This window comes from Lytechinus pictus, chromosome 3 (assembly GCF_037042905.1).
Source record: "Lytechinus pictus isolate F3 Inbred chromosome 3, Lp3.0, whole genome shotgun sequence".
Lineage (NCBI taxonomy): Eukaryota > Metazoa > Echinodermata > Echinoidea > Temnopleuroida > Toxopneustidae > Lytechinus > Lytechinus pictus.
This window is the reverse complement of record NC_087247.1, coordinates 15334715-15623072: the sequence shown is the minus strand read 5'-3', so window position 1 is coordinate 15623072 and position 288358 is coordinate 15334715. Positions and strand designations below refer to the sequence as shown.

The following is a 288358-nucleotide window of genomic DNA, read 5'->3' as shown; positions in this document are numbered from 1 at the left end:
AACCCGGGTCCCCGGAATCCACCCCCCCTTCTGAGCTATCATCATCATCAATAAATAAATATGAGCATCATCATCATCAACAACAACATTATCATCATTATCCTCCTCATCATCGTCATCATCAACCTCATCATCAACACATTATCATCATCATCATAATCATCATCATCATCATCATCATTATTATCGTCATCATCATCAGGATTATCATCATCAATATTATCATCAACATCATCATCATCGTCATTATCATCGTCATCATCATCATCATCAACATTATCATCATTATCCTCATCATAATCGCCATTATCAACATCATCATCTACACATGATCATCATCATCATCGTCATCACCACCATCATCAGCGTCATCAACATCATCATCAACACATTATCATCATCATCATCATTATCATCATCATCATCATCATTATCATCATCATCATCATCGTCATCATCGTCATCATCATCATCATCATCAATAAATATCAGCATCATCATCATCAACAACAACATTATCATCATCATCAGCATCCTCATCATCATCGTTATTATTAATATCATCATCCTCATCATCAACTCATCATCACCATCATCATCAGCATCATAATCATTATCATCATGCCCATCTTCACCATCATTGCATTATTATTATTGTCCACATCCCATTTAGCATCATAATTATGTATCGGTATGTTTAACAGGTAACCAGAGACAAAAACAATAAAATCATCAAGTACATTATTCAGATTAAAAATATATTTTGTATTCTATTTCATTTGCAACATGATTATATATACACCGAAAAAGCTTGTTTGTTCAATTTATAGCAAACTATTTGAAAATGAAAAAAATCTGATATTCGTCAAAATGTCCATGTTAGATCCCCATAATAGATAGATAGATAGATAGACAGATAAAAAAGAACAGGGCGGCCCCGGTCTATATTCTCAATTATTCAAAAATTGAGGGATCACGAACCCCCCCCCCCCACTCCTACCCCCTCCTACTCCCTATCATGCCTCCTCCATCATCACCACCACCACCATCATCATCATCATTATCTTCAGCATCATCATCATTATTATCGTCATCAACATCATGATTATCATCATCAATATCATCATCAACATCATCATCATCGTCATTATCATCGTCATCATAATCATCATCATCACCATCATCATCATCATCACCAGCATCATCATCATCATCATCACCATCATCATCACCATCATCATCACCATCATCATCATCATCACCGTCATCATCAGCATCATCATCATCATCATCATCACCGTCATCATCAGCATCATCATCATCATCATTACCATCATCAGCATCATCATCCCCAGCATCATCAGCATCATCATCACCATCATCATCACCATCATCATCACCATCATCATCACCATCATCATCATCATCATCATCACCATCATCACCGTCATCATCATCAGCATCATCATCATCATCATCACCGTCATCATCAGCATCATCATCATCACCACCATCATCAGCATCATCATCACCACCATCATCACCTTCATAATCATAATCATCATCACCATCATCATCATCATCATCACCGTCATCAGCATCATCATCATCACCATCATCAGCATCATCATCACCATCATCATCAGCATCATCATCACCATCATCATCATCATCATCACCGTCATCAGCATCATCATCATCACCATCATCATCACCATCATAAGCATCATCATCAGCATCATCATCAGCATCATCATCATCACCACCATCATCACCCTCATAATCATCATCACCACCATCATCACCTTCATAATCATCATCACCATCACCATCATCATCACCATCATCATCACCATCATCATCATCAGCATCATCATCATCACCACCATCATCAGCATCATCATCACCACCATCATCACCTTCATAATCATCATCACCATCATCATCATCATCATCACCGTCATCAGCATCATCATCATCACCATCATCAGCATCATCATCACCATCATCATCAGCATCATCATCACCATCATCATCATCATCATCACCGTCATCAGCATCATCATCATCACCATCATCATCACCATCATAAGCATCATCATCAGCATCATCATCACCACCATCATCACCATCATCATCAGCATCATCATCACCATCATCATCAGCATCATCAGCATCATCATCACCATCATCATCAGCATCATCATCACCATCATCATCATCATCATCACCGTCATCAGCATCATCATCATCACCATCATCATCACCATCATAAGCATCATCATCACCATCATCATCACCATCATCATCACCATCATCATCAGCATCATCATCACCATCAGCATCATCATCATCACCATCATCATCACCATCATCATCAGCATCATCATCACCATCATCATCATCATCATCACCGTCATCAGCATCATCATCATCACCATCATCATCACCATCATCATCATCAGCATCATCAGCATCATCATCATCACCACCATCAACATCATCACCATCATCAGCATCATCATCAAAATTATTATCATCATTCCCATCATCACCATCATTGTATTATTATTTTTGTCAACATTCCATTTGGCATCATAATTATGTACATGTATGTTTAACAGGTAGAGACAAAAACAGTAAAATCATTAAGTCCATTTTTTTTAATTAAAAAAATAAATGTTTTATTTTATTTACATCATGACTATATACACCGAAAAAGCTTGTTTGTTCAATTTATTGCAAACTATTTGAAATTTTAAAAAAATCTGATTTTCGTCAAAATTTCCATGTTAGATCCCCATAATGATAGGTTACCATTATGGGTTATTTTGCCTACATTTATCAATTTTGTAACATCTAACAGAATTCCAGGGGGTGCTGCCTATGGAAAATAATGCACACAGCACCCCCGATGCAAATTTTGGGGGTGCTCAAGCACCTGAGCACCCCCGCTTCTCAGGGCCATGAATGTAGTTTATGGTGAAGTTACCATAATACTAACTTATATGCAACAGTACCCTCCCTGGTCCCATGCGCTTTGTAAAAAAAAAATGTTGGTTTTTGTGTCTATGAAATACATGGGCATTTTCCCCATCGATCGATGCCCTTTTATCATTTAAAAGTTTGACCAGTATTGGGTGATAATATTTTCAATGTTTGGTAAACATGGTAAAGAAACTATTATCTGCATTCTAAGAGAATGTTACTATTTTGACAATCACAGGCATCGGATTAATATATATTTTTTTTCATAACGGTATTGATAATTTTTAATTGTCAGAAATTCTTTCCCAATCCTCGCAGATTGTTCATTAATCAATGAAATAACATTGTTTTCAGATCATTGAATGTTGTGTTTAAAAATTGACTATATACATTATATACAAGATGGAAGTTCAATCGAAGAAAAGAAAACTAGCTTCGTCTTCCGAACCACTTTCTCATCTTCTTGGCCAACTTTTGTGACATAAGTCTAAAACGAGCAAGTTTGGCAAGAGAGCTAACTTCAACGTCTTTGGCCAACCTGGCCGTGACGTCAGTAGTCTCGACGGCACTTCCACCATTGACATCGTCGAGGGCCTCTCCGTCTGCAAAAGATGCGACAGAAAAGTCATGGATGACTTGTTCAATTTCTGCGGCATGATCAGACGATGGTCCCATGTGAAGACGCTGACGTCTTGTGGCCATTCTCTGTGCCCGTCTCTGCCTCTGAGCTGATAAGATTGCATTGGCAGGCATAGAAGCACTGCCGGCCAGGGAGAGTTGGGCCATGTCGAGAGCCGTACAGATTTCGGCTCCATGGTCGACTACCGACCCAAGAGCAAGTCGTTGACGGCGACCGTTCATACGCCTTGCCCGGCGGAGTCTCGGACCTGACAATTCGATGTCTGTTGGAGTTGTGATAATCACCATGCTTTATGAAAATGACAATAAACAAAAGTTTTGATGATTGGAATGAATATCTATTTAATCTCATAATAGTTTTTTTTTTTCCAAAATACAGTTCTCTCTGACCTCAAGCTTGGGGGTCTCGCTTTTATGGATTATATACCTGTAATTATTCCCCCCCCCCCTCGGCCCTCCGTTCACCTGACGTTTTCACAATCATCCGAATTTCAAGAGGTAATAAAGAATTTTTTCTTTTGAAGTTTTAGAAGTAATAAAGAATTGATGTAAATATAGACTCAATAGATTTTTTATTGACTGAACACAAATTTCAAATACTAGTACTGGTCGACCCGAGAGCGACCTGAAAGTCGTTGACGACGATTGTTCGTATACCGCCTTGCTGTGTGTGTTATCATACTTGGTTGGGTGACATTTAAATTAATTTTATTAATGATTAAATGTATGATTAAATATTCCCTCTTTCCAGTCACTTTATTATACATGTTATAAACTCACCTTAAAAGATAAGCAGTCTGTTTAATCTAACTTTAAAAAGTATGTCAGTTAAGAATTTCAGCAAAGATTGCTGCAAAATTGCTTTCGGAAACTCGAAAGAAGAGATCACTACGTGTTCTCGACTGCACGATAAATCAGAAAGTGTAAGGATTTGTTGTGACTGCGATCTTGGCAACGAGCGTGGTTTCCAAGGGAAGCAGAGTGACGTGAATAAACTTTCAACCAACCAGCAGTGGCAATTTGATCACGTGACTATGACGAAACAATGCCTTCGCGTATTTGACTTTGTGTAATGTTACGTCATGTCACGTTGAATGTGCGCATGATGAGGGAGAGTGGATGGGGGCTGTGGGGTTGAATCTTGAACAAACTTGCTACTTTCACCAAATTGTTTGATCCCTGAGTTTGATATCAACTTGATCAATAGGGGAAAACAGCGGGGGAAAAAATCAGAATCACTAGCATAGGTGGGTCCAGGGGGTAGAAGCAGCCGCCCCCTTGATTGGCGGCGTCCCAAAAAGGGAGATAAGGGAGAATAGAAAAAAAAATAGAAGAAACATAGAGGAAGTTAAAAAAAGTGAATAACGGAGGGGGAATCATTGGAAAATAGAAAAACTTTTAGGTAAATATATAAACAGTTGAGCTTTAAATATCCTGCTTTAAAAACAAAATGCACAAACTATTCTGCTTGCGATTCGAGTTTGATTTATTTGTTTCTATTTATTTTGTAGACAGTTTCGCATTATGTTCATGATTACAAAATTGATGCTGAATATATCATTCTCGCACTCATCATTTCATCTTGAAAAAACCTGGGCTTGAAAAATACTATATTCCTTTTCAAAATTACAAAAAACTTTGTCCTTTTTTTAGGTTTCAGTCCTAAGAAATTCAGCTCGCGTTTCACGCTCCCAATAATAATTGCTTATTGAGATATAATCCTGTTCATGATTAATGAAATGGATTAGAATGTCCCGTTGTAGGGTCTTACCTAAAAATAAAAAATAAATCGCGTTTTTCTATCAAAAAAACGTCCAGTTTTTCAGGTCGGAATATACAATATTTCAGTTCGCGCTTTGCATCACTTGTTTAATATTTAGAATGTTCCTTTTCAGGTCGAAATCTAAAACAAAAACACAATTCGCGATTTGGGCTCGTATACTTTGTTATTCATTAAAATCGTGCTAACTAACAGTACTGTCCAGTTTATCAGGACAGAGTATTAAAATTGTTAAGGTCGAGCTTCATGCTCGCATCAATATCATTGAGTTAGATACCTATCATGTTTATGATTTTAAAAGGTTCAGTTTTCAAGTCGGAAAATGAAAAATGTGCTGCTCCCGACTAACACCAAATTAATGATTGGTAAGATTGGTGAGAGTCAAACAATCCTTAACAGTTCCCATTTCAGGACATTATGTCAAAACACTTTCAGATAAAAAAAAACAGCTTTTACTGATAATGTAGATGAAAATAGTTTTTTACCCCTCCCTCTATTTGGGGAAAGCTGGATCCGCCCCTGATTATATGAGCCTACATTGAGAATATAGCCGCTAGTGGCCTAGGGTGATTTTTAGAAATTAAACCAGTCGGTAATACACCAAATGACAATAAACCAGTATCTTGTGGTCCCCTTGGCCTAACCCCTTTCTCTCTCTCACACACACACAAACACCCTCACACACACACGCACCCCCTCTCTCTCTCTCTCTCTCTCTCTCTCTCACACACACACACACACACACAAAAGGGAATTTCCAATTAATATGTGCCTTGAAATTATACCATTCGCATGCAATGTACTTCCCTTTTCGTCACCATTGATTAGTTTAAACACGGCAAACGCGTCTTTTCAATTTCAAAATTTCATCTTCGACTCATAATGTAAGTAAAATATATGGCTTTCAATCCAGTAATTAAGATCGCATTGATCGATCTATCTGATAAGTAAAAAAAAAAACCTAGGAACCAGCAAGATTTGAACCTCTCATCTACTGATTGCCAGTCAGCGACTCAATTCTTTACTTTCATTTGCTAAGGGCACACCACTCGGAAAAGGTAATAAATTCTAAAATAATTATTATCAGGGACCAAAATAATCTCATATTCGCATCTCAGAAGTAAGGCTGTGTATAGTGATGACTGAACGAAAAGGTGAAAATATTTGAAGTTAGGTTTGATGTATTAGGTGCGCTTAGAGAAAAATTATGATAAAAAGGGGAAAATTAATTTTTAATTGAAATTATTTTTAAATATCAGGAATCGGTCAATAAAATGTGGTGAAATCGACTTTTCTATTTGAATCATTATAGAACAGGGGTTCTCGAACTTTTTCCTTCAAGGGCCAAGACTAATGGCGTGATTAGCCACAAATTTTGAGATGGCCAAATGTGGCCAATGGAGCAAATCTGAATATGCGAGCGAGTGAAGCGATTTAGCAAAATATGACATTTTCAGTACAAAAAAAAATCTATTTCAGATAGATTTTGACGAATTATTCGGAAAAATGTGAATATTTTACTCTTCATCAAGCACCCCCCCCCCCCATCTGTACACCAGTGTTGGAGACTAAAAAATCTGTGCGTACATAAATCACGAGTACGGAGCGAGAACTCGATTGCGGCCGGGGTCCAGGGCCCTTAGGCGGGTCCTGAAAGTTCAGGGGTTCTAGATGCAACTAGTGCAATCTGACCATTGCTTTGGGAGCATTTTATCAAACAAACTTACAACAAATTATTTGAAACACAGACAAATTTAGACAAAATTTCTCAAAAAATGCAGTCAATGAGAGTCAATAAAATAAAAGAAATTTTCATGTTATTATAATTATTTTAATCCTAATCATAATGTATACCTATGTCAGTTTTAACAAATATTTGGAACACTTAAATAATATAAATAACTTTGCGGTCACTGGTGAAGGTGCTCAGGTATATGAGTTCTTTAAAATGTTCATTGTGGAAATGAATTTTCAGACCTGAATGTACCCAACTGTGGGTTGCCATCCCATCTCTGCAATAAAGTTAGTTACTATCTTTCATAACACCACGTAACAAACTAGTACAGACAGAAACGACTCAAAGCTCACTGAACTTTGTTTCAAAGTCAAACTTAATTGGACTGTTACATGGTTACACAATGCAATCATATTGAGGTATGTTTCATATTGTTTCATAAAAGTGATTTAAAGTTATTTAAAAAGAGGAAAAACAGCAGAGTCTCGCGGTCAGATTGAAAAGTTCCGTGGGTACTTTGAGAACCCTGTTGAGGATCTTATACAGATCACACTGAAATGAGAATTGATGCAATCGAATATAGATCGAAGTGACGAAAATGGGCGCAAAAACGTTTTCACTTTTAACCAAAAGAAATTATGAACGATCAGACTATTATGAATAAATTTAAATTGATTTGTAAATTAATATAAATGTCAATACGGTATACTTAGAACTTCAGAAGAAGAATTTTATTGTCTAGAGTAGACTGAATGTTTTATCAATTCCTTATTTTGGCGGTATAATTTTAGATTAAAATACACATGCTATAAACTACCTGTAGCTTCTTGCACGGTTAAGCTACAGCTAAGGATTAACTTAGGCTCGTGGATAGTCAATATCCGAACGCACCAGCACACTCCAAAGATAAATGTCCAATCACACAGTCATGTAGGTTAAGACATCCATTTAATAATAACAGTAAACTTGGCGGACGAAATAACGGCGTGTTCACACAACGCGAAATTAAATGATCGATGAAACATAAAAAATGGCGAAGTAGAACAGAACGATAAATAACTTGAAGTGATTGACAAACGTGAGTGAGCGAGCAATTGGTGGTTCGCTGCAATAAAAATGAAAGTGTAATTGTAAATTAGTATGTCGTCAACATAGAGAAATTTACATGAAAGAATGATCATAATATTCTGATGGATAAAGAGATTATTATCATCTTATAACCATGTCGGTATTCATCTAATTGTTATAATAAAACTAGTAAAAAACAGAAGGTATAGATATATACATAATAACATGAAAGTCAATAGCAATAAATCATAACTAATGCTAAAAGAATAAACTTAATTCTGTATAACTAATAACCCGTCTGAACACCTCTACTCAAGCTGTGCCATAAACAAGACTATCTCCTTTGGGATAGCATTGACCATGGGCCTATACACATTAATAACTCTCAGTAACAGTGGCATTGAAACCATCACTCAACAAAGCACCTTTGTTTGCTTATTAGCTGTACAGCTTGTATACTCTCAGTGAGGATTACACATACCCTCTTCTTCCATACAGTATACTTCTAACCAGTGTAGTGCCAAAAATACATAAATGAATACTCAAATATTACTTGTTACCCACTGAAATATTCTCAACAATAAACTTCATATACAACTTCTGGTATGACGTAGCAAAGAAAGAATGAGAGGTAGAGAGAGAGAGAGAGAGAGAGAAAGAGAAAGAGAGAGTGAGAGACTCAGTACAAAGATAAACTTATCCCTCTGAAACTTGAAATATATATATACAGTACAAACTTGACATAACTTGTATAATATTAATATAGTAAACATAACAATATTCTATATATCAGATATGAGAACTTACCAATTGTTTGACCTCCTGGTTTCACAATATCAGTAACTTTTGATCGAATGTATAACGGCACAACTTGTTGCAATGAAACTTTTCTTCCTTCTGAGGTGGAAGATGCAAAGGGCTTATCACCCTTCTGAGATGCTTAGGCTAATTTGCATATCAGCCTAAGTCTTGACCAATGGGTTCATTGTTACTATGCTGCACCCTTGGTCTGACCAGGGTGTGGCTGACCAACCAGAATTGACATTATCATAAACAACCTTGTTACTAGGCCAGAAAACATACCCAGTGACCAACTGGCAATGACTTTACCTTATTTGGGAAACAGAACATGAATTAATGAAGGTTAAATATATAGTCTTCACTTTCAGCCCACTTGTGGTTTATGCCGCTACATTCCGGCCCCAATGAGCTAACCCATCTATTAGATCATTCAAACTATCAGCTAGCGGAATAATACATGTCATCATAAACGAATTGAACATTAAAAATAACATAAACACTTCAGATTCATATGACTGAGACTTACATAACATTATACAACAAATAATATGAATAAACACAATGAGCCATTATCGGTCACATAATAAAGAAACGTTTCCAAGTGAAACATGGAATATCAAAGGAAAATTAAATCATCGTGACAAAATATCAATATGAGGCATTTTTATGGCATCTCTGACCAAATGACTTGATGATATAAACAATCAACATGTCTATCATTCAGCTATGAATGGTAACCATCATGGCATTATTACATACAGTAATGAAGCACGAAATGAAACAAAATTAAAAATATACATGACAAAGATCACATGTAAATTGTAACGATTTAAGCACTTGTATTAGCTTCTAGTAAACACAGTTTTACGACTGGTCTCCTAAAATACTTGTGGCCAACTCTGACCTCTACCTGTCTAACTCTGCCATCTCTACCCGGGAATACATCTACCACCCTTCCTAATGACCATTGCCCACGCGGTAAGGTTTCATCAACAACCAACACGAGATCGTCCTTTTCAAGATTCCTGTGAGGTTTGGTCCATTTTTGTCTCTCTTGAAGAAGGGGCAAGTACTCCCTGCACCAACGCTTCCAAAAGACAGAAGCGAGGTACTGCGATTGGCGCCATCGTCTCCGCCCATACGAATCTTCTTTCCCAAATAAACCTGGAGGCAAGTTTGGGCTCCTTTTCATGAGCAAGAGATGATTCGGTGTGAGCGGCTCTTGATCATGAGCATCCATGCTCAGTTGGGTTAGTGGCCGAGCGTTCAATATGGCTTCCACTTCCGCCATGGCTGTGGAAAGAACTTCGTCGGAAACAACTTGTTCATTAAGAAGGCCTTTAAGGATCTTGCGGGTCGATCTGATCATTCGCTCCCAGACACCTCCCATGTGGCTAGCCGTCGGTGGATTGAATGACCACTCGATCCCCTTCTGATGGAGGATGTTTTCTACTTCTCGCTGGTTTACCTTCTCAAGATTTTCCCGAAGTTCTTTCTCAGCCCCACGGAAGTTTGTTCCATTATCACTGAAGATCTTTTCAGGGGTTCCTCTCCTGCTGATAAATCTCCTCAGCGCGTTAATGAATGCATCTGTGTCAAGAGACCTAGCTATCTCAATATGTACTGCTCTTATCGTCAGACAAGTAAAGATGCATCCATAGCGTTTGACTTGGCTACGCCCTTGTTTTACATACAGTGGTCCAAAATAGTCCACTCCTACATATGTAAAGGGTGGTTTCTCGGGCGTCACCCTTTCAGCCGGTAATTCCGACATCATTTGTTGTAGTCTTGGGGCATTCCGCTTACGGCAGTCGAAGCACTTCCCAATGACTTTGCGCACAGTAGCCCCTCCCTTTATTATCCAGTACTTCTCCCTCAAGGAAGACCAAGTCAATCCTGCTCCTGAATGACCTACTATTAAGTGGTAGTGTAATATCAGGAGTGTTGTGACATGGTGACTGCTGGGTAAAATTATGGGGTGCTTCGCTTCAAAGTCAATGGGGGCGTTGCTAATACGTCCCCCGACTCGTAGAATGCCGTCCTTTAATACTGGATTGAGTTTGTTGATGATCCGTTGATCTTTGTCGTGCAATTCTTGTTCCTGGACAAGTCTAAGGATTTCTAACTCTGCACACTGCAATTCATTAAGTGACATGTTCTTCTTAGAATCACCTGCGACTTGTCCTGTGGTCTTCGCTCGGAGGTATCCCTTGTACCTCAGTAGCCATGCTACTCCTCTTTTCAGTTTATTCCAAGAGGAATATCTTTGAAGCATGTTGTTTATTCCTACATCCTTCTCCACAGAAGATAGGTTGACTTGAGCAGTCTTCTTAATCTCTGGGTCATCGTCGGAAACATTCTGCAAGACGGAAGGTTGGGTTGGCCAGCTGCTTTCCTCCTCCCAGAGAAAATCAGGCCCATTTAACCACCGAGGATCACTCGCCATGTCTCTACCAGACAACCCTCTTGATCCTTCGTCTGCAGGGTTTAGCTTGGTGTCTACATGTCTCCATTGAGACTTGTCTGTTGCTTCATGAATTTTGGCAACCCTATTAGCCACAAATGTCTGAAATCTTCTACTTTCGTTCATGATGTACTGAAGTACGGATGTTGAATCAGTCCAAAATGTGGTTGATGTCACAGGGAGCCGCAATTCATCCTGGATTTGTTGGTCCAGGCTAACAGCTAGAACAGCTGCTGTTAACTCCAGACGTGGTATCGACGTTGCCTTGAGTGGACAAAGTCGAGACTTTCCCATAATGAAGGAGCAATGTACCTTGCCACCTTCACTTACCTGACGAAGATAGGACACAGCCGAATAACCACGTTCTGATGCATCACAGAAGTGGTGGAGCTGTCGTGATGCCACTTCGCCAAAGGTCACGGGCTTAAGACATCGCTGAATAGCAATGTCCGAGAGATGTGGAAGATCATCAAGCCATTTTCTCCATTTTTGAAGATCTTCTCCTTCCACAAGTTGGTCCCAGTCTGCTCCTCTCCGGCATATTGACTGGAGTAGCATCTTTGCTGGAAGAACAAATGGTGCTACAAAACCCAAAGGGTCATACAGGGAGCTGATCATGGATAATATTCCCCTCCTTGATGGGGGTTTCTCCTTGATGCTGACTTTGAATCCAAAGTGGTCATTGGACACATCCCAAAGAACGCCCAGAGTACGTTCTATCGGAAGTCCATCCAGGTCCAAGTCAATGACCGAAGGAGCTCTCTCAGCCTCTGGTATCGAGGACAATGCATCCCGATCATTACTTACCCACTTTGTCAAGCGGAAACCACCTTTCTTCAACAAGTCACATAGCTCCTGTACAATTTTGACAGCATCGTCCTTTGTCGGCACAGACTTCAAACAGTCATCCACATAGAAGTTTTCTCGGACTGTATTGACTGCTTCCTTGCTGAAGTCCTTCTCATTGTCCTCCGCTGTCTTTCTTAGAGCAAATGCGGCACAGCTTGGTGAAGATGTGGCTCCAAACAAGTGCACAGTCATTTGATAGGAGGTTGGATGTGCTGTCAGGTCACCATCCTTCCACCATAAGAAACGCAGAGCATGACGGTCTTTCTCAGGGACTTTAACTTGGTGAAACATGGCCTCAATATCACCAACCACTGCAACACGTTCTTGTCGGAACCTTGTCAGGACTCCGACAATACTGTTAGTTAGGTCAGGGCCACGCAGGAGTTGGTCATTGAGGGATGTCCCTTTGTATTTAGCTGCACAATCGTAAACAACTCTTACCTTCTCAGGTTTACGAGGATGAACAACAGGGTGATGGGGAAGATACCATGATTCTTCCTCATTTGGAACTTCTTCATGGTTCACTTCCTCTGCATACCCTTTCTCAATGTATCCCTGCACAGTTGACTTATACTTCTCGAAGAGGGCATCATCCTTGAAGAAGCGTTTCTTCAGGTATTTTAGTCTTGCCTGTGCAGAGGGAAGATTGTCAGGTAGATATGGTCGATCGTGTCTCCATGGGAGGCCCAGCTCGTAATGGTTGTCGACAAGCTGTATGGAACCTTCCATGATGGCCTTTGCTCTCTTGTCTTCAACCGATAACCCAAGCCTTTCTTCAGTACCCTTACCTACCTGATGATCAAGCTGCCAGAATCTACTTAACTGTTGATGAAGGTCAACAGATTCAACTTGCGTAAAGTTGACATTGAACTCATCGGAGTGGTTATGCCCTTGGCGGGTTGGGCCCATCAAAGTCCATCCTAATGGAGATAGTATAGCAAAAGGTTCCTTCTTATTCCCTCTTCGTTGTTCCAAGACCCAAAAGGCCTCTGGAATATCTCCACCAATTAGTAGCTTGATGTCCCTCTCTTGGATTCGCGGGAATTCAATTCCCTTCAAGTGATTCCATTTCTGGATATCCCTCTGGTCTGGAATTAATTCGCCTGAAATAGGCAGCTTCGATACTGTCCAGACCTTGGGCATGTCAATCTGTTCTGTACAGTTAAGGCCCTTTACAGAAAGATTGACTTCTAGTCCACTCTTTTTGGTGTTCTTTTCATTGACTGTCGTCAGATGAAAATCCCTTCGTTTGCCAGTAATACCAAGTTCATGGACAAGACTTTCATCACATAGAGATACATCGCTTGCCTGATCAAGTAACGCCAAGGTTTGTATCTCTTTGTGTTGCCCTTGTATTATCACTGGCACCACTCGAAGGCATACCCTATGATTGGTGGTCATAGTGCTGTTGCAGTTGCCTGCAGGTATGTCTTCGTCGTTGGCATCAGCCTTAGCCTTGCCGGCCCCAGTTACAGAAGTAGCAGCAGTTGTTGAGGTAGATCCTTTCTGGACCTGACCTTCACTGCTTTCGTTCTTACTTTGGTGCAAGTGAAGGAGGGTATGATGCTTCCACTTGCACCCACTGACCTCACAATTCGATTTCTTTGAACAGTTTCTCGCAATATGTGACTGCTCAAAGCAGTTATCACATATGCGAGCTTGTCTCACCACCTTGAGCCTTTCATCCCGTGTCTTCTGCTGAAAGGTCTTGCAAGCCCCAAGATGGTGACTACCTGAGCAGCATGGGCAGGTCTTTAGTCCAGGCTTCTTGCTGGTCTGCTCTGCTGCTTGGGTAGATCCAACAGCCTGTGTGGAGAAAACACGTTTAGGAGCATTGGACTTACCTGTAGTCTTTGGGGAAGCTGGTTTTGCTTTCCCAATATTTCTCCCAAACATGTTGCTGGAGAGCTGAGCACCTTGCTCAACAAACTCCACCATCATGCTAAAGTTGGGAGCAATCCGGTTTCTCATCATGTTGTGAGCTCTTTTAGCCCACTCCGATTGCATGTGAATCGGCATCAGTTGCTGTATCTTCAGCAGATTATCCGACGAGTTCATGTCGGCACTGTAACCCATCTGAGAAAGCACGATCTCACACCTCCTCATGTCTCTTGCCATGTCCCAGAGCGCAGCCCCATCATTCGGACGAATTGGTTGGCGGTTAAGAACCTTGTTGATGTGAGCAGTGGTCACAAGGAAGGACTGCCCAAATTGTTCGGACAGAATCTCCTTTGCTTTATTGTACCCGGTACCTGCATCTAGAAGTAAACAGTTTTCTATACTTTCCTTAGCCTTACCAGAACAATACTGAATTAGATACATTAATTTACTTCTATCGTCTACGTTCTTGTTCCCTATGACAGCCTCAAATTTATTAATAAAAGACCAGTATTCCAAAGGGTTTCCACTGAATGAATCTAACTCTGGTTTGGGCATATTCATTGCCAGATCGACAACACTGAATATATCTTTTACCTCTAAATTACTTTTAGGAGGTACATGCATCATTACATCATTACGTATACTACCAGTCCATGGGGGAACATCAGGGTTTAATCTGATCTTCGAGGCACTTACCTCACCAGCGACATAATTTCCTCCCTCTTCGTCTTCTAGCAATAACTTACATTCAATCTCAGCCTCTTGAACCCCATGCACTGCCTCAACATTCGCAATTTGTTGTTCGAGTTTTAACTGTTCCATTTTTAGGCGTTGAGTTTCCTTTATCTGTTCTAATTTCAACTTAGCGACCTCGGCTTTGATCCTCGCTTCCCTCAGCCTCGATGAAGTTGTTGAGCTTGTTGTCCGGACAGACTGGTTGCTCCCTGAAGACCTTAGCGACATGCAGTCGTCATCCTCCTTTGTGGGTTCGGCAATCATCCGGCAATGCTCCTTGGCCTCCTTCATCCAGACTGATAATCGCTCATCAAATTCTTCCTTGTTAGTTCGCTTTGCGTCAAAGTCCTCCAGTACCTTATCAGCCTCTTCCCCAGTTAGCATCTTGTGGTATTCACCAAAGCGTTCTGTATATTTAATGAATACACCATCTAACTGGTCGGCCTTTCCGGTGACTTTGTCGAGGTTTTCTGGATCTAACATCAGCACCTCCAGTTCTTTATATTTCTTTGTAAGGCTCCCAGCATAAGCCCGACATGACTGCATTAACTGGGGCTTTCCTTCGTTAGCACCGTTACTTGACATGATGATATGATCAACGTTCCAATTAAAGCTATTGTGAACTTTATCCAGTCTTCCACCGCGATCGTGAAGTTTAGAGAAGAATCACGAATTCATAAAAACCCAATTGCGAACTTATGTAGCTTCTTGCACGGTTAAGCTACAGCTAAGGATTAACTTAGGCTCGTGGATAGTCAATATCCGAACGCACCAGCACACTCCAAAGATAAATGTCCAATCACACAGTCATGTAGGTTAAGACATCCATTTAATAATAACAGTAAACTTGGCGGACGAAATAACGGCGTGTTCACACAACGCGAAATTAAATGATCGATGAAACATAAAAAATGGCGAAGTAGAACAGAACGATAAATAACTTGAAGTGATTGACAAACGTGAGTGAGCGAGCAATTGGTGGTTCGCTGCAATAAAAATGAAAGTGTAATTGTAAATTAGTATGTCGTCAACATAGAGAAATTTACATGAAAGAATGATCATAATATTCTGATGGATAAAGAGATTATTATCATCTTATAACCATGTCGGTATTCATCTAATTGTTATAATAAAACTAGTAAAAAACAGAAGGTATAGATATATACATAATAACATGAAAGTCAATAGCAATAAATCATAACTAATGCTAAAAGAATAAACTTAATTCTGTATAACTAATAACCCGTCTGAACACCTCTACTCAAGCTGTGCCATAAACAAGACTATCTCCTTTGGGATAGCATTGACCATGGGCCTATACACATTAATAACTCTCAGTAACAGTGGCATTGAAACCATCACTCAACAAAGCACCTTTGTTTGCTTATTAGCTGTACAGCTTGTATACTCTCAGTGAGGATTACACATACCCTCTTCTTCCATACAGTATACTTCTAACCAGTGTAGTGCCAAAAATACATAAATGAATACTCAAATATTACTTGTTACCCACTGAAATATTCTCAACAATAAACTTCATATACAACTTCTGGTATGACGTAGCAAAGAAAGAATGAGAGGTAGAGAGAGAGAGAGAGAGAGAGAAAGAGAAAGAGAGAGTGAGAGACTCAGTACAAAGATAAACTTATCCCTCTGAAACTTGAAATATATATATACAGTACAAACTTGACATAACTTGTATAATATTAATATAGTAAACATAACAATATTCTATATATCAGATATGAGAACTTACCAATTGTTTGACCTCCTGGTTTCACAATATCAGTAACTTTTGATCGAATGTATAACGGCACAACTTGTTGCAATGAAACTTTTCTTCCTTCTGAGGTGGAAGATGCAAAGGGCTTATCACCCTTCTGAGATGCTTAGGCTAATTTGCATATCAGCCTAAGTCTTGACCAATGGGTTCATTGTTACTATGCTGCACCCTTGGTCTGACCAGGGTGTGGCTGACCAACCAGAATTGACATTATCATAAACAACCTTGTTACTAGGCCAGAAAACATACCCAGTGACCAACTGGCAATGACTTTACCTTATTTGGGAAACAGAACATGAATTAATGAAGGTTAAATATATAGTCTTCACTTTCAGCCCACTTGTGGTTTATGCCGCTACACTACCGTTGGCTTCATTTAGTTTTTCAAGTGGCAGCTGTCGCATAGTGGCGCGCTTTCCTCTCTTGAGTCTTAATTCTCTGACGTCGTGAAGAGTCTCTGCCGTCATCCTTCTGTCGCGTTTCAAAGTCTGATGGAGTGAATTAATCATGGCGTCGCTGTAAATGGTCACATGACGTTGATTACGTAACGCTGATGGTTGCCTGTAAGGTGGTGGGCTCTGAGCGTTGCCTAGCAACCCAGACTCATGTGCTTGTTGCTCAGACTCTGGTAAGGGCACAGCTGACTTTAACCGATCTGCAAGAAGTTTGGAAAGTTTCGGCGCTATCAGTCGGGATGCCGTCACTTCAATTTCAGGAAATGCTTCATGCTGATACTCGATTGCCATAGTTCTGTTTGTGTGCTCAATACAATCTGCACATACCCTTTGGCCCAGCACTTCACAGTAATGAAGTTTTTGTTTTGGTTCATGGGTTTCGGCGAGATCTGATCGCAAAATATGCCTGTATTTCTTATTTGATAGAAGCATCTTGCCATGAACTCCGTTGTGCATCCAGTTGTATTCGTCGCATATCGTGTTGGCGGTTGGCAGCCGGATGGGTGAGAGATGGCGAACTCTTCGTTTTGTTTCGTTCCTTATTCCATTTATACAGGCGCTGGGAGGGAAACCTGTTACTTTCTTAATGTATCCTCTTTCTTCCCGCCATCCTATGTCCGATAATTCCTGAACCATAGCTGATCTTTGACCAGGGATCGGAAGTCTGCAAATGATAAAGAAATAATTAAGCAAAATGGTTTATTTTAAACACTGTTGAATTCGACATAGTAATACAACAAGGAGCAGCTAGGGATGACATCAGTGCTTTCCTTCTTCTTCCCTTTCTCCATCTTGTCTTTCTCTTGTCTTTTGCTTGCTTTTTCTCCCGTTTTAAAAAGGGGCATCCCGTGTTCCCTTTATCTTTAGCGCTACCAGAGTAATATGAAAATATACCGTGAAGGTTAAGTCCACCCCCAGAAAAATGGGGGCCGTACGTGTCAGCTGCAGCCCACTGGGTCCGCCTGTACCTTTTCATTCCCTTAATAATCTAAACTGAGCTCCAAAAGAAACAAATCAAATATTTACAAGGGCACTGGTCAGATTCCACACAGACAAAATGAACAATATTTTTTTACAAAGGCGAGCTTCAATAATCTATATACTAAGCACACATCAATTATTAAGAGATTGTTAAAATCACAGAGAGGATATAGCCCCTAACATCAACTGGTTTGAGAATCCAAAGTCACAAAATGGCAAAAGAAAGACCAATGAAAATTAGATGGGATTTAACAATCTTCCCAGTTTACTACATAATAAATGTCCTTCACGTGCATGCTTTAGTGATTGGCTCAATCACAAAGAAGCTACAGAAGGTTAACATCAAAATTTTAAATAATTGCAACCATCACACAGTCACATACAGATCCTCCAGGGGATGGCTTGGCAGGTAAGCAGGGGATAATCTGAACACATGGGCATCTGTGCATATCACCCACAGCCACAAATAGGTAAGTGATTCAAAATTGTGATGCTAACTTCCTGTAGCTTCTTTGTGATTGAGCCAAATCCCTTAAACATGCCCGTGAAGGACATATGTAATAAACTGAGAAGTTTGTTAATCCCATCTCAAATTCATTAAAAAAATATATTATTACTAAAACTTAAAGCTCCTCGCATCTGTAGACCCTCGATGAAGCTGGAAAGTAGTCACTCATAAGAGCAGTGCGAGATGCGGAGCCTGATGTCACAAAATATGAATTTTCTGCGCAATCGAAATAAAAAGGGTGTAATTATGACCCAGCCCTATCTTCCCCAAGATCTTTCTGTCTACTCTTCCTCTTCTTCTTCTTCTTCTTCTTCTTCCTATTGGCCTATCTTTAGAAAATCGACTTGGAAAATGACAGGGAGGGGGAACCACCCACCCGCACGAGCAGCAGCACAAGTTCTTACCCGGTGGAGTTTGGTGAGTCACTGCCATAGATGGAGTATTTATCGATGACATTTTCTCTTCTCTGATTCTGAGTCATGAACTCCCAACATTTAGGAAACTTGACTTTGACGGGTTTCCTCGAGTAGCCCTTCATCGCTATAGCGTCCGTTTCTTGAGCTGCTCCTGCTTCTTGTGATGTTTTCACGTCATTTCCTCTGCCCTTGGGATCAGCGGATTGAGTCTTTTCGTTCATCTTCAATGATTTTCTCTTTAGATTGAAAGTTGAGACAAAAGCCCTAAAGTTAGTCAAGGCATTATTTCAACTTGAAAAAAATGACCAGCTTGAAGCAAATAGTCGGGACGTGCAATTACAATCTTAACAATATACAATAAACCCCCATTCCACAGAGAGCAAGACCTCTGAAAGACTGCTGTAAGACCATGCAACTTGCTTGATCTTTCAAGGGTCTTTCAACATACTTTCAAAGATCTCTGAGGTCTTTCATGATTCCTGATGAATCTTCCAGTGTTTTTTGTGGTCCTTGTGATTCCCAAATCTTTTTGAAACGGTTCAAAACAGTCTTTCAGCGGTCTTTCAGGAAAATAGTCTTTCAGCGGTCTTTCAAGAAAATTTGTCTTTTTGTGGTCTTTCAGCAGTCTTTCAGTGGTCTTTCTATGAACTTTCAAAGTTCTTATTAGTCTTTCGATGATCTTTCGACAGTCTCCAAGATTTTTGCGGAGATCACTGTAAGACTCATGAGAGTTCATTGAAAGATCCGAGAAAGATCATTGAAAGACAAGGAAAAGTCCATGGAAAGAATTCTAAAAGATCACTTGTTGCATAAAAGATCTCTGAAAGACAATTGGGGATGTTTATAGGACTAGTCTAAGTCAGCCAGTAAGACAAGAAGTATCAAACAGTCTTTCAGAGTTCTTTGAGGGGTCTTTCTGAGCCATTCCACAGAGATGAAAATTTTCAGTGATATTGGAGACTGCTGTAAGACCTTGCCAATTTTTGGTCTTTCAAAGGTCCTTCAAAGGTCACCTTCTTTGGAATGGGGTCCTTATACATGAATAGTATTGCAAGAAAAATGATGATAATTATTCGCCATTCATTAGTAAAACAATTGATAAAACAATCAATAGGGCCTACTATATTCCTTCTAATCAATTAATTCGTAATTGGCAAGCGATTGCTTTACAGGTTTCTCGGGATCATCTTTCCCAACCACTCTAACTGGCTTCCTTTGAAACAGAGAATAATGTTCAAATTACCCATGATTATACAAGCATTGACTATAATGCTCCAGGGTATTTAAATAACTGCTTTACTCTGTATACGCCGTAACAACTAGGTGTGCAAGTGACCCTCTTCGTCTCACATTTTCATGACCTCGTTAGCCAGTGATAGAACTTTAACTGTGCTTCAAAATATTGGCATGATTTGCCACGTGCAATTAGACAGTCGCTATCACTAAATTTAATTTTCAGAAAAGCATTAAGTGAAGTGACCTAAACTGTGTGTTGTTTCTTACTAGTACGTTATGATTCAAGTGGGCCTATAAGACTACACTGCTGAAAATGTTGCATTGTGGGTAATAAACATGGCCAGACACAATTAATTTAGGACCCGAGGTGACCTGCTGCAGGTCCGTATGCCCTTTAAACTCATCTTTTTCGTAGTTTGTAGTTTTAAGAGTATATAATTCTATTAAATTAATTTATAATAAGCGTTTGAGGTCTAACAGGAAAAACGAAGTATAAATAGTAAAAATAATAATTAATAATAGTGATAACGATGATGATGATAATAATGATAATAATAATAATAATGATATTACTACTACTACTTCTACTACTACTACTACTACTACTACTACTACTAATAATAATAATAATAATAATAATGATAATAATAATGATAATAACAACAACAACAATAAAAGCGAGTGTGCACTACCTGGAGGTATCCTCGAATGATTTAATAAAAGAATTATATTTTTTTAACTTGAGCAAGAAAAGGTTATATCCTACATTAAATCTAGTTAGGCGATTTACTTCATTAACATGAACGTAGCGCTGATGACTTTTTTTTTCTTAGGTGGCAAGAGCAAATAGGCTAAATTATAATATTCAAGAGTGTATATAACGAGGGGACGACGCAACCAAGTTTATCATAATTAGAAAAATATTGATATTAAAAAAAGAAGGATATAAGATATTACACACATGGCATACCATGGATTTTATGAATAATTGCAATAAAAAAGTGGCCCGTGGGTTGCATTTGGACATCCACTTTGGTTGTTATTCGCATCATTAATATATAAGCCTTTGTTGTATTGGAGATACTTGATAAAAATGAAAATGGGGGGGGGGGGGGACATACACCGTATGTATGATGTCGCATTGTTTTACAATATAATAAGAATACAAACTATACATTTGAAAGTGATTCCATATATATTGAATGGATCTTACTCAGCCCCCCCCCCCCCAAAAAAAAAAAAAAATATTGACAAAAATAGTTAATGGCTTTTTTAGTTAAGACTATTCTACGGGAATAATTTATTTTCCCCCAGTATTTTTTACATATAGTGATTAGCATGATTATAATAGGCTATCATTATTGTTGTCAAATTTCAGGAATTAATGATTTGCTCATGAAATCATATAGGCCTATATCACCATTAAATCAAATCTACAATTCCAAATCTCCCAGTCTCTAGCAACCAATGTGCTTCAAAACAGGAGACAAATAAAAATCTGCAAACATATGTAAAAATTACATAATAATATTAAACTTACAGAGATTCTTGGGTCCTGGTGTTAGGCCTATCATCCTCAAAGTGACGTCAGCATATTATCAACATGTTTTATTGCTTATAATCCCATATTTTCAGCGCAAAGATGTAACAAATATGGCCAATCCACTATACTTTTACATACCAGTAGCCATGCTGTATAGTTTGTTATTGAGAAACAACCTGGCGTGCTAATCGATAACGTCTTGGATTCTTTTCTTTTTTTATCGATATTGTGGTAACTAATCGAAGTTATAACCGACTTTAAAGAAAGGCAGGCCGATACTCAAGTGACTAGACCTCAAAGATACCACATCGATATAACGAAAGGTATAAAACTTAACCACGGAACACCAGAGATTGGGAATATATCTTCAAACCGCAAAGGAAGAAAAAAAAGGAAAGAAGTAGAAAAAGAAGAAGACGGAGGATGAGGAGGAAGAAGAAGAAGAGGAAGAAGAAGGAGAAGAAGAAGAAAAAAAGAAGAAGAAAGAAGAAGAACAAGAAAACAAGTAGAAGAAGAAGAAGGAGGAGGAGAAGAAGAAGAAAGAAGAAAGAAGGAGAAGAAGAAAAAAGAACAAGAAAAAGAAGAACAAGAAAAAAAAGTAGAAGAAGAAGGAGCAGAAGAAAAAAAGAAGAAGAAAGAAGAAGGAGAAGACGAAAAAAAGAAGAAGAAAGAGAAGAAGGAGAACAAGAAAAAAAAAGGAGAAGGAGAAGAAGAGGGAGAAGAAAAAGAGGAGGAAGAAGAAGAGGATGAAGAAGAAGGAGGTGGAGGAGCCGTAGGAAGAATTAAAAATGAGAAATGGGAAAAGACAGGATACAACAGAAGCATAAGCAAAGGGAAAAAAAACGAGATGAAGAATAGGAAAAGGATGAAATGGAAAGAAAGGAGTGTGGTGATGGACAGAGGCAAGTTCAAAGAAAACAAAATATACCGAAATATCTCAATTCATACTCTCTCTCCCTCTAGAGAATCCAATTATCAAATTCTATCTTTTAACACTGCCATTTCTCAAGTCTTTGATTTTCTTGAAAACTCCACCCAATCTTCCCTTATTCGTTCTTTGCCTCTCTTTATTAGAAAATGAATTATCTCTAAACTCAATGGCCCGTATTCTGAAGTCGGGTTTAACTTAAACTCAGGTTTAAAGTTGTGGTTAAAGTATGGATAGCCAATTGTTACATAAATCACTAATGGTAGAGATATCATATTTCAGCTCATTTGGCTCTCAAATCATTCATAATTGTCTAGGAAGTATAAATATATGATTGTCTTCACCATCGATGAATCAGGAAAGAGCACAGTAAACATAAGAAACACACAACTTAATAAAAATTTTGACACTTTTGGCTTCCCATAATTTCAGCACAGAGTTAGACCATGGTCTAAGTTAAACCTGACTTCAGAATACGGGCCATTGTCCCCACTCCCCTCACCCTTCTCTCTTTCACTGTCTGCGACTCCTGTGTCTCTCTCTCTCCCTTTTATGTGTTCTCTCTACCATTTCCTCTCATCCTTATATTAGCCGATTCATGTCTTACCATATCAATCAACATATCTATATCCAATATGAAGAAACTATTCACCATCAACGATCTAGCTAAAATTCCAAACTTCCTTGTTCACAACAAAACAAATATAAATCAGTATTTGTTACATTTCTCTTTATTTATGCATACAAAGTATTGATAACTCCTCAAATACACATGAGGAAAATTATTCAAAAAGGTATTCATCATAATAAATCAAGACAATAAGGGATTATGATATTTTCAGAAACATAATTTTTTGACAACTGTATTGAATGGAAAAAATGTCAAAATTTTATGATTATTTTAGATATGAAAATCAAGACCGAACAGCATTATACTAAAACTGGTTTGAAATAAATGTTGTTCGACTGTACAAGATAAAGTTGGATCTCCATGTTAAAATGACCATGTGTCAACAAAAGCATGGTTAGCAGTAAGGATTAAAAAGAATATCGGTTAGCCATAACCTGACCAACAAAAGTAAAATAACAATAAAACTGAAAAAAAAATAGAAATAGGGTCACTAAGCACTTCTATTTTTCTTCAAAATTGAATGAAAAAAATAAAAACTCAAAGGATTTTATTAAGGTCAATTGGATTACAACAAACAAAGTTTGTTTCTTTCTTTTGCCTTACTAAAGACGAAAGTACAAACATACCTTAAAGATAAATACCAATTGTGGTAACGATCTGAAAATGAGTTCAAAAAGAATCGAATAAAATTACCACTCAAGTGTTTGTATGTATGAATAAAAAATGTGTGCCAAGTGGCTCTGGAATAAAATGTGTAATTGCTGAGAAATGAGCAAAATAAGCACGAAATTCCATCAAATGTTTAATATTTTTCCGAGCAATATTAATACACTGTCCCACATATGCTCTTCTGTGTTAGTCATCAGAATAATCAGTTTTGAGCAAAGATTTCATGATTTCACAAAGAAAAGTTAATATTAAGGTACAAGATCTAGACATATGATATGGTGACAACTAACCTTGATTTTAAAGACTTTCTCATGAAATAATTGTTTCCTGCAACTAGTATCTTTTACCTTTAAAGAGATAAACTTGAACTTTCTTGAAAGTACAAGATTTTTCTTCTGATAGAATGCGGGGTATGTCCGGTGGGTAATAACAATTAAATATCTGAACTTTTTAGATTAAATAAAAATCAGAATCATAAAAAGGGTGATTAAACATCAAGGTTCCATAGTGTCTGATAGCATATGGAGACCATGCTTGTTGGGAGATTTCTTGATGGTATGGAGATACCTTTTGTGAAATCATAGATATCTTGATGAATGACCAACCACTCTGTAACTCTTACCATTCCTGTCTTATCTAAAGTATAAATTTATTAACAGTTGAATTTATGATATTGAATCCTTTGAAAAGTTACTAACTGCCATTATAAGAGTCTTGTATTGAAACAAGTGGAGCGCCTCAGACAGTCTCATCTGCACTACGTGATTCAATATAGCAGCAGTGCTGACTTTGAAAGCAAATAAGAAATAACTTATTTGATACATGTAATAAAGTAATGTTCTTGACCTTTTTCCTGTGACCTGAAACTGGTACATAATTATCAGTGATAATTGATTACCCTTATGTCAAAGTTTCACTAAACAGATCCATTTCCACTCAAAGTTATTATGATAACATTTCAAAAACTTTACTTTGGTTAAGATTTCAATGTTGATACCACAACATGGTCAACGTTCATGTCTTCATGATAGTAAAAAGAGCTTTTTGGAACTAATAATAACAATAATATGCAACATTTATATGGCGTTTAATACAATGTTCCTAAGTGCTGCATACTATTTACCCCAGCTTCCGCATGGCTACTATTATCGGGTGCTTGAGCAATCAAAGAATTTCTTTCGACGGGTACCCATTTACTACACCCGAGTGGAGTTTGGCAAATCAAGATAAATGCCTTGCCAAAGGATTCGAGTGGTGCGGTGGGAGTCAAACCCTGGACAATTGTGTTTCAAAGTCCGGAGACTTATCCACTGAGCCAAAACACCACTACAAATACCCCTACAACCTATAGCCAATCACAATAGGGAACATAATAATCTAACCATCTATACTCCCACAATGTTTAAAGTTAAAACACTGAAGCTGCCTCAAGTCACAAGACATTGAGAACATTAGTTTTCCCAAATGTTCTGTGATGATCAAAGGAAAGAGTAATAACAATCCAGCAAATCAAAGAATCAAAAGCTTATCCTGATCATATGTAAAAGATTGAATGATTTATTTTAAGAGCTTCAAATCAGAGAACAGTGTGGCATCTCTCAATCTGGAAGTTGTAGGACACGTCTTGAACTTATCATTATTTCTTTATTATGTTTATTTGGGATGTCCTTAATAACTTGGAGGAATTATATACAAAGGCCCGTATTCTGAACACTGGTTCAAATTAAACCCTGGTTTTAAGTTGTAGTTTAACTATGGATAGCCAATTGGGTAAAAATCCCTAACAGTAAAAATCCACTTTATTAACTAATTTGACACTCAAATTGTTCATAATTGTCTGGGAATGATAACTGATGTATTTTTGTTCATTATGAAAGCAAAAGGAAACGAAATAGTAGACATAAAAATTTTTGAAATTTTGGCTCCCCATATTTTTAGCATAGAGCTAGACTGTGTCCTAAGTTAAACCTGACTTCAGAATACGGGCCAAAGGGTCTAATAAATATTCATTAGCATATAAAGTGATGACTGCAATTAAGCTCTGTCAGCCTGCATGCATGCACTGTGATACTGATCTGGATTCCACTTTGTAGTGGGCTTGTGACATCGTCCTTCCTGAGAAATAAACAATCCAATTGGGCTTTCCAATGTCTTTCCCTGTTTTACAATAACAAAGATAGCTGGCTACCACATTTATTCCTCCTTGCCCTTCTTCAAAAACTCTCCTCTCTGATTCTCATAAAAGTTGACATCTTATCCTGATGATTTTTAGATATGACATGGCAGTCCTGGAATCATAGAGCTTCCACTTGTAGCATAGTGTGGCATCCTTCATCCTGGACGTCGTAAGACAAGGCTCGTTGCAAATAATTCATACGCCATTATCTCTTTGGGCTATCAGTCAGTTTGTGGAATCTTTCAAAATAGGATTGTTGGCTACCAAGCCAACTTCTTCTTGCCTTTCTTTAAAACCTTGCCTTTAGAGTTTTTATTCTGCATCTTCTTGATCTGTCTACTATTCATCCAAGCAGGGTAGTTACCATGTTCATTCTGAAGCTTCTTCGCATTCCATTTGGTATCGACGGACATAACTGTGCCACAGAGAAAATGAAAAGAAGGAAGATTGAAGGGGAGGAGGACGAAAATGGAAATAAAATACAAAATGAAGAGAGAGAAAGAAAGAAAATCATAGTTTTCATCTTAAGAGCAACCTGTTCAATGAATATTTGTTGCATGCACCCCCCCCATGGCAAAAAGGAAAGGGTATTGCACTGTGTACTACATGTACGTGTACTACCTTGGAAAAATTGCATAAAAATCTGTATCCTTGTATTGTGCCCTTCCCACTAAAATAAGGCTAAAAATAATACTCTATGTAGATTCTCTTTTAATGTTATTAAGAAGGAATATTATATTAAGAATATTCAGTGCATAGAACTGCTTTCCAGATGTCCTAACATTCAGATGTCTGCTGTCTTTGGAAGGCAATAAGTTCCCCTAAAAGTTGTGATGACTTAAACTATTAAATCATGTCACATCACAGGTGCAAATCCAATTGAGCCGCTCAATCCATTTTCCTTTTTATCTATTCATTTACAGTGCGACCTCTCTTCTCCGGACACGTTGGGACCAGCACCAATCGGATAAGGGATTTATCCAGATCTGGGAGACCCAATATTAAATACACGCAGCTGCCTCGCCTCCCCAATGGCGGTGGCTACACAAAAACCTATTGTAGTGGGCATACAGACAGTATTCACTGCAGTGTCAGTGCAAATTTATAGGCGGTATTTTTACGGAAATGAAATCGATCGATGTCCAAAACTCTTGGATAATTTACCTGCTAAAATGATTGAGGTATACATCGAGCATTCCTCGAAAGAAAGAGAATGACTCGATGAAACTAAGTTTTACGATTGGATCATCGCGGCGGGTATCGCAGCTTCCCAATGTCAGCCATTGTTAAACTGACTGTAGGCTCAAACATGATAGTTGGCGCTGTCCGTATTGAGGCCTAGCGATAGCTAGCGAGACACGTGTTGTTTGTTTTTCCCCAAGAAAATAAAGAGAACGTGATGAAATGTTTGCGCTGCGCCCTGATTTACTGGAAAATAATCATGTGACTTGGGTTAGATATTTTCATGAAAAATAAGGTTGTAGGTAGACTATATTGGAAAATATATGTAATCAAAGTGAGTTTGCATAGGATTGAGTTTAGATCGAAATCTCATTTCCCGCCTACCATATTGAATTGGAAAAAAAAAATCTTGGCAAGTGTGCGTCCAGATAATAGGGAGATCCGTATAAGGGGAGGCCAGATAAGAGAGGTCGTACTGTATTAAATTTTTTTTGGGGGGGGTCAAATTTTTGAAGGTCTTCATGAGGGGAGATATCCTTTACAGTTTATTCTTTTTATTTTTTACATAAAAAAATTCAGTTGAAATAGAAAATGACCCCTGTCAGTGGTGATAACCCATTTTATTGCTTGTCAACATGAAGCAAAGTACCCCCCCTGATAAATCATGGAATCAGCTACATCTACAAATAGTAAATACCTTCAGTTTTATCTTCTTCTCGAGGAGCATCAACCATTTCTTCATCTGCATCTTCTTCATCGCTCTCTTCTCCTCTCCTTTTTCTTCTTTTCTTCTTTCCTTCAGTATCCATCTTCACATCCGAGCCTGGTAAAAACCTGACATCATAGTCTTTACCTGTGGCTTGGTTTACATCAGGTTTGGTGATCAACTCACGTATGTCATCAACTGATGAAGCAACATTCAAATAAGATACAATATATTGTTTCAATTTTATTGTACTTTTACTTTTTAAGCAATAAACTGATTTACAATTACATTAAAATAAACATAAAATGAAAGACCATGATAATTTCACCATCAAATAGAACCATTTTCAGATCATTATTATCATATCATTATTTTTTTTTTGCACAACAAACAATTATGCAATAACTTCAAATATCATATTGATTTTCTAAATGTTTTAAATATGAACTCTGGCAGATTCAATTTGGGGGAATTCAAGGGACACTTTAGGCTGTAAAGAGGATGAACTCGCCCATTGCCCTTATGTATTTCAATTTATAGCCACTTCTCCGAGTCATATCTGATTAAGAAATGGAAATTCACTGAATCCATACTACATGAAATGGATTTGGGGCAGGTGCTTTTATTATACATGTATGACAATGCAAAAAATAATCACAACACTGTTATTATTGGTGGATTTTTCAAAAACTTCACTGATAAATGTTTCTTTTTTCTTATTTTAACAACTTTATGTCTGTGTGAACTTCCGCTTTAAATAGTAGGAAATCAGAAAAATGTTTATTTGAAATCAATAAAGAAAAATCAAACAAGCATAACGCTGAAAATTTCATCTAAATCAGATATAAAATAAGAGTTATGACATTTTAATATTTCGCTTATTTTTCTCAAAAGAGTTATATACACAAATCAGTGATATATATGCAAATGAGTCAATGATGTCCCTCACTTACCATTTCCTTTGTTTTTTTGTTTGAATTGTACAATATTTCCATTTTTACAGATTTGACAATAATGGCCAACTTGACTGAACCAAAACATGTTAAAACAATGGTAGTTTCACATGTTCAGGGAGGAATAAAACCTTATTTCACATGACAAAGAGGAGAAAAATTCAAATATTTCTTATTTCATATAATGAAATACAAAAGAAATAGTGAGTACTGTCATCAGTCTCCTCATTTGCTTAGTGACAAGGATGTGTATATAAATGTTTTGTGAAATTAAGTGAAACTTTAAATGTCATAACTTTGTTATTTTACATCTGATTTTGATGAAATTTTCAACATTATGCTAGTTGGATTTTTCTTTTTTACTCAATTAAACTTTTTCTTGGGGTGGACTTGTCCTTTAATAGGCATAATCTGACATTTGTTTTAAACAAAAATATAAATAGGAAAGATTGTGATGGGAGGATGTCTTACCATGAAGAAAAAGCAAACACTTTACTTACATTGATATCTCCTTTTCGAAGGATCTTCCTTATCATATCCTTCTAACTTTAAGCACTTTTTTAATCTGATCAGCTCCTTGGGGGCATTCCTCTTTCGTTTGACAGCTTTCAGCTTACGCTTGCTCTTGCTTCTTAAACTTTTGGCCATGGTTAATCTAGATTGAGTTAAGGAAACAAACATGTTACTTTTTCACTATTTTCTCATATTAAAAAATACACATATGATCACATGATTGTTGCCAAACTTTTCATGGTAACAACATATTAAATGTCAAAATTAAGGTAAAACTTTCGAGGTTCGAATTACTTCATCTGTTTTCAACCAATGCTAAAAAAAATTGGCTCACACAATGGCTTTGAGATAAAGATGATTGTGCAGACATGTTTTTTTGCATGTGTTGGAAATCATGTTGCCATGGTAACAACATACTGTATTAAGCCTCTATAGCAAAAATTAGGTAAAAATCTTGTGGTTCAAAGTACTACTTTATCAGATTTCTATTAATCTCCATGAAATTTGGTTCATACATTGGTTTTGAGGTTTAGATGTGCAAGACATATTTTTGTGTTCATTGGAAAGCATGTTGCCATGGTAACAACATATATGGTGAACATTAGGTAAAAATCTTGCGGTTCGAACTACTTCATAAGTTTTCAACCAGTTCTTATGAAATTGGGCTCACATATTGGGTTTGAGGTGAGAAATTGGGTTGCCATGGTAACCAATGCCATACATTATGGCAAAAATCCAGGAATACTCATGGTGGATGAAAGTTCACACAAATATTCATCTTGGGGTAAAGACATGCAAGATTAATTTTGTAAATGTGTTGGAAACTGCATTACCATAGTAATGGCATGGTGGGGTATTTATCACCTTCAGACTGGTCAATGGTCAATCGCGGGGTCAAACGTATTTGGGGTATTTTTTTTTTCCAAAGCTTTTTTTTAAAGACTAGCCAAACGTGTTTAGGGTCTGTTTTTTCCCCAAGCTTTTCCCCCAGGGTCATATTCTAGCGTCAACTTGTTTAGGGGCCAAAAATTGTCAATTTAGCCCCTGAAAAAACTTGTTTGGGGGTTATTTTGCACACAGAGAGAAAAAAAAAACGTTGAGGGGGTGCTGGAAATAATTTGGTCACACATATGTACAGCAATACATTTGACTGGCCACTCCCCCCCACATATATTGGTGGTACGGGGACATGCCGCTTTGATGACCCCCTTTTTTCAGATCCAATTTTGAGTTCTATAGATACAATGTACTCCGAATGACAAAGGTTAATTTCAGAAGCCGCCCAGCCCTGCTCGCAAGACATAGACCCCCGTTACGAGACATCTCAGTTCCCCAGCACTGTCAAAATTGGCAAGCGCGAGCGCCACATGCGAGTGATGCACGCACAGCTTCGCAACTCCCTACATATATGGTAGTGGATCGTATTACCGAACACTTTTCATGAATTCAATCATATCAAACACATTATTCTCATAAAATTCACCAAACTTTCACCATAAATAGGCCTACACAATTACCTACAAAATATAAATATGTAAAAATTTTGCAGAAATTGTATTTCCTTTTTACGATATTAGCTTCCAATCGGACCCCTCTTCGCATGTGAAATATTTTGGTCACTTAAAAAAGGTATCGTATTACCAAACGTGTGTTTTCTATGGGAAAAGTTGAGAAAACAACAAAATCACTGATGAGCTATTTTGACCATATTCTATTATTTTTAGAATATTAAGATTTTGAAAATGTGTTTTTTACAATTTTTCATCATCTTTCTATTCAAGTTCTCTTTGGAAGGATTCTGCAAAATTTTGAGCGTATGAAATTATTTCTGATGCGTATATGATGCGCGCGTTCGGTAATACAAGGCCGGTCGGTAATACAAGCACTCACTATACCTAGACTAGTAGCTGCTCCATGCATGGCTAGTGCACGCACAGCGCTAGTGTACACCGTACATACAGTGCCGCGATCCCATTCCGTAGACCGTTTTCCACACCATGCGCAGTATAGTTCCCAAAACCCGTATTTTACACTTGTAGTCAGTTACTTAGACCCCCATTTCAGAGTTTCGTGAGGCACACCCCCATCGAAAAATAATTTGAGTGCTCCCGCCCCCCGGGAGCAAGTGTTCCAAAGGACCAAAGGGAACTTGAAAGAAAGATGATGAAAGATGGTCAAAAACACATTTTCAAAGTCTTGATAATATTCTAAAATTAGTAAAAATAGCTGACTTAAGTGATTTTGCTGTTTTCTCAACTTTTCCCATAGGGCCTAGTCAGAAAACACACGTTCAGTAATAATACCAATAGGCAATACGAGATGCCTTTGTCAAGTGACCCCCAAAAAAATTTCACATGCGAAGGGGTCCGATTGCATTGATTTTGCATGATTGGAAGCTAATTTGATTTTAGAATCTAAATTGTATTTAATTGTAATGTAAAAAAGAAAAACGAATTCGGCAAAAATTTTACATATTTCAGGCCTGCATATTTTATATATTTTGTAGGTAATTTTGTATTTATGGTGAAAGTTTGGTGAAGTTTATGAGAATAATGTGTTTGATATGATTTAATTCATGAAAAGTGTTCATGATACGATCCAAAGTCCATACTCGAAGAAGAAATACTTAAGTTAAAGTAAACTTGTAAATAGCTCCGCCACGCCGGGGCAACAACTAACATTAGAATGATGATATGGGACCGAAGACAAAATTTCGGACAAATTTCGAAAATATCGTGATCCAAAAACACTCATAACATATATAAAAGCACTCCTAAAAATCCTTAAAAAGTAATCTGAATGTTATTGTGATCACAAAGCAATAAGTTCGTAAGAAATTCAATAAACACACTCACAGAAATCTTGATAATTATAGTAAGAAGATACCGAGTCGAGTGGGAGTCTTCACGTACATGTGTCTTTTAAAGATGACGTCACTTTGGTTTCGCTCTCACGTACCGTACGTACGGTACGGTGGTAGTCTGCAGGCACAGACCCTGATTGGAACTTTGATCAATAAGTGTGCCTCCACGCAAAGACTAGCACATACAAAACTTGCTGTTCCAATACAGAGCGAGAGAGCCTTCAGTACACAAGGCATGAGTAGGCTGCACATTCAGACCCCAGCGGCGTAACAGGGGTCGGTGGCCAGGGGGGGCAAGAGCCAAAAATTTCCCGGTCATACCATGGAACAGGCAATGGCGTCATAAGGCAACAATTTTGAGGGGGCGATATGGCGTATCGGACAAATATATATATATACATATATAAGCGAGCGAGCAAATTTTTTTGACATTTTTATTGCAAAAATCCAATTTTGTGATAGATTTTGACATACTGTTAAAAAGATGATATCATATTTCACCCTCCTCTCTTTCCTTTTTTCTCTCTTTTTTTTGTACGCCACGGTGAAGAGGATTTTTGTTATGATTGTGAGAATCAGAGCGAAGCTCTATATGCTCGAGGGGGCCGAGTATGGCGCTTCTGGCAAGAAGTAGCTTAATATAGGTCCCGAGCGAGCGAAGCGAGCGAGATAAAAAAAAATCACCTTTTCATGAGAATCTAACATGAAGATAGATTTTGACGTGATATTCAGAAAAATATAATACACTTTCCTTTCTTTCCTCTTTTTTTTTGTTTGGTTGTAGAACTTTTGGGGCCATGGTCCAACTCATCCATGTAACAGTGCTTTATGGGTGGGGTCTAGGGCAGAGCCCCGGAACCTCTTGATATCAAAGCCATTTTAAACCTTACAGATGGCCACTTATTTTAATCAAATTGCGTGTATATTTATATAGTTTTAACACAACACATAAATTCAATGCAGTTGTGTATCGTAATCATCCAAATATTGTGAGGGGCACACCATAGCAAATGTGGGAAAATTTGTAAAAAGTCGCCAGCGAGCGAAGCGAGCCAGAAAAAAAAAAGGCCTGTTAAAATGAAATTCTAATTATGTGATAGATTTTTACATCATTATAGCAAATATCATGTCGTATTTTTTTATTTTCATTCATCTCATTTCGCTGCCTCCTTTATTTTCTTTTATTTCCCCTTGGCTGTGGAACCACCCCCGGTACGCCAGTGCTTCAACGTAAAGCTTAATGCAGGAAGGGTCCATATAGGGGCCCGTTATAGAACCCATTAAAGGTTACAGATAAAGAGCCCCCACTGCACGGGGTCTTGACTCTAGGACAGAGCCTTTGGAGATTTAGCAAGTTTATGATAGACTTTCATACGACATTATGCTATATACCATCCATTTTTCTTCCCGCTCAATCCTCGGCGGCCCGGTAGTGTACGTTATCTTGTCCCTATTCTTTATTTTCCAATTTAGATTTTGGCTAATTCCATTGCCTTTATTTCCCGCTTTTGTTTGCCTTTTTTGCCATCTTTAATTTATTTCCCTGTCTTACTAATCATGCTAATGTATTATATCGGGGCGAATTGTTTTTTCTCACTTGTTCTTTTTTCCTTCCTTTTCCCGTTATCTTTCCGTTTTCCCTTTTTTATATTTTTTCTTAGCTTTCTTTTCCCTTTTCCTTTCCCCTTCCCTTTCCCCTCTTTTCTTTTCTTTCCTTTCCCCTTTTTTCTTTTCTTTCCTTTCCCTTTCCCTTTCTTCCTCCCTTTTTTTTCTTTTTCCCGTTTTTTTTTTAATTTTCCCGGTGAGCTCCGCCAGGGGGGGCAGCTTGCCCCCCCTGCCCCCCCGCCTGTTACGCCACTGTCAGACCCTTAACTCGAGTGAAGGGTTTGCCCAGCAGACTAGTACGGTGGCGCAGTCACCAAAGGCAGTCACGGTGCAGGAGCAATGTCACATACTATGCATACAAAGACTAAACACTCCGGGGTTAAAGGAGGAGTTCACCCTGGCAAAAAGTTTAATGTAAAAAATAGCAGAAAAATCCATCAAGTATAAAATATTAAAATTTTAATTATTTGATTTGTGATGTCATATCCACATACATGTACGAGCAGGTGCAGCTTCCCTACATAGCCTTTCGAATGGTAAAAAATAAATTTCATTTCATTTTCTCAGAAAAATGAAAATGTTTTTACTGTACCTTCAGTATATCAACAAACAAATCATTTTACACCCATTCCTAAAAAGAAAACAAAAATGAGTCATCACGAACCATTAAAAATTGAGATATATGCATTTTATATTACATAACACATGGGGCAGCTGCTCGTTTATGACATCACAAATCCAAAACTTAGAATTCTAATCATAACTCTTATCAATTCTTTAATAAAGTTTCAAACCTTCATCAATGTTTTTTACTTTTTCTGCTGTTTTTACAAGACAAAATTTTCTTAAAGGAGAATGAAACCCTTGAAACCAGCTGAATCCATATCGAAGAGAAAAATCAAAGAAACATATTGTTGAAAGTTTGAGGAAGATTGAATGAATAATAAGAAAGTTATGAGCATTTGAATGTCGAGATCACTAATGCCATGTAGATCCTCTCATTGGCAATGCGACCATGATCTGTGATGTCACACACGTACAACTCCCTCATTACTTTAGTACTTATTTCACTTATATTCTCACTTTTACAGAGTCTATCACAAGGTGAGGTGTTCTCTTTATGAGAGGACAAGTACAGAGGTTTCACAACATTACATCATTGATGAATCGTTTGTCATATGATTAGAATGAGCAAAAAGAGATGTTTTGGGGTATATTTTCAGTGTCCAAAAGGGGAGAGTTGTTCATCTGTGACATCATAGATCTTGGTCGCATTGCCAATGGGAGGATCTCCATAGCATTAGTGATCTCGACATTCAAATGCTCATAGCTCCTCTATTGCTAGTCCTATTTTACTCAAACTTTTGTTGATCTTATTCTTGGATTTTTCTGCTTTCACAAAAGCTAACTTGCTCCAAGAGTTTCATTCTCCTTTAAGTGTGAACTTCCCCTTTAAAGGTCTGAATATGCAGCCTGGGCCTGCCCTTCATGTTCAGAAATTTTCTTATGACGTTTCAGTCGAGTCACCGATCATATCTGATCCTTCGCGTTGCATTGCCTGGTTAGAGTTAGGTACATGTAAAAGAATTAAACAGGGCTCCAGCTGGAAATATCCTGTTTTCAAGATCCCGTTTTCAAGATCCCAAAAATATTCTGCACACGATTCAAGTTTTCATTTAGTTTTGCGTGATAGGCATTAACAAAATTTGATTATTGATTTACTTACCCTGTCCATGGTTCCCACAAACCAGTCCTTGAAATATGATTTTCATGTCAGTATATCAATTTTTGTTTTAACTTGTGCATTGCATTCACATTTTTATGTTCATGACTACAAAAAGTATTTAGAATATTCCCATTTTGGGGGATGCAGGGGAAGATCCAGATTTTGCCAGTGGGCGGGGGTGGGGGTTTTCTCATCTTCATTTTCCCTGATCAGCCACTAAAAGTTGAATTTTTTTGGTTTCTTTAAAGGGGTGGTCCTAACTTGAGTTTTGAGTAAAAGTTACTTGGCTCTCTTCTTCTTTTGCATATTAATTTCCCCCCAATAAATGTCAGGCAAATCTATAGACTGGTGACTGTAATACAGTACACACATGATATACTGGAAAATCAGAAGCATACCTAAATCATTTGTCTTAAATGCTCCTCAAATAATTCACCTATTTTGATCAAGTCATTAAATTTCCCATCTTTTTATGCTGGTGTCATTTAAAGGGTAGATATGGTATATGAATTACAAAGTATGCTTTTCAAAAGTTCCCCTTAGTTTTCCTTTTTGTTTCTATTCATGACATGTATAGTGTATGAGTGAACGTGTGGCTAAATCACATTACAAGTCTATCAGCCCTCAGGATTTCCCCTTAATTTCAGAAACCCTATATCTTTAATGACATCTAATTTGTTGGGCAATAATTCTGAAAGACATTTTTAAACATTTTTACAACTGATTCATGACACAAAACTAGTGAAGTTGCAAAGGATTCTAATATTCAATTTAATCAATTTATAAATAATCTAAACATCAAATCAACTTCATAAAATTAAAGTGAAAGTAGAAACGATTATGGGATCACATTCCACTGAAAGTGTATAAGGGAAGCTATGGGCATTCCCCCCCCAAAAAAAAAAAAAAAATTGCCACATAACACAAAGATTAGCAGCCAACTGAAGACTTTAAACAATTTTATTGACATTTTGTGATTAATTGTAAAATCATTCTGCAACACAAGTCCCTGCTTTTATCCATTAATGTCTTATATCAAAGTTCTACTATCAGGTCATATTCACTTTGATGCAATCATATAATTCTATCTCTGCCACTGATATCATTATGTTATAAATCAAAATCATTGATTCAGTCGGAGTTCAACAATTGGTAAATTATGAATAATGATTAAACTTAAATTACAACAATTTAGCCATATAAGATGTCAAATTTTCCCGTCCTGAAAGCCATACAAAAGCCTCGGCACAGACCACCACCTGAAGGGTCCCGTCAAAATGGTCAATTTGATTTGATTATTTTTTATTATTCTCCATTTAGTACAAATTTTGAACCCTTTGTGATTGGATTGTAATAGTTGAACCCAGTTTGAATTCCTGACTAAATAGTATATTACTTCTTCAATCTCCATGACAACATAATGAACCAAATGATTAACTGAAATTAATGCTATCCTATTATCCTGTTCTTCATTTCATTTCCAAATTTTTATTCATTTATTTATTATTATTATTATTTTTTTTTGGGGGGGTTAATCATTTCAGTTAATCATTTTGTACATGATATTGTCATGGACACTGACAGTGCATCAAGTTGACACCTGTTGCCGTGGTTATCCGCGCTATTAATGAGTCCACTCTTCAAACAGTAGACTCATGAATAAAATAGCGTACTTAAGCATGGCAACGGGCATCAATTTGGCGCACTGTGACAAAAGCGCGCATCAGCATTGGAATTTTTTAATATACGCAGTATATAAGGGTAATTTATACAGGAAATCTGCATAAACCATTGGTTCAACCAATGGTTTTAAACACCTTTGTAAATACGAGCCAATATGTTGAACTTCATTTCTAATGGCAATCATAGTTTTGTAGAATAATTGTTAGTAATGTATTGCAATATGAAGCTTCATAGAGCTCAAGAATACACCCATGAACAACAGTCTACTTTAACACACTGGTACTAACTAAAAATGATCAAATGACAGCCTAATAGAATTGCCTGAATAAACTTATTTTATGCAGTACTACCCTTTTATAGTTTTAAACTGCAATATTTTTTATTGCAATTAAAAATAATATTTGTGTGTACTGGAACCTTCAAATTCAATTCAATATAGTAAAAAAAAGAAACCCCTCACCGTCCTCGTGACTTGTTAAAGAGATCTTTTTCTTTCACGCATCTCACAAATATTTCACCTGTAGAGTGCTGAATAGAACACATACCTTGCACATATTGAATAATTCATCTTTACGAATTGAAGGGCATTTAATATTTGATAAATAACTTATATGACCTATAACAAATTCAGGATCTAGTACTGTTTTTTTTATAAAATACTATGTGTATACTACACAGAAGTTCAAATTAACTATTACAACAGCATATACATTATATGCACAATAATCATATGCAATGAAAACTTGACAAATTGTTTTTAATTGGAGTGATTAAATGCAATAAGTTTCATCAGTTACTACACAATGAGTGTTTTTCATCTAGGGTCTATATTCAATGTGTTTCATAAGAGAAATAACATTCATGGATTGAAGGGATGAAAGTGGGAAATAATTTTCATTTTTTACAGGATATTTTTCTTGCTACAATGGGGCAATTGCTGGGGCTATTTCTATCATTTCAAATGGTACCTTTTTGCTTGACAAGTGATTATGCTGTAAAAGCAAATCTCATCATTCTGCTGTATGTACAAGGAGAGCATTGATTTTCTAAATGTTCTTGAATATTGTTTGTGGCAACAGATTTGGGGGCAACAAGGATGATCACTTAAAAGGCCCAAAGCAGCCCATTTTGCAAATTTTAGGGGCAATTTTTACCTATTTCCTACAATAGACCAGTTCAGAGTTACTTCATAGGCAAGTTTGTTCAAATTACCTTTCCTTTCTTTTATTAGATTTTAAAAGCAAGATATTGTGTAAGCATTCCAGACATAGCAGGTTGCAGAAATGACAGAGTCCAGGGGACTAGAATAGCACATCAATGAATACTTTATGAAGGTTTTTTTTTTTTCTTCTTGCATTTGTACTTTGAATCAGCATTAGCATGTTGCTATTACAATATACTTGACCAACTGTTAAACACCAGTCGCTAATGGACACATTGTTGCTTTCAACAATTTCAAAGAATATATGAATAATCAAGACATCAAAGTTGGTGCTTATCTCATTGAATATAAAAACCACCAGACCATTTGAGTTCAAAGGACTTTCTTCTCATCATGAGCAGAATGGAACTATGAACCAGTCTATATGGAAAAGTAAATTAATTCACAATGTTCACAAACTGTCCTTAGTGGATTACAGATTTCAGCAAACAGAGACAATATTGGCGATAAATACAGTATTCAAAAGCTATCTTTTGAGGTTTAAAGTTAGGATGAGATTGAATTTAATCTTACGAATCAAGTGAGACAATGAAAGACTGTCACTAAAATGTATGATTTACTGACATCCAAACGTCAAGTTCAAATTTTACATACTGGTATTGTAAGAAAAATAATTGATTTAGGCCACTTGGACACTTTGTGAAGATGGTGACTAATCACAAGACTTCAATTAATTAAAGGGATATTTATTTCTAGTTGATTTAAACAAGTAAAACAAACCAAATAGAAATGATCAAACTTGGAGAAAATCAAGATTGGTTACTCATCAAACACATGTCAACATTCATTAATCTAGTGAGTTTCAGCTATACAATACATAATAAAAGGTAGTACAACTCTATGAAACCTGTGGACAAGAATAGACATGATACGTATACCAATGTTTAGAATAAATAAATATATGTACCTTGGCGAGCGATTTACAATGCCATTCTACTAGATGACACGATCGTATAAGTTATCTTATCAAGATTTGAGTGCGACTGAGTAGGATCTTCTAGAAGAGATTCTTATAATTCACCATGTGATTAGCCTTGAAAAAGACTGTTTGAAGAGATTGGAATGAAGAGAAGTTGATAAAAATTAAAATGGTAGAGTTGGAATTGAAAGGTGGGAAAGCTATAAATGAGAGAAGAAAATAATCTGGCATGAGGTAAATGTGAAGTCCTTCAAGCTCAACTGTCATACCACCAATGGTCATCTCATACAAGCAGGTCAGCTTTAAAAATTAATAAGTCGATATGAAAAGTATATCAAGTCCACTTGGTAAGATGGAAAATATCGTAATCTCATTAAAGAGAATAGTGAATTAAAACTTCCACCATTTTTATATATACCGTGTGAGTTAATAGAAATTTGACACCTCACAGATCCCAAATTTAAGGAAAAAATATGTCATGAACATGTATGTAATGCGGCCTGAAAGAGTATGTTCTCCCAAATGATTTGATACCATATTTATGTGGTATACGTTAACATTTGGAGTTATTCTTAGCAGCGATGTATATTTTGATTTGCGCTAAAGTAAGGCATGACTGCAATGAATGACTCCAGATGTCAATGATGTCATAATCCTGTACAAGGCTTGCATTAAAATCCATTTACATTATAATTGTTTAATAAGCACTTTTGAGTATCAATGTTCAAGTTAATTAAATTGAAAAGGAATTTGCAAATATGTTTACTAACTCATGTAGGATTATGACATCATTGGCATCTGGATTCATTCATTGGAGACATGCCTTACTTTGGCGCAAACCAAAATTTACATCACGGCAAAGAATACATACTGATTATCCAAGCGTGAAGACATACCTCATAAATATGGTATAAAATTATTTTGGGAGAAAATACTTTTTCCAGCCGTATAAAATAATTACACAATCACGACATAATTTTTTCCCTTAAATTTGGGATTTGTGAGGTGTCAATATTTTTTACTCACACGGTATGAGTGTAAATGATTTTTTTTCTCAAACATTTATCAATCAGATATCATTATATATGTCTGAGACCGAACTTTCACGTCACCATCCAAAAGACGAGACCAGGGCTAGAACCTCAAAACCTCTGCAACAATTTGTAACTCCCCCCCCCATGTCGTTTGGATTACAGGGGCAAGCAACAACACCCAGTTGTCGCAAGCCTCTGACTTATCTTATCTTGTACACAGGTTTCATCATGTCACACTTCCTTTAAATTAATACTAAAGAGTAATCAAATTGCTAGAAATATACATAACATTAACATATTTCTTTCCCTGCTGGATACAGACATAAATTAATCTACAAATCTCCAAAATCATACATTACTTTCCAAGTACTGAACCATTAACTAGTACACTTTGCTGAAAATGATGTATCTAAAAATTTACAACAGCACCAAATATACATAAATAAAATACGAACAAATCTGTTTCTAATTGATATTATACATACATAAGAAAGACTGACAAGGGTATAATACTTGCCACTAGTATATAATATTTGGTTCATGTTAATGGCAGCAAATCTATGTTTAGAATATCTACATATATATAATACATGTATCTCTTGATACCATGATAATCGCAGTACTAACAAAGTACACACACAATCCTATTTGAGGATAACGGAAGGATGGGGGAGGTGGCCATTAGCCATAATTTACTGTACTTTAAAAAAATACAAATTAAACCTGCAATGTACTTTATAAAACAGTCAATTTCTAACAAAAAAACTATTTTTTTTTAATTATGAATCAATTTTGCAATATATGTATAAAAATCATCAATATGTCTCAATTCATAACCAAAATTTAATTTTTTGTCTAAGATACAATTTATAAGATTAATGTCTTTACCCAAATGAAACCCTTTGTTTGTATTCACCCCAAAACATGTTTCATGTAAGAATTACACAAGTTGAAAAATCTGTTCATTTAATTTAAAAAAAAAAAATTGCACCTTTTATGAGTGTTTTTGATTATTAACCTTTTTCACCATTCTACTGAGATTGTATGCATAAAGTCAAACAGGTTTGGATTATGATTGTTTGCCTCTGGTTATTTGAATATCATACAGTGAAGAAATAGGGGGGGTCATCATTTCCATGACCGTTGATTTTACAAAGAAAACAAAAAATGTTTTTGGCAAGAAAAAAAGTAATTGAAATTTTTGCTTTCTACATTTTGAAAAATTATGTATGAAATTAATGTAGTTCTTCCCTTGACTGAAAATGGAGAAGACATACATTCATCTAGGAGGTAAATAGGATAAAAATTTATTTGTTCAAAATATCTAAATGGAAAGTTGTATTTTTCATCAAAACAAGAGATGATTTCAAAGGCAAACTCAAAAGAAAAATTTGGCAAGCTGGATACGTATATTGCTAGGCACTAGCTATACATGAATTTGGCAATAATTATAAAGAACCTACATGTTGGTTGGGGGTGTTGTGGTCTAGTGGTTACAACTCTTGTCTTTTAATGAGAGGGATATGGGTTCAAATCTCGGCCACAGCGTGTTTTCCTTCAGCAAGAAATTTATCTACATTGTACTGCCATTGAATAGGAAACCAGATAACTCAGCGCCTCATAAATGCTATATATCATTATTAAAGATAACTGTGAGACCTTTGCAGGGAAAAACTCAAATGGGTGCTCCGGACAATTTCTCCCCAAAATGATCAAAAGACCCCTGGAAAATAAAAATGAGCCCCAGAAAATCCCCATTCACGCCAATGTTAAAGTTTATCCAACATTACTGATTCAGGCAGTAAATTGTGAAAAGTAGCCCCTGGAAATATCAAAATCATTTTTTTGGCCTTTTCTTTATACTTGTTGAGAGAGCCCTTGCTGTGATTGACCACAGATTATTTTTTACCCCCCCCCCAAAAAAAAAAAATAATAATAAAAAATCTGTAATACTGGAGCATTGTGGCCCAGTGGATAAGTCTTCTGACTTTGAAACAGAGGGTCGTGGGTTCGAATCCCAGCCATGGCGTAATTTCCTTCAGCAAGAAATTTATCCACATCGTGCTGCACTTGACCCAGGTGAGGTGAATGGGTACCGGCAGGATTAATTCCTTGAATGCATGAGCGCTGAAAGGCAGCTCGAGCTAAAGCCGGGGTAATATTAATAATAACAACGTGCCTTGGAATAGAATATTTCTAGATAGATTGCGCTATATAAATGCTTATTATTATTATTATTGATATTCAGTCAAGCATTCATGATGCACTCGCAAACAGACAGTTTGAGAGAGTCAATACACATACATTCAGGATCAGATGTGCCGTGAAAGGCCACATTGTCTACTGCAATTATCAGCAATGTACAGTATATTCCCATTCTCTCTGACTGTTCATCTCCAAGAACAGCAACATCACCTCCAGTCGCTGTCTGAAGAAGTCTAAAGCAATGAAGTAGGCAAAGTCTTATAACCTAATTTTCTCACTTGTTTTACATATATTTATATCTAAACATTGACACCTAACATTGACAAATAACACCACCTTTAAGCTTAATTGACAAACCAAATATTCCAGCAGAATAATGGAATAATGATGTCTATTTCATTTATTCTGGAGTATATTTTCATTATCCTGCAATTACAGATAACATTTGTATTGCTAAATGAGATGGTATAGAACACAAACACGTACAATAAAAATATATTCTTATTTCTAATCTGACATCACATATATTACTCTATACTTTCTCAATTTAAAAAATATTTGCAAGTACATGAATGGAATAAATATATTGAAACATGGAGGACATTTTAAAAAACAAACAAACTTTCTCTACAGGTGTTAGGGACATATTACACTCATGCCCGGTCTGGTTCTACTGACGATTTGTCTTTTGAGGTCGTTGCTTGAAATGGGATGCCAGATGTAGTCTGGATTATTCAGTTCTCTATCGACTTCAGTCATGGTTAGAAGATTGAGGCATACGCCATCGGCCGACCCGTGAGGGCTCCCTACATGCTCTATACATACAATGTAGGGAGAACCATACATGTTCTTCCCATGAAATGCCTCCTGAAAGAAGAGAGAGAGAGGGACAGAATCAGTCATGTCGCTTGTTAACCTGTTGACACCTGGAATAAAATGAACCCTGTACAAAGCCTATGGAATTAACATAATTCAAGGTTATCAAGATGGAGAAGATTCATTACAATGCCAGAACTGCAAAGGCACTATTGTAAGACTTCCTTTGTAATATATGGTAAGGCTGAATGCTCCCACGGGTTGAGTCCCGGCTGAGTCATACCAAAAGACTCGAAAAACTGGACCTTTTGCCTTTTTGTCAGGCGCTCGACTTTTGAGGTGGAAAAAGGTAATAACAACATACTATATTATGCAGTGGCAACTTGAAAATAAGCTAATAGTTGAAGCAGCAACCCTGGATTAATTATTGTCAGAGCTGCCAAGTTGTATTTTGCATTTTCAGTATTCTTATCCCCAAAAATCAGTATTTTGACCCAAAAATCAGTATTTTTACCGTGTGAGATAAATATTTATTATTTTTCCCAAAAAAAGTGTATTTCATAATAAAATGCTTTGCGCACTCGCCCATCACGGCGCTCAAGCTGCATGCAAGCTAAAATGTGCACTGCTCTTGCAGATGAAAAAAAAAAAACATTGAAACTTGTGTATATCTCACCCTGGTTTTTACAAAATGATTGAAAAAAAAACAAGTTACCTGAAATTACATTGATCTAATAACCATATTTGTGTACGTTTTATGAAATAGAGACATATAGAGATGATTTTTCTCAATAAATTTTGATTTTGTAAAAAAAAAAAAAAATACAAAAAACGTATTTTTTAAAGAAAAAAAGTACTGCCGTATTTTGGTAGCAAAAACGTACTAAATACGGAAAAATCGTACTACTTGGCAGCTCTGTATTGTTATTAGTTAAGCAGGGTTCTTCATCTTCTCTCACCTTTTCAAGTCGATGTAATGAATCCTCTGCCTGCCAGCCATCTCTGATGATAGGGAAATGAGGAGTCCCTTGGGTGCAGAGTAGCACATCAAATGAATTCCTATGTGAGAGAAAAAACATTAATGGTAAATTCCTCTTAATATGCATCAACAAAAAAAAAAACAGAGAGAAACGGGGTAAGATGAGCCATTTTTTGCTGTTTGCATGTAAGAACTGATATGATTGATAATCTTGTGGAAATAAGGACCTTGCCTTAAAATCTAATTCTTGGGGAAACAATGTTTACCTATATACAGTGCGTATCAAAAAAGTTTACACTTAGAAAAAATCCTGTAAAATTATACATTTGTAATATCCTGAAGATTTTTCCACATTTCAACATAGGTACAGATCCATTTAAGCAAATGACGATATAACTGTCGAAATAAAAATATTTCTGCTTGAGTGAGCACCACTTACTTTTTAAAAAGTTAGTGAAAAATGATTTGCGCAGAACTTTGAAATAGTTATGCGAATAAAAGTAGACATTAATCATGAATAACATGTGGAATTTAGCTAGTAAAATTGATTTGAAGATATCTTTTACCATTTTAAACTTGTTTCCTTGCCCAAACCACTTCGAGGAATGCATTGCCCCCCAACCCACTCCCCCACACACCGAGGCCATCGTGACGATATTTGCTTTACACTGAGCTGTGATTTACATAAAATGGCTTACGCTTGATTTTCATTTTGTTAATCATTGTCAAGCTTGGAAAAAGTGTGGAGAAACAAGTATTAAATGAAAAATGAAATGTAAACCCACTTTAAATGATAAAAATGCTAGAGACGTCTGATATAAACTTTTGTTCAGATTCAGTTATGTCCTCAGATCCAGCTGGCACAAAAAGGGTAAAGGTTGTGTTTACTAAGTATTGAAATTTCAATTTGGATGGCAAAATTGTTAGAAAATGCTTGAATGTATCCGTTTTATTTCAATTGATTAAAAGTGCAAGGGAAATGTATGAGAAATGTTTCGCAGGGTAAGTTTGATTTCCCCCTTTCCCCTTGACACAGCGTACAAACGAGCATTTCTGCGCAAACAGATTTCTGCGAGCTTTACAAAAATGGACAGTGCTTACTAAAGTGTAACATTCTATCAAAACTTTTACTTTAATTGGATAGATGAGACCCAAACCCAAGATTATATGTGAAAAAATTACCCACATGTTGTATATTTTTTAATTCCCAGGGCTTTTTCAAAGTGTAAACTTTTTTTTGATACGCACTGTATAACATTCTACCCCAACACTGAAAGTCACCGTCACCTTGAAAAAAAAGATGTCAAATGGTCATCTTGCCCCACCAATGGGGTAAGTTGAGCCGCCTTCTGGGGTAAGTTGAGCCACAAAAACTATGTACAAAAAGTATAGGACAAGAACCAGCATAACATTTTTTTATATAAAGTCTTTTCACTTGCTAATTCTCGATAAATACTAACATCCTCTAAAAGTAAAACAACTGTCTTGTGAATTTAGTCTTTTCTGCCTGCATATCAATGGCAATTTGAGGGTTTTTATTTTAATATACATTACCATATGAATTACTATGGCTCAACTTGCCCCATGTTGGCTGGCTCAACCTACCCCAGTCCTAACTTAATGTGATATTTTCACATCCACACATTTCTTATGCATCCATCATGTAAAAGACTATGGCAAGAATGAGGATCCATACCTGGACTAACAATATTGTTCTTATGCCCTTATTACATTCAAAGACGTGTGTGGGTAAAAAGCGCCTATCTTTTTCACATCTTTTTAAAAATACTTTTTTGCCTAAAATTTGTATTCTAATTTAAATTAATTTTTGTTTCAATGTTGAAAACAATAAGGTGGGGTTAGGGGTTATGCAATGGGTCACCAATATATGGCACCACCACAATGTCTGACTCGTTCATTATCGACCTGGGGGTGGCAGCTCGAATTACCCTTAGGCTCAACTTACCCGGCCTTCCCCCAACTACCTCCAAAGTGCGATGACTTACTAAAAAGAAATTAAATAAACACACAATACACAAAGGATCCCAACCTTCCCCTTAAATAATATCCTGTCAAGAAATTTGAACCAGAATTATAATGCAGAAATGCATTTATCAACTTTTGACAGAAATAATAAAAACAAGACGATTCTATGAAGCTTGCTTACAACAATACATCTAAGTATTAGGTCAGTCAGACATGGTCATGCAATTGTTTTCTCCAACCACAAAAGATATTTGCCTAATACTTGATTAACTCCTTGCTTCCAGAAGCCATGTTTACTCCGACCTTGGCCAACAAGAAAGGGACAATTGGGTAGTCGACAGGTTAATCATGATTTGTTATTGTGATTGATTCAGGTGAATGGATAAGAAAAGCAAATCAATGAGCAATGGAAGGATTCACAGTGGATGCACACGAGAGATCATCCAGAACAATAGATCTTAATGATAGACATCAATATGGTTCAAATACAGTTCACTCATTCAAGAATGCATGAACTACATGTAGCAAACAATAAGTGGTAAATTAGCAAATTTATCTTACTTTAGTTTGGACATGGTGATTTTACAATGCAGAATAAGTTGGTGTGTTGGGCTAAAGTGTACTCTTATAATTACACAAGTATGCCTACTCATATTTCAACACAAAGACTTCATATAGGTAGAAGTCACTAGAATTTGAACCATAAGGTTCCATTATAGCCTCTTTCTGGGTCTCCTTCACTCTTTCTCTTTTCAGCTCCCTTCCCTTGTTCTCTACTCCCTAATGACTTTTAAAGGAAGAAAGAAGAGGGGGGGGGTTCAACCAAATCCAATGATTGAGAGGGGAGGGGGGTCCTGCAGGGATGATTTTCATTAAATGTGTATCAGGATTGAGATTTGTCTCTCTTTTTCTCCCTTACCCCTTTGCTTTTTGACTAAGGAAAAGTGAGAATCTCTCGAGCCACTTTGACCAAAGCATCTACACTGGGAGTTGGGGGGAGGGGTACTCACCGTTTCAGTCTAACCATGGACCTATGAAGAGATGGACAATTAATGCAAGCTTTTCTTAGATGCAATGGTAGTCACTGTCACCTGATTATGTGTATACAGGTGTTTTGACAATAGCAACTATCATGACTATCGAGGCGTATCTGATCATTTACAAAGGAGCAGTTTCTCCGATCTTGTTTTTTTTATTTTTACTAAACCCTATTTCAAACTATGCCTTTCAATCAGATTTAGAGCAGCAACTTTGAGAACTAAGGTTACTGAAGGAAACCAGAACTGCACAATGATTTTCCAGGATTTAAGTCATTTATTATCCTCTGCGCATACAATTTGTGCAATATTTTATCAATGTCTAATCAAGGACTGCTTCAGGCCCAAGACACTAATGAGAATCAAAGTAGACTAATGAGAAGAATATGTTATTCAGATGACAATTACGGTCACCTGATAGTGAATTCATTATCTAACCAAAATGTCCATCTCTTCTTAGGTCTATGGTTTAAAAAGAATCATCCTCCTATATGTACTGCACAAGTTACAAGAATCTCACCCTTTCTTCTCTCTTCCTGTTTATTCCTCCCCTCATCAAGGCACGATTCGACACAATACCATTTTAAGGGCCATATTTTTTCCCCATACAATCGGCCCGTCGGAACTGCATGTATTGTATCCACTCCAGCTGGATAGGGCCTGCCCTTCTTAATTTTCTTTGAGATGGAGAGGAGGAAGACTTTCAAGCAATTTTGACCAGTGGGGTAGGTGGGGGTTGGTGGGGTGGGGAGGGGTGTGTGTACTTGCTGTTTCTGCCCGATGTGGGGTAGGTGGGGGTTGGTGGGGTGGGGAGGGGTGTGTGTACTTGCTGTTTCTGCCCGATGTGGGGTAGGTGGGGGTTGGTGGGGTGGGGAGGGGTGTGTGTACTTACTGTTTCTTCTTGATGTGGGGTAGGTGGGGGTTGGTGGGGTGGGGAGGGGTGTGTGTACCTGCTGTTTCTGCCTGATGTGGGGTTGGTGGGGTGGGGAGGGGTGTGTGTACTTGCTGTTTCTGCCCGATGTGGGGTAGGTGGGGGTTGGTGGGGTGGGGAGGGGTGTGTGTACTTGCTGTTTCTGCCCGATGTGGGGTAGGTGGGGGTTGGTGGGGTGGGGAGGGGTGTGTGTACTTACTGTTTCTGCCTGATGTGGGGTAGGTGGTGGTTGGTGGGGGTGGGGAGGGGAGGGGGTGTGTGTACTCACTGTTTCTGCCTGATGTGGGGTAGGTGGGGTGGGGAGGGGGTGTGTGCACTTACTGTTTCTGCCTGACGAGGATGATTCTCATACACATGTGTTTATGAGGATTGTGATCTGGCATGATAGTTGGATGTCTCTCTGTAGGTGAAGTTTGGTAGTAAAGCCTGGTTCGGTCAATGACTGGCAGGATATCTCTGGCTCTGTATGTAGCATCACAAACACATAACATGATATCAATCTCTCTACTCATCTCCATTGTGATCTGCTAAGCCCTAATTCTGGTTGTTCCTGTAGTCGTCCAACACTTGATTTATTTTGTTTACATCAATTTGCCATGCATGAATAGTCACAAATTTTGATTAACTCTACAAAACGGCTAATAATTCCATATTGATTCAAAAGTAGATCAAATCCACTATCCTTCATGTATGAATAATCTATTTTCTTAATTATTTATGATTTTTTTCTGTACTGCCATTTAGCACTACATCAAATATTTTGTGAAAAATGCACAACATCAAAAGCTTGCAGCACTAAAGTTCAGGACTTTTTTCTTTGATGTCTTACACAACTTTTGAGACCAAATTTGTGATGCCTGGGTTCATGGTTCCAGATATGTAACATCGGTAAGCATATTTCAAACCCCAATTTTCTTTAAAAAACTATGATTCCTGTAAAAATGATGTCTATGCAATTTAAAGTTAGCCTAGGATATATGGGGTTAAGAATCCACATGGGATTCAAGATTTCATCTGTCTGATAACTATCATGCACCCCCACCCCACCCTGGTGTAATCAGTCCAGTGACCTCTTGCACTTATAGGCAGCATGCAACTAAGAATTGAAGTGTCACTTGAATCACTTCCAGCCAGACTTGTTTGAAGGTCAAGTCCACCCCAGAAAATTGTTGATTTGAATCGATAGAGAAAAATCAAACAATCATAACGCTGCAAATTTCATTGAAATCAGATGTAAAATAAGAAAGTTATGACATTTTAAAGTTTCGCTTATTTTTCACAAAACAGTTAAATGCACAACTCAGCGATATGCAAATGAGAGAGTCGATGATGTCCATTATTCACTATTTCTTTTGTTTTTTATTGTTTGAATAATACAATGTTTCAATTTTTACAGATTTGACAATAAGGACCAACTTAACTTAACCATAAACTGTTAAAATAATGGTAATTCCACATGTTCAGGGAGAAATAAAACTTTGTTTCACTTGACAAGGAGGAGAAAATTAGAATACTTCATATTTCATATAATAAAATATGTAAGAAATAGTGAGTGGGTGACGTCATCAGTCTGCCAATTTGCATACCGACCAGGATGTGCATATAACTGTTTTGTGAAATTAAGCGAAACTTTAAAATGTCATAACTTTCTTATTTTACATCCGATTTTGATGAAATTTTCAGTGTTTTGCTGGTTAGATTTTTCTCCTTTTTTTCAAATCAACTTTTTGTTGGGGTGGACTTGTCCTTTAACAAGGGCCCTTCCCCGATTTGTGAGATACCAATAACAAACCTCAATCTCAGATTAGCTAAATCATTCATTGAGCACCATCTTGCTTGGAGCGATTCCGAATCTGCTTCTTTTTCCGTCTTCAGTGATCCTCCTGCATTCAGTGGGGAAAGAAAAGGAATATTTTGTTATCATTCGGTAGTTATCCAAGAGTTCTGTCATTTAATAACAATTCTATGCTATATGTCTGTTTGATGTCACATGCTGTTCTTTATAATAATAATAATAAATAATAATACTCAATTTTCGTATAGCACAAATCACAATTTAGTCTCCTCATGGTCTAAAGAGGTGGAATGAGAAAGTAAGAAAAAAAAGAAAAACAATAATATTGAACCTATATATAAACCTATTATACAAAATTGAAAAAATTGGGGGAATTTGAAACTACATATAATGCATCAATTATAGGAAAATTTAATCTTTGGAAAAGGTAACATTTTAACAAAGACTTAAATAGATCAAGATAAGAACATTCTTTAGTATTATCCACAAGTTTTTTCCGTACTTGAGGGACTACATATTGAAATGCTCTTTGCCAACATAAAATTGTATTTACATTTAGGGGGATGAACATCTTTCTGTTTCTTGAACGTACATGTAGTTGCCTAACCGGGTGATACTCATTGAGAAGCTGTTGTAAGTATGAAGGGGCCACTTTAAGCTGACATTTAAAAGCAATTACGAGAAATATGAAAATCAATCTATCTTTCACTGGTAACCAATGTAAGCTGTGAAGTATAGGAGAAACCGATTCTTGAGACCGAGTTTTAATGATAACCCTGGCAGCAGAATTATGCTTTACTGCAGTCTACTGATCAGTGGAATGGAATAATCATACAATAGGCCAATATCAATCTGGCTAATTACAAATCCATGAACACGTCTCACTGTAGTGTCCTGATCAAGGTAAATTTCATTTTTTATCTGAGATAATAAAGTGATATCAGAATACCAATTTCATGTTTATAGAGGTAAAACATTTTAAAGATAAAATAACCTCAGAATACCACCCCAGTATTATATGGTGTGTCATTTTTCACATACTAGAGGCACTGCTGTATCCCAAACACACTGACAGAGCTACTACTAAAATCCATGAAGATGGTCAATCATAGATTTTAAAACAACAGCATTTGACCTGCCCAGCCCACTCATCACTGACTACATGGATTCAACCCATTTCATATCATGCTTTACTGCTCTTATATTATTGGAGGTGGTGATTTTTTTTACCCGACTGCTACTAGGAATGCTTGTTAAGCAAGCAACCAGAAGATCAACTACTAAAGGTCCTCTTTGAGGGACCTGCTATGAGGATAGATGCCTTACCAAAGGGCACTCGCACACCAGATGGGAATCTAACCTTAGAGGCTGTTCTCACTACGTTCCTAAAACTAGTTTACTGGAAACTAGTTTAGTGGAAACTAGTTTAACGCGTAGTGAGAACGGTCAAAGCGGTCTTGGAAGCGTAAGTGAGGACACAACCGTTCTTCGGGAAGCGATCTTCGCACATTTTGAGTGCGCTACTCCACACGACAGGTGTAGAATGCCTATGCTGCGGTTTTGAATTTCGCGCGAAACGTGTCACCCCACTGAGAGCGTTTCCATAGCAACAAGAGCGCTTTACGTGAAGTGATTTTGAAAACCACTATCGTGTGATCAAGTGGGAACGCTAGCAAAGCGATCTTCCAAAGTGGTTTCCTGAATCGGTTTCCAGTAAACTAGTTTTAGAAAGCGTAATGAGAACGGCCTCTATGTCACTGGAAATTTGAACTCCTAGCTCAATGAACTAAGCAATCATGCTTAAATGATATAAGGGACTCACCAATGATATTTCCAGTGAAAGTAAATCTCATCCAGTATCCTGCAAGCAATGAGCTCTCTACTTGTACAATATTGGTTGGCTCAAAATCAAATCCTGCTTCTTCTTTAACTTCTCTCTTCACACCCATCTGCAAATAAACAAAAAATGAACTCTAGCACCTGGTTTTCACGTTACTTTTGTTCAGTGTAACTGTGAACACTATGATCCCGAAAGCAATCCTCTACACTGCTTCCCGAAGCCAGTTCAAGTTTCGGCTTTCTAACTCTGTGTTAAACTGTTCCAGTACATCACTAACTACTAGTACACTATAAATATGAATCTCTATCCAATGTATACAACTATATATATCCTAGATTTGTTATGGTGTTGATGATATCAAACAAAATATTTTTAAAGATATGGTATTTAAAGGCTCATTTATTATGTGGTCATGTTGTTTCTATATAATGACCATTTAACCTTTTTTTAAGGTAATCTTTAGGCTACACACAACAAAATTATATTGAAACATGCTACTTGGCAAAATTTTATAGATTTTTGCTTCTATCAATAATTTCAACTCATGTGATATTTGATATTTGATCTTTCATACAGGGGCCGCGGAAGCGGGGGGGGGGGTGGTGGCTGGAGGGGCTTCAGCCCCCCACTTTTTTCAAAACCGTGTACAAAAACGTAAAAATGACCATATGATTGTGATTTATTGCATGGTCAGCCCCCCCCACTTTTGGCTCAGCCCCCCCACTTTGAAAACCGTTCCGCGGCCCCTGCCATATATATTTTCTTATATTTCCAAAGTATGAAAATAATTGTTTCCAATATGAAAAGCAAAAACAGATTGATGTTACCTCCAATGTTTCATCTCTCTCTAGCCTCCCAGCAGGTAGATACCACTTTCCTCTGCATGACTCCTTAGCTTCTTGAATTAGAACAAAGCGACCCTCATCATCAAGTATTACCGCAGCTACGATGATAATGGTATTATAGCCAAGTATTGTTGGCTTGTCATTGTCACAAGACTTGCGACATATGTCATACCTTTCAAAGAATAAAAATGAAATTGACATTGTCGTAATAAAAATTGTAATTTGGGCTTTTGGTGAAACTTTAAGGTTTTATTTCTAAGTAGTTCAGTGATCAAAATGCAATAAATAGAAGTTGCCTATTATCTGGTTACATGTAGGAGTTCATTTCTAAAAATGTAGCCAAGAAGTGTTTACAGGTTACACTGTGTATTGCTCATACTTCTATCTATTACATGTACTAACGGGTCAATCTTACAACCAAGTATTTGAAAATAAAAAGAATTCAGATGTAGTCAAAATATAAATAAACTTGTCATATCACAGTTTATCTGTGGAAGCGCCGTGGTGTAGCGGTTCTGACTCTCGCCTTGTGATCAGAGGGTCGTGTGTTCGAATCCCACCATGGTCTAGCGTCCTTTGGCAAGGCGTCAATCCACACTTTGCCACTCTCGCCCACTTGCTAATTGGGTACCGGTAGGAAACAACCGTCATTGTGGTTGGTTTAGCAAGTTTGCGCCTAACAGGCTGCTTGAAACGCTATGAATCCAGTGACCGGGTAATAATAATTGTGAAGCGCTTTGAACAGTCGTAGATTGATAAAGCGCTATATAAATGCCAATTATTATTATTATTATCTGCAGTATGCAATATCAAAGTCTGTTCTAGTTTTGGGAAATTATTCCACTGCAAAGTTTGAATATATAAAATGAGTTTTTTCATAAAACAAAGAAGTGATCATAACTAATGCTGAGCATATTAACAAATTTTCAGCTTTTCATGAAGTCAGATCTCCAACTGCTTTAATAATTTGATTTCTAAAGCATGGAATACATGAAATGAAATTTCAGGATACTGGCATAATTCGTACTTTGTATAGGTCAACACAGAGCTACCAACCTGAACAAAAACATTTCAGCAATTTCAAAGCTGATAATCAGTATTTTGGGGAGGAAATCAGTATTTTCAAAGAAATATCAAAGGACAACATACAAAACTGAAACATTAAAAATAATTACTTTGCATGAAACCATTAGTATTCTTCTCATTTTCAGTAACTAGTCACGGAAAATCCATACTACTCGGCAGCCCTGTATACCCTATGCGAAAGGGGCTTGAGGTCAACCCGAGACCTGACTGGTCAAGAGCTTCTCAGAACATGGTCTGAGGTACATGTAGATTCACTTTTTAGCGACCTTGGGTGGATTTGCCATGCTTACCATTTTCTGACTAAGTTATACCTCAGGTAGGAAAAGAAATAGGAATCTTAGTCCAATATTTCTCACCACTTAACCTTTCTACAAAAGCTTTAAACAGGCTTTACAATAAGATTTTACAATATTTCTAAAACCAATACATGTACACATTATTCTCTCCAGTCCTTGAATACACTGCATACTCTACAAGAAATGTATTGCATAAATTCAATGTTAAAAGTTCATTCACCAAAAGTGCAAAATATGCAACTGTCATGAGTCAGTGGGTGTGTAAACATAAAGAAAAGACGATTGACTTCCAATTACAATTCAAAACCACTGATGTAACCACAATGTTTTTTATATTTGAGAATACAATGTTATATTCCATTTTCAATAATATGTAAATGAAAGGAAGATCAATCAATTTCATTCCATCTCAACACATCAAAAATACACATCTGTGTACATGTAATACACAAATTTCTATACTAGGTCAAGTTAAAAATAAGAACAAATGAAATAGATTTAATAGAACCACAAAATACCCTTGAGCAACAAAAAGAGCTTGCAATTCTTTTCATTGAACATTTGATGCAACATACTAGGTAACTAGGGCAAACAGGCAAAGATTATACATTATCAATCATTACCATAAATAGAACAGGTTACAGATATTGTTAAATCTACATTTTGTATTTTTATTGTGGATAAAAATAACCAAATAGCCAACAAACATACCAATTGGTCTCATGCTATTGGTAACTTTAAGGTTAGGGTCAATTTGGCCACATTTTTTGCTTTAGCCAATCACTTTGGATGCAGACCCCTAAAAAGATCATACAAAATACATAAGATGAGAATTCTATATGAACTGACCTGATATTAATGTATCAATATATTTCATTAGAAATATATGTAATGCAGTTTTTATGGAAACAGTCACTAAAAGTCTGAAAATTTGATGTTTTACGAAAGAAAAATAAAGCAATTACATGTATTAATTATTTTACAGTCAGGGTATACAAACTGTCTCATTTTACTAAAATTAAAAAAAAAAGAATTGTTTTGTATATATTCAACTACAGTGTTTTTTGTGTGTTGAAAATGAGTGAAATGATATTTCTCTCAAAAATTCTAAAGGCATAAGGTCATTTTAATAGGAGTTCAACCTTCCAACCAATTATCTAATTTTTCAGAGCTTGGACAGTTTTGGACAGTTCTGGATTTGACAACACTGGAATGTGTACAGTGTACTGTCTGAAAAAAAATAAGTGAATGTGGGCAAAGTGAACATTCTGAAATCTGTTGCACACATATACAAGTTATCTTGCAGACTAAAACATTATCTATCAAATGCATAAAAATACAAAAAATTGTAGAGAATGTTTTTGGACAGAATTGGCAGCCCATTATTGTTTAATAATCACAAGAATTCAAATTGTCAGTAGCTTTTGGGAATTTTGAGTTTTTAAACAATCGCATTTCAATAATCAATTCTGAATGATGAAACGACAGAGTGGGGGGGCCTCGTTGAGATTACAATTAACATTCCACAAAATTCATGTTATGATGCCCAGAATACCTTTTTTGGAAGTACATGTACTGTATACCCGATTGTAAAAAAACCCTTACGGTATTATGGTCAATCTTACCTGTCAAGGGGAATATCCGGGGCTTTTCCAGCAAGTAGATCTCCGATAGCTCGATCAATATCAGTCATATTATGAAATCACAAGTTAAGATATGACAGTCAAGTCTATCTCACCCCATGCATATATGCATGTATTTAGAATTCCTTTGGGATAAAAAAAAAGATAATTAAAAACAAATTAAGTAATGAGACTTCCCCATGGAAGAAGGATAGAGGTTTAAACACAGGCTACCTTACAAACTAAATCATACTGTGAAGGGGTACCGAATATGCAGTTAGTATTCCACCCGACAGTATTCAACCCATATCGAGAACTTCCGCAAATATAAAACTTTTCAGGGTACCATAGTCTGTTGTCAGTATTTTCTTTATCAGTCTGTCAACTGTATGCTTGGATAACTAAGAGTAGTACTCGTGATCCAAGTCCCCTCTCCCAAAAATACATAATGGCAATTAACCCATTGATTAATATTCATCTTCCCCTCATTTCCCTCCTCTTCAAAACCACTCTGCCACCAGGGGCGGATCCAGCTTTCGCCAAATGGGGGGGAGGGGCGAAAAATGTTTTCACCCATATTTTCCCAGATCAGCCGCTCCAAGTTGATTTGTGTTTGTTTCTTTGAAGGGGTAGTCCTGACAGTCACTTCTTAGTTTTAGTCTTACTAAAAATAAATAAATAATCTCATTTAAGCCCCAATTGAATAGTGAGAGTGTGAAGCACAAGCTAAATTTTTTTTGAAACTTTCTTTGTGTAATTTGTCCTGAGAATTGAATATTCTGAGCATTGTATGTGATTATGAACAAGATGTGTATGTATCTAAATAATAACTGCGAGTGCGAATTGCGAACAGAAATTGATGATACATGTAGGCAGCGTGTGACACTGGCACTGGTCCGACGGTCCCAGACCAGTAAAAATTGTTGTCGGGCCAGTAACTTTTCTAATAGACTTGGATGACAATACGGCCAAAACTTTTTATCCTGATTTGAAAAAACAAGAAGAAATTTAGAGCCAATACAATTTTTTTTTTAAATGTCCGCTCTTTGCTTGGAATGGACATGATGGAATTGCCCGCTTAACGTTAGGCCTACTACAGTACCAGTCACCATTCTTTGACTACCTGTTTCACCAGAGAACAATAGATTCAGTGGACCGGATCTATTGTTCTCTGATGAAACAGGTAAACAGGTAGTCAAAGAATTGTGACTAGTACGGTAGTGTACTTATAATAAAATAGTGCAGAAACTGCTACATCTGAATCAGATTCTGATATCTGCTTGCCTCTCAGCCCACTCACACGTATAGCGAGGTTACTAACCTCGAACCATTAACCGCGTTTGGCAGTGGATTTCTAACCCGGGGGGGGGGGCACTCAGTATATAATGCATAGTGGGTATGTGCCGCGGAGGGGACCCCCATTTTTACACTCAAATTTCCGTTCCAAGGCATAGCATTTTTGTCTTATTGAGAAAAAGAACAAAGAAAGCCGCTCCAAGTAATAGCATTTTCTTCGTATCGAGAAAAAAGAAGAAAGATACCCGCTCCAAAGCTTCGCATATTTTCCGCTACGCCGTTCCGGTCGCATTGCTCTGCTACGATGAGCCGCAATTTTGGTGAAAAGCGGCCGGAGAGCGCTGTCCGACCATCGTCTCTGCGCTGGCGCAGCCGGCGCCTGTGCGCCGTGCTAGCTGCATGCACGTATGCTCGTTCCATTGGGATGCACACGCAGGCGACCCGTTCCAAGGACCCCCGTTTTCACAAACATTTGTAGTTCCGAAGCCCGTTTCGAGGACCCTCCTTTTTACAATAAGCCCGCTCCAAGGCCCCCGTTTTTTGTCTCGCCCGCGGCACACCCCTACCACTTTTTTGGTCGAGTGCCCCCCCCCCCCCCCCCCGGGATTTCTAACTAGTGTAGTGGGTCGCGCGTGCTGCGATCCCACTTCTGGTGTCCACAACACACAACTTCTATGGCTTGATTTTTCTGTGCGCGGCGGCATGTAATGAACCCTTGGCTTGAGTGGCCTCAGCCAGGCTCTCCCTCTGCTCTGGCACAGAGCAATACGTGTGAGTGGCTCTTGGATGCCTCTCGCAGACTCAGACTCAGAGGAGAGCATACCGGCTAGCCTAACTAAGCCTACGGTACCGGTGTTGTAATTGTCTTTATTTATGTTTATGCTTACCTCAATATAGTGCTAGGCTATATCATTATGCCCGTGCCCCAAGAAACTGATACGGTATTTTAATTCCACAACCTGTCTGTACAGTATGATCTAATGTTAGATCTTCAATGTGATGATGTTGGACCAGCTCTCGTATCCTCGACTGTACCACACTCAGTCATCTATATCTGGTAGAATTACTTACGGTAAACCGTACCGGTACCGTTAGGTGGCGCAGTAGCAAAACCAATTCGTCACTCAATCCAATCATGCTCGTTCAAAGAGGTTTGAGCTCGTTTCACAATAAAATAGGTGCAGGTACATGTAGAATTATGGTGAAAAAAAGTATATGGGGGGGGAGTCAATTTCAAAACATGTATGGGGCCATTTTTGTTTTACTTTTTTTCATTAAATGATCTTATATTGTGATAGATTTTGACATTTTCTTTCCTATAATTTCTTTTTCTTTCTCATTTTTTTTTGTGGGGGGGGGGGTCGAAAAGTATGCCAGTGGGGGTGACAAATAATTTTTAAAAGAAAAATATGTTGATAGTTATTTCTAATTTGACGTGTAGATAAGTAAACTGGCAAATTTCAGAAATTTGAAGAAAAAATTTAGGTTGAAAAATACAAGAAACATACTGTGAATTGTAATAACAGGATGCCTAATTCTTAGCTTTTTTTTGAAAAAATCTGTGATATAATTTCATTATTTTAGCTTTCATGTTACAAGGTCTTTTATTCCCTGAGGCTGTCTTTCAATATTCCCCCCTCTACCCACCTCCATATCCCCCTACATCTTCTTCCCCCCACCCCCTCCCTCTATCTTCCTAATCCTTCTCTCTCTCTCTCTCCCCCACTCATTTTCTGACAGAACTTAACCCTTTAAGTTAATCATAATGGTCATCAGAATACCACAACAAATACTTTTAACATCATCAAAATTACAAAAAGTGTCAAGATTTTATTCAATTAAGAAATTACAGCCAAACAATAATAAAACACAGGTTAAAAATAGATTACATACCCATTTTCAACTCCAAAATACACAATAAAAGTTCCTAATAAAGTTGTTCTTGTCTTAATTAAAATAAAACTTCAGTCATTCGTGTTAATCTTCAGAAAATACAGAAAATTAGTAACCAATCACAGAGCGATATGAAGGGAAGTGGTAAACAAACAAAGTTGATTGTGATGTCGGGAGCCAATATCTCAGAATTCTTCTTCAAACGTCGGTATTTCAAAGTTTATCAATGATCTTGTTAAATATAGACCTTATACATAACTGACTACGTCATTATTTATTGTAAACCAAAGTACTTTGCAAGTATACCTCCTGGTGGTATGTCAGAAAGTCTCTGACAAGCCTTTGAGTGTGACCATAAAGCTATATTCAACATGCATAAATTTGCTGAATACATGAGTAAAAAAGTCCCTTCTCATGGAGAGTTTTCATTCATTTATTCATCATTAAACAAGTTCTTCCATCTAAAGACAAGGTTTGGATTTTGCACAGACTATACTTTATGAAATATATCAAAACGTCTAAAAAAGGGGATTCATGCAGTTACACATCAAATAGAAGCACATGACTCACAGTATTTTACTTTGTGGTAGTTCGTTTTGAAGGCCGCTAGTGTGTTTCCTTAAAGCAGTGTCAGAGAATATTCTCAAAAATGTAAGAACACATTCATAATTTTCTAGTTATAGCAAGAGGGAAATATTACTTTCATAACCAATGTCAATGTATCATAGTATTCATGTTTTAAAAACAAAAAAATTAAAAACTTTCCAAAACCAAATAACTCCATATTACTTTTTACAAATGATATTCCCATTGAAATACTTGTCATGACTAATTGCCTATATTCATCACATCGATTGTGCATCATGATGACCGCAATCTTTGCAAGTGAAACTGCAATGCAACAAAGTGGATTTTCCCTTGAATCAGATATTATGGTTAAAAGTTATAAAACAGTCAAGTTGGTGGCAGCAAAATAGCATGGTAAATATAACTATCTATAAATATATATAATATTCATCCACAGAGAAAAATGTATTGATAAATACAATCAACAATCATATCTGATGCCATATTCAACATCACAAAGAAACAGATCTTCATAATATCTGACTAATAAAATGATTTTCTAAAAGGTTATTTCATGAGGCAATGAAGGGGGGGGGTAGGTATTTCACAAACAAAGAGTTATATTTAACTTTAAAAGTCACACTTTGTTTCCTAGGTAATTGGTTATATACCAGCTTGGCGTTTACCAGCAAAACGCAGTCCTGCCGAGTTCCTACGGGAGTTACCATAAACAGAAACAGAAACAGAAACTTAATATCTTGGATATGTTTAGAAATATAAAACAATCATCACCATATTGGCAAGTACATGGTGATATAAGGCACGCTAATGCGTAGTCATCAATGAAATTAAATCCAACATGTGAGCATGTTATAATCTTTGATATTTGATCATTTTATAGCAGAGGTCATTAACCTCACACAGATTTGGAGTGCTCATGAGATGAGTAGTTCCACAATAAATGAATTGTGAAAACAACTCGTCTTGTAGAATCACAATGATAATAACAACTCAAACCAGTTGACTGCAATACTCTTACAGATAATTCAAAGTCTTCTTAACTGCTGACATGTAGAGAAAACTTATTGCCTCCCAGGTATAATGAGAAGGGAAATATCTCAATATGAGGGAGATGTCACATGACATGGAATGTATCAGTGGAAATAGCATGAGGAATTGTTTATAACTCTTATCTAGCAACCACATAGCCACATAGGTATTAAATTAATACCCAAATATGATGTGAAAGTCAATGTGTATTCCTTGCAATTGAGTTTGGAAACTTGCTGGAATGCTCCCTCGGGAGTGGATAATGTGCTCACCTTGTTTGCAGGCAAGTCGGAATGGCTTATATTCTGAAGTCTGGTTTAATTTAGGCCACAGCCTAACTCTCTGCTAAAATTATGGAAAGCCAAACATGTCACAATTTTGTTAACATTGCATGTTTCTTATGTCCACCATGCTCTTTCTACATGCTACAATTAGGAAGAAAATCAATTCAGATCTTTTTCGGTTATGAATGACGTAAGAGATGAGCTTATAAATCGTACCTGTACTGATAGAGACTATAATAATAATAATAATATAGGGTATTTATATTGCGCACATATTCACCTTGTTAGGTGCTCAAGGCGCTCCTATATTACCCGGCTAAGCTAGGCGTTCATAGCGCACACAGCTTCTTGAGGAATAACTTCCTACCGGTACCCATTTACCTCACCTGGGTTGAGTGCAGCACATTGTGGATCAGTTTCTTGCTGAAGGAAATTACGCCATGGCTGGGATTCGAACCCACGACCCTCTGTTTCAAAGTCCGAAGACTAATCCACTGGGCCACAACGCTCCAATCAGCTCCAATCACGATCAGCTTTCCATAGTTAAACCACAACTTTAAACCAGAATATGAATTAAACCAGAATTCAGAATACCGGCCAATTTCTTTTTTTCTATGTAGAAAGCACTATACCAAAAGCAGAATATCATTATCAATGTACAATGTAAATGGTGTTATCTAGAGATAATGAATTCAAATCAATGTAAAAAAAGAACTTACAATGACATGAGTCACTATGCATAATCCAAAATAAGTGTGATGAAAATAAAGTGATGCCAAACCATCACACTTTTTCATTATTTCTGTCAAATGTGTAAACGAATTGGACAACCTGCTCCTGATAAATGATAAACTCGTTAGGACCAAGAAATGATACCATCTTGAATTGAATTGGTGAATTAGGGAACTGACTTCATACTTCTTGGCCTCCGCATATATTCAAAATTGTATAATATTGCAAGATCCTCTTTCTCATAATACACAAATGTGTACTGGGAAATGGGTTTGTTTCCTTCCATGATTTCATACACGGAAGTCAATAATCACAAATCACTTTTTTGAAAATAAATATTCCTGTCCTCCGATGTTTTTTAGATTCATGGTAATAATTTGTGCATTTATCATGCAAATTCATATATCTATTTGATGCAAATAAATACAGATCAGCATAAATTGTGTTTACATGATTTATATAAATAGATTACAAATACAAATATCTGTTGATGCACACGTAAATTAATATCAATCTAGTAAGAATCCAACGTGACATACAAGGTAATCTCCTATTTGAAAATCTCTGTACAAACCGGCCACAATCTTGCAGTATTTATTTATCTTTGGATTTAAAAAAAAAATCTATTTCACCTAAAAACATGATTAAATTCTGAAATTCAGTTTCATATTACCTATTAGATATTAATACTCCTCCTTTAACATATACATTTTTCTAAAATTTGAAGAAAAATTACATGTACACAATGTAGCCAACCCAAATTTCTTGTCAAATCACAATGTGCAGAGATCACAATAATACCAAGTAAATGATGTTGAATTCTATACTGATGTACAAAACATTTATTACATTTTTGGTTCATACATTTCTATAATTTTTAGCAAAAAATAGATCTCTTTTCTAATGACCTGCAGTACTGCATATATGGATACAAATATATATTAAAAAGAACATTAGGCAGCACTGCTCATTATATAGGAATAAAACAAATATACCCAATCCTTATGTCTACATCAACTACAATTCATGCTGTAATCTACAAAGAATGTGCTAGTAGAGACTTCAATTTTAATATTCATATTTCATGCAGTAGGCATACAAAAATAGATCAGAAGATGATATTCAATTATTTTTCTATTTTTTCTTGTAAAAAATAAAAAGCAGTAAAACACTTTCATATCAAGAAGGAAAAATATATTGTTACTGATTGAAACAATGCACCAGTCATTGAACATAATACGAGTCAAAATATGAAAAAATCAAATACAACAAAGGAAGAAATCAAACATACATATATATCAAATACTAATGTAGGAATAATTAACATTAAATGTCAGCATCATTACCTTAAAGCTGGAATTACAATAATAATAATTGTGCGCCTTTCAACAGATGCTATACAGAAAGAGAGTGCAATATAGATTATGTCGATATCAATGCAGTAAGAACATAAGCATAAGAATTCTGTGATGAACAAGCAAAGCTTGCACGCTAGCATGCACACACTACAAAATGCTATTCACATGAATGTGATATAACACATTTTGGGTGATAACTATAACATCATATGTACACCTGTATTTTCCATTTTGTGGACAGAGATGTATCTACAGATAACATGAAGCCTATTGCAACAATAGTTTTGTTGACGCACAACTCTAAAATCATGTGCACGTCTGAGATTCACGCTTCTGATCGATGGATAATCAAGATACGTATGATTGCTACTCTTTTTGTATGACCCCCAATAACATTAAAAGGGATTAACAGTGTAGAGGTTTATCATAATGTTTATGCAAAAGTTTCAAATTAAAATGTCATAGACAGGGGGGGGGGGGTTGCAATGATCCAAAGTAAAGAATAAACCATAAAAAGGTGAATATGTCAAAAAGAAAGAACCACTTGTAGAACAAGAAATGGAGAACGGGTGAAATAGTTGGTGAACAGACTACAAAGTATTTGGTTACAATGTGTATAGGTATTCTGAAAATCGTTGCTGTTATTTTCTGCGTAGCATAATATGAGTATTTCGTTTAATAAGAAAAAGATGTTAAATCCAAATGCGCTAGGAAAAGAGTAAAAGACAATAAACTAATAGGGCAACGCCACATACGGAAAAAAGTACTCCAGATGCAGGTTCCATTGACTCACTGTTACCTTATTTCTGAAGCATCCACTCACCTATCCCATTAGGCCAAAGCAATGGGACCTACGGCCAAAGCAGAGGGACAAAGTACAAACACAAGGCCTCATAATTGTTCTCTAGGCCAATGCAGGCCTCGTGATGTCTACATCATTTGAAAATACTGTTCATTTATCCAATTTAAATCTACAAATTATTTCCTTGCATCTCTCAATTATCATATTCACATTATTAAAATTGAATTAAATGATTAAAAGATCTTCTGATAGTACCCGTAAACCTTTTTAAATATACAAAATAAGACACCTTTTTTTTTTTTACCTTGTTTGGGGGATATCACCTACAGGTGATATTTTTTATTTTAACAGAAAGATGACATGATAAGAGTACAATGAAAAGGGTCATATTTTACTCTAACTTAGTCAGGATAATGAGATATATCAGAGCATTCATAGAGGATGATGATGATGATGACAATGGTGATGATGATGATGGTGATGATGATGATGTGATGGTGATGATGATGATGATGTGATGATGATGATGATGATGTGATGATGATGATGATGGTGATGATGATGATGGTGATGATGATGTGATGATGATAAAGATGATGATGATGTGATGATGATGATGATTATGATGATGATAATATAAAAGAGATAAGACACAATACCATAATAGCATTCCCTTAAAGCAAAGGCAAACCGTGTATCAAATCTAAATTCATTTATCATAAAATACTCTTCAAAACATAGACAACTTTGCATGACGATAAAGACAAATAAATATTCTAACCTGAAAATGGTGTTAAACTATGACCACAATTTGATTGTCCAGCAGTTCAGTTAATGTTTATTTTATTATTTCATGAGTGAAATCCAATTAAAAAAGACAATGTGTTTCAATCATGTTACGACTTGTTTTGTCAATTTTTACGTAGAAACTCAAATTTTGAAATATATGTACCAGTAGCCTATTCCCTGTGATAATACTCTTACATGTAAATATATATCATCAAAGTAGAAAGCCATATTTTCCCTTAAGTACAACTGGAGAGGCATATGAATTAAAACGTTTAAGAATTGTTGAATAATAAATGTATGAATAATGAAGTTTTTTTTTTCCTTTTAATGAAAACAAGATATCCTCAACATTAACACATGTAAAGTGACTCAAGCCATGGTTAATGAAATATCACAATTATTCTCCATTGGTATTGGATTGGTATGAAATCATTAAACCTACACACATGTACATGTAAAATATGAAATAAGATTATCTAAAAAGAAAGGTCAGATTTTAAAAATGCAATGTACTAAAGGAACATATTCCTTTGCTTCATTATATTGCTGTATTCATTATCTACAAAGATATAATGATCTATATGAAGTGCCTCAATAAACTTTTCGGTACTCTCTGTGTGTCATATTTTTTCTTATTCGAACCATGGACCTACTAGAGGTCTATGTTCTAACTAACATATCATTAGATCACAAGCTTGTAAACAATGCCATTGCATAATGATTCATGTGAATTTTTCTTATTCTGGTACATTTATAAAAATAAAGAAATAATGAAATTCAGAGGTACAATGTTATATCAAAATACAAGTTACTGCAGAAAAAAAAAAAAGGGTTATGAAGAGAAAAATAAAAGGCAAAATACAGAAACTCATTTATTTTTCAGTACTATTTTCATACTGAATGTATTGTATGAGTGAAAGGGTCCTACCATAAAAATGATACGTATTCAATCAAAGGTCTGCAAATGTTCTGATAAATTACATTAAAGTACGAGATTTATGTATGTATGTGCATAAGAAATACCTGATATACAAAGGCACATAAAGAAATGTATAACCAGATGACCAATGTCTCTCAACTTCTTCAAGCTTGTTGTCTGAACCTAAAATATGACATACAACAATCTCTGAAGCAAAGATTATACAGTTTATTAACAATAGAGGGCAGTGTTTTGGTCATACAAGTGTGTCCTGAGGAACTGCTTTTGCTGTTGTTGCTGTGGGTGATGATGGTGGTGGCGTTGTTGATGGTGGTGGTGTTGATGCTGGCGGCGTTGTTGACAGTGGCGACGATGTTGATGGTGGTGGTGTTGTTGATGATGGTGGTGTTGGCGATGACTGCGTTGCAGATTGCTGTGGCTCATCATGTATCTCTGTTTCATGGTAGACCGTTTGTTGCTGAGCTGGTGGTGGAGGTTGTGCTGGTGTTGCTGACATCAGTTCTCTGTTGACCACATCTGGTAGGTTTCTCTCCTCAACCTCTGGTATTCTGAATGCAATGCCGTCATAATTCTCCAAACCGACTTCACCGGCAACAACTTCATAAGCAGGCGGTGGTGACAAAGGCCCCATTGAATCTATGGATGGCCGGTAACGCTTTGCAAATGAACCTTGGCGACTACCACGTCGACTGTCGCGACGACAGGCGATACTGTACTCTGGAGGGATATCCTGGTTGTCTGTTATAGTTGTGTTCCGCCGTAAGCCTGCTTCTTCTGCCAAGGAAAAAATAACATTATTATTTCGATTGCTATTAATATTTCTTGGAATGGTAACAAGAATAATTGCAATACAATATCATTTATTTTACACCAAAAGTAGAGAGATGATTGGTATTTCATTACATGGAATGTTTGGATTGATAGATAAAACAAGTGGAATGCCATTGTCAGTCTCACCTGCATTATGGGATTTGTATTGTATTACAGTGCCTCTGTAATTGGCTGATAGAGGGCCATTATGAAATTTAAAAAAACTCCAAGCAGTGAGGTCATTGGGTCCGGTTATATAATAATGACTGCTTCTAATGGTCAGGGTCAAAATTATTTGCCTAGAGGTCATTGTTTATCAGTGCCATACTCCGAGATTTAGTTGATGAGATTTAAAATGCCCAAATTCAAATACACACACAGCCACAGATTTCCTTTGCTTAAAGGTCAAGACCACCCCAGAAAAATATTGATTTTAATCAATATAGAAAAATCAAACAAGCATAACACTGAAAATTTCATCAAAATCGGAAGTTAACTAAGAAAGTTACGACAATTTAAAGGTTCGCTTATTTTTCACAAAACAATTATATCCACAACTCAGTGACATGCACATGACAGAGTCGATGATCTCACTCACTATTTCTTTTGTTTTTTATTGTTTGAATTATATAATAATTATATTTTTGCAGATTTTACAATAAGGACCAACTCAACTGAACCATAAAATATTAAAATAATGGTAATACCACACGTTCAGGGAGGAATAAAACTTTGTTTCACAGGTCCAATGAGAAAATTAAAAAATATTTCATATAATAAAATACAAAAGAAATGGTGAGTGAGTGATGTCATCAGTTCCCTCATTTGCATACTGACCAGGAAGTGAATTTAATTGTTTCAGTGAAATTAAGCAAAATTTTAAAATGTCATAACTTTCTTAATTTACATCCGATTTCGATGAAATTTTCAGTGTTATGTTTGTTGGATTATCTTTTATTGGGGTGGACTTGTCCCTTTAATTGCTGTGATAATGATGACTGTAGTACATACAGATGCATAAGTAAAGACTGTAGGTTATTGTGGGAAAATAATCAGTTTTTCCTTTTAATATTGTAAAGCAAGTAATAATGCTATGAAATAACAGGGTTTCCTTTTGAAACATTATCGAATGCACTGACAGCATGGGGAACCACACAGCTCAGATTTTTGTAAACCTCCACAAAATTACTCAATCCCTTTAAATAAAATGGTCCTACTGTTAAAGAGAAAACTATACCTAATGTATGAACACTGACGATACGTTGATGTCGACCAGTGCCAGGGGCGGGTTCATCCTGGTATCGTTTCCTTGCCATGGCGATAAGCCAGCAGACAGAGAGAAGACACACAGCACCAACAAACGCACCAATCATGATGGATGTATGCTGTAAGTCAGTGAAATCTGAATTGGATCCATTACCTGAATGCATTGAGGAAAAGAAATTGTTCACTGAACTTTGACACAACAGAAATTTTACCTGTTTTGGGTGAACTTGGGTCAACATTGTTGAGCTTTGATGCATGTACAGATACCCATAATTAGTCACACTGCATCAGTAAATACCCCATAAACAACAAAGTTCTCTTCAGGCTAATACCCAAAACAAGCAAAATTAATTGAATGTACACATGCATGACCAAATTATTTCCAAACATCCCCTAAACGAGTGTGCAAATAACCCCCTTAACAAGTTTTTGGCAGGCTTCATTTACACATTTTGGCTCCTAAACAAGTTGTCACCAGAATATGACCCCTAAACAAGTTTTTGTCTTGTTTAGCTTAAATAGACGAAACTATATTCATGGGTATTGCATGCCCCAAGTGCAGTACAGGGTTAAATAACACAATAGGGAAGAAGAACCCGGACACTTTCAGAAACGAGGAGGAAAAAGCCCCGGGGGGAAAAAACATACCCTAAACACGTTTGGCTAGTCTTTAAAAAAAAAGCTTTGGAAAAAAAAAACCCTATATACGTTTGACCCCGCGATTGACCATTGACAAGTCTTTCAAAACCACCCTTTTTTTTTAAATCGTTGTTTTTGATACCCTTAATGAGTGCACGCGCGGCCGGCGTCCAAAACTGGAAAAAACACCTTTAAAAGCGTTTTTTGGGTCACATTTGTGTACAGCAATATATTTGACTGGCCCCCCGGGCTCTTACTCTAACATGACAATAAATATACACTGAAAGAATGAACAAAATCAGGTGAACATCACACTCCGAATTACCCTACATCTGTGAGATTAGTAAAGAGTGATTACTATTATTGAGAGAAAGAAAAAGAACATACGGAACTGACAGAGCTCTCCATAGAAATCAGCAGGGCACACACAGGCACCATTGATACATATACCACTGTTAATACACATCGGAGAACAGGAAGGTGAAGTAGTAGTACGACCTGTAGAAAAGATAAGAGCCCAAAGAGATACCAGGTGGGTGGGTGTCATAAAGCTGTTTGTAAGTTAAGAGAGAGGCTGTTCTCACTACATTCCTAAAACTAGTTTAGTGGAAACTAGTTTAACGCGTAGTGAGAACGGTCGAAGCGGTCTTGGAAGCGATCTTCCAAACCAGTTTGGAAAACCACCTCCTGATGTAGTTTTCAAGATCGCTTTGCCTCGTTAAACTGGTTTTAAGTGAGGACACAACCGTTCTTCGGGAAGCTATCTTCGCACATTTTGAGCGCCCTACTCCACACGACAGGTGTAGAATGCGGTTTCGAATTTCGCGCGAAACGTGTCACCCCACTGAGAGCGTTTCCATAGCAACAAGAGCGCTTTACGTGAAGTGATTTTGAAAACCACTTTCGTGTGATCAAGTGGGAACACTAGCAAAGCGATCTTCCAAAGTGGTTTCCTGAATCGGTTTCCAGTAAACTAGTTTTAGAAAGCGTAATGAGAACGGCCTCTCTGTGGGAGAATCTCCTACTAAAGGTGTTTGGGGTTAGAATCACTGAATAAAAAGAAGGAAGTAACTTCTTGTTTACAAGACAAATAAATAAATTCTTTCTGCATCGCAGAAACACTTTGTGAAAAAACAGAGAAAATAATCATGTGTTAATCTAGAGATATAGTAAATGAAAGGTAACAAACAACAAAAGAAAAGCTAATGAGCCATCTCCTTGGGTATCAAAATGAAGTAGAGAAAAAAAAACCTCAATAGAGATAGTTGTATTGCATTAGGTAGAGAATAACACACACATACGGCATTGCAACTGACCACGGGACTTGTATCATGTATTTCAACAATTGATTCCATTTATCCAATGTGTACAATCAGAATAACTAACATTCAATCATACCATAAAATGTCATTTTTGTGTTACATGTTACATGCAGATGTACATGTAGGTGCAGGCGAAATAAAGAACAAAACCAGAAGCAAATATTCATTAACGGAAACATTTTCATAGCAAGCAAAGTATGCTTGAACACAAATTAAACTCCAAAAAAGCACTGTAACAGTGAAAATCTGTGATACAACATTCTTGAAATCTTATATGAATAACCAATACAAAATATTTAGGAAATCACAAACCAATGTTAGTGAAAATAAGGAGAATTACCTAGAGTGACAATATCAAGGATATGATTAGTAATATTAAAATAAACAATTTTCTTTCGGGAGGTTACTTGCATATTAGACAAGGAAATGAAATGAGAAAAATGCAGTGTTATTGTTTGCTACCAAGAATACCCCAGTAACCATTACCGGTATGTAGTTATCTTCACTACAAGGGTAAAGATAAGTTTTAACAGAGGTCATAAATTCAAGAGCTTGAACAGTTTTCCATAAAAAGGACATTCAATTTTTCACTTTTCAGCACCTCCCTTTACCAAAAAGGCCAATCCAATGCTTATTGAATGTATTTGAAAAACTAACGCAGAATGAAATTGGAGGAAATTTTAAAGAAGAAAAATTTCCACAAAAATATGAAAATGAAAATTTTCCCCAATGCTCACTCCTATCCCTTTAAATACTGAATTATTGACAGGCCAGGAAGGAAGTATGACTGAGAAATTGCCAGAAAATAATTATTTTTTTCAGATAATAATACAAATCCAATGCTATCATAAGGCACACATATGTTCAGCAGTTCAGACATGTGCAAAGATCTGAAACAACATAGCCTGCAACCCACAATAAAAAAAAAAAACAGGATTTTCCTGTACATAGGTAAAGGAGGAAATGATTATTCATTTCAAATGATAGCACAGATAAAATGTGCACTATCATTTTTTATAAAATCTTTAATAAAGAAAGATTTATTTTGAGTGCAATCTGGTATATTCTTCAGTTTTCCATACATCATCATCATTTTAGGGGAATGATCTAATTCCCAAAATATGTAGCATTCATAGACCACTATATTTGTGTATACGTTTCTATAAAAATGCTATGTCGCCACTAACAGCAAAAGACTTGGAGGAAAACAAGATCATATAAAATTTAAAGGTACTCCAGGATTTATTTGAATAGACAGACAAAAGTAGGCAAAACAAAACATTGAAAATGTGATCAAAATTAAATACACACAAAAAAAATTATGACGATTTTTATTTTTTTAATTAGTTCAGTGAAATAATTCTATGCAAGTACTTATGAATGCCATGAGCAAGCTGATGACATGCCCTCACTTTTTACTTCGTATTTTTTTTAAATCAATATGTGAGGTCATAATTGCTAAGTAAAACTAATTTTGTTGCACAATAGACATGTTTTACATGCACATATGAAAAACGATGATATGATTATGATTTCATGTAATAATTTAATAAGACAAAGGATAGTAGGGGCATGACATCATCAGTCCATTTCTAGTCATGATGATGACATACGTTTTCAAACAAAATTGCTTATCAGATTTGATAAATTTTCAGTGATTTGCGAGTTAGTTGAATTTTTCTCTACCTAGATTGATTTTATTCATATATACATGTATACATCAATGTCAATGTTACATAACATTTGTCATTGGAATAATCATTCATAGAATACATACATGTGAGGATCATCATAAGCTGTAGGAGCTTGAAAACGATATCTAAATAAGATATCCCATCGAAATATTTTTTTCAGCCTGGTTTTTTTCAGCCTGGAGTACCTTTTTTAATTGAAAACTTCATCAAAATCAAATGTAAAATAAGTATACTATGCCTAAGTCCCCTCATTAAAGAAGAGAGATGAGAAAGCACTGACAGAGAGAGAGAGAGAGAGAGAGAGAGGGGGGAAGTAGGTTAGTCAGTTCAGTAATAATAATAATGATAATGATAATACAGTTCTTATAGCACAAAGTACAGGTTGTAGTCTGAAGAATGAGAATGTATTGGAACCTTAGTTTGGTAATGACTATAATACACAAATCAGGAAGTACATAGATCTAGATCTAGAGAGACAGACAGATAAATAAATATGTCAAATTAAAAAAATGATAATTAAAATAAAAATTAAAGGGTTCATGGAAATGGCGACAAAAACAAGGGAGAAAATGATTTACAGCAAAGCTTACCTCTCCTACCCGACCTTTTATGTAGAATCATGATAATATAGCAAATAAATACCTCCACAATATGCAACGAGAGAGCTGATCAGTAAATGGTTCTGATAACTAATATGATAGCTACTGCTAATGGAAAGGATACTGCATTGACAATTACAAAGCATAAACATGTAGCAGGATATTATACGTCATTTTGTTTCATATTTTGTGCTGCTTCATGCAGGGCTATTTATAGAACAAGCCAGAAAATAAGAATAAATGAAGGAAAAAAATAGTACATGTATTGCGAGGGTCATAAAGTAGAATAAAGGTTTACAGAGCAAATTTAGATCTACTTATTTCAAGAAAGAAATTTTTAACACCCCAACCCTTAAAAAGAGCAAAATAAAAATTAGTAAATGGATGGATGGATAAATAAATAAACAAATAAATAAACAAATAAATGCAAATAATGAATGAATAAATTAAAACATTAAGAATAAAAAAATAAATTCATTTAATGAATTGATTAAAAAAAAATTTTTAAAGAATGGAATTTTTCAAAGAGAGAGAGAGACGCACACACAGAGACACAGCCACAGACAGACAGAGAGAGAGATTTTGTGAGGGCTGGCTGAGGAGAGATTTAGCATCAACACAAAGACAATGCATTTTTAATTAAAGCTCTGATAGGCTCAGTAAAGGAAGGATTATAAACGCTATATAAAATCAAGGAGACACATAAAGTGTTAAAATCATACAAAATAAGACAAATATAATGCAAATCCTCATCTATTGACAATAAGTTGACAAAATTTACTGTCAATAAAATATAGTCAATATATCAGTGACCAGTGAGTAAGCCTTTTTACAGTATGCATACATACACTATTTATTGTATCATTTGATGGGGGAAATTGTAAATAAGCACAATATCATTGTTTTTTATCCTACTGTTGTAATCATTTTAAATAATATGAATTACACAAAGAATATATATGTCTAGATCATTATCACCACGGCAAAAAGATCTATTAATTATCAAACAAATTGTACATGTGTGATTCAACAATATTTATTTTTCGAATCATCACTACATGTTACATAGAAACAGGTTACGAACAGACATCTTATTCTCATTCATTAAAGGGCAAGTTCACCCTGATAATGAATTGGGTTTAATATGAGCATAAAACTAAGAGAAAAATACTGGTGAAGGTTTGATTGAAAGCATAGATGCATGCACTGATCCAAAATCTATATTATACAGTGGAGTACAAGAACCTGTCCCTTATTAATATCTTCCATGCAAAATGCCTTCTTGTTTTCTGTATCTAAAGACACCAACTCTGGTTCCCTAGTTGTTCCCAAGTCTGTTAAGACATGGGGGGGCACAGGCTTTTGCTCACATTGGCCCAGTTCACTGGAATGATCATTCCCTGGTTAACCATGAATGCACTTCCATTGACACATTAAAATGTTACCTTAAGACGTGTCTGTTCAATGCTTCCTACTCTTAATTGTTCCTGAATCTATTATTAATATGTTTGTACTTTTCTCTTTCTTTCACTGCACCTTGGGCACTCTGCCGAGTGGATTTGGCACATTACAAATCCCATCTATTATTATAATAATGATACTACTAATGAGTATTCTTCAAAAGCATGTAATCTAAACTTGGTCTAAACCACTATATTTTAAAGGGTGGCAAAAATCACAAAATTTTGATTACATCTACACTAATCTATTTGTACAGAATTCTAATTTTAATTTATATTTATAGAAAATGATCACAATTCTTTCATACTATACTTTCAACGACAGCCTTTTTATTTCCTTTTACCAAGCGTTGTACTTCCAAATACTTACATGTACATTTTGAATAGCTAAGGTGATCAGATTTACAATGCATTTGACTACCACTTGTTAAACCATAGAATTGGGGCATGGTTAAAGTTAAACTGGACTTTAAAATATTGCCTACATTACTGTTTGAGGCATTATAAAGAAAACTAAAAATAAAGGCAGAAAGTGCTAAACAAAAGCAGGATGCATTTTTTTGTGCACAAACAACACATCAAAGCAATGAAACATCCATCGTGAATGTGAGTTAATCAACGTCAACACTGCACCATTTTGTGAGCAATCAAATTAGTGACACCGGGACCAAGATGTAGATTCAGCCAATCATCATTGTAAGACTTACTCTTATCAATTTCACAGAGGTCACCGCCGTACCTCGTAGAGCAAAGGCATACAAAGCCAGTGCCAAACTTTAAACAAGTGCCTCCATGAAGGCACGGTGAAGGTCGACAAGGAGGGGGCGGCTTTGTGGCTTGGCATGGACAAATAAAAAATGAAAATAAAATAAAACTAAGCATGCAGTATCTACATTGGCACGTATGGTACAGAAAGTGACCATTCTGAATGAATGAGCATGCAGTTGCGTGCAATCACCAACATGCCACCGACAAGTTGAGCTCTTACTGCTTGATACTCATCGGTCAAACACAATGGACAACCTGGGTGATATTGTTTGTCAATTTAACAAACCAAGGTAACATTATACTGGTCAATAAAACAATCCAAAGCAGTCACATGATGGTGTCTTGGTCAATCACTATTTAGTACCTATAAACTACATTCTGCATCCTTCCTGCTGGTAGATTCATGTGCAGTGTAGTTGTAAATTAACATCCTTCAGACAAATATATCAATGAGAAGGCAACAGACATAATGATCACGACTAACGAAAACAAATAATTCTTTCATGTCAATTTCCTATGATAGCAAGCAAATATCAAAATGTCAGTCTAATATACATTTACTTCAATTAAATCATATGAGAAATGATGAATATATGTTAATGATATTAATGTCTGTTGATTAGAAATTACATTAAATGATTGACAAGTGGTCTTACCCAAACAAACTGTAGTAGATTCTTCATCCGAGTTGTCACCACAATTGTCTCTCATATTGCAGGTTAACCCTTGTGATATACAATGATCATTATCACAAGGAAAGTAATCCCCAGGACACTGCATACCACCACCTCAAATCAAAACATAAATGCATTGTTACAAAGGATGGATTATCACTAATGGCATTATTACCAACATGAATAATCATGAATATAATTTGGCTAATTATCTCTCTTTTTTTTGCCCACATTTCTCCATGAACCCATCACCAAATAAATCTGAAATGTAGCCCATTCACAGATTTTCATTTCACTTTGTTTATTTCCATTTCTAGTGATTACATCGTTTGGTTTTGTACATCTGGGGGGTGTTTCACAAAGATGTAAGTGTGCGGTGTGACCAAGAGTTGCACTTTAAAGGGGAATCCAACCCAAATAAAAACTTGTTTTCATAAGAAAAAGAAAAATCAGACAAGTTGATAGGTGAAAGTTTGAACAATATTGGACAAGCAACAAGAAAGTTATGAATTTGTAAAAGTTGTAAATATTGGTAATCACTATACTCATGGAGACTTCAAATTGGCCGCATATGGGATGTCATAGTGATGTAAGGCAAGGACTACTCTTCCATGTACTCCAATACATATTATGGCTAAAATGTCATTTTTCCCAAAAATGTTACTTCAAATTATATTTTTCATTCATGAGGACATTAAACAATATACTACCTGGGTTATATTTAGATTACTGCCCCAGGGGAATGGGTACTTAGGAGAAAACCACAAATCCCTGATAATAAAGTACATGGCCTATGGGAAAGTTGTCCTTGCCCCTTGTCATAATTTACTTACCCAGTTGCCAATTTGAAATCTACATACTATTAGTGATCTTAATTTTAAAGCAGCTATAACTTTCTTATCGCTTGTCCGATTTCTTTCAAACTTTCACCATTCTGTTTAATTTATTTTTCTCCTTCCCAACACAACATTTTATGGCCAAGGCTGGATTCCCCTTTAAGGCCTGGGCACACCGCCAGAACTAAATGGTAGGGAGAGGGGTTGAATTTTGACAACGCTCGTCACCTAGGTCCATATACTTTCGAAGTTATGATGACATTTCAAAAACTTAACCTTAGGTTAAGATTTTGATGTTGATTTCCCCAACATGGTCTACGTTAATTGACCCTAAATGACTTTTGACCTTGGTCATGTGACCTGAAACTCAGGCAGGATGTTAAGTAATACTTCATTAACCTTATGTCCAAGTCTCATGAACTAGGTCAATATACTTTCTAATAGGCCTGGGAGTAAACATCGATTGATAGAATGGTTTGAATGGCTTGCCACAGATCGCTAATCGATTAGTAAAATTCACACTGTTCGAATGTTCGGCAGATCCCGATTAGACACTTGGGATCACTCGAATACTCAAGTAATAGTAACAAAATGACAAGATAACAATGATAATAAATGTTTTTAAATACTTGATACAGGTTTAAAAATGATGTTATTGAGGGAATTTGTAAAAAATGAAAGAGCTCCGGAAATTTTAATCCGACCTTGCCCTTGATACACAATGTATGTTGTCTGCGTGCTTAAAACAGAAAGTACATACACGAGTAGCTCACTTGAGCTGATATGTGATTGGACCTTCGACAGCCAATGAAACTTTTGGGGAGACAAAGAAGAAGCCACATACGTTCCCATTATCATGTCATGGCTTCAGAATCAAATTGACCCCTTCCCATCTCGGTGTGTGTGTGTGTGAGAGAGAGAGAGAGAAAGATAGGGGTGGGATCGGAGCCGGGCAGGAGAATTTCCTTTCATGTTTCAAAACGAAGCTTCCCAGCCCCTTAAACATTCCGACACGCACCGTCACCTAAGCACAAGTTCTCGACTAGGCTCCCAAAATAGACCCGGTTATACTAGGTTCAAATGATAAAAATTTGTAATTTTGAAAGATATTTCAAATGAAAATTACTTTGCAAAATATTTTTTGAAATACACCATGTACAGTGTGTAGCATCATGGGCAGTGCCACAAGGTGGGGGCATGGTGTGGGCAAGAGGTACAAATTTTCAAGAAGTTAAAGGCACACCTGCATGTCTGTCTCAAAGAATACATGTACTTCATGAATGAGTTGTTTACTTGTATTTTTGGACTGCAAGACTGTAGGCTGATGACCTGGACTGATTCATTCATATGCAGGGGTGTGGCACTTGGAGGAATGCACAATACAAGCATTGATGTAAAAAAGATTCATTTAGTTTTAATCTCATTTCATAAAGTTTCTTTTGACATAGAAATCAAAGAGAAGGGGAACAAAAGGCCTACTTTCATTTATGAGGAACAGACAATAATACTTTTTACCCCCGTCTTTACCCTAGACGTTCTGTAATTGAACCCTGTCTAAATTTTTAACATGTGGCATTGCCGGACAATTTCTGCACTAGGGGGTCATACTGTAAACGCTGTTATTTTCGCGCTTGGTGGATTCAAAACATATTCGTGGGTTCTGAATTCACGCTGCACACTCCATAATAACAAAGTCACTTCCTTCTTCCCCATCTGTGGTTTTAATTAACATTTTAGCAACAAAATTTTATTTTCTGATCATAATTCTAGCTCTAAAGCGGCACAATTCAGCAATGTAGCGCAACTTTCCTTTGCAGGGCGGACATCGGGGGAAGGCAAAACGGAGGCGCTGTAGGTCTGGTATGGACGGCTGAGCACCGGGTAAGGACCGGGGGGATTAGGGCTATTCAAAGTGCATAGGATCAATCAACAAACCCGGGCGATCGACAAGATGTCTTCTTAAAAACTAAACAGATCTAAACACTCACCAAACAAACAACAAAAGAAACTTATATTTCAAGAAAAATCATAATTTAAATACTGAAATGCGGCTATTCAAATTAGGTCAAATTATGCAGTCTCTTTGCCAAAATGATACACGCAATTGAATCGCTGTTCAAAACTTGTGTTAAAATAGATGCTCATAAATTTGCGTGTTTTTAAATTTGCCCTCGCCAATCTTGCCGCGATATCCTGACTTTCCACACCACAAAAATTTCCACTTTTACAGTAAGTAGGTCTACTATTAGTCATTCGATTGTTCTTTCAGGAAATAATTGAATGGTAAAAATGACATTCGTCCAAGGCCTACTTTCTAAGTTATGCTTTCATTTCAAAAACTTAACCTTCGGTTAAGATTTTATGTTGACACCGCTGCCACTGTCAGAAAAGCGGCGCCTATAGTCTGCTATGCAGGTTAGACAAAAAACTGAAACCCCCTTAAAGCTACAGATGATTTATTTTTTTATGAATATTAACCCCATTATGGGGAAACAATTCTGTCCAAAAATGGCCTCTCTGAAATCGGTGTGTTTACGCATCATTGGACATTACTTGGTTTATAAAGATTTGCAGAGGAATGTGTGTGTGGGGGGGGGGGGGGGGGTGCAGCGGATTGTCTCATTCCTTGGCCTGGCCCATCAACCATCTTTCGGTATGACCGTCTTTGCTCTTTCTCCTGTCCCTGGGAGCCTCAAAAGCTTATAAGATTTTGAAGCAATTCATTCTCGAGGTTCTTGTTTCATAGGTTTATTCACTTTTAATATACTGTTGTGTATTTCATGTCGTTTACTCTGCCTTCTTATTATTGTTATAATCAATTTTTTCCCTCTCTTCAAGTAATTTCAATCACATGTATATATTTTAATTTTCATTGATCTGTTTTATTCCCAAACATTGGAAATTTGTTTATATAATGTGTATTATATGTTATGCAATGACTTTTAATAACTACATAAATTAAAAAAAAAGATTTGCAGGGAAACATGAGGGCATACACTGTACCCCATCGACAGGTTGTTCGTATACACCATCAATCATAGGTATATAAATGTTACATCAATGAAACAAAGGGGGCAAAATCAGTTGAATTGCAAGAAATCCATACAACGTTCAAATCAAATACGACCTACGATGGTCAGAGCCTTACATCACCAGACACTCCACAACTTACGCTACATCTGAGTTTATCTTAGTGAAATGAAATGTTGTATGCACCAGCCTGATGGAATGGCCCATATGAAACGGAACTTAGTTCAGAATGAATGGACAGATCAGCAGCGTGAATCTGGGCCCCGTCTTACAAAGAGCTGCGATTGATCCGATCAATCGTAACTATGGACGGCCAGCAACGTCAACATACAAAATGCATGTTTGCTCAAAACCTTTTCTAGATATGAATGTATATCCATGAATTCATTGATTTCTTGACAATTTTGTGTGTTCTCCTTTGTTTACAAAGGACAGTGTGCAAATTTCCTGTAGAAAAAACTATGACCCTGGTGGATTTCCATAGAGTTACGATTGATCGGATCGATCGCGACTCTTTGTAAGACGGGGCCCTGGTATATACCTGCTTGAATGAAGAACGTGAAGTATGCTTCAAAGGACGACTCCACGGCCGTTCGACCTTTCCATCTCACGTACAGATATTCCTGTGTAGATTTGATATGGTGGTTTCTAGGAGCTACTGGTGCTACATAGAGGGGAGGGGCCTCTGAGGTTAAACCATCATGGATCGCCAACGAACTTGTGTCGTCGGCATTGCTCTTGGTGAAGTCTGGTGGATGATCAAGAAAACAGGATGGTTTTCATACATCAAAAATGCTTTATATGATGATTATAATTAGTGTAATGTAGTATTAATGACTAAACTCAATTCAAGCTCAGTCAATAGAAGTCACATCTCCAAGAGCTGGGTTATTTTGATTCCTATCAACAAGACTGGAGGGGTGGATAATGCAGATTGATTCAACCCCGCCCCCAAGATCTTGGCTATTGAACGAAAATCGGCACATGCATTATCCATGGCATAATCTACAAAAGTGTACATTCAAATTCTCACAGCTAATCAATTATGTTTACTTATGCATAAAAATCAAACCTTTGCTCTAATTAAATTTATTAAAGCCCTAAAACTTCAATTTTTATTTTGTTTACAGACTCTTTGAAGGATTCTGATCAAATGCACTGTAGACAAACTTATGGTATCAAGATTGTCTTCAAATGTATTTTATAGTTTTCTAAATTTGTGTATGTCTTTGGTTTCTTTTTTTACTTCTTGTTTGTTATTGGTTTTAATGGGCATCATCAAGGACACGATCTTGATCATAAACAAGATGAAACTCAATTAATTGGATTTTTACATGAAATAGCGTTTTTGAATGAATTAGGGTCTGGCAAGCACTTAAAAATTGTCATGTCATTTCAAATTGTATACTCAAAGGTCGTAACTTTGGTCTCAAAAGTTGCATGAGAAAGAATGAGGAAACAATGTCGCAAGCCTAGGGATTAATCACAAAAAAATATTGAGGGCCCCACCCCCCCCCCTCTCCCGTGTTATCAGGGTTAAATGCATAACTAAATTTTATGGCAAACCATGTAGTTCCAATCAATCATAAACATTGATACAGTATCTCTTTACAGCATGTTATAATCAAGGTACTGTTAGATAATTTGATTTTCTGATTTTGAAACAGAAAAAGCAAAAACAAAATATTGAGTGGAAATTGATTCTATTTTCGAAAATTAAAAGAGAAAAATGATCATTAAAACGGGGGAAACAGAAAAACAGTTCATTTTTCTGTTTTACTGTTTTTACATATTTTAATTTTTAGTTTTTCCTTTGAAAAACTAAAAATTGAATTGAAATTTTTTCTTTCTTTTTCTGTTTCGTGTTCACGAAAAAAAAATTGAATCGAAACTCTCATTTCCTTCTTCTGTTTGGCATTAATTAAACAGAAAATTGAATTGAAATCTTGTTTACTTCTTATGTTTCACCTTCACGAAACAGAGAATTGAGCGCACCTTCTCATTTCCTTTTCGAAATCAGAAACACAAATTATCTGATCATATCACCGTCAAGGTACGATTAGATGATTCCTTTTCCTATGGCCAAACGAAATATTGAAGATTGCTAGAGCTTTTGCGAAAGGAGCGAGCCAGAACTAACCACCTATGGCTGGCCAGCCTTGTCAAACCTTGATGTTAACAATTATGTACTATCCACCTTGGTTTTAAACTATGGCTCTGCAAAAATGTAGCATCTCCTCTATATGCATCTTCGTTTTCATACATCGGTTTATGCCTAAACTACAAACTTTTATCTAGGATGAAGGAAAGTTGAACAGAGACTACTCGCTGGCGCGCAAACTTTGATTTGGCGGCATTTTTTTGAAGGGGGGGCGGGGTAGATTATCCAGGCTTGTCCAGCCGCCATGCTGACTGCACCAACGTGTGCGCTATGCCGCCATGGCAAAGAACTATAGCCCCTAGCCTAGGCTATCCCACTCGACCAACTCACACTGCAATCATATGGGCTAAGCCGAAACTGACGTCAAGGTTTCACATGGCCGGCCAGCCATAGGTGCTTATTTCTGGCTCCACCCCTTTTACAAAAGCTTCAGCAGTCTTCAATATTCCGTTTTGGCCAAAGGAATTATCTAATTGTACCTACCTTGACGGCGGTACGATCAGATAATTTGTAACGTGGAGAAGGTTTACGGTTCACCATGTGTAATGTGAAGAAGGGAAGGAAATACAGGCAGAAAGATTGAAATGGAAAGACAAGAAATGATGAAAAGAGGAAATTAGAAGTATTCTTTTCTTGTGGGTGAAGTCCTGAAAAGGACTGTAAACCAGATGAGATGAGCTGAATACGGCTTGAGGAGCTGAAAACGGCTTGAGTAGCGATGGTTTGAGTAGTAACAGGTTGAAGTGAAGAGAGGTTACTCGACGTTTCGGGCAGGTTGACTGTCCGTCTTCAGGACTTCACCCACTTTCAAGAAAAGAATATTTCTAATTTTCTCTTTTCATCCTTTCTCGTCTTTCCATTTCAATCTTTCTGCCTGTATTTCCTTCCCTTCTTCATATTACACATGGTGAACTGTAAACCTTATCCACGTTATAAACTCCACCATACAAACCTACAAAGATCATCTGATAATTTGTGTTTCTGATTTCCAAACGGAAAAAGGAAACAAGAAGGCGCGCTCAATTTTCTGTTTCGTGAAGGCCAAACAGATAAAGGAAACATATATTTCAATTCAATTTTGTGTTTTTCAAAGGTAAAAATTAAAATATGTAAAAACAGTAAAACAGAAAATTGAACCGTTTGTCTGTTTTCCCGTTTGTACATATTTCATTCTTCAATCAAAATATTGAAAAATGACTGTTTATCTGTTTTAAATCTTGAAAATATAATTAATTTTCACTCAATATTTCGTTTTTGCTTTTTCCATTTCGAAATCAGAAAACAAATAATCTAACAGTAACTTGATTTGTAATACCCCTCTGGACTGAAAATTTGTTCTGAATTATTTCCAACTTATCAATGATCTAAAAATCTTTTGTCCTGGCACTGTTGCATCCAGCTTCTTTAATGATTAAGTTACTCTTTTTGAAACATGACCCTGTTTGTAAAACACAGCCCAGTTTGTGAAACCTTACCCTTCAACCTCGCTCTTACCATCGACAATGAAGAGGACCTTCATATGAGACTCTGCCTCAATGTACCAGATGATGTCGATCTCCAGAGAGGAATAGAAACCGGACACATACCCCATCGGAGCAAGAACGGTGTAAGCAACATTACCCTGATCCATTGATAGAGTAGGAATCACTGTACGAGAATCTAACGTTAGAGAGGTCACAGGGAAAAACAAAATAAAGTCATGATCGATCTTGTCGTTACACAACAAAATGAATTCTCGATAATCATGGAGTGAAAACGACTAGGTTCTAAAGCAAGAACAAACCATAACATGTTTTAATCCATTTGGTCCCAATAAGGAGCACAAACAGTCAGTGTTGACTGCCCACCCCCCCCCCCCTCCCCCTTCCAATAGTTTTTCAACCAAAAAAAAAGGAATGTAATTTTACATGTCCATATGTACAGCTGGCTCAAAAGTTTGTGAACCCCACCACAAATTGTACTCCTTCATACCGCGGGTTGAATTTAGACAAAAACAAACTTTATTGAATGTGATATTTTATCACCTGACTTCACATTAACAATAAAATATCTAAAACAAGGCAGAACTTAAACACTTTAAATATTTTCAATTTCTGGTGAGGTTCACTAACTTTTGAGCACCCCTGTATATCCCCGTTTTTATCATAACTGAGGAAAACGTTGACATCACCTAAAGTTTGTCTTGCACCCACCCCCCCCCCTCTCCCATCAATCAAACTACATGTAATTAATTTTACTTGTTCTGCATGCAGTTGTTCAACTTCTCAGATAGTCATACTTAGATTGTTGTGAAACACCCCTAAGGTTGTAGATGAATTACATGTGTGGTGAGACAACATGATACATAGATGAAGTTGGAGTAGACCAATAAGCATCCTGTGACCCTTTGCATAAAGTTTTTGCTATAAAAAACCTCTGGCAAACAAAAGTATGCCATTGAAACTTGTACATTAAAAAACTCTGGCAAAAAAATTGCCAGAGTTTTTGATGGCAAAAGTTTTATGCAACGGGTCCCTGGTGTCGCCCCTGCATAATGTAGGTCAATGTTTTGTATTATTCCTTCTCAAAATATATAAATTGCTATAATACTTTTAATAGGTATACTAGTTGAATGTAGCTGAGTGTGTAATCTCTGAGAGACTGCATTGTCTGTAGTGTACATGTAGAAATGCCTACCATGATGTCTTAATACTCATTACAGCAGTAAGTAAAAAGGTACTCATAACCCGTCATAAAGTCTGTAGAAACAACTTCACCTATTACAGTGCAGTCTCCTCTCTTATATAGGCCCATTTCTTTAATATAAATGTATTATTTCACGTGCCTGACCTCAAGTTCATTGACCAAGATGTGTATTCAATCTTTATTTACTTCTGGTCACTGGTCTGTGTTTGGCGACTTTAAATAAATTAACAGCTAACCACTGTGTTAATATTTGTTCAAATAGGAAACAGGATATGACATGCTCATTTCGTGGAGACTTGTATCATAAATAAGTTCAATAAATTTCTATTCTTCCCTTTTTGAATGTCAATATAACCTCCTAGTATCGATGAAGTATTTCAGAAGAGGCCAAACAAGAGACATTCATTCATTTAAAATCTACTATGTACATCATTGATTATTTTATTAAATGCACAAATTCTCCAGATGAACTACATGTATATCTGTGGATATCTTGTCTTCCATTGTTCATCATTTCAAATATTCATATAATACTTAAATGAATACAAATTTCATTTTCTACAAGAGGCGAAAAAACAGTTATCCCGTAAATTATAAACCTAAATCATAAATCAATGATTATTCAAAAATGTATAAGTGTGCATTGCCTCTGAGTGCGAGAAAACCCTACTTATGTTCAAGTGTTACTCCAGGGCCGCGTCTTACAAAGAGTTGCGATTGATCCAATCAATCGTAACTCTATGGAAATCCATCAGTGCCATAATTTCTTTACAGGAAATTTGCAAAATGTCCTTTGAAAACAAAGGAGAACACACCAAATTGTCTATAAATCAATGAATTCATGGATATACATTGATATCTAGAAAATATTTTGAACAAACATACATTTCATATGTTGACTTTGCTGGCTTTCCATAGTTGCGATTGATCAGATCAATTGCAACTCTTTGTAAGACGGGCCCCTGGTATCACCAATTCTCATGAAAATCACTCTGAATAAGCAGCTAAGCATTCCAATGACATTACGTAATTCATTTTCAGTACATTGCAAGATGTAAGTATATCACCTTTCAAGTGAATATCACAAATCTAAAAGTATAAAAACAGATTAAAGATTGGAATGGACTGATACTGGTTCCTAGCAGAGTGAAATCCAGGGTTTTCCATGATGTCCTGATTTTAACCAGCATGTTTATTTAGATACCAGGTCAATCTACCTTACCAATGATAGAGAGGAAACCTGCCAACTCCATCATCAGCTTTCAGTTCTATCACCTCTTGTGGATTTCTCTTTTTTTTGTGTGTATTTTTATCAGTTTCCGCTATTAAAAACAAGGTTGGAGGTGATGAGAATTCATTGAACCAGACCGACTCATCTTCTCCTGTCAGTAAGGTCTTATCATGTCAATCTATGTTTAATGCCCTAAATCTCATCACTAAAGTGCCATTTTATGTTAAACCTCTGGATATGGAAAATCCATTAAATGCAGTTAATGTTGTCTCATTTCTTTCAGTAAGTAAACATTGAATGTTTGATCTTACTTCTCGATCTAGAAATGTACTCAATAACACGTATTTCTCTCTTTCATTTTTTCTTTTCTATTCTTTCAACTACATTATTTCTTTCTTTCATTCTTTCTTTCTTTACTCTTTTATTCTTTCAACTACAATGTTATTCAGGTAAGTACTCATTATGATCACCTACAAACTTCAATTCTTACATACTTGTAATGCGTGCTTGCTTGCTTACTTTCTGTACTTACTTCATTAGATTACTTGATTACTTACTTACAGTGCTGCTCACTTACTTACTTCTTTTACTTACTTCTTTTACTTACTTTATAGTACTATGATACTGAACTTAATTTATTTATTCATTCATTTTTAAGATACATGTATTTTGGGGTGGTAGGTTCTCTTGATGCATACCGTGAATGAAAAAGAAATTAACAACAGGAAGAGTGTATTGAATTTATTGAATTTATTTAATAATAATAATAATAATAAGCAGTTCTTAGAGACACATACCATGGATGCGTGTAGAAGAATTATTGTTTTCTATTTATCAGTGTCTTTACTGCATTTCTATGATTAGTTGTTGAATGTGAATTCAAATTCTACCAAAATATACATTGCACATAATACATGTACATTAAGTCACTATATTTCAGTCCTTCTTTCTAATCACAATAAAATGCTATACCAAAAGTATTTCTCTATGAGCTGTTGTAGCTTTAGTAGACTATTTGAATCCTTCGTCAATTTTTTTATTTTAAAGTTTGCACACACACACACACAAATTTCTACCTCTACTATATTTTTCCTTTTAAAGTTTATTTAAACAGAATTTAATTAATAATGGTTTGTCTTTACAATTAAAAAAATTGTCAATTTGCATCGCAAACTAATGATATCAACAATTCCTTTGCAATGTCAATACAGAGTTCTTGTTATTACTTCGTTTTCCATGTTTTGTTAGCTTTGAATTTTAAATGATGCAATGGAAATGGACAAAGTGGTAGGATTTCGAAACTCTTTAAGTGATGTATTTTGAGTGATATTCAGTGTTCAGTATTTATAACAAGTATTATTAGACCAACCATTGAGTGTGTTAACTTTGTCGTAAATAGGTTTATCCTCAAAACTTATACCCCTTTCATAAACCCAATAAAACCTATCCTCCAATTAGCCGCCTAAGAGTAATGCGGATAATTCAATAAAAATTGCGTTCACAAACTCCGAAAATTATCCGCATTATTTTTACGAGCGCCCGTCCTGAAAAAGGCGGATAATCGTCATGACAACTGGACACGCCCCCTCCGATGCGGTTGTGTTGGAAAAGGGTGACCTTGTGACCGCACTATGGCAATTATCCGCATTATTTGGAAATACGTTCATAAACTCAAAATCTTGTCCCGATGCCGCTATTATGCGGATAATAGCAGCATCAGAATAATGCGGATAACTCTTGTCCTCCTCTGATTTTACGACCAAATTATGCTGCTATTAGCCGCATAATTGGGTTTTATTGGGTTTATGAAAGGGGTATGATATGACCACAAAGGTATTACCATCTTTGTTTCTGTTTCATATGTTTCTATCATATTTTAATTGTTTTAATGACTTTTTCTTCTTTTCCCTTATTGGTAGCCTGGGGAATTTGATTCAAATTTACATGAAGTTTTCTGTGAGTGCCTTTCTTTCCTGATTCCAATTATTTGATTGATTTGTATTTCAGTCTGCCTTGAAATAAAGAAGTTGTTTGTTTCCTACATCCCAACCCATGTTACTAAAATATTTTGATGATTTTGCTCATAGATACATATAGGAAAGAAACAGTATTTCTCATCGGATTGTGCAGTAAAGATATCAAGAATGATGGTATAATCATAGAAAAACCAAAGCTCAGAATGGTAAAAAAAAATGATATTCTTTCCTTGACATTAAAATGGTTAAGAGATCTGTGTACACATTGGCAATCCAAATTACAGTGTTTTCTGAACATCCTTCATTAGTCCCTACTTAGGTCCCATCATAACACTACGTTACTTTGTACTTTTGACGGTATCTTGTGAAATAAATTGACCCCACTCAAACCACTTTATGCAACAAACACACAGAAGAAATGAACTCACCCGTGTATATTGCCTCATATTCAATCATCTGAGAAGCTGTGATAAAAGAATACTGTGCAGCGAATGTCCTCAATCCTGGGTAAATGTTGGGTTGGTTTGCCTGGACACCAAGTGTAAGGGTTATCTCATCTGAGGAACTGAGGATGATGGTAGGACGATTGATACCCACGTATACACGAGGCGTCTGACCATCGTGAAGATCAATCTAGGATGATATATGAAAAAAGATCAACTAATTACATGGATGTTAATATTGCAAAAGTTTTATTAGGCAAATTGCAAATCATAAGTAGGCAAAGTGGGAATTCACCAGTCTCACATTAGACTATTAAAATAAGATATTGACCAAATGAGTTTTAGACCAAGTGATGTTTGGACCAAACAGTAATAAGCCCAAAGTGATAGTAGACCAAGTGGGCTATTAAGCCATCTGTACCGGCCGCACAGAAACGTTGTTAGCGCAAACAACATGCTAACGAAAGCCTCTGTTACAACCAGTAATGTTGCAGCAATGCCTCATGTTACAACAACGCATTTTTGACATCTTAGATCAACGCTTACAACTGGGCCTGCTGTAAGCACTCTGTTAATGCTGAAAACGTTTTGGTGCAGCCGGTACTGAGCATTAGACCATCGGCTAGAAGACAAAGTGGATGCAACCCATGTACAATGTAGTCAACTATTTGTCAATTTTGATTTGCATATTGAATTATTCTGATGGTAACCTGTCACTACAGGGCATTATAAAATCATTTGGCAGAAATATTATTTTCATATTTTAATTTAAAAAAACCCCTGATTTTATGAAAATGATCAGGAACGAAGCCAGATTTTCAACTAAATTTGCTTTAAAAGCATGCTGGACAGGGGTGAAAAAAAATTATCTCTAATACAGCTTTATCATGTTCATATGATACTCACAATAAACTTAGCTGTCTGTTTTATTTTTGAAATTACATGCTTCTATCAAACATAAATCAGAGCCTTTAATCACACATGTTTCACAACTGTACGTTTTGGTTCCAAAACACAGATGCATGGTCACGGTGGTTTCCTATCATACTCTGTGACTAACAAACACAGCTTAATGACTTCCACAAACACAGATAAGCGACAAATTCAAGGATTTTTTTTGCCAGCTGAAGCAATATTCTCACAATATGTGTATGATCACAAAACCACATGCTCGCTCACAATCACGTGAATGTATTATGGCCCTCCATGTATGTATTTATGGATGTTTATAAACAGGACCTACATTACACATGTAGTAGTCAATGTACAAACTAGATTTCTTTAAACATGCACAGCACCATTAAATATATGCACCCAAAAATGTAAAGAATGGATAAGACACTCTACTACATCATATGAAGACATACAGTATGCAGTACATGTACAATTGCTTCTCATACAACAATTTACAGATCAGGGGACATGAACAGAAATGCCAACTTTTGGAAATACGGAAGAGGGAGGATTTGCAACCGATGCCAAACTCAAGTTTAAAGAGAAATTCCAGTAGTTGCAGTAAACACTGATTTCATGAGAAAGTCTGTAAAACCAGGCTTAATTGTCAGTATATCATCGAGGATCTAGATCTGGTACAGTTACATAAACTGAACTTTGTGAAATCTTGAAATCTACGCTGAAAAATGTTCAGACTGAACTTCCCCAACACAGATAAGCGCACGTGGGACAGCGTATAATTATTGCTTTGAGCGTCGGGCCCGACGCTCTACCCGAATCCTGTGCTTATTTGCTGATTTCTCAGCAATTACACAATTTCTTCCAGAATCCTTTGGCACATGCTTTTTATTTATACAAACAGACACTTTGGTGGTCATTTCATTGGATTCTGTACGAACTCATTTTGATATCGTTACCAAAACTAGCATTTACCTTTAAGTCCAAGCTAGCACACTAGTAACAAAGTTCAGATTTACAATTAGTTGCCAGACTTACAACTGATATTTGGTCCCAAAATTGTCTACCAACCGATCTCAATTTATTAAATTGCCCCAAAACATTCTTTGTATTGTTTCCCCAATTCTACTCCTTAAACTACAGTGCATAACTGGCAATGTCAACAACAATTATTCTCTGCTCAAATTGGTTAAATGCAGTCCAAAGTCCATTGCACAACTTACGACTGGTTGACAATCTGATTTTGGAACAAAAATATTTTCTGTAATTAAAAAGACCATTAGTCTAATATCACATTTTTTTATAATTGCAAACCTTAATTCTCTTGGAGTAATAGCCAAATTGATTTATTGTAGCTGATGGTACGATTGCAATGATGTCATAGCAATAAGTTATTAAATTTGCTTTTATTCTGAAGGGTAGCATATAGATACACAAGGATTTTTAACTTTCAACAGGAAGATGTTCCTTATCGCAATATTTGCATCAAATGTTACTGCGTTAAAAATTGGTTGGCAGACCAATCTTAAAGAAGGGTGCTACATAACTTTTTAGAAGCACTTTCCCGGTTGGGCAAGTAAATTTTTAAATAGTTGGAATATACTTGCCCAAAAATCTATTTCACTTGCCCGAAAAAATCCTTGAAAAAAAAGTTTTACCTCTTCAAAAGAAAGTATTGTGGTTTTATAAACCATTGAACTTCTTTTCTCTCTTTTGACATGAACTGATGTACCTTGTTATTGCACGTCTTTTTCCAAAGTGATTTTATCTTGCCCGCTATGACCAAAATCAGGGTCGATATCATATCAAATATATCGACCCTAATTTTGGTCATTCCACTTTGAGAATTTTCCTTTCCCAATTCGGGCAAGTAGTTTTGGTCTTTACTTCAAAACACTTGCCCGACTATAACTTTTCCTAGCCCCGGGCAATCGGGCAAGTGCTTATGTTATGTAGCACCCTGACTTAAAGTGGCCTTACATCTCACCTGTAAATAATCCCTTGTTCCATTCTTAAATCCTCCAGCAATATCATCATCAAGATGAAAGTCACTGAAGACCAGTCTGAGATTGGTAAGATTCCTATTCCTCAGCCTGTACGTACAGGTGTAGAAGGAGTCTTCACGGGGGTAACTAGAAGGAAAGAGGGGTGCAGATATCTCACCCTCTGAGCCCATTGATCCCTCGATAATCCTACTGCAAGCTGAATTACAAATGGATAATAAAAACAATAAAGAAAAACTTGTGTTTACATTTATTAAACAACTATTATTACAATTATTAAAGCAACATTTTGTTTCTATCCACAATTTTCCGTTATTGTGTATCATTTTGCCTTATATTGCTAGGCAGGTCTAGCATAAATTACATGTATATCAAAATGATAACGTGTGAATGTCCATAAATTGGAGGGAAAAATTGACAAACGGACAATCGTCTAGATATCATTTGCCTACTTACAGCCAGAATGTAAGGAAAATGAAGTCAAGAAAGCAGTGTTCTTTAACTAGAATTATTTACACAATAACAATGAAGAACCAAATTAATTAAAGCCTATGAAAATGGTATAATTCAACTACAGTCCTAAATTGAAGAAAACAATATTACAAACTTGGAGGCATACATGTAGGGGAGCTTGGGGTTAGTTGGAACGTGGGTAAGTTGAAACATATTGTAATTTTCTTAAACACCTATAAATAAATGTATGCAATACTGCGCTCGATTTATTGCCATTAGCAGCAGCCATCCACCATATTACAGACACCACATGTGCAACAAGCCTGGTGAAGTAAGAAAGGAATGTTTGTTTTTTTCATCTTCTGAGTAATTTTTTTTTCTTTCAGAAAATGTTTTATTATCTCAGAGATGTTTAGATCAAGTTGGTCAGTTCAGGGGTATAGTAGACATTCAGCTATAAAATAAGGTTATTAACATGCGATGGTGAAGTCCCTTTTTTGTGCTGTAAGCTTGTAAATGTCACATGGGCCTCTGGGGTTAGTTGGAACAAAATTGAAGGGGCTATTTGGAACAGCAAATGTTTTGGTTTAAAATCTTAACGGCAATATATTTAGTAATCAGTTGCCAAATTAATTACCCAATGTATTTTTGTTTTACATGCTACCGTAGGTGCATTTTATTGGGTACGGTACCACACTTTGTTTGTATCTCATCATGTTAGACAACAATGTTCAATAGTTCTTAGCATAATTTACCTTTTCATTCATTCAGTTCTGACCTTTAATTGTTATTGTATCTATGGTATAGATAAATAGTTCAAAGTACAGTTAAAGGTGTGTGTTCCTATTATCATCCCCAACTTTGCCCCTACCTAATGAGTAATAAGATTTTGGCATCATACATTTGTCATGAAAGCCACTATTTATATTTCATATAAACAATGTCAGCCCCCATATCCATTTTATTACTGAGTTAACAGTTCAAAAAAGTACATTGTATAAATAATTATCTGATCAAGGAAGATCAATATCATGTAAATTTGGTGCAGAAGTACATGAAATTGCTGTTCAACACTTAGTTGCTTGTAAAATCAAACGCACACAAAATATGCAGAATTCTACCACACAGTCGGCTTGCTTGAGTGGCTCTTAATTATGTGTAATAGAAAACATTAAGTTCAACAAATCAGAATACACACCTTTAATATTTTGAACTTGAAAAAAATAAGCAATAAAGCTAAAACCACGTAGTAGTTTTAGTATAATTCTTAATTGACCATGCAGTGTTCCAACTTACCCCATACCATGTTCCAACTTACCCCGTATATATATGTTAGTTGGAACACTAGAGATGGTCTTGTTCAAGGTGTATTTTTTTTCAGTAACCATCATAGAGTTAAAGAATTTTATGGGTACATTTGTAGCCCTTAGATATATGCTTTAAGCTGATATATTGATTGTTTCTTGAATAAAGTCTATTTGGACTTTACAGCAATTTTTGTCTCCCCTACACTATACAATACATTTATGCATTGTAAAAGGCCAACATAAACATGTCTATAAAACTCATTATATTCTCATATAACAATCAAAGCTAAGATGTGCAGGCATTCAACATATTTGTTGTGACTATAAATAATGCAAACATTTAATCTATCGTTTTCCTCAATACTGTCATGATCATAAATCAAAATAAATGCATGAAGTTTGATGTCAAATGTCCTCAAATTTGAAAAAAAAACACAAAGAACATTTTCATAGTCTTCCCATTCAGACTCGACTACAGAGAGGGTACTCAAACTTTGAACATGAAAGGAGCCAATGTAAACACTTTGTTTACAAATTTTAGTTTGGTTGATGTACTGATTTGCACAAGTTTCTCTTAAATATTTGCCCAAAACTGGAGCAAAAAGAAAATGAATTCTCAATACCATACCGTTCATGTACACAAAATACGAATTAAAAAAAGCACTTTGTATTCATAATATATTATTAACAGTAAATGTGCATGTTGAAAGATGGCACCCCCCCCCCCCCCCCCCCCCGCGCGATAAGCTTAGCCATGAAAACCTTGTTTGCAAATATTAGAAATTCTGGGAAATGGATGGCAGCTCAGGAAGATAAAATATTCTACATCCATGTAATTCAGTAATAATTCATTTACCACTGCTTTAATAACAGAAAGATTTTGATTTTTTTTTGGTAAAAAAATCAGAAAAAATATATTTGATTTGAATGTTCATTAACCACCCTTAAAGGTATATATATGCATCAAACAATTATTTCATTAGAAAGTCTTTAAAATCAAGGTTAATTGTCAATATCATAGATCTAGATCTGGTACATTAATGTTTATCTTTGTGAAATCATGAAATCTTAGCTGACAACTGACAATACTTACATAATCACTAACTCAAAAGAACGTATGTGGGAGAGTGTAAAATACCCAACATTTTTTTTATATTTGTATGTTTTATTATATCATAAAATCATGATCAAGGTAAAATTACAATATTTACAACTTATTAAAACAGATCAGAGTTATTGTAACAAAAGGCAATAAAAAAAGTTTAACAAACAAAACAATAAAAAATACAAGGCAAACACACCAACAACATAGCATTACACAGTTGCTACTTGCTGTACATGTATAGGTTAAAAAGACTAGAAATATCGAGCTGTATTTAGCATATTCATGAATAACAGGAATACACCTCAAATTTCCATTTTTTGAAGTGGATGGAAAGCTTATTTCTTTTTTTGGCTAAGGAGTATTCCAAATCTTTCTGTTTTTAAAAAACAATTTAAAGGCCTCAACGTTTGGTAAAACATCTTTGAATTTACAAATATGAATTCTGTATTTATTTTGCTCATTTCTCAGCAATTACACATCTTCTTCTAGAGCCATAGGGCACATACAACCACTTTGATGGTCATCTATTGGATTCTGTTCGAACCCATTTTGAGATTTTTTTCTTTAACCCAAGTACAAACCATAAACAGAACACAGTGCGCTTAGAAACACCAGTAGTAAGCGCCTTATAAATGTTATGTATTATTATTATTATCGTTACCACACCGGGTATTTCTCTTGAATCCCACTAAGCCCTTTTTCCCAATCCAACAAGTGGGTGTGAACCATAAGGCTTATCCACTAGCTTAACGATTTCATCAACAACTACTAATTGTGGTGTGAAATACAAAATAAAAAACTGTCTGTGTCTTTTACATGTAGTGAGGGATATAAAGTGAGGCATGAAATGTCTGAACAATTTTGTCAAAATTGTTCAATTTTAACAAAGCAATCAATATATATCGACACAATAATAGTAGTTAGATGTTTTGCTTTCTTTTTTTTCCTTTTTTTGGTGTTTTTCATGTTCATATCAGGCAAAGCATTTCTGTTTGTTTATGTGTATTTTTTGTACTTGAGAAAGGATGAGGAGAAAAAAAGCGACACTTACCAAGCCCTGATACATTTCTCCACAGGCAATGTACAAGAAGGATCCAGCTATGGTGAAGAAGACGTGATAATTTCATTTTTGAAACTGAAAATAAAAAGAAAAACAAGTACAGTATTTCAAACCTATTGTGATAAGCTTGTAAATAATATGCTTCATGGGTACGAATGACGTGCATGCTTCTTCCAATGTACAATTTACATTTACTCATGTGATCCACATCTAGGACAGTGCGTAACACTGGCACTGTTCCGACGGTCCCACACCAGTAAAAATTGCTATCGGGCCAGTTATTTTTTCAGAAATAGCCAGATTTAGCGGACCAACATGACCAGTAAATATATATCAAACTGATACAAATTTGATATTTTCTCCTCTTTTGTAAATTATAAAAATAGCTCTGACATCTTAAAAATAGGTCTCTAAAACTGAGAAATTTTGGCTTTTATGTATTATGTTGTATGCATGTGTAGGCCTACTGTTTGTTTGCATGGGTTTTTTTGGGGGGTAATAAAAGCAATAAAATACAGCAAAATAAACCCAGTCTTTTTTCATGTTTTTCTTTATTTTGGGGACCAGTAAATTTTAGGTTCGGACCAGTAAAAAATGGAAAAACTGGGTATCTGCTCAGGGGCGGATCCAGCTTTTGCCAATAGGGGGGCCGAAATTTTTTTTACCCATATTTGCCCCGATCGGCCGCTCAAGGTTGAGTTTTATTTGTTTTTTCGGAGGGGTAATCCTAAAAGTCATTTCTTAGCTTTATTCTCAAAAAACATAAAAAATTAAATCTTATATTAGCCATAATAGTAAGAAATCGAAGCACGAGCCGATTTTTTTAATTATTATAAATATTTAGACCTACATGTACATGTAGCACCCAGGGAAATTGTAAGGACATTTTGTCATCATATGAAAATGATATTCCTCTTCCTAAGCGCAAGATGAAACTTGTCGATATCGATATTCCATTCTGAAAATTCATGAAACTGTTAATTACCTTATTTATCAATTTAGTATTAATGAGAGCGCGAAATCTGTTGACTAAATTATTAAACTTAGGCCTGAAAACCAAACATTTTAAGCATTTTTTAAATATTGCTTTACGGCCTACTTGTGCGCATAATGGTAATCCTCACTTGTTTCTACACCCACTTTAATCAACTTTTAACGCTGCTCCATTTAATTCAGATTTACTCATTTACAGACTTAAAGTATGTCAGCATTGAAATCATCAAACAAATAGTAAAATAGTCAAACTAAAGTTAATTCAACAATCAATTAACGAAAAAATCAAGGAAATTTTCATCTACTACATGTATATATATATATGATTAGAATCATTTTCCAAGTAGTTGGAAACCACATTTTTTTTCTTTTACATTTTTTTAAATATAAATCATAATTAAAATGATTTTTTTACATTACATTGTACATGTAAAGTATACCCATATTTTAATAGATATGAAGGTTGACCAGATAAAATGCAGGTATGCAATACAAACATGAAAAGCATAAATTCAATGCACAATATTCATGACCAAACTACAAATTGACATAATGTACAGTATGTAGCTATGCATGACATGAAGCAACAATCAAGTTGAAGTCATCTTTAAAGAAGTAAAAAAACAAAACAAGATGTAACTTTAAACCCAATAATATTTCTTTTGAAATATACAAGAAAAATGCACAATAAAAAAAAAAGATCCATCCTATCGCCTTAAAAACAATGCCGCACAAAACCTAACAAAATCAGACCTTAGTTTAATCTCCAAGGCAGAGCTTCAGCAATATTTCCCCTCCAGGATCCAGTTGGAAACAGTAAGTTTACAATTGCCTGAGAGCAATCAAATGACATCATGCAGCTTCATCAAGCTTCATTTATGCATCTCTAGTAGGTCCATGATTTATATCAGGAGTACTATAGTCTAGTGGTAACTTCCTAAAGACCTTACCATAGGTCAACATTGAAACAGAGTGGGTTTCCTCCAGATAAGAGATACTCTACACTAATATGAAACTAACCTGTATTTATTCAATAAACACATTAGTATCACTATTCAAGATTTCAAGCCACAAACAGGGGTTTAGCCACAGGGGCGTCTGGGCGTCTTTTGGATGCCCATTTCCTCTGGAAGACACCATGGTCTAAACCAATTGGTGGAGCCCCATAAAATAAAAGCAAAAATTCTCCGAGTAAAATAAAATCTAATCAAGTTTTCCAATATTTCACAAGCAAAAATACAGATTAAATTGCTAGCCAGTTTGTTTGCGCTTTTTTCTTTGATCTATACACACACAGTCAGCTTACACCGTATGTAGCTTGTGGCAGCTTTCCCGCGTGGCAGACACGAGCTGATGGATTGCTTCTCAATTCCTGCTGCACAGGCTTCTTCCCGACCAAACTCTGAGAACAATCTCACATGAATTTTTTTCACCAAAATAATCACAAAATCAAGAAATTGTTACAATCATATGGATTCTCAAATTACTGATTTGGTAATGTGATCGGAGGAGCAAGTTATTGAGCTTTAATAACGAGACTTTGATTCAGCATTTGTTTTGAGAGTAGATGTGAATATTGCAGAATTGAAGTGGGAAAAAAAACGCCACATATGATTCATATTCATGATTTGCCCAATGATATTAAACTCACTGCATCTATCTTTTCTTTCAAAGCTTCATTAAAAAATATATCTTTTATCGAAGTATTCTTAAATATCACACCTGCACGTTCACCCACTTGCACACAAACACACACGCACACTTAATTTCTTCATTTTTCTTTCTCCTTTTCTGATGATTTGTGATGTCAGATTTTTCTTCCAGACCTATGGAATATATATTGGTTTCCATGTAGCCCCTTTTCCCTTTTGGCTGCTATTACTCGAGCATTTATTTTGCTTATATAGTTTGCCACTGCATTTGCATTTCACTACTTTGTCTTATCCTTAAATTGTATTCATGTTTAAATTTTGTTATGACACTGTTATAAATCTGTCACATTGCAATGTACTTTAATGTCATACTACGATTATGTTTATGTATTTTAAATTCATTTTGACTTTACAATAAATGCAGAAACTCCTGCAAAAAAAATATATATATATAATTTTTAAGTTTGACGATGTCTCACTGTGACATTTAAAACATTTTTGTTTTCTAACAAGGGTTGGGGATTTTCCTTGGTTTAAAAAAATATCAAAAATCAGATTTGATTCAAATCAGATTTAGATTTTTTTACTTATTTTTTTTTATTAAAAAAATGTATCATGGTCTACATGTACATGATTCTCATCAAAATGCTTTACTGGAAAAATAAGATTCTCTTCGCTAACTTGGTGCTGTTATGTCAATCAGCATTGTTGACCTGGGGATTTAATCACCATGCTCACTTTTCCTACAAAAACTGCATGAATTCAGCTCTTGATCTAGAAAACTATGAAAATATTTTGAGCATGGAGTTCATCATTTCACTGCTCAATCATAAAGATTATATTATAAAACCACATTCAAGTAGACCATCAATACAAAACAATTTCAATATATATACAAATGTGACTTTAAAAACAGTCTGAATTTCGAGTGACACGACACAAAACATATGGCGTTGTATGGTTCCCGTAAGCTGTTTTCGTGTTTGCCCCCTTTTCATTCCTGTAATCCTTTGCGCAGACATACGCCCTCACACAACAAAATTTAAGACATAAAATAAGGTCTAGATCTGTAGCCTAGGTTCCCTGTACAGAGCGGAAGGACTTCAGCCTATGGAGAGGTGTAGTGGAACAAGACGTTGTCCAGCTCCAGTGGAACATACAGGTACATGTAACCATCGATGAGAAAGCTGCAGCTGAGACTGAAGTTTCTTTTTTTTTAAATCATATTTCTTCCTCATTATACAAAACATTTGAAGATAATAATACAAAATCATTAAGATAATTGAATCAGAAAATGCAAAACAATTTAAAAAGATTATTCCAAAAGTAAACTAAGAATCAATCTGTACATATTTCTCAAACTATTTACAATCACAAGGTATCACTACCAGTAATACAAAATAAAATCTTCTAGAAATCTCTCTGAATATAATTATAAAACAAAAACATACTTATAATTAGGGTTGCAAAATTCCCAGGAATTTTCGCAGTGGAAACTTTCCATGGGAATAAACAGGAATTTATTGAGAATTTTAGGTATTTTGGGCAATTCTCAGGAATTTTCGAGAAATGTTGGGAGTTTTAAAAAGTAGCAATTTTTCTGATATTTTTAGACAGCTATTGAATGGAGTACCCTGGCTGATGATGCTTGATTGTGCTTTGTCAGCAAGTGTCAAGCCAAATATAATAAGACAGTCAGACAAGGCAGAATTTCAATGAATTTCATGTAAAAGTTGATTTTCTGTAATAGTGGCTGAATGGTACATGCGATGGCAGTACATGTACACAGCACATACTTTACACAAGGGATATACAGTGTTAATGGAATGAGGCGTATTGGATATTTCAATCTTTTTGCAGATGATGAGAATCATTAATAATAATATTATTGTGGTTATTAGCATAATTGTATTTTTTTTTCATTATTTCTTTTCTCATTTCTGCGAAGCAGATGTGAGAACTTGGTGCTGTTGGCGGCATTAATTTGATGAGTATAAATACAGATTGCTGGTTCAAGCTTAACGTTTATTTCAGTTCAATTTCACCATGGAAAAGGGGAGAAGTAAAATAAAGAAGAGGAGAGGGGAAAAGGAAAGAGGAAAAAAGAACAAGTGAAGGAAAATAAAGGAAGGGAAGAAGGGAAAGGAAAAGGGGTTAGAGAAAAAGAGAAGGAAAAGAAAGGAATGGAAGATGGGAAAGAAAGGGAAGGAAAAAAGAGAAAAGGAGAATAAAGACCTGAAAGGGAGAGGGGAAAGAAAGGAAAATAAGAGAGAGAAAATGAGAAGGGGGAGGGAGAGACGGAATAAATGGCAAAGGAGAAAAGGCAAGGGAGAGAAGAAACTAAGGGAAAGAAAAGAAGAATTAAGGGAAAAGAAAAGGGGAGTGAAAAGGAATGGAAGAGAGAGGAAAGGTGGTGGGAGAGGGAAGAAAAACAACAAGGAAGGGAAGAGGAAATTAAGGAAAAAAGAATGAAGGGAAAGGGAGGTATACAATTAAAAAAAAGGAAAGATAAAAAGGGGGGAGAGAAGAGAAATGCAAGAAAAGAGGGGTAAAAAGATAAAGAGAAATGAGAGAAGAGAGAAAGGAAGAGGAAAGAGAGAAGAAACATGCTTATAAGAGAGGGAAAGAAAAAGAGAAGGGAAATGAAGAGGGGAGAGGAAATGAAGAAAAGATCTAGACTAGAGTCTAACGTAGGTTAGAGAGGGAAAAGGAGAAAGGAATGGGAGAGGGGAGAGCTTTCCAGACAGACTGCATGCACCCTGATCGCGTCTTAGCGGGGTAGCGTTGTTTTTCTACCTCGCTTCCATCCTCACGTACCGGTACCCTGGGGTGGTATTCTGGAACACTGTCATAACTTTTGTCATAAATTTTGTCATTTTGTCATGTCTCCGAGATGTGACACCGCTATGATTGTCACAATCCGGTATTCCGAACAGTGTCTTTTCCCTGTCATATCTCTCTAAGTTCCCGCCCAAATTTTCGGAAGCAAACCAATCAAAATCATTGTTATTTCCCAGTGGGAGCCCTTCTAGCCAATAGGAAGGCCCCGTGGCAGGTAGGGCGTATCCCCAATACAGCTGCTGGCATCGCGCAACTATGTGTATACTGATGCGCTTAATTACAAAGAGAGACAGGGAGCTATGAAGCCTTGAAGGATTTAGAAGAGAAATAGAAAAAGGAAAGACAGAGAAAAAAGGAGGAATTAATATGTAGGATCTAACTAATTGTATCATTAAAAAATAATTTTGAAAATTGTCATGAATGGATACTATTGCCTTCATAGGGCTGATCTCCGAAAGCAGCGGAGGGAGAAAACCAGGAAGGAAGAAGGATGAGTGAAATTAATACCACAATCTACTAAATAATATCATCATTTTACATTTATATGCTTGACATTCAGTCGGCAGGGTATCGGGTTATTTGGTACATAAAGATATGACAAAAATTATGACTGCTACCCCTGTCATAACTTTTGTCATATTTATATATCTTTTGCTTGTATAAAAGGATTAGGCGCATTTAAAGCAGCGTATTTTTGGTGCGCGCTAAAGAGAAGAGACAAAATTTATGACATCCACCAGAAATGCCAGAATACCGATTTTGTCATATTTCTGAGAAAAGATAAAATATGGAGAAAAGACAATGTTCAGAATACCACCCCTGGTCTGAGCAGGTCGAAATTTGGAAAATCCTTTCCAACACAGTCCTGCTTTTCTCCCAGTGGGAGCGTCTTAACAGGAATTTACGGCTCAGGAAAGGGGGATTTAATTCTTTCGCCCTGCTTTTAATATTAATTTTTTTAAATATGTTTTATCGTGCCTTCGTGGTAGGGCAGTCAGAAAAGTGTCTGTTAAGACGGGGTAGGACTCGGAGTAGACAGGAATAACAGTCATTTCTGGGGATTTCCTTAACAATTTCTGACATTTCACTGAGTGGAGCCAACGTAGTTCAGCGGAACAACCAGAGACTGAAGCTTTTGGTCTAGACTCAGCTCTGAGGCGCAGCTTGCGCCCGCGCCCTGGCCTGGCGGCTCGCCGCACCCGAGCTGAGTGAGCTGCGCCTGCGACACGTATTCTATTTCTAGTTAAAGTTAGTTGGGGTGACTATTTTCTAGTAACAGTTAATACGATTCTACGAAAAACTTCCGAAAACTGGTTGACTATAATGGCATATACGTTCACTTGAGAAGAGAGAAATAATAAATTGAAAAGTTATAAATATTACAGTTTCAATTAAATACATACCAATTTATCTTGAAAATGTCATCGAAGGCGGAGCTGGGTAGTATTTTATGCAATGTTATTGTCTTTCGTTAAAGAACATGGTATACGAGAGGTTTTACTCGGTCACTATAGCACGGAGCGTATGGTAGCACTTGTATCATTCTTTTTTTTTGGGGGGGGGGGGTCAAAATCTCCATTGTACGGAAAGACTTGGCCTAAAGTGATAGGGCTGGGCACACGTACCGGAGGGCACGATAACAGGTGAGGAGAAAAACACAGAGGGTTGATGCCATTGATTGATTGATTGATTGATCTTATTTGGCAAGTCACCATAACATACATACATGCATTAAAACAACAGGCTTGCGCGGGATGACCCACGAAAGCTCGAAAGCTTATTTCCAGTGGGGTCCTCGACATACAGAATTAAGATAATGAAATTATACCTATTTACATATTAAAAAAATGAAGAAAAAAATCAGAATTTACTATTACCAATAAATAATATATATAGATAATATATACAAGAATATAACGAAGAAGAAGAAGAAAATAAGGAGAAGAAGGAGGAGGAATAGAAGAAGAAAGGGGAGGAGGAGGAGGAGAAGGAGACGAAAAGGAGGAGGAAGAAAAATAATAAGGAGAAGAACAACAGCAAAAACGGCGACAACAATAACAAAACGAAGAGGAGAATAGAAAGAAGAGATAAAAGAAATAGAAAGAATAGAAGAAAGGACATATCGAAGCTTCAATCAAACTATGTAAAATAAATAATAATACCTGGTAGAGAAGATTGGAAGATCAAGGTAGGGGATCGAGGAATGGGGGAACGGGGGCATATTTGCCCCCCATATGCAGTCAGGATCGTTCCCCCACTTGCACCCCCTAGAAATTTTGAAAACTGAATAAATGTATAGTAAAATGCTGTCATAAGCATCCTATTCAATCTGTAAAAAAGAAAATGCCCCGGCAAAACGGCAGGAGTTTCTATTCCTGACGTCTGGGGAATTGGCGCGGTCTGGGGGAGGGACCTTAATTTTTTTATAATCAAATTTAAACTGTTACCTCCCAACAATATTAGCTTATTTTCAGTGGGTTACTCAACATATAGAATTAAGATAATAAAATGGTAAAATTATACTGTTTACATATTTAAAGGACAAGTCCACCCCAACAAAAAGTTGATTTGAATAATAAGAGAAAAATCCAACAAGCATAACACTAAAAATTTCATCAAAATCGGATGTAAAATAACAAAGTTAGGACATTTTAAAGTTTCGCTTAATTTCACAAAACAGTTATATGCACATTATGGCTGGTATGCAAATGAGGAGACTATGATGTCATCCACTCACTATTTCTTTTGTATTTTATTACATGAAATATGAAGTATTCTAATTTTCTCCTCATTGTGAAGTGATACAACGATTAATTCCTCCCTGAACATGTGAAATTATCATTGTTTAACACTTTATGGTTCAGTCAAGTTGGTCCTTATTGTCAAATCTATAAAAAATGAAATATTGTATATTCAAACAATAAAAAACAAAAGAAATCGTGAGTGATGGACATCATCGACTGATTCACCTAGTTGTGCATTTCACTGTTTTGTGAAAAATAAGCAAAACTTTCAAATGTCATAACTTTCTTATTTTACATCCGATTTTGACGAAATTTTCAGCACTATGCTAGTTTGATTTTTTTCTATTTATTCAAAATGAGTCAGCATTTTCCTGGGGTGGACTTGACCTTTAATTTGTGATTTCTCTGTAGCATTACAATTTAATTTCATTTTTGCACTCACGGAATTATTGGGGGGGGGGCAAAACGATATGCTTGCCACCCCAATATGATTGGTGGGGCGATCGCCCCCCCCCCCCCCATGATCGACGCCTCTGTGACATTTCCAGTTAGAATTCATTTCCATGCAGTTGCCCGTCTGGTTCCAATAGACCGGTTTACTAAAATATTCAAATTTTATGCATACCACTTTAACAAAGGTTGCCTCTAACAACCGGAAAGTTTGCCCGAGGTTTGCCCGACATAGCAACAACTAATGTATGCAAAGTGGATTCCAAGTATTGAAATACCATTGTTAGGTACAGGTTAATGGAATAACTCGTTGAGGCCCCGAGGGAATAAACATCCATAAATTTGACTACATTATATAGTAAACCGGTTTATTGGTTTCAATTTGAAATCTATTCGAGTTAAAACCAATTGAAGCCAGTTGAAACCAATTGAAACTAGTCCGTCGGAAATGAAACTGGTTTCAGTTGGATTTTGGTCCTGGGATATAGGATAACATGGAGCTTAAAAATCCAGTGTTCAAGTCAATTATGGACAAATTCTTGCGATTCAAGTTTTCATCATTCGTTTATTTATCGAGACACGCATCCTGTATGTTTATAAAATTGTGGTTCATAATTATAAAAAACTGCTGAAAATGAAAAAATATCAACTCGCTCTGTGCGCTGATGAAAACAGTAATTCAAAATTTAACAATGCCGAAATTGGGTCCGTTTTGGGTCTATATACCACTATTAACATATACTCCCTCTTTATACACAAGGTTGTTACTTATCCTCCTATAATAGTTATTGTAGGGTCCTATAGCCTATAGGGTAGGGTACACGCCCTTCCCTGTAGTATATCGCCATTTTAATTCTTATATTTTTCATTTTTTATTTGTCCTTTATTTTTGGACAGCCAAAGGAAAGCTTTAAAATACTTGATAATAATCATTTTTACCAAAAGTCGTTGCTGTATTTTATACAAATCTGAACACATAAATGGCAGGGTAAAGAAGTGAGCGATTCTCATTATTCTCATAGGCCTATATTGCCATGGTCAAGTTTGGTGATAACAAAGCTCCGATGATTATTGCAATCAATAAACTGATCAGATGTTCCATGAGGAATAAAAAAAAAGTTCATATAAAGGGAAATTAACATTTTGAGCATATGACATCATTGGTCCCTCCTCCTCCTCCTTCTTCTTCTTCATCTTCTTCTTCTTCCTCCTCTTCTTCTTTTTCTTCTTCTTCCTCTTCTTCTTCTTCCTCCTATTCTTCTTCTTTTTCTTCTTCTTCTTCCTCTTCTCCTTCTTCTTCTCCTTCTTCTTCTTCCTCCCTATAGGATTTATTAATGTTGCAGATATTGATACACCGTACCTTTGGCTTGCCATACTCTGTAATTATTGTTGGCACAGCAACAACTGACGCCCGAAGAGAAAAGCACACCCAATGCAATGAAATGGAACACAAAGATGACTTATCATTTGAACATAATTGGTGAAATTGTGAGTATCTGTAGGTTATAAGATGATGATTATTTTCATCACAATGTTTTGGATCCATTCATTAATTTGTTTATAATGTGACTAAATGCAAGTAATACCGCAATCACGAACAGGTCGTTCAAAATATATTCTTGGTCCCATATGCAGAGTTTTTTGTGGTACCGTAACCACGTAAAGACAAAAAGTGACTGGACTTGAAAATTCTTGATTTTATCACCCAAAAGCGACCCTTTCCCTTCAGACTCTCACTATCTGTTGCTCCTAAGACTATGTTTGCTCACTCTTTTTTTGTAAAATTGGCCAAGATAATGAACTCAACTTGAGCCTTGGCTTTACTAAAACTAAGTAGGGTAACGCGCCCGGTATTCGGTCACCTCCCAGAATTCGGTCAGACAGCTGTTTCAACAGCTGTTGAAAAAAAAAAAATAATGCATGAGCCAGAAAACTTTGGCATATCATGCAAGAAACCAGCACTTCCAGCCCACCTAAAAAAAAATGTCGATTAAGACAAGCACACAGCCAAAAACTAACCTTAAAATTGACCGCGTCGGGGGGGTTTTGTTTACTTCCGGGTTTCTTAGCTATTGAGTTAAGCGGACGCAACCTCATGTAAACTCTTGTGACGTCATGACTTTGTGTGTAGGTGTAGTGAATTTGGTACGAGTGTGAAGGGGAAGACTTGTGTGTTCACCCAGTCGCAGCGAATATGCAACTAGCAGTGAAACTGATGAGTAGCGAGGGCTTATACATTGCCCCTATAGTGAGAGGGCGCTCGACCAGAATTCGGTCGCGCAACATTGAGTGTTTTGCCGGTGTGTTTGTGAGGAGGGAAGAGCGTGCAGATACGTTGCTCCTCGCAAGTGAAACACTTATCTTAATCCATTTTTTGTTCTGTTAGGCCTAAATAAGTTTAGAATATATCTAAAATTATTTTTCATGAATAAAAATCTTAAATCAAAGATGTTTATTGCCTATGAAAATGCAATTTGAGCAGGTGAATGACGATGGTGACGAAGTTGGTAAATTTGACCAAGGCTCATTTTGATTGCCTTTGCGTGATTGAGTTGAAGTCTACATCTTTCTCAAATGATAGGGCAAATGATATGCCTACGTTAGGCCTAAATAAGTTAAGAATATACCTACAATTATTTTTATTAATAAAAATCTTAGAACAAAGATGTTTATTGCCTGTGAAAATGCAATATGAGCGGGTGAATGACGATGGTGACGAAGTTGGCGAATTTGACCAGGGCTCATTTTGATATTGCCTTTAACGTGATTGAGATTAAGTCTTAGTGATTTCCTTTTTGGCCTCAATAGTCAAACTCAACCTCAATAGTTAAACCGTGTTATTTTTTTAATGTTATCATAGTTATTTTCAATATTATTATTAATTTGAATAATACATCCGGTTCCAGGGATGATGGACCCCCAAGAAAAAAAAAATTAAAAAGGCTCTTCCACGAGTGTTATTTTAAAAGACGTCATTGCTAGATCAAAGGCTGGAAAATTGCCCCTCAATTTTGCCCGTCCCTCACATATCAGAGGTCTGCGGCTAATTTTTTTGGTCGTTTTAATTTAAAACAAGGGGCCTTTTAATATTGTCATCATTGCTAATAACATCAATCGAAAGTGGATGACAATGTTGACGAATTCGGTTAGAATTATCAGTTACTGTTGTGAATTCAATTGGAATTCAGTTGCCCGAGTTAGGCCTAAAGTGATTTATAGAATTAATAAAATGTTCCTTTCGTCTAATATTAATTTTAAATTCTTAGAGTTCATACTTTCAATGACTTTTCAAACAGATATCAAAATCTTTACTAACAGTATATCAAACAGCAGGTTGACAACTCGGTATTGGATGGTAGACAAGATGTCAAAAAGGAGGGCGTCTTAGGTATATGGGATACCTAAATCAACGCATAGGGATAAAGTAGGTCTACATCTTTTTATTTACTTAACCATACTCTGAACTTAAACTATTATATCAATCGGTAATTTCCATCATGCTGTGTAATTCAAATGTTCTAAAATTTTTCCTTACCAGTTTCTCCACAGATCGATGGGAAGACACCAGTAAAATCGCGGCATGGTTCCAGCCCTTACCTGTCCGTTGCTATGAAAGCAAATTTGGCGGCATTGGAACAGCGGATGGCAAAATTCGGGGTGAAGAGACTAGAGTTTCAGCAGATGATTCAAAATTAATTGTCGGTCTCGTCGTTATTTTGTCTTTCTTTCCCATTTAATTTTTCTCGTTCATTTTTGGGGGATTTAAAGGACCATTGATGTAGTAAAGGAAATGACAATAGCGAGGGCAGTAGTTTTGTGTTTTAATATGGAACCAGTAAATTATGATATTGAAGGAAGTTGCAATAAAACAATGAGCATAATTATGAAAAGGATAGTGTAAGAATAATAGATTAAGGCCATTATGATGAAATTAATTTATGTACATTATCTTCATTCAAATTATTTCATCAAGAAGGCGTACCACACTTGTATTCAAGAAAGATTTAGCATTGAGTGAATTAAAGATAGTCTTCAATGACCTCTTATATCACAATGTTCCCTAAAACTTTGTTTGATTTATCAAAGGAATGATATGAAATCCAAATTTCCTCTTCGCTTTCCCTATATCGGAGGCCGACGTAGATCTTATAAGTATCATTGAGCCATTAATTTTATTGTAAAAAATAAACTAATATAAAATCCAAGAAATTACAAAGAAAATATATATTCTACGCAGTTGTTACGCCCTGGTACTAATTATTTTGCAGTACAATAATTATTTTTACATTCTATTGTTTGTATTCATATCATTCTTAATTTTATATAAATTTAATGTATTGTACGTAAATGGCCAAACAGTAAATTTTGTTACAGAGTATTTGATTTATTGATTTCTTTCCATTTATGAAAGACAAGAGTATGAAACTTATTTGCCATTTGTATTAATTCTACATTCACCTTGCCATTCATTTCATAGACTGAAAAAAATAAACAACATCTTGACTGCAAAGACGTGAAGTTTCAATAACATGTTGCCCATTTGACTCTTTGTCTGTAATGAAATTGACTGAAACGATGATGCTGCGCCATTTTCTGGTTGATTCCGTTTTGGATTGTTGTATTAAAAATTCTGAGTGATTGAAAATTTATATAATCTTAACGAGAGGGGATTGATATGGTCAGCAGAGCAGAGGATTAATATTCATTGGGGACCTCTATTGTTGCATCCACCCCCTAAAAAATACAAAAGATAATCCTCTTCTCCGATGCCCATAGTTTGAATGAGCTAGTGTTGATCTACTATTTGACATAGGTTGTGTGGCTGATTATCTTTTGGTGATTGACTGGAGCGACTAAAAACAAAAACCAAGTTATTTGATAGATTTTCATGAATGACTATCAGGACTATCGGCATGGCAGATTAAAAATATGATTTTAGAAAATTATGAACATTAAGTAAAATCTCCAAAATAATAAATTCTACTCAGTAGCGGATCCAGGGATGAGCCCCCTTAATTTGACACTTTTATCATGTAAAAAGAAACGGGAATTACGGGTACACGGACCTTGCTCCCCGCTTGGATTCCCCACTGTACTGAATTACCAAATAAGCAAAATAATAATAATAATAATAATAATAAACAGACCAAAATAATTAAAGACTCCCTCAGACAAAAACAGAACCCCAAACAAGCGAGCATGCATCTGAAAATGAAAACGGCAAACGGGTATGAAACCATGCAAGTTGGAATGTTACCAAAACAAAACACAAAAACAACATAAACATAACATCGAAAAGCAAAACAAGTGATTGAAAGTAGGAAATTGAAATTCATAAACAAAATATAAGAACACAAAAACCCCAAACAAACGAGCATGCATAGGAATATGAAAACGGCAAACAGGTAAGAAACCATGCAAGTTGGGATTATATAAATACCAAAACAAAACAGAAAAAAATAACATGAAATGTAACGTCGCAAAGCAAAACAAGTGATTGAAAGTAGGAAATTATAAATCATAAACAAAGTAAAATAATACAAAAGGAGTTTTGCCTGTAAAAGAGGGAAGAAAAAATACAAAAGTTAATTATTAAACATGTATTTTCATAGAATGAATAATGAAACATATATATTCAGTTTACGCCATCACATGGCGAAATTTCAAACAATACCGTTCAGTCTCAATTCTTCCACCTGTTCTGTTATTTCTAGTGGACTAATTAGGTTTTATTGTTGCTATTATTAAAAAGTAAACACTAGAAATGCATAATTAAGATGTGGAGATCACATAAAAGGAATAAAAAACAGTAGGGGGCCTAAGCATAAGAGAAATTCGAATAGTTAACATCAGATAAATCGCGCGACCGAATTCTGGGCGGCGTGACCGAATACTGGGCGGAAAACACCACCTCGGTCTATCGGCAATATTTTGTTCAACAATATTCAATATTCTAAATGAGTTCAATAATCTGAAAGAGGACAATTTTTTCTTTCTCCTGGTCGGTGGATTTACAAATAAATGAGGTAGGTATTTATTTTACCGGCGATTTCCCCTTAAGTGACCGAATACCGGGCGCGTTACCCTAAACGGGAAGTTCACTGTGAATTTCTCATTTTTTTGAAGGTTCATGATGACTACAATTTTGTTCTTTCAAGAGCAGGGATAAAACAATTTGTTGATATACTGAAGGTACAATAAAAACTGTTTTTTTAGAAAGTGATATTTCATTGATTTTTTACTAGGCCTAGGCCTACACGATATATGGGGAAGCTGCTCGCATATGACGTTGCAAAACAAAATATTGAAATTATAATAATACTATACTAGTCTATAGATAGGCTAGAATGCTGGTTGCTGGATGCAATGTTTTCATTTTTCAGTTTATTTGGGTGGCTGTTTATAAAGGAAGTCTTCCCCATATGTTCAAGATGATAAGGTGTTTAAGCTCTTCAGGAATATATGCATGGTAGGTTCCCATTTTCATCACCTGGGTTGAGTGCAACACAGTGTGGATAAATCCTGTCTTAGTTTCTGAAGGAAATTAATGCCATGGTTGGTATTTGAACCCACGATCCTCAGACTGAAAGGGGATGGACAGAACGACTTGAACACGATGCTTCCACAGGACTTACTTCTCAAACTTACTTTACCAGTCCTCTATTTTCATATTGAAGGTTTCTGAAAGCTAATAAAGAGAAGAGAGACCTGGCTTCAGGATGGGAGATGAAGAGGAGAGTAGAGGGGAACAACCTGTCACGGCAGAAATGGAAAAGAAGAGCAAGAAACAGGGAAAACAGAAAAGGAAGAGGAAAGAGAAACACTCCAAGGGAAATGTAACCTTCATGGAGGATTGTTTAGATTTTGGTTTGCTTCGACTTTTTAATCCTGATAGTACAGAGTTTCTGCCAATGGAGGAACAACTTAAGGTATGTCTAACGGAATTCTTGATTTGTGCATCAAGTGAAAAAAAATTGGATGATTCAGGGGGGGATATGGATGATTGATACCCCCTTTTTTTTGCTTGTCAGATATTTGTATTTGTTAGGCCTAGCCTTTTTTTTTTTTGGGGGGGGGGGACTTGCCTTTTTTCAGTGACAATAACATAATTTCTTGCCAACATTTTCTTAGCCTCCCCCATTATGTATATCAAGTGAATCAAAAGGGAAATTATTTTTTTTTAACTGTCAGTGTCAAGTGTGATCCAACTTCATCATTTAACAGGGAATAATTTTGCTTTTCAAATTGGAATAGCATTTTTGGTCATAAGAGAAAAAAGCTCTCAACTAAGTAATGTACAGTCCTATGTAAAAATATGCTATGCAAAAATGCATAGAAGTCTTTCAAAACTGTGGAGCAAATTGCGATGCAATACCAGGATAATTATTCCCTGTTTAAGTATTATTCAATCAACTAGTAACTCTTTAATTCCTAATAATACTCCTTAAATATTAAACCAGTTCTTTTGAGTTGATGTCTCCATGACTTAGGAAAGTAATAGTTATTTATATTCCATGACAAGTAAACTAGTAGTTACCAAAAACTTTATTCTTGTACTTCTGACCTGGAGGAGGAATCAATTTCATTTGCCTTTTAGATAAAGTTTGAATGATAATCATTTCCACTTCAATCTTTAAAAACATAACTTATTCTGGTGAATTTGTTCTGTTTTTACAACCTATTAGTCTTCCACATTTAGTGAAATCTGATGGCAAAGTTCATACTGTTATTCATAAAAACAAGAAAGATATATATTTCTTTTTCTTCAAAGTAATTTATTATTAGGAGTTATCCAATAACATGAATCATAAAAGAATTATACATATATGTCTTGATGAAGAATTAATACACTATCTTCTACTATGCCAAGAATGTCTTTTTTCTGCTTCTTTTTTATGATGTATTCAAGTTGTACAAGCACAGAGATCTTAGCCGTACCAAGACATATATCACAGCTGCCAGGGTCTTTGGTAATCCAAGAGTTAGGAAACGTGTTCACATTGCTCCGAAGATGGATGGTGGTCAGGGTGGAAAGAGTGTGAACACAAGAAGAGCCAAAGCCGAGATGGTGCAGGATGGAAGACCAAGGTTAAAGCCTATCAACAAGGATGATATCGTCTTGACAGAGAGGGACAAACAAATCATTCATGATAATGAGGTTATATATCAACTTTTATGTCATGAAAAACAGTAAATAGTTGATTCTGCAGTAGTTTTTTTTCCCAATCCATGACAGAAAACATTCTGGATGGTGTTTCGTTAAGATGTAAAACTGGGCCCCATCGTACAAAGAGTTACGATTGACCAATCAATCGTAACTCTATGGAAATCCATCAGTGTCATAATTTCTTCTCCAGGAAATGTGCAAAATGTCCTTTGTAAACAAAGGAGAACACACCAATTTGTCAATAAATCAAGGAATTTATGGATATACATTCATACCCAGGACCAAAATCCAGTTAAAACCAATTAGGGCAAAACCAATTGAAACCAGTTGGCCAACTGGTTTCAATAGGGAAATTGGAACAACTGGTTCCAATTGAAAACCAGTTGCCAATTGGTTCCAGTTAAAAACCAATTGAAAACCAGTTGCCAATTGGTTCCAGTTAAAACCAATTGGGCAACTGGAACCAGTTGGCAATTGTTGTCAATTGGTTCCAGTTGTTCCAATTTCCCTATTAAAACCAATTGAATCCAATTGGAGGCAACTGGTTTCAATTGGTTCCAGTTGAAACCAATTGGAGGCAACTGGTTTCAACTGGAACCAGTTGAAACCAATTGGTTTCCAACTGGATCCAATTGGAACTTCCAGTTGGAACGAACTTAATTAGTTACAAATTAATTAGCATTTGCAGTAACTATTTCTCATGCCAACACAGAAGCAGTGTTATATGTCTATTAATACCAATGTAAAGGGCATTGATAAAATACAGACTTTCATGTATATATATTTATATGGAAGATCTTCAAATATATGTACTTTTATTTGATGTAATTTGGTAACAGTTAGTGGTGTACTAATTATCCTTTAATCTGTTTTAATTATAATCTATAACATTTATGAACATGGTTTTCACTGCTAAGTATTCTAAATACTAATCTTTAAAAAGTGTGGTACTTGAAATTGTAAAGAATTAAATAGATACATTGTTAATGATGATTAATCTCATAAAACATTAATCTGTGCACACTGGCAAATAATATGCAAATTAACTGGTTTCAATTGGATCCAGTTGGGTAACTGGAAAATTTCCAATTGGAAACCAATTGGAAATAATTTCCAGTTACCCAACTGGTTCCAATTAGAATTCATTTCCAGTTACCCATCTTTCCATCTCAGTTACCCAATTGGTACCAGTTAGGATTTCCAGTTACACAACTGAATGGTTCAAGTTAGGATTTCCAGTTACCCAACTGGTTCCAGTTAGAAATCATTTCCAGTTGGAAGTCATTTCCAGTTACCCAACTGGTTCCAGTTAGGATTTCCAGTTGCCCAACTGGTTCCAGTTAGAAATCATTTCCAATTGGAAGTCATTTCCAGTCACCCAACTGGTTCCAGTTAGGATTTCCAGTTGCCCAACTGGTTCCAGTTGGGATTTCCAGTTACTCAACTGGTTCCAGTAAGAAATCATTTCCAATTGGAAGTCATTTCCAGTTACCCAACTGGTTCCAGTTAGGATTTCCAGTTGCCCAACTGGTTCCAGTTGGGATTTCCAGTTACTCAACTGGTTCCAGTTAGAAATCATTTCCAGTTGGAAGTCATTTCCAGTTACCCAACTGGTTCCAGTTAGGATTTCCAGTTGCCCAACTGGTTCCAGTTAGAAATCATTTCCAATTGGAAGTCATTTCCAGTTACCCAACTGGTTCCAGTTATAGGATTTCCAGTTGCCCAACTGGTTCCAGTTGGGATTTCCAGTTACTCAACTGGTTCCAGTAAGAAATCATTTCCAATTGGAAGTCATTTCCAGTTACCCAACTGGTTCCAGTTAGGATTTCCAGTTGCCCAACTGGTTCCAGTTAGGATTTCCAGTTACTCAACTGGTTCCAGTTAGAAATCATTCCCAATTGGAAGTCATTTCCAGTTACCCAACTGGTTCCAGTTAGGATTTCCAGTTGCCCAACTGGTTTCAATTGGTTTCAACTGGAAATTGTTAAATTCCAGTTAAAACCAATTGAAACCAGTTGAAACCAATTGAAACCAATTGAAACCAGTTGGAAATCCAACTGGTTTCAATTGGATTTTGGTCCTGGGTATCTAGAAATTTGTTGAGCAAACATGCATTTTATATGTTTACTTTGCTGGCTTTCCATAGTTGCGATTGATCGGATCAAACGCAAGTCTTTGTAAGACGGGCCCCAGTTTAATATGTCAAAATTTGTTTGAATTGAAATAATTAGGAAATTAAGAACACCATGCAGGATAAGTTTGAATATCTCACAATCACAAGAACAGGTCATCAGACATGTGTAACTTACAAATAGGTTTAGGAAACACAACCCAAGACACAAATCATAATTTTATAGGTGATTTCATATTTACGGCTAGTGTTGAGGTTGGCATTGATATCACCAACCGAACATAAAAATTGAAAAAATGGTGGTGCCCTCCAGCTCCGATGCTCGACATCATTGGGTGTTCAGCTATCCGATCATTGGTATCATATTACACAGGAAGAGTCAAACACTCTCAAAACACAAGGGCCAGTATTCAATTGGATATTTGAGTATTTCATGTACAATTTTACTCGGATAAGCAAAATGCTTATACTTGATTTCAAATAACTTATGCTAAGTATTTTACTTTATCGAGCCAAATGTAAACAAAGTATTTAATAATAACCATAATTGTGACATCATACAATCTAAGCCAAATAATATACATGTGCAACATATCCACCTATGCGAAGGATGTACGTTGCGCATGTATGTTTGTAAACTGAACACTAGCCAGACTTAAGTCAGGTGTGTGGCTGACTTAGATTTAAGCAAAATACTTAAATACAAAAGACAATATAATACCAAAGATGGATAAGTATTTTACATTAGCAGAATACTGAGTAAAATACTTGAATTCCGGCCCAGGACTATGATAACCCTACATGTACATGTACAGTATATTTGATGCTTCATTGTTCACAAGATACCTTTCTCTCGGCCTTCAGAACTTCAGACTTACCAGACATCAGATAAGACAAGATAAAAACTTCTGAAGTCTTCTTTCTTTACCCTTGGGATTTTTTTCTTTCTTTCTTCTTTTTGTTTCGATACATTTGATATGAGTTAGAGCTTCAGTCTGCTGGGCAAACGCTTCACTCGAGTTAAGGGTCTGAATGTGCAGCCTACTCATGCCTTGTGTACTGAAGGCTCTCTTGCTGTTTTGGAACAGCAAGTTTTGTATGCGCTAGTCTTTGCGTGGAGGCACACTTGTTGATCAAAGTTCCAATCAGGGTCTGTGCCTGCAGACTAGTTAGAGCTAGGAACTGAGAAAGGGATTGTTTCATTCTGATATAAATGTATATTACTGAAAAGAACCTCTTTCAGCTAGAGATTCTACTTAATATCTCTAAATTATTAATTAATACATTGTGTTTTGAATCCCCTTAAAGGTGCAAGAAAGAATGGCAGAGTATAAGAGCTGGCTTCATGATCGAATGGCACTGCGGGCTGGTCTAGAGTCCATGGGTTTGAAGGAATCCTGGCTTAGAGCTAAACCTGACCCTACACCTTTGGAGAGAAGAGTCCTTTTACAGTTGGAGGAAGCAAGGAGAGTTGCAGAAGCTCTGAAGGTACATGTTCAGAATCGTTATCATCTATTGATTTTTCTTTTTTCATTCACTTCACAAAATCATGCACTTCACACACACAGAGCCTCACACACATGCAAAGAAATACAATCCAAAGTGTTCAGTTTCTTACAAGACGTGAAATAAAAAGTTCTGTTTGTTTGAAAAAAAAAAATCTCGGAAAGTTTGTGCTGAAATTCGTTAACTCTGTGAAGTTCATAAATCATTTGTTCAATATGACTCATAGTCCAAATATCACAGAGGTATATGCAATTGATTGCAAAATGGCAGGAGCTAATCATAATCATTTTTGCATTCATATGGTTCAAGATATTCACTATTAACCAATTATATCACAGCAATTGATACCGATATTTTTATTTGTTATCTGGACTTAGTCTGTGTGCATCATAAGTATTATGATGAAAGCAAAGTTATTTGTTTAATTACCAAATCATCTGTTGATTTTGTGAGCGATTTTATGCTACCAGCTTTTCTTATTTTTCTGATTTTCTTCAAATGATTATGTGCTATTTTGGGTGATAAACAATCTATGTAAGACTAACAATAAATGCTTGTAATGACTCAAAGCTGAGCTACTAAAAGGAAACTAACAAAATGTTTTGTTGCACAGCATTTATAATATTGCTTTACTGCTTTGCTTGTCATTGGAAAAAAAAAGATATTGTTTAATTTTGATGATGTTTCTCGTAATGATATGAATTGATTTTGATATTTTTCTTAGCTCCAATTTATCCTGGAGAAACTGCCTCTTCCTCAGGTATATACCAGTAATAATTAAAACAGCATGAATTAACTTCTCTTCAGCATGAGTTTTCCTCTGGATGTTTTTTTTTTCTTGATTTTCTGCAATATTGCCTTTGTATTGATGTGAATTAGTGAAGGAGCCATTTTTTAGTAGGAATAGCTGCTTACTTCCTTTAATAATTGGATAAGGATTGTTTTTGCTTTCTTCAAAGTTTGTTTGCATGGGTACATGTAGATAGAGCTCAGAGTTTAAATGAAAATATCATTCTATATTAATTAGAGTTGATAAATGTTCCATGTTTTGTGATACCATATCAACTAGAATTTTAAATACGTAGATCATTGCATGCTTAAAGATAAATTCCAGTTTTGGTAACGATCTAAAAATGACTTTTTACAGAATCTAATATAATGACCACCTAAGTGTCTGTTTGTATGAATAAAAAATATGTGCCAAAGGATTCTGGAAGAAATTGTGTGATTGCTGAGAAATAAGCAAAATAAGCGCGGATTCGGTCACTTCCGTCGGGTCTTTATTTTAGCAATAATAATACACTGTCCCACGTGTGCCTATCTGTGTTGGTGATCTTCAGTGTGAACATTTTTCAGCGTAGATTTCAAGATTTCACAAAGTTCAGTTTATGTAACTGTACCAGATCTAGATCCTCGATGATATACTGACAATTAAGCCTTGTTTTACAGACTTTCTCATGAAATCAGTGTTTACTGCAAATACTGGAATTTCTCTTTAAATGCTAAATGTTCAAACCATCTTGACTTGAATTAAAAGTATTTTTATATCCTCATTAATTAATTAAATCTCTTTATATAGACCCCATAATGTAATTTTTTTTTAAAGTATTCTGAGTAAGATGCCTCATTTAAAAGATTGACAATGAATTTGAGGGGATCAGGCATTGAGAAAAGGGATCATTGGACGCTGTAGAAATCGATGGATATTTCACCAGAATGATAAATATCAATAATACTTTTCCTAAAACCACAAATACTCTTTTAATATTCTCATTTTGTATGCACCTTTGTCTAAAAATAGTTAACATTTTAAGGATAGAATACTGCTTCTTTTAATAATGTGTTATCATGAATGTTTAATTCTCTTCTTAGCCAACAAACATAATTTTCTTGCTCTGCCCCATTTTCTTGTATTTTTTTCATCTGATCCTTGTTAATACTGCTCTTCACCTGCAAAAGGAAGCAAAACTTTGAAAGTTTTTTTAAATGATACATTGTGGACCTTCATAGATGCTTTACATTCTTATCTGTACAAGTTTCTTCTTGCGATTGATGGGCTCAGTAGATGACAAGGCTTTACTCATTTAATTTTAGTTTATGAGTTGCATACTAGTGCTGACTTTGCATTGCTTTGCATCCAGTTGAAAGTAGATGATGTTGTCAAGGAAGTGATCATCAAGACGGAAGACTTTTCTGAGAAGGAGCCCAAACCTCAACCAGAAGGTATGGGAATCATCGCTAGCTACCTGGCCAGCAAGAAACAACGTCTTATAGATCTTTTCTCCCAGGCTGATAAGGACAAGAGTTGGGCTATCACTAGAGATGAGCTCAGGAACTGTATCAAGGAGGTGGGCTATTTGGCACATACTAACCCTCATTTATGCTTTGTGCTTTTAACTTTTACAGCAAGTAGTTTTAATTCAAGGGATAGACAATATCTAGCACTTAACCCTCTCAATATTGAAGATATTTGTGAGAAACACTCACTCAGTTAATTGCATCATGATATTCCAGATTCACAAAAAAAATAATTGAATGATGCAAAAACAGGTCTTATTGCCTTTTTGTTTTTGTGAGGTTTATAAAAAGCAATCAAATTATATACCACAATTTTCATTTAAAAGCTCAAATACTTTGTCAGAGCAAATGATGTAACTTTTCCTGAATCAATAACAATGAGTAAGAGGTATATTATTTCCGCTTTTATACAGTGCTTGATCCTTTGATACATCAGGGCCCTGTCTTACAAAGAGTTACGATTGATCTGATCATTCGCAACTATGGAAAGCCAGCAAAGTCAACATATGAAATGCATGTTTGTTCAAAATATTTTCTAGCTATGATGTATATTCCTTCATTCATTGTTTTCTTGAAATTCACTGCGCTTCTCTTTGCATACAAAGGACATTGTGCAAATTTTTTGTATAAAAAATTATGACACTGATGGATTTCCATAGAGTTACAATTGATCAGATCAATCGTAACTCTTTGTAAGACGGGGCCCTGAACGATGTCTCTAAGCACTTTAAGTCTGATACATTACCCAAGTCATTGCATTTTTGTTTGCGCATAAGCAATGTATGCACTTTCTCAACTCCCTGGAGGGCATTCCAGCGATTGCTAGGCATACTGCATTTCGCTATCGCAGGTTTTCGTCACGCACAAGTTGTAATTCAGTAACGATTACCATAGTAACAGTCCTCAGCCAGTCAGCAAGCAACTATTTGCTAGCAAAGAAAAACCTTTATCATGTCCCTGTCCCTATATTATCCCACCAGAGACATTTTTCATGAATCAATTTGTGTATTTGCTTGGTTGTAATGTTTCATAAACTGCTTTATAGTGGCAAATTTTCTGCTTCTATTGTATACTTTGTGCAAAAATATGTTACAGATCCATGGTAAAAAGCGAAATTACTGAATGTCATGCCTATCACTGTTATGCTAGTAGAGTAGTAGTCATGATTGCTTCATTGCTTGCTTCATTATTTCTTTGTAATTGTATTTTCTTCAAGTAATGAATACAAGTTTGTTCACTTTGTTTTGAAAATGTGTACTATTTTGTTTCATATTGTGGTATTAATTGAAATCCTTAGCCTTTGATCATATAACCAGCTCAGAATAATTTATTCCTACAAAACAAATTATCTATTCATGTTGTTTTTATTATCTTCACGATTTCCTCATATTGGCAATGCAGGCAAAGATCCCAATCTCAGAAACTCTATTAAATGAGGTGATAGACAGCTTAGACTCAGACTTCAATGCCGAAATCGACTATCGCGAGTTTGTGCGGGGCATGGAAAGATACCAGTTGGAAGAAAGGAAACGGAAAATTATCGGTAATCTAGCTTATAATATTCTGCGTAAAAATTTTGATGGAAAATAATTCACATCTTTTTGAAAAAAAATTCCTGTCTTATGCTTTCAAAATCCCAGGGTTCACAATATTCCCCCCCTCCACTTGCATCCTTTGGCAAGGCATTTTTCTACATCTGCCACTCTCCTCCAAGGTTGGTAAATGGGTACCTGGTAAGAAGGGTGATTCAACATTTGCTCCTGCGTCAATTGCTTCAGGCTTTATTCTGTTTAAGATGAAGTGTTATATTAAGGGCTATGAGAGTTTCATGTTGGGTTTAGGGTAAGGTTTAGGGTAGGGTATAGTATGGAATCCAGGGTTGAAGGTAGTCATTCGATTAGTGTGTGGAATGTATAGCTGATGAGCAATTGTCGCCGGAGCAAATATCATGGAACCAGTAGGAAGGAATTTCTTGAATGCTAGAGCCCAGGGTACTGGAGTAATAGAGTGCAGTCCTTTGAACATTGTTTTAATCATTATATAAATGTTGCATTTCATTATTATTATGATTCATTCTTTGTTTTTTTCAGGTAGGATTGTGGGAATGGATAATGGAATGGGTACACTTGTATGAAGACAAAAAACACACGGCCTAGCTATCAATTAATTGTCTTGAGGTTCCTTGTAGAATTATTTGGTAAAAGCTTTGTGCAATATTTGTATCATTTGGGTAGGGTTTGTACGAGGAAGCGGCTTAACGTAGCCTAGCTATGGCATCAGTCTAAAGGATCGGTCATAGAAGAATTACTTAATAGATGCTTTCTATGATATTCATAGCATTTTGATTGTGTATAAAGAATTTCTTTAAGTTTTCATTCGAACATTGTATATTCTAATTTTCAGCTGAAGAGGAGAGAAAAAGCGAGACCAGGAGCAAGTCAAACCCTGAATGTCGGACAAAGATTGTCCCGATCAGTGGTCTTGCTCCAGTAAAGGAGTCTGTATCGTCACCTGTAATGCCCACCGATAGAGAGGAAGACAAGAGGGAAGTTAATACACCCGACTCGATGGCATCACTCCTGGAGATACCCAAACATGACATTACTGAACGGAGAGCGCTCAATCCAGACGACATGATTGAGAAGAGAAAGAGAGAGAAATTCATGTCAGATAATGTAAGTATTTAAGTAAAAGGGGAATGGTTTGACAGGAAATGAGTTACGAGACCAGGGTATAAGGGGAAAACCCAAATTAGTATCGGTGAAAAAGAAGGTGCTTTAAAACGAAAACAAACATGATGACAGAGAAAGTTTCCATAAAAAGTAAGGAATGGATGAATACTGTCATTTTATTTCGGTTTTATGCGCCTTGAAATAGTTTACTAAATAGATGGTGCATAAGAAATGCTGTGTTTATTATGCCCTGAAACACTTAAACACTTTTCATCTTCGTTATTACAAAGGTAGACAACCATAGATGCTTCGGTAGTGCGTAGATGCAATATAATGAATTCAGTCGATAGATGACTTTGTATATAGTAACAATTCTTTATAGTGTGAAAGCATGAATACATGATTTTTATGTGCTTTAATAGTAGAATTGTTTGAGATATTACATTGCTTCAGAATAAATCATGACCGTTTTTGTAATGTTCCTTCTGGTTGCAGTTGAAGAAGAAGAGGCTCCCACGTGTGATCCAGAGTCCATTGAAGACAGGAAACAAGGCCGTAGATCTCCATTCCCAGGTATCAACCTTAGGAGGGGATCTAGGTGTAGAGATCCACGACTACAGAGCGGCTAGACTAGCCGAGTACCATGCTATTCTCAGGCTGTGTGAAGAGAGGGGGATTCCCCTTACACCAAAACTACTTCAAAGAGGTAAGGAATTGATGATGGAAGGGATTTTCCTGATTGCTATTAAAAAAAGCATGAATGCTTGTAATGAGTAACCAGAGGTTTAAAGGCTTACATTCCTTTCCGAGGGACCTGGTAATGAGGATGAATGCCTTGCCAAAGGGCACTAGCATACCAAGTGGGAATCAAATCCAATCCACTGTATTGGGAATCCACCACTCCACTGACTGAGCCTTCTCAAGAACTTACCTGAAAAATCAAGGCCCTGTCTTACAACTCAAAGAATTATGGTTGATCATTACTCTCCATATGAAATTTACATGAACACATCTTTTACGAAAAATGATTTGACTAGAAACTAGAAAAGAGACCTGGCCAAAAAAAATAATTTGATGGAAATGCCATTTCAACTTGAACAACAAAAACATCACCTATTGAATAACCATAGTCGTTATTACCGCTTTGATACCTATCTGACATCAAGCTCTTACTCTTACTTAAGCACACACCCAAATCAACACAGAGGAGTGATTCCAATTCTTGGCTCATGCAGATGGAAATTGTATTTTGTTTTCTTTCAATCCGTCGCTCATCCATCCACTAATCTCTACTTATTTCACTGTCAGCACTCTTGCATCCAGGTGATAAGCGCGTCAACCAGTTGAAGAAGCGTATCCGCCAACCCGGCACCCACACCATGTCCAACAGGTTCGCTGAGCCGCCGAAGCCTCCAGAGTCTCCCGATGAATTCCACGATATGGAGAAAGTTGTTGTCACCAAATCAGGTCAGTCTTACACATCTCTTGTTCACATGTGATCTGTATGGTCCCATATTCTTGTGACATTCTGGGGCCACATTTCATAAAAAGTTGCTCGGGTAGCATGACTTGCTGGAATGTCAACTACCATGACAACAGTAAAAATTCCACTTTTGATTGGCTCTTTCTCAATCATTGAAAGCTGATATTCCAGCAGAGCAACTTTTTATGATATGGGGCCCTGGTGAAACTGCATCAATCAGTCTTCCATTTGAACGCAACTCAAGGAAATAAAATCTAACTTGAATCTTGCAATCGGAAGGTGCAAACAAGGGCTCGTATGTGGTTTCACTCAGATGTAACAGATATCTGGGGGCCGTTTCATAAAGCTGTTCGTAAGTTAAGAGCGACTTTAAGAATGACTGGTAAACCTTTCTTACGCGCTAATAAACCATCGCCAATGAGAGTTTTGGTGTATACAATTTACCACAAGAAAGGATCACCAGTCGTTTTTAAAGTCGCTCTTAACTTACGAATAACTTTATGAAACACCCACCTGGGCCCAGTAACAACAAGCTTAGGAATTGATTATTGGGTTGAGTTCTTTGATTGATCATATATAATAATGGAATGTTGATGATTTAGGGAAATAATGAAAAACTAGGCTTGTATTTGTATTCCTCCATAACAAATGTATTCATTCTTTTGGGTAGATAATTGTAATAATTTAACATAATTTATTAAAATATATATTTTGTTTGGTAGGGTCATGCATAAGATTAAAAGTTGTTCAATCACATGTATTGTTGTTTTTCACTAGGGTCTGGTTTGGGGGGAAATAACAACCAAGGGAGGGTATGTGGTGGGCATACTAAACCAGGTAGGACTCAGAATCAGAACTTCTTTAACATGCCAAACATATTTGAGCTCTTTGGGATTTGTGTGTATAATATACATGTAAAGTGCCTAGAGTTGCCTTCAGCAGACTTTATGAGTTAAACTGCACAATGTTTGTCCCTCCAAATGACAGTGATGGACACACTACAAGTGATGTGCATTGCATATATCATCGCTTGGGTGTTGCACACTTGTATCTCGAATTTGAACATTTTGAGTGCAGCTGAGAAAAAGCTGTATTTTAGATATAGAGCTGTGGTGGTATCCTCATGTATGAAAACAGCCTCCTAATTCATGTGGAGAGCATGGGAGTAAAGATATTTTTTTTTTCCAAGCCACAAAATGGTTTAAATAACATGACCAGTACCTATGTCAGTGGGCAAAACATACCAATGATTCAAATCATTGATCACCTCGTACATTGAAATACATGCTTGACAACAATGTTTGTAGTGAGCTTTGTATCTCCCTAAACATCAATGCAGTGGTTCATCATCTCGCAAAGTCTTTGCATTGTGAAGATACAATCAGAGGCATTGACACAATCTCAATTTTACTGACAGAGTATTTTGATCCGTTAAGCTGAATTTGTTCTACGATGGACCTACTTCTTACACCAATGTAAACGTAGGATCGATTCATGTACAGTTTTACTGTACTAAACTAGATACAGCTGTAGTATTATGTACATAAATTTGAACTCCTGCTCACTTTACTTTCAGGAGAAGTACTGGTCGACTCTAAGCATGTGTACCCAAAGAAACATGACACATGGCCTAAACCAGAAATGCAGAACCTTTCAAGTGGCAAAGCCTTCATATCAAGGAAGATTGATTGCTGGATGACTTTTGAAGAATATGAAAGACTGACCGGGTGAGTGTAGCAATTTGTATCCACTTGGTGTTCAAGCAAAATCAAAATTTGGTTCATGAACAGTTTAGTTTAATGCTAGTGGTATTGGACCAAGTGGATATTCTAGACAAAATGGGTGTAGCCTAACTAGTGATGAGACAAATGGGTGAATGGGCTAAATGACAATTAGAAGAACGGGGAGGGGGGGGGGGGGTTGTTTCACAAAGATTTAAATGAGACTTACAGTCATTCTTAAGTTCCAAGTTCATGTGGTAGAAGATGCATCGCCACACTGGTCGAGAGGATGAGCGTTACTGCATATTCATTAGTAAAATTTAGCATTATATATCATGTGCATATCAACATTGAAACATAACTAAATCACACTGTGAAACACCCCCCCCCCCCCATGTTAGTAGATGAACTAGGATTAGACCTTGTGCAATGAGAACAAACAGAAGGTAGATAAAATTGATGTTGACCAAGTGCAGACGCCTCCAAGATGAATGACAGCAAATAATTCATTCAACGCAGCTTTGGCCCTGAGGCTGGCTGTTCCTTACTTGAAATTGAGCTGACAGGTATCACAGGATGTACTTGGAATGAAATCCCTGTTTACTCAAACAAGAATACTTGAATGAGGGGTATAAATACCTCATGTTGGAGGTTGAGAGGGGGGGGGGGACGAGGGTTTGACATAAGGCAGTGTTATGTCAGCCCCGAGGTGATCAGATTCAAGAATTTCAGTAGCTTATAGCATTTGTCAGTGAGTCCATTCAGATTTGTGTCATGCATGGTATACTGTACTTCTGTTCAACTTTCCCTATCACAAAACAGTCACCTGAAGCAGCGATACGTCAGCCTTGAGAATGCTCCAGAGCATGATGTCTTCTGGCCAGGCTTCCTCCTAGATAAGATCCAGCTCTGCATGCCAGAGACCAGACCAAGGAACGAGAGGACAAGCCACGCCCTGTTCCAGCCCACCAGGGTCCGTACCAAACGCTCTAATCCAGGTTATAACAATGACATCTCTTACTGGGTGGTGAGTGATCAGAACTACCTCAAGACTGGAGGGATTGACGAGAGGAAGGTCTATAGCATTGACTGGAAATGAACAATCTCCCAGAGACTTGGTGAAGCGACTTCAGTTGCTTTGTTAAATATATGATCCAACAACTTTCAGTAACACCTTAAATGTCTGCTGAATGGCAGAGTTACAATAATCATAACTCTTTATGAAACAGGATAGCTCAATACACACCAGCCGAACATGGTAGACACTTGTAGACACCTTCTTGAAATGAAGAATCCATAGAACCATAACTTGGTTTTCAATGAAAGAAAGTAAAAAATAATGTTCCAAGGTACAGTCTTTCTTCTACTCTGTGAAAAGTTCCTTCTAGAGTGAGAGTGTTTCATTATGCTTGTGGAGCGTTGTGGTTCAGTGGATTAGTCAACAGACATTGAAACCGAGGATTGTGGGTTCGAATCCAAGCCATAGCATAATTTTTCAGTAAGAAATTGATCCACATTGTGCTGCCCTCAACCTGGGTGAGGTGAATGGGTACCTGGCACTTGAGCGAGTAACATCTAGCTTGGCTGTGTTTCAGTTATTGTAAAGGACTTTAGACTTCTGATAAAGTATCAGGCACTATATAAGAAAGGAAGTATAATTGATGCCTTACACTTTATCTGACACAGTCTATTTCATCCAGCAGTTACCATAGTATAGTCGGGACTCCCATGCTTCTTAGCCAAGCAAAATCAAGGAAATTTGATAGATCTGATAATTTGTCAGAGGACAAAGTTTGATGAATTACTCTCCAGAAGATTTATCTGCATTTTGACTAAGATTGATCAACAATTTAAAACATTTTAAAACAAAAAAAGAAACATTCTTGCATGAATACAGAAAATACTAGGTAAATTTGAATTTTTGCTAATAAAACTAAATAAAGTTTAATAAATGTGCTGACTGGAGGAAGGGTCCCTGCAAGTGAAAAAAGGGCTCATACTAATGACTTGATATAGAAAGCTCTCATTCTATTCTATCAGCAAAAACCAAAATATGCTAATGGCCTTGCATGATGTACATTTTTTTTATGCACGCCTAGACTAGAGATTAATTCATGTGCCTCTTTTGATATATCTGTGATTTCATTATTGTGTCTACATACACAAAAGCAATAACATTTTGTAACGGTTGTAAAAAAAAGTATTTTTTTGTTTGGAAAAAAAATCTGTTTAGAAAGAAAATAGTATTTTTTCTACCATTGTCAAGTAATAATATATTTGTATATAAACATAAAAAAAAAAACTATTTCACATACGTATTTATCACACTTTTATATAAAAATGAATATAATTTTATATACATGTTTTTGATATTTTATAGGTCAGTGTATATATTTGTCATTCCTAATTACTGGTCACTTTCCCAACATGCTGCACTCTGTGTATTAATTATAATTTTGATTATACACCTCTTATAAACACAGTGGATTGATTGCATTTACATGAAATTAGCAGGGTTTTTAAAAAAAGATACCATGAGGGTATTCTTCTGCCAAATTTTGGGTTCAGATTATTTATTGCTCCTGGGGGTGTTTCACAAAGTTAAGTGTGACTTTAGAGTCATGCTTAAAGGGGAATCCAGCCTTGGCCATAAAATGTTGTGTTGGGAAGGAGAAAAATAAATTAAACAGAATGGTGAAAGTTTGAAAGAATTCGGACAAGCAATAAGAAAGTTATAGCTGCTTTAAAATTGAGATCACTATTAGTATGTAGATTTCAAAATGGCAACTGGGTAAGTAAATTATGACAAGGGGCAAGGACAACTTTCCCCGTAGGCCATGTACTTTATTATCAGGGATTTGTGGTTTTTTCCTAAGTACCCATTCCCCTGGGGCAGTAATCTAAATATAACCCAGGTAGTATATTGTTTAATGTCCTCATGAAAGAAAAATAAAATTTGAAATAAAACTTTTGGGAAAAATGACATTTTAGCCATAATATGAATTGGAGTACATGGAAGAGTAGTCCTTGCCTTACATCACTACGACATCCCATATGCGGCCAATTTGAAGTCTCCATGAGTATAGTGATTACCAATATTTACAACTTTTAAAAATTCATAACTTTCTTGTTGTTTGTCCAATATTGTTCAAACTTTCACCAATCAACTTGTCTGATTTTTCTTTTTCTTATAAAAACAAGTTTTTATTTGGGTTGGATTCCCCTTTAAATGTCAACACATGTAATTTGATTGATATGCAGAAGTACGCGTCCTTTGTGCATGACCTGACCAATGTGGAGATGCGTGCTATGGAACAGAAATTTAAGTGCGACTCTAAGTAACTTGAATCTTTGTGAAACAGCCCCCTGGTTTTCATTTGTATTCAGTTTTAATCTAGTTTGTTACACCGTTTGGTTGTCATAAGTAGAATAATTTAGTTAAATCCTCCCCATATGTAGAGTTTCTATGATTGTAATCTATTCATGTTTGTTTGGGTCACTGATTCATGCCTTGTGTAAGGATTTCTTATTTGGAGCCATGCCATGCAGTGCCAAAAGACTATCATGTCATCACTTTGGTTCTCTATTATCCCCATAGATCATTCATCAAAGTTTGTACAGGAATTATCTATTGTCATCAAATACATATCTACATGTATTCAGAGTTAACGCCTTACCTTTGGTTTTGTTCCTCAAGCTAATATGACCTTTTCTCAACAAATAATCCAAATTTGTGGTTTGGTTTAATATGGTTTTTCATACTGAACCAGAAGAAATCTACCAAATTACACACGGCTTTTAATCTTTATATAAGCCAATAGTTTGGGATTAACATTGTCCATGATATTTGATGCTAGGAAATTAGAGAATGAAAATCAACAATCCTTGAATTAGCAGCATCATCTAGATTAGGGCTGTTGAGAAAGGGTAAAAAGTAAAAATGAGAAACTTCATCAATGAATTTTGTACTGTATAATAGTGTAGTCCCAATAGTGATACTCTGGGTTATCCAATCTTCTTGCCATCTCACCGGCCAATAAATTTTCTTATTTCTTAATACAAAATTTTGTGTCAATTTTGTTGTGTTGATTTTATGGACAAAGTGATTTTTAAAGATTAGAAATGCAGGGTTCCCACAGAAATTTGAAAACAGAATCCCATGACTTTTCCATGACTAAATTGCTCCCGTGACGTCCCGGGAGTGATGAAGAATTTTGGATGTCACCAAAACTGGGAAAAATGCAAATCATGAATACCAATTATAATAGCAGAGTATGAGAGTTGCGAGATAACCAAGAGGTAAATGCAATTCCATGACTTTTCACAAATTTTTCAAATTCCCTGACTTTCCCTGACCACAAATTTTTCCCATTCAATGACTGTGGGAACCCTGAAATATCATTGATATTGATTACAGTTCTGAATCGTAGAGTTAAAAAGAGGTTCTTAATTACGTTCTGCAAAACACTACATATTTGGCTTCATAGGCCCGTATTCTGAAGTGAGGTTTAACTTAGACTGTGCTCAAATTATGAGAAGCCAAAAGTGTCAAAAATTTTATTAAGTTGTATGTTTCTAATGTTTACCCTGTTCTTTCCTGATTCATCGATGGTGAAGACAGTCATCTATTTAAACTTCCTAGACAATTATGAATGATTTGAGAACCAAATGAGCTGAAATATGATATCTCTACTGTTGGTGATTTATGTAACAATTGGCTATCCATACTTAAACCACAACTATAAACCTGAGTTTAAAGGTATTGTTTAACTTTGTGAGCAGCCGATTTAAAAAATTCTCAAACCAAGATGAAACATGTGTACAAGTGCATGTATTAGAACTAATAAACCCTGAAAACAACCATTATTGAGAATGAAAAGCTAAAACTACAAGGCAAACCCCGATTTTGTAAATAGGCGTCTAAGACGCCTAAATAGTACACATAAGTGTATGGGATGAAATTCAGATGGTGTTTTCGGTCACTTTATATTTCAATTTTTGAAGCACTAAATAATTATTTTCGAACGCAATTTTTTCTGGGCTTCATTTTTGTAACATATCACAGACACAGGTGACAAGTGTGACCTTCTAGCTCAGATTTTTTAAAAGTCAAACCAATGTTAACCAATCACTTTAAGTTAAACCCGACTTCAGAATACAGGACATAATATTAGTCTACAAGTACAAACCTTAGTTTTCAGATTAGTGCATAATGCAGAGTCGTATTGAGGCTAGATTCTGAGACTAGATTCGCTCATGTGCTGGAGCTTACTCTTATTTGACACAGAGGGTGAGGAATCTAGTCTCCACTCTAGACATGATGCTTTTGACTCGAGTCTGTTTGCAGACTATATCAATGTCACTAACTGGATGTGGTGTTTCATAAAAGCTGTTTGTAAGTTCCACATTACCCGATTTACAGAACACACAAAATATTTTCTTGTGCTGAATGAGATAGCCCAAATTTTCCCCTGGTGTTTTAACAACATGGGACCGGATTTCTTATTTTTGCATTGCTTGTTAAAAGCAATGTTAATCTACAAAACTTGAATTTAAAGACCCAGACCAGAGCTAAGAGTGAAATTAACAAATGAGGGATATGTGTCCTACATAGACAACAATGTGGGTTTTATGCATATTCACCACTTGAGTATTTTGCTTTAAAAAGTCAAAGTCAAATTAACAGGTTTTGGCAATGGGCTTTTGTGTGCTTTCACCGGCCTCAAGAATGTGACGTCAGCGTTAGAGACGTGACCGAGTGATTTTTCTGCTTTTCAGATTAGAATTCATTTTTTCCCCTCAATTTTCAGAAGAAAATGGCACTGACAATTATTCAGTGCTCAAATGGATGAAAACCTACAACTTTACACTTGTTTTTTTTTTATGATTTCTTTGTTTGGCTCTTATTGGGCCTAAGTTGCTATGTCAGGAAAAGTTATAACACATAATCTGAATCTAGATAGAATTGGAAAGCTGATCCAATTAAGTGGGGAATGGTATCTGGTCAAAACTGGTCAAAAGCTCTAGATTTCACTAATTCAAGCTTGCAGAAATAAATTTATTTCTCTATGTGATAGAAGTGAAGAAAATAAAATGCATAATCTGAAAGGCAGGAAAATCAACTAGTTTTTCTGTGTAAAAACCTCTGGATCACATTGCTTCGAATACAACAAAACGTCACAGTCTTGAGGCCGGTGGTGTAAATCACAAGAAAGCATATTTTCGAAGCCTGATAATTGGAGCTATTCTTAAGCAAAATACTCGGCTGGAAAGCAGTGAAAATGCATAAAGCTTGCATTGCTGTGTGAAGTAGTTTATTAAGCCTTCGATTGGTACATGTATGTGATTTCCCAATTTCATTTTGGGGTCCGGTCTGTTTCTTTAACCTAATCAAATTTTTGCATTTAAATGCTTGTTACAAACAAATACATGTATATTGATGTACAATAAATTGACTGAACTTCATCAAATTTTGACAAATGATGATCTTTGCAATTTAGATGCTTGTTGAAAAGAAGTATGTTAATCTATAAAAATATTGGATTGAACCTTATCAAATTTTGACAAATGATGATCTTTGCAATTTACATGCTTGTTGAAAGCAAGTATATTAATCTATAAAAATATTGGATTGAACCTTATCAAATTTTGACAAATGAATACTTGTATATCAAGATGCTTGTTAATCTTCAAGCTCAGATTTCAACTTTTAGCTGATGGGAATCAAACGATATATATACATGTAGAATCTGACTTGGCGTCCATGAACATGTTAACAGTCATGTGTGACAGCTATAGAAAACACCTCAACCTCCTAAAATAAAGCAGATGTATTACTCCCAATGACTAACTGAAACAGGTTGGTCTACAGATTTCATTATTACCTATATACAAGGTATTTTAGCAGATAAATAAATATCATATTTCACTCGCTACTTTCAATCTGAGACCAATGGGGTAAACATTTGCCATTATGCCCTCCCCGTGCTTTGCCCATAGGAATACTGTACAAAAACAGAGCATACAGAGGGCAATATTGGTCATATTTCTGCTTGCGCAGGAGGAGCCGATTTTGATCGCTAATTTCAGTTTTGAGAAATCTGGCAGGAACCAGTTTATGAACCAAGGCACTGTGGATAATGCGTGGCACGGCCAGTGCATCTCTATGCAATGCATACATTGTTGATTTTCATTCTCTATGCATCAAGTGTGCGCCATGCATGATGCGCCACTGCAAGATTTACTTTGATTTACTTTTTACAAGGGTTACTTTGCTAACTTCATGAATAACCTGAAATCAGAAGGAGTGATAAGCAAAACAGGTATATATATTGTTCCTAATAATAGCTTGAATTTCACATTGTACAGCCTTAGGTAATAAAATATTGACTGGCTCTTCTTTCGGAAGACATCAAATACGTTGCCCTTAAAAAGAATCACATTGCCCTCGTCTTAGACTCGGGCCAATATGATTCTGTTGCGGGCGACATATTTTATGTTCCCCTCAAGGCCAGTCAATATTATATAAATAGTTAAACAGGTTATTAGCTTCAGCTAGGATAGAGACTAGGTGCAGTGGATGAGCTGGTAGATCATAAAAATAGTTATGAATCCGGATAATAAAGGAGGGACATATTACTCATATTCTTGTGTAACCTATGCCAGTCTCACAAAATCAGAGTCTAAATAGGGACAAATATACCTTCTCACCTAATACTTGTATACTGACGAACAAAAGAAAAAGAGAAAACTTATATCGATATATAATATACATTTATTTGCCCTTCAAATATTTGAATAGAAGTAGCCCACAGATACAAATTTGCAATTTATCAAAGATATTAATAGATTTGTTCGTGTTGAATGGATACATAGACCTTAAATAAAACTCATTCAGGATATTCACTGATACTTGATTACCATGAGCTATATCCATGTACTTTCAAACTTTTGACATATCAAAAATATTAACCTCAGTTAAGATTTTGTTTGAATTCCCCCAACACAATCTGACTCTAAATGACCTTTGACCTTGGTCATGTGACCTGAAACTTGCGCAGGATATTCAGTGATACTTGAATACCCTTGTGTCAAGTTTCATGACCTAGATCTACAAACTTTCAAAGTTATGACATTTCAAAAACTTAACCTTAGGTAAAGATCTCAATGTTGTTGATGTCGCCGCCATCGAGTTAATTCTTGTCAAATGTAACTTATTTCATGACTTAAAATATTTGCTTTACTGTCCTCGATGTTATGAAATGAAACATGGAACTGTATTTGCTAGAGTACCTGCATATATGTTTTCAACTTCCAAAAATAGCCCATTCTTGGTCTTGAATCATAACAAACCATTTCATTTCATTAGCAATTGACTTTTCCAATCACAATTTTGTATATTGTATGTGTGAAGATCAACAAAACAACCCAGGCCATTATAAATACTCATAACAAAACTCCCAGAATACTACTCTATCTAAAGAAATTTGACACTTTCCTGTCTCACGACTTTTCTTCAGCCTTAGCAGCCGCCTCACTTGCAGCCTTCTTTCTTCTCTTCTTAGACTCTCTCCCCGATTTGGGCGGATGTTCCCCGCTTCCTTTACCCGTCGCACCGCCCCCTTCCTCTTTGCCTCCTTTCCCTGGTTGGGATGGCTTCTTATCGCCTTCTTTCTGTTTCTCCGTACCTGGCTGGAGCCTCTCTATGCCCCCTGAGGGAGGGGAGGGAGTACTACCATCCCCTGATGCTCCTTGAGTGGCTCCGTCCTCCTGCTCTCCGCTCTCCTCCACCGTCATCTTCTCCAGGACCTTCCCAACCTCTTCAACGCTTGTCTTCTGTCAACGAAAAAAAGAAAATCAACCTTGTGCTAGTTCGAACAGGAATCTATCTCCTAACTAATCCTTTTTCGACAAAACGTTTGTCAATAAATAAATCAATTAATGCATATTCAATGACTACAAAATTGGGCAGGGCAATTAATTTTACAGATTTCTTTCCCAACCACTCTTAAATTCACTTCACTGGCTTCCTTTGAAACGGAGAATAATGTTCAAATTACTCATGTTTATTTTCAAAACACTGAATAAACAGGCTCCAGAGTATTTCCTATTTGACTCTGTATACGCCAACTAGAACACCTGGGTCAGGTGGTGACCCTCTTCATACTTGGTCTCATATCATTAACTTGTATATCAGCTGGTGATAATTTAACTTTTACTGTGTTGGCTTGAAAACACTGGAATGACTTGCCACTTACAATTAGACAGTCTCCATCACTAACAATTTTCAGAAAAGCATTAAAACACATCTTTATTGTACATGTAGCTTGTAGCTTTAAGATTATACAATTCCATTCAATCAATTAAAAGCGCTTTAGATCCAGATAGAAAAACGTAGTACTAGTAGGCCTATACATGCAAGTCATAGGTAATTATAGTAATCATAATCAAATTGCAGGTCAATCTACCCGTGTCAAATATTTTGTGATCGCAGAAAATAGCTCCTACTTCCCAAAGACTACATCTAAGACCTCAATTTCAGGTTTTCATGAAATCACTTACACTATGAACGTACCTTGTTTCCGAAGGTTGTTAAATCTCTCTTCATAGCATAGGCATCCTCACCGTCTGCATAGTATTTGGGTTCTATGTCATTGGTCCTGGGGAAAGAGAGATAATGTCATCACTATATTAAAACCATGTAACTATATAACTCTACAGGAGAGAAAAAAGACAGGGCTATTAATAAGCCGGGTGCACGCCACACAATTCCACACGACGCGATAAAATCACATTTTGCATTTAATGTGAAATTTCCAATGAGTAAAATTATTTCACTCAAAGTTTGTCATAATGCCATAGGAATACCAAAATCGGAATTCTGCTTTGCTGAAAGTCTTGTGGTCCATGTTAAGTCCAAATTGGCTTCACGTCACAGCAGATACTGACTTCGTTACGAGTTTGAATTAAATTTGCTTATATTCATACAGTGGCTCCAAAAAGACAGGGAGTTTCATTGAAAAGTCTTTGAAATCGGGTTGTAATAATGGATAGTGAAATGTGCACCAGGCTTCAGTGATCTTCATTTACAAGAAGAAGTGTATTTTTACTCTTCTTTCAATCAGAAGGTTGTGGGTTTATGCCAGGCATGATATTCTTTCATCCAAATTACATTGTGCTCAACTCAACCAAGGTTAGGTTGATGGCCCGGGAAAGGAGGGGGGGGGGGGGGCACTGCTATAACAAGATGGACACCATGCTCATTAACAAAAGTATAAAAAAGGTTGTTTTTTTACAGCCAGGATCATCAAATAGGGTACACCTTTCATCCCTATCATGAAAATAAAGGTAACGTTTTGTAGTAAAATATCTAAGATTACATATGTAATGCCAAACAATGGAGGAGGTCATAAAATGAAGATTAGTATACATGCAAAGACACTGGATTATAACAATGAAGTAGAGATCAGTAGACCAATACTTACGTGAATTTGAGTGTATTCTGATACAAGTGAAGCGCAGCACGGTTGCTGGAAAGAAAAAAAAAGGGGAAATAGTCAATATGAAATAATCTTAGATTATCATATCAATATATTACTCATTGGAGAGCATAGAAATAAGTGATTGAATTTATGACTTAACGGGCAAATCCATGGTTTGGATTAATCGCTAATTGTGGGAGCATTTCATGAAAGGACTTGTCGGACGTTTTATCCGACAAGTCCCATTTTATTCGACAGTTACCATAGTAACAGTACCCCTCAGCCAATCAACATCAGAGAAAGATGTCAGGTCTGACAACTTGTCGGATGAAAATGTTGATGAAACACTCTCCTGGGACCCTGATTTATCCTGGTTATCCACTGACCTATATAATTGATTTATCACAAAAACATATAGGCCTACAGGATCTACCTAGAATGATAAATTAAAAAAATTACTCTCACAGTTCTAAATAATTCCCAAATAATGTGGCAACTTAGAGGGATATCTTGCCAGAGAGTTCAAGCCTCTTTCACTTCTTCAGACTTGATCTCTATGATTCATTTTTAAAAATTTGTTTAAATTCACAATGCACCTACCGGATAACAATACACGGTTGTCGGGGAATAATTGCATTTCTGATGGGATAGTGAACATATATTTTCAATCGATCATCTCAGTACCTTTGCAATGCACAAGGCAGTGTGAGCATAACCTGATCTGTGACCTTATAAATATATTTTGACGTTAAGACTATACTGGTAATTCGAGGACACCTCCCATCTCACAGAAAACCCTGCAATTTTGTTCGATCTTAGTAGAAAACATGCTGGGTTGTGGCGAAATACAGGGAACTAATGACAACAACAACAATATCATTATTGATAATAATAATAATATAGGGTATTTGTATAGTGCACATATCCATCCTGTCCGGTGTTTAAGGGTTATCCAGTAGAAACATGCTCAATGACAATATAAATAGTTAAACCAACCTTTTCCTCACATGCAATGACACATATTTTGCATTGAAGCATTCGGTCATTGCCAACGATGCCTGGTTCATAAGCTTCTGGGCTAGACCAAGTCTACGATGAGACCTCTTGACCGCCTGCAAAATAATCAGATAATGATAATAATTAGTCATCAAAAAATTTATGAAAAAAATGGAATATTGGGAGGAGCTGACTCTTGGTTTGTCATACTTTAAATTATTCAAACAGACCATTTAGAATGAAAAAACGGTCATCTTTTTTCTAATTTTCATCTTCTACTCACAATTTACACAGATCACATACATGTAAGTAAATGGCATAACTATTGCCTAAAACTTGAACAACACTTCAAATAAAAAACACTTCAAATAAAAAACTCATAAAATTTTGTGGCTTCATCTATATGATTTCAGAATGCAGGCAAGGAACATTTAGGGGGGGGGGGGGGCACTGATACCCCTATCTGCCCCCCAATCCCTATAGCCAGGGTTGAACCTTATGTACAATATGCAGGGCTTATGATTTTCAAAGTCAATTTGCACTATAAAGTACTTTGCTATGATATGCAGTAGTGAGAACACGTCATAATTCATTGAGCAATGAATCTTTAGTTCTTGTGATCTTATCCATTGACTAAAGCCCCGTCTTAACGGACACTTTTCTGACTGCCTTGTCATGAAAAAGTCAAGGTAAAAACAATACCCACAACCCACTCCTATTAAGACACTCCTCCTGAGGTAATGGGAGGAGTAATTCGGGAATGCCAAATTCTGTCCTGCTACAACGAGGGTGGAAGCGAGGTAGAATCACAACTCCAGCCCATCTTGAGCCCAAACAGACGTTCTGTTTAAGACGCTGTCAGGGTACAGACTCAAATTTCCTTCTCTCAAAATAAATCTAGTGTATACAGGGAAATGTACTACATAATACTAACCAGTGATGTGATATGACCATGGGGAACTTCATCAGGATCCTCTTCCCTAGGAATAAAAAAAATGTCATGAGTAGGAAGTGGTGGGTATCAAAATATCACTTTAAAAACAAGAGTGTTAGACTCTTAACAAAGAGAGTAAGATGAGCCTTTCATTTCAATAAGATCGGGACAAGGCCAAGGAGAGAAATAATAGGTTCAATGGCCTTGTATTAATATAATAAGCCATGATAACAGAACACAATTATGAAGAATGTCATGGTGAATTGGCTTATCACAACTACTCACCTTCCATCAAAATCTTTTGGCACATAATGATAAATGGATGATTTGTGATTATATATGAGATCAATACCTCAACTGGAATCTATTTTTTTTTTTTTATAGAAGAGCTCTTCCATGGCTGCAATTGACACACCAGAGCAAATACCACACAGTAATGCTTCATGATCCATAATTCACAAAGACTTCCTTATGAAAAATGCACCTACAGCCCCCCCCCCCCCTCCTTCAGAAAGAATAGTAAAGTAATCAATCAACTGAACTTACATTTTAGCCAGTACATATCCAACAATCTTGCCGTCTTCATCTTCGGCTACATACGAGAGCTGTGGCCAGGACAACCCGTGGTAGAAGTAATATTTCATCTGATAGTTCTCAGGCAGACAGAGCAGGTTGCAGTGCTGCATGTTTATCAAGTCTTCTGGCTGTTGAATTCAAAAGTAATAAAATACAATAAGATTGATGAAACATTTCATGTACCTCAACAAGTTTCAAAGAATTCAATTTCACACACTTTTTTCTATTCTTTCACAAAGGTAATCAAGCAGGAAGGATGAATTACAAGAAAGATGGAAGCAAATTAGGAGATCTAAGAAGAAACATGGTGGTTCGCGAAATTTAAGTCTCACCTGATTTATAAACAAAATATGCAATATGATCTTTTAACTCCTAGATGACCTTTGACCTTATCATCCTCATGAACACACATGTGGTATTACCTAACCTTCCGATGTTTGGGAACGTTACTCTAGATAAATATTGGTGGGATCATCGCTTTGATCTACCACTCCTCTGCATGCGTACAGTAATAAATTCACCAGACTGAGGAAAGTGTTCCATATGCACCCCCCCCCCCCCACCAAATATCACAAAAAATTGTTGAGACTTCCGGTTCCTTCACTTCAGATTTTTCTATCATTTTTTTTTTTACTGTTGCTTAACTTAGTTGAGACTCGAACTCACCTCGTTTTATCTGCAGTCAAGACCTCCTCCCGCTATGCAAGCGAGAAGCACTGATACCGTAAGGGGTATTTTAACGATTATCAGCCGATAGTTTGACTAGTCTAGACTCACAGACCCTTTACTGACTAGATCCTGCTCAAAATTTGATGGAATAAAGCCATATTTTGGTATGTATTTCCACTACCCCCATCATATATGTTCTATATTAGGGCTAGATATATTATTCTGAACCGTATCCAGACCTGCCAACCTCTGGGAATGAAAGACTGTATTCTGTGATAAAAAAAAATGTATTTTTCCCAAAAAAAGTGTATTTCATAATAAAATGCTTGGCGCACTCCCTCATCGCGGCGCTCAAGCTGCATGCAAGCTAAAATGCACACTGCTCTTGCAGATGACAAAAAAAACATTGAAACATGTGTATATCTTCACCCTGGTTTTAACAAAATGATTTAAAAAAAAGTTACCTGAAATTACATTGATCTAATAACCATATTTGTGTACGTTTTATGAAATAGAGACATACAGAGATGATTTTTCTCAATAAATTTTTTAAACCAAAAAGAACATTGAGAAACTAGAAGAGGTACAGACCATATGTCTACGTCTTGGCAACAAGAGAATACCATCTGAATATTTGGAGAGGAGAATTAAAGCAGATCTTATTACTTACAAATATTTAAATGGGTACTATGGAAATTCAGCCCAACGTTTCTTCTTCTCTCAACCTAAAAAATTTCTTAGAGTTCATTCTAGAAAATTGTTCCAAAGACGTTCCAGAACACAACCAACCGGCCACTTCTTCCACATGTAGATTTCAGTAACAGAGTGGTCCATCAGTGGAACAAACTTCCGGAAGAAGTTGTGTCTGCACCTACAGTTGCTACATTTAAGAAACGACTGAGAGCCCTTCCCTTAGCCTAGAATTGAGGGCTAATAGTATACCAAGTAAGTATTAAAGTAAGTATAGATGTTATAGGGAATTTCTGTAACTTTTAAGTAATTTTTATCATGTTTTAGGACTTGAAAGTTGAAGATCAATTTTATGTGTTTTTTATTGACAAATTAAGAGCTTTCTAAATTTGGTGGACCTACCTACAATGACTGTATTTTTGTTTTGATCCAATTATGCTGAAGTGTCCGATATTTGGGCACAAGTTTAGTCTTTGACTTTTTACTCCGAGTCCGACTAATTAATTTTAGTCTTTGAAGCACTTGTTCACTGCAACCATCCTGCCTGTGGAGAATCTACAGGTAGGACTATGGTATGCCAATGCTGTATTGAGCACACACTTTAAAAAATCATTAAAATATCACTTTCGTGACCAAATTACTAATTTCCATACAGTTGCAATTTATTTCCATTAGTAACTTGGGAATAATTTTTGTATTCACCAGAGCGCTCAAAAACTAGAATTTTTTCATATTTTTGTGAACGCCCTCTATTGGTGGAAAGTAGTGTAAGAAAATCAAGCATTTGTCCCATAGAAAAAGAGAAAATAAGCCAAAATTGCCACCCTAATTTTGCCACACATTGAGATGTAACTGAGAGCAAGGTTATAATTATATCAAAACCTTGTTCATTGAATGAGTGCTTTGAAGTTTGTTTGGACTTTTGTCAATTTTTAATGTTTTTCTTGATTTTTTTTGGGGCCACCAAAAAATAATACAAAATTGTTAAGGTGGCCCGAACAGGCCACCACCGAAAAATCTTAATGTGGAGCCTTGCTCTGCCATAGGCAGAATCAGTCAGACCGCAGCTCGCGCAATAATGAGCATATTCACGGAGATTTATTCAGCGGCCCTCTAGCGGTCTCCGAAGGAAAACGTGCGATCAATTTGGCTTGATTTTCCCACTGAATTGGAGGGGCTGAAGTTACCGTATAGCTCTGTACTGGTCGCTAACTTCAGTTTACGTCGGAACGAATTGTGGTAAGTTATTCTCAAGACCTTTATCTACATTTTGATATATAATTTTCCATATTTCGACATTTTCAACCTACCATTTTTACCTGTTCAATTGATGCTTATTTTAGTAATATTTTAACTGCAATTTTGTAGTCGGAATTTCACTTTTGGTTCCTGACTTTGCTACATAACCAAATCGTTTCGATCGGGGTTTTTTAGAATGAAGAAAAGTCACTGTTCAAAATATGTCAGAACCAACTTGACGCAAAATCACCTTATATTTTTATTTTAGAGAAAATGATACCCTAAAAATCAAGAAATTTAAGTTTTACCCGGAAGTACCCTTCTCGTTCACTCTACGATGGCGCGAAATAATGCAAAAATTACGTTCGTCGCCGGTTGGTAGAATTTCGCCCTTGGTCCCATACGTTGAAACTTCTGTAATGATGACAGATGGCTCGCATTATTATATGTGACTGTGGACGGTGGACTTGTTTTTTTTTTATTAAGACTTAATATAAACGAAGCTCAATCAGTAGATCCCTTCTATAGTTTTATTTAATGATTATCAGGTTTTCTGAATTCCATCAAGTTTTTATAGATTGAGATATTTCTTGAATTATGTTGAAAATTGTTAACCTTTTTTCTTAATTAGTCGAAGTTGAGTCCCATGATGGTTTTTGCCCCAGGCTGCGGTTAAGAATGAAATGATGATTAGCTCAGACAGTCTACTCCATAGACTATGAACAGTTTAAAGTCAAACTAAAAAGTCTGGTACTACCGTACTCAGTAGTATTTATAAACCATTTTGTTCAAATAAAAAAAATTGTGGCTGTCACAGACAGTACTTAGTCTCTTGACTTACATGTAACATAATTCATACTTTGAATGATTATTTAGTAATTTAGACTATTTCTCTCTTGTTTTGTCTCTTCTACACACATATCTGCATACTTGCTGACTCTGGTCTCTGCTCGCTACTTCATTCTGGGAGATTCCATCATGTACTATAATGGTCAGACTATGATTTGGACAAAGCCCTTTTTTCGTTTGCGAATTTTGGACTGATAATGATACAACAGAAAATTGATCTTTATCGATATTGGAAACAAAAAAAATAGAGCAGTTTTGGGGAGGACTAAGAATACTGACTTGGACAGGAATCTTGTTTTTCGAAGGTATAATATATTTGTCCTTTTAAACGGTATTTGAATGTGGTTACGCCTTGTTTTTGTTTTCCACAGTAATTATTGCATATATGAACAGAAGTGAAATATTTGTTGCGAAGCACTGTATGAATGTTGTGTGATCATGGAGCTATGGTGTGATGGTATTATAATTAATTCATCATTTTTGTTATAAGACTGTAAACCTGGTGGATGTGAGGGAGTGGCCTGGATGAAAGGAAAGTGAGCATGTGTCCAATTACTGATTTGTATATGTTTAGACAATTTTGTTGGTGGATAAATATTAATGTGCATTCCCTATATTCCATGCAAAGAGTAAAGGAGAAGTACACCCCACCAAAAAATTAATTTGAATTTAAAGAAAAATCAAGTATTGCAGAGAATTTCATAAAAACTATGATTCAAAATTCAAATAATTACTATTTTGACATTGAGAAATTTGCCTAATTTTATAAAACAATTATATGCTCATCTTGGTCAATGTGCAAATTACAGAACCGATTATGTCACACGCACTCTAATTTCTTGTGTATTTTTTTGTTTGATACAGTGTACATGACATGTATATTTTATTTTAATTTTCTTTAACAAATTTTGAGAGGGATTTTAATTCCTCCATTAACATTCATAGTTTCAATAAATGTAACATATTGTGATTCGATGAAAAGTTTTTAGATCAAATTTTCTAAAATTGATATAATAAATGCAACAAAAAATAAAAAAGTAATGTGATGAGTGAGTGACATAATCAACTCTATTTGCATACCATTGTTTTGTGTATATAACTGTTTTGTGCTAAAAAAGGGAAATTTCTGTATTTATTCAAATAATTTTTTGTTGATGTGCACTTGACCTTTAACTCACTTCCCTTCCCACCCCTGCCCAAATAAGTGTAATCAAGAACTTGAAAATCAAAAGCAGTGATTAAGAAGAAGTAAGATTTAATCATAGAGCTATTAATAGCTCCATGATTTAATAAATACAGGCCTAAATAGAAATTCACATGAAAGTAAAAAGAGAATAAAGCCGGGTCTAGGAACGATGAAGGAATATGATTGAAAGAAAAAGCAAAAATATATCCCCATCACCACCCCCCCCCCCAAAAAAAAAACATTCCGACGGGTTCGAACCAGGGTCCTTGCACACGACAAAACATTGCGCTTACGCAATTCGCCAGTCTTAGATCCCTTTCATACAACTTCCGGGTTTTTTAAGCTATATGAAATGTTGTAAGTCTGTGCGCCGCTGTTGACCAATCAGAACGCGTCAGCAATTCTTCTGCAATCCCAATCATTTTGCGATGGACATTGCCGTGGTTTTTTGTGGTTCCTGACTTTGCTACATCATTAAATTTCATATTTCTTTTTCAGTCGTAAAAGAAGAATGTCTACGCTTGTCGCTTTATAATTATATTGTCTATATTGATTTTAAAAATATCAATTTGACGCAAGTGTGATTTCGATGCAAAAATACGCTGTTTATTCACATATATTTCTTGAAAAAAAAATCATTTTTTCTAAGGCTAAGCTAAATATCGGTCTTCAAAATACATTAAATCAATAAATGTGCATTTTATTTAACTGATCAGAAATTTCAAAGTTTTAGGCCTATCTATAAAAAAAGAGTTAAGACCAATTTTGTGAGGAATAAACGGCTCATTACCTATGCATGACCACGGACGGCTATGCATACCGCTGAATAAAATAGATCACTTTCGGACGGGCTGCGAACTGACTGGAATAGTTGCAGCGAGCAAGCGAGTTCGGCCGCCTTTAATCTTACAGTACACACTTGTCCACCTTACACAAAATCCTACGTGTGGGACTCGGTAAAAAAGGGGGGTCGTCTCGGCAGATCATTCACAAATAAATCAACATAAAATACAAAATAACTAACCCCTCCATTTTAACTTACCTTCGCACATCTTATATTCATTTTAGATCTTTGAGATTGGTAAATCTAAGCAGTAGAACTTTCAAGTTTCAACTAATCTATCTAGAGAAACGAGTATTTCCAAGACCGAACCTGCGCATGTGTCGATCATAGATAGAGCTAGAGATATATGTATACTAATAGTATACATTTTATATCGCGCTCTAGATGGCGCTAGAACATTATCCACAGAGTTATCCAGGGACACTAATCCACATTACACTAATCCACATTAGTGTCCCTGTATAGAATTATCCACCTTTATATAGAAACAAAAAAAATAGAAAAAATAATTAAAAAAAAACAATTGCCGCCGCTCGATGGAAGGAAAATTGGAAGACTTCAAGAAATATTGATTGATGGATTGGAGATAGCTGATAATATATTTTCTTTGTGGACAAGACGACATCTTAAAATATTATTCAAATCCAAGCAAACATGGTTTACTCTCATCATGAATCAAAAACATGTAATAATAACACAAAATTTTGTTAACTTTTATTATTTTATTGGACTATTGGTCCTTCTTGGATGTGCCCCCTTTTCAGTTCTTACTAAAATTCATTTTCGGTGTCCTTCCGTTCCACCATGCATGAGAATCACTTGCCATGCCTGTTTTATAATATACCCATCATATTAATATTCAAGATCTCCGTAGATCCCAATTATGCATGTCACTATTCAAATTCTTTACTGAATGTGTGTCCCCTAAAACGATTAGATAATTTTGATGCTTAATATTAAGCCTCCCTATAGCTGCCCTTTCCCAGCATTTCAGTCCTCCCTACACAACCCCGTGAATGTGTGCAAAAAACTTGTAAACTCCTGTGACCAAATATATCAGAAAATGGGGATGGCTCCCTTTGAAGCCCAGTGTATACGATCGATGGACTGTCTTTGAAACCAATGGTAACTTCCCCAAAATCATTTTAAATTTTGACTGGTTGGGCAATAATGCTATACCATGGGAATTTACAATCTAGACTTTCCCCAGGACCTTGAGGATATCAGGACAATGCAATGGAGACCACCCCCCCCCCTCCAAAAAAATAAAAGAAAGAAACTGAGAGAGCTCGGGGGGAGGAAGGGAAAATGGTTGAATATGGAAATAATTTGGGCTAATTCTTTCTGACTGGTTTTATGTACATCAACTATTAGCTATTTACTCATGTATCTTCCACCCTCTATTTCGCTTAAAACACATAACTTGTTCGCGATTTAGTTCAAGAATTGTTAACCCCATCCTTTTATACAAATATATTTAATCTCTTTCATGACTTCTGTTGACCGAACAAATTCTATTACCCACATCCCACACTTGTCTTTAGGACAGCTGGATACCTATCTCTTCTCATTTTCACTCACCAATTCATCGCTTTCTCCCTCCCTACCTAACTCTCCAAGAACTCATTTCTCTTATTCATTCCCTAATCCCTATTCTCTCTCTCTCTCTCTCCTCCCCCAAGCACCATTTTGAATACTTTCCCGCATTCATCCATTCCCCCGCCCGGCCACCCCAACCTTCCTCTCAGATCAACTCTTTCTCTTAAACATTCACTCACCCCACCCCTCTCTCTCCTTTAGACTTTAACATCAATGCCACCCCCTTCCATACTTTCTCTCTTCTCGCATCCAATTTCGACATCTTCACATGTAAGCTTACATCTCTCTTGAAAACTAATTGTGGTCCAAGGTCGATTGTAGTCTGCAGGCACAGACCCTGATTGAAACTTTGATCAACAGGTTGGTCTGGACATGAGACTAGCACATATGTAACATGTAGTTTCAAATTTAGGCTGTGCATTCAGACCACAAAACCTGAATAAAGGGTTTGAACAGCAGACTATGTCGATTGCCCGACATTCTAAAATGGCAAGGGGTTGTTGCAAGAAACTATACTGCAATCAATCACAAAAACATGTATTGTTAAAACATCTATAATGGATAGATGAATATTTATAACAGCGAATCAATTTATACTTTCTGTTCCAAGCAGACTTGTCGGCAATCTTATACAATTGATAGTTCAACCTTCATCTGATTTATCTTGTATTGCCCGTAAAATCACAACACATATTCAAGAAAGCGAGATCTTATTATTTAATACGTTTTAATATCTCAACAATTTATCAATGAAAAAATTTAAATAACATAATAAATAGGAACATGTGGATATTGAATTATTCAGGGAATACTAATAAACATTTTTTGGAAAATAACATATGGACAGGAAAAATTTAGTATACATTTTTTTCAGGGACTACACCTGTATGAACATTTAAAAAAATATAATGAAAAGAAACATATGGACATACACTTGTTCAGAGATTCTGCCATAGTTTATTTCATCTTGTTGTACTTGATAAAAAAAATGACATCCAATAATATTGTTTGAACATTAATCAGGAATTCAACTAAATAAACCCTTTCTAATTACTTCTTACAGTAACAGGACAATGAACACTTTGATTAAAACTTGATTAAAAAAATGACATCCAATAATATTGTTTGAACATTAATCAGGAATTCAACTAAATAAACCCTTTCTAATTACTTCTTACAGTAACAGGACAATGAACACCATTTTATTAAATTAGTTGTTAGCATTCCGGGATTGGGATGGATTTCCTGTGGTTTTAGCCATAAAGAGTATTAATTTGAGACTGACAGTATCCATGCAAAAAAAAAAAATACAATCAGATTAATATTATGAAATACATGTAGGGATATGCCTCCGTTGATCCTATGGTTTCCCAAGGCAATGCCAATCATGATTTACTTAATTTTAAACAAAACCCTACACTCTAACAAATGAAGTGCTACGAAGAGCCAATTTAGCCCTTAAAGAGCGTGTATAGTGACTGCACTTCGGAGTGCTGATTTTTCTCGTTCAAATTTGAACTAGACAAATCATTACTCCGAAGTGCAGTCACTATACACGCTCTTTAAGAGCTAAATTAAACTCTTTGTTTTTTAGAGTGTAAGGGAAATGGGATAAATGGCATAAAAAGAACATGCAATTATACCATGATACCATCCCAGAGTGTTGCCCAACTTCAGTGGTGTGATGTCACTCACTCTCTGCAGGCCATGATCTGTAAGTGACAAAAGGATGTAAAGAATGAATATATTCCAATCCAAAGAAAATGAATTATCACAGTAGGCGGTTTCAAACCGCCTCGATCACAAGAATCCCCGTTAAATTACGAGAACATTTTTAGGCTAAAAAATACCCATTAATTATTCCTGCATTCACATCGCCCCGAAATATACCCTTCGGGATAAATTCCTGAAGTTAGGAGCATGCGCAGTATGGTCTAATAAGCAGGCAAGGCGCGAGATTCAAAACCACTTGCCCAGCAGCCACCCACGCCCAACGACACGCTGGGCTAAAAGTTCCCGTAAATTGCTTTCACATTGCCAAAATACTTGCGACCTTGGAAAAATCCCCGCGAAAGTTCTCGTAATTTCGCCAAGTACCTACTATTTAGCGGGTATTTTCTTTTGGAGAAATTACGCGTAGTTTGCTTTCACATTACCAAAATACCTGGTATTTTCTGATCGGGGTAAATTTCCCGATCAGAGAATACCTGGAACTGACGAACTTCGAGGCGGTCTGAAACCACTTAGAGCTGCCAATCTGAACACGAACATTTCAGTAATAGAAAAGCTGAAAATCGGTATTTTGCTGAGGAAATGTACCATGGGAAAACACAAAAAAGGGGAACTTTAGAAATCAGTATTTTGCATGAAACCATCTGTATCCTTCTCATTTTCAATACTAATTACAGAAAAGACTGTACTAATCATCATATTATACAGAAAATTTCTCCTCTGAATCCCAATTCAAGTGGATAGGTATTTAATCTTTATCAAATCTCACAACAGCCTTTCACTATTTTGACGATACTCATGCTAGACAGTTGGGAAATATCAATATTCTCCACAATGATCAGATCCCATGATTTTAAAACAAAATAAAAAGTAAATTCTACACTTGAATTTCGAAAATAAGAAAACTACACATTTACTGTTTTTTGTTTTGACTCGTGTTTTTTTAAACCCTTTTATCAAGGACACTAACCTTTCATTAAGTATGGTAATAGTGCAAATTATACAAGGAAACAAAAAGTCCTGATAAATTCAATGCATTTTCTCTTTTTTGGGGGGGGGGGGTGGGAAAAATTGATCCATTTGTCAGTACATAATTTCCTTTTTGTTTAACAAAACTTACAATTTACAGTAATTTGCCTTTTCATTTGAGGGAACTTTGATGGTTATTTTGTTTGAGCCTTTAAAATAAAAATGGGAGTCATCTTATCCTAGTTTCTACTTTCTGATATGAGGCCCATTGAAAACAAACCCCCAAATAAACTTTGCAATATGGTGTTGCCAGAAAAAAAAATATTGAAAACTTGTAGCTCCAATACCTCGAATGAACAGATAATGAATACTTTTTCAGAAATGAAATCTTATAAAGGGCATGCTTAATTTGAAAGAAAACCAAACAATTTGTTGTAGATGACATAGTTTTAACAATCACAAGGATGTAACATTGTTAAATAAAAGTGCTCTTTTTCATTGCTCTCCTAATATCTGATACACTCTATAGGTATACCTTGGTGAGAGCAAATTGTTGAGGAGCTGTTGATGCGGTATCGATCCCGTCTGCTATTTGGTGTCCTTGATGGTAATCTCCTTACCTCTGAAATTCCTACAAAAGAAAGAACACTTCAAGAAATATTATTACATTCAATCATGTTTACAGTACAGCAAATGAAAACCTGCAGAAGTTTTTATCATATATCATAACAGATTAAATGTACAAAAGAGCAAAAGAGTACAGCAAATTAGACCATATTGGCAAGTAATAAGGTCAAGGAGCGTTGACGACGTGGAAAATTATGAAACTAAGTTATGAAAAGAACATCCATTCGGGAGAACATGGCCTTTCAATTAGCTCCATTCCCTACTCTTTTTTTCCAAAAGGTTTTATTTGGAAAATCCACAATTACTGTACAGCCTAGACTTCTTTTGCAATATCAATAGTTTGCAATGGCAACTGAAAGCAAGTCAAAATCATCTTTCCAATATCTGAAAGTATTTGTAATTCAGAAGACATTCTTCTCTTTATAACATGTATAAACGTAAATTTAACAGATTAGAAAATGACAAACAGTAACACGACATCATAAGAGCACATGCACACCTTTTAATAATGTCATGTTGGTGCGTGCAGTCGAAAACTTCAGGGTTAACTTGGATGATCGTCATGCATCCACTCAACGATGTAACCAAAGGAGCGTCAGACTCAAAGGCCACACATCAATCCCAATCTTGACTGGATTGTTTCCTCCTTGTTGAAATCACTCTTGTGATGTTTCATTCTGGTGTTGAACTGTCTGCAGATACCCTTTTTAATCTTCTGTTCTCCTTCCTCAGAGCTTCTAATTCAAGTTCCAATTCCTGGACATGCACTACCTCCCTCTTTTCGATCCTCTCTTCTAAATCTTTCACTTGGTCCATCAGAAGTGAACATCTGCTTTCCAGCTGCTGTCTTGGCAGTGTCATCAACTGTGTTTTCAGCTCCCATTGATGAGCGGAGTAATCAGCTTCAAAGTTCTGCAGGGCAAAATCAATGTCAAACATTTCATCATTTATCTTGTCATCTTGGGGATATTCGGCTTCAATGCTACATCCGCTGCTGCTACTAGATGCAGAAGGTGAATGAAGGCTTTCATAGTCGGACGTACTTTCGGAACCCCCACTACTACTTGTGCTATGTGGAGAAGAGCATTGTCCACAATTCTTGGCCACGAGACCTTCTTCTGAGCCCAGACTGGTGGTTGCTAATGTGGCATCTCTCTGGTTAATTAAAAATTCATTATTGTTGAAAGGTGCACCAATTGTCAGAAAACCACTTCGTGACTTTCCTGGTCTTGCTCTCCGACGATTCTCCTTCCTCTTTGGTTTGCGTTTCCCCCTGAAACGCTTCTTCAATTTTATATCATTTTTCAAAACTTTAACTTGGTTCTCCATCATCCACGGTGAGAAAGGAATACTGGCACTGTTGGGAACATCTGTTTCTGCGGGCAAAACTTCCATCATCACCGAGAAATAGTTGCTGTATTTCATGAAGCTGAACAATTTTTGAAATTGTTGGGTAGATTCTAAAACGTTGGCGTTGGAATCTAACTTTTGCAGTCTATTTTCTAACCCTGCTAAAATTAACGGTAAATAAAAGAGCGGTCTGACGTTTAAGTTAAATGCTGTACCGGTACCGTAGCTTGTTAACGAGTGATAAAACTAGTAGCAAAATCTGGTTGAGAGAGCTAGTGCAGTGAGTAGCGTTGCTTCTCCTCCATCAAACTCGTGACTAATGGTGGCGCTGGCTAGCTAGCTGTGAATGCGCTTTGCCGTGTATAAACCGTCGTATACGCCCTATATATAGTCTATATACCAGTACCAGTTTCGTCGCCCCAACGATTATTGCGAAATAAACAAACAACGAATACAAAACGACACACGTACCACCACAAACTGGCGCGGCATGACGTCATCCTACTCCCCGATTGATTGATTGGCCTATCATTGTTCAATGTGAAAGTCACTTCCGCGTTCTGGTAAGCACAAGCACGGACCAGCTAGCTGCATAGAGATAATGTGTACCAATATATTTCTATGGCTTTATAGCTGCGACCTTCATCGACTGCGAGTCATCAGGGAAGAGCGCCAGCTCTAAGGGACTCACCATTAGATATCCATTGGGGGGGGGGGGGGGGGCTGGAAGTTTTTCCCCCAAAAAAAACTTGACTTGCTATATGAGAAAAAAAACTTGGTCCACCAACAAATCATCTGAAAGGGGTATTTTGAAACTAAATTTGCATAATTTTGGTGGAGTTTCGCGAAAATTTGGTATTCAAAATCTCACCGAGTAGACATGTAGGCCTATACACACTTGACAATTTTCCCTCGCAACGTAGATAGGAGAGAAGGATCGGGGAAGGGGGTCCCGGGGCCTGGGTCTCTCTTTTCGATCTTGTACAAAAACAAAAGATCATTAGAAAGTTACAGGTAACCAATGGTGAGATAAGTTGTAATGAAAGTGACAGAAATTAAACAATATAAAATATTTCAAGCTCGCGCTTCGCGTTCGCTTGATTGATTTTCATGATAAAAAAGGTATTTAGAATGCCCATGCAGATTCTATAGGTCGAAATCTGAAACACGCACGTGCTTGTTTTATTCAGATACGCAGATTGTTTTGTATTTAAATCATTATCCAGTTTCAGATCACAAAATTAAAAAATTTCTGCTCCGCGGCCGGCGCTTTGCGCTGCATTATTAATGAAGGAAGATTTCCAATTACTCATCCTTTTCATGACGTACAAAACATGAATAGAGTGTCCCATTTTTAGGTGTAAATCTCGATTTTTTTCGCTCGCGCATCAATTGTTTTATTTTAGTTTTATATATACTATATCCTTTTAACGATTATACAAAAAGTGCTTAGAATTTCCATTCTTCAGGTAGAAATGTCAAAATTTACAGCCCACGCTTCACGCTCGCATTGTTTAGTTGTTGAAATATGTAACGTCTTTATGTCTAACTGCAAGCAGCTGTTAACAGATCCTATTTTCAGATCAAAACGTATATTAAAAATTTCTACTAGCGCTTCGCGCTCGCAGTAATTATTTAGTTGGATCCACATCTCGTTTAGGATCACAAACATTGCCCAGAATATGTGAAATACATGAAATAAAAAATAGTTCGCGCTTCGTGCTCACACTTTTTAAATAAGGCTTATGAGATTATTATACATTTATGTTGATTAATAAGAATAAAGCTTAGAAGTGACTATTAGGACTACCCCTTCAAAGAAACAAACAAAAATCAACTTCGAGCGGCCGATTTGGGGAAAATATGCTGAAAAGAAATTGGCCCTCCCCCTATTGGCAAAGGCTGGATCCCCCTGTAGACCATATCTCTTTTGAACGTTGTAAAAATTCCAAATTCTTGCTAAGGTCCTTTCAACACGAATAAAGGATGTTCTGGATGAAATAATTTCACCTGATCAAGTGGCCATGGAAAACGGGTGAAGCTATTAAGGTATATCATATCTCAGATAATAATATTTAGTTGCCATATTGATTTTTAAAAAGCTATCCATTGAGTTTCGCATGTATTTTTACCCCCCCAAAAAAAAAACAAAAAAAAACAAAAAAAATCGGTTTTGGTCTATCCTTTCGTATGATAGATTATGTACACTAACATCCTTAGTCGTGTTATGAAAGGAGGATACTCAACTACTTTAATTCAATGCCGATAGGGAAGTTAGACAATGAGATCCATTATCTCCCAATAGATGCATGCTATTTGAAATTATAATTTTTTTTTCCAATTTGGAGACAGGAGTAAAACAAGTTCTTTATGCCATGATATTACTCTTTTTGTTAAAAATCTTAAGCTCATTGAACCGTTCAAAAATAATTTTTTGTAAGTTTTGCAAGTGTATCTAGATTGTAAATGAATAAACTGAAGAAAAGACATATGTAATATTAGTAGGCAATGTTAATCAAGAAAAAAAAAACAGGGGCACCCCCTTTCGGAAAACTGAAATATTAGGGGTATATGAGCTAAGAAATTTAGGTTAAAAAAAGTATGAACTAATAAGAAATTGTGAGCAAAATTAAAAACTCCTTCTCATGGTAGAAACATAGAGACATACAAATTATTATTAAAAACTTTCATAAAGGCCCTACTTTATATTTATACCGCCTCAATTCAATTCCGCATTCGATATTTCAGGAACTTGAAAAAATAATGATCTCTGTTTTTTATGGAGAGAAAAAGACAAAGTTAAGCGAACCACGATCTTTCTTGACTATAAATAGGGGGGGGGGGACCTCAACATATTTTGAATAATTGTTTATCAAAGTTATTACTATTATTTTATTCGGCATAATCAAGCATAATCAATCAAACTATTATATATAGTTGTTGAAGATTACAGCACAGTTTAGAGAATCATGTGGGTTAAAAGATACTATTTGGGAATCAACATATGAAATGAAAATTGTATTTTGATTATTGTAGGCCTATAATATCGGGGGAAAATTCATTTCCTCTGTATATACGATCGCCATATTAAAAACATGGTTGGAGTCAGAAGAATACAAATATGTATCCAGGGTAAGACATATTGCAGATAACGGATAGTGAATTGAAAACAAATGCACATTTCAAAAGTAAAGGTCTCACTTCATGGAATATTATTACAGATAAAACATATATTTGAGGAAATCCCACTCAGTTGGAAAAAGATCATATTAAGGAAATAGCTCTGGAAGAAATTTGTATTCATTGTTTCTGGCAAAATTGTCAATAAGTTAACTCGTCTTAAAAAGAAAAGCCCTATATAATTCTAAATTACAAATTAGAAGTTAGAAGTCACTCCTGTATAATATAATAATAATAATAAACGGTTCTTGTATAGCACATATCACAATTATGAATAATGTCTCTATGCGCTTCCAAAGGACTTGGATATTATTACCCCAGCTGTAGCTTGGCAGCCGTAATTACTAAGATTACAGCGCACACGCATTTCAAGGCGGTATAAAAGAATCATTTAGTTAACCTATTTAGAGATATTGAAACATTTTTCGTAGGCCAAGAAAATGTACTTTGAATAGTAAGCTGAGCAGGGGCGTATAGGATCCTTCCAAAAAGGAGGGATAGGGGGGCACAATTTCCCGAGGAAAATTTGACAAGCAAGCTATAGCAAAAAAAAAAGTTCTCACTTAATTGTAGTTTACGATATATTCCCATTGACTCTATGACTAAAGAGGGGGGGGGGGCACACTTGTGTATATGAACGGTATATTTGTGTACATGTCTAACTTGACACCTCAATATATTTCATGCTTATATTTTCTCCAGTCCAACAATTTCACTATTCACTACGTTCTCCTTTTAGTTTACAAATTCCTAAAATGAACTCCAAGAAAGGATCAGCTCCACTGGTCCCATTATCTGGAATAGTCTCCCTATCAATATCCGTTCATGTTTTGCATTACGAGTATTAAAAAATAAGCTATATAAACATGATAAAAGCATATCTGTATACACCCTTCATATTTAAGCCCTTGGAAGTTGTTTGTCATATTGTTGTAAAGCGATTTGAGCATGATCCGCCGAGCACCCCTGATCCGCCACTGAAGCCGAGTGAATTTCGATTAAAAATGTTTCGGGATTATTTACACGAATCGGGATTTTTATTGTTTTGGTATGGTTTTCACTGATCTATAGGCCCTATGCTCCTTAAAAAAATAATGATTCGCTAAGAAGGGGACCTAAAGGACAAGGATTGATTATTTTTATTTTTTTGCGTGTGGGATATGTGCGGGTGTGGTTTATTCTATTTTCATTTCTTTGTTTTAATTCTGTATTTCTTAAATTTGTAATTTCAGTGAATTATATAAATGAATGGTCCAGTATACGTTGAATTGATTTAGAAATATATGTATATATAAAAAACAATTATTCTATACTGCACCTTGATGTATTTATATTTAGGCCAGTGAAGTTATGAAATTTATGAAGTCAGTTATTTATGTTTGTATTTCACTGTCAGGGGCCGCGGAACCGGGGGGCTGGGGGGCTTCAGCCCCCCACTTTTTTCCAAAACCGTGTACAAAAATGTAAAAATGACCATATGATTGTGATTTTTAGCATGGTCAGCCCCCCCCCCCCCCCACTTTTGGCTCAGCCCCCCCACTTTGAAAACCGTTAATCCGCGGCCCCTGACTATTGTTTGTAAATCTCACTGAAAGAAGCGATAAAAGGATAAATCAAAAACAAGTACCCATGGCCCATGCCTATGCGTCTTCTTTAAGTGATGACGTCATCATTTTTCCCCCGTATTTTACCATTTTCGATACAGTATTTCTGTTGAACTTGATGAACTCCACAATCCAAATTTGGGGATCGGTCCCACGGAAATTTCGAATGTATTTCCGTCTTCGGGAAAATGGTAGAATACAAAGAAAGGAAATTGATGACGTCAGACGTCATTCTCAGATATGAAGGCACTGATCAGGGCCTCGTCTTTCAAAGAGTTACGTTGATCCATAGAGATATATACTAATATGCGTTGATCCGATTAATTGTAACTCTATGGAAATCCATTAGTGTCATAATTTTTGCTGTAGAAAATTTGCACAATGTCCTAGTTGTAAACAAAGAGAAGCACAGTGAATTTTCAAGAAAACAATGAATGCATGAATATACATCATAGTTAGAAAATATTTTGAACAAACATGAAAAATACATATTGACGTTGCTGGCCGTCCATAGTTACGATTGATTCGATCAAATTCATTGTAAGTCTTTGTATTAAAGATGTATGGCTGGATGAAAGTAGGGGCGGGGTGAAGTGAAATAAATGAGCGCGGTGATTGGACGAGCAAATCGCGCCAGCCGTATACGCGTTATATACATATGCATGACTTTACTGAGCTAGCTAGCTGAGTGAGGATTGAGTAAGGTGCACTGGCCACTGCACTGCGGGGAAAAGTTATGTAAGTGACCATCTCTTCTCTATGTTTTTATTTTCAATTTTAGTGGGGGTGCATATGGAACTCTTACCAATGAGGAACTCCAATTCTAATACGAATGATGAATTTCGGATGCCTGGTCATGGACATGGTGTGGTCTGTGGGAGAATGAACTGGTGGTGGCGGTGCACTTGTCCGTTGTCCCACGCCTTCATTTCTGTGTCGGTAGACGGTAGATCTCGTTAATAATTGATCCAATCACCCACCGGGGGGGGGGGGGGGGGGGGGGGGAGCCATCATTCAATGAACATGGTTATGATATAAATTGTTCTCAGTTAGTACTCCATGTGTGGCAAAATAAGTTTGGGTGGCAATGTTTGGCTTATTTTCTCGTTTTCTTTGGAACAAATGCTTGATTGTTTGGCCTTATCTAGTCTTGAGGACGCAATGATGATGTTTTTTTTTATATATCATATGACAGTATATAAAAAAACATCATCATTGCGTCCTCAAGACTAGGCCTTATCCACTCACGTATTGCGAGGCATACTAGTAAATAATACTATTCCTCGCACTACGTCTACGAGCATGTTTACGCAGTGGATTTTCGAGTTGTCGGTCAACGTCGCTTCATAACGTGAATAATGTTAGCCGAAACTCTTTCCGCTACTCACCAGGGCTTTTTCTGGTGAAAAGAGTTTCATTTTTTTAAATATTTTTTATACAAAAAGTACATAAAAAAGAGAAAAATAGCTTACCCTGCCTCAGCCTGGAAAGTGGCTTCACATGTCTCTTCCACGGAAATTAAAAGAAGGCCATTGGTGTTGCTAATACAATTCACAACCTTAATTCAGCTTGTCGGTATTTTAAAAACTAGATTCTTGATTCATTGTATGCGCAATTCCCATGATAAAATATAGACACCGATAAATGCAATAACTTTAAAAACATACATCATTACGAGCCCAATGGAACGGCAGACATCTGCCTGTGTATAAACAGGAGGAAAAAAAATTAGAAAATATTAAAAAACTCCTCCGAAAGTTTGAAACGGCAGATATATCAGTCTAATACCAGGTTTTGAGAAGGTTTACGGTTCACCGTGTGTATAATATGAAGAAGGGAAGGAAATACAGGCAGAAAGATTGAAATGGAAAGATGAGAAAGGATGAAAAGAAGAAATTACATGTAGAAGTATTATTTTCGTGAAAGTGAGTAAAGTCCTGAGAAGGACTGTAAACCAGATGAGATGAGCTGAATATGGTTTGAGTAGTAGCAGGATGAAATGAGAGAGGTTACTCGATGTTACTATTTCCTTTCCCTTTTTCATACTACACATAAACTCCACCATGCAAACCTACAAGTGTGTTCTTGTTTTTGATTTGGACCTACGTGGCAATAGTAGGACGTGCAATTCACTTTCTCTGAAAAAATCAGGAAAATATCAGGAAAATTCTGTAAATTATACCAATACCGCGTTGTTAGTCTAAATTGTGCATTTGGAACATCGCTATATGGTCAAGTGACAGGGTAAGCGAACATTTGTGGGCTTTTTAAGCACTTCACACTTACTTTATGTCGCAGGTCGCACCTATATACGCACCGTACTAACATTCAAATTTCCCGCCCTTTTACCAAAGGCCAATCATGGCGACTGGGCCGGCGGCATCCGAGCCGGACCACACAATAACGAGTACGGATGAAGATAATATTTGGATGATACAAAGACCACGTCGAAAAAAAAGCACTTCGTACCAACCAGAAAAAAGAAAAAGAGAAAAGAGTGACGAGATTACAATTGAAAATATTAATCAAAATGCATCGTCAGACTCTGACTCGAATACATCATATCGTACTCCAGGTTTTACTTCGACCAAAAGATTGTCTGATTTCAAGCTATTTATAGCACCTATAGATAGACAGAAGAAATTGAATTTAAGGAATATTGATCCCTTAAAAGTTAAAAGAGCGATCAGAGACGTGAGTTCACAACCAGTAGAGTTTATCAAACCAATTAGCACTGGGTTGCTGGTAAAGTGTATCAACCTAAAGCAAATGAAATCCATCGCACAGATGCAAAACATTGGTAATATACCAGTAAAGGTCACGGAAAGTAGGTCGGGAATTAAAGGAGTGATATATGGTGTCCCAACTGAAACATCAGAAGAGGATATTCTTGAAGAATTGAGGGACCAGAAAGTGACAGCAGTAAAAAGAATAGTAAAGAAATATCAGAGAAACAAAAATGACAAAGAAAGAGAAGATGTTGATATCAATCAGCCTACTTTTATTCCCTTGAGGAGTGTGATTCTTACTTTTAGTCGGGCAGATCTCCCTCAGAATGTCAATCTAGGCTACCAGATGTTTATAGTAAAACCATATATCCCTCCTGTATTCAGATGTTTTAAGTGTCAAAGGTATGGTCACACTGCTGATATATGTAGATCTCAGATTAGATGTGTTAGATGTGGAGATCACCATAATTTTGATCAATGCCCAAAGAAATTGACACCAATATGTGCCAATTGTGGAGGTGAACACTCCGCTGCATTTAAAGGATGCCAGCAGGCAAAAAAAGCAAAAGAAGTACAAGAAATAAAGATAATAAGAAAGCTAACATATGCTGAAGCATCCCAGGTCTGGAAAACACAAAGTGAAAAAAGGGTCACACAGACAGTCACTGAAGATGCTAAAGAATGTTCCCAATCAGTACCTAAGTTAAGAGAAAAAACCAACTTAACAGATGACCAGAGTAAAGTTACAAATACACAGGTAGAAACAGTTTCAAGTGAACTACCTATGGAGACTAACCTCCCTGTCGACACCCAACAAAGGGATACGCCACTGTCTGCAGTTAAAGACCAGGCTACCAGGTCAGCCGGTACATCGGCAAAGAACACCACACCTAATTTCATAAGTCTAGCTAGTGATGAGCAAATTGTTGTTTTTATATGTCAATTGATTATGTCATTAACTGAAGGGAGAGAAGAAGAAGAAATAAATGCTTTAATTTTAACCGCTGCAAGAAGATTGCGGCAACAAAAAAAGGAAATCATAACTCAACAACGCAGGAACTAACGCTTTCCTTGCCCTACTTTCCATTCTTCAATGGAATTCTCAGGGCTTATTAGGGCACGGACAAGAGCTACTTAATCATCTAAAAATAAATAAAGAATATGATTTAATTTGTGTTCAAGAAACGTGGTTTTATGATAATAGTTCACTTTGTATTCCAAATTATACATGCCTCCCAAGAAATAGGGAAGGTCAACGAAGAGGGGGTTGTGCAATATATATTCATGATAGGATTAAGTACGAAGATCCAATCAATGATTCAAGTCTAGAATTACAACATGTGAACATATATGTCACCAATAAAAAAATATCTATCATCAACTTTTATAATCCATGCAAAAAATTAAACGAATCAATTCTAAACACATTGTTGAAGAATGTTAATGAAACAGATAACCTAATAATCTTAGGTGATTTCAACGCTCATAGTACCCTCTGGGGCAGTGACAAAACCGACAGAAATGGACAAGCCATTGAGCAATTTATATATGAGAATAACTTAATAGTATTGAATGATAAAACAGGAACTAGACTTGATCCTTGTACTGGAAAGCTTTCGTGCTTAGATCTATGTATGTCCTCCCCATCACTGGCCGGTAAGGCGATATGGAAGGTTATGGAAGATTCCTTTGGGAGCGATCATTTTCCAATTATTATACAAATAACACTTGGAAAGAAAGGTAAAAATCATGAAAATCTAAGTAATCAGGCCAAAGATAACATGCCTCATGAACATATTTCTTTCAAGAATGTTAACTGGCCCATATTTGCATACAAATGTGAAAATATCATAAAAAATGAAATAATTAAATCTGAAGATGGTATTAAGAACATTTTTTATTCATTTATGGAACGCTTGAAGGAATGTATTCATGAAGCAGTCCCGAAAAAAAGAAAGACGGGGAAAAATCCTGTCCCATGGTGGAACAAGGAATGTACTGAAAAGATTAAAGAAAGAAATAGAATAAGAAACCACCTATCAAGAAAAATCACACTTGATAGAATTAACGAATACAAAAAAAAGAAGGCAGAAGCCCAACGAGTTCTCCGGAAAGCGGAAAGAGAATATTGGCAAGCTTTTTGCAGAAGACTAGACAGATTCATGCCAGAGACAAAGATATGGTCATGTATAAAACGTTTAAATGGTGTACCTGTCAAAAAATCACAAAATATGCCTATTTTGATTGAGAAAGGTAAAGCCATTACGTCCTTAACAGAGAGAGTAGAGATTTTTGGAACTTATTTCCAATCCTTAGGACAAAAAAATAAAGATTCCAATAAAACATTAACCAAGGAAGTACAAAATTCTTTCTACCAAAATGAACATGTTATTAATGAACCTTTCTCGATGAATGAATTTGAGAAAGCAGTTATATCTAGTAAATTTGCTGCTCCAGGAAAAGATAATATTCCATACATTGTATACGAAAATATGCCAAAAAGCACAAAAGAAATTATGTTGACCATTATTAATAGAATATGGGAATCCGGGGATATCCCGAGTTCTCTAAAACACTCAATTTTAGTACCAATCTTGAAATCTGGTAAGGACTCAAAAAATGTTATCTCCTATAGACCAATATCACTTACATCTTGTTTTGCCAAAGTTATAGAGCGTATGATAAAAGACAGATTGCAATGGTACATGGATAAAAATAACTTATTGCCTAATTTCATCAGTGGTTTTAGAAAAGGTCGTAGTACTACTGACAATATTGTTTTATTAGAAAATGACATTCAAAAATCTATCAATTGCAGTGAGCACACTCTTGCAGTATTTTTGGATGTCGAAAAGGCTTATGACAGTCTTTGGATTGATGGATTACTGTACAAACTCACTCAATGTGGTATAGGAGGAAAAATGTTACATTTTTTAGAAAATTATCTAACAGAACGTACCTTTCAGGTAAGAGTTACAAATACTGAATCCAGAACATTTCAAATCCATAACGGACTCCCCCAGGGGAGTGTTCTGAGTCCCCTTCTATATAATGTCATGATGAGAGATATTCCAATTGATCCTGAAGTGACATTATCCATATATGCTGATGATTGTGCAGTATGGTTTTCTGGAAAAAATGTAGAGAATATTAGATTAAGGATACAAACTTATCTAGATGTATTATGTACCTGGTTTAAAGACTGGGGCTTCAATTTTTCTATTGAGAAGACTGTTCCGGTATTTTTTACTAAGCTTTCAAACGTTACCCCTCCAACAATCAAGTTTGAAGGGAGTATACTCACTTATAAAAATAATCACCGTTTCCTTGGAATGATATTTGATAGTAAATTGTCTTGGCATCCCCATATAGAGAACGTAGTTTCAAGAAGTAAAAGGAAATTAAATATATTGCGAAGTTTAACAGGAACTAAATGGGGAAGTTCATCTAAGTCCTTACTTATGGTTTACAGGGCAATTATTAGATCAATTTTTGATTATGGTTGTCAAGCTTATGATAGTGCTCCAGTAACTACAAAAAAATTGTTAGACTCGGTGCAATATCAGGCACTCAGAATATGTGCTGGTGGGCTGCCATTAACATCGTTAGTTTCACTGCAGGTGGAAATGGGAGAACCCCCTTTAGATTTAAGAAGGCAAATGTTATCAAGCAAGTATAGACAAAATATAGAAAGACATAATAATCACCCATTAATAACACGAATCAAACCATGCTGGCAGTTCGATTATCTTAAAGGTAAGAATGTTAGTAAACCGTTTGGTTACAGGCTCCAATCCAAGATAGGAAAAGAAATTAGTATCGAAAATATTATTTCTCCATCCTTTCCACCTTGGTTATTTTGTCCACCAGTTGTATCTACTGAATTGAGATCACAAATTAAGAAATCGGATCATCCAATACAATTACAACAATTGAGTTTGGAATTGATACATACAAAATGGTCACACCAACTCCATATATACACTGATGGATCCAAAGCCCCTGAAAAGGGGATTAGCTCAGCTGCTTTTTATGTACCTTATTTTTCCTGTTACCAAGGCAAAAGACTATCGAATTTCACGTCCTCCTATAGGGCTGAATTAATTGCGATTGTTCTCGCACTGGAATGGATAGAATATTTAGATATATATACAGGTGTTGTTATTTTCAGTGATTCATTAAGTGCACTTTTATCTTTACAGAATCGGAAAGACGATCCTATCATTACAGAAATTCTAACTATTAGTACAAGACTCAAATATAAAGGTATAGAGGTATACCTGGAGTGGATCCCTGGTCACTGTGGAATAAAAGGAAATGAAATAGCAGACTCCTGCGCAAAAAAAGCTTTATCAAACAAAATAGAAATTCATAATCAAATAACATTATCAGAAATTATGCAACTTATTTCAAAAAGTTGTAAGATAATTTGGCAAGAAAGATGGAATAAAACTAACTCAGCACTGAAAGAATTGCAACCATCAGTGCTATCCACATATAAATGTAATCTAGGAAGACAGGAAACTGTACTCCATCGTCTCCGTTTTGGAGTCGCTGGTCTTAACCAAGATCTACTAAGATTAGGGATCCATCCAACAGGGTTTTGTGATAGATGTCCTGAGGTAGAAACTGTCAGACATTATCTTTTACATTGTCCAAAATATATAATTGAAAGATCAATGCTCCTTGTAGAATTGAATGAATCACAGCCAGGACAAATAATGGAGTATTTAAAAAAAGATGACCCAGGGATACAGAAAGCATTTTTACGTTTCGTTTCAAGAACGAAACGTTTTAGTAAGGAGTGATGTACTATTTTAATATTGTATTGTCTATAAGAAATATGAATGGATATGCTTGTACAAGTCTAATGTGAAAAGAAGAAAAAATATATATATATACATAATAATGTATGATATAATATATACAATATGATATATTCTGCACATATAACTAACAAAGCCCACAAGTGTTTTCGCCTTGTTGTTGTTGTTGTTTAAAAAAAAGAAACAAATTATTTTAATGTTTAACCCATCTGTAAGCACAGGTACACTAGCGCCCCCTCGTCTATGCATGGGTGACCTAGGCATTTATGTCCGAAAAATCGGCACAATGTACCGTGCTGACCGGTATGATTGCATCTTTGAAAGGGCAGGGCAAGCGCAACTAGTTGGAACTGAGCTGAAGATAGCGGTTTGTTTTTGGTGAAGTTTTGTTTATATGCCATTTTGACAAGAGTTACTGCAAACTTTTGTACATATCATAATTATCCTCTTTCATATCAGAAGGATACAAAAAAAATATTTTATATATGTATACATCATATTGGTAATAATATTATTATGTGAGAAGTGAGATTTTTTATTAATAATGTCAATGGCGACAATAGTCAAATATGACTAATCGCCACTCAAACAAACATAAGAAGAAGAAGAAGTCATCTTCAGGAGAATGAGCAAAGTTTAACGGACAGGTGCATGGAGCACCAATCCGCAGGGGATAACCCCTGAATCCCTGCACCTTTTGAGAAAGGCGAGGTGGTTGATAAATCTGGCTTCCTTGATCCTGTTTCTGCTGAAGTCTTCCGGTATGCTGGAATATTTTTGGAAGAAGGTCCATCATTGATGATGAACTGCAATGATTTTTCTGAAAGTATTAGTTTTAATTGCCCCCTTATTTTAAAGCTAAATGACAGGAGTTGCAGTAAAATACAGATATCGTGAGAAAGTCTGTAAAACCAAGGTTAAGTATTACTATATCATCGTGGATCTAGATCTGGTACAGTTACATAAACTGAACTTTGTGAAATCATAATATCTAAGCTTAAAAACGATCACACTGAAGATCGCCAACACAGATAGGCACACGTGGGACAGTGTATTATTATTGCTGGAATAAAGACCCGACGGAAGTGACAGAATCCGCGCTTATTTTGCTTATTTCTCAGCAATTACACAATTTCTTCCAGAATCCTTTGGCACATATTTTTTATTCATACAAACAGACACTTTGGTGATCATTATATTAAATTCTGTAAAAAGTCATTTTGAGATCGTCCCCACAACTTGAATTTATCTTTAACAAAATAACAAAAGGATTGTGCATATGAAAAATTTGGACAAAGTAAAAAAAAATGCTAATGGTCTGAATTAAGATTGTGAATTTGATTAGCACTATCATACATCTCATAATCTCTACAGTCAAATCTCATCAAAACCATTAACCAAACAAAGTGATTTCAATTTTAATCAATTTCTTCAAAACTCAAAATAAAATGTATTTCATTACAGTCATTACATAGTTTATTCGGTCTTTATAGACAGATTTACGGCAAACATTTCTTCTGTTATGAAGCAATGTTTGCCGACTTTTTGAAAATCAGCAGTCACAAGACATTCACTGTACGGATTTCGTCTTCATACAAACCTTGCATTAGTGTGAGTGCTAGTGGGGTACCATCTGTCAAAGTCAGAAATTGTTGAATAAATCCCCCAAAAGCATGGTTGTTTTTTTCTATAAAGACATTAAAGATCCAGACCAAAGCTAGTCTGCTGTGCAAACCTTCATTCGAGTTAAGGATCTGATTGTGCAGCCTTTAATGCCTTGTGTACATACTGAAGGACCTCTCTCAACTAGTCTTTGCATGGATACCCAGTTATTGATCAGTTTCAATCAGGGTCTGTGCCTGCAGACTAGACTGAAGCTATTGATTTTAAGTGAAATTGACAGATTGGAATTGTAAGCACATAGTACAACATTGTAAGTTAAATGCATATTAACCGCTTGATAATTAATAAGTTTCAACAATTGACAATATGCTTTAATTGAGTTTTCTTTCTTAACCATATTAACAGCCTGAATGATGTCAGGAGGGTCGTAATTCCATAGAAAGATTAGATTATTTTTTTATTTCCAGATTATGAATTTAATTTCTTTTTTCAATTTGCAGAGGAAAATGGCATTGACAATTATTTTGATAATAATAATTATCTTTTTTGATATTTTTAAAAACTTTTGGAGCCAAATGCTGAATTAGAATTGGGAAATTGGGTCACATAAACAGGAAATAAAAATATGGCAAAAATGTAGATTTTGTTAATTCAAGCTTGCACGAAAATATCTGTGCAATTATTTATTAATTTTGCTGGTTTAAATGGATTTATATAAATGCTGTTTATGATCGCAAAAGGGTCCTTAATGAAATTCATTAAAAACACTTCTAAATTCTATGTTTCTAAGAAATTTCAAAATGAATATTTTCAACCAAAATTAGCATGGTACATGTACTAGCCATTTAAAATGAATTAAAGTCAAAAACATAATTTCATACACTTACATGTATTTGGATAATTATAAATAATATTTTGAAAATTGTACAGTCTTGTAGTTTACTTCTGGCTCAATTCACATGTATATTTTGTGCCAATCTGAATCATGCATTCGATGGCTGAGATTTGAAGGAGGGGAGGGCCAAATTACCCCCCCCCCCCATGTAAAAATCTGTTCTGAAATAACAGAGTTAGAATAGGGTAAAATGAATATTGTTACCTCAATTGCCCCCCCCCCCCCCCTTGTAGGCTTAGGGTCACTGTTTGCATATATTCTGATGATAAGGTTTTTGTAGGATAAAGACCTTTGAACCATATGATGATAACATCATAAGGCAAAGGCAGTCACATCATGGTCACAGTACAAACCCACATTGATTCTTTGATTCATTAGATGATCAGGAGCGATTGCGTAGGGTGAGTTATTAGGGAAAATAAAAAAAGCTAATATGCATGTTTTATGACCTATTCCTAACCCACATTGGGCATACATATATGAAGAGATAAACGTCTGGCAGACTTATGGAGGATTTGGAGTTGATAGTTTCTGCTTTTGTGTGAACATGCATTCCTAGACACTGTATCACAACTTTACATTGATAGGGCTAGGGTACAACATCAGATTACAATCTATTAATAGTTTAGCTTCTTACACACTTCAGTGATGTACCAGGTAATTCTCTTGTTGATTTTAAGGTTCATTTTGTGTACAAGCTGTTCCAAGGTGCTCTTGTGACTTAACTCTTCTTCACTTGGTAAAGATTGTTCTTGATATTAATGAAACTATCAAGCTACTCCTTTTTTGTTGTCTATTGAATGCAGTAATCTTTGCAGAGTTTAGTCACACTATACTAAGTATAGTACTAGTTTGGATTGCCTTCATATATGATTTTCATTTGATCCATAAATCATTGCTATAATGTAGAACGAAAGTCGCAACAACCTGATGAATTATTAATCCTCATATTCAGAACATATAATAATATTTGTATCATGTAAAACACACATTCATTTAAGGTTATCATAACTTTAATAGTAAAACAATGATGATTCTACTACCTGTTTGAAAGCACAAAGGACGTGAAAGGGCATGTAGAATTTCTGCAGAATCGTGTTTGAAAAAAGGTTGAATAAACGAAATGGTGATTTGTAATATGATTCTATGATGTCATTGTATCGGCCTGCTTCTGTGTTCATGCCAAACTGCGCGTTGCCAGTGGTATTTTTCGCTTTAGCTTCACACAGTAGCCATATACGAGTATTGAAAATTGATGTGTGTCATTTGGGATTCAATATGATGAAATGATATGTGTACATGTAGGTAGGTGATTAACTTAATATGTATGACATGATGGAAGAAGGTTAGTTTTCTTGTGATTGGTGAGTTGGCTTGTCCTCCATTGTTCAGGCATGGTGGGACCGGGACTGTCCTGTGGGTGTTTCATAAAGCTGTTCGTAAAGTTACGAACGACTGGAACATGTTCTTAGGTTATAACTCAATTGCATAGAGATATCACTTAGCATAAGAAAGGATCACCAGTCATGCATAAAGTCATTTGTATCTTACGAACAGCTTTATGAAACATTCACACAACTGACTAATCACATTACTTCCTTGCTTGGTACGGAGAAGCAACTTTTCAAAATAGTGGTCAGAATTTGTGTGAAATGACCCTTCATCATCCTGACTTCCTAAAGTAAATCTTAGTAAATCTTATTTTATTATTGTTTCTAGACAAGATGGCTTCCAACACGAACCACCCGTTCAACCCACCGAGTCTCTTCGTGAAGGACTACATCCCTAACTCTATGACCACAGGGACCATACTGAGCATTGCATTACCAGGCTTTGCCATCATCTTGATCACAGTATGGCTGATGACTGCCAAGGATTTCCACGGACGTCCCATTCCCGTGGGTCAGAGGGCTATGTTGGCTTGGTTTGGTCTATGTGGGATGATACACTGTATCCTAGAAGGTTATTTCAGTGTTTTCTACCAGACTATCCCCAGCAAGACCGACTTCTTGGGCCAGATCTGTAAGTTTTCAGCTTTAAATTTTGTAGTAAATTATTTTCAGTCACTTTCGCAGAGCTTGTTTTAGCTGGGTTCAAATGAAGAAGTATCAAAACTGTTTTAAAAGCAAGTATATTCATAGTGTAGGCCTAATGTTATCTAAACTTATGCTTTGATTTATAATGATGGTTCACTATTGCCTTGTATAAGTTTGATATGCAAGTGTTCAGACATGTTATATTTATTTTAATAAATGCTTATTAATCTTCAGTGTATACATGTATTTCTTATTCTTCATCCCCTTAACCATAGTTTTTTCAGGCCACAAAGCCAACACATTTAGCTTAGGTTAGCCTGGACTTCTGCATAATTTATTTCCCTATTGTGGTATAAATTTATCTAATTGCTTCACTGAACTATATTTTGATCCTTTCAGGGAAGGAATATGGGAAAGGAGACAGTCGTTATGTTATGTAAGTATTCATTTATACGTTTCCCTTATTTTCTGGCTTATGATCAGATCATTTGAAGTCCAAATATGATGGAGGGAGGGGGGGGGGCAGGTCTGACATCTACAATGCACAAAGGGGTCATTGTTGCATTCAAGAGCTCTAGACAACTTACATTAATTACTCAAGAGCTACCAAAGCCATGGTCTCATGGACACCATTGTGATTGGCCTCAGTCACTCAGTGCCCCCTCTCATTGGCATTGGAGTTTTGTATGCCTTCTCTTTATTCTACTATATATGGTGTAATGATAATTTATAGTATGTAACTGGGCCCCAAAGACATACCAGCTTGTTCCTGAAAAAAATGTTCTGGGTGTGTGATCATCATTTAACCCTTGAATGTGTACCAAGTTTATTATTATTATTTTATTTATTTATTTATTATTATTATTATTATTATATATATATATATATATTTTTTTTTTTTTGGGGGGGGGAAATTGAATGAATGCTTTTTACTGATTTTACACTACAGTGAGCATATATCATTATATCAAGACGTTTTCTTGAGCTGATGCTACTGATTGTGGCAGTTCAGTTTTCAACATTAAAAAGAATATCAGTGAACTTGGATAGCAATAAAATGACGAACATCATTCTCACTTTATTTATCATGTATTCTCTTTTTTTTTCGTTTTCAGCGGTGATAACTGCACTGTATGTGTAGAATCAGTTACCGCCTGGCTTGAAGGACCAGCTTGTTTCCTCATCATTCTTGCTTACCTTAGACGATCTCCAAGCAGATATCTCCTTCAGCTCTTGGTTTCCACTGGCCAGCTATATGGTATGAATTACTGCACCTCTTACTTTAAATGCACCAGTTGATTAATTTGTTATCATTGTTATTTATGTGTTGTTTTTCCAGCTTTTTTCATCAATTGTTGTTATTTATGCTTATTCATGTGTTATTCCTTGCAGTTCTAAGAAATATTAGTATACTGTGAAGGAAGCTTAAAATATTATTTTATAAAATATTGCAATTGAAAAAGGATTCTTAAATTTTTAAATTTTTGTATATTATTGTTTTTATCTTTATGTATTTCAATTTTAAAAGTAATTTGCATTATCCACGACCACTATCCAGGGGTAAAAGAATTTCAACAAGGAAATGCAAAGTAAATGATAGGCCTTCTGAATATTATGTATCACAACAAATTTTCAATTTGTGGGATATTTCAATATTGAAATGAAAATCTAACCATAAAGTGAACTGACAACTTTATTACTGTCACAATCTTCAGAGCCCCATCCCCTTCAAGAATTTCGTTACATTTCACCCTTTCTCTCTTTTGGGGGGAATGGGAAAAGGATTTTTTGATAATTGTCAATTGTGTTGAAAATAAAATGTCCTTTCTTTCCGTTGTTTATATTTTCCTGAAAATTCAGGTACGATCATTTTCTTCATGACGGAGTACCGCGATGGTCTCGCTCATTGCAAGTATGGTGATCCTCTCTACTTCTGGGTATATTTCATTTCCTTCAACGTTCCTTGGGTTATTATCCCCATCATTAACATCATTCATTGCTTTGGTCATCTCTCTGCTGCTCAAGCCAGCTTGGACCAATCCTCTCAACAGTCAACTAAAAAAGCACCAGGCAACAAAAAGAAAAAGTACTAGCGCCACACGGAGATGAATTTGTGCTTTTTGCTCAGGGCCAATATTCTCAAGAGTTTTATCTTTTTTGTTTTAGTTGTTATGACAGTAAAAAATGAGCGGTGCATCAGCGGTTTATTTCCAATTTGTCTAATGCCAATTCTTCCAATTGCCAACTCGTCTACCATCAGTTCGTCCACTCACCACATGGTCAACTTTCGTTCAGTCTAATGCCATTTCGTCTAATAACCAGTCGGTCCAATGGCCATTTAGTCCATATACCATTTGGTCAAATTGGACTAAGTGTTAGATTTTGCAAAATGAATGAAAATGAAATGGATATTAGACCAACTGGTTATGAGACGAAATGGTCTTAGACGAAATGGTGATTAGACGAAGTGATGATTGTACCAAATGGTTGTTAGACGAAATGTTGATGGACGAAATGGCGTTAGACTAAATGAAAGTAGACCATGTGGTGAGTGGACGAGTTGGCAATTTACCTGTGCATCATCATAACCCACATTTTTTTGCATGCTGGTCAGTGGGGATGAATTTGTTCCATTCAAAATTGATTTAAGGAGTGTCTGGGAAACATGGTTTAGCTATCAAATGAAGGTAGATAACTTGAAGGATGAATGTTTGAGAATACTGGCCCAGGGTGTTTATAGCAGGTACTCTGTCAACAAGTGCTTCAGTTTGAATTCCTACGTGTCTTCAAAGTATGTCTTGAATGAAATCACAATGAACCCTAAATCTGAAAAATGAGTTTAATTCCCGATATTGCGCCAAATGTCCCTTCATAGATAATTATCATTCGGTAACATCGAGTCCTACCCGAATGAACACCACACTATTTCCCTTCATGTTAAATATAGTTCAGGTTCCTATCTGTCTACAAGCTTGGATCAGATACTACACTGAAAATGAAGCATGGAGCATTTGTTGTTAGACCATGGACCTACTACAACGTGTAGTAGGTCCATGGTTAGAGCAACTGTTAAAAAAATGTTGAAACAATCATTCAGCTTTCAGTTCTCTTGTATTGAATAAAAGAAAAACTTTTTTAAAATCACAATGGGAGTCAAGGACTAAAACTGGAATATTGATATTGGTAATTATGATAAGGTATACATTTTATTTTGATTTTTAATGACCAAAATGTGCTGGATATGCCTTCAATATCTGAATTGACAATGTTATGGAATGAGTAAATACGAATAAGAGAATTGATTAAGTTTTAATCATGAAAAAATCAGGTAGTATAAGCTGGATTCTTAAATCATATTTTTCTGTAATTTTTAATATTTGCTGTGTCAAGTTTGATTCTGTATTGTAGTTAGGAAGGATTTCATTGTGAAAAAACTTTGGAACACATCTCCATAAATTAACCTCATAGAAAATAAAAACTATGCACATACATGCAGAATCAGGTTGGAAAGTAGAGTATCAATGAGCTACATGTATATAAATATCCATAAGGATAGCTTAGATATTCAGTTGTAGTATGAATGCAGGAAGACCAGAGATTTAAGATGGTTAAAAGGAAATATGCTCATGGTGCTTATACAGGGTACATGATGTCTTTTCAAATACTTGTTGTTGACACACGTTAATACAAAAATCTACATGTATACAAGTTTACCATTTTTGCTACATAGAAAGCACATGAACTATTTCTACAAGTACAGTTTCTGAGTAATGCTATTGGGTTGCAAAAAATTAACTGAGATGGTGCTGATGTAATGAGTAGAATTGATGTGTTTTAACTACTAATTCTTGATAGTCTACCATTCTGAAAATATTACTTTGTTCATGGATCTAAAGAAATGATCAAGGAATAGCAAAAATATCTTGTAAAGCAATAGCTCCATATTTCCTTTGAAGGTTCAACTTCCAAACATCTTTTTAACTGCAAACATGATGAGCTATGGTAATCTGACTGTCCGTGTACATGTTCTATGCATTTTACTTTTTGGCCCTGTTTGGGTTGTCATGTGCAATCTTTATTGTAGTTAGGTTGCGATGATTTTACTACGTTGCAATAACAGTAATCAATATCTCAACATTTTGCTTTCTAAATGTGAAGACATTAGCTTGCAATGTTGGCAGTTTATCCATGGAGATCTGTTATATCTCTGTGGTTTATCATAACATGTATACATGCAATTTTCAGGTAAATTGCTTTCCTGTGCAAAGATCGATGTTGATCTTGTTGATATTTTGAGGATAGGACTTTCAATTTTGTAATTTCATTCCCATCATGCAATGTGTGAACTATATGTGTCAATTGTACATAGATTCTTGCTGTTTTGTGTGTAGGTTGTGAATTGATTGTAGACTCTTTTACATTGCAAGTCTGATAATCTCATTGAATCTGTATGCCATAAGATTGTAAAGGATAAACAGCTCTAGGGTCAAAGGTCATGCTCTCTTAGAATATCCTTTTTCTATATCTGATGGTGAGCAAGCAATAAAGTGGTCCACTTCAAACTGGGGGTTTTTTTGGTTATCATTTTTATAAAAAAAAAAGATACACTTGACTTCATTTTTGGTCCCAAATGGGAACGTTATTAGAAACAGAATCCAATAAAATGACAAGATGTGCCATTTGAGTTTCGAGGGAAATGTGTAATTGCTGAGAAAGAAGTAAAATGAGTTTGACATTTCAGCAAGATGGGTCTTTGTCCAATCTATACTAGTACTCTGTCACGCATGTGCTCATCTGTGTTAGGGGTTTTTCAGTCTGATCATTTATTTGTGATGTCACAAAGTTAGGTTTATGTTATTGTATACTAGATTCAGATTTAAAATGATGTAGTAACAAATCAACACTTAACCTTGATTTTAAAGATTTTCACATGAAATAATTTTTTGCTGCATATTCTTTTTTAGCTTAAAGCCCCCAAGCCAAAATATAAATGTGCAGTATTGAATCTTTATCATTAGTTTGAAGATTCCATGCCATCCGAATCCTACCTGATTCTTATTGATGCATATTGCTGAATACAACCCATGTTACAATTTAAGAATCAAACTATGTTTCATAGATAAAAAAAGATTATGAAAATATTTTCCTATTTGCGAAGCTCCACCCCCAAAAAGAGAGCTCAGACGTCATTCTCTCTGTGACATCATCAGTCGATCGTTCTTTCAGCCGATTGTTATTGACCTAACAAAGGAAAAGTGGTTTGTAGCTTGCCAGAGCAAAACACCTTTTAACAGTCTCGGCATCTGCTGCCGCACCCTCACCAGAAAATAAAAGTATGTGACTTTATAGTCGGCATGTACTGAGCTGTGATCAGTTGCCTAACATTGTCTACTGTAAAAATGTTAGTGATGCTGATTCGGATAACAGAGGAAATGAGATCTGGGGAGCGTTTCATCAATATTTTTGTCCGACAAGTAGTCAGATCTGACATCTTTCATTGATTCTGATTGGATGAGAAGCGCTGTAACTATGGTAACTGTCGGATAAAAGGGAACTTGTCAGATAAAACGTCTGACATGTCCTTTCATGAAACGCTCCCCAGAGCTCTCCTTTGCAGGGGTGGGGCTTAGCAAGAAGGAAAATATTCTATTAAAAACCGTTTAACAAACCCACAAAACATGCCTGGATTCTTAAATCGAATACGAGTTTCATTTTATAGCAATATGCATCAGTAGGAATCAACTTTGATTTGGATAGCATGGATCCTTCAATTTGAATGAATTTTAAGTTTTGATACTTGCTCTGATCAGGTTTTAATTGATTTTGTGCTGTGATGATTTGATTTGAGAAATAAGAAGTAATCATTGCTGTTTACAAAGTTGTTTGTTTCATTTGTTTTTTTGTCCATCTGGTGTATTTTCTCCATCGGTGTTGTTCTTTACAGAAATATTTTCATAACCCGGGGAGCATTTCATGTAACACAGTGATTTTTCAGCGACAACTCGTTTCTATAAATAAGCCCAGAAACCCTTGTTTCTGATTGGCTCAGAACAAACTAGTCAAAGAAAATCGCTATTTGCTTTATAAATACTCTCCAGGTAAACCATTTTGAATAAAGTGACCAAAATATGTGGTTTGGCCTGCTATGCAAAGATTCCCCCCCCCAAAAAAAAAAAAGAATCATGCAAACTACACATTCTATGCCCATTTTTATTGAATCAGTATTTTTTTTTCCTGAAGGAATCTAATATTCTTACATTGCCAATGAAATGGAAATTTCAAGTAGAATAAATACAGGTGTGGGGGGGGATACAGCATATCACTGAATTAGGAAAATTAAACCAAAAATCTAATACCAAATAATACTGATAAATACAGGATAATCAAAATGAACCTACTTTTCGAATAAACCCCAATCTGGTATCCCAGTATGGAGTTACCATCATTTCAAAGTTGGGATCCTTCAGGGACGGAATGGAGGTGGCCACATGGTTAGTTCAAAATTGTGACGTCAGTGAAAAATCCCTAGGTAGATATCTATATTTGTCTATTATAGATTCTATTTTACTAATAATAAATCAAATATACATACAAATAAAACTCATAAATATATTATTCAAAATTTGTTTGATAATATATTAGTTTAAAAAAAAACACGATTTGATGAGTTTTAATGAAAATTTTTACACCCTTATGCATGATTTCCAAATTGGCAAATTGGGTTATGAGAATTACCTCTGCAATGAATTCTTTCATTTATATCCAACTCTTCACTTCATGCCAAGCATGTTAATTCTTACAGCAAAATGCAGGGAGTAACATTACATGGAAACAAATCAAATGATATCTGCAAAGCACCAACCTTTCTACAAAAACACTACAATAAAACAGTTTCATAATTTGTTATTGCATTTTGAATAATCAGCTCATATTTATTCTATAATTGCTACATTTCATTGTACAGAATGAAGAAAATATTAAAAAATGTCATGATGGCCAAATTTACATATTATCTATGAGTACTTCATCATTTTGATTATGTAACATTAAAAAAAAAATTCATTTCAACTTCTATCCATGAATATAAATTACATTCATAACTTCTATGAATAAAGTAATATATAGCAAATAATTGCTTTTGGTAAAGGGGACAGGACAGACTTCTAGAGCATATTTGGAGGTAGCCTATCCGCTAAATAGTCTTTCAAATCACTGAGGAAAGGATGCATGTCCCTTCGCCTGAAACCAAAATTCAAAATTTCACATCCAAAACTACATATTATTGTTTGAGCTAAAAACTGCCATAAACCATTGATTTGTTTTGAAGGCATAGACTGTACAGTCAATGTATACTAGTCAATGTATACTTGTGAATGTTGCAAGATAGTACAGACAAATGCACTTGTATCCAAGATATGTAGGCCTACATGTTGGTCTGCAGACAAGTGCAGCACACTGTGGATGAATTCCTTGCTGAAGGAAATTAAAGGGGGTACTCCAGGCTAAAAGTAATTAAATTCGTAATAAATAGAGTAAAATTCACTGAGCAAATGCTGAAAACTTCATCAAAATCTAATAACAAAGTTATTGAATTTTAAAGCTTAGCAATATTTTGTGAGAACAGTTGTATACACATCATGAATATTCATTAGCTGGACTGATGATGTCACATCCCCACTTTCCTTTTTCTTGTGTTATTACATGAAATCATAATTATCTCATTTTGGCATACATGTGTATAGAATATGTCTCCCTTGCAAAAAAAAAAAAAAAAAAAAGTTGCAGTAGTTAATATCTAATGCATTATCAGTTGCAAATCAATTTTTTAAAGGAAAAAAATGAATATGATTTCATTTAATAAAATACAAAACAAGTGGGGATACGACATAATCAGTTTGCACATTGAATATTCATGAAGACATGCCTAGAACTGTTTCACTGAAATAATGCAAATCTTTAAAATGCCATTCCTTGTCCGATATTGATCAAATTTTCAGTATTTTGTTTGTCTCATTTTTCTTGATCTGTTCATATCAGAGTATCTTCAGCCTGGAGTACCCCTTTAATTTGAAGGGCCTTCAAAACACAAGTCCTAGCAGGGTCGCTTTTAGGCTTCAAATTTAGACCACTTTCTTTGAACGAAAGGACGTAAACTGTGTGTAGGTACATTGTGATCAATGCAAATTATTCTCTTTTTTATGTTTTTTTATGACTACAGACCAAAACTTAATTTTTCAGGGGCTTTCAAAATTGGTCATGTACCATTTGCGCCCATTCAGTTACAATTGGGGAAGAAAATAGTTTTTAAGTGGCTATTTCCCCCCCCCCCCCCACATTGGGGTAATGCTGAATTTGAGGGCTATTTCTCTAATTTCAAGGGCTACTTTTTTTGCAACTGCTGTAGGCATCTGTGTAGAAAGGGGTTTTCTAAACTTTCCTCAATAATGTTTGTTTCTCGCTCATGTACGTTTCCTACCCTGGTTACAACATATTTTGCACACAATCGTAAGGGTTATGAATAGTTGCACGATTAATCATGAAGGAGGTTTTATGAGATCCTACAATATCTTACTCTTAGGTGGCAAAAGCCAAGATTATATGATTATGATCTAATGTTTGTTGAATAAAATATTTTCCATTCATTAATTTTGCAACATTCACTGCATTTTACATGTTATCGTGAAGTTGGTCATAGCAATAAGTTATAATCAAACATTTAAATACATTGTCTGGGAAATAGGATCTACTAATACATCCAGTTATTAATCTCAGAATCCCCAAATCTTTTCAAATTATACATTGACACCTTTTCTGAAACTAAACTTTAGTCAAATTTGTCAAAGTTTCAATCTATCAGCCTGAATTCACAAAGGTGGTTCCAATTGTACAATGGTATAAAGCAATGGACTATTCAGATTTTGTGTACATACATGTAATCATGCTTATTTTATTACACTAAGATAAGTCCAATTATGAATGCGCTTGTGCAAATGGAGCTAAATTCATGCTTGAATGAAACAGAATAATATGACAAATCTGCATAATAATCCATGGTTTTATATCATACATGTAGTACAACTGAAACCATATTTAAATATTTGGGCCATTATGGTTCATCTCTTTTAAAAGTTTTATACATGAAGTAGATGGAAGTCTGACAATTACACCCCTCCCCTTACTTTGTAAATATTTTGTTCACATTTGACTTATTACATACTATCAGACCCATTCACCCTTACATATAATTTCATGTACATTTTTCTGCCATGTTCCCTCACACTGTTTCAAACCTTTATGACCCTGTGCATATTGCAAACCATTCTGGCATGTACTCTTGAGTCTAGGATTTGGTTTGACACTTTGAATTTATTTATTTTCTAGGTCATCAAAAAAACATCCTGGAAGTTTTAAACATTGACAATGAATAGGTATTTTTACTTCATATCTAGACAATTTTCTGTACATATTACACCTCCCTGCATATGAGATCATCACATAAAATTGAATCATGATTAAGTTTCTAACTTAGGATCAGTTAGATATAAATACAAGCAAATCACGAATGACTACAGATTTGTTACACTTGCTTTAAAAAATGTATAAATTTAAATAAATGTTCAGCAATGATTAATTTGTAAACTGTTACTATCTTTGATAAATATTAGCGGAGGCCATATGTAATTACATGTAAAAGAATTTAAGAAATTTATTTCATAAAACTCTTGTTCGGTAATATACATGCAAGCATTACAGCTGCACATGCATGATTTTGATGACTTGACATATTGACACTAGTATCATTAGTTTCATTCTAATGACTGACCAGGGCCCCATCTTACAAAGAGTTACGATACAATGTAGATCTAATCAATCTCAACTGTATGGAAATCCATCCATACCATAATTTTTTCTACAGGAAATTTGCACAATCTTCTTAGTAAAAAAAGCGAATCACACTGAATCTTCAAGAGAATGAAGAATGTATGAATATACATCATATCTAGAAAATATTTTGAACAAATTGCATTTTAGATGTTGACGTTGCTGGCTGTCCATAGTCGTTGTTGATCGGATCAATCACAACTCTTTGTAAGACGGGGCCCAGAAATATTACTTAGTATGATACAGGTTTGCTTGGGTTTCAAAATCATGAGACCTATGCGTCTTAAGACTTGGAACTGTTGAGAATTCAACAACTTGCAGTAAATGATGATCCTGAGCTCAGTCGACTTTGGGCTGTCTGGATTTTTATCACATTAATCACTCACAGTCTCACACAATGGACAGATGATAATGTGCACGTAAATAAACATTTTGCCAATGCTATCAACTACAGTTTCCCCATTATTTGTAACTCTCTGGCCCTTCTAAGATAGAATGCACAAAAAATGCCAATGAATAAACTGCTTTATAACCAATATTTCACAGCAAATTTGTGGCTTGCGCTGTTCATCTTTCCATGAATGATATGAAATAGTTTTAGATTTTTTCATCTAATTTTACCAGTTGGAAATTATTTCCTATAATATGAGAGTAGTTTAATGAGATGAAGGTGAAGAAATAGCAGTTCTATTAAATGTATCTTCTTGTTTATATTCCAAAGATTTGCTGCTACTTGCATAATGTGAAACAGTCTCAGCATATGGAAGTTTGGAGCTAGAATGGGAGTTCTGTGTTACATTGCCTTTGCTTTCCTGGTCATGACTGATTCGTACTTCCTCGCTATCAGGCATACCCATAGCATGAAGTCTACAATGCTCAGTTAGATCTTCCTTTGAATCAAAGCTGATACTGCAGATATGACAATGACAGTGGGTGGTCAGGTGGATCACCATCAGATTTTCATCCATAAAACCCTGACCACAGACTCCACAGTTGAAACGGTGTTTAATGTGCGAACGAACGTGCTTCTCCGCGTGCTTCTTCCGACTGAACATCTTGCCACATTCCCCGCAGTCGTAGGGTTTTCGGCCCGTGTGCTGCCTCATATGCTGTAATAGATCCTGATGACGGATGAAGGCTTTGTCACATTCTTGACAAACGAAGGGTCTCTCTCCCGTGTGCTGACGTTCGTGTTCCACCAGGTTAGATTTCTGTGCAAAGGCACGTTCACACTGCCGACACTTGAAAGGCAGCTCTCCAGTATGAGTTCTCATGTGAGTGGTTAATATCGACTTTTGCCGGAAAGATTTCCCGCAAGCCCCGCATTTAAACGGAGCTTCCCCGGTGTGGCTACGGATGTGAACGACCAAGTTAGATTTCTGAGCAAATGCCTTTTCACACTCTGGGCACCTGTATGGTTTTTCTCCTGTGTGGACGCGAATATGTTCCACCAGATTGGACTTCTGTGTAAACGCCTTTGGACATAGGTGACATTTATACGGCATCTCACGGGTGTGCGTGCGAACATGCGTCACGAGAATGGACTTCTGACGGAATGCTTTATCGCAAAAATCGCACTTGAATGGAAGTTCGCCTGTATGCATGCGCATGTGGACAATCAGATTTGACTTCTGACGAAAGGCTCGTTTACATACTTCACACTTGAAAGGCCTGTCAGCTGTGTGCATTCGGATGTGCTTCGCAAGCTGGCTACGATGAACAACATGACCGCATTGAATACAGGTATACCCAGAAGGTTCCATGGACATGAAAGCATGTACTGCTGCAAGCTCTTCTTCAGCTCTCTGTTCTCTGGTATCCTTGCGCTCAGTGGAATCACAAGGTTTGACATCACCATCCTCTGACTTTGACACTGTATGAGGTTTAGTGAAATTCTTTGTCCATGACAGAGGAACAAAGTTACTGACCACCTCTTCTTCAGCAAAATCCACTGGCGTGATCTCTTCTTTACTTTTAACTTTAGCTTTACTTGGAAGAATGGGCGATTTCCTATCTGGCCATTCCTGGTCCAATGCATCAACCTGAAACAGTAATCAAAGAATATGTCATTAGAAGAGGTAATAAGCCAGGAAATGTACATCCCACTAATTGGAAACTATACACATTTGTAAACTACTATTATCTCTTTAAAATGAAATTTTACATTTTCATGGTTTGTGATCAGATAATGATCAGATTTTTTTTATTTTTTAGTACATTTATATTCATAGATTTATGATATTTCAACATAAAATTGAATCAAAAGATTAAAGGAAAGAAAAACTTACAGTGATTAGGTTTCCAGCATTTAATCAAATACAAATTCCCGGATTTTCCCAGATGAATACTCAAAAGTCCATGATATTTATTTCAACTAATTTCTTCGTTCACATGTTCCTTTGTTGTTGCAGTAAAGTATAATATGCAACAAAATAACATATCGAGTCTAACTATCTACAGTTGTACTTTCAAATTTAAGGCCAATAAAACTTCCCTGATTTTTCTCTAAATTGAGGCACTTCTATCAAATTCCATGCCTTTTCCTTGACTCGAAAAAAGTAAAATAATTTTATGGGGGAACTGAATAATGTACTTAAACTGATTATCCATGTTAATTTTGTTGCTTTAAAATCTTCGGTTTATGTTCCTTAAAATATCAAGCAAGCAGTACCCTGTAAGTATTTTGTAACAATCATATGTAGATCACTTATTCCATTGATTTAGTAGGTAAATGATTTATAAAAAAATACTATTTGAGTGTTGAAGATTTATGTCGTGTAAAAAACATATCCCTTCTACATTTGATGGACTTTGTGACAAATACCGGTAGGCTTTAAGCAGCTCAAAAGAAGTCGACAGATGGGTAAAGAAAATAGAAGTGAGTGGTGTTGGTAAAAAGGGTGGATTTTCAATTGGCCGATATAGTGTTTCATCAACTCATTGGTTTGATACACGGAGAGGCACAGGTGTCTGAATGTAAACTGTCAAGCTGTCAAATAAAACCTTGGACACAACTCAGGGGTGTGAGTGGTCACAAATAAAAAGATCTGAAAAAAGCTGAAGAGTGTTGAAAAAGTCTGAAATAGAAACAGTTCCCATATTTTTGTACAGAGGATCGCCAAAAATAAGCTGAAAATAAATAAAAAATATCTAAAAAAAGCTACAATCTAAACTCTCAAAACTGCTCCCATGGTCAATGAAATGAAGAGCACATGTAGGAGACAGATGGGAAGGTCATCTGTGGAGGTAACTGCCTGTCAAGCCAGTATCACAAAAACTATGTTTCAAGGGATACTCCACGCTGAAAATAATGATTTGAACAGATTATACAAACAAAACACCGCAAATTTTATCAAAATCGGACAAGGAATAACAAAGTTATTGCATTTTAAAGATTTGCATTATTTTGGTGAAACAGTTCTGGGCATGTCTTCACGAATATTCAGTGAGCAAACTGATGATGTCATATCCTCACTTGCTCTTTTGTATCTTATTATATGAAATTAGGTTAATTCAAATTTTTTTCCTTCGAAAACCAAAAAGTGGAATAACAACTGATTTAGTGCATTAGATATTAACACTGTATGAAAAAAAGAAACAATTATGATTTCATGTAATAACAAAAGAAAAGGGAAAGTGGGGATGTGCCATCAGCAGCCCACCTAATGTATATTTCATGACGAAGTGCATATAACTGTTTTCATAATATATTGCTAAACTTTGAAATTCATTAAATTTATGTTATCAGATGTTTATGAAACTTTCAGCATTTTGCTCTGTGAATTTTACTCTATTAATTTAGATGTATATATATCTTCAGCCAAGAGTACCCCTTTAAGCGATATTCTGCAGAAAAAAAGTAGAAATATTTTAGGAAAATAAATTATGACATACTTTCTCAGTATGCTGATGAGGATCACTTTCTTCTTTGAAGGTAGTAGCTTCATTCTTGGGTTGCCCTTGAACGTGATGATCTGACCAGGGCAAGCTGAATGGCATGCCAGAAGAATGTGCATGCTGAGCACCAGGTGTAATGGTTTGGGGAATGTGTTCTGCGTGTGACATTACTCCAACATTCATCTGAGCAGGGCTTCCTTGGTAATGACCCGCTGGTAACCTGAATGGAGGATGGTCGCTGTGATTAAATACAGGTTGAGATTGGTCCATGCTGGCTTCTTGACGAAGGAACAAGCAGGTGTCAAACACACATTCTACATTTGTGATCTGTACAGGTAAGATGAAGAACAAAAGACATTAGAGTTGCAAGCTATCATGACAATATGTCAGTACAGTCAAACCTGTCTAAGGCCGTCCAAGGGAAAAAGAACAGTACCAAACCTTGAAGTATTAGGTAATATGTTTTCACTTGTTAGCACCTCAAAACAATTGTAAAATGTTCCCTATCGTCCGTTTAAGCAGCGCGCACGCATGTAACGTGAGCGCACATAAAACGTGCGCACGTAACGCAGCGGCGCTAAAGATTTGAAAATCGGTGTTCGATCGATGTCATCGAGCGCCGGTGCAGATTTTGCAAAATCGGTGCATCGAAAAAAAAAAAAAAAAATGTCGGCCGGCCGGTTCGTTTGGTTCACACAATCATCAAAATAAACAGTAATGTCCAACTTGATTACCACTTACTTGATTTATATTCCCCCCCAAAAAAAAATGAAACCGATTGTGTAATTATGATGCCTATTCACCATTAATTTGAAGTTTATTTTTATCATAGTTCGAGTCTTACTCATCTACTCATGCCGATATAATTTATGCACGATGAATTCATGAATGGAAGTCATCGCCATCGATCGTGCATGCGCAGTACTGTGCTTTATTTACACCAGAAAATTAACGCGATCAACGTAAAATTGAACAATATTAATATCATGACCATAGAACATTATTTAATTGTAATATTTAACAATAATTTGCATATGATAATCATTAATATGAATTTAGAGCTTGCTGTGTATTTTGTTTCAATTTTCAATGATGGACATCACATGACGATTGACTTGAGTGAGTGCAATTGTCTAAAAAAAAATTATCACGTGAGGATTGATTCTCGAACATTGTCAACATGCATAAACTCTTTTCAAGATCGTAATATCACCAGATAATTACATTTTACATGACAAAACAGAGAAAATTGCGCTTGATATTTTTTCCATCAATTTAAAGCTAGTTTGTGCCCAACTTTGGGCTCTGATTTCATGAATGGAAAATGTGTCATACGTCATCGAAGCGCATGCACATTGTTCTTCTTTTCTCGGAGACGTCCAGAGATGGAATAAAAATAAATATAATGCCAGTATTAATACTTCCATATGAACATACTTTGCTGACATCGTCAATATTTTTAGTATGGCCATAAAATCTTATTAAGTCGTAATTATTTAACATCCAATAATAATTTATATGAATTTAGAGCTTGATCCGAGACATTCGTACTTATTTCAATCGCATTCTCTTGTGTCTAAAATAAAAAATGGATTATCATATCAGGATTAATTCTCGAACATCGTCATAACTCATATTCCACAATCTTTCCTCACAATCGTGATATCAGCATTGAATAGCAATTCAAATGACCATCCACAGAAAATTACGTATTATATTTATTCCCGTCAATTTGGAGCTCATTTTGGATCCAACTACACTATCTCAGGCAAGTTACAGTGCTCTCCGCTGGTTGCACTTGTTTGCTGGCAAGCACGCCTGTCGTTTCGGGAGAGTGAGTGTACGGGGCTGCGGACGGCGCTACAATGTAGATGTGTGCGAGTCTGGACTGTCTTGTCTTTCCGTTAATGCCCACAAACATTATATTGATTATTATGGCATATGAATGTCAACATTGACTTTCAAGACCTGAATTTTGCCGGGACCGGCAGGTGCAATACACCGGGTGAACACCCTACTCTTTGACGAGTAGTGTATTGGTTTTAACGTGCATAGGTTGTTGTGACTCCCCTATACACGGGACCAACATTTGCGTCCTTTCCGATGGATGGAGTGTTTTCCAACTGCATTCACACCTGCACTGAATACAGTGGTGAGGCACGCTAACACATAACGCTATAGCATCAGCGTTTCGGCATGAGCAGGACTCGAACCCCTCACCTTGAGATCTACGATCTTATCCGAAACATGCGCTCTAACCGACTGAGCTACGCTGCGAATGCTTGTTGAACGAAAATCATTCGGATCGACTCTGCGTGATTCATGTCTTTAGTATTGTTGTCATCTGCAAATATCATTGTTGAAGATATTTTGGGAAGAATTCTGCATTGGTCCCCTGCCTTTTTAGTGCTTTGTGATCATGGAAAATACTAACGAACTTTGCTCTGTCATCTGCTTGTGCAATGCTCACCCAGCCAGCACATATCCCGTCTAGTGCAGCATGCATAGCGCATCGACGCGACGGCCGGAGCAACAAAAAAAAAGACTCCATTTTCCCCGCCTTCAAAATTCCACGCATCGATGTTCGATCGAATTAAAAAAGCTGTCGAACACCGGTTTTCACAATAATCGATACAACTCAGGCTTAAAAATGTAATTGTCAATTTCGGAAAATGCGCCACGCGTAATTCCGTACTTTGCGGGAGCCCTGGAGATAGCGTTAAAAACAATTTTGATATATTTTCATGAACATGATGAAGTTATAGAATAGGCTGAGGGTCTATAATTAAAACTACTAAATGTAACACAGGTAGTAGTAGATTCTATTTCTAATTATAGAAAGTTTTTCGGCATTTTATTTCCCCACATTCGTGGAATGAAGGAAAACATCAAAATCCATTTTAAAAAAACTTACGTTGTGCATGGTTAGTATAGCAACCCGGGGGGGCCACTTACATTTACATTGACGAGTGGATACCATGCGCGACCAAAAAAACACATAAAAAGGATGTCTTTTTCAAGACAGGGCACGTTACGTACGTAACGTGATAAGGGTGTCAAAAACACAAAAATAATGAAAAAAGGGTATCTATTTCACTAGGAAACGTGTTTAGGGTCAAATTTGCGGGGATGATAAAACAAAATTAAAATGTTTTATAAAGGATGTCCTTTTTGCCCCAACACTACGTGTTTAGAGTCCGATTTGCACGAGGTGTGGAAGGTGGGGTCGTACTTAACCAAATGATGTGTAAAGGTAAAACCAACGACCGAAGGACCCGTGACATAATAAATATTCCTGTACCACTTGTTTAGGGCCATAGGGGTTCATTTCTCAGGGAATACTTGCCAAGAGTATCGTTTTGTTCCCAATACTTGTTAAGGGTAGGGTTTCAGACGCCAATACTTGTTTAAGGGCACCCAAGGGTTCATTACATGCCGCTGCGCACAGAAAAATCAAGCCATAGAAGTCGTGTGTTGTGGACCCAAGAAGCGAGATCCCAGCACGCGCGACCCACTAGTTAGAAATCCACTGCCAAACGCAGTTCGTGGTGCGAGGTTAGTATATGATGGTGGGCCCCAAGTATGCGCACCTAACAATTTGAGTTAAAGATTTAACATGAATTTCTTCTTATTTCAGAAAATCTTTCAGTTAATAATGTTCCTTATAGTATTAAGAGTAAGTGTACCAAATTTCTCATTAAAAAATGAAAGAAAATATAGGATTTTCTTGAAAAAACCTTGGGCAGTCATTTTCAGATTGAAAAAAAAAATGGTACCCCATGTCTGCGCACTCATTCACTTTGCACACGATTCTGGGATTTTGATGAGAAAGGCTGCATTTTGAGGCCGTCACATGAAATGCCCTAAATTCATTATTTTTCCACCATTTTGAGTCAGATTTTTTAATGAATACCTGTCTATATATTGCATGTGTAAAGTTCGTGCTCGTTCCGTATCTTCTTTTACTAGAATCGCGCAGATACGCGTGTGCGCAGACAAGGGGGACTGCGCAGACTTTGGGGAACTTGCCATACTAATACCAACCAAAAAATTACTTTTTTTCTTTCCAGGGCTCTTTTTGGAGAAACTTAAAAATTTTCCAGGGCTACTTTTTCATTTTCCAGGGCTCTTTTTCCACTTTCCAGGGCTACAATTTCTACTTTCCAGGGCTACAATTTCTGGAGCTATTTCGCGGCTTTTTTGCGTTTGTGTGTGTGTGTGTGTATATATATACACGGTAGCTAGCATATACCAGGGAAGTATAACACTTCCCTGGTTTGACCTTCGCATTGTTTCTTCGAAGTGATTGTTTATGATTTTAGTGTTGTGATGATAGATGGATTTTGATGCTTGAACGATATCTGAGTTGATTCATGGACCTAATACAGACCTATTCAGATTAAATCATGGAGGTAGAACCTCCATGAATTAATCCAAGTTTGAATGTTTGATACTTGGTTGACGTGAGCTTTGCGTGTTTACTATTTAGTGTTATAGCCCATTTGTCAAATTAATCTAGAAAGATCTGTATTCGTGTCTAAAGACAATGTAAAAGAAAAAGAAAGTTCTGAATTTGTACAATTCTGAGGTAATTTATTTTATCATACAATATAGGTACCTGCAAATGTTATGAAGTTGAACAAATATCCTACGTACATATTTGACTGAAAGTTATTTAAATGACACTTTTTAAAAAAGACTTAAAATTATTCATACAAAATAATGATATAAGTCATAAAGGTCATTGAATTGTTAAGCGTTCGTATCAGTTACACAGATTCATGACAAAAAGGCCTACCAGAACGTAAACTGGCAATTTCCATCATCCATCATGAATGCCTAGCCTTGCACAGCCTCTAATTGAAATGAACTTATCCACGTCTTTGCAAATTTTACCTGACCTAATTTCTCCACACAGTGAGAGAGGCCATGTGGCAGCCAAACCAAAACAGAATGAAAAGGGCGGCAATCTCGTACCCCCCCCCACCACCACCACAAGAATATCAGATTTCCAAACATGTGCTTCTCAAGATTGTGCAATACATGACGGAGACAAAGAAAGTTATGTAAACAAATTGCCGAGGGTTGATGTCCCTGAATTAAGGGGCTAGTCTACGTTTTCAGTCACTTAAGAAAATGGCGAACTGGCCAAAGGTGAAATACATCATTGAAAAAAAAATGAATGTTTGGATTAAAATAACGAAGATTAAATGAAATATGACTGAAAAATATCCATAGTTGAATCTCTACTTTTATTACTGACAGAACAATAACATCATTTTTTTATTAACTTCTTGCCAATATTCCAATAAGGCAAGACTCCCATTTAAGACTAGAATGAAAGAAAAAAAAATCAAAGCATGATTTTTTTTAAAGGGATAGACGAGACTCTTGTTTTGAACAGAGATATAAAAATATTTAAAAACAAACAAGAGGTGATAAACACTTCATTAAAATTATAATGAAGTTCGTAGTGAATTACAACTTGTAAAAGGAGAAATTAACAAGAATAATAGGGAAATAAAGTTTGGAAGAAAAGAAGGAATGAGGAGAGACAAGCTTTGGGGGGAAGGATCAAGATGGGTGGCTGCAGCTCGACATGGGGCTAGATAAATGGGAGGGGGGGGGAGCAATCATCTATCAAGTCGCCCAAAATCTTACACCTTCACCAAACTTCTCACACAATCCACACACAAATCCCAGTTCATGATACAATCACAAGTGTCGCTCAACACATGCGCACGTGGTCTCTGCTGGCATTTTACAGTCACACACACAGAAATACACACTACACACAATGCACACGATGCATCCCCATACCACATGCAGTCACACTGAGCCTAAAGCACACAAGCAGAGAAACGTTCTGCTCGAAGTATATGACTCCTCGGCTCCAAATTCTACATTTATTTTATCTCAGTGCTTGGAGTCGGCGCTGGGGCCGATTTTCGTCCATGAATGAGAGAGCATGGCAAAGACTTGAGTCCCTTTATCTCAGAACCGCCGCCGCTTGGTACTCGAGTCTCCAGAGATCAGGGTCGACTCCCCGACTCTGGCATAGAGAATCGGGTAGACTCGATTACCCGGCGCTGGCTCCCAAGCCTAGTTGACGGGGGCGATTATGAGTTTTGCAGTCGCCCTTGTGTGAATGTTTTTAGCCCTTTTCCGGGGCTCTTTTTGGACTTTCCGGGGCGAATTCGCCCGCCGCCCCCGTGTAATTTTTTGGTTGACTAATACTAACCTCGCAATACGTGTGAGTGGTTTAAGGGGTGCATTTTCAGAATATTATTATTAAAATACGTGTTTAGGTAACCCAGGGAGCTCCGGCCCGCCCCGCTGCGCGGGCCGGAGCTCCCTGGGTCAGTGTTTAGGGTGCTTTTCGAGACCCCTTGGTCGCGCATGGTATCCATTCGTCAATGGAAGTGGCCCCCCCCCCCCCCCCCCGGTATAGCCACTCGTAATACATGTATGGACCTCATAGGCGACATCAGTAGTATTTTTGGTTAGAAATCTCTGAGAACAGGATATTTCTATATTATATCACAAGTACAAGCTATATTCCTTTCTCTTATTTAAATTATAATTTTATAGTGTAAATGCATCGTTAGCAACAACAAAAAAATGAAAGAAATGAAGGGGAATAACTTACATTTTCACGGCTTTTTCCTGATTTTCTGGGCAGTTCTTCACTTCTGACTCGCGATCGAAGCTGATATGAAGATCACGTGATTCGCGTTCTCGTCAGCTGATCGGTTGGTTATTCTTTTCGTCAGACGTTAATAATATATATTTTATAATGCTAGCATTCATCGCTAATTTAGGTGAAAGAGATTGAAGTTAAACAGCGCCAGGTCGGAATCATAATTATTTTGGAAGAGTGTATTTATACACTCGATCTCATACCTGACGTAGACGGCGCTATTCAACAAATGCACAATCTTCAATATAAAAAATAAAACAGAAAGAACGCCTTGAATACAGGCCAAAATGCCTAACGAATTCTCCGCGGCATTAACAACTATCGTAAAGGGCGCTCCATTTATTAATAAAGATGGACGTATAGCTGTCTATGGCGACAAAATTTGCCGCAAATATTTACGAAGAATTGTGAGAAATGGTCTGAAAATGCAACAAAAGAACCGGTGAGTATCGATTAAACATTATCAATTTATTTAATAGAACATATTTTATGACTACAGTTTAACAATTTCTAGATAATATTGCTTAGTTCTAAGCTAGGGCGGCCCAAATCAATGCGCGTGAGTGTCATAATTTATTTTCCTAGAATATTTCTACTTTTTTTTCTGCAGAATATCGCTTGAAGTTGAAGGGGAACTCTTGGCTGAAAATATATATACATCTAAATTCAATTTATTCAAATTCCATTCAATAAAAATACAAGATACAATATCAGATCACCAGTTTATTAACACGGGAAAGTATTGGGGTGTCGCCTAGACTGGCTAGAGTGGGTATAGCAAACCTCGCAATACATGCAATACGTGTGAGTGGAAACTAGGCCTAGCTAGATACTGCAGTACGGTACACCCATTTCAGTAATGTGGGGCAATACTAAATATCAATTCCCAAGCCCAGCTCAACGGGAAGTTTCTCTACGAAAATAAACAATTTAAAATATCTTAACAAATCTAAAACATGTCTAAATATTATTCAACTAAGTTTAAGAGAGAGATTTACCTTATTTCTCGGTTTTGCGTGCGATATTTTAACGAATTCGAAGTTTGTCGAACAAAAATCTCTGGACTGCTATTGTCCGTCTGTACTGTAGCTGTGCGCAGCTGCTGATTATGTAAATGCGACAATACTAGGACTTAATTCTCTCTCTTTCTTCATCTTCAAGGATGGTGGGGATTGGGGACAACTTAACTGCCCCCTCTGATTTCTTTAAACGTTTTTTCTAAAAAAATAAAGAGTGTGAAAAAAAAGAGGAGGAAAAGATAAAAATATGTGAGATGTATAGGCCTACTGGGTTTTATATAACTCCCGGTATGTCGATCTTTGTGCTTTATCAGGGGCGGATCCAGGATTTTCCAAAGGGGCCGGGGGCTGTTTGTACAGGAAAAATTTGACAAAAAAGCCCTCACAAGCGTGTGCATGGGGCCATGCATGGGCCACATACTGCCTGTTATTCAATTGGCAAAAAAAAAAACGAATCACCTTAGATCAGCTGCCATAAAGCCTTATACTTAATTAATTTTGATCCCCGGGCCCCGGGGATCCCCCCATAACATTCTCCTCTTTCTCTCACTCCCCTCTCTAGAACCTACCTCCATCTACTGAGCTAGCTCACCCGGGAGCTCACCCTTTTCTAGCCTCCTCGACAAACACACACTATAATGTATTACTACTGTATACCCGGGGGGGGGGGGCACTCAGTATATAACCCTCAATTGACCAGTCTTTCAAAACCATGCACCCTTATTTTTTATACCATTAACGAGTCTACACGCGGCCTGTGTCCAAAACACTTTTTTTGGTCACGCATGTGTACAACAATATATTTGACTGCCCCTCCCCCCCCCCCCCGCGGACATTACCACTAGCTGTTACCACTCAACCAGCCACATCAACACCTCCACACACACATCCTCATTGAATTTATTCAATAAAGGTAAAATACCATGTTACTGATGCATCAATCAACATAAAAAACAAATATACCTATATACAATAGATAGGAAAGCACATCGCTGCAATTAGCTCTGTATATATATATATATATATATGAATTGTGAAGAGCCTATACATTGCGAGGGAGCTTTAGAGTATATATTTGAGAGGATGCAATATATGTATATATATATTTACATGTATATATAGATATATATATACATGTATATAAATATATATATATATTTATATACATATATATAAATATATATATTTATATACATATATATACATATATATATATTTATATACATATATATATATATATACAGAGCTAGTTGCAGCGATGTGCTTTCCTATCTATTGAAATTGTTATTTGTCGATCACATGATCCCGAATTGACTAATTATTTATCTAGAAAGATTACTCATGATATATAAATATATATATATGCCTACATTCTACGTAAGGGCGAAGTCTATGAATGGGTTTATTCCGTCAAAATACACATATAGACGTAAAGACGAAGGTAGAGGGCGTTAAGGCGCATTACGAACATTGAAAGAAGACCAAAAAATTGGCCTTAAACACAGATGTAGAGAAATATATATATAGTATATACATGTATATATATATAAAAATGTGAAGAGCAAAGACCTAAACCGCATTGCATGGATGCTAAATCCCAATGCTAGTAAAGTAAGAAAGCTGGAGACGTAGCCCGGCTAATGAACCTATTAATTTTTTATGTTTTATATTACAATATCATACATCCTTCATAAAATTTGTCTGCATATGTTACATGTACATATTTTAACAAAACATCCGTTATATAATATCTTCCAAAACTAAATAGACTTCAATAACTATAATTAAGTCTTGATAATGTAGTGACCCCTTTTTTTAATGTGTATTTGTCAATATTCTCATATAAATGAATTTGTTTTTTATGCTTTGTTTACAGCCATTTTTTCTGTCCTATATCTTCAGATGTATACCTGAAGAAATGGCAAAAACCTTGTAATGAAATCTGATGAAACCCAGGCCATGCTACGTCTCCAGCTGCCTTGCTTAACAAGTATCCTCTCAAATACACACATATGCTTGTTGACTTGATAAATTCATCATTTCCTAATGAAGCCCTATGGGTGAAAATTTGATCAAAATTTCTTCCTACAGTTGTTTTATTCACCTTCTATTTGTTTATATATTACATACAGTAGCGTACGCAAGATTTTTAAAGGGGAGGGGGATCAAGCTGAATGAAATGTTGACAACCCAACCAAAAAAAAAAGGTCTTCACCACAAATTTTTGGTTGTTTCGAACCCAAAAAAAAATTGATAAGCAAAAAAGTCAACAATTTTTTTAGGAGGGGGGAGGGGGGTTTGGGTATCAATAAAATTAAAGGGGGAGGGTTTTAACACCTGTAACACCCCCCTGCATACGCCACTGTGTGTGTATATATATATATATATAATATATATATATGTATCCGTCAAGCAACGAAAATAATGAACAAAATAATCAAGGAAAAGTCAAAGAAAATTTGACTTTAACTAATTTCGATTTATTCTTCAGAAAGTGAAATTATGAAGAATTGAAATATTTATCGGCAATATTGGTCATAACATCTTAACAACAAAATCTCAACTTGCTAATATCATCAAGCAAAAGTAGAATAAAATAGCAATCCCTACCCATTTTTCTCACAAATGATAATCAATTATAAGCAATGAGATGTATAATATTCATATAAACATTGTTTGTGCATTATATATAATTTTATACAAATAAAGGCATACATTACTTACAGGGTATATATATATATATATATCATTTTATAATTCCTATAAAATTCCCACAAACAAATATGGCAGTATATTCTTAGATAAAAAAATAAATCTATGAATAATTCCCTTTCAGGAAAATTAATTTGAGGAATTAAAACAAAAGAAAGAGTGAATAGATTCTTGACAGCTCGCAAATACTAATAGCCATTTATGCATCCCTCAGTGGGCAAGCATGAGTCAAATTAAAAGCTTTGTTCTACTCTGCCTTCTAACAAGTTATTTGATATAATTATGTCTCAATCATGAAAAGGGGAACAAAGTACAAAACAAAAGCAGAAAGATATTTGTTTTCAATATTTGCAGAAGGATACCTGTGACAATCAGTACTCATTAAACCTTCTTGATTTACAAATAGATAATGAGAAAACCACTTCACGATTGACCCCTATGATATCTGGCTGTTGACCCCACAAGGCCAGCCATATCTTATGAGCCAAATCTGTGGCTATATCACATAGATCGTCAAAATTACCCTTTTTTGTCCTGAAATAAATCACTATGATGATGATCACAACCTTATACCTATGAGGTGCAGGTAATTGATTCTCTGACTTGAAAAAAATAAATAGATTTGACAGAATACTTCAACTTGGCTCATAAAGGAGTGAATGAGAAACAATGAGCAATGGATGGTATCCTTGCTTTTGTCGTGTATGCGGGACCGTTGGCTATTTAGTTGGGAGCATAAACATGCATAAGGATGAAATCTGAAGAAAGTTAAGGTATAATAGTTGATGTTTTAACTTAAAGTCTTGAAGTCAGTCTATCAGAATGAGTGTGGGTCTACTATATACACTCTATATCTAATTACCAAGAAGTCTTATTTATACCCAGGCTTAGTTTTGGGGTGTAACAAATTAAGGTGAGAGTGATCTTAACTTGCTCTGATTGGTCTATAGGTAACTATCAAACTTTCTCTGTTATTAGGGTGTGGTGATGCTCTGTGCACTGTCTGGGGCTGGTATTACGAGTCATACTTCTTATAACTTTTATTTGAAGTTAGCTGACGTCATTGAGGGTTGGTCTTTCATGGTCAGGGTTTAGGAGTTACATGGTATTGGGGGTTTTGGAATTCTAAAATGATATTGGGGAGTTTGTAAACAAGTGAAGACAAATGACTAAAAGTACAACAGGAAGTTAAACTACATACTACATAACACTTTTACAGATCCCATCTTTCAAAATATTAGTGACAATAGGTGATCGAGCATTTGTTTGTATTGCCCCAAAACTCTGGAATAGTTTACTCCTGGAAGTCAGGAAAGCACCATCTGTAAACAACTTCAAGTCAAAACTCAAAATGAATCTCATCTCAAAACAAATTTCATTAATAACAAGCATATATACAAAGGTAGTATATACAAAGGTCTTATAGACAAAGGTAGTTTCTGTGCTCTATAAAGTTATATTATCATCTGTCTACATTCTGATCACATTTAAGGATAATAGGTCATAGATGTAAAAAAAAAGTTCTGATCATAAATGAGCAACTTGATGCATTGATGATATTCTGATCTCATATAGCACAATAGTCTCAATTATAAAATGAGCTCCCATTGGCTGATGAAATCACATTTATGTAGCCTTGCAATCCTTCACAAATATTTGAAAGAAATTCAAATATTGCCAATGATTCAGGAATGAAGAAAAGAAAGACATTTTCGAAATAAAGAATTAAATTTCCCTCATAAAAAACATGTATTGCATATCAATGTGCCTTTGGAGTTGGGACACATGTGTTAAGACAGTTTTCAAATATACACTTTCAATTCATCAATCTGAGACTTAAAAATTCTGACATCACTAGTATATTAAACATAGAGCAATATGCCAAATGCAGAGAGAAATAATTTTCTTTTAGAAACAATCAACCAAATGGTAAACTATATGGATTGACAAGTGATTTGAATCCAGAGCTGATATCAAATTACATATTTGCACTCAAATGTATATTTAACCTTCCTTTCCTTGAGATAGGCATTCCGTCCGGACCAGCAAACCATTCGCCTACACATCTGCAGACAACTTTATTTCTTACACTAAGAATAAAACACAAAGTGCACTGGTTACTGTCATCTTCCCAACATAGGACCTCAACATCGTCACCTACGTTGATCTCTCCAACATATTCCACAGAGATTCTCTTCACATCGTAGTAAGCAAAATCTTGGCAGAATTTTGTGAAGACATTACCTTGTAATGCAGCAAGGCTTGCAGCATCATAGCAATACTTATAGCATGCTGACTGATTAACGTGGCCGTTGCTATCGGTGTCACTTGGCAATGCTCTGGTGGTGCAGGTAAATGATCGTTCCTTGACCGGAGGGATCGACGGAAAGGAACATCTTTGTGGTGGCTTTGTGAGCATTGTTGCTCGGTATTTGTCAGCACTCCCAACAGGAAGCTCGACTGATCTTCGTGAATCCACACAGACTTTAACTCCTTGGCTGAAATTTTGAGCGAGCAACTTGCCCGTCTTCTGGCAGTATGTTGCTAAATCATTCCAGAATGATGTCTTTCCCACATAACAAACTTTAATTTTCATGTACCATGGAAAAAACATATCTGCTATGTCATGAAATTCTTGTGAGAACTCTGATGTTTGATAAATTAGGAAGAAGGTGGAGCTCGAATCTAGTTGAAAATCTTTCCTCAGAGTAAGATTCAATGTCGCAGCTCGACTTGACTCAAAGTGCTTTGATAATTTCCAAAGATCCACTTTATCTGTATAAGGAAACACATTGAATTTATTGATTGGACATGGCTTCACAATGAAAGGGTTTATAATTCACATGTTTTGATAACTATAATGGGCCTACCTTCCATGAGGGATTAATTTCCTTCATTTTTAAGATCTGCATCTAAAATTTTTGAAGAAAAAAATGACCTTTATAAAATTTTCCATAAATTTTCCCCAAAAAACTTAAAGGATTACATGTTCCTTTTTAAATGATAACTATTTTATGCGAGGGATTTAAAATTAAGTCTTAATTCATACATTTTCATATTACAAATATATAATCAGCATATGACAAAAATCAACTACGACGTAGTGTGGAAGAAATTTTAATTCTCTCATATTTCTATCTCTGGGCTACTCAAACCCATACAGTGATCATCCAGGATGAAAAAAAAACACAGAAACTTACGGGCTTTATTAAAATCACCATAAGAGAATCCTTCAGACGTGATAATTAAACCATCTTCATTCTCAGTGACCTTCATGATTACTGCAACCACCTCTTCTCTTTTCTCTCAATCACGTACTGTACGAACAGCATACACAAATAAACATGTAGTTTGGTGCCTTAGTTTGATAACGTTTGACCTGCACCTGTATGACAAAGAAAATTTCAAGAAACATACTGTCAAAGTAAAATAGTTAGAAAATATACATGGTGGTGATGTGAGAATAACACATGTTACATATGTGATGTTCACCACATTCAGCAGCCTACTCCCTAGTGTCATTAATATGGATGAAGTGAAACACACATTGACAAAAAATCTCTCTGCATAAATAATTAATAATAAAAATATCATTTTTATTTCTTTTAATATAGTGCATTGCAATCATTAGACGAGGGACAAATGAGCTACAACTTGCTTTACATCTCTCCATCCAAGTAGATCTAATTACATGAATATTGACTATGTAAAAATTGAATTTTTGAGTATGTATATTAGTATTTATTAATAGCGGCGGCCGCGCGCGGGGGTTGCATTTCTTCTGCATGATGATTGATGATAATATATAATAAATAAATGGCTTGTAAAATCGCATTGTAATTGCTCGCAGTCACACACACTTACCGGCAGTTGATCGAATTAAATTATATCATCCACGTTGGCGCCTGACTTGCATGAGCTGCAGCTGATAGAATGCAAATTCCAGAATATAATGTGCTGAGTTTATAGTTGAATCAAAGGTTGAATTTACTAGTAACTTGTACGATGTTACTGTTAGTTAGATAAACAACAACGCCAACGGCACCAAACCGAACAGCTGGGGCAGCCAGTGGGCGTGTCTAGAAATTTACTTAGAATAGGAAAATCCCATGCGCTATGAAATTAAATTTTATTTTTTCTTTCATTTTAAGGATGCAAATACATTCAATTCATTATTTGGAATTAAAACTTTAATTAATTAATTAATTTAATGTAGTGAGATATATACCATTACCATACATTACAACAGCTTTAGTGAGTATAGAAAATAAATTCGCTGTAGATTATAAAAGACTGAAGAAAGACTCTATGTCCGTGATCGCATGCGCTTATGCATACCGGTACGTACATGTCGAGTTAAGTTTTCGCTCATTTTTATACTTTATAGCTGAGGTCGTCATCCATCGACGGATATTTTGACATCGACATATTAAATCATGGACATAACTTTTTTAGGAACAGCATCCGCTCATCCATCACCTACTCGGGGAGTGTCAGGCACGGTGGTAAAGAGTGGTAAGACGTAAAAAAAAGACTTATGGTTATGTAGCTGCAGCTCTGGTCCAACAGTCATCCACCATTCTCTTTCTTTCCTAGTGCTCTTTCGCAGCCCAAGGAAACACTCTGACAGGGCGGCGCGGCTTGTGCTAGCTGAGCATGCCCGGCACTGATGCGTAAGCGCACTAGCGCCCAACTTAGTTTATGTTGATTTAACCCAGGGGCCCGTTTCTCAACACCTGTACCTGGACAAGTTAGTAACTTAGTCGTATCTTTATCCACCAACCACGGAGATAGTTCCAATCTTACTAAACCTGTTTCTCGAAAGGCTTCCTAACTAGAATACCTTGATATTGATACTATCGGTAAAAAGAGCAGACGAGACGTAGCCTTAAGTCACAAAATAGCATATGTTTCAAAAAGAAAAATTATGACAAAATTGCAAATATTGTGATGAATTGGGAAATACATCTTTTCAAAATAATACTAATTATTACTAAATAGCACATGTAAATTATGCATCATACATACTTAGACCATGAAGATTGGAGCATTCAATTACTGAGAAAATTAAATTATGAATAAATCATTTCATAACTAGAAAATCACATGTGGACGTTGAGATGGGTACCCCTGGGACATCAAATTTTAATAGTTTAAGAAAGTAAACCATAACGGTTTTCTTTGTAAAATGTAAAATTATACGCCCTTCTACGATTCCAAACATCAAAATATAGTTTAACAAAAACAAAATTGAATATTTGAAACTGAAACATACGATTTGACAAATTCTATGCGTAAATTAGAGATAGAATTTATCCAAATGTTAATAGGGGTCTGAAAACGACAAATACGAGTCCAGTTATGGATGGCCTGAGGTGGTAGAAATAAAAATCTTTATCGATTAAATCATTTTACTATTTCAAACTGAATGGTTTGTGGCGTTTTACCAACATTTTTATAGTTCCTTTTTATTAGAATTATCATTGAATGCATTATCCCACTTGTTTTGTGATGTAATTTCAACCTATATGATTGATTACATAAGATTATTATTTTCAAATATCTAGGCACTTTTGATTGTCATAGTCTACCCATGTGATGGGACTACATCATTAAGAAAGAAGTTATGACAGGTTCGGGGGTGTCATAAATATTTAGTGAGGTTGTTGTACCCGATTTTGGTAAAGAGGGCTTTGTGAAACGGTTAGCGGACAAGTAGCTCACTATCTCCGATTTAGTCAAGAAGTTAGACTTATGACGGTGTTGAGAAACGGGCCCCAGGAGGAAGGGGGCCGGAGCTCTCTGTTAATGTTAATGGTGTGGGCATCAAAAGACAAAGTCAAAACCAAGGTTAAATTTTTAGAATGTCATCACAACTTGAAAGTATAGGGAGCGTTTCATGAAAGGACTTGTTTGACGTTTTATGTGACCACAGACCTAGTCTTGAGGATTCCATGATGATGTCTTTTACTACTACTAGTTTAGTTTAGTTTACTCCAACGATGTTGTATTGTAGGACTAAGCCTGTTCATCGATCAAAGTAGAATGTCTATTGCTGCTCTCCTTCAGACAAAATTAGCTGTGCTACTTATGTTGGCAGGGAGGGGTGGCAGGGGTATCGTAGACAGCAAAAAAATTCCATGAGAACACACGAGAATCGAAAATCACTCAAAATCATAGGCAATCTTCTCTTTTTAAAAAAAAATTGACATATACTTCTTCATCATTGGAGTCTTGAACCGCCGTCCATATATGCATAAGACTAGAGACTGACCAAAACAAAGATGGATTTCCCTAGGAAATCCATCTTTTTTATAAAAAAATCACGTAATTGGTCTTGATTTAATTATCTCTACACCTACCTACGCCTAATGCATAGGAAGGTTTAAAATAATAGTCAATTAAAATGTAAAAAATAAAGGTTTCTTACCAGACCGATGTTGTGTAGATCCCTCGATCCAAATGTACACAACGCAAGTACAATAGGGTCGACCCTTGAACCGCTTACGTAGGACGTACATCCGGTTAGCGATGCCGTTTTGAAGAACAATTTATAGATAAAAATTATTATTTCACACTTATAAGTCGATTAGGAAAATCCATATTTTGTATTGCATGTTCCAACATCTTCCATTAGAGCTTGACTTGTACAATTACATTTAGCCAAATCTGCATTGACATTTTTTGTCTTATATTATTGGGCCCAAAAATTTAATCTTTTACTGATGAAACTCAAGTGAAAGGTACAACTTTCCAGTTGTCATATACGGTAGTTAATGATCAGGAAATGGAAAAGTATATTATTATTATCATTTTAGATGGAGAGGCATGGCTTGTAGATTGTGGTGAAGGCACCCAGATTCAGTTAATGAAAAGCTCAGTCAAGCCTGGTCGCATCACCAAGATTTTCATCACGCATCTCCATGGTGACCACTCGTTTGGATTGCCGGGTCTATTATGCACCCTCAACACAGCTTTCCATGATCCGGACAGAGAGGGCAGTATTATGGAGATATATGGTCCTCAGGTATGTTTGTTTTAGAAACCTTGTTTTCAACATATATGTGCAGAACCGGAACAGAATATTTTTGCTTTCCAAATTTGTTTAGCATGTTAGGTCAAAAGAAAAAAGCTAATCTGTACAGTAAAAATCTGCTACACAAAAACTTTAATGTAGCAGTGTTTGGAAAATTTGGAATAAATTGTGTAGTGATACAAGGAAACTTATTCCCTGCAGAATCATTGTTTCTGTTGTTCATTCAAATTTGGGGTAGAATTCTGAAAAAGTTCTCATCTCTGTTCTTATCTTATCTCACTGAGATAGGAAGACAGATTTAATTGGTATTCTGAAAATCTTCTCAACGTGTTCTTATCTCTGTAAGGACTGCCCCCTTTCTCATCTTCAACACACCCTTTTTTTAGATATTGCCAATCAAAATGCACTTTATACTGGCAGTTTAACCAGTAAGAGCTTTCCTTATATCAAGAAAATATTATGCCCACTTCTTCTTCTTCTTCTCTATAAGTACAGGCCACCGTCTGGCGTATTGTCGTACTGTATTGTCGCACTGCACGTACACTAAGTAATGGCTTATGTTGGTATATGCACAAGTTATAAGGTTATGTGCTCAGCATAGGTTGTAAAGAGAGAAATGATAGGAGAGAGACAAAGAATATTTTCAGAATACCAATTTGAGATTGTGACGTAGATATGAACATTTTCAGAATACCGCCCTTGGTGTTAAGATAGTGCTTGTATTTATGGGAGTACCAACAGTTGCCATAATGCTGATAAGACCAGTGATACGATACTTTAGTTTCAAGTACTGTATTCGGAATGATGGTGTTGCTGGCTTGCCATAGTTGAGATTGATTGGATCAATTGCAACTCATTGTACATCCCTGAGCTTTCAATGTCACTTGTATTGATACTATGAAACTGTAATGTAGCCTACTATTTCAGCATGCTTTTTATATTTGGGACCGTATATCTCAGAATTTCAAGTTAAGTGTTGATGTTGATAACCTGAAACCTAGCCTTTACCACTCACAGCCTAGCAAAATGATAGATAAACATGATCAAAGGTAAAACTAGCTCGGAACTGTATTGTTAGGCTCAGAATGCCTCAACTAGCCATGTGACTGTAAAAAATATTGGGTTTTCTACACGTAACACTAGGTTGCTAGGCTGTATCTGAGCTCATAATAAGAGTATCATAAATGAGAATAGCATAGTATATTCACCAAAATGTTGCTTTTGATATTTTTGTCTGGCTTCTTGTTTGCTCTATTGAAGGGTTTAAGAAAGTATGTCCGTGTGAGCTTGGAACTGTCAAGATCAGAGATGTCATACTCCTATGTGGTACATGAGCTTCAGGTTCCAGATACTGACCATCCCCACGACTGGAAGGTTTGTAAAACTCCTACACTATGATTTTACATAAGAGGCAAGGTCAGTTGTCATTAAAATTGTTAGAGAAAGGGACAATTGGCATCAAGTCAATCGGAAATAGTCTCATTTTGTCTAACTTCCATGAAAGATCTATGAAAGAGATAATCTGAGTTTTCATTTGATTTCTGTTGACTTTATTTAAATTCAGATTCAAAGTCACTTGCATATTTATTTCTGTAATGCTATGTGTCATTAACACATATATATTAAGGGCTTAATATGTATATTTTCCAAAGATTGCAAAAATATAATATAAGTGCATTTGGTGAATATCTTTCCTACATTTACTAATAATAATAGGCATTTATATAGCGCTATCTATCTAGAAATGTTCTATTCCGAGGCGCGTTGTTATCATTATTACCCCGGCTTTAGCTCGAGCTGCCTTTCAGCGCTCATGCATTCAAGGAATTAATCCTGCCTATTTAGTGGGGGGGGGGGGGTTGTATTAAAGGAATACAGAAGTTGTTTTTATCTTCACACCCCCTTTTTTTTTTTCATAAACTTGAAACTGCTGAATTTGTTAAGGTTTATTTTCTATTTATTTTAATCCAATATAGTCTTGGAAGCCATCGCATGAGGCAGAGGGTTCATTGCATCCGAATGAAAAGGCAGGAAGAAATATCACTATGAATGCTGATGGCATTTACAATCTGTAGGTAAACCAAAATGAGTACAATTATTCAAGACACAGAGAGAGAGAGAGAGAGGGGGGGGGAGGAGTCAGTGGAAATGAGATGGAAGGTTGGGGTAGATATAGACAGAAGGAGAAAGAAGAAGTTACATTGCACTGCTAAGCAAAATTGCAGAGAGTCAGACAGTAAGAAAGGAGACGGAGGATGAAATGTTGATAATTACATTTACATGCAAGCTTAAAATTGATCCACATCCTTTCATGATAGTAGTATTCTCTATTTTGAATTTATGCATTGATCTCTCTCTCTCTCTCTCTCTTTCTCTCAAACATACACATGTGCACATCTCACACACACCCACCCATACCATACACATGCATTCACACCCTCAACTTAACTCGCACTAATAGTACATATCCCTGCAATCCTCAGGGTCAGAGTGTTCCAACCACGGTACTGTTAGAGAATATTAAACGCCCTCACCCCAAAATAGTATCTAAGATCATATGAAATGGCTATAAATTATGATTATAAAACGTTAGTTTTCGAGTTCATTTTAAAAATTTTTACCCACTATGGGATAGTGCTATCCCTGAGTCTGTTCTGAAATTCATTGCGGAACTTGGGGTATCTTTCTTATTCTAGTAGAGAAAGCAGTTTCCAGTGCCTGTGGTGTCAAGTGGTGACATGGTCCTGTTGACTTATTCAGTTTCTTATTCAGCAAATTGTAGACATATCATTTCCTGTCGTTCAGCACGGGTGCTCATATTCAACAAACCGAGGGCATCATCGTAATAAGAGAATTCACATCTGAGGATGATTTTGATTGCCTTTTTTGGATGTTCTCAAAGTTTTTGGACATGATCCTTGGTAAGTCCTGGATTCGAAACTGGGACTGCGTATTCAACTGTTGGTCTGATGTAACAGTTGTAGACTGTCAAAAGATCATGGGTGGGGACATTGTGGTGTTTCAGTAGACGAAGCAGTGCAAGTTTCCATATGCTTTCGTCAATTTTTTTTCACACTATGTCGTGTTTCCATATGTTGGACCACTTCCTTGCCACCATCTAGATACACATGGTGACATGGCAATGTACACATTATTATAACTCGGTTAGGGACATAGTTCTTGAAATATGATTGTTTCATTTTAACAGTGGGGAAATGTTACCTCCAATTTTGACTTTTGATTTGATATTTTTGGTTTGCAGACATGAAGATGATCATCATATCATACGTGCTGCCCCTCTGACTCACCGGGTTCCTTGCTTTGGATATGTGTTTCTGGAGAAGCCTCAACCAGGCAGGTAATAGGACTATTAAAGCGATGGAGTGGAATCTTTAAAGTCGGGTTGACGGCAAAATGCAAATACCGTCAGTTTGTTCATATCATTGAACTTTAATAAATAATTCTTATCTAAACTCTGCAGAACTTTTCTCTATTTCAAATATGATTTGCTAACCTCAACCCATTAAGCCTTATTCCCATGATAACTGATAACTTAGGCTAGGTTTTTTTGTGTGTGTATTACACTAAAACCAAATTGTGTTTATTTGGTTAACAGTGCTTTGAAACAGAAAAGTTTTCAGTCAGGCTGACTACAAAATGCCATCAATATGATCATGTCGATGTAGTTTTTGTGTTTCCAATGAAATTATATCATCAGAGGTGAGGAGAGGGGGGGGGGTGAAATCTGCCCCATTGTAGTGCAATATTTCTACAATGCATGGGGGAGTATGTCTTAAACTTCTTCTTAAAAGTCTTGCACATCTTTTGAGACCATATTTAGCATTTGTAGTAAAATGACTGATCCAACGGTTCTATCTATGCCCTAGGTTAGATGCTGAGATGCTCCGGAGTAGGGGGATCCCCCCAGGTCCACTGTATGCCAGAGTCAAAGCAGGTCAAGAGATAGAAGCTCCTGATGGCTCAGTCATCAAACCACAAGATGTGGTAGGACCAACAAGACCAGGAAGAAAGATAGGTATGATTTGCTCTTTTTACAGGACTTGGATTAACCCAAGAAAATGATGGGGAGGAGTGCTTTGGCCCCCTAAAGGTGCACGACCAAGAAAAAAAAGATGAAAAGGAGAAGAAAAAATGAACAAGGGTGAAATGTGATATTGTTTGTTGAATATGTCAAAATCTATCACAAAATAGATTTACATTTAAAAAAAGCTGAATATTTTGGTTGCTAGACTTTTAAAGAAATTGTCCCACATTTGCCATGTTATGATCATTTTAACTGCCTTGTTGCCATCGAAATTCCCTGATTACCGACAGTGGTTCTAAGGCTTAACAAGTGGAATGCCTCTGGCAGTCTCGCCTGCATTAAGCAATGCAACATAGCAGCAGTGCTGACATGGAAAACAGCCAAGATGAATAATTCACAAAGAATACCATTCATATAATAATAAAGTCCTAAGTTCATTGACCCTAAATGACATTTGACCTTGATCATGTGACCTGATGCATGTCAAAAGTGATCAAAGAAACTTCGTTACCCTCATGTCCAAGTTTCATGAACTAGGGGGCCGTTTCATAAAGCTGTTCGTAAGTTAAGAGCGACTTTAAGAACGACTGGTGAACCTTTCTTACGCGCGTAACCATTGTTAATGAATATACCATTTTCCCTCGCATTTTCCACAAGAAAGGATCACCAGTCTTTCTTTAGTCGCTCTTAACTTACGAACAGCTTTATGAAACACCCACTAGGTCCATATACTTTCTAAGTTATGACATTTCAAAAACTTTACCTTGGTTAGATTTTGATGTTGATATCGCAAAATATGGTAAAAAATTCATTGACTTTAAATGACCTTTGACCTTATTCATGTGACCTGTAACTCATGCAAGATGAATGGTGATACTTGATTACCCTTGTGTTCAAGTTTCATGAACTAGATCCATATACTTTCTAAGTGATGACATTTCAAAAAGTAAACCTTGGTTATGATTTTCAAATGGAAAATAATAATCATTCACAAGGCACACCCTGTGAGTGTTCGAACTAAGCTCTTCATTGTTTTAATATATCTATTTCTATCAGAGATCTTATGCAGGGATATAGTCCAGACCGGTACTTCCGAGTCACAAGGTCGTTGGAAAAAGTCTTCTCCCAAAGGCTTTGTACATTTGATTTGGGTGAATCGTGCCAAGGTTGGGCTAAGGCTGGGAAAATTTGATCTTAAAGGACAAGTCCACCCCCAGCAAAAAGTTGACTTGAATAAAAAGAGAAAAATCCAGCAAACATAACACTGAAAATTTCATCAAAATCGGATGTAAAATAAGAAAGTTATGACATTTCAAAGTTTCATTTAATTTCACAAAATAGTTATATGCACATCCTGGTCGGTATGCAAATGAGGAGACTGATGACGTCATCCACTCACTATTTCTTTTGTATTTTATTATGTGAAATATGAAATATTCTAATTTTCTCCCCATTGTCAAGTGACGCATAGATTAATTCCTCCCTGAACTGTGGAATTAGCATTGTTTGATATTATATGGTTCAGTCAAGTTGATCCTAATTGTCAGATCTGTAAAAAATGAAATATTGTATAATTCAAACAATAAAAAACAAAAGAAAAAGTGAGTGAGGGACATCATCGACTGTCTCATTTGCATGCTACTGATATGTGAAAAATAAATGAAACTTTAAAATGTCATAACTTTCTTATTATACATCCGATTTTGATGAAATTTTCAGCGTTATTCTAGTTTGATTTTTTCTTTTTATTCAAATCAACTTTTTGCTGGGGTGGACTTGCCCTTTAAGGCCGGCCTCAGTTACAATCCTGATCATTTGTGACAGGGGCTAACTATAAACTGGTCTGTTGCAAGGAGAGCAGTGAATTCTAACAGCATATTAAGAAATACAGTTATATTCATCAGGTCCTTTTATATTCTTAATCATAATAGTGATCCTTGGAGACACTAAGGAATCCTCAAGAATCGTTCCCATTGCCATGAATGCAGATGTCCTGGTTCATGAGGCTACTGTAGCGGACGAACTTCATGATATATGCATTGAGAGAGGACACTCCACCCCAGGTTGGTATAAGGCCCATTGCATACTTCACATTTGCTGTGGTCGTCACTCAACGGACGAGTCTACAAATTTTCCGGTGATTTGGGCCAGGGACAGGGTCAAAGGTGGCTAAGGGCTATGGTTTTCAACTTACATTTTATGATCATATTACAATTTCATATTTTGGGCCTGAAGAGGGGTCGAAGGCAAATTTTTACAGAGACTGTACAGAAATATCATAGAGAAATTGTATGATTCTTGGTGGATAAAGCAACATTGGAAAAATTAGGTGACCAGGATGTACTGCACCAGTGAGATTTTACCTGAGTCCCGTTGGATAAGAGTTACTATTATGGCAACTTTGGCATCCAATGGTAACTACCATGGTAACAATACCTAACAGCCAATCAGAATCAAGGGTTTCTGGGAAGCTACCTTTGGATGGTAATGTTACCATAATAATATCTTTTGTGTAACGGATCCCAGGAGTTGAGGGCTGGGTCAAGCTGATTACTTTTGATCCCAGGCTCAACATCACCAGTTAGTTAAGTGCTAATCTCAGCTGGTTAGATAAAACGCATGAATAATGATTATTTAAAACTCATGCATCAGAACATAGTAATCTGAGCATAACATAGTATACCATTTCAAGTGAAAAAATACCCAAAACACGCAGAAATACCCACAAGCAAAGAACCCGATACAAAAAATTGTAAATCGTGGATTATAATACATGAAATTGAAATGTACACAATTTGGTTGGAGCAAATATTCAATTTCTGTAAGAATCTTTATTTCCATTGATTGACTCTGGTACACAAATTATGAGATGGGCATAGTGCTAAATTTGATAGACTTGTTCAGTGTCCTTTTCGTAACACAAAGCGTTTATATGCTTTATAATTTATATTGCAATTAAATCAATATATTTTGTAATTCAAAACTGGTACTGGACTTCAGAAAATCAACTTGGCATAAGAACAGTGTGCGACATGGAAGTTAAAAGCCTGGTGGAATGTTACAAATCCCATTGTCAAGGTTTAGAACTCGCTAATTTGTTTTGCATGAATAAAAGAGTTACAGCTCCTCAGTAGATGTACAAAGCCACTTTTATATTTAAGGGTTATCATCTAATGATTCGAATAATGTTTGTAGCTCTAGTGTAACCAAAGCAAATTTTCAGGTTTCCCATTCTCCCAGCTAATCTCAAGTCATTGTTTCTATAATGTATAGTCTTTTATTTATTTTTTCCATTGTTTTCTTTTTCTTCTGTACAATGACAGCCATGGCTGGTCAGTTTGCTGCACAGATCCAATGCAAGCATCTAGTCATCAGTCATTTCAGCCAGAGATATTACCCATTATCACGTCAATGCAAGGTAATTATTGATATCTTAAAGTGATCATTGCACTTTGTTCTGATGAAAATAAATTATCATTTTGGCTCTTGAAAATGGGCTAAACATTAGGCTTATAGTGTAAAAATACAATCCCAAAAATTTCAAAGTTCAAAGGAATTATTTTAAAAATTTGGAGACGTAAACCAAAGTTTGCAAATAATTGGGGGTTGGTTTCAATGACTGTGTATACAGCGAATCTGTGCACCACAACACACAACCTCTGGATGAAACCAGCATGACCTACATACAGTGTGTACAAGGTACACTGAATGTACAGTGCAGCTAATAATAAAGTGTGCATAGGAGATACATACAGGGAGTCAACACAGCTAACAGACTTTTTGAATTTGGGGAAAACTGGGCATAAGCTGAATGTGTCCAATACAGACGGTGACTCAAAATCAGGCTTATAAATTGCTACTTGTGTCTCATTTAAGAGTTTTTCACCCTATATTGTGGTCTGTTTCAGGGTTTCTGAGGACAAATACAGGCACTCATACACATGTTTCATCTCAGTTTGAGAATTTTCTAAATCAGCTGCTCACAAAGTGAAACGATCCCTTCAATTCTGTGATTCACATAGAGACCACTTGGTTAAAGGAGGTAATGGGCTAACCTGTTGACTACTGAATTCTGTTATTCCATAGGCTTGGTACCGGGACCACCCTGTTCCAACAGTCTTATTCAGTTCTTATTTCCCATCTAGGCTGTATAGGGATAATCATACCAAATGTTGGGAAATGTTTTTTGAAAACAAATGCTGAAAATCACCAACACGAGCAAGCATATGTGGCTATTATATTTTTCTGAAACATCAGAACCGAATAGACCCATCTGACTGAAGGCCTTGCCTGTTTTGCTAACGACGAATCAAGTCATAATTTTCTTAGACATATCTGTACTCAGCCAATCAGATTCAGGTATTTTAGTGGCAATTCCAGATGGCAAAATCAATATGAGGATGGAAGACTCCTGAAATATGCAAGGGGAGTGACCACAAAACTTTAAGTTTTTATATTTTGGTTTTCTATCTTGCTCTGATGATGTGTCTGGAATACTCACCAGTAGAACTGGGTTGGTGATTTGTACAGTCTCTTTTTATGATTTTATTATTTCTCTCATATTTTTTCTGTGTTTGCAATAGGAAGGGGATGAGACTGTTCAGAAACTTCTTGATCAGACAAGAGCAACATTTCCAGGAGGGAAGGTGACTGCAGCAGAGGACTTCATGACCATCTCTGTCCCTGCCAGAAAGTGACTGCAGCAAAGTACTTAATGACCATCTCTGTCTCTGACAGGAGATGACTATAGCAGAATACTTCCCAACCATTCTGTCTCTGCCAGGAGATGAATACAGCAGAAGACTTCCTGACCGTCTCTGCCAGGAGATGACTACAGCAGACGACTTCATGGCCATTTCTGTCTCTGCCAGGAGATGACTACAGCAGCAGACTTCATGACCATTTCTGTCTCTGCCTACAGCAGAAGACTTCATGACAATTTCTGTCTCTGCCAGGAGATGACTACAGCAGAAGACTTCATGGCCATCTGTCTCTGCCAGGAGATGACTACAGCAGACGACTTCATGACCATTTCTGTCTCTGCCAGGAGAGGACTACAGCAGAAGACTTCATGGCCATCTGTCTCTGCCAGGAGATGACTACAGCAGAAGACTTCCTGACCATTTCTGTCTCTGCCAGGAGATGACTACAGCAGACGACTTCATGACCATTTCTGTCTCTGCCAGGAGAGGACTACAGCAGAAGACTTCATGGCCATCTCTGTCTCTGCCAGGAGATGACTACAGCAGAAGACTTCATGGCCATCTGTCTCTGCCAGGAGATGACTATAGCAGAAGACTTCATGGCCATTTCTGTCTCTGCCAGGAGATGACTATAGCAGAAGACTTCATCGCCATCTCTGTCTCTGCCAGGATATGACTACATCAGAAGACTTCCTGACATCTATGTCTCTGCCAGGAGATGAAAAGACTTCCTGACATCTATGTTTCTGCCAGGAGATGAAGACTTCCTGACATCTATGTCTCTGCCAGGAGATGACTATAGCAGAAGTCTTCCTAACCATTCTGTCTCTGCCAGGAGATGACTACAGGCAGAAGACTTCCTGACCATGTCTGTCTCTGCCAGGAGATGACTACAGCAGAAGTCTTCCTGATCATCTCTCCCCTATTTTTTTTCTCTCCCTCCCTCTCTTGCACTTTTTGTCTCACCTGCATAGCAGAGTGAGACTATAGGCGCCGCTTTTCCGACGGCGACGGCGGCGGCGGCGTCAACACCAAATCTTAACCTGAGGTTAAGTTTTTGAAATGACAGCATAACTTAGAAAGTATATGGACCTAGTTCATGAAACTTGGCCATAAGGTTAATCAAGTATTACTGAACATCCTGCCTGAGTTTCATGTCACATGACCAAGGTCAAAGGTCATTTAGGGTCAATGAACTTAGACCATGTTGGGGGAATCAACATCAAAATCTTAACCTAAGGTTAAGTTTTTGAAATGTCATCATAACTTAGAAAATATATGGACCTAGTTCATGAAACTTATACATAAGGTTAATCAAGTATCACTGAACATCCTGCATGAGTTTCACGTCACATGACCAAGGTCAAAGGTCATTTAGGGTCAATGAACTTTGGCCGAATTGGGGGTATCTGTTGAATTACCATCATAACTTTGAAAGTTTATGGATCTGATTCATGAAACTTGGACATAATAGTAATCAAGTATTACTGAACATCCTGTGCAAGTTTCAGGTCACATGATCAAGGTCAAAGGTCATTTAGGGTCAATGAACTTTGGCCAAATTGGGGTATTTGTTGAATTACAGCCATAAATTTGAAAGTGTGTTGGTCTAGTTCATAAAACTTGGACATAATAGTAATCAAGTATCACTGAACATCCTGTGCGAGTTTCAGGTCACATGATCAAGGTCAAAGGTCATGTAAGGTCAAAGAACTTTGGCCACGTTGGGGGTATTTGTTGAATTGCCATCATATCTCTATAAGTGTATTGGTCTAGTTCATAAAACGTGGAAATAAGAGTAACCAAGTATCACTGAACATCTTGTGCGAGTTATAGTAGTTTTCAAAATCAGCACTGCTGCTATATTGAATCGCGTGATGCAGGTGAGACGGCCAGAGGCATTCCACTTGTTCATTCTTTCTATCTCTCTCGTTTTTTTTCTCTCTCTCTGTTGTTCTCCTAAAGTAACTACTCAAAATATAAAAGAAAGTATGAATTCTTCATCAATAAACTTGATTTCACAAATTTATTTCATTTGCAGATATTTTTGAAGAGTTAATTCCATTATAAGCAATGAGCAACAAGCGAAATGGGCACAAGTTATCACTTCATTTATCAATGAATGCAAAAAAAACAACTACTTTTTAATTGTATGCATGCACGAACCAACATAAAGTCTTCAATTTTTGCACAGAATAGCATGTGCTCTATCAAGATTTCTTCTTTAATTCCAAAATGCTATATATTTTTTTTCAAATTCGATTCCTTTTTTTTCCCTCTTCTAAACTGTGCTAATAAGAAAAATGTGATCAATTTCAAAATGACATGAACTAGTCCAGTAGATATGTGAAAAAGATGCTCGAATCTGGCAGAAAGTGTGAAATTTGGCATACAGGGGTATTTTTGGGCGCTGATTTCAAAAATTGCCGGCCCCAAGCGATTTGACCATCGGGTCGGCCGCCATTTTGAAATCCAAGATGGCCGCCATGATAAATCATTAAATGTAAATTTCTTGAGTTTTACATGACATGTGACACTGAAATTTGGCATATAGGGGTATTTTGAGGCACTGATTTCAAATATTGCCGGCCCCCAGCAATTTGACCATTTGGTCGGCGGCAAAATGGCCGCCATCTTGAAATCCAAGATGGCCGCCATGATATATTATTGCAATCATTTTCTCGAGTTTTATATGAACTGCGGTATTGAAATTTGGCATATAGGCTTAATTTGGGGTGCTGATTTCAAATATTGCCGGCCCCAAGCGATTTGACCATCGGGTCGGCCGCCATTTTGAAATCCAAGATGGCCGCCCTTAGAAATTATTAATGTCACTTTCTTGAGTTTTACATGACGTGTGACACTGAAATTCGGTATGTTGAGGTATTTATAGGCACTGATTTCAAATATTGCCGCCCCCCAGCAATTAGACCATTTGGTCGGTGGCTAAATGGCCGCCATTTTGAAATCCAAGATGGCCGCCATGAAAAATCACTAAATGTCATTTTCTTGAGTTTTACATGATATGTGACACTGAAATTTGGCATATAGGCTTAATTCGGGGTGCTGATTTTAAATATTACCGGCCCCAAGTGATTTGACCATCGGGTCGGCCGCCATTTTGAAATCCAAGATGGCCGCCATGAGAAATTCATTAATGTCATTTTCTTGAGTTTTACATGACGTGTGACACTGAAATTTGGCATACAGGGGTATTTTTAGGCACTGATTTCAAATATTGCCGGCCCCCAGCAATTCGACCATTTGGTCGGCGTCTAAATGGCCGCCATTTTGAAATCCAAGATGGCCACCATGAAAATCATTAAATGTCATTTTCTTGAGTTTTACATGATATGTGACACTGAAATTTGGCATATAGGGGTATTTTGAGGTACTGATTTCAAATATTGCCGGCCCCCCAGCAATTTGACCTCCAGGTCAGCGGCAAAACGGCCGCCATCTTAAAATCCAAGATGGCCACCATGAAATATCGTTGCAATAATTTTCTCGAGTTTTGTATGAGCTATGGTATTGAAATTTAGCATATACAGTGTAGGTGTAGTTTAGGGCACTTATTTCAAATAGTCTTACCACCAGGTCTGCCGCCATCTTGAAATCTAAGATGGCCGCCATGAAAATCACTAAAAATCATTTTCTTGAATTTTACATGTGCTCTGAACTTTGGCAAATAGAGTACCTATTTTTGGGTGCTGATTTCAAATATTGCCAGCCACAAGTGCTCTGACCATCAGTTCAGCGGCAAGATGGCTGCCATGAAAAACCATATCAAAATAATTTTCTTGGATTTTACATTATATATGACACCAAACTTTGGCATACAGAAGTACGTGGCACTGATTTTTGCCGGCCACCAGCAATGTAACCACCCAGTTTCGGCAAAATGACCGCCATGAATTAAAAGCAATGATAATTGTCTTGAGTTTTACATGAACTCTGGCCCTGAAAGTTGTCATATAGGCATATATTTAGGCACTGATTATTGTCAGACCCCTGTTTGGTTGCCATTTTGAAATACAAGATGGCCGCCATGAAAGATTATTTGCTCAAGTCTTACGTATTGCCTTTACACTTTGAATTTGGAGAAAAACTTGATCTTTGCATCCTTGATCAATGAAAAAAAACATATTAAATATATGCTATTTTGAATTCAAATATGGTTACCAAGTTTGAATGATGTACAACATTATAATGGTGAGTAAAACCCGTTGTATTGGCACTGAAAACAAATCCAACACAACCACATCTTTGTCCGTTGCAACTTTGGCACCCTTAATTGCTGATATAGATGTTACGTAAGTATGAAGCACCATGAATACAAAAACCAGCTAGCTTCTTCTGCAGTTCCACATTTGAAGTGGCTTTGGTTGAATAATAACCGTCCGGAACAATCATTTTCTGTTGAGAGGCTGTAAATTATTTCTTTGAGTTTTATATGATCTGCAGTATTGCACTTTGACATATATCGACATAGTGCGGGGTGCTTATTTCAAATATTGCTGGCCCTCAGCGATCTGATCCCCTGAGTCAGAAGCAAAATGTCAGCCATCTTGAAATCCAAGATGGCTGCCATTAAAAAAGATCATTAAAAAAAAATCACTTTATCTAGTATCACGTAATGTATTATTTCAACATTTGGCATCTAGGGATATTGAAATTGCCCCCAGTAATCTGTCCAATAGATATGCTGCAAAATGGCCACCATCTTGAAATCTAGAGAGGATCGACTGTCATGAAAATTCATTGAAATCATTTTCTTGGTTTTAAATAATTTGAGGCACTGCATTTTAGACATACAGGCAGGTTTTTGGCCTGCTTGTTTCAGAATATTGCTCCACTAATTGTGATATTTTATTACAAATCGACATGAAGATAAAACTGCTCCAGACTTGAAGTACTGATGGTTATATAGTGGTATGATGATGATGATGATGAATTAATATTAATGATGAATGATAATAATACATATTTTATTGTTCAAAATAGAATTCAGTAACAGAAATGCTCCGAAAATTTATTTTGCCCATACCCTGTAGATCGTGAGCCCGGCAGCAACTTAGCAGCGCCACGTCGGACGTTGCTCTATCCCTTAAAAAGGGAAGTTCACCTCGGAGAAAAGTTTGTTGTAAAAACACAAGAAAATATGATACAAAAAAGATATTGGTAAATCCATCTAAGATATCAGAATTTTAAGTTTTTGATTTGTGACGTCAAAAAACTGTACGAGCAGCTGCCCCATTATGTTGTGTGATACAAAATGCATAAATGGTTCATCATGGGTAATTTTTTTCTTTCTGGAGCGGGTGTGAAATCATTTGTTTGTTGATATACTGAGGGTTCAATAAAAAACATTTTCATTTTTTTTAGGAGGCTACATTTCATTGAGTTTTGTACTATAAGAAACATGGGGGAACTGCTTGCATCTGACGTCACAAATACACTAAATGAAATTCCAATAGCTTTTTAAATATTTGATGGAATTTCCTCAAACCTTCAATATTGTTTTCATTATTTATTATGTTATTGTTTCAATAAACTTTTTGTCAGGGTGAACTTCCCCTTTAATTCGTTGACCGCCAAACAGGGTAGAAGCAACTCCCCTCTTTTAACATCTTTTGGTCTTATGCTGTCGGAGCTTGATCTCCCGATTGTGAGGCGAACATGCTCCCATTGTCAGATTGTCGAACACACAATGGTTATCAATTGAATCGTTTCAAAGTAATTCCTGGAGATCTGTAAGATTCACTGTCAACCGCCTAGCATATAAATGATTGATAGCAATAATAAATGGATTACCATCAGTTATACCATACATGAATTTTGATTCGTGCTATCATATTGTACTTATTTTCCCCCACAATGATCAATATTTAGAACTAAGCTAGGTAATCATGTCCTTTGTGTCATGATGGGTCATATTGGAATTTAAAATGGCAGATAAAGTGTGTTATGTGCAACCAAAAAATTACACGGGGGCGGCGGGCGAATTCGCCCCGGAAAGTCCTAAAAGAGCCCCGGAAAAGGGCTAAAAACATTCACACGAGGGCGACTGCAAAACTCATAATCGCCCCCGTCAACTAGGCTTGGGAGCCAGCGCCGGGTAATCGAGTCTACCCGATTCTCAATGCCAGAGTCGGGGAGTCGACCCTGATCTCTGGAGACTCGAGTACCAAGCGGCGGCGGTTCTGAGATAAAGGGACTCTAGTCTTTGCCATGCTCTCTCATTCATGGACGAAAATCGGCCCCAGCGCCGACTCCAAGCACTGAGATAAAATAAATGTAGAATTTGGAGCCGAGGAGTCATACACCTCGAGCAGAACGTTTCTCTGCTTGTGTGCTTTAGGCTCAGTGTGACTGCATGTGGTATGGGGATGCATCGTGTGCATTGTGTGTAGTGTGTATTTCTGTGTGTGTGACTGTAAAATGCCAGTAGAGACCACGTGCGCATGTGTTGAGCGACACTTGTGATTGTATCATGAACTGGGATTTGTGTGTGGATTGTGTGAGAAGTTTGAAGGTGTAAGATTTTGGGCGACTTGATAGATGATTGCTCCCCCCCTCCCATTTATGTACACTCTCTAGCCCCATGTCGAGCTGCAGCCACCCATCTTGATCCTTCCCCCCAAAGCTTGTCTCTCCTCATTCCTTCTTTTCTTCCAAACTTTATTTCCCTATTATTCTTGTTAATTTCTCCTTTTACAAGTTGTAATTCACTACGAACTTCATTATAATTTTAATGAAGTGTTTATCACCTCTTGTTTGTTTTTAAATATTTTTATATCTCTGTTCAAAACAAGAGTCTCGTCTATCCCTTTAAAAAAAATCACGCTTTGATTTTTTTTTTCTTTCATTCAAAAATCCCATTGATAACGTTTGCTTGCTAGTCTTAAATGGGAGTCTTGCCTTATTGGAATATTGGCAAGAAGTTAATAAAAAAAATGATGTTATTGTTCTGTCAGTAATAAAAGTAGAGATTCAACTATGGATATTTTTCAGTCATATTTCATTTAATCTTCGTTATTTTAATCCAAACATTCATTTTTTTTTCAATGATGTATTTCACCTTTGGCCAGTTCGCCATTTTCTTAAGTGACTGAAAACGTAGACTAGCCCCTTAATTCAGGGACATCAACCCTCGGCAATTTGTTTACATAACTTTCTTTGTCTCCGTCATGTATTGCACAATCTTGAGAAGCACATGTTTGGAAATCTGATATTCTTGTGGTGGTGGGGGGGGGGGGGGGTACGAGATTGCCGCCCTTTTCATTCTGTTTTGGTTTGGCTGCCACATGGCCTCTCTCACTGTGTGGAGAAATTAGGTCAGGTAAAATTTGCAAAGACGTGGATAAGTTCATTTCAATTAGAGGCCGTGCAAGGCTAGGCATTCATGATGGATGATGGAAATTGCCAGTTTTGGTTCTGGTAGGCCTTTTTGTCATGAATCTGTGTAACTGATACGAACGCTTAACAATTCAATGACCTTTATGACTTATATCATTATTTTGTATGAATAATTTTAAGTCTTTTTTAAAAAGTGTCATTTAATAACTTTCAGTCAAATATGTACGAAGGATATTTGTTCAACTTCATAACATTTGCAGGTACCTATATTGTATGATAAAATAAATTACCTCAGAATTGTACAAATTCAGAACTTTCTTTTTCTTTTACATTGTCTTTAGACACGAATACAGATCTTTCTAGATTAATTTAGCAAATGGGCTATAACACTAAATAGTAAACACGCAAAGCTCACGTCAACCAAGTATCAAACATTCAAACTTGGATTAATTCATGGAGGTTCTACCTCCATGATTTAATCTGAATAGGTCTGTATTAGGTCCATGAATCAACTCAGATATCGTTCAAGCATCAAAATCAATCTATCATCACAACACTAAAATCATAAACAATCACTTGAAGAAACAATGCGAAGGTCAAATCAGGGAAGTGTTATACTTCCCTGGTATATGCTAGCTACCATGTGTATATATATACACACACACACATACACACACACACAAACGCAAAAAAGCCGCGAAATAGCTCCAGAAATTGTAGCCCTGGAAAGTGGAAAAAGAGCCCTGGAAAATGAAAAAGTAGCCCTGGAAAATTTTTAAGTTTCTCCAAAAAGAGCCCTGGAAAGAAAAAAAGTAATTTTTTGGTTGGTTATGTGTTATATGTTCATTATCTATCCATATTTGAAATTAACATACAATACAAGTTTTTGCTTCATAATACCAATTTACAGTGTCGCAGGTTATGTAGAATTCAGGAAAAAAATTTGAAAGATATTTCGTAGTAGCCATCTTAGATGTCAAAGTGGCGGTCATTTTCAGCTGAACCGGTGGATCAATCACTGGGGCAGCAATATTCTAAAACCAGCAGGCCAAAACCTGCCTGTATGTTTAAAATGCAGTGCCTCAACTTATTTAAAACTCAAGAAAATTATTTTAATGAATTTTCATGACAGTCGATCCTCTCTAGATTTCAAGATGGTGGCCATTTTGCAGTATATATATTGGACAGATTACTGGGGGGGGGGGGGGAAATTTCAATACCCCAAGATTTCAAAATAATACCTACGTTATAATTATGATACTTTATTTTTTTTTATGATTTTTTTTTTATGGCAGCCACCTTGGATTTCAAGATGGCTGCCATTTTGCAGCTGAGGTATCACGGGCCTAAACTATTTCCCATAGACTCGTGTGTTAAAGAGACGCTCTAAAAAAATAAGGATGAAATTCGAGAATTGAATGTTTACTACCTGTCCAGTGGATAGGATATATGTCTGACATTCCATATCTGACCAGAAAAGGGTACCTCGACCAGCTCATTTTAAAAATAAATCGGCATTTATGAAGACTACACCTGACAGGATCAAATTCATCACTTGAGACAGTAAAATGGCAATACTTCTCCCGCCAGTATAAAAATAGTTCCAAAGTGGCGATATTTCTTCCCAATTTGAAAAAAGGAAGTTCAGTAAAGTTACCCTCCCTAGAATCAGTGTTTGATTATCAATCATATTCATTCATTTTTGTCAATCAGCAATATCAAAATTAAAAATTGAGAATTAAATGGGTTAATTGGCTCGAATGAATATCTTTGGCCCGTATAACCCTGACTCAGGAGATCAGATCGCTGAGGGCCAGCAATATTTGAAATAAGCTCCCCACACTACTTCTATATGTCAAAGTGCAATACCGCAGATCATATAAAACTCAACGAAATAATTGCAATATTTCTAAGGCAGCCAGCTTCGAATTCAAGATGTGGGCCATTTTTCCGCCGACCAATTGTCAGATTGCTTGGAGCCAGCAATGTTTTAAATGAACTCACCTAGATACCGATATACTACAAATTTCAGGGGTACATATGTAAAATTCAAGAAAATGAGTTCAATGATTTTTCATGGCGGCCATCTTGGATTTCAAATGGCGGCTGACCCGATGTTCAAATCGCTTGAGGCCGGCAATATATGAAATCAGCACCCCGAATTAAGCCTATATGCCAAATTTCAGTGTCACATATCATGTAAAACTCAAGAAAATGACATTTAATGATTTTTCATGGCGGCCATCTTGGATTTCAAAATGGCGGCCATTTAGCCACTGACCAAGTGGTCAAATTGCTGGGGGCCGGCAATATTTGAAATCAGTGCCTAAATATACCCCAACATACCAAATTTCAGTGTCACACGTCATGTAAAACTCATGAAAATGACATTAATGATTTCAAAATGGCGGCCATCTTGGATTTCAAAATGGCGGCCGACCCGATGGTCAAATCACTTGGGGCCGGCAATATTTGAAATCAGCACCCCAAATTAAGCCTATATGCCAAATTTCAATACCGCAGTTCATATAAAACTCGAGAAAATGATTGCAATAATATATCATGGCGGCCATCTTGGATTTCAAGATAGCGGCCATTTTGCCGCCGACCAAATGGTCAAATTGCTGATGGGCGGCAATATTTGAAATCAGTGCCTCAAAATACCCCTATATGCCAAATTTCAGTGTCACATGTCATGTAAAACTCAAGAAATTGACATTTAATGATATTTCATGGCGGCCATCTTGGATTTCAAAATGGCGGCCGACCCGATGGTCAAATCGCTTGGGGCCGGCAATTTTTGAAATCAGCGCCCAAAAATACCCCTGTATGCCAAATTTCACACTTTCTGCCAGATCCGAGCATCTTGGCCATTTTTTGTCACATAACCGCTCCACTAAACTACAAAATTATTGATTTGTGCTTCATAGATGTCATGACATTTGATAACAGAGGGAGCTTGAGGAGTATTCCACAAAGAGTTGAGTGTAATTTGATAATCATTCAAGATGTCACATTGCATTTAGTATGTAAAGCATGCACTCATTAGTCAGATCACGCCCATGGGACGAGTGCTACAGCATATTCTGTCATGAGATCGTATGTTTACACACTTGGGAGTTGGGACTGACTATAAGTCACCCTTAACTCTTTGTGGAACACCTTCTTAGTGTTCACCTGGGCTCTGTAACGTCAATCTTTGCATTGATCCTAGAACATATTTTAATCATATATTGCATTGACCAAACCATACAATCAATTGTAAATATCAATCTTACGATCAATCAATAAAGCTTGAATTTGTGCAACCCAGAATGTCATTTGTGAAAGATAAACACTGGAACAAATGATGTACAGTATACACTGAGCACTCTTTGCAGTTGAATATACAGATTAAGATACGAATCTTCTTTGCAATTTGAATGAAGTTCTACCAAATAATTGATTTATTGAAATCAATATTCTGTCCACATTCGTTGGGGCCAGGGTGCAAATTGGATCTTGGTAAGAGATTCTACGACAACAGCATTCTAGATTTTAACAGTTGAGGTTTGCTACCATTTTTCATCAAAATTGAGAGTAGTTCAGGTTGAGCTTGCGTATGAATTCCTTTTGTCTTTTCATTAGAAATATAATATGGCAATGCACAAACAGGGTTGATATGGAGTAATCTCTCTTTTTTGTCAACACTATAATAATGATAATATGGTCCATTTATATAGCTACTGCGCTTGATATCATATAACCCCGGCTGTAGCTGAGCGGCCATATAGGTATAAATCCTACCAGCTACCCATTAACCTCACCTGGGTCGAGTGCAGCACAATGTGGGTAAATTTCTTGCTGACGGAAAACATGCCATGCCTGGGATTCGAACCCACGCCCCTCTGATTGAAAGACGAAAGTTGTAACCACAAGACCACAGTGCCCCCACTTTAATATTTAAGACATGTATCTTTTTATTCTGGGTAAGTTAACTGAAATCAAATCAGAGCCTTGTTGCGCAGCAAATGTTCTTGCGTAAAAATGCTAGTGCAAATTGCTCTCGGCCAAGCCAATGCCACTATTTCAATAGCTTAAAACAGTTACTTGAAGGATGGTATTAACAAGAGGCTTCTTGAAAACAAACTCTAAAGCAAACTGAGCAGTTAATGTTCCGTAATGAGCAAGACGCAAACAACTGAATAGTATCTTGTATTCTTGCCCAATAAATACTGATATGAATTTGCTTCCCTACTGTTCTTAACATTGTAATTTGTACATTGCTATTTAGCATATATAATAAAGAGTTCAGAATCTATCAGGTCATACATATATCAGGCCATATAAATCTAGTTTAATATACCAGAGAGGTGCATATCTACAAAGATATTAATGCTATGCAATACGCTATTGTCTGACAATCAAAGCGTTTTTTAAACCTTTTTTTTTTGCACAGGACTATTACAAGTACTCTTATCATGTACATGCAGTATGTTCTACTTCTGTGGAAAGTTTTCATATTGATAAATAATTGAATTCCATGCATAATAAATGACTAATTATATTAGCATTCTTTAAAATTCATTACTTAGTGCTAATTATATATGGCCTTATTTTCATGACAGCAATAATTGTGATATTGAACTTGCTGCGAATTATATTTTCTGACATTTTTCTGCATGTCTACTTAATGTTATAAAACATTGGTAAAATTCTGGCCTTTAAATAATTCTGACTATGCAACAGAAAATGGCACATTGTTATTCAGGAATGTATGTTTGAAAAGAACACATTAAACCTTTTTTTAAAATGAAATATGTTGTTTTCAGGCTTGCAAGTCTACAAAATGTATGTAAGCAAAAATGAATTAGTTGTACTTAGATAGTAGTTAAACCACATTGAAAAGAATATACAGGATAAAACCTTACAAATACAACAATAATACAGTTATTAGAATTAGAGAAACTTGTACTTTTTTTTGTCAGAATGTTCTTCTTTGCTACATGAATATGATCCATTTAAAATAGGTTAAAATATATGGCAGTGTAAGTTTATTCATTATTCAGCAATGTGAGATTTTCCAAGATTTTTTTCTTTTTATTTTCAACTCGTCTTTTTTCACCATAGACATCTGTAGCATAAAAGATACAACTTGTGCAATACATACTACCAACCACTTTCTATTAATGTATCTATGGCAATTAGATTGACTTTATTCATATCATGCATTTATAAGAATTACATTTGTTATAAAAGATGGTGTGAAGTAGAACAAAGAAGTATCGCGATCCAAGCTGAATAAAAATCTAGCTACATAAATGGATTGCAATATGTTATTTCCAAAATCAGTAAATATTAGATCACAATTTAAAATCAGGAATATATTTCCATATATGAATGAGTATAAGTGTGATGTAGGAAGTTAATGAACATTTAAATGTGCTTGTAATTTGTTTTGTAAAGCAGGAGAAGTAATAAATAATCTATTTCAAGCAAAACATTGAAGAAATTTTACTTAATCATGGTGTAGTCGTTCATTTTAAGCTTTTAAGAAAAGAATTTTTTCAATAAATACACAATATCATTAACACATATATGATAATCTAAAATTTCAATAGAATATAGGAACATGATTTTAAATTTGAAAACACAATTCTACGAGTTATTGTAATTGTTTACAAGCACGATTTCCATGAGGATGGTGCTCACAGAAGGGAAACTGTGTATTCTTTTTAGTTTGATTCAAGCACAATTTTGCAAAATGAAAAACTCAACATCCTTAAATTATACATGTTCATATAGATGACATACAGGTTAGGGAGATTGATATACATGATCACAATAACATTCTAAGCTTATCATGGCATATCATGCTTCAAAAAGTCTGCTAAAAGGTGCAAACACAGTAAAAAGTTGACAGATATCTTGTGATTATAAATAATTTAATACATCAGATAGAATCATTACTGTGATTAATTACATTAAAATAACATTTCTCTACACTGTTTCTGAGCATTTAGAAGTTAGTTTAAAATGAGATTTCATTAAAAATTTTAAAGAATACCACAATAAGCGCTGAATATGGTTGTTTTTATTTCAAAATCAAATCTTTATTGCAATTTTCCCACGATTTTCCCCTCTTGCATCTAACTCATTACAAGCTCAAACCTGCATTATCATTTTACCTTCAATGCATCTAAAGTGTGAACACAATCATAGCATTATCAAGCTTCATCTTTGATTTAATTTCTCATATTTACACAGAAGTATACATACACTTTCACATGATATATCCACAAACATTCAAAATGAAACATATTTATGTACATGAAACTCCCTTTTGAATGGCTTGAGAGAGTCACCTGAATGCCAGTCAACAATTTCATGTAAAACCTTCATGCAGCTGAAAGACCCTCATCAGTCCAGTTTTCTATTTTTTCATTTATCAATGGAAACAAGGAGTTTCTGAGTCCACTTAGCAACATAAAGTGCATTCAAGAAACGAGTAATGTTTTGTAATATGTAATGTCCAGGTAATATGTAATGTCCAGATAATGATAAGGAACACCTATGTAGTCTTTGTTGGAAATTGAAGAGAGAGAAGAGCAGTATGGTCTTAGATTTAAGTTCCACGATATATTTGGAATTCTTTGTTCCGAATCTCAGAAAAAAAAAGGAAAACGGTGGAGCATGGTTCTTCAATTTTCGACAACTTTAAGACATCCTTTGACATGAGACAATACAGTTCTCACTTGCTGAGCGAGATTCTTCGGATGTTGTTGAGCAAAAATACAAGGATAATCTAACACTCTCCAAGAGCAAGAACCTAAGACGTATCATCAAAGTCCTGGAATCCCTATTGACTCCTGTAAACTACAATGTGATGCCATGCAATCAAGAAGAAGGGAATATGAAATCCAAGAATCACCAGTGTTTATGCTGCTTAATCCTAAAAAGACAACTTGACAATGGCCAGTGTCGACTCAATGTAATATTCAACATTTTTTTCATAGTTTGGGGCTTATGTTTGAATAAATTCCACCAGGAGCCAGACCACATTAGTGGCCGAGTGCAGCACAGCATGTCACCCACAAAGACATTGTAGATATCTTGATGAATAATGAATGACCTGAATTACAAAGCCCTTGTCATCCCGTCTAAGGGATAGCAATGGTTGGAAAAACAGCTGAAATACTGATGTTGAACCCCGTGGTCCCGTAACACAAAGGTTAGTGATCGATTGTAAAATGATTTTCAAATTTGTTGTACACAGTAGTCGATGCAATCAATCGTATAAAAACGTTCTGATTGCTAAGCTTTTGTGTTACAGTCCCCTGGACATGGCTTTAAGCAAAGATTTACATGAAATTGTGACTGCATCATGATTGAAAGCAGCTGGTACTATGGTTTGTTTCATGGCTCACTAACTCTTTACAAACTCTTATCAAATGACTGCAAACATCCTATGGAGAGTCTTTCCACAGACCTTCGTATTCATCTATGAGTTGAAAGAATAAAACCCGGACGTTCATCTTACACTTTAAAAAATTACATTTGAAAAACAGTACAGGTGCATTAGAAATAATCTCAAGTTAATCTGTTGATAAACTCACAGAAATGAGATAGACAGACGTATAGATAGATAAATGTATTTTATTAAAATCATGTCTCGTAATTACAAATTTAAATGAACATAATTTCAAAATTGAGAGGATTATGGATGTGTGTGATCAAGACACCAGTAGCAACAAAACTTTTGCTACAAGAACATGGTCACGAATTGGTCGATGATCACGTACCACACCTCAGCAGATGGGAAATTCTTAAGGAAAAGTAAAGAATGCAGTTACCAGCGGACCAAGCATGGACGAGTTAATTTTTCACATCCACACTGAATTCTGTGAATGACCAGGAGAGCGCATCATGATGCACTTTGACAATAATGACGATCTTGGTGTCTTACAGTCAAGGATTTCATTAGACTGATCCATGAAAATCCTGAACAAAAAGCTTCATGAGATGCTATCCCGGAAAATGGCCCCACTGGAATTCAAACATTGCTTCAATCACTTGGCAAGTTTGGCAGAATGAATGATTTTAATTGTTTCTTAAAACGAGTTTTGATTTGAACGATGTACAAATTAATCTGTTGCCTACCGACTGACAACTGAAATTAACCAGAGAATGCAGTAGTCAATGAGTTAATGACCGAGTGAGTGGTCAAGGAGTTTACATCCGAATGGTCAATACACACACGACCTTCTGGTCTGAAACTCTGGTGCAATCCAGGTGATCGACCAGATCTGTGAATCTTGAATGGTTCCAATGTAAGATCTTCTGCAACCCTGTATGTCATTACTGAAATAACCGCCTGTTCCAATCATCAGAAGACTGGTGTGTAGCTCACCATGTCTACAGGGATTCTGTTCCACTAACCCATGAGGGATTCTTTCATTTAACACTGGAGAATGGGTTACCATTCAGGGAAGTCACAGTCATGGGATTGCAGGAGGAGTACATGAGGACTGGCTTTGATCTTAATGAATGCCATCATCTGTTCGAGGAGAGACGTGCTGGAATGTAGGCTTTTCATCAAAAATCTGTCAAGGAATAAAGAATGAAGAGAATAAAATGATTGGGGATAAGTGAATTACTATATCAATTAGGTTCATCAATTGAACTTCTGAAGAGAATATCATTTTCAAACATATATCAAATTACAGTTGGCAGTGATTGGAGAGAATTAATTTGACAAAGAAAGGAGACAGAAGAGAAGTGGAAAGGTTTTGACAGCCCTATTAAAATACCTTTGAATTAAATTTTTCCTGTAAAAGAGCACATCATTTTAGCTAGGCCAGTATATTTCTTGTGGCTCGGTTGGGTACATATATTTCTATTTAAATAATATCTGATTTCATGCCTTGTCAGATGAAATAATGTCACTAAAATATCGAGATTGCCGGGAAATTGAAATAAAGGTAATCTTTATACATTGAAATACGGTTTTTAACCTTCTGATTAGAGATATATAGTTATTAACAGAACACAACAAATGAAAAAAATTCTCTCTTCTATTTCTGTGTCTGCCATATTCAGGAATTTTTATAAATAGATATTGAGCCCCAAAACAAAATGTGGCAAATACTGATGAGTAGTCTCATAAAGCCCATTTTCAACATTTTCTGAAGTTGACCGTTTCTAAAGTGAATATCAGCTAGAAAGCTGTGTAAGCTGCATCAGTTGTATATTGAAGGTTATTAGCTTGCCATCAGTGTACACTTCATCATTCAGATCCTTATAAAGTTCAAAAGAGCGATTTAAGCAGGATGTATTCTGTAATGATACGGTCACCCCAACGAAATCAACAAAATCAACAACTGCAAACTGAATGATGGTATGTCATGTAATAGCTTTAGTCAGAGTTTCTGTTTTTCTGTTTGTGGTAACTCTCGTCATGCTCGTAGGAACTCGGCAGGACAGCATTTTGCTGGTAAACGCCAAGCTGGTATATAACCAATTACCTATGAAACATTTTACGTCTAGGTTAATCAGTCATAGTGGCTGACGTTATAGACGACAGATATCACTCTCGGGCCTTTTTATCAAAGTGGAGACAATGGCAGAGTTGGGATTAGAACTCACAACCTTGCGATTATATGATCCAATGCTCTAACCACTGGACCACACGACCCACAGAGTGACTGTGGCATTTCATTTGTACCTTGACATCTCCCCCGGTAGGCTGATGGTCTGCATTGTCCAGAGAACCAACTTTACTTTGAGCGGTTGCACTGAAATCTACTTTCTCATCAAGAATCTGCACGAGAAGGAAATAACAACAAACATGAGATGACAGGGATTGGCAAGTGATTTCAGTTGTCAACAAGGTGTGCAAGGTGTGCATGCATACTTTAAAAGAAGATTATTGTGAATGCTTTCTTGACAAGTTCATCGTGGAAAGAAGAGCTACAGGATATAGAAGATCGATGCTAAACAGGTATTATTTTGGAGAGACACTGGATGCAGAATCTTTTTAGATCACTATAAACCTGATATGAGCTTGACAGATTACTAAATGTGATGATGAGTATATGTAGGAGGAGGAAGAGAAGGATGGTGATGATGATGGTGGTGATGATGGTGGTGATGATGATGATGATGGTGAGGATGGTGATGGTGGTGGTGATGATGGTGGTGATGGTGGTGGTGATGATGATGATGATGATGATGGTGGTGGTGGTGATGATGATGGTGGTGGTAATGGTGGTGATGATGATGATAATGTCATGATGATGATGATGGTGGTGGTGATGATAATGATGATGATGACGATGATGATAATGATGGTGGTGGTGATGATGATGATGGGGATGATGATGATGATGGGTGATGACTACGATGGTGATGTTGATAATGATGATGGAGTTGGTGCATTTTTCTTGAATGTGGTATTGAGTATCATAAGGCCTTTTGCATTACAATTATAATATTTTTCACCAGGTCATTTGCAATGAAAATCTCCATATGATTCTCTTTTTGTTTGAACAAAAGTTCATTACATAATTGCCTTGGCAAGATAAATTGTACTTCTGACAAAATAAGACTTAATAGTTTTCTGCATATATAGCTGAATATCACCCAATGAATTTCAGTACACTCACCTGTACTTCACCTCCCCCTGGTTTATGACTGGCGTTGTCAAGGGAACCAACCTTACTTGATGCCTTCGATTTAAATTCAAGTTTTTCTTCTTGTATCTAAGGAAATAAATCACAAGACAACATTGACTAGTATCATTGTATAGATATTCATTTGTTTCCTCAGGAAAACATTGAGATATACATTCACGTCCAAAGGTAGAATACTGCTTTGTGACTGATGTAAACAAACCTTTCATCCCTTAACCCTTCAAATGGTAGACAAGGATATGTCTACGAAAACAGAATCAAAATAAACATCTTTCACTAAACTTGTCAAAACTCTTGTACCAAGGAGGCTTATCTTCACTCGACTGCATTTTTGGCATAGAGTTTGTTGTGGTTTGAACAAAGTTTTTCATTTTGAACTTGTCAGGGGCCCTTCCAAAAAAGGCGAGTCCATTAAACTTGAGTAATTTCAGAATTTGATTCATAAGTTTTGAAGTTTCTCAGTCAAAATCTGAATAATAATTTGAAAAGTTTCTTCCTGATTTGTGGCTTACCTTTACTTGACCCCCTCCTGGTTTATGTTCAATGTTATCCTTTGAGCCAACCTTCGATGCTGCCTTCTCCTTGAAGTCCAGTTTCTTGTTCTCAATCTTGACCTGTCCACCACCGGCCTGGTGTTTGATGTTATCCTTTGAGCCAATCTTTGAGGCTGCTTTCTCTTTGAAATCCAACTTCTTTTTTTCAATCTTTACGTTTCCTCCTCCTGGTTTATGCGTGGCATTGTTCAAGGAACCGATCTTTGAGGTCACCTTCTTGCTGAAGTCTACCTTCTTGTTTTCAATCTGTTCATATTTTTTTATTCAATGAACATGCAAAAGGAAACAATGATCAATGTGAATTCTAACTCTCTCGTTGACACCGTTACCAGTCTAGACTGGTATTTTGGGATATAAGCACTGACAATTTTAGGGGTTACATTAAAAATATGATACAAAAATAACTTTGAGTGCCCATATCAACTAGCAATTCATAAAAATATTAATATTGATCAATATTTTCTTTCCAAAACTATAGTAGTTTGTTATAAGTCTTTTTGACAGTATAATACATTCTCTTTCTGGTTTCTCGCTTCACTCAGCAAAAGCTTTATGAATTGCATTACACAAATTCAATTTACACAACACAAAAGCGCTTTGTTTCTTAATAATCCCTAATAGGAATTGCAAATTTGAAAGATTGGAAATATTCTAGGAAACACCAAAACTTAAGAATAATATCTGTGAATTAGTATATTCTTTTTGTGCACCAGTTTTGAAAAATGGAGAAACTTTAAATGTCTTGAAATGAATAAAAATCAAAATGGTGGGTATCTATAACTGCTGCAAGTCCTGTGAAAACTGCAGCTGGAAAATAAATTCAAAATTTATCTATATGAGTGAAAGAAGAAACGGTGGAACTTTGTTGCATTTCTTGAATGGGAAAAGAAACAAAAGGTTTGAAAGTTTAGTTGTTGATCAAGACGTAACTACCTTTACTTTTCCTCCTCCTGGGGAATGCGTTGCATTGTCAAGCGACCCTATTTTGCTTTTCACCGTCTTTGAGTAGTCCGTGGATTGATTCAGAATCTAAAATTAAATTGAATAAACAAATGCAGGGTAATCTTGATTAAGATTGAAAACATTTTAGAAATGAAACAAGCTGTGAATATAAAAGAAAGGGGGAGGAAAGGAAAGTACACCTTGTCATTTGAGGATAATGAAGTATTCAACAATGAAAATCATCTCTTTCATTTATCTTTTTTTAGAGGAATTTCATTTTTCTTTGATCCTTCTCAGATGAGTTTGATCTGTGAAAGATTTCCTTTGGCCCATTTTCTCCTTTCATTCTTAATTTGTCCATTTACTGATACCGTTCAAGAATGAACCCCCTCCCTGCCCGTCAATCAAGAATTTTTTTTTTTAAAGTATAAATTTGTAGAAGCTGTCACTGTTAGATCAATTCATGCATCCTCTTAGAAATATATACCAAGTAAAAGGTAGAAGGAAAGAAAACAAAAGTGTCGCAACTACAAAATGAGTCAAATCTAGAGAATGGGAGCAATTAAAGCATTCATCGGTGTGTTGCTGGATGTAAGAAATACCTTCACATTTCCTCCACCAGGCGTGTGTGTTGCATTATCAAGAGATCCTACTTTACTTTTAGCCGACTTTGAGAAGTCTGACGACTGATTCAAAATCTGGAATCACGAAGAATGACAAATTAAAGGAAAAAAGAAAATAAGAAATGAACAAAACTCGGAAAAATGTTTTCAGGGAACCATAAGGGATGAAAACGGATAATTTAGACCGAGGATAATAACAGAATTGGACAATGACGTCTATGTCTTTCCCCAGCATGAATTGATTGAAATGATTTCCACAGTAAATAAAAAATCCATCGAGAACTTTCACACATTTGATTGATTAAAACTTTGCAAAAAAGACAATTCCTGTCAAATCTTATTTTTGTGCAAGTGAACCGATGGGAAAGGAAACTGTCATTGCCAAATCTAGTTGTGCGTCCTCTTCGTTTTAAATTTGAATGAAGGAAAAAAGGGTAAAAATATACAAATAGAACAAACATGAAAGAAATTATGGTTTGGTCGATAATTTTAGGCCAAAATCACACCAACCATATTATTGTACTATCTGATCTTGAAATATAAATTACAGTTGAAGTCACAGTATTCTCAATCTTGGTTCATTAATTGCTTTGAATTTTCATTTCCTTGATCATATGACTATTCAGATCCTTAAATAATCAATATATATGTACATCTTTCCATGTTTGCATAAATCATTATTGTAAATTTTCCTCAAGTCAGATAGTAGTCAAATATCATTTTATGCATTGGGCTTGAGAAAAAGAGAGAGAAATTGAATAGTGTTTGTTGAGTCGTCGGATGCAAAGTAATACCTTCACATTTCCTCCGCCTGGCGAATGTGTCACATGATCAAGAGATCCAATTTTGCTTTTTGCTGACTTTGAAAAGTCTTTCGACTGATTCAAAATCTGGATTTTAAGTGTGTGAAAAATTGCAGAAAAAATCGAAAATCAAACTAATAAATTCTAGAAATAGGTAAGAAATAAATTCCTAGGGTAGAGAAAAGTAAAGAAGGGTAAAAACATAGAAAGAGTGACTTCAGAACTGAGGATAATGAAAAATAAACAATGATCATCATAGGTTTATATCTTTCCATAGTTTTATGTTTGCATTGCATATTTTTATGCAGTTTGGTATTCTTTAAGATGTGGTAAACTAAGTTAACACTTTTCCCCAAAATATTTTCATTTTTCAATGACAAAAAGATTCTAAATGTAATTTTGGGGCAATAAACACAACTTTCACTCCCTCACCGAAATTTTGAAAAAATAACTTGGAACTTGGAATTATTCATACATCCTCTTTTCCCTTATTGCAGTCAGAAGAATAAGAATGTATCATAATTCTGCAGCTAAGTGGAGAAATAGAAACAGTAAAATTCATGAAACTGAAAAAAAAGGAAGTAAATTTAAAATTTCAGATGATGATCGATGGACAGGTATTATATAATACTTCATATTCCCTCTGCCAGGTGTGTGTGTTGTCTTGTCAAGGGATCCAATTTTGCTTTTTCGCATTGTTGTCAAAGTCAGACGACTGATTCAAAGTCTGCACATATATCATTGCCCGTAGAATCAAGGAAAACAAAAATAAAGCAGAGTTCAACCAGCCTATTATACAGAACAATTTTTCCTTTCTCAGAAGTAGAAAATGATATATTACATTCTGATAATGAATTTTGTGAAACATTGGTTCAAAAGACCAACTGAATCCATTTAAGCCTTTAAGTTTTATTAGTCATATATCATTAAATTTTATGTCCAGTCAATTGAACTCTTTTTTTTTTGAAATTTTATAGACTGTTTGGTCTCTCTTTCTTTTGCTTTAGTTGATAGTTCATTGATGAATGAAAATATTTCTTTGAATGGTGGCAAATTCCTGCTAGAAAGAATTAAATGAATAATAAAACCAAAGAATATTTGAACGGCATCTTCTAAAGCTTCTCCTTCCGTCACACCTGCGAGTTGATAACATTTAGTAATTCTCTCATTTATTATTGACATGATTTTCAGAAAGATGGCTTGGGACTTATCCTTCCTGTCAAGTGACATGGAAGAAATATTTATAAAGGGATCGTTTTTCTTTTTACCAGAAAAACACACTGAACAACATTTGTCATTGGGCAATTCCAATAACAAATAGAAATTAGAAATAAGGCATTGTTACCCACATACCGCTAGAGAATTTGAACACTGAATTATTTCTACACAAACATCAAATGCTTATTAGTCACAAACTCAGAAAACATTCAAATGGTTGAAGTGTCACAGTATTTTTGTATAACATAAAAAGATTACATGTATGCTAATATTTTGGGGGCAAAACTTGTGAAGGATGAAAACTATATAGATATTTGTAAATAGAATATGTACAATATTTGTTCACTAATTCATATGTGACAGAGAAGGAAATCTATTTGAATTTTTAACTACAGTCTAATGCGAAATGCTACAATGAAATGATTAAGTCTCGAGTGTTTTTTTGTCATGTATATGCTTCTGTGTTAGCAGTGTTTGCTTTTCACTGCATCACATTACCAAACAATTACTTTAATGCAATATGCCTATACATAAATAATGTAAGTCAAGCTTCTCTATAGGTAGTTCTGTTCAAAATGCACAACTAATGCATATAGGCCTATTATCTCTTGCAGTCTGTTAAAAAGTGTTTAAAAACTCTCAACAGTTACAGGTAATTGCCGCAAAAGAAGAACTATAAAGAGCATACAATATTTTTATAAGTTTGTTTCTTCTAAAGGATAGTATTTAGAAGATATTCAATAGTTGAAATTGAAGAGAACTATCACTTAGGATCTATGAAATAGCAATACAGCAAGCTAAGTAATACTGTAGAATATCTATCTACCACTAGCATTACTACTTCTACTATATCGATGCGTACCTTTACATTTCCACCCTTAGGAGAATGGTGTGCATTATCCAGAGATCCTATTTTACTTTTTGCCTTTTTGCTGAAATCCACGGAAGAACTCGCAATCTTTGGGGTGGACGGCGACGAACGATACAGTTTATATTTGTTTTAGTGGAAGCAAGGAGGAAATTGGAATAAGAAAATAAACATAATAATGGAATAAAACAAGAGAGAAAGAAAGGGTTATGGATTTGAAGAAAATGATAGCCTACAATCATTGAATTAAAGTTTGTAGATGTACTAATCAATGTATTGATAACTACTTTTTGTGGGTCATACTTGTATTTCTTAAGAACAAAATTTTATTATTAAATTTGATAGAATGGAGGCACTTGCAAGAATATGTTTTGTTTTTTCACAAGAGAATTGTGTCATTCAGATTATTGTAATTTGATTAAATTTGTTACATATTTTTTTATCAGAAACAAGAACAGCAAACAAATGTCAAACAGGAATAACAAACAATACTTTGGGGGACAGACACAAATAGAATACTTAGACAAATAAGACAAATTAAACAGATATTACTTGTGTTAACATCACATTCACATCAGATGAAATAAAATACATGCAACATTTACATGTATGTCAGAAGAAAAAAATATTGAAAAGTATATCAAATATTAATTCCTTTGAAGAGTATGTTATGTTTATAGAAAAAATATGATTAAACTTCTGAGATATGTGATAAAATTGGATTATTATCATTGAAATCAACAAATCACTGTTTGGTGGAAATAAGTGAAACTTTAAGTATATCAAATTTTTATTCAATTTCTATTAGATTTTAAATGTTATGCTTGTTTGCTTTTTTTATTCAAGCTATTTGCTAGGGTGGACTTGCTTAACCAGTAAAATCTTTGTTTCCATATTTCTATTCACTAAAATATTGTTGCTATTAAAATGAATTAAATTGAAATTTCGCTTTACTTGTAAAAATACAAATACGTTTAGGTGGACCGAAACTTCTGTATTTTAATAGAATAAAAGAGGCCCTAATAGGTCACCTTGACGTTACCCCCTCCAGGGGAATGCTGGGCATTGTCCAGGGATCCAATTTTACTGGATACAGACGACTTGGGAAAAGCAACAGGATCATGCAGAATCTTGATCAAACAAAAAAAACAACATTGTACAGGAAAGAAAACAGAGAACAGTACAATATAAAACTGATACATTGAAACCAAGCATGCAATATTGAACTGTGACAGGAGCAATTTCAATTCAGACATCCAAATGGGAACACAGAATGAGGAAAGTCTTGGATAGATGTGCAGGATACTTGATTGCCGTATAAGTAAGCAAAGGAAACTTGTTTCCAAGCTTCCGCATACTTTGCAAGAGCATCTTTTGAGGCAGATGCTTTCAAAAGTGAGTTTTTTTTTCATGCAGCGACTTAAAGATGCCTATTGAATGGACAGTTTTTGCCATTTCCTTTAGCTATTTACCTCTTCATCTGATGCATATTCACCTTGCTGATATTGCTTACTACCTACACACCCTGACCATCCATAGTAGACATAGGTCCCCGTGTTATCCTGATCTGCTAGCGCGTGATCCAATCTATCAATTCCTTCTTTGCTTTTCGGTGAGTATACAGTGTTGAGAAACTGTGGTTCAAAAGGGGGCAACTAAGTGGTAAGTATGTATTTCAAGTAGATCGACATATGTTTCCCTATAGAGATCGTTATCTACTTTATGAATACATAATTGCCTCTTTGCTAATTCCACTTATCACAGATAAAGGAGTGAGAGTTCCCGGGGGGTCACTCTCCACATGGACTGCTACCCACCCATGGCCGACAACCTCAGAAATGCACCCTAAACGGCGTAACTACATTATCTAAATTTGCAACCCTAAACGGCGTAACCACTGAGAAAAGACACCTTAAGTGGCGTGAACAGGGAAATCCCCTAATTTGATACCCTAAGTGGCGTAAACATAAAAATCAATTAATGTTGTGGGCGTGTGGGTAACGCGTGCTGCCTAGTATAGAGCCAGGTGTAAGAGACTATCTAGAACTGTAAGGGGGTAACTCTCATCATAGGTCCATGCTCTAAGTGCTGCGCTGGCCGCGCCGGCGTGTGGGAGGTTTATTTTGTATCCCTTAATCGCCTTTCATGGTGTTTATGTCTGCTCCCGGGTCTCCTTAAATTTGCCCAAATTTGCACCCCTAAATGGCGTAATTTTCATAATCAAATTTGCAACCCTAAACGGCGTCGACGCCGCCCGAGTGCCTGAAACGGGAACCTTTTCGACGCTTTTTCTGGACTCGGTGCGTAGCAGGCCATGTGGAGAGTGACCCCCCGGGTGAGAGTTTGTGGCATGCCTGTTGTAACACCAAAGAAATGATACAACATGAAGAGGCATCACAGAAAATCAGTTCCTTTGATAATCTACTACAAGAGAGTCCTCCATCAGTGCTTTATCAGAATTTTTTGAAAGAATAACCATCGGGAAAGCAACATCTAAAAATCCAAGGTTGTGAGATGACTGAAATTCTCTGATTGAGTGACTGCATCCGGGAAAGTAAACAGACATGAGGCACAGATTCAGGAATGTGAGTTATGATGTCAGGCCATTTTTTTAAATGGCGATCAGGAGATAGAGCAAATAGCATCTGGCTTGCTGATGAAGCAAGATGACACAACTGTTCATTATGATAATATTGATCAGACTTCCTTTTCCCATTGAAGGTTGGAGCCATCATTTGCCACTCAGGGCCCAACTTATATCTCTGGAAGACAATTTGTGCACAATGCTACTACACGAACCTAAACTGAATAGCCATATCATTGATGTATTGGTGATCCATATGATGATAATACCATGGACTAATACAGACAGTGCACCAGAAAGGAAAAGGAGAGGTAGCAACCAAAATGTGATAGTTTGGATTATAACTGTGTAAGCAAGTTTATCTGCACTTGTAAAGTCAAAAGACAAGATAGTTAGAGTTCTTCATAGACACCTTTGCAGAGGAAAATGTCAGTAGTACTTGACTGGAGATTGAGATGAAAGACATTACAAGGTACTGTCCTCAGGGGTACTTGGTAAAGGCAAGATACTTTGAGTCATATGAAAGACACCCTTGTGGAGCTTCACAAGAAGCACTGAAAACCATATGGGTTGAGTATCAACCTGAGATACAAGTGCGCTCATCAAACCCTCTGGTTCAGAGCAGTGCGTGACCTGATACACAATGCTAGTTTCACACTCTTCCTGTCTTAACCATTCCATCAATCAGCACTGCACTTAAAATGCGAATTCAAATGGTTTGATCAATAACTCTTAAGGAAGAATGATAGAATATTACTTCAGCCATGGTTCTGAATACAGAAAGGTCACTTTATCCAAATATTGTCCAATGTTTTTTATTTTTTCATGGGTGGTGGCAGCAGTGGGATATATAACCCATGTCATTGAATGAATCCAGTGAGATCCAATGTAAATCTCATGCTGCATGAATGATGATAGAGACAGCAAGATGGAAGATAGGGATGGTGGATATGGAGGACAAATTATGGACAAACAAGGGCAGAATAGTGTGAAAGAAAGGCTTACATTTTTAAAATCCTACAGAAGATTTTGAGCAAATCAAGAGTGATTGGCATTGCAAGAAAGCTGAAGTGCATTTAAATGCAAATCAAATACAAATTTGCATTTGATCAAAGGACTTATGCTTGATTGTGGGACTTTTCTCTTCTTCAGGATCCTGGCTTCTTTTAGCTCGAACAAAACTTCATTTTTTTTTCTTGAACTTTTTCAATCTTGTAATGCACCATTGGTGCAGAAGAGGAAAAAAAAGCTGGGGATCACAAATTCCAGACATAAAGTGGTCTGTCATAGTTCAGCCCAAACTGAAAATGATTGACATATCAAAGAGGTGAAAGTGGCCCACGATGATTAGTGGTAAAAAAAGGAAGAATTGTGAGGTACCACAGCCTGCTCAACCGCAGCCAAAGTCACGGACACACAACATGATAGAGGCGAGAATAGAGAAGGCCGAGACGAGAGGGAGACACATGCAAGACCTCAGACAATATCTGATCAAACGTAGCCATACAGATGTTAAATACATACTAAGTATGATCTTTGAAGATTTGTATGATGGTAGAAGATGGTTACAATTCACCATATGGTTTGTTCTGAAAAGGACAGTTGAGGAATGAAAGAAATGAAACAGTGAAAGGCAAAACAGATAGCTAAGAGTGAAAAGTATCTTTCAAGAGATCAGGTCAAATCCTTTTCTAAAACGAACTGTAAACCAGGCAAGAAGTGCATATCTTGAAGCAGAAGAGTTGAGAAATCTTGACAGTGATGAGTTGACAGTAGAGTAGATGTGTAAGTCTTGATGTTCCATACTAGGTATATGCAAATCATTTTGTAAATCAAAGAAGGAATTTTGTTACTATGTTCAGAGCTTTTTTTGCACTTACTCATTTCTTGCTTGAGGATCAAAAAGCTAAGGCTCTGAAAATGAGATTGCTTTTAAGAAGGGAGCAAGTTTTGATAATTGAAGGCAGCCTGGTAGTTAAGCACATCAGCAAGGGGTGATTTAATATGCAACTAACAAAGAGGTTTACAACCTATCATAATTGTCACTTGCTAATGACCTAATTGCATGCACTAAATTAAAACTTACCGTCCTAAATGGGAATAAACACTACTTAGATATTTTGAACAATATTCTTCATATTTGAATGTAAAATAGTCTGCCCAAGTTACGATGATGATAAAATGAGAGGCACTTTTGTCGGCACTACCCTCGAGTCAGTCAAGGTTTGTTACCCTTTTTACCTAAAGCATGTGTTAGTAGAATGCACTGCAAATTTGCATTTAATTGATTAAAAAATGGGTTAACATTTCATATTATCCAAAAGAATCAACTTGATGCAAAATACAATTTGAAATTGAGACACGTTCTTTGATTTGATGTAAGTATTAATGTTCACCTTGACTTTACCCCCATGGGGTGAGTGATGGGTATTCTCTAAGGAACCAACTCTACTGGCAGATTTGGAGAATGTGACTGGGTCATGGAGGATCTGAAAAGAAATCGGGTACGGTCAGAACCAAAGACCAGAAAGGTAGAAGCGAAACATTGCATCAGGATTTATTCATCTCCTTAATTTGTTGATTTTTTTCTACCATTACACTTTTACATCAATTGAAATAAGACCGGCCCTCTCGATCATGACATGTTATGAAAGTATTTATAAGCCTTGGATATCATTTGCTGTATAATGCAATCATCCAACATTCACTGATTACATGTTGCTTACACAGGCATACTTTTAATGTAAATAAAAATGTTATTGCCATATTTTTAGTGAGTGTTTATAAAAAAATAAATAATGAAAAAAATGAAGGAAACAATTACCCATGATGACAGATGCTGTAATCATTTTCCACAATATATTCTTTTGTTGTAGAAGTAGCATATGACAAATTTGAAACCCATTAGAAAGGTAATTACATTCATAATCATACATCCTTTTCCTCAAACCAAAAGAAACTTTATGATTACTAGCATGATATCTGCTCAATAGGAATTCACAATGCACAAAAATAGGTATATTTCATGCAACAATACACATAGAACATGAACTACCTAATCCATCCATACATGCATAGCTTAACTTCAAACAATCTCAATCCTAACATTTTCAATTATTTTAACATAATTAATTTTAATAATTTAAATTAGATTTTGATATATACACTATTCTAATCAATTTGATTTTGGCTTTTTTATAAATTAATTTCAACATCATAAATATTCAATACTTGGTCCAATTTCAGTGCATTTATTTCTATAAACTACTTGTATCATCTTACATTGTATATTTTAATTTAGTTCCTCTTGTTAGACATTTAATGTATCATTTTATTTCAAATATATTTGTTGAATCACACGTGCAATATGTTCTTTGATTGCGCAAATAAGAATTAAAGGAATTGTTTCATGAATTTAATTCAACTGTTCTAACAACATTATAGTCAACATGTATATGTCCATTGACTCAATACTGGCAAACAAAATATTTTACAATATAGACATAACAACACTTGAAACAATTAAGGTAATTAGATATTGAACAAACTTTCAACTCGATCCACACTACCAAGTCACAAACAAGAAACGATATTGGACTAGTGACATGGAACATAAGAAAATAGAAGATCAGGAGTTGAGAAAATGTTCCTAGTGTGATGTTGTTTATTCATTTATCTGTTTTTCTAACTTTATCTCTTTATCTATCAAAAAAATAAATCATCAGTCAAAAATATATGATCCAAATGCTTTAACAAAACTGTAGCAAATACTTAAGAAAACATATTTTCTCATAGGACATTATTGAAATAATGTTATTGTATATATGATGAGATTTAGAATTTCGCATTCCATTGAACTAACATGTTGCTGACAAAAATTTTGTTCATGTTACATTACAGCTTATACATTGAAAATCGCATGCGCACTAGTATATTCATGCTTGCTCACTCTGTGAAATAATATTCAAACATGTCTATTCTTTATTTTATCATTCTTTTCCTGATTGTTAAAAATCGATCTGTTAATCCAGGATGCTTCATGCCCCAATTCACATGTTATACCTTTTCATACTATCTTGTGGATTTATTTACGAAAGATGCTAGCTACATAACTTACTTAGTTTTCAAATATGTATTTTGTTTTGCTTTTACTTTAAATACAATCAAATGATACATATACATAAAAAAAGTTGAAGTTCAATAATTTATCTTGTAAAGAAAAATTTACCTAATAATGCTCAGATCATTTCTATCTTAAAAGAAATTAACTACAATTTTCATTTTAAGAATATTTTAATTGATACTTTAATACAATTAATATTTTCTTGAGTTTCTCTAAATATCTCCAAATGTCCAACTTCAAAATGTCAAACTATAGAAATTATCTTATTATTGGTGGGGAACTGGCAGGTACAATGTTTGGAGATTAAAACAAAACTTGAAGAAAATCTTACAAAAACTCTGTGGGAAATAGAAGATGTTCCTACTTACTTCTCATGTTTATTTATTTCTTTTTACTGAATCAGTTTCATATGGAATGAAATCTAGGATTTAACAAAACCTGATGGTTGATTTCACTTTAAAAATTGTTGGCTCAAAAGACCACTAAATTAACATTATTAGTCTTGTTAACCAATCAAGAAAGATACAAATCATCTTATCAATTTCAACACATTTTTAAAAATTAATTTAGAAACTATAGGTGGTTTACATACCAGTTAAAGTTCTGTGTTAGTAAGGTTACTCCAAAACTTGCATTGGTGACAATTGCTCTAAGCTTTGGTTTACAGGGGGGACACACATGCATCCATTGGTTATTGATATATCCCTAAATACTTATGTATTGTTCAAATTGTCACTATACCAACATTTTATAATACATCGTTGTGAACATTGCCTCTGATGGAATGTATCTCCTATGAAATATAACAAGTATAATCAAAGGGTTCTAGGACTAGCATCTGGGGGGAGGGATCCCCAACCCCCTTTTTTAATTCATTGTTGCTTTTACAGCTCCAGAATCATATCTTTTGTGCTATGGGCACCTTAAATACATCATGCGTATAACAAATCAATATAAATATAATAAAAGCTACCATTTATGCATATATATATATTTTTTTTTTTGGGGGGGGAGGTGATCATTGGAGTGTACAGCATTGAAGGTTGAATGCCCCATCCCCTCTAAGATTTCTTTTCAAGCTATAGGGTAAGGTTTAGGGCGGGCATTAGTTTTTGGACATAGGGTAAACATTAGGGTTATCTTTGGTGTTAAGTATCATTAATCACCATAATTCAGAGCAATTGACACCTGAACAAGTTTTTAAGAGTAATTATTAATTGGTTGGTTGATGCACAATATGTAGCACTGATGGGTATGGTCAATCATTCAGTATGTTAATGAGGACATGCAATACCTGAACGTTCCCACCCCCAGGAGAGTGGTGGGCATTATCCAGCGAACCAACTCGGCTGTTGGCCCGAGTTCTAAAGTCAACCTTCTCATCAAAGATCTACGTCGTTCCCAAGGATTATCGGGAAGTATAGCGATAGGGAAACACACACAAAGCTTAGTATTTTAGTTCTGAACAAGCTTTCTATCATTCATCAACAAGCAGGGATTAGATATCTTACTAAATAACCTCAGATGTACATGCATCGGATTTACATCAGTTTTTTTTCTGACCATACAAAGTCAATTTACTGACATACTTTTGATATTTAATGAGGACAATTATTGATATCGGGAATGGGGTAAATGTTTATCAATATTAAAAAGCACTCACTATGTTGTCTGCTATCAATTTTGAATGTTAAGAGCAATGAAATACTTGACAATACCAAGAGAATAACATAAAGTTTACTTAATATCCAATAAATTATAGCTGTAAGTTTCATGATTTATAGAACCATCAAGGGATGGGTGAAAACTTTGAAGAAAAAAAATTGCTTGTCATTTGGTACCAAAGGGAATGAGTCTGGGCATCCAAACTTTGGGGATGATCAGAGCTCTGTTTCTGGTCTAGTTAGATACTATTCTGGAATAAACGGTAAATCACAGTATTTATCTAATTGACTGATTATCTTTGACACCCTACAACTGGTGGCAGCGGTGGGATGAAACACCAGTCAAGGAGCATCACAAGACTGGGAGACAGGGAGAGCACTTAAAAGTTTTGACCATCATGTGAAAATGGGTATAGGTGTTCCCAAAAAACAAAGGCCATTGTACAAAAAGTAAATCCTACATTGTTCACGAGTACAAGATGATGATCTTGCATCATGTCCCTTAAAGGTATTGTTTAACTTTGTGAGCAGCCGATTTAAAAAATTCTCAAACCAAGATGAAACATGAGTAAAGTGCATGTATTAGAACTAATAAACCCTGAAAACAACCATTATTGAGAATGAAAAGCTAAAACTACAAGGCAAACCCCGATTTTGTAAATAGGCGTCTTATAGACGCCTAAATAGTACACATAAGTGTATGGGATGAAATTAAGATGGTGTTTTCGGTCACTTTATATTTCAATTTTTGAAGCACTAAATAATTATTTTTGAACGCAATATTTTCTGGGCTTCATTTTTGTAACATATCACAGACACAGGTGACAAGTGTGACCTTCTAGCTCAGATTTTTTAAAAGTCAAACAATGTTAACCAATCACTTTAACCATCTATCTCATTGCTATTACTGCTCTTAAACAATAGTACATTATCACTCCTTCTTTTCCCGCTTTAGAATTTGGAAAGCAATGAAACTTATTTTCACCTGAAAACAGGAGAGTGCAAATTGGGGGGGGGGGAACTTTGTTAGAAAATTGTTAATTTTGTGATCTAGGCCATCTTCCTCCTACATCCACATTTTATTTCAAGTCTTGACATGTAGGCCTACCGATTACACGAGTTGTTTTATTGGAATGTGCAGATCATAAATAATATCGGAGGGGCAGGCTATTATTGGTTAACAATAATTTGCCCCTACAATCCTGGTGCCACGTCATGCAAGATTCTTATCTAGAATTGATTACTAAATGAATTGATTTTTTTTATTGGCATATATATGTCTGGAAAAGTTGTATTTTCCAATGTTATTCTGAATATTTGGTTCATTTTTTCCTCTGAACTGTGCTTTTCTGTTTGATAATTACCTTGACATTTCCACCACCTGCTTTGTGAGTTGCGTTGCCAAGGGAACCACATCTTGACTGCACCTTGCTGTAGTTGGCTTTCTCTGACTGAATCCTCACCTGGATGGTGGGAGAAGCAAAACAGAAAAAAAAATATTTGCAACTTTTTCAAAATATGTGAAGAATGAATACTTGGCCCATCCAGGCAAGCTATTCGAGTGGGTGTGTGACACTATTTGTCAATCCCCTTAATGACTGTTCAAATCTACTGCTATAAAACTTGGTCAATAATAATAATCCGTTTTTATATAGCCCTTAATACATCGGAACGACGTGTCTAAGCGCTTTACAGATATATAATTATTACCCCGGTCATCGGATTCAATCAGTCATTCCCGCACACAATGTGTGCACATCCTCCACTCCCTGGGGAGTATTCCAGTCAGTCACCGGTGAGGCGCACACAGTACTGGACAAGCTACAATGACTTTCACATGCTACCGGGTACCCATTTAGCACCTGGGTCGAGAGTGGCAAAGTGTGGATTAACGCCTTGCCAAAGGACGCCAGACCGCGTTGGGATTCGAACACACGACCCTCTGTTTACAAGGCGAGAGTCAGAACCACTACACCACGGCTCCTCCACTCAATGATGTGTAATGACAGTGAGATTAATACCAATGGCAATGATATTCTTGTCTAAGGCTGTTTTTGCGACAAACATCTATCATTTGATTGCCTAAGAAAAGCTAGATTGATACAATATAAATAAGATTGCCATTCTTACCTCAAACCATTGAAAATGATTTGAATTAAGTAAGAAACACATTTTCCACGCAGCAAGAGATATCTCTGTCATCGAACGTGATGGAGAAATGAAATTTCTCTCTTCTTTGAAAAATTACTCAACCTTTTGTTTTTTTAAGGTATTCACTTCAATGCCATGCAGATCTACAGCACTATTTGGCTGTTAGGTTTTAGAGATCATTAGCTTCATCTTTGGACCTGTCACTATCGTCATCTGGTGTCAAACTAGCAGATGAACTCATGTTATAATAATATACTTACCACCATGATGGCTGTAATGTGATAAGAGTTCATTTCATGATAATTTTATTTTGATGGCATAAGTTCATAATCAGCATACATATGACATATACCATGCAATTATACCAGACCTCAATGCATTTTGTCACCCCTGATATATACCAGTAGCTGGTATTATTAGGGGTGTTTGGTATTACCCTTCAACCAAGCATAATAAACCAACACAGGATAATTGTAATTTTACAACAAGTCCACTGCTCCAGCTTGTGAAATATCACTCATCATCACTGAAATCACACATGTTTGTGATAAATGGTACACCTAACCATTATCATATGCTCACTATTTCAAATACCATGGAGCTTATCCCCCTTGGAATGACCAAGAACACAGTATATAATATGAATAATAAACAGGTCATATAAGTCACCTCTGGTTTGGTTGGCTTATACGGCAGTGGTGTTGCAGCCAATGTTTCTGGATCGTCCACTGGCATCATTTGAAATTCAAACCTCGTCCTTGCATGTGGACAAGCTACTATCACGCTACTTCAAAAACCCCAAAGCTGTAGGGAACCCATGAAAGGGTCCATATTGGAAGCATACATGTGTGCCACTGTTGTATGTTGCGTGAAGCTTAATTCTAACTGTGCACAGTTATAATCGTTCAAGGGGGACACAAACGAAACGCCTCTGTACAATAGTAGCTTCAGATCTTGTTATCCATTGTTACCCATTCATGTATACAGGGAGGTGTTTCCCCTATTGTTATTATTGACCCCCAGCTCCCAGGGATTCAACTTGTCCCCAGTTAAGCTTGAAAGGAATCTATTAATATTTAGTTTTCATTTTAAGAACAATTATGTTTTAATTGAATAAAAATGTCATGATAAACTGCATTAATTTAGACCATAAAATACTAAGAATTCAGTTTAATCCACAGCTTGAAAGGAATTTGTTACATTTAGTTTTCATTTCAAAACAATGTATAAATATATTAGTATATAAACTCCTCAAAAAAAGTTTGGAAATCTGACTTTGATCGACAATCCCTCCTCGGTTTTAGTTAATATCAATGTGTAATTAATATAAATGAATATAACATTTAATTCTCTTTAAAATGATACCCAACGTGATATGATTATGGTTCACATGGAGGTGCAGTGCCTTGAAATGTGGGACAAGGTCAAAATTCAAAAGTTGCCAAATGACACAATATTGAAAGTCACTGTTCTTTTTTCTGTGGTGGTGAGTTTCTCAGCGGTTTCTTTTGACTTTGATCGATAATTCCTCATCGGTTTTAGTAAATATCAATGTGTAATTAATATCAATGAATAGTTCATTTAATTTTCTTTAAAATGATACCCTATATATGATGTGATTATTGTTCACATTGAGGTGCAGTGCTTTGAAATGTGGGGCAAGGTCAAACTTCAAAAGTTCCAAAATGACACAATATTGAAAGTCACTGTTCTTTTTTCAGTGGTGATGAATGAGTTTCTCAGAGGTTTCTTTTAATTATTTTCATGCACCTTAACATCAACATTAACATGGAATCAAACACACCTCTGCACAAGCAAACACATAACAAACATGCATGGGTATTTCAAACCACAACTCAAACCATGTTATCTCACAGAACCATCACTACAGAAGCAGGGGCTTGATTTGAATGGATTTGAATCTCTATTGACACAGACAAAAGAATCATGTTCTTCATGACTATTTCTGATCGTTGTGCAGCTTTTCAATTCAGACGTCATCCAACACTTCTGAATCCTGCCCTTTTTGTAATGACATGATCACAACAATCATTGTATCATTTTAAAGAGAATTGAATTATCTTTTGAATGATATCAAATATGCATTGCGTAAGATTGGGAGTTGGGAGAAATTAATGGCCAAACTCAGATTTCCAAACTTTTTTGCTTGTTTTGCAGCTTTTCAATTCAGACCTCATCCAATACTTTTGAATCCTGCTCTTTTCGTGATAACATGATCATAACAAGCATGGTATCATTTTAAAGAAAATTAAATGATCTTTTAAATGATGTAAAATATGCATTGTGTAAAATTGGGAGTTGGGAGAAATTAATGGCCAAACACAGATTTCCAAACTTTTTTTGAGGGGTTTATATAGTTCATGGTAAACTGCATTTATATTTTTTATTAATAGTTATGTACAGGATGAATTCTAAAGGCTTTTTAAGGTAAGTATAAACATAGAAGTATATGTGTAATATACAGATGTAATCATCTAAATGCTATTAAATGGCAAAGAAGACAAATTTTACTAGAAGAAAAGGCCCTCTGTGCACTTAAGAAGCCAATTGAGTGATATTTGGAGCACTTTAAGGGTACCACATTTATTTACAAGTGACCCTTTTGACTCTCCAATGACCCCCCCCCCCCCACTTCCCCTCCCCCATCTTTCTCCTCCCCCCATATAATACTTACATTTCCTCCTCCAGGTGAATGCCTGCTGTTGTCTAGAGAGCCTATCTTTGATGAGACACCATTCCGCCCTGGAGAATGCCTGACTCGTGGAGAATCTCCATCAGCTGTACGACAAATGTTGAAAAGAGAGATGGAACAAATTGATGAGTTATTATTGGAGAGGGATATACCTTAGAGCACAGAGGGTATCAAACTTTGGTAAAAACTAGAAATAAGATGACCGACTGACTTACATCAGCTATGAATGCTTTATTAAAGGTCAAGTCCACCCAAGGTAAAATGCTGACTTGAATAAAAAGAGAAAAATCAAAATAGCATAGCGCTGAAAATTTCATCAAAATCGGATGTAAAATAAAAAAGTTATGACATTTTAAATTTTCGCTTATTTTTTGCAAAACAGTGATATGCACAACTAGGTGGGTCAGTCGATGATGTCCATCACTCACTATTTCTTTTGTTTTTTTATTGTTTGAATTATACAACATTTCATTTTTTATAGATTTGACAATAAGGACCACCTTGACTGAACCATATATTATCAAACAATGCTAATTCCACATGTTCAGGGAGGAATTAATCGTTGTATCACTTGACCATGAGGAGAAAATTAGAATATTTTATATTTCACATAATAAAATACAAAAGAAATAGTGAGTGGATGACGTCATAGTCTCCTCATTTGCATACCAGCCAGGATGTGCATATAACTGTTTAATGAAATTAAGCGAAACTTTAAAATGTCATAACTTTCTTATTTTACATCCGATTTTGATGAATTTTTCAGTGTTATGCTTCTTGGATTTTTCTCTTTTTATTCAAATCAACTTTTTGTTGGGGTGGACTTGTCCTTTAACATGCACAGTATAGTTTTATGAAATCAAATAATCAGCACTGATTGTCATTGTCCGATATTTAACATAGTAACATTGAAACACTATAGTATTTCTAAGTTAATAAGAATTCCACTGGGATTGTGAGAAGTGAAAATTTCAGACCTCAATTTTTTTTTCTGAAATAGAGCTCAAAGCTCCATTGCATAAAGGTTAAAGGAGAATGAAACCCTTGAAACCAGCTGAATCCATATCAAAGAGAAAAATCAAAGAAACATATTGTTGAAAGTTTGAGGAAGATTGAATGAATAATAAGAAAGTTATGAGCATTTGAATATTGAGATCACTAATGCCATGTAGATCCTCCCATTGGCAATGCGACCAAGATCTGTGATGTCACACACGTACAACTCCCTCATTACTTTAGTACTTATTTCACTTATATTCTCATTTTTATAGAGTCTATCACAAGGTGAGGTGTTCTCTTTATGAGAGGACAAGTACAGAGGTTTCACAACATTATATCATTGATGAATCGTTTGTCATATGATTAGAATGAGCAAAAAGAAATGTTTTGGGGTATATTTTCAGTGCCCAAAAGGGGAGAGTTGTTCATCTGTCACATCATAGATATTGGTCGCATTGCCAATGGGAGGATCTCCATAGCATTAGTGATCTCGACATTCAAATGCTCATAACTCTTCTATTGCTAGTCCTATTTTACTCAAACTTTTGTTGATCTTATTCTTTGATTTTTCTGCTTTCACAAAAGCTAACTTGCTCCAAGAGTTTCATTCTCGTTTAAAATAATAATTTGCTATCCAATGGTAACAACCTAAAAAAGTAAAGGATTACCAAGTTACTATAATAGTAACTTATAATCGTCTTTTGAGAATATATTTTCAGACAATGAGGAATGGGAATCAATGAATTTTCATTTTAAAGTAGGGAGCACAATGGACGTTAAATGCATGAGGCTTTTATTCGAACTAAATATCAACATGATTAAAATGATAATCTGGTTATTCATAATGCTCTCACGACATAGATTGTACATTACTAAGCGCTAACAGATTATTATTTCCCCTTTCATTGAATTTATTCAGTCACTCCTTCACACAATGTATGTGCATGCAATAAAGACACAAGGGGATTTGGGTCTGGAAATATATGCAATCTGTAAGCAAATGTAAAAAAAAAATCATATTAAATGAATGAAGATGAAATATTCCTAGAGTGTTTTAACTTTCAATTATTACTGAACTATAAATATTTTGTTATCAAGCACATTACATGAAATTTTCCTTAATGTTTGTTTAAAAAAATGCTGATTTTTCTGATTGCTTGCAAAAAAAGGGATTAACTTGTTGTATTATCCACAACAATGTTGAAAGAACTGACCTGATTTTCTTGGTGATGACTTTGCAGATTTTACTTCTGTATGTGTGGTCTTGGTTACCGTAGTAACTGTCTTCTGCTTCACTCCTGACATCTTGACCTGAGAGAGATTTTATTAGAAAATATCAGAACTCATGAAAAATATACTAATTTTCAGTTAAAGACATGTTCAAGAAATCATATTATCATTTATCAAAATGGTGGATTCAAACTTGACGTTCACCACAAAAGCCAACTATAATCTGAAAAAATTGGACTTCAAACTGAGACCCTACTTTATATAACCTCATTCAAACTTAAAGAATTTAATGAATTTTATCTCAGCTAATTAAATTGCATGATTTCCTAAAGTTTAAACTTAATTTTAGTTTTTTTTTATTGAAAACAAACTTTATGCAAGTGTCCTGTTTCATAGAATTTCTAAAAATACACTCTACAAACCAACTAATGTGTTTATTCTAGACCTTTTGAGATGAAACAAAAATGAGGATGTGTACTTTCAAGAATTATACTAAAATGTATGTCACACAAAATTTCCTATTAATGACTTTTAACAATCCTTCAGTTCCTCCATTGTTGTTTAAGCAATAACAACACTGTTCTTATATATGACAATGATATGATTTTAAAAACATATATGTTGCCACTGATATAATTCCTGGGTCAAAAGAGTAATATTGCAAAATGGCATTCATTTTCTTCAAAAACACAATATATATCTACCAAACCAAAGAAAATGTCTCTATTGAAAATAAGATGAACATTTCTTTACATTTTACTTTTAAACTACAAATTAGCTTGAACTTTTGACTTTGCAAAGATTAATGCATATCCTGTGATAACACCAATACAATTTAGTGAATTATCACATTAATAACATTAAGTATAATACTGAATAGGTACAGGAGGGATATAAATATTAACAAACTATCGTTTTGTGAAGTCCAAAAATGATGGTTCCAATTGTGTTCTAGGATGTAGATTATGGCTAACGTTCATGATTGTATTGAGAATGAGGCAATAGTTTTAAATGCAACGTTAATATCATAGGAAGCTGTTAATTAAAAGGGGGAACAATTATGGTAGTGGTATTACAGAGTAAGACCACTTTGATATTAAATATTCATATTGCTTAGCGAGAATAAAACTGACATCACATCTTGAAACTTTTATTGAGTGAACACATTCCATTTAAAAATTCATTGCCAAGATAGTTATTATACCTTATCTTGCTTTGGTTTACTTTCACTAAGCTTTGAATCCATCTTTGGAGGAACTGTTTTCGGTCTTGTATGTGTGACACCAACAGAAGCTTGTCCTGGAGTCTTTTTGGCTGATGTGGGCCTAGCTGGAGAAGGTGCTGAGACCTTAGGAGAAGCCTTTACTGGTGCCTTAGCCGCTGGTAACTTTGTTGGTGTCCTTGAAGGTATCTTTGCTGGGGACTTCGATGGTGCTTTTGTTGTTTCCTTTTGATCTGCTGGAGCAGTTGCTTTTGGTTGTGATCTTGAAGGAGCTGCTGTTTTCTTTGGTGTCTCAGATCCTTTTGGTTTACCAGCCGATTTTGATTTTGGTGCTGCAGATGGGATGGTCTTTTTAGAAGGTGATCTGACATCAGTTGGAGCTTTAGATTTCCTTTGCTTAGCTGGACTGGATTTCATGTTTCCATCCTTGGCTTTAACATGTGCAGGTGCAGCTTTCGGTACCTCTGGAGTCTGCACACTTAAGGGAATAGTTGGTGCAGTGACTTCTGTGCAAGATTGTTTGTCTTCACTTATGGAAGCAGCAGGATGGTGTTCCTCTGGTGCCAATTTTTCATCTACTTGTTGAATAGGTTCTTCTGCTGGAGGTTCTTGCTTTTGTTCAGATTGAACTACCTGGTCATCATAGAGTGCAAGCTGCTCAGCTTCAGAAGTTATTTGATCACCAACTGCTTCACGTTCTCTTCGAATAGGCTCCCGAACCAATTCCTGATGAGGTTCTGTAATCATTTCCGGAGGAGAGGATGATACTACTTCAGGTGTGTTAGGAGGTGTAGCACTTCCCCTGGATCTTTCCAAAATAAGTGCATCAGCCACTTCTGGCTCTCCGAGTAGTTTATCAGCAGTGTTCTGCAGTGTAGCATCTGTGGAAACATCTGGGATAGCATGTAACTTTTGCTCAGCTTCCACTTCTTCTGAATATTCCTGCATTACTATGTCTGGTGTTTCTTGATCACCAACCTCAGGAGATACTTCTTGGGAAGCTTCCGCCGCAGCAGAGATGTTCATACTTTCCTCTATTTCAACATCAGCCCTAGCCATGGAGTCTTCTGGTAGCTGAGGGTGATGGTCCTGGTTGTATTCCTCACTTGTTTTTTCATTATCATCTAAATATGTCTCCACCTTTGTTTGCATAGTATCAGGGTTTTCAGGTGAGATTTCTGCATGATCTGGGACAAGGCCATCATTATCTATATTGGAACTAGTCATTTGAGATTCGGCAGCTTCACTAGCATCCTTTCCTTCATCTAAGATTTTGTCATAGGATACTTCATCAGATCCACCAGCTTTAGTAGGCACTTCTTTAAGAGTATTGTATGTTGATTCTTCCTCATGTTGAATTTCTTGTTCAACCTTGTCTTCATGCACTTCCGTTTCTACCTCTGTGGTCTCAGTATGAGCATCGTCATCACTTTCTTCCTGATCCTTACTTTCTACCACATGAGACTGATCCTCTAAGGCCAAGGAAACTGCAACATTATCCTCAATGGGAGAGAATGATCCTTCAAATGATCGCTGGCCAGGAGATTGGTCGGCATCTGCAATGGATAAACTCTGCACAGGACCATCACCCAAGTCCAGGAGTGGCAAATTGGCTGCTTTGCCCTGAGAAGTGGGCTCTGATGTTTCATTTTCATACTCTTCTTCACTTCTGCTGGATTCTACTTGTTGTTCTGCAGATTTGTCAGCTCCTATTATTTCTTCTTGACATTCACCACCATCGTAATGACCACTCTCTTGGACATTGTCAGGAACATCTTGGATGGAAGTATATTCAGCACTTTGCTGGGAAGGCTCAATATCAACTTCTGAAAGACCTCGAGATACAAGTGAATCTGGCGACTCTATAACACTTCCACTTTGGAAAGACTCTGCATCAACTGTAGTAGACACAACAGTATCCTGAACATTTGAAAGATCAACGTGGACATCTTCTCTCTCATCTGAAGGAAAATTAATTGGTTCATGGACCACTCCTGACTGAGCTTCTTCAGTCAGTATAGTTGCCTCATCAGTCTGTTCTAAAGACTTTGATGTGGTGACTTGTTGATCACCCTCAAGTACTGGTTCTAAGTTTTCAGAAGGAGGCTCATCTTGCTTTGTTTCACAAACTGCAGCTTCGGGATCAAGCCCCAATAGATTTTCTTGTGAGTTTGCCTTAAACACAGCATCAATCGGGTCTGTTGGCATTTCTAGTTGCATATTTCCACCCTCTGCCTGGTTATCTAGGGTTTTAGTAAAATCAACATCATCTTGAAGCATTTCATGTTTATCTGCTACATCCTTATCCTCAGATGGAGTCATTTCTGAAGATCCAAATCCAGTCTCTTTGGTACCAACTTCTGCTCCTATCAATGATGTATCATTATATTCTTGTGGAATAATGTCTTGTTGAGCTGGCTGGTCTCCAAGCAGTTCTGAATCTTCAGAATGTAAAGTGACTGCTGATTCAGCCATATCAGCATTTTCAGGGGCATATGGGTCTAGGAGCTCTTCTGGTTCTTGTTCTTCTTCAGTCTCTACTTGGTTCTCTAATCCTATAGCTTCTCTTTCAACTTGCTCTTCAGAATGCATTGGCTTCTGTGTAAATGTAGGTTCTATTAGGGACACACTGCCCTGTGGGTCATGTGAGGCACCTTCCATTCGCTCCATATCTTGATTTTCTGAATCTTTCCCTATGTCAATCACTTCACTGAGATGTGTGATATCTTCTTCTTTCACCTTCTCAACATAATCTTCTTTCTCTGATGGGTATTCTTGTGTACTCTCTTCCTGTAACTCCTTCTGATCTACATGAACTTCTTGTTCATTTGTAGGGGCTGCTTCAACGGTCCCTAGTGCATAATCCTGGTAGACTTCCGCAGGTGCTTGTACCTCTTCGTTTTCATTTAGTCCTGGATCTCCACTGGTTTGTATGGGTTCTTGTTGCAATGTAGTTGTTACTTGCTGATTAGCATCAGTAACATCATAAGGATCTTGGTATGCTTTTGTAATTTCTCTTTCTTCTTCAATATCTTTTTGCTCTGGAGTGTCTATTTTTGTGGTTTCATAAGAATCAACTAAACCCTCTTGGGTTTCCCCCTCACTTTTAAAATGAGCCTGCTCTAAATTATCAGGAGTCGCTTCAAATGAATCTACAATATCCTTTGGTAGATCCTCTTCTTTATCAGAATATTCCTGTTTAATGTTATCAGTTATTTCTGCTTCTAAAGGTTCTAAATGATCATGGACAGTTTCCTTTTCTGTACCAAAATCCTTCTGTTTTATATGGTCCACTGCAGACACTTCTTTGGCATTTAGATGTTCTTCTTCAGTGTCCTTTTCCTTTCCAATAACCTGTTCTGCAGTATCATCCATCACTTCTTGCGTATCTAGATGATCTCCTGTCACTTCTGTTGCTAGTGCTGTTCCTACTACTGCTTCTTGAAGATTTAGATGTTGTTCTTCATCAATACTTTCCTTTTCAATAACCTGCTCAACATTACCATCTGCTGTTGCTAATTGTTGATTTAGGTGGATTTGTTGTAGAAGGTCACCTTTTGCATCTGTCGCTTCAGCTGTTCCTGTGGCTGCTTTTTGAAGATTAAGATTCAGACTCTCCTGGGTAGTATCTTCTTCGGTCTCAAAGTCATCCTCCTCAACATGATCTACCCTGTCTATACCGTATGGATCTTCTTGATCTACAGGTATCCCCTGCTGTTTTTCAACAACTTCCTGTTCTATATAACACCCACTTCCAGAATCACCAACTTGGTCTTTTGGGCCTTCCTTTAAATTCTGTTCAGCATAAGGGTAACCTTGTGTCTCGTCTGGGCACTCTTGGTCTCTTTCGTCATCAAATCCAACATCAATTTCTTTTGCGGGAATGGTTTCCTCTTGGTTTAGATGTTCCTCTGGCTGCCTTAGAGTGTCTCCATTATCTACATGCGGTTGTTGTGGCCAAGAGGATTGAAGATCATAGATATTCTGTACTGCTGGCAATTCTGCCTGGGGCATAGGCTGGTCATCTGGTGAGGCAAATGGATCTGTACATGGGTAAGAAAAGAAAGAACAGTGTTTGTTTAGTGCTTTATAGTCAGCATACAATGTTCAAAATACAGCAAGGAAGGAATAATAATGTTTTTTATTGTAACACATTTTTCTCTTTGGTTCCCATTTGTGTTCAAGTGTGATTGCCTGTAGGACCAAGTAAATAATCTCTAAATGTTGCCGAGCTTTGGTGAAAGAAGCTTGAAGAGCTATGTCTGAATGAGACTTTAGTAAGCCAACATGACAACTTGTCAACAAACGATATGCATAAATCTCAATACAGCTGTCATTTATCTTGCATGTTGGTACATGAAACACTATGATATCAATGGAGATCACCATGGAATAACATTAGGATAACCGCAATGGAGAAGAAAGGAAACATGAAGTATAGACCAATGTATCTTTAAAGAACACACTTCACCAGGAACTCACTTTAATTCCACCATACCGACAGGCTATGCAAATCCTAGTGCATCATTACTAATGTGAAGAGTACTTCGCTAAAAGCTTGAACATAAATCCCTCAATACCCCCAATCCGACATATTCCTTTGAATACATGGGTGAAGATTAAACAGCTTTCGGCATCAGTCAGTCTGAATAAATGGAATGTGTTCCTATAGCCATCGGGAAAGCTACTGCTTCAGGTCACAGCTTAGCACATCATAATAAACCAAACAAGAAGAAGTGGGGAGAACTGCCTCCTTCCACGTCTAGCTGGCAATCTTCAATCATTCCTGAAACCATGACGGAACAGTCGGTCCCTAGACCAAGTAGACACTTCCTCTTACAGGCGGGAGTGACTACTCCAAGGTTTATAAGAATGATTGCATTTCTACAAAGAGGGGGCCCTGTAGGTGAACCGGGATAACACAACACACTCATGTTGCAAATGAAAACAACTTTGACCCAAATCGTAAAGCTGCATGTGTATAGACTGCTACTGTTGGGTGACATAGAAAATAGCTAACAAAGTTTTATCTGGGATCTATTCTTCACTGTCACCCCACACGACGAGGGTGGCCAGTGTCTGTTGTCTTCTTTTGTTCCTTGCATTATGTTGGATGAATAGTTTTTATTTTCATATAATATAATATAATTTTCACTAAATGATGGATCGAGCCTGGTTCGTCATTATGCAAAATGGTCACCTGACCTTTTTTTTTAAGTTACAGGACTAAAATATTCAGTTTGGAACAGTCGAAGACAATGAAAAATTATTTTCTTTAAGTATAAGCAAGTAAATATGATGCAGTCATTTAAGTCATTCTTATTACTGTTCCACTGAAGTGCCTCCTTGAATTTGGCGTTTTCATGAAGTGATAGTTGTGCACGTGGATACTATCCGTCACTTCGTGAAAAAAAAACACATCCTGTAATATTTTTTTTTCTTTTATGAAATGTTTTTGCTTTATAGCTCATTTTCTTTGAAAATATGAAAGGAAAATGGAAATGAACATTGTAAATCCAGAATATGTCCAATATGAGGAAATGAAATTTATTAACCATGCATACATTAAAGAGATTGAGGACTGAACCTTTGAAAATGATTTATTCAAATTTAACTTATTTCAAACCTGCATGCTCATCTGTAACTTGGTGAAAATAGGGATGAATTATAGCTTCTCATAAAAGAGTACACAACTTACCAAGTAATATTATTCTGCAATTTTGACCACTTACTTTCAAGTACGACCTTCCAACTATTTACAGTGATTCAGAGCCACTCTCTCAGCATAAGCATACCTTCAATACCTTGTATTTATGGGCGGGAAATCTATATCTATGTTTTGAAATTCTCAAAGCTATTCTCAAAGTCCAAAGTAAAAAAGTCCAAAGTCAATCTTTATTATCTTAGAAGTGTTTATTTACACTCAAAATAGTCTATGGAATTTATTGCTTATTTATTTTGTTTGCTTGTATCTTCAGTATCGTTGGGTGTGGGGTATGTGGGTTATTTGGTAAAATAAATATGGTTTTGAAAATAAGATTAACAGATTTTTTTTTAATCATCTCAACATGGAGTAAAAAATTTGAATATTATATTCATGCTTGAATTGGCTTATTTAATTTATAAGCCATATAACCATCTGAACTTTTCAACTTTCAACACTAATATAAGGTCAGATATTCTCCTTGTGACTTAGATCTTCCCTCAACACTTTGCTGGTAGAATAATTTGTGCAATGTAGTCCTCCATGTATAATTAATATTCTTTCTACATTTACATGTACATATAATCAGCAGCATTCTGACATTTTTTAAGGTAATGTAGAAGGAAATCAAATCAAAGCAAAGGAGAAATGAGATTGACTAAATTCATCAAAGAAAAAATGTTGAATATCAAAACTATAGATGGAACTCTTTCCTCTGTAATGACTGTATATCATTTAAAATAAAAGGAATCTGAAAACAAATGCTACGATTATTGAGCACCATAGGAGAACACGGGTTCCATTGCCACCTTACACGCTGGCTTTAGGCCAACATCATTAGAAAATGATGTTGACACAACTGTCTGCCACTCCCCCTTCAAGTAGATGGTAAAAGATGGTGAGATGGAGCTAGCTAGGTGGGATGACTGATCTACTGTTTACTTTCATTGACATGTTCTTGACATATTATATGATTTTATGATGCTCCAATTTGCCTAGTTGTCAATTTAAATGTTGATAAGAGAATGTATCCACTAAAAAGCTGCAGTTTATCCAGATACAGTTACATGATTACCTGCTATTAGAACAAAATGCTGAATAACTATTATAACATGTATACTATGGAGTAGCCAATCAAATTGAATGATTTCAGTAGCAAGTTTAAACTGTTATTGAAAGTTTGTTACAATAACAAGTTTTATGAAATGGGGCCCCTGATGGATGCTTGTTTCCCTTAATTAAAAAAAGAAGAGCATTTCAGGTGTGGGTATATATATATATATATTCATCATTTATATACTATAAAATTGTCCTTATTTATCAGACTTTCATCATTTCTCAAGGAATGCCATGGCTCAGCAGTAGAGCACAATGGTCTTGTAACAACAGGTCTGAAGTTCAAACCAGAGTCAACGCAGCCAGCAACCTTGATAAGGTATGATTCCTCACCAGCCCTTCTCTTGGAAAGAATTCACAGCTGTAGGTCCCCTGGTTGGTAATTCATAAGTACAATGCTTCATAGTCAGGTTTAACAACAAACAGAGTCCAATCATTCTACAGTTACAGAAGCTCAGTAGTACCCATTACAATGATGTAATGTGCAATGAAAGAATATGATTCCTATAAATTACAATAGGCCTACATATTTACATTTCGATGTTAGAGTATCCTTCATTATCTCCATCTTTAGTAAAAGAAAGTGCTAACACACTGTGCTATATCGTATTACAAAACAAACTTGGCCAAGCTCCATATAGCTGTCAAAATAATCAGAGATGGCATATAGACCAATACTGGTGTTTCAGTACAACCAACCGTTGCAATGACATTTGAGTGCCCAGGCAGCACGACATACATTGGCCTATGACATCATATAGGCCTATTTACAACTGCTAATCATCAAGCAACAATGTATAAATCCTGCAGATTCGCATAGTTAGATCGCCTGAATGTACAAGCAAAACCACATGGTATTATCAGGTAGTGATCTTACCTAAACCTCTGTGATGATATGAGGTAATAGTATCTTGGTTGTTTGCATATATATATATATGCATTCCCTTGTATTCCCCAAATGTCAGCTCCACCGGTCTGATAAAATCCTCTAGCAGAACTCCACTTTAGCCTTACGAGTTAAATGGCAAACAGTCTAACCACTCTCTCTATACTCTCCTCTCTCTTCGTGGCGATGTGAAGAGAATAATTTATGCCCTGAAAGGCCGTTGCCAGGAGACAGGGAGACGGAAAGGGAAGGAAAAGGGAAAATATCGCCAGGCACGGATCATCAACGATCATAATTGAGATACATTGGCATTATGGGAATAAATGATATGGCTTGTTTTCACCCATATTAAAAGAATAGTGAATATCACCATAAACTGTGCTGGTGATAAAATATGATATCATGTGTTATCTCTGAAATCAAGAACCGTGCAGTTGTTCACAAGCAAAATGAGATGGAGAGCTGGTTGGTGATTTATAGCTCGTTGAAAGGTAGTCATTGTTCTCATGATATAACTGAAAGACTGAAAATGAAAAGCATAACAATTATAGACTGGAAAAGAAAAAAATTGTATATACATCCTTAATCCATGGAAATGCAATGTATTTACAATAATGTATAACAATACCAGATTCAGAGTGGGAAGTAATTGGTTTTCATGAATTCAGATAGACATCAGAAAGTTGGCACGCTTCATTTAATGTGTAAACGTCTGAAATTCAAACTCATAAGTCAGTGAAACAAGTGTAAACCAGTTTAAATCAATTGTTTGTAAAATACCAGTATACCCACCCCCTTTAGACAGTATATCCTGGAGGGGCAATACCTTTATGCCCACACCCTCAACTTTAAAGTAAAATATTGAAGTATTATACTATGTCATGATTGCTAGGTAAAGAATTATTACCCAAAAAATATTAGATTATTACAAAAACAAAATTTTACACAAAAACATTATTTATTTGGGTAAACTATTTCAATACAAACAATTTTATAACAAAAAATAAATTAGATAAAATTTAGAATGACCATAGTACATGATCGTGGAAGCGCACATCTTACGGATGGAATTCATCAGCACTATGTTTTATATTCATTCGTATCTTAAACTGGAGACCCTAGTTCATGAAAAATCTTTTCAGTGAGAATCACTGTCAAATTATCCCTCAACCGATCAGAAACACGGATTTCAGTAGCTTATATAACCATTATCTGTGAACACCACTCGTAAATCACTTCATTAAAAATGCTCTCCACATCTCCATTAGATATGAAAGCACTGTGTGTATTCAAGTATTAAGCCATTGCCTTCTTGAACCATTGGACAAACCTACGGGAATTACAGAATGCAGGATTCAAAGAGTTAATGTATGTGAACCCTGGCCTTAATTTAGTACAAACACTCCCAAGAGGCACATACATCATAGGTATTTGATTTTCTCAGTTTGGATTATGATTCTATACGATTGTGTGAAAGTATTCTGTGTGTAACCAAGTGTTCGAGGAATGGCACGTGAAGAGGTCACCATTTTTAGGTTCATTCTTTCTTGTTTGTAATTACTGCACTAGATAGTACATACTCATAAATCCTTGACTATTTATTTGTTGTCTCTGTGGATTTCTAAATTAGAATTAAATGTCAAAATCCAATCTACTGCGAACAAGAGGACATAAAAGTCACCTCATTAATAGAAACACAAATGTTAATAATGGATCAATATTGTCTGGTCCCTCTCTCTCTCTCTCCTGATGTATAATGCCCATATGGCTCTCTTATAATAATATGGAAATCCATTTCTTTAAAATATATATATGTAGACACATGGCAAATGAAGGCTGCTCATCTCTCCTTATCCTGATATCCATCTTCTTCCTCCTCTCCATCCTCCTTCTCCTCTCCTCCCATTCCCCTCCCCTTCCTCCTCCTCCCAATTTCCTCATCCCATTTCACACTCCGGTCTCAACCTTCCACCCTAATATCACTCTATTATGACTGCCATTCAATGAAGGGGGTGTATAAATGGTATCTGGCATCCAATTATCAGTAATAAGGAGGAGGACCTTGTATAGGGATGACCTTAAATCATGTCCCCCTTCGTATTTCAAGCTGTCATCTACCCATAGGAATTAATTGTGAGAGAATGATTCACCTTGTCTAATCATTTACTAGATATCAAGGCGCATCCAACATTTTTCAGTCATGCAAAGATTTTTTTTTCCATTATACATTGCAGAATGAATGAATAGTTAATGGCCCATGCATGCCAATGATCGGAGCAAGATTATTTTCCCCCTAAAATCTATGGATCTAATTTAGTACCTACCCCGAAATACAAACCACACAGAGACACACAACACATTTCATTACTAATGTATCACTGTGGCTTCTTTATTACACAGAATGTTTCATTTTATTTAAAATATTTTTTTTTAACTCTGCATTTATTTTTCATAGTTTCATTATGTTCCTTTATTAAAAAGCAATATCGTACGTCACTTGATATATTTTCACAAGTTCTAAGCGAATACCTTCTTGAAAAAGAATCAAGCAAAACATTTAATGTGACTTAATATCCCAAGATTCCTTTATGAGAAAGAAAAATAAAATCATCTCATATAACAATGTTTCTGTATGTTCCATTTTGTTCATCCGCCATCTTTTATTTGGGAAGGGTTGGTGGTTAGCTGGGTGGGGTGTCCACATACCTCACCAATCACTCATGCAGTAAAGCTCCTCATGCCAGGTATGACCTTCAATCTTTATCCAACAACCCATCCCAACCTCCATCATACTAGAGTGAAATTAATTGGATAACGTCTGGAGCCCGAACGACCGGCATAGTCAGCCAAAGGAGCCAGATGCCCGCAGCATGCATTTACATAGAAACACTCGTCCGTTCACCACGAGTCATTAGCGCACGGTGGAGATATTATGAGACACCCGATTTGTGCTTTATTACCATGCATCGCACAATACAGTTGGTTCAAGTATGTGTTGGTTTGTGAGACAGATAGCTAGCCTGACATCCAGAGATAATTTAATTCTATTTATCTAGCCTTCGGGTCTTTCATTTCCCTAAAAAAATAGTTTTCTCTGGTTATGACTAATCTGAATGGCCGCCTTCGACCGTAATCATGAAAAAAAATTGAGTCTTTGGTTTTCCTCACAAAACTAGGTTAATAATTCATACCACAATACAAAAGCTTATGAATACATTATGAAGAGAAACAAGAAATTTTTATTTTGGTTTGCTATTTGTCATTTTTATCAGTTTGCTTAATAATGATTTCAAAAATAGTACTTTTTTACATAACACTGCAGAAAGAGGAATAGTGTTCTCAACATCATTATTGTCCCTACCATCAGCTTGAAATATTCATTGCAAATGTCATTATTCCTTGCTCTTGATCAATAAAATGACAGGTATCAACAAATATATATTTGGGGTGTGAATGAATAAATGCTTATTCCTCCCTTGTTTTCTCTCTCTCTCTCTCTCTTCTAAATTCAAATAACTCAGAATAAAAATGACTTTACAACCATTGTGACCATCAAAGCAGTACAAAACAATTTCCTTCTTCTACTTGTCAAATACTGTTCCTGCCTCCACAAATCACATTGCAAATAAGGTAGTTATTGCCGCTCACTCTATCTTGTAATGGCCGTCTACCACTACATAATGAGTAGCAAGAAGGCAATACCAAGAAGCTGGTCACAAAATAATGGTTAGGGAATTTGACCAGCATGATTTGCATCTTCCCTCATGATGGACGCCATAGATGAAAATGGGTAGATATTAGCCCTGGGGTTAGCATTATAGGTTCGGCTCCTCGTAGTCGTCCCTCTAATTCAATCAACAATGGTGGCAGATAATATAATTCCTTTTATATTGCTGGTTATTATTATTATTATTATTATTATTATTATTTGTTTGGCGTCACCTGTGCCTGGGAGGCGAAAAGCGAACTGAATCACTATGACCCTCAGGTCTCTCCTCCCAATATAACTGATGGGGGGGGGGGGGGAATGCAGGTGGACCACTACACCGGGGTTTCCCCCTACTCTTATACGAATAGTGCAGTGGGTTCTTAACGTGCAAAGGTAATGACTCTCCTCTACACGGGGCCTCCACTTAACGTCCTATCCGAGGGACGGTGTGTTTTCCATTGTAACATAGCCTGCATCTATGAAACATGGGAGAGACGTTTACACACAACGCACTGGCTTCAGTCATCCGCCCGGGGTGGACTCGAACCACGATCTTTGGTTCGACGGGCAGACGCGTTACCGACTGAGCCAACACCGCTCTCTAGTTAAGACAATATCGGGAGATTTGGGATTATCCTTTTCTTCAAGGTGTCATACATTATCCATTAAGTGATGTTCTGCATGATTTGAATCTGCATTACGTTAAATTGATAGAGATTTATTAGATTCCAATCCTATACTGATGAATCATATGGTCTGTGCACAAACCAAATTTACTCAATACAGATTATTTACATATGAGGTACCAGAAAAGATTGGATACCATCTCAATATTTTCTTAATTTCTTTCATATGTCATGAAATCGAATTCTAACCATATATTCTGTTTAATATGACAATATAATTACCTTTCAACATATGTATGAATTGGACCAATTGATAAAAATGTGATTTGCTCATACTAGTAATAACATGCTATTTCTCTTAACAAATTCTCAGTAAACCCAACTCCTAATTGCTTTGAATAGAGATTCAACAGGTTTTGAAATATCGACTCAACTTTAGAAGCCAGGCTTATGTCCCCCTTTTTCCTCATTCCTCTTTCAGTTCTAATATTATAATTCATATGTGTTTTTGTGCATGTAGTATACTACCATACAATACCATCAATAGAAAAGTTGAGAAAATCGCCTGACATATTGTGTCAAAATAAATCCATTTGTGAAGAAGAGAAAAACACTACTGGCTTGAAGGCAACGCGAGACGAGCACAGGCGAGGGAGCTTCTATATTTATCCTACCCCTCCAGTGCATGCATAATATGAGAGCAACGCAAGCAGTCATGAGTCATCCATGCTCTATCCGTCTCTCCTACCCTCTTCTATTCTTTCCTGTCCCACGTTCTTTTCTCGCTCCCTCTCTCCTTCTCTCAGCTTCCAACGTGGAAGGCAGTGTCCAATATCATCGACTACATGTTGTTTTCATCCATTCCATTTAGATGACTGAACATTTGTTTGATAAAGTATTTAAAAGTAACATTGCACAATATCTGTAACAGTATTTTACAAGGGGTGGAATGTCCTGCCTGAATTTCTAGGGTTTTCGTAATCTAGTGAAGAATTTTCTTTATTTCAGTCGCCATAAACTATCATTACACATCCCATGTAAGATAAATAAATCTGATTATGTATTCGGTAAAGAGCTTTCTGCATGTTTTAGGCAAACAGGCAATTATGTTTCCAACGCGTATTACAACTATTTTTTTTTTTAATATGAATATCTAGTTTCATCCCATTTGAATATAGTACTCCTGTCACACGCTCATAAATATAGATGATGTGATATGGTTTCAATTTTTTTGCAATCTTTTTCTCCCTTTATGTACAGGAAGGATATGTGCAGGTCAAAGAGAAGGATATTTTGGAGGAAATTCATAAGTGCCATTTATGTCACTTTTAAGGAATCAATAATAAAGGATTGAGTATAATTCTCAGGGTTTTAATGTCAATGTTTTCCTTCCTGCATTCTTAATCCTTCATTCTGATCCAGAAGGTATTACCCTGTTGGTTGTTTGAGTGGTATGATGATGATGATCATCATCATCATGGCCGTGCCGTGGGGGTAGGGCAGGGGCAGTTGCCCCCTCTCAGAAATTTTGAAAACTTCCACTTGATTACAGAAAATTTTCACGAAATTCACCAAAGATATGCATGAAATCTTTCAATTTCACTTTACAAAAATGCAAAAGTGCCTCAATTACAAGCTCTGTTGCTTCACTCCCTCACTTTTTAGTTTTTTTCCAAAAAGTTTATGTGTCCCGCCCCCGAGCAAAAATTTCTGCATACCTCCATATTGGTGATCATAACAATAATAATGATAACTCTTTTATAAGGCACTTTTAATGAAATCAATATCCAAGCCCATACTAATTCACAAGTATTAAATTTACTCCATCTCACATATTAATCTGCTGTATATCAGATCATTTTAAATAAAAGTTTATAATTAATTACCAACTACATGAAAGGCTAGATGATTTCATTTCTATAAGCTGAATTCCACTTGAGAGTGACAATTTGTACAATGATTTGGATTTTTTAGATGAGAAAAAGCACTTTGACGTCATTTGTTGTCATAATGCCTAGTCAAATTGTATTGATCAATGTCTACATGAGCAGCTACACTGTCCGTATAGTTACCTTGGGCGCCCTATTTGGCAGGCAAGGTTTCATTTTGGGAAGTATGAATTGAAAGAGGATTCTCTGAAGGGTTTTCTTTTGAGTGAAAATGAGGCCAAGGTTTACTGGATGTTGTACATACATAGTTAGTAAAATACCAATCAGATATTTGTCTTGTGCCTGGCAGAAGGGCTTAATAGCAAAATGTGTGTAAAATGGAAGTTATGAATACTAACTACAAAGAATTTGGTAATGTTCTGATTTTCATCCACAGATTCCTAGAATAGTATGAAATACTCCCTAGCTCTATCACAGAGCCAACTTTTATATTCTAACATTCAAATAAAAAAGGTGCTTTTAAAATCATATCATACAATTTTATTGGTTTTTTTTTTTTCGTTTTTTTCTCTTCCTGCATATAATTCAATGAAATTCACAGGAATGTATTCACATGTAGGCCAGACAAGATGTACTCCAATTTGAGTAGGCGGAATGTGTGCAAATTCAATCACTTTCAAGCAATTACCTGGCGAGGTCTGCACATGTCTTGGCATACAAGGAATTTTCCATCTCTTCCGCTGACGAGATATCCATTTTTTTATATCTCCCTACCGACAGACATTTAAATGCAATCTACATCAACAACCATGCTTTTTAGACTCATCCAATAAGAGTTGCAATGTTTTATACTGTCTGCGTGCCCTATAAGTCAAAAAGGTTGCACCTAATACACTTCAAAAAGAGTTCATGTCCTTTTTTGCTGTTATGAAATTGTATGATTACAAATTGCAGTGTTGTGTAAAATGGGTGATAACCGGTGTGTTGGTTCAGTTGGTAGAGTATCACAACTGGGAGGTTGGAGATTCAAACCCGGGCCATGTCAGACCAAGAAGACATTAAAAGATGGGAGTTGCTGCTACCCTGTTTGGCGTTCAACGATTTAAGGGATGATTCAACATTGATCAGGCACTGCACAGTGGCTGCCAGGCCAACAATCAATTGGGCAAAATGAATTTTGGGAGGATTTCGATTTCAGAGATTTCTATTTTCGGACAATAACATATCATGGATTTTCATTTTCATTTTCAATAGTTCACGACTAATAAAGACCCACTCACATCAACTCAACATATATCTACTCCCAACTCCTAAATCAACTCCCAACTTCCCTAAAAGATTGCTCAACTGTATCCTGTTTTTAAAAAATGTGTAGGGCCTACTTAATGGAAAAATCTATAAAATTACCAGGGTTTGTGTGTGTGAGAGGGTGTGTGTGTGTGTTTGTGTGTATGTATATATTTGCATTTATATCTGCTGATAAAGTTTGTTTGTGTTTTGTTAGTTTTCTGTTTCTAATTGTAAATTTTGTCCATGCTATTGTTTTGGGGGCCATTCTCTACAAGCAGTTTGCTTTTTTATGGTCCTAGCCATATTTTGTGTACTATTTATTGCATAATTATGTACACTGTATGATTTGTATATACATATTTTTATGGTTGAATAAATTGAATTGAATTGAATATATCATATGAGTATGACTGTGAGTAAAGTTTCATATATTACAAAATTGTACTTATGACTTTCCTTCCAGGATACCACCCAATGCCCTATCTTTGATGTCCTTTTTTTTTTAATGTAGACCTATTATTTTTAGAAACCATACTAAAAATTTGATTTTGAAAACCCATTTTAGATTAATATATGGAGGAATTTTAGAGATATGTTCATTCCAATGTTTGAAGTAACAAAAATGCATCATTTTCTAATCCAGTCCAATCCCATCCCATAGTCATTTGATATATAGTGCCTTTACCTTTTGGTTACCTGCTCACACACTACTCAATGTTTCGGCCACTAAAGCACCTCAAAATGATCAGCTTATATTCTTGAACATATTAGAAATGTAAGAAGAGCTATGAATAAATTGGCAGTATCTGAAAACATCTACACACATTTCGTTCCAGTGTTAGAGCTATCAGAGAATTTGCCATATTTAAAGCATTTGAGATTTGAGATTGTAAAAACATTCAGTTTATTTGCTGGTGGATTATAGTAAATAAATTAAAGTATATAGAGTAACTCACCATCAGCAGATAAAACCAGTATAGTCCACTGACATCCAAATAAATAAACAGATCATGAAAAAAACTTCATCAGATCAGATACAAAAAGCCATCAACAGTTACCAAAGATTAATGATGCAGCAGAACTCCAGTTGTCGATCAGACATAACGAGTTTGATTTCTCAACTGTAAATGAGTTGTAATCTGTTACATAACATTAAGGACTAGAGGCAGTCTGTCTTTTAATCCAATTGCTTTGATGCATGCATTTGCTGTGAGAGAAGCGAGAGTTATTGAGTTTATAGCCTTCATGGGTGAACAGCCAAACAAGGAAATTACATTCCTTTATTTGGTCTGAATTGAAAGTGTACCCTTCATTTATTCTTCACCGCTTTTACCCATTGAACACACTTAATTTCGGTATGATACATATTTCAATAGACCTAAGACCAGGGCCTTGTCTTACAAAGAGTTGTGATTGATCTGATCAACCACAACTATGGAAAGCCAGCAGAGTCAACATCTAAAATGCATGTTTGTTAAAAATATTTTCTAGATATGATGTAAAGTCATACATTCATCATTTTCTTGAGATTTCAGTGTGCTTTTCTTTGCTTACAAAGGTGTTGTGCAAATTTCTTGGAGAAAAAAATCTATGACATTGTTGGATTTCCATACAGTTTAGGTTGATGATTGATCTGATCAAACGTACCTCTTTGTAAGACGGGGCTCAGGAATCTCTAAACCTGGCTACCAGACACAGTAGGCTGCAATGGGTTAAAGGAAAGTAATCATGTTGAGTGAGACAGACAGTGATAGTAGCCTCAGACGTTAACACCAACCATGCCAACAGACAGAGCAATTCCTTAGACCAGGAATCTCTGAACCTGGCTACCAGACCCAGTAGGCTGCAACGGGTTAACCCATTAACTTCTGATTCCAGTAGGCAATAAGGAAAGTAATCATGTTGAGGGAGACACACAGTGATAGTAGCCTCAGACTTTGACACCGACCATGCCAACAGACAGTTAGAACAATTCCTTAGACCAGGAATCTGTGAACCTAGCTACCAGACTCCGTAGGCTGCAATATGTTAACCCATTAACTTCTGATTCCAGTAGGCAATAAGGAAAGTAATCATGTTGAGGGAGACACACAGTGATAGTAGCCTCAGACTTTGACGCAAACCATGCCAACAGACAATTAGAACAAGCCTCTGGTCATAGACACAGTGGATGGCTAGATCATTAATCCATGGCCCACAGTGCACTCTAGATCAACATGACTTCTTCTTTATTCAATTACAATCTACAGAGCAAAGCAAAAATTACTGCTTGATATTATTGTGAAAGGGTACGAATATACTAGCAATTGAGTCTTGGAACTCTTGTTGGAATACTCCACAGGGAGTGGAGAAAGTGCATATATTGTTTGCAGGAATGCCAGGATCTAATGAGTGAGGTAATAATACACCTGTAAAGTACTAAGAGATGTCATTCCGAGGTATTAGTCTAGTGTTTAACTGATTAAACAGTTACCAATTTCCTACCCAAAATGCCTGTTTTTATGAGGTAAAAGTTAAAAGTTAACACAATGCCTCAAAACATTCCTGATTTGAATAAAAAAAACAAATAGTGACTCTAATTTATGACTAATTCACAAAATATAGTCAATATTTACATGTATATCAAAAGTTATATGTAAAAGACTAACCTACCTTACACATGTGCTTCCTAAAGGTTAGTTCTTCATTTTTAAAAAAGTCATGTTGACCGCAACTGTGCAGAAGAACAATGTTCTTCAGCCATGGTTTGTGAATAAATCTAAATGATTGTATAATTGTTAAAATCTAGAATATCATCTTGGATCCATATTTTCATGAGCAATCTTTGATCTCATTTGTATTTCCTTCCTCTTCATTAGGTCACAATTTAAAACAAGAATACAGAACTTGCTTCATTAGATATGAAGTTAGTCAATTATGAAAATGCATTCTCCTCTCCTCTGCCATGAATATTCCCTTTTACCACTGTAAACCTTCATCAATAATTCAATAAAATCCTATAATATGTTTTTTATTGTATGTCACAGGTATTACTTGCAATCAGTGTTAAATTACCATGGTGACAGTCCTCACTTTACTGGTTTGCATGCTAAGGCGAATTTTATCATATCTTTAAAAACTCATTTTTGTATCACTGCATGATTTTACTTGAACGATCACACTAAAATTTGTGGCACTTCTGAAAAGCACATAGCTCTATTGAGTTTCATTTACTTAAATATCAATACATGGGTTTATTTGAAAATTATATTCAAACGATGTGAGTGTTTTCTTACATGAATTCATACAAACAATCATGTTCACATCACTCCCTCCTGAAAACACTGTTAGCAACTCCCTCTTTTTAGCCTCATTTTGTAGTCCTTTCTGCAAAAAATATGCCTAGAAAACCATGAATTTTGTCAAGATTTCTCCACAGAGTTTAGCACATGAAATGACTACAAAACAGTGAATTTTGTCCATTCTGCATAGCTTTCATCACTGTGGATGCACACAGCGTATTACCCTATTAAAATTGCCTGAACTGCAAAGCCCCATTCTATCGCCAGACAGAACTCCCCTGTCTAAGATCAATATCTCATAGAGTGCTATGGAGAGACTGGTATGGAGAAACACGTGTCTCTAACAATGTGTAATGTTCTCTAATGTATTACTTTTTCCAGAAGCTCCCTGGATGAGTCTGAGTAGGAGAGCTGATCATCTCACTCATTATCCGTTGGCACATTGATCATGTGATGCAGCTGATATGTACTGCTTGACCTAGATGGAGCTAGGCTCATGAATTTTAATTCGCTTCAATCCTAAGGCAATCTCTAATGCTAGAAGGAATTAAACCTACCAACAACTATGAAGAGAGGAACATAGATTCATATTCATGAAAATGTAAATGTGTTTTTTTGTCATCATTCTCTCTCTGTTTTCTCTTAAATTTATTCCTAAATGCATCCCCATGAAATTAATCTTGTTTTAAGCTATATTTGACAGAAATATATATTTCTATGTTTAGTTATTTCAATTTGTTAAAATAAATAGTATATACTAATTTCTTTGTTTATTTTATTTACACTTTTTCAAATGTTAAATTTTATGTATTACATTATATAATTTCATTACATTGGATATTTTCCATTGATGTATGAGGGTAACCCAACATACAAGGTAATTTTCTTAGCTTTCCCCTCCATTTTCAACTTTTGATTTACAATAAAATTCATTTACTATTTATCACCTATTTTGTAATGGACATTCTGATCATTGACTTTGAATAGCCCTCATCCTAAAGCATAAACTTTGAAGTGCTCATCTATTTTAAAAAAATTCTTGCGTAATTGTGATGGAATGTATTGAGTAAACACATGACATATTTCACACGAATGTATCATATATCTGTACAATTTAACAGTGACATTAATTTATTGTGAATTATTGTGAAATATTTCAAAGCTATTTGAATTCTAAATTTTGTTATCTAGGTGGTCATATAATATTTGCAGCTTTCTTCTATTACACTAAAACTATGATAATTCATTTTGTTCAAATATAAAGACCTCATGGAAATATATCCAATGCTATATATATATATGCATGCTTCAATTTCATGATGTTGATACATTGAGATAAACAATGAATACAAAATTGATCATGCACCATGTAACAAATTCAAACCACTCACCAGACTAATTTGCTTTCTATTCTCATGATAATGTTGAAAAGTTACACATTCATCATGATACAAAACCCCTGTCACTTTTCATCATATTTCATCAAAAAGACACATTTGATGGGAATAGAATTCATGAGGTTCTTTATTCCCAATGAGTATTATTTACTTTAAAATGCTGAACCATTGAAATTGATACATTTTTTGTTATTGCTACAGGTGCCCAGGAATATGTTTAATGTCTGGTGTGAAAATGATGACTTTTAATTGCAATTATTGTGACTCCTGTGTGATGTATGAGACAATAAGCAAAAGATGATGGATGCAGCCTTGGGCCAAGGTGCCTAGTTTATGCATTATCATCTAATCATAGTGAACTACAGTGAAAATGGTGATGGGGGGGGGGTAGTGAGAGGAAGAAAGTGTATAAGCCCCCATCCCTCCCCCTTGCTATAGCTAAAGAGAATACCTGTAAGGAGTGACTCAATTCAAATGTACTCTATCTTATCTAGAAAAGTAAAGAACAACTTGATAACATATCTTTTAAAAGGATGGACTAAGAGGCCCTTTCAGATGGAATAGTCCTATAAGCTAAATATACAAAGGGGTGGATGGACAGACCTATCACTGATATATCTGATAAACATAACCAGGGGTGGGACCATGGCAGTATGATACGGGGACAAAACACTCATGTTCACAACTGAATAATTGGCGTATCAATGACCTGACCCTCTATTTTATCATAGGGAGCGGTTGCCAGACCCCCAACCCCACTGTGGCACTAGTTGCCTCTGTCACACCAAACTTCCACACCTTCTCAACCCAGCATTTTACCCATAGGTGATCTAATCTACAAATAACCTTACAATTTTCAATTGCCTCCTAGATACTGATGTTGAGATGTTGAACAAAATGATGGAAAGAGGAGGGGGGAGGGGTAGGATGAACAGATCAATACCATACTTTCAACGCTCCATGTGAAAAGGACTGAAATCCATTATGTAGATGAATTCAGAATGTGGGATTACTGGGCATTTCATGATGTACATTGTACACTGCACATTTTATCATGCTACCCCAGCATGTCATCCAACCTCATAATTCTCCATAGAGGCCCGGGGAAAACAGCATTATTATACTCTGCTGGGCTCATGGAGCAGTACTTGTACAAACCTTATGTAAAAATACAGAGTTTGGTCTACAAAATGTAAAGTAACCCCCCCCCCCCCACAACGACAACAACAACAACAATAATTATAATAATAATAATGATGACGATAATGATAATAATAATAACAACAACGATAATAATAATAATAACAATGATAACAATGATAATAATAAAAATGAAGTAATTTATACATTGTTAGCCTTTATAGAGGATGGCCTGTCATTATAATTTTTTTTACTTTATTTTGAATGATTTGTCCATAATCCATCTTTATTCAGATTAAACCTTCATACAACTTTGATGAATTGTATGAATACTTGAAGGCTTCTGGATAAGTAATATCAAATACTGCACCTGTTTTCTTGTCCTATCATCCACATTCTATCTGTTAGCATGGTAAGGGAGATATTAATACTACAAAGCATATGGTGGAATGGAAATATGGTTTGGAGACATACATTGTGTTCACACAAAGAAATCAATGTATAAAAACAACGAATCCAAATTAGTATTTTTAGAACAATCTACTAAAAAAATCATAGAATGCTATTAAGAAGCCCCTCTGACAAGGTATCTCTTCAAATTTGAGAAGATTATAGTGAGAATCAGATTTAGTAGAGGTTTAGACTAGACTCTAGCTCACAAAATGACCAATTATTAAAAAGCATATTAAAACAAAGTGGTTTTATAATCAGTTGAAGTAGGAAGCAACCATACAGCTATTCATGGCAGATTACGAGTTAATTCATTAGCATGTCAAAATAGAGACATCCATACCCTCATATATACATACCAGAAAGCATCAACATTTCTTCTGAGGTGTTTCCTTGGACACCCAATGACGATTTATTGAATTGTGATTACGATTCTTTTCTTGATAAACGTTTTGCATCTGAACATGCTTGATGGAGAAATCCATTCATCTACCCCGATATCCATGAAACAAGATGAATGAATTAAAACGAAAGGCCATTATCATCCAATCGCAATCAACAAGGATGCTAATTTTAGTTAACCTTGAAGAAAAAAGAGGTCATGCATCTCTCTAGAAATGGCTCACAGGAAGTACAGGTGACAATGAAGAATTGTGGGTAAATTGATCAATTTGGATTAGGCTTACACTATAACATGGTATGATATCTACACAAATTTGACTTTTATCAACTCCTAATAATTCATCTTAAGATAAATTTTTGCCCAGTTGTTTCTTATCATTTTATTAACATTGCACTGTGCTATGCGCTATAGAAGAACTGAAAACTATTATCAATGCCAATATCTTGTAAATATTGTCACTTTTAAATGATTGAAATTAAAAAAATGATAAATATAAACAAGTCATTTTAGACTTTGTACACATGACATTTACTACATCATTTTAGATTATTCACTTTTGCTAGAAGGTTGATTTCCACCAGGTTTTTATCGCCAAAAGGTAGTAACTCCTGGTATCTGCATGATTGCCCTTATGTCTCTCATGAAGCAATCAGCCAAACACCAACTGAAATAACGCCATGCATTAGTTTTACACTGTATTATTCCTCATACCAATCTGCTGTATATATGTATCAATAAACATCAGCATACAAATTGATTGATAGATTAGATAGAGCTCTATGAACTTGGATGCGGTAAGCTGATAATAGGAAGCGGAATCATCCTGATTGTTTGGTGAGGTATGAATCTTGTACCGCCCTGATGGATAAATCCCTAATTGGATGAAACAAGCTTTCAATGCATCACATACTAGTTGCTTTTAAAAGATGTAAGCGGATGTGTCGCTGGGTGCAATGGGAGAGAATCACAACTACATAGTGGTTCTGATGATATACAGCATTCTGGTCATGATTAACTCACTAAGGACTCCTAACAGCTCGTATATCAGAAGAGTGTCACATTCTGGCATATATAGTTTTTCCTCTTTATAACTGAAATGTGTTCTTGTTTTGAATATCATAACAAACTGTAGACAAATAAATCACCAGCGATGAATGTGAAGGAATCTCATAATGATGCATCCACTTAAATTTTTTTTTTTTCAGGATCAATAACTAGGTATGTTATCTATTCTCAAAAAAATATCAGTAAGGATCATCTTGGAAAACAGAATTCCAATAAATTAATCCATCACATATTTATTTAATGTTGTTAAAAATATAATTTTGCATTTGCTCTGTTTTTCTAGTAAAAAGAAATTCAATATAGAAACAGTTTGATATTTCAAACAATACATTCTTTTGTTAACCTTTTTTACCTTCATGTAGGTCTTTATCCCAAAGGATAATACAGATTTTTTTTTTTTTTTTTTTTTTCATTGTTATTTTTACAATACAAATTTCTACATGCTCTATTGATGTAAAGTGTAATTTTGTCTTATTCATAGACATACCTGTACATTTATTGCATACTTTTTGGTGATTAAGTTTACCTTTTGCTATGTTTAAACAAGCATAGGATGAAATTACGAAAATGAATATAAAAAATTGTGAAATCTTCGAGTGTGAAATGACTATCTCACCCCCCCCCCCCCAATAAAAAGGCTGCAATATGATTTCCTGAGTCTTTGTCTCTTCAATGCCAAAGGCATGACTGCAAGCAGACATGTGAGGTGAAGTCAGCAAGCGAGAATAATTGAGAATGTGATTAAATATCTAGTTCAAGTACAAGCAGATAACACTACAGGCAGTAATCACATACGAAGAACTTGAGACATTCCGGAAGAAGTACTGGTATACCAATTCAAGGTTGTACAGTGTGTCTGCTTACTGTCTTCAAGACACAGATTCATTATTTACTCTGACACTTTCCTTTGCACCTGCAAAGCTTGGGAAGCTATTGATAGGTCTGGGGAACAGAGGCAGGGGAAGTCTATGGGGCTGAACAAGGGGAACATATATATGAGCATATGAAATAGATATATTTTTAGTCACAAATTAAACAGGTTGAGAGAGTATGAACCTCCAATATCAAGCTTCTCATGCATTCTACCTTCCTTGAAATATACAAAGTTTAATCTTTATTATATGCATCATTGAGGGTATTGTCCATTTTCATACCTAGGCTAATAACCACTTTAAATACTTCCAATTTGTAAATAAAAATTTAAAATCTCTCATGTATATATTTATGATTATTAACTTATATTTCAATGATTTCTTCATCTGTTACATTGTTATTTTGTGATAAAAAAAATATTGAGATACTATCATAAGCAGTGAAATAAAAATATAAAAAAACATTACCATGTGGAGGGGGCTGGGGGATTTATAAGTCATTTGCATATTAACTGCACTGGTGACTGGTCTATTCAAATTCATGAGGATGATGAGCTACTATCTACCAGGATGCCAAATAATTCATCCTCTTTTTGTCCAGACTGTCCCCTCCTCGTAATCAATGGTCCTACCTCATTGTATTCTACATCTGGGGGGGGGGGGCATGTCATGAAACAGATAGTTGGTGATTTTCACTGATAATTTTGCTCTCAGCCAATCGGATGCAAGGACTTCAGTAGCTTATAACAAATAGTCGGTGAAAAGCTGTTTAATGAAATGGACCTTCGGTAGACCATCAGGCATATTTGCACCACTCAAATAAATGAATCCTTTGGGGTGCCCCTGTCTCTGCCACCATCGAGGGTCTGGCTGGTTATGCCACAGAGCTGGACCAGAATGCTTGACATAATTTAATTTGGTGACAGAGGGAGGAGGGAGGACTTTATAAGGCAGCCATCTTGGTCATTATCACAACTAAAAATAAACCAGGATGTAGATCTATGTTGCTATTGTTTTCTATGTGCGGTACATTACCTCAAGATGACTTTACTTGTAATGACTGAAGATGATGAAAATGAGGAGGCTGGTGATGATGACTAGTTTCCATTCTAAAGTAGACTGATAGTAATCTGAAATACCTTTGGCAATATGATGTCAAACATACTTTTTGTTTGCTCTTCCGAATACATTTAGGAGAATTACCAGGGTACTGATTTCAAGATATGACAAACACCTTGGTGATCCTGTCACAATCTTGATCATCAATGCACCCATTATATGAATACAGATGGATTTGATTCAGATATGCTCTTACTTTTCTGAAGAACATCACAGTTTAGACAACAGTCAAAGATCAAGTCTGGAAATGAAAACTATATATGTAGTTACTAACGTGTCAAAGGCATCTTTGTTTTTACCCCCCCCCCCTTTCCTAAAAAGAGAAATGTAATATTTCTGATAAGAAAGATATATATGTAAAATGGTATGTATATCCTGCTCATAAAAGGTATAGTTATATTGTACAACAGAAATAGATAATGCAATCAACTCTAATATATTTTGAATGACTTACTTATAATCATTCTTATTTCATGAAAAACCCTTTTCCAAAGATACAATATGCCTGAAGATTATAATTTTGTTTTGAATTATCTGTATAAAAGAGGTTTTGGGAAATCAAATCTACAGGTATTAAAAAAAATAATATACCTACTTCAATATTTATGTTTACAGTGCCTATATCATCTTGATATCAAAGAAATTAACCATTAGCAGATTAAAGGTTAGGTATTTATATATAGCACACACTATATCATCAATTTTGTAGCAATATTAATTAGTAATAATGCCAGTCACACTATAATTTAAAGAGCCTAGCTCTTGCTTCTACAACAATTACTAGGTGAACAAAATAAAGTAGAGCAAGCCAGCAAGTAATCACAAGGGAGTTAGAGTTGCTAGGATACCGGCATCCAACATTCCGCCCCCTGTCTGATGTCAATAATGTAATGGCGGAATTTTCTAATGAGCACTACCAAACTGAACTTCAGGACTTGATTCACACTAACAGATGAGAGAAAACAAGCAGACGAAATCAGCATCTTATGGGGCATTGCAAGAAACTTACAATCAATCGCAAATCAATCCCCAATCAATCAGATATCATGCAATGAATTGTGATAGTGCAATCGATTGCTGATCTGCTACTCTGTTTCTTGCAACATGGGGGCCCGTAGCACAAAGCTTAGCAACATTTTTCTACGATTGATTCCATTGACTACACTGTACAATTAATCGTAAATATCAAGCAAACGATCAATCGCTAACCTTTGTGCTACGGGAGTGTAAACAGCTAAAATTGATCTATCAATTGTAAAATTGCAATAGAAACTAAAGTTGCAACTGATTGCAATATTTCCTTGCAATTTACTGTATTTTTTTTTTTATGTAGGTGAATCAAGAACCCTTGCAAAGATGTTTTTTCTCTTGGGAAGTTTCAGGGTCCTGTTTCATAATGACTTGTTATAATAGCAAATGCACAAACTACTATTAGCCAATCAGATTGAAGGATTTCAGTAGCTTTATACTGTTATTGCAAATTTGTTGTTATAACAAGTTTTATGAAACGGGGCCATGGAGAGTCGGGAACTTGAAAAGGAGAGCGGAATGATTCATCTATTTGAGTGATGTTTTCCTTTTCTCATGTCAAAACAATTTTGACCCATGATAATATTTACCTTGATGTTTACCCCTCCACTTAGCTTACACTTTCTCTAATTTCATACTTCATAGTGTGTATTTGAATACAGGTCTATCTCCTTTATCTCTCTGTTTCTCTCCCTAAAAAATGGAATTTCTACCATATACATTTCATTGAACATTTGATGTTTGATAAAAGATAAAAAAGGGTCTTTACTCTGCGCAATGACATTTCGATTTAATTTAAAAATGGATGAATATTACCACATTACAAGAATTCACCCAATCAGGTAAAAAAAATAAATATCTAATTTGGGTGGCACAATACAAGTATTACAGTGAAAGCTATATGGCAGAAGAAAATTAACTGCAGGTCTGTTAGCAAAATAACTAAATTCTATGGTTACCATATTTGTTTAGTGTGCTTCTGCATTATAACAAATTCCTTATCACCATAATTTTCTTAGACCACAATATGCCCCTTTTCGCTCATCAAATATCCATACACACAATTAACCACCCTTATGTGGACACGTACAAGCACTTTCATCAATTACCCACCAACTTAAAATAACTAAAAGGGGGCATTTATAGATCAATATCTTTCTGCATTAGGGGAGACCGGAGTTAGTTGGAACATTTTTGACAAAAATGGCTGTAAAATCCAAATAGATTTTATTCAAGAAACAATCAATATATCAGCTTGAAGCATATATCTCAGGGCTTCAAATGTGCCCCATAAAATGTTTAACTCTATTATGGTTACTGAAAAAAATCCACCTTGAACAAGACTATCGCAAACGTTCCAACTTACCCCCATATCGGGGTAAGTTGGAACATGGTATGGGGTAAGTTGGAACACTGCATGGTCAATTAAGAATTATACTAAAATTACTTAAAACTGTAATATTACATGGTTTTAGCCTATTTGCTTTATCTTATTCAAGTTCAAAATATTAAAGTGTGGATTCGTTGAACTTTATGTTTTCTATTATACAGCCACTCACGCAAGCAGACTGTGTAGTAGAATTCCGCATATTTGGGTGCGTTTGATTTTACATGCAATTAAGTGTACTATCAGCAATTTCATGTACTTCTGCATCAAATTTATAAGACAAAAATTGATTGTTTTTATTTTTTTCATAATTAATTATGCAAATAAGCATATAAAATTTTCCAGAAATTTGTTTTTTTGTATGTTTTTGCCTTTAACTCTATTTATTAAGCTAGTAGAATTTTTGGTGAGAGTATCAATTTTCACATTTATAACAAATATCCACCAAAAAATATAATTTCTTATGTATTTTTTTTTTTTCGAACTTTGTTTTTTCCGATGGACTTTGTCAGGAGTCTTTTGCGATCATAAATAGCATAAAATGAATCTATTTGAACCAGCAAAAGTAAAAAAATAATCATACAATTATGACTTTTGGTTGAAAAACACAATTTGCATTGACCTTGTACATGGAATCACCTTTTTGAACAATTTTGGGTCCGAACATGCACATACAATTTGTTGCGTAATTTTGAAACCGCGCACACAGGCATCACAAATTTGGTCTCAAATGATGCGCAAGACTTGAAAGTAAAAAGTCAGCTTGCAGTGTAGTAAAAAAATTTCGTGCGACAGCGTAGTGACAAAATTTCTTGAGGGGGGCTCAAATTGACCCCCCTTTTGATAGGTGCCTACAATAGGCCTTAAATGCACACTCAGACCTAACTGATAAACAAAACAAGCATGGTATACAATACATGTTCAGAAGAGTGTGAAATACTTTTTTTTTTTCTCATATCCAATATTTTCATTCATAATTATGTTTGGGGTAAGTTGGAACATGTTCCAACTAGCCCCTTCAATTTTGTTCCAACTAACCCCGGAGGCTCATTTGACGTTTATAAGCTGACAGCACAAAAAAGGGACTTCACCATGGCATATTAATAACCTCATTTTGCAGCTTGGTATAAGTGTCTATTATACCCCTAAACTGGCCAACTTGATCTGTAAACTTCTCTGAGATAATCAAACATTTCTGAACGAGAAAAAATTTACTCAGAAGGTCAAAAAACAAAAATTTGTTTCTAACTTCACCAGGCTTGTTGCACATGTGTTGTCTGTAATATGGTGGATGGCCGTTGATAATGACAATAACTTGAGGGCAGTATTGCAGAAATTTATTTAAAGACGTTAAAGAAAATTACAATGTTTCAACTTACCCCATGTTCCAACTAACCCCGGTCTCCCCTACAGTTATTCCCAGACCCAGTAATAATATTGATGCTATGCTAATCAATATGTCCCCACTGAATTTAAGCTCCTGTATGTATATTACATATCATAGGCCTACATCTAAATTACAAACTATTGGCTTTTATGGAAGGAGGTTCTAAATAATTCTGAGATCAATATTATGAATTATTTTGCGCTAAGAGAATAATGTTGACATATGGGTGATTATATTGTCATTATATCCACTGTTCAGAGGTAGAAGGGCATTAAATCACTATTAACCATTGAAGTAATTCTAAAATTGGCAACTACTGTTATTTTTCTGCTTTTTTTACTCTTTCCTGTTTTTGCACCAGGCTTTTGGCCAGAGTCATTCAGTTATCAATGTATAATTGAGAAGAAAAAAAATCATGAAAAAAACTACATTTTACCATTTTGGTGTTGCCAACTTAAAATATTCATATTCAGTGACAACAGAACATACTGCATCCAGAATACAACAACCATTTCAGTTATTATATCTCTTATTTACTCAACATCATGTATGACTGTTACTATTCAGAATTTTAAAAAAAAGATCAAAGGACTGTCAAAAGAGAAGCTATACCGATTAACTAACCGCCCTTCCACACGGCAAAAAAAATTGTAATTTGAATGATGATTCCAGTGAAAAATAAGGCTTACAACAAATATTTAGCATGTGCGAAACCAAACTAGAACATGATTAGAATCACGAACGCTAATCACAGTCACGATTACAACAGCAATCATCATTAATGTGATGATTCAAGATTCACGGTGAAAAGGCCCTTATTGACTTCAGAACTATATATTCCCTGTATCAATCTTATGACAATGAAATAATTATGTAAAAGAAAAGTATACTGACAAATGCTAGTGCTCATCTGGCTATCATAAATAGACAACATATGTATTCTCCCTTGACCCATTCTTACTCTAGATTACTTCTAATCAGACCATCATTCATCCATAGTAGCTCCAGCCTTACAGTTGAAGGACACTATTCCTGTCTTTGCCATTTGAATTCCATGGATATTAATATGCACCAAAAAAAGTGTGTGTCATATAAATTCAAAAGGCCCTGGAAACATGTCTTACAGGCTTGAACATTTTGAATGTCAGATAATTAAAAAAAAATTAAACTATGAAAATGGTTTCAGCAAAATTCCAAACAAATAAAACATTTATAATCAAAGGTAAATGTTAAAACATTTCAAACGCAAATTTGGGGCAAATTTTTTCAAAGTTTATGAATGAATTATAATTAATTTGAGGGGGTGTTAAATAAGCGGAAATTTCTTGTGTTGCTAGTAACAAGGAAAATGAACATCTGAGTCCACCAAAACAAGTTGATTTTGAATACAGATAGAAAAATGAAACAAGTATAGCAGGGTTAAAAAATAGATAAGTTACAAAAATTCTGCCTTATTTTGCAAAACAGTTATATGCACAACTCAGGTTCATGAAAAATTTTTTTCATCTTTATATCACAATACGTGGTTTTATTCCTCCATGAATTGCAATTGGTGTAACCTGTTATGGTTCAATCAGGAGTCTCCTTCCTGTCAAATTGACAAAAATTCAAATATTTCATAATTCGTTTAATAAAATTCAAAACATATAGTATGTCATATAATCAATGAATGAACAGCTTTCTTGTGTCTTGTTTTATATCCGATGTTATGCATACATCTGTTTTATGAAAACTCATACAGGAATATCTTTACATTATCTCGCAAGTGGTGCTTTAAAAGACAAGTCCACCCCAGCAAAAAGTTGATTTGAATAAAAAGAAAAAATCTAACAATAATAACACTGAAAATTTCATCAAAATCAAAATAAGAAAGTTATGACATTTTAAAGTTTCGCCTAATTTCACAAAACAGTTTTATTCACATCCTGGTCGGTATGCAAATGAGGGGACTGATGACATCACTCAATCACTATATATTTCTTTTGTATTCAATTATATGAAATATTCCAATTTTCTCCCCGTTGACCTGTGAAAGTTTTATTCTTCCCTGAACATGTGGTATTAACATTGTTTTAACATTATATGATTCAATCAAGTTTGTCCTTATTGTCAAATCTGTAAAAATTAAATATTGTATAATTCAAACAATAAAAAAACAAAAGAAATAGTGAGTGTGGGACATCATCGACTCTCTCATTTGCATGTCACTGACTTGCGCATATAACTGTTTTGTGAAAAATAAGCGAAACTTTGAATTGTTGTAATTTTCTTATTTTACATCCGATTTTGATGAAATTTTCAGCAATATGCTTGTTTGATTATTCTCTATTGATTAAAATCAACATTTGTCTGGGGTGGACTTGGCCTTTAAGTGAAAAACATATAAACTTGATGATCATAATGAAAGCGAATGCAAGCAGTGTCAAGGGTGACATGACATTCCCTGTAAAGAATACTATGACTCATACAAATACAAGGACGAATGGTTTCATGTCAGCAAGGCTTAAACTTGAAGAGAATTACCAACAACTATCAGACACCAACTATCAACAAAACAAGATACTCTTTAATAGCAGGGAAAGGAAATATTAATTAAATAAGACCGCTCCTTGAATATCAAGCACTTATATGCAACTGAGATATCCTACTATATCGAGGAAAGTATAAGTTACTGATATGTGTGTATGGGAAATATCCGAGCAATGAGACGTAGAGATCAAAGTATTATGCTGCATTGTTAGTTTGAAAAAAATATTCATTTTTTAATTTTCTTTTTGGGAGTCTAAAAGTTAAAGTAACAATAACTATTGCTATTATAACAATAAAAATAATAACAATGATAATAATAACATTAATAGGTATTTATATAGCGCCATCTATCTAGATATATTCTATTCCGAGGCGCGTTGTTGTTGTCATTATTATTACCCCGGCTTTAGCTTGAGCTGCCTTTCAGCACTCATGCATTCAAGGAATTAATCCTGCCAGGTACCCATTCACCTCACCTGGGTTGAGTGCAGCACAATGTGGATAAATTTCTTGCTGAAGGAAATTACGCCATGGCTGGGATTCTTAATCCACTGGGCCACAACGCTCCACATAATAAGCATAATTATGATGATGACTATGGTGATGATGATGATGATGATGATAATGATGAAGATGATAATTTTCTATTGATAAATGTATGAACGAATAAAAGAAATAGATAAATAAATAAATATAGAATTGAATAAACAAATCAATTAAATTAAATGATATGAAAGAAAGAAAGATGCCAAAGGTCAATAAAATTCAGTATGTAAGAAATATGAGGCTTGTAGATTGTATATGTTGTGATCAATCATATGCACAATATTAGCAAATCTATGACCTGTGACATTTAAATTTACAACCACCCCTCCCTTCCATCTACTCAACAGATTATCTCTCTTTTTGCGTTTTATATTTATTTACCTCTTAGAAATATGGGGGGACCTCACCCCACCCCTTACAAATTGTTTGTAAGAGATTAGGTAGTGTAGGTCTTAAGATATTGCTGTTCATAATGGCTATGGCATTGTGGCTTTAATGAAAAATTTCTCTCATTTCTTCTGTTATCATTTTTTCTTCTATTAAGGACTATCGCACTATCTATTGGGGTATCAAAGGGTGTGTTTATGCTTCCATTGCGAGGACAGAATCAGCGTTTTCAAACGTCGATCCAAAACGCCGATCGTAAATGTGGTTCTGGGAGTGCTGTTTATGCTTAACTTTTCAGAGGCGAAATCACCATCTCCAGCTGGCTTCGCATCGTAATTTTCGTTGAGCAGGAAAGCGAGGTCAAATTGGGCGCGCCCTTTTTCGAAAGTTTTTTTATCCGAGTGTTGTTATGCTGGGGAAGCTACGCCGACTGTTTTATATAAACATCGAACAATTTCCGATATTTTAGTCATTGCATGGAGCTTCTTGATATAGCCATATAATTTCCACCATGGTGAGGATAATAGTAAAAAAAAAAAAAGAATATTAAGTATACAAAATAATAAAATGTCTATTTGTTTATGCTACTGGGGCATCGATCTTGCGATGTCTCCTCATTATAACTCATGTTCCAGGTTATTTTTTGGTGTAAATCCCTCAACGTTCATCGTGATGACAAATTGGAAGAGTAATACTAGTAATAGTACTAATGCAAAACAAGGGAGATGAGAGGTAATTCCGTGGAGGTAACATGCGACCATGGAGCAATGCGACTGTATTTGCCCGCGGATTTTCATCTCACCGGAAGCATGTACCAAATGACGTCATTTAAACACGTTTACGATCGTGGTTCTGTTTATACTTCCCCAGAAAGCCTGATTCTGGTCAAACGACGTTTACAAACGCACCTTTTTGTGAGTTTACGATCGGTGTTTTGAAACAGCGTTTAAATGAAAGTAAGCATGGACGCAACCGTGTTTTGGACTAATCACGTTTGGAAACGCTGATTCTGGCCTGAAAAGTGGAAGCATAAACACGGCCAAAGTTACTCACCCTTGACATGATAGGGGGACCAACAATGTTCTGCCAGTCATCTTCACGCCAAGGTAACTAAATATTCAACATCACTAGAATTCACAGAATATCATGGAATGTCAAGTTCCTTGCTGATTAGTACTATGTCATCATCGGGAGTGACAGGAGGGACTCCTAGATCTTGGTGCCCTTCTGAACTTCAGCGATGACAGTGGGAGGGGAAATAAGACAGCTATGAATAGATCCCAGTACGAAGGAGTAAAATAACAAACAAATGAAGCAAACAGGATAGCTTTTAATCTAGGCATCCGTCAATGCCCCTCTATTACCTCAACCTAGACCTCTCCGCCTGCCTGATGTCCACAACAACATAGTACGGTAACTGAGAAATGCCAAACATGAATCTTTGAAAGATTATTCTGGATGATCAGTGGCATTACGCTGCCCATGTTTTGACATTTCTCACTACTGGGTATGTGAGAATTCATTACATGTATGCCAAAGCCATGGTTGAACGATTAATTCAATTCAATTTCAATTTATTTCATTCAAAATCAAAAACAATTACAAGGTAAATATATATATATACAATAAAATAGATTGTGGAGACAGCTTGGAAGAACATTGAAGTCTTATGAAATGTTGCCACCAATAATACAAACAATTAAAAACAAGTAATATACAAAAACAAATAAAAAGAGAGCATATTAATAGTCTCGGATCGGATTCACTACTTGATATCCACACTTTTACATCATTTGCAGTTGAGAAAATCTTATGTCTGTTAGAATCAAGGGTATGAATAATTAGTAGTGACTTTAGATTGCTTTGAAATCACTAAGATGTGTTTTTAGGTCAGAATAGAATAAAACTATTCCGATTCTGCATTCAAGCCATTTGAGTCGTCCTTTCTTTTTTCTAATTATCATATGCCAATGTGCATGGAACATAATGAATTGATATGTATTGCAACCTGTCTTTGTATCTTCTTACAGTCAGAACTGTAATACCCCTTTCATAAACCCAATAAAACATATCCTCCAATTAGCCGCCTAAGAGTAATGCGGATAATTCAATAAAAATTGCGTTCACAAACTCCATAAATTATTTTTACGAGCGCCCGTCCTGAAAAAGGCGGATAATCATCATGACAACTGGACACGCCCCCTCCAATGCGGTTGTGTTGGAAAAGGGTGACCTTGTGACCGCACCATGGCAATTATCCGCATTATTTGGAAATACGTTCATAAACTCAAAATCTTGTCCCGATGCCGCTATTATGCGGATAATAGCAGCATCAGAATAATGCGGATAACTCTTGTCCTCCTCTGATTTTACGACCAAATTATGCTGCTATTAGCCGCATAATTGTGTTTTATTGGGTTTATGAAAGGGGTATAAGAGGTGTAGCTACATGGAAATAGGAATTGAATAATGCTCCCCTCCCCCTTGCAATCACATTATAAGAAAACAAGTGGTGAAAATCAAATGACAGGACAATAAATAATCATCAATGAGACAGTATATGAAAGAACATGAAGGAGAGAAAGACAACAGCAATTTGAATGTAAATTATACGGTAATACTTATATGCTTGATATAAATAAAACAAAAATATTTTTTATTAGAATTGCATGATTTATGATCCAAGATCAAGATGATACTGTTTCTACAAAAGGACTGTTCATACAATGTGATTACAACACCAATTCTCCAGAGGAATTTTACAAGCCACATGTGTTCAAGCATTTTTAGCACTATGATTCCATAAAATCGTGTTTCAAACAAAAATTATTTAAGGCTAACAAGTACTAAGTTTGCAATTCTCAATTATCATTATTATATACACATTTCAGTTTAAATAATTTAAAACAAAAGAATCTCTTAAGAACTTAAAAAGATATCAACTTTCATGACAATTTGCATGAAATCAATCATTTTTTAAACATGTTACAAATCCATGATATTTGGAAATAATAGTTGTTGCTTAAAGGAGAATGAAACCCTTGAAACCAGCTGAATCCATATCAAAGAGAAAAATCAAAGAAACATATTGTTGAAAGTTTGAGGAAGATTGAATGAATAATAAGAGAGTTATGAGCATTTGAATATTGGGATCACTAATGCCATGTAGATCCTCCTATTGGCAATGTGACCAAGATCTGTGATGTCACACACGTACAACTCCCTCATTACTTTAGTACTTATTTCACTTATATTCTCACTTTTATAGAGTCTATCATAAGGTGAGGTGTTCTCTTTATGAGAGGACAAGTACAGAGGTTTCACAACATTATATCATTGATGAATCGTTTGTCATATGATTAGAATGAGCAAAAAGAGATGTTTTGGGGTATATTTTCAGTGTCCAAAAGGGGAGAGTTGTTCATCTGTGACATCATAGATCTTGGTCGCATTGCCAGTGGGAGGATCTCCATAGCATTAATGATCTCGACATTCAAATGCTCATAACTCTTCTATTGCTAGTCCTAATTTACTCAAACTTTTGTTGATCTTATTCTTTGATTTTTCTGCTTTCACAAAAGCTAACTTGCTCCAAGAGTTTCATTCTCCTTTAAACAACGTCGAGAGCACCCTTCCTCCATAGTATTGTCTACACATGACAACCTGCCGACCAAGTTGATGGAAACTAATCAATCCATTCCAGGTATAATGTAGCAAGGCGTTATGTCATCACTTCTTCATCAGTAAAAGTGTGCTGGATTAATGCACATTACCTCAGAGTCGGACACACCAGGTAGTAGGTACATTCGGTAATATGAGGGGAGAGAACATTTACATTGTAGGCCCTATGGGTTCATGATCAGTGGCGGATCCAAAGAAGGGGGGAGGGGGGGGGTCTGGATGATCTTTCGATTCATTAATAAGGAAGAAATGCATGGGCCCTTATTCCTGGAAGATTCATGCATAAGACATATTTTTAGTGGTGAGAACCCCCTTGTTTTGGCGATGGTGTTACTTTTTCATGATTATTTTTTAAGAAACAAAATGGAGAATTTCATTTATTTATATATACTGTACATACATACATGTTTTAGAGCCATGCTCTTTTTTAACTCTATGAATTTTCTTTCTATGGCATTTTACTAAACCAATCGAGATTTTTGTATTTCTTATATAAACTGAGGCAGACAATTTTATTTTATATACACAGAGATAGCAAATATACATTGATGGAAATTACTTTGACATTTACAGTGAAGAAGACAACCTTTTGCTCAAATTACTTACGTTTTCATTCAAATCCTCAGGAGATATAAGATCTTTATTATTTCCCTTACACACCTACGCTATTCTAATGTGGTTGCAAAAAAAAACACATAAACTTTGAGAAATAGCTTTCTGATGACGCACAGTGTTTGAGAGAAGAAGAAACACATAAGTGGCAACTGATACGTTCGTAGTACTAGTATGTATACGTATTGAATTATTGATCATGGATCGAGGATAAATATAAAAGTCAATGAGTGTCAATAAATTATCAAGTTAAGAGTTGATGATAAAGTGAAAGTTAGAAAATTGCCATTATAACAATTAAAAGATGAAAAAGAAAGTTATCAATTTTCAGGTTAAAATACAAATCATAATTATCCAGCTCTAAGATACACAAATGCACATCTTTTGTTTGTGCACTGTTTATGTTTTTGGAAAGTTAAATATTTTCTATATAAACTGGTGGTACAGCACTGTCAGTAAATAACACCCCCCCCCCCCTCTCTCTCTCTCTCTCTCTCTCTGCCTACTCTTTTCTCTCTCCTGTGATTACAGTGTAACAGTAAATTTTGCTAGGTTTATTTATTTAATCTGTACTCTTACATTTGGCTTTCCATACTTTATTGTTTACATACAACTTGTTTATTTCCATTCCAACTCATCTCATCCTTCTTTCCATCCTCACAATTCACATACATTGTCATGATCTCATCTTTCATTCCATCTCCACAATACATCTCACATAGCAACACAGGTTCATTGCATTTCATTCTTTCATTCAGTTTCCCCTCAGTCATGCTTCCTGGTTTTCCATTAGCTTTCCACTCCACATGGTCCTATTGTTTAATTCTCATTAGGATTCAGTTTAACTCATGATCACCCTTCTCTATTCTCTGATTGGTTCTTATTTTTAAATAGGGTTAGTTCATTTTATAGTTCATACCATTTTCCTTGTATTTGATTGGTTGATTTCTATGATTATCCAATGTGGGTACATTGGCAGAACTTCCCAGAAGATTGGATTGAAAAAGTAAAGGCAGTGCTGATCTGGACTTCATCGTGTTAAGATCTCATTTATTCTGTGTTCACCCTATCTTCAGTTTAATAATTTTAGTTTAATTAAAGTAAGGAGAGCATAGGAGACTGAAGTGTAAGATTTTAGAGTGTACAAACGGTCATGTTACAACAGCATTCACATTTTTGCTGTCACCCATATATTTATTTATTCATTCATACCTTTCTAATTCTAAAGGGATAAGCACCTGAATTTGGAAGCATGAAATAGCAAACCATATTTAATGGTAGGTAAAGAGATACCTCAAATTGTGCAACTTGATTTTTTTTACAAAGTGCAACATCCTCTTTAATTCAGTTGATGGGATAGTGATTTAAGCATGAAAAAATTATCAGGTAAATATAATGCTGTTTAGCAAATATCTAATTTCTGGACTCTATGGCTCCTATTCTGAAATCAGGTTTAATCTAAACTCTGGTCTAAAGTTATTTAACTATGGACAGCCAAATAATACAAAATTCTTTAACAGTACGAGTTCGAACTTTGGAATATGGGCTCATTTGTTTGAAATCTTTTCCAATGGAGCATGGGGGAGATAAATATGTTTTGTGGGTTCCTTGACAAAATATATATGATACAAAGGGATTGAACTAGAAAATATTTGATATTTCTTTATATTCAGAGAATAATATACCTATAATATCTCTTTTTTTCATTTTATACTTTTCAAACTTACATTAATGGCATCATAAAATTTTGAAATATAATAGGATTGTTTTACTTAAATCGAAGCCATATCCATTTGAAATAAGCAAATTTACCTACCACTTTCACTACAATTGTTGACAACAAAATACATTAGCCTCTTTTTCAAATCTAAATCAACCCTTTAAATCAAAGATTATTAGTATTACTTTTATAAAAAGGATAAAATGTAAAATGTGCTATTTCAATAATTCCTTTAAAGGGAATATGCCTCAAATACTTTTTTACCAAGGAGTTACCAGCACTCCTTGCTTTTACAGAACCAACAAAGTAAATTGAGTATTGAAATGTAAAAGATGTGTTTAAATCTTATTGTTTTACCCTTCCTGCTCATTTCTGTCTTATTTTTTTTCCTATAATCTAATCCCTATTTTACTGTATTGTACTCTACTGTCTGTACCTTACAGGTCCTCCCTTTTTACAAAAACAAGTTCTTACTTTTCTTTACAAATCATGAATTACATTCCACATGAAATATTTGGATTTCGGCATTGATGAAAAGACATAATTTGAGCATTGATCTTTTTTCATCCGAAGTTACTCTTGCATTTAACTTATATCACAGAATATTAAACATATACTGCAATTTTTAGATTTATAACACAGATGTGATATATCTAAGATCAATGCAACTAAAATGCTCTGGGTTTTTTTTTTTCAATTTAAAGTAATAGAATTTGTTAATGAAAAAATATATAATTGTGGCTTAATCTTATAGTAAAAGTAGTTCTAAATTGATTCATTAAATAACCTGCATGTACATGTATACTAATCTAAATATAACCAACAAATAATATCACGCCATGAAATACCATCTATAACCTGTGATTGACCTTGAACTGGTAGACCAGAGCACAGGAAGGGTGGTTCAATGTTGATTTAAGAAACAATTTTTCTATGGTAATTGGAACAACAGCTCTAAGTTGTTCCCTTTAGAAAGGTCAGACAATGTCAAGCTACCTGGAAGGAGTGGATGACATCTGATACCATCCACAATAGGTGGTTTCAAACCGCCTCGATCACAAGAATCCCCGTTAAATTACGAGAACATTTTTAGGCTAAAAAATACCCATTAATTATTCCTGCATTCACACCGCCCCGAAACATACCCTTCGGGTTAAATTCCTGAAGTTAGGAGCATGCGCAGTATGGTCTAATAAGCAGGCAAGGCGCGAGATTCAAAACCACTAGCCCAGCAGCCACCCACGGCGCCCGCGCCCAACGACACGCTGGGCTAAAAGTTCCCGTAAATTGCTTTCACATTGCCAAAATACCTGCGACCTTGGAAAAATCCCCGCGAAAGTTCTTGTAATTTCGCCAAGTACCTACTATTTAGCGGGTATTTTCTTTCGGGGAAATTACGCGTAGTTTGCTTTCACATTACCAAAATACCTGGTATTTTCTGATCGGGGTAAATTTCCCGATCAGAGAATACCTGGAACTGACGAACTTCGAGGCGGTCTGAAACCACTTACTGGAAGAGGGAGCGAGATGGGTCATGCTCAAAGAATTCAAGTAACAAACAGGTTTCCTCCAACAAAAGAGGTGCACAAAGGGACCCTTGGAGTATGGAAGGGGTAAGGAGCACCCCCCCTCCTTTCTTGAATGGGTGCACAGAAGCACCTGTCCATTGTTATTAAGGTTAAGGTATAGGATTACCCACTTTCATCAATGGCAAAGAGGTACATTTATGATGAAATCCTTTCAAGTACATATCAAATAAAGGGTTGTTGAAGCACTTGGGATGATGTAGGAAGAAAAAGAAAGAGAAATTGCTGAACATTCAAAAGTTTCCATTCATCAGAGGACTCGAGTCGATTACTTTGCACTGCTTCTCATTCAGGAAGAAACAGATATTGTTCAAGAAGTAAGTTGAGCTGCACCCAATGACCTAGAATGATGAATGTTTCCTGGATACATTTAGCTAGCTGCCAAAGTTTCAAAAGAACTAGATCTGTATATGTATATGAAATATTACTGATTAATTGTATCTTGTCTCTAAAAGACCAATTAATAATCATTAAGTAGGTCTAAAAAATCATAAAAGGTTAAGACAATTAATCTTCAAGTATATCCATTGCATTTTAAAAGCATTTTATACAATTTTGTCATCTTGTAGGCCTTCTCTATGAAATCCTCCATACAGTATACTATAACTTACGAAGTGTTGATCATCACTTAAAATCAATTTCAATTCTCTGTAAAAAGTGATACATTTGTTATATTAGTGGGCAGGTAAGCAGTATTAGAAATTAAAAGAAAAAATAGAATGCTGCTTCTTCGTTTCTTCTAATCATCCTGCAATCATAATGTAAGAGTTAAATTTTGCCTAATTTAATATAATTGTTTATTTCACACTTTGCTTTCCATACTTCTCTTCACTACCATTTCTATGCCTCTGTCACACACCTGTTTCTCTCATTCCTTAGTTTCTTCATCAGATCATTCCATTGCCATTCCAACTCCACACAGCTTCACATGTTTCTATTGTTATTTTCTCATTTACATTCAGAACATTCTTCTTCATTCATATCATCTTACCTCATCCTCATTGGTTCACCTTTCACCCTTGGTTCCTCCACTTTTCTGGGTTCTCCCATTCTCTGTTTCTCTATTGGTTGAATTTATCATGTGACATTATTTTTGAATATATTTGAATGTATTATTTGTGAAGGCAATGCCTAGTGAGGTCTGCATTGCAGACCAATAAATCAGAGCACTACTAGACTTCATTTTGGTCAACATCTTTATTTTTGAGTTTAGTTCAATATAATATGAGTTTGCTTGTTTCTGACTGATTTGTGAGGTAGACATGTTAGAACACTCGGCCACACTACAATAACATGTCAGTAAAATCGGCTATCTCAATCTACTTGGATGTGTGCCACTTTAAGAGGAGGTATAGGACAACTCAATTTATTCAGTATAATTGATACACAAGGATATGACATAGATAGGGTATCTTCACTCACTGGCAGACCAGCGACTGAAGTGATGACTGAGGTGATGACCGTTTGTTGACCAGGGTTTAAAGAGGTCAAAGAAGGACGTTGGAAGTAACCAACCTACTCATGTTTCATTGAGACTGGAATATGCCTTTGAACCTGCATCACCCGCTGAATTTTCTTAATCTTGAATTCTAGGTCACAAGAATGGTTCTCAGATTTATAAAGTTTTGTTACAGGCAATATTGAGGAAGTGACAAAAAAGGGCATTAAAAAATCATATTGAGTGATTTATTTGTATGTCAATATTACCACGCAATTTTCTACATTATAATTATTCTAGAAATATAAGTTGGTACATTATAAGTTTGGGGCAAGGGGATATCAAATAACTTAAGTTGCCATTCCTCTGGTTCTCAACAGTAATGTGCAATTATGTGTATTTATTGTGTTATGTGTACAGGATTACTTTACTATGTCATTATATTTAATCATAAAAAAAGAGTTGCAAGATCATTTTTATGCGTTATCAGATGTGTATGCCAATAGATATATCCAATTCAATTGAAAAAAAAAGAGAAACGAAGGAAGTTGTGAAACAATTTCAACAAACATATTGCATAAAGGCGTGGAAATATGTAATTAAAACAATCCAAAGGAGTTCAAATAATTCTTTTGCAGCATCTATGCACTACAAAACTAAAGTCATCATAATCTTCTATGGCAAAAACATAAATGAAACAGATAGGTAATGTCAGGGAAAATTCCAGTCTGAACTTCTGAAGAAGGGGCTTTTAGACTGACCTGAAAAATGATTATCGGGTATTTAAATACTTAAACAAGTACCTGTAAATTTGCGTATATTCTGGTGATCGAGTAAGACTGAACGCACCAAGAGATTGGGAAGTTATAACAAGTCACTTACAAGACTGTCAAATTACCTCCAACATTCTGAAACTTGACCTTCACACAGTGAACAAAGAATTGCTTTGTTGTAATGGTCATACCAGTCACATATGCCTAGTTTCAAAACAGCTTTGATTCACTTGGAAATTCATGAGAAATAATAAGCAGATCCAACTTGATTTGTGAATTTAGTAAATGCTATTCCCATTTATTCAAAAGGAAATAACCCAACCGTATAAATAGAAAACAAAGCTACTTACCATTCTGTCTACCATTCTGTTTCTCTAGAACAGCTGGTTGAGCCTGATCCAAGCCTCCATTACCAATGCATTCCTCAGGGACATCTCCTGCTGCTCCTTCTCCTCCTCCTCCTACATAGCCATCCTCCGCATCTACATCAGCCATTACTACATCATCATCTCCGTGACCATCACCAAGGCCATTCCCAGCATCCATCCCACCCTTACTACCCTCCTTTGCGACGATGCTACCGAAACCATCCTCCTCCACAATACCACCGCCTCCATCGGCATCCCTGGTGTCTCCAGAAGTCTTCTCCATCTCACCACCGGTCTCTACCTTGCCAGTGGTGCCCTCCGAGTACACCTTCTCATTGCTGTTCACCTCGTACTGGTGCGAGAAGGGATCGCCTGAGAGGATACCAGTCTCTACTGGGTTATCCATCTTCTAGAATAATGTCTGTCTGATGTCAGCTTGGTATCGTCAGGTGATGGATGAAGCACAGGATGGAACAGAGAGGGTTCGGTGAAAAAAAAGACGCTTCAATCGAGCTGAACGTACTTCTGTGAAAGCAATCAGTGCACAGGGGTGTAACAATTAGCCATGGAAGAAAGATTAGCGAGTGGCTATACCATTATGGTCTGTACAGTTTAGAGAAATGTGCTATACAGGATTAACGTTTGTGATAGACTTGGGTGTTAACTATTAGAGTCTACTCTTTGTATTTTTAACAACAATAATCAATTAATCATTTTCAAAATATCACAAATAGAGATAAAATAGAGTCATGTTCTTGTTATTAAAAGTACCACTACGTATACCCATTTCAAATACATTTAATTGTTAACACTGGGCCCTTTAAAAACTAAGAGGAAAACAAATTATGCTTTAACAAAATAGAATTTTGATAGTTATGTCAAGAAGTAAAGACAATATTGTAGCATGATTTTTTTTTATAAAGTCATTATGTAGGCCTTATGTTTATTTGTATTATATTGAGAATTTCAATTGCTCTTTGTTCTAACTCATACAACTTCATATTATTTTCCTTCTGTTGTAAACTGAAACATCATTTTATCATATGTCGAGCTTTATTCTATGTAACAAATATTACAAAAATATTTATGATTTAAAAATTTCCTAAGTATGGTCCTCCATATGCACCTTCCATTCCATATACTTTCGGACACACTTCTGTTTCTCTCAATGAATCTCAATCAATATATCAATGTTTTTAAGACTTGTGCAATAGTGTATACATAAGACAATGTATGATGGGTAACAAAAATAAACACAATAGACCTCATAAGGGGGAACTTTTTCTACTTCATGAAAGTTCAAGTTATTCAAGGTTGACTGTGCAACAGAGCTTCTTTTTTATTTCTGTCATAGTGTTACTATGATACGAACCCTTCTAATTGGATTAGACACCTAACCATGTAGGCATACTACAGCATTGTGTTGTGGGATTATGGTGCTACATTAATCACAGATATTCAAAGATCGTAGAGGCTGTTCACACCGCAAGGGGGGACCGTGGGCGGACCGTGGATCGCGCTATCGTAGCGCGATCCACGGTCCGCCCATTGGCATTCGCCGGATTCACACCGCAGTGAGATAGCGCGGTCTATCGTAGCACCCCCTTTTTTGAGAGGTCCTGTTGCCATGACGCATTACTTACTATATTTCTATTTTCACGATGTTCCGACGCGTTTTACTCCATAAAATTAGGAGTGTTGAGTT

General features: G+C 36.0%; 12 protein-coding genes and 3 long non-coding RNA genes across 32 annotated transcripts in view; 4 read left to right on the top strand and 11 right to left on the bottom strand.

Annotated features, from left to right (window-relative positions):
* Nucleotides 1-8073: 8073 nt before the first annotated feature.
* LOC129257739 (uncharacterized) lies at nt 8074-22015 on the bottom strand. 3 transcript variants are annotated; one of them, XR_010292957.1, is made up of 4 exons: nt 21860-22015; nt 19072-19319; nt 9018-17842; nt 8074-8247 (listed from the first exon to the last, which is right to left on the bottom strand). XR_010292957.1 is itself a non-coding variant. In XM_054896133.2 (3 exons), exon 3 carries the CDS (start codon nt 15523-15525, stop codon nt 9841-9843), a length of 5685 nt encoding a protein of 1894 aa, XP_054752108.2. In that variant the 5' UTR covers nt 15526-17842; nt 19072-19319; nt 21860-22015; the 3' UTR covers nt 8074-9840. The 3 variants fall into 3 exon arrangements, 2 of the variants coding, with proteins under 2 accessions (XP_054752108.2, XP_063952574.1); XM_054896133.2 differs by having other exon boundaries at nt 8074-17842; XM_064096504.1 differs by lacking the exons at nt 19072-19319; nt 21860-22015 and having other exon boundaries at nt 8074-15926; nt 16697-17062.
* Nucleotides 22016-23500: 1485 nt separating this feature from the next.
* LOC129257740 (protein LLP homolog) lies at nt 23501-32555 on the bottom strand. Its single transcript, XM_054896134.2, has 4 exons — nt 32476-32555; nt 29608-29762; nt 28146-28352; nt 23501-26681 (listed from the first exon to the last, which is right to left on the bottom strand). The coding sequence occupies exons 2-4, from the start codon at nt 29753-29755 to the stop codon at nt 26527-26529; spliced, it is 510 nt and encodes a 169-aa protein (XP_054752109.1). The 5' UTR covers nt 29756-29762; nt 32476-32555; the 3' UTR covers nt 23501-26526.
* Nucleotides 32556-37816: 5261 nt separating this feature from the next.
* Nucleotides 37817-58532, bottom strand: LOC129257741 (8-oxo-dGDP phosphatase NUDT18-like). Of its 2 annotated transcripts, XR_010292956.1 has the most exons (9): nt 58294-58462; nt 56114-56256; nt 53089-53278; nt 52244-52370; nt 50419-50509; nt 48948-49088; nt 44653-44752; nt 43191-43744; nt 38070-40082 (listed from the first exon to the last, which is right to left on the bottom strand). XR_010292956.1 is itself a non-coding variant. In XM_054896135.2 (8 exons), the coding sequence occupies exons 2-8, from the start codon at nt 56179-56181 to the stop codon at nt 43514-43516; spliced, it is 948 nt and encodes a 315-aa protein (XP_054752110.1). In that variant the 5' UTR covers nt 56182-56256; nt 58294-58532; the 3' UTR covers nt 37817-43513. The 2 variants fall into 2 exon arrangements, 1 of the variants encoding a protein (XP_054752110.1); XM_054896135.2 differs by having other exon boundaries at nt 37817-43744; nt 58294-58532.
* A 4228-nt stretch (nt 58533-62760) lies between these two features.
* LOC129257742 (uncharacterized) lies at nt 62761-101425 on the bottom strand. 4 transcript variants are annotated; one of them, XM_064096499.1, is made up of 11 exons: nt 101145-101286; nt 94247-94330; nt 90315-90529; nt 87401-87605; nt 82575-82739; nt 79461-79667; nt 75036-75167; nt 74319-74447; nt 68924-69034; nt 67869-68051; nt 62761-66595 (listed from the first exon to the last, which is right to left on the bottom strand). In XM_064096499.1, the coding sequence occupies exons 2-11, from the start codon at nt 94320-94322 to the stop codon at nt 66057-66059; spliced, it is 1962 nt and encodes a 653-aa protein (XP_063952569.1). In that variant the 5' UTR covers nt 94323-94330; nt 101145-101286; the 3' UTR covers nt 62761-66056. The 4 variants fall into 4 exon arrangements, with proteins under 4 accessions (XP_063952569.1, XP_063952570.1, XP_063952571.1 ...); XM_064096500.1 differs by lacking the exon at nt 101145-101286 and adding an exon at nt 96002-96025; XM_064096501.1 differs by lacking the exon at nt 74319-74447 and having other exon boundaries at nt 101145-101425.
* A 2882-nt stretch (nt 101426-104307) lies between these two features.
* On the top strand, nt 104308-126977 carry LOC129257743 (EF-hand calcium-binding domain-containing protein 12-like). Of its 2 annotated transcripts, none has more exons than XM_054896137.2 (11): nt 104308-104423; nt 109613-109864; nt 110845-111093; nt 114542-114721; nt 116881-117087; nt 118439-118580; nt 119441-119712; nt 120205-120415; nt 121018-121176; nt 122769-122919; nt 123736-126977. In XM_054896137.2, the coding sequence occupies exons 2-11, from the start codon at nt 109655-109657 to the stop codon at nt 124010-124012; spliced, it is 2058 nt and encodes a 685-aa protein (XP_054752112.2). In that variant the 5' UTR covers nt 104308-104423; nt 109613-109654; the 3' UTR covers nt 124013-126977. The 2 variants fall into 2 exon arrangements, with proteins under 2 accessions (XP_054752112.2, XP_063952566.1); XM_064096496.1 differs by having other exon boundaries at nt 104317-104423; nt 106474-109864.
* A 3687-nt stretch (nt 126978-130664) lies between these two features.
* Nucleotides 130665-141725, bottom strand: LOC129257745 (N-alpha-acetyltransferase daf-31-like). 2 transcript variants are annotated; one of them, XM_064096497.1, is made up of 7 exons: nt 141576-141725; nt 135871-136028; nt 135325-135370; nt 134391-134506; nt 133398-133442; nt 132488-132572; nt 130665-131748 (listed from the first exon to the last, which is right to left on the bottom strand). In XM_064096497.1, the coding sequence occupies exons 1-7, from the start codon at nt 141594-141596 to the stop codon at nt 131416-131418; spliced, it is 804 nt and encodes a 267-aa protein (XP_063952567.1). In that variant the 5' UTR covers nt 141597-141725; the 3' UTR covers nt 130665-131415. The 2 variants fall into 2 exon arrangements, with proteins under 2 accessions (XP_063952567.1, XP_063952568.1); XM_064096498.1 differs by having other exon boundaries at nt 130665-131745; nt 141576-141692.
* Nucleotides 141726-143686: 1961 nt separating this feature from the next.
* LOC129257747 (uncharacterized) lies at nt 143687-148306 on the bottom strand. Its single transcript, XR_010292955.1, has 3 exons — nt 146803-148306; nt 146212-146307; nt 143687-144688 (listed from the first exon to the last, which is right to left on the bottom strand). It is a non-coding gene; the product is annotated as an uncharacterized LOC129257747 (long non-coding RNA).
* Nucleotides 148307-153054: 4748 nt separating this feature from the next.
* LOC129257748 (3-beta-hydroxysteroid-Delta(8),Delta(7)-isomerase-like) lies at nt 153055-170424 on the top strand. Of its 6 annotated transcripts, none has more exons than XM_064096495.1 (6): nt 153113-153175; nt 159369-159432; nt 164230-164532; nt 164946-164982; nt 165662-165804; nt 166407-170424. In XM_064096495.1, exons 3-6 carry the CDS (start codon nt 164235-164237, stop codon nt 166637-166639), a joined length of 711 nt encoding a protein of 236 aa, XP_063952565.1. In that variant the 5' UTR covers nt 153113-153175; nt 159369-159432; nt 164230-164234; the 3' UTR covers nt 166640-170424. The 6 variants fall into 6 exon arrangements, 5 of the variants coding, with proteins under 5 accessions (XP_063952563.1, XP_063952565.1, XP_063952562.1 ...); XR_010292953.1 differs by lacking the exons at nt 153113-153175; nt 159369-159432 and adding an exon at nt 162804-162911 and having other exon boundaries at nt 166407-167445; nt 167596-170424; XM_064096493.1 differs by lacking the exon at nt 159369-159432 and having other exon boundaries at nt 153055-153175.
* LOC135153539 (uncharacterized) lies at nt 158126-159290 on the bottom strand. Its single transcript, XR_010292954.1, has 2 exons — nt 159205-159290; nt 158126-158295 (listed from the first exon to the last, which is right to left on the bottom strand). It is a non-coding gene; the product is annotated as an uncharacterized LOC135153539 (long non-coding RNA).
* Nucleotides 170425-171155: 731 nt separating the features above from the next.
* LOC129256512 (gastrula zinc finger protein XlCGF57.1-like) lies at nt 171156-186335 on the bottom strand. 3 transcript variants are annotated; one of them, XR_010292952.1, is made up of 4 exons: nt 186024-186335; nt 178323-178652; nt 173879-176470; nt 171156-171969 (listed from the first exon to the last, which is right to left on the bottom strand). XR_010292952.1 is itself a non-coding variant. In XM_054894697.2 (3 exons), the coding sequence occupies exons 2-3, from the start codon at nt 178593-178595 to the stop codon at nt 175085-175087; spliced, it is 1659 nt and encodes a 552-aa protein (XP_054750672.2). In that variant the 5' UTR covers nt 178596-178652; nt 186024-186262; the 3' UTR covers nt 171460-175084. The 3 variants fall into 3 exon arrangements, 1 of the variants encoding a protein (XP_054750672.2); XR_010292951.1 differs by having other exon boundaries at nt 171455-172041; nt 172623-176470; nt 186024-186262; XM_054894697.2 differs by having other exon boundaries at nt 171460-176470; nt 186024-186262.
* A 2164-nt stretch (nt 186336-188499) lies between these two features.
* LOC129257750 (uncharacterized) lies at nt 188500-192113 on the bottom strand. The gene is made up of 2 exons (XM_054896147.2): nt 191957-192113; nt 188500-191531 (listed from the first exon to the last, which is right to left on the bottom strand). The coding sequence occupies exons 1-2, from the start codon at nt 192030-192032 to the stop codon at nt 190735-190737; spliced, it is 873 nt and encodes a 290-aa protein (XP_054752122.2). The 5' UTR covers nt 192033-192113; the 3' UTR covers nt 188500-190734.
* A 959-nt stretch (nt 192114-193072) lies between these two features.
* Nucleotides 193073-210369, top strand: LOC129255849 (zinc phosphodiesterase ELAC protein 1-like). The gene is made up of 9 exons (XM_064096491.1): nt 193073-193271; nt 195575-195783; nt 197053-197166; nt 197769-197863; nt 199055-199150; nt 199680-199828; nt 201769-201900; nt 203161-203255; nt 204421-210369. The coding sequence occupies exons 1-9, from the start codon at nt 193193-193195 to the stop codon at nt 204532-204534; spliced, it is 1083 nt and encodes a 360-aa protein (XP_063952561.1). The 5' UTR covers nt 193073-193192; the 3' UTR covers nt 204535-210369.
* Nucleotides 210370-211419: 1050 nt separating this feature from the next.
* On the bottom strand, nt 211420-212728 carry LOC135153538 (uncharacterized). Its single transcript, XR_010292950.1, has 2 exons — nt 212557-212728; nt 211420-212365 (listed from the first exon to the last, which is right to left on the bottom strand). It is a non-coding gene; the product is annotated as an uncharacterized LOC135153538 (long non-coding RNA).
* Nucleotides 212729-218414: 5686 nt separating this feature from the next.
* On the bottom strand, nt 218415-252146 carry LOC129257751 (microtubule-associated protein 2-like). The gene is made up of 15 exons (XM_064096490.1): nt 251961-252146; nt 244246-248306; nt 243026-243122; nt 240795-240898; nt 237313-237411; nt 235579-235674; nt 232558-232650; nt 228609-228707; nt 227572-227667; nt 224668-224763; nt 224057-224152; nt 223082-223369; nt 222543-222638; nt 221603-221698; nt 218415-220481 (listed from the first exon to the last, which is right to left on the bottom strand). The coding sequence occupies exons 1-15, from the start codon at nt 252022-252024 to the stop codon at nt 220419-220421; spliced, it is 5544 nt and encodes a 1847-aa protein (XP_063952560.1). The 5' UTR covers nt 252025-252146; the 3' UTR covers nt 218415-220418.
* Nucleotides 252147-284255: 32109 nt separating this feature from the next.
* The window catches only part of LOC135153730 (uncharacterized), a 4106-nt gene continuing 3 nt past the window's right edge, over nt 284256-288358 (top strand). The window contains exons 1-2 of one of the 3 annotated variants that reach the window (XR_010293240.1): nt 284256-284391; nt 286664-288358. The exon at nt 286664-288358 is cut by the window's right edge and continues 3 nt beyond it. Coding sequence is in view for 1 of the 3 variants with exons in the window: in XM_064097852.1 (XP_063953922.1) it covers nt 285519-285527; nt 286664-287029 (375 nt within the window). In the remaining 2 variants the exon portion in view is untranslated. The other 2 variants (XR_010293239.1, XM_064097852.1) reach the window with 2 other exon arrangements.

Coding starts and splice junctions, on each gene's coding strand:
- LOC129257741 (XM_054896135.2), bottom strand. CDS start 56,181: ATGACTGATATTGATCGAGCTATCGGAGATCTACTTGCTGGAAAAGCC. Junction 49,089..50,418: donor TTAGCTAATCTGAGATTGAG/GTTTGTTATTGG, acceptor TGCTACATACAG/AGCCAGAGATATCCTGCCAG. Junction 43,745..44,652: donor CATTACATCGACTTGAAAAG/GTGAGAGAAGAT, acceptor CTCTTCTTTCAG/GAGGCATTTCATGGGAAGAA.
- LOC129257739 (XM_054896133.2), bottom strand. CDS start 15,525: ATGTCAAGTAACGGTGCTAACGAAGGAAAGCCCCAGTTAATGCAGTCA.
- LOC129255849 (XM_064096491.1), top strand. CDS start 193,193: ATGGACATAACTTTTTTAGGAACAGCATCCGCTCATCCATCACCTACT. Junction 197,864..199,054: donor GCTGATGGCATTTACAATCT/GTAGGTAAACCA, acceptor TTTGGTTTGCAG/ACATGAAGATGATCATCATA. Junction 201,901..203,160: donor GAGAGGACACTCCACCCCAG/GTTGGTATAAGG, acceptor GTACAATGACAG/CCATGGCTGGTCAGTTTGCT.
- LOC129256512 (XM_054894697.2), bottom strand. CDS start 178,595: ATGGACCAATCTCAACCTGTATTTAATCACAGCGACCATCCTCCATTC. Junction 176,471..178,322: donor CTCATCAGCATACTGAGAAA/GTATGTCATAAT, acceptor TTACTGTTTCAG/GTTGATGCATTGGACCAGGA.
- LOC129257745 (XM_064096497.1), bottom strand. CDS start 141,596: ATGAATATAAGATGTGCGAAG. Junction 132,573..133,397: donor CAGAATACACTCAAATTCAC/GTAAGTATTGGT, acceptor CTCTTTCCCCAG/GACCAATGACATAGAACCCA. Junction 131,749..132,487: donor TAACAACCTTCGGAAACAAG/GTACGTTCATAG, acceptor TTTCGTTGACAG/AAGACAAGCGTTGAAGAGGT.
- LOC129257748 (XM_064096493.1), top strand. CDS start 164,235: ATGGCTTCCAACACGAACCACCCGTTCAACCCACCGAGTCTCTTCGTG. Junction 164,533..164,945: donor CGACTTCTTGGGCCAGATCT/GTAAGTTTTCAG, acceptor TGATCCTTTCAG/GGAAGGAATATGGGAAAGGA. Junction 164,983..165,661: donor GGAGACAGTCGTTATGTTAT/GTAAGTATTCAT, acceptor TTTCGTTTTCAG/CGGTGATAACTGCACTGTAT.
- LOC129257751 (XM_064096490.1), bottom strand. CDS start 252,024: ATGCATATATATATATATGCAAACAACCAAGATACTATTACCTCATAT. Junction 248,307..251,960: donor ATATCATCACAGAGGTTTAG/GTAAGATCACTA, acceptor ACCCATGTACAG/ATCCATTTGCCTCACCAGAT. Junction 240,899..243,025: donor GTCATCACCAAGAAAATCAG/GTCAGTTCTTTC, acceptor TTTGTCGTACAG/CTGATGGAGATTCTCCACGA.
- LOC129257750 (XM_054896147.2), bottom strand. CDS start 192,032: ATGAAGGTCACTGAGAATGAAGATGGTTTAATTATCACGTCTGAAGGA. Junction 191,532..191,956: donor TGGTGATTTTAATAAAGCCC/GTAAGTTTCTGT, acceptor TTCCTTATACAG/ATAAAGTGGATCTTTGGAAA.
- LOC129257740 (XM_054896134.2), bottom strand. CDS start 29,755: ATGGCCAAAAGTTTAAGAAGCAAGAGCAAGCGTAAGCTGAAAGCTGTC. Junction 28,353..29,607: donor TTCGAAAAGGAGATATCAAT/GTAAGTAAAGTG, acceptor TTGCTTCATCAG/TTGATGACATACGTGAGTTG. Junction 26,682..28,145: donor AGAAGAAGATAAAACTGAAG/GTATTTACTATT, acceptor TCTGTGGCACAG/TTATGTCCGTCGATACCAAA.
- LOC129257742 (XM_064096499.1), bottom strand. CDS start 94,322: ATGAAATTATCACGTCTTCTTCACCATAGCTGGATCCTTCTTGTACAT. Junction 82,740..87,400: donor ATATGAGGCAATATACACGG/GTGAGTTCATTT, acceptor CTCTAACGTTAG/ATTCTCGTACAGTGATTCCT. Junction 79,668..82,574: donor GGTCCTCTTCATTGTCGATG/GTAAGAGCGAGG, acceptor ATCATCCACCAG/ACTTCACCAAGAGCAATGCC.
- LOC129257743 (XM_054896137.2), top strand. CDS start 109,655: ATGGGAGATGAAGAGGAGAGTAGAGGGGAACAACCTGTCACGGCAGAA. Junction 109,865..110,844: donor CAATGGAGGAACAACTTAAG/GTATGTCTAACG, acceptor GATGTATTCAAG/TTGTACAAGCACAGAGATCT. Junction 114,722..116,880: donor GAGTTGCAGAAGCTCTGAAG/GTACATGTTCAG, acceptor CTTTGCATCCAG/TTGAAAGTAGATGATGTTGT.